General features: G+C 48.6%; 5 protein-coding genes, 2 long non-coding RNA genes, 1 other non-coding gene and 1 pseudogene across 15 annotated transcripts; 5 read left to right on the forward strand and 4 right to left on the reverse strand.

Annotated features, from left to right (window-relative positions):
• Positions 1-7593: 7593 nt before the first annotated feature.
• On the reverse strand, positions 7594-20622 carry FCF1 (FCF1 rRNA-processing protein). Of its 3 annotated transcripts, XM_005900980.3 has the most exons (8): positions 20596-20622; positions 19638-19705; positions 18100-18171; positions 17357-17505; positions 14354-14426; positions 12590-12677; positions 11026-11120; positions 7594-10305 (listed from the first exon to the last, which is right to left on the reverse strand). In XM_005900980.3, exons 1-8 carry the CDS (start codon positions 20596-20598, stop codon positions 10257-10259), a joined length of 597 nt encoding a protein of 198 aa, XP_005901042.1. In that variant the 5' UTR covers positions 20599-20622; the 3' UTR covers positions 7594-10256. The 3 variants fall into 3 exon arrangements, with proteins under 3 accessions (XP_005901042.1, XP_070233614.1, XP_070233615.1); XM_070377513.1 differs by lacking the exons at positions 19638-19705; positions 20596-20622 and adding an exon at positions 19353-19548; XM_070377514.1 differs by lacking the exons at positions 19638-19705; positions 20596-20622 and adding an exon at positions 18945-19060.
• A 78-nt stretch (positions 20623-20700) lies between these two features.
• Positions 20701-65148, forward strand: AREL1 (apoptosis resistant E3 ubiquitin protein ligase 1). Of its 3 annotated transcripts, none has more exons than XM_070377515.1 (20): positions 20701-20868; positions 38239-38553; positions 42469-42529; positions 43386-43612; positions 44544-44781; positions 50829-50998; positions 51166-51346; positions 51550-51797; positions 53298-53375; positions 54451-54592; positions 54725-54846; positions 55824-55899; positions 56452-56561; positions 57143-57322; positions 57498-57623; positions 59585-59714; positions 59803-59861; positions 61803-61892; positions 62290-62465; positions 62576-65148. In XM_070377515.1, exons 3-20 carry the CDS (start codon positions 42514-42516, stop codon positions 62676-62678), a joined length of 2472 nt encoding a protein of 823 aa, XP_070233616.1. In that variant the 5' UTR covers positions 20701-20868; positions 38239-38553; positions 42469-42513; the 3' UTR covers positions 62679-65148. The 3 variants fall into 3 exon arrangements, with proteins under 3 accessions (XP_070233616.1, XP_070233617.1, XP_005901041.1); XM_070377516.1 differs by having other exon boundaries at positions 43386-43582; XM_005900979.3 differs by having other exon boundaries at positions 38443-38553.
• On the reverse strand, positions 48961-50140 carry LOC102276196 (transcriptional adapter 2-beta pseudogene; annotated as a pseudogene).
• On the reverse strand, positions 60785-76593 carry LOC138989380 (uncharacterized). Of its 2 annotated transcripts, none has more exons than XR_011465593.1 (3): positions 76323-76593; positions 75670-75856; positions 60785-61144 (listed from the first exon to the last, which is right to left on the reverse strand). It is a non-coding gene; the product is annotated as an uncharacterized lncRNA (long non-coding RNA). The 2 variants fall into 2 exon arrangements; XR_011465592.1 differs by lacking the exon at positions 60785-61144 and adding an exon at positions 72087-72301 and having other exon boundaries at positions 76323-76592.
• An 11717-nt stretch (positions 76594-88310) lies between these two features.
• On the forward strand, positions 88311-98239 carry LOC138989381 (uncharacterized). Its single transcript, XR_011465594.1, has 3 exons — positions 88311-88421; positions 90647-90713; positions 96819-98239. It is a non-coding gene; the product is annotated as an uncharacterized lncRNA (long non-coding RNA).
• A 12413-nt stretch (positions 98240-110652) lies between these two features.
• Positions 110653-218442, forward strand: LTBP2 (latent transforming growth factor beta binding protein 2). Its single transcript, XM_070377518.1, is given in 37 exon segments — positions 110653-111680; positions 118351-118421; positions 133949-134195; positions 165594-165784; positions 167891-168061; positions 168595-168801; positions 169588-169746; positions 169749-169873; positions 170908-171010; positions 183197-183271; positions 186773-186895; positions 188576-188740; positions 188999-189214; positions 190231-190250; positions 190703-190742; positions 191663-191776; positions 194213-194341; positions 195080-195208; positions 200089-200208; positions 205109-205228; positions 206318-206440; positions 206661-206786; positions 207209-207334; positions 208407-208529; positions 208653-208778; positions 209142-209264; positions 209904-210035; positions 210302-210427; positions 211405-211548; positions 212403-212594; positions 212714-212797; positions 213778-213906; positions 214205-214342; positions 214422-214589; positions 214872-215240; positions 216500-216649; positions 217095-218442. Coding segments are annotated over 37 exon segments (5889 nt in total). The 5' UTR covers positions 110653-110841; the 3' UTR covers positions 217241-218442.
• Positions 218443-222888: 4446 nt separating this feature from the next.
• ISCA2 (iron-sulfur cluster assembly 2) lies at positions 222889-225325 on the reverse strand. 3 transcript variants are annotated; one of them, XM_014479868.2, is made up of 4 exons: positions 225232-225325; positions 224617-224722; positions 224383-224498; positions 222889-223942 (listed from the first exon to the last, which is right to left on the reverse strand). In XM_014479868.2, the coding sequence occupies exons 1-4, from the start codon at positions 225294-225296 to the stop codon at positions 223768-223770; spliced, it is 462 nt and encodes a 153-aa protein (XP_014335354.1). In that variant the 5' UTR covers positions 225297-225325; the 3' UTR covers positions 222889-223767. The 3 variants fall into 3 exon arrangements, with proteins under 3 accessions (XP_014335354.1, XP_005901040.1, XP_070233620.1); XM_005900978.3 differs by having other exon boundaries at positions 224617-224719; positions 225232-225307; XM_070377519.1 differs by having other exon boundaries at positions 223805-223942; positions 224369-224498.
• Positions 225326-225684: 359 nt separating this feature from the next.
• NPC2 (NPC intracellular cholesterol transporter 2) lies at positions 225685-234319 on the forward strand. Its single transcript, XM_005900977.3, has 4 exons — positions 225685-225842; positions 229402-229509; positions 231051-231223; positions 233463-234319. Exons 1-4 carry the CDS (start codon positions 225761-225763, stop codon positions 233547-233549), a joined length of 450 nt encoding a protein of 149 aa, XP_005901039.1. The 5' UTR covers positions 225685-225760; the 3' UTR covers positions 233550-234319.
• On the forward strand, positions 232600-232785 carry LOC138989640 (U2 spliceosomal RNA). The gene has a single exon (XR_011465895.1). It is a non-coding gene; the product is annotated as a U2 spliceosomal RNA (small nuclear RNA).
• Positions 234320-284102: the final 49783 nt, after the last annotated feature.

Genomic DNA, 284102 nt, shown 5'->3' on the forward strand with positions numbered 1-284102 from the left:
TCTTTTGGCAAGTCCCCATTAATTTTTGAGTATTTCCTTGCATTTTTCTATAATTAAAAATTTTCCTTATTATGAAGAGGGACAAAGAGAGTGACAGAAGGCTCCTGAACTTCCTTCCTCCCTTGGACACACAGAATGTACAACCACACACAGAGCAATTCTGAGAAAAATCCAGAAACTAGCCCAGTGACTTCTGCACACTGAGTAGATAATACCTCAAAATGAGTAGGAAAGGCTGGGATACACTCTCACCATAAGTCTCACTCTCAGCCTAGTGCCATACAGTTGGGAGGAACCCCCAACTCCCAGCTTCTGCCTGAGGAGTGAAGGGTTTGGACCCACATCTAGTACGCCAACTTTTAAACAATCCCTGGGATGGGTCCCTAAAACACCTAGCTCTGAAAGCCAGCAGGGCTTGGGTCCATGAGTCCCACAGGACCGTAGCAAACAAAGAAACAACTCTTAATGGGCATGTGACTTCATTTGATCATTAAACTTTCTTTTCTCGCTGAGCATTACTTTGATCTTATGATCTTTTTTTTTATTGTAGTAAAAGTTGTATCACATTACATTTGCCATCTTTATAATTTTTAAGTGGATATTTCAGTTGCTTCCACTTCTTCGTTATTGTGAATAATGCTGCAATGAACATAGGTGTGCACATATCTCTCTGAGATTCTACTTTGAATTCTATTGCACACACACAGAAGTAAGATTGCCAAAGTGAAAGTGAAAGTGAAGTCGCTCAGTCGTGTCCAACTCTTTGTGACCCTGTGGACAGTAGCCTACCAGGCTTCTCTGTCCATGGGATTCTCCAGGCAAGAATATTGGAGTGGGTTACCATTTCCTTCTCCAGGGGATCTTCCCGACCCAGGGGTCAAACCTGTCTCCTGCATTGGAGGCAGGCGCTTTAACCTCTGAGCCACCAGGGAAGCAAGACTGCCAAATCATATGGTAATTCTATAATTTAGTTTTTTTGGAAAAACTACTATTTCCCATAGCAGCTGTACCATTTTACATTTCTAGTGCAAAGTGTTCCAGTTAATAAGATGTTGGCCATGTCCTCACCAAAGTTTGTTCACTTTCTGTTCTTTTGACAGTGACTATCCTAATGGGATATATAATACCTCTTTGTGGTTTTGATTTGCATTTCTCTCATGATCAATGACGTCAAGCATCTTGTTCATGTGCTTGTTGGCTATATGTGTATCTTCAGAGAATGGTCTGTTCAAGTCTTTTATCCATTTTAAAAATCAGGTTGTTTTTTATTGTTGTTGAGTAATGGAAGTTCCTTATAAATTCTGGGTATTAATCCCTAATCAGATATATGATTTCCACATATTTTCTCCATTTCCATAGATTGCTTTTCACTCTTTTTGTTTCGATACGCAAAAACTTTTTTAAGTTTGATGTAGCCCCATTTGTCTAGTTTTGCTTTTGCCGTCTATACTTTTGGTGTCACATCCAATAAATCATTGTTATATCCAATTTTCTGAAGTGTTCTCCCTATGTCTTCTAGTTTTATAGTGTAGATCTTTAATCCACTTTGAGTTAATTTTTGTGTTGAGCATAAGGTAAGAGCCTAACTTCATTCTTTTCCATGTGGTTATTCAGTTTTCTGAATACCATCTGTTGAAGAGACTGTCCTCTTCCCATGTGTAGTCTTGGTACCCTTGTAGAGAATCACCTGGCAATATGGTCAGCCCTCCACATCTGAAGGTATTGTACCTATAGATTCAAATAATCGGGGATAAAAATATTTGGGAGAAAAAAGTCTCAGAAAATTTCAATAAGTAAAATTTGAATTTGCCAAGCACTGACAACCGTGATGAACAGAGAAGCCTCGTGTGCTGCAGTCCATGGAGTCACAGAGAGTCGGATACGACTGAGTGACTGAACTGAACTGACAACTATTTACATAGCATTTATGTTGCATTAGGTATTATAAGTAGTCTAGAGATGATTTGAAGTATACAGGAGGATGTGTGTAGGTTGTACACAGATCACCTGTTTATATAAGGGACTTGAGCATCCACAGATTTTGGCGTCTGAGGGGTCCTGGAACTAATCTCCTGCTAATACGGAGGGATGGCTGCATGTGTGTGGGTTTATTTCTGGGCTCTTTGTTGCTCCATTGGTCTATATATCTGTCTTTATGTCAGTACAACACTGTCTTGATTACTTCTTGGCTTCGTAGTATGTTTTGAAATCAGTAAGCCTGAGGCCTCCAAGTTTGTTCTCCTTTTCCAAGATTGTTTTGGCGGTTTGGGATCCCTTGAGATTCCATATCAGTTTTAGCATTTTTTTCCTTTCTGTTTCTGCCAACAAATGTCACTGGGATTTTTTTAAGATTGCATTGAATTGCTCTGGGTGGTATGGACATTTTATTACTATTGAGTCTTCCCATTCCTTTGTATCTTCTCTGATTTCTTTTAGCAATATTTTATAATTTTCAGTGTACAAGCCTTTCACCCCCTTAGTTAGGTTTACCCCTAGGTTTTTATTCTTTTTGATGTTATAGCAAATTGGATTGTTCCTTAGTTTCATTCTTTCTTTGATTCTTCTCTTTTTTTGGATTGGTCTTTGCTAGTGTACTGAAATGCATCCTGAAACTTTGCTGAAATCATTAATTAGTTGTTAACACATTTTACAAATGGTTTCTTTAGGGTTTTCTACCAATAAGATCATGTCGTGTAAAGTGAGAGAATTTTACTTCTTCTTTTCCAATTTGAATGCCTTTCTCTTTTCCAACTGTTCTAACCCAGACTTTTCAACATGTGCTTTATCAGTTGGTATAGGCTAAGTTATGCTGGAGTAAAAAACAAACAAAAAACCAACCCAAATCTCAGTGGCTAAAAGAACAAATGCTTATTTATCATTTACCCTAGTGTTCCCATCATTTGGTTGAGATGTTCTGTGGGACCCAGGCAAAGCAAGGTTGTACAGCTCAACCCATAGTGATCTTTTTAAAAAAATGTTACTTTCTAGTATGAGCCTCTGATCACACGTGAGGCTTCAGTAATTTATTTATGTTTTTACTGTACTGGATTTCCGTTGCTGTGCAGGCTCTCCTCTCTTTGCAGCAAGAGGGGTCTACTCTCCAGTTGTATGTGCGCTTCTCATTGTGGTGGCTTCTCTTGTTGCTGAGCTTGGGCTCTCGGGTCTGTGGGCTTCCGTGGTTGTGGTTCCTGGGCTCTAGAGCACAGGTTCAATAGTTGTGGCGCAGGGGCTTAGTTGCTGTGAGGCATGTGGGATATTCCTGGATAAGGGATCAAACCTGTGTCTCTGGCGCTGGCAGGGTGGATTCTCCAGCACTGACCCACTGAGGAAGCCCCACATAATGACTTTTAAAACTTCTACCTAAATGACATATGCCATCTTCACTCACTTTGCCACACTTCACTTCAAAGGTGGTGGAGAAACGCCTTCCTACCCTGGGTTCATAAATAGCAGAAAGCCAGAAATATTCGGTGAACAGCACAAACAACTGCTACACTCTGCCCTTCTAGTTACCAAATGTTGATCTCACTTTCTCTTCCACAAGTCAGGTATACACCATACAACCCCCTCCCCCGCACACTCTCACAGTCCTGTCCAATCAAAACATCATGTTCAGTTCAGTTCATCATGTTCAGTTGGTAGTTACTTTAAGAATAGTGGAAAGACATCATGACTGACAAGCAACACGCAGCAGCTTCTGGGTTATTGGCAGTGGTCCATTTCTTAACCTGAGTAATAATTAGCTGGGTGTTCATTTAAAATCATTAAGTGGTAGATTTATGCCTTATTTGTCTTTGTGTTATATCTCATGATAAAAAAATTAAATACTGTATGATATGGGCATAAGAATAAAAAATGGACAATGGAGCAAAAAAAACAAAAACAAAAACATCATGTTCAAAGTCCAGGATATTGAGGTGCATGTGGCACAGCAGTCTCTACAGCGAGGGGTGCATGTAGTAGTAACAGAATTGGGAGCTGTGGCTTGTTTTGATCAAGAGATTTCTGCACCCAGAAGGCAAATTATCTGCCTCCATACTCCAAATATGGGCTTACCTCATGGCTCAGGTGATAAAGAATCTGCCTGTGATGTGGGAGACCTGGGTTCAATCCCAAGATTGGGAAGTTCCCCTGGAGGAGGACATGGCAACCCACTCCAGTATTCTTGCCTAGAGAATCCCCATGGACAGAGGAGCCTGGCGGGTTATAGTCCATGGGGTCACAAAGAGTCGAATATGACTAAGCGACTGAGCACATATACCAAATATACTGTTGGTGAAATACTAACAGCACAACCACAGTGAACACTCCTATTCAGAAAAGGAAACAAAAGAAAACACACAGAAGTGACTAGTCTCTAGCAATTCTGACTACAAGATGAACCATGCAAGGGCATCTTTAGGTTTTTTGGAAAAGCTAAACATAGAAAGACAGGCAAAAGTATATAAGGCATACAAAATAAAAAGTTTAAAACAATAAAATTAAAAAATTTAAAGTATATAAGGCAAATGCATTACAAAAAAGAAAAAGAAAGCAAAAATCCTGTTCTTATTAATATTAGAAAGAATAGAATTCTGGCTAAAGAGCATTAAATGAGAGTAAAAGGTTACACTATAATGCTAAAGGCTACAATTTACAAAAAAGTATATTGGTAACTAGTATACATGCACAAAACAACACAGTAGGAATTTCCAACAAGTGGAAACTCTAAGAAGTGCAAGGAGAAATAGACAAAATATATTATTAGAAAACTTTTTTTCTCAGTGTGAGACAGATCAAAGAGTTAAAAACAAATATAAAGATACAGAAGACTAAAACAGTCAGGTTGATCTTATGGGTAAATATCAAACCTTTTACCCTGATAACACCAGGTAATACAGAATACATCTCATTTTCAGGTGTACATGGAATTTTCATGAAGTTGACGTTAGGCTACAAAGAAAACCTTATTATTTTCCATATTGTATATTTAAGCAGCATATTGTTTTTGCATAACTTTTCCCATCTTTTAATTTACTGAGGTGTAATTTACAAATACAATTCCTGCTGACGGTGACTGTAGCCATGAAATTAAAGGACACTTGCTCCTTGGAAGGAAAGTTATGACAAACCTCAGTTCAGTTCAGTTCAGTCGCTCAGTCGTGTCCGACTCTTTGCAACCCCATGAATCGCAGCACACCAGGCCTCCCTGTCCATCACCAACTCCTGGAATTCACTCAAACTCAGGGCCATCGAGTTGGTGATGCCATCCAGCCATCTCATCCTGTCGTCCCCTTCTCCTCCTGCCCCCAATCCCTCCCAGCATCAGAGTCTTTTCCAATGAGTCAACTCTTTGCATAAGGTGGCCAAAGTACAGGAGTTTCAGCTTTAGCATCATTCCTTCCAAAGAACACCCAGGACTGATCTCCTTTAGAATGGACTGGTTGGATCTCCTTGCAGTCCAAGGGACTCTCAAGAGTCTTCTCCAACACCACAGTTCAAAAGCATCAATTCTTCAGCACTCAGCCTTCTTCACAATCCCACTCTCACATCCATACATGACATACTGGAAAAACCTTTGCCAACCTTTGTTGGCAAAGTAATGTCTCTGCTTTTGAATATGCTATCTAGGTTGGTCATAACTTTCCTTCCAAGGAGTAAGCGTCTTTTAATTTCATGGCTGCAATCACCATCTGCAGTGATTTTGGAGCCCCCCAAAATAAAGTCTGACACTGTTTCCCCATCTATTTCCCATGAAGTGATAGGACCGGATGCCATGATCTTAGTTTTCTGAATGTTGAGCTTTAAGCCAACTTTTCACTCTCCTCTTTCACTTTCAAGAGGCTCTTTAGTTCTTCTTCACTTTCTGCTCTAAGGGTGGTGTCATCTGCATATCTGAGGTTATTGATATTTCTCCTGGCAACCTTGACTGCAGCCTGTGCTTCCTCCAGCCCAGCGTTTCTCATGATGTACTCTGCATATAAGTTAAATTAGTAGGGTGACAATATACAGCCTTGACGTACTCCTTTTCTTATTTGGAACCAGTCTGTTGTTCCATGTCCAATTCTAACTGTTGCTTCCTGACCTGCATACAGATTTCTCAAGAGGCAGGTCAGGTGGTCTGGTATTCCCATCTCTTTAAGAATTTTCCACAGTTTTTGTGATCCACACAGTCAAAGGCTTTGGCATAGTCAATAAAGCAGAAATAGATGTTTTTCTGGAACTCTCTTGCTTTTTCGATGATCCAGCGGATGTTGGCCATTTGATCTCTGGTTCATCTGCCTTTTCTAAAACCAGCTTGAACATCTGGAAGTTCATGGTTCACGTATTGCTGAAGCCTAGCTTGGAGAATTTTGACAAACCTAGACAGTGTATTAAAAAGCAAAGATGTTACTCTGCCAACAAAGGTCCATATAGTCCTAGGAATGGAGTTATTGGGTTGTGTGCAAAGTGTATTTTCTAATTAATTCCAACAATTTTGTGTCATTCTGATTTAGGCACATCTTGTAAATACCATATAGCCACAAGATTTTAAAAACATCCAATCTGAGTATTTGTCTTTAATAAGGGAACTTTAGTCACATTCATCATGGGTACTGTTTGGACTCCTTCCTACCAACTTTTGTTTTCTATTTACCGTTATTTCTTCTTCTCTGATTCTGCATTTCTTTTCCTTTTAAAACTTACATATAGTGAAATATACAGATCTCCAATGATGTATTCTGCTTTTTTAAAAAAATCTATTTTTTTGGCTGAGTCAAATGTTAGTTGTGGCATGTGGGATTTTAGTGCCCTGACCAGGGATGAAACCTTTATCTCCTACATTGCAGGGTGTAGGGGACCACTAGGCAAGTCCCAGAATTTCCTTCCTTTTTAAAGCTGCATACTTTCCATTGTGTGTATATACCACATTTTGGTTATTCATTCATCTGTTGAGGACACTGGCATTGCTTTGTCCTCTTGACTACTGTGAATAGTGATGCTAATGAACATGGGTATACAAATCTCTTTCAGATCCTGCTTTCAATTTTTTTGTATATATAACCCAAAGTGGAATTGCTGGATTATATGGTAGTTCTATATAAAATTTTTTTAGGAACCGTACTATTTTTCATAGTAACTGTACCATTTTATATTTCCATCAACAGTACACAATAGTTCCAGTTTCCCCATATCCTTGTCAACACTTGTTATTTAGTTATTCTTAACTGCAGCCATCCTAATAGGTATGAGGTGGTAACTTACTGTGATTTTGATTTGCAATTCCCTAACGATTAGTGATATTGAACATCTTTTCATGTGCTTTTCGGCCATCTATATGTCTTCTCCAGAGAACTGACTATTCAAGTCCTTTGTCTTACTTTTAAATCTATCTCATTGTTTTTAAGTGCTTATGACATTCCGTGGTATAAATGTAACATAGTTAAAACTTTCAGATGGATATTTACATTCTTTTCAATTTTTCTGTTATAGTGGTGCAGTAAACCTCTTTCTATACACTTCCTTGTACACACATGTGAAATTTACATTTATCATGCATTTATCTCACACTGATGATGTATTTTAAAGGAAATCACCTATATGATACCTATAAACTAAAAGAGAGAATTAGGCTCACATGACATCTGTAATTTTTATTTTAATGGATCCTAGTGAAGTGAAAGTCACTCAGTCATGGCCGACTCTTTGCGACCCCATGGACTATACAGTCCATACAGTTCTCTAGGCCAGAATACTGGAGTGGGTAGCCTTTCCCTTCTCCAGGGGATCTTCCCAACCCAGGGATCGAATCCAGGTCTCCCACACTGCAGGTGGATTCTTCACCAGCTGAGCCACAAGGGAAGCCCAAGAACACTGGAGTGGGTAGCCTATCCCTTCTCCAGGGGATCTTCCCAATTCAGGAATTGAACCAGGATCTCCTGCATTGCAGGTGGATTCTTTACCAACTGAACTATCAGGGAAGCCCAAAGGATCCTAACTGCTGTTCAAAATGGTTTTACTTATTTGCCTTCTTGTCAGCACTACAGGACTACCCATGTCCTTACACCCTTATTATATATATTAGAAAATTTTGTCAGTCATTTGTCTTAAGTTTGGGGGAAGTTCTTTTTTGCAGATAAATCTAATTTTAATGTATCCACACTTTTTTCTTTTATGGCTTTTACATTCTTCTTCAAGAATTTTGCTGCTAAGTCACTTCAGTGACACGACTTCAAACAGTCATGTCCGACTCTGCAACCCCATGGGCTGTAGCCTGCCAGGCTCCTCTGTCCATAGGATTCTCCAGGCAAGAATACTGGAGTGGATTGCCATGCCCTCCTCCAGAGGATCTTCCGAACCCAGGGACCGAACCTGCGTCTCTTACGTCTCCTGCACTGGCAGGCGGGTTCTTTACCACTAGTGCCACCAGGAAGCCCTCTTTAAGAATTCTACTCAGAGCTTATATACATTTTCCTTTTTCTTTTTCTAATACTTCCATGTTGGATGGTATCATTGACTTGATGGACATGAGTCTGAGCAAGCTCTGGGAGTTGGTGATGCACAGGGAAGCCTGGAGTACTGCAGTCCATGGGATTGCAAAGAGTCGAACAAGACTGACTGAACTGAGTTGAATACTTCCACACTTCCCTGGTGGCTCAGACGGTAAAGCGTCTGCCTGCAATTCGGGAGACTCGGGTTCAATTCCTGGGTCGGGAAGATCCCCTGGAGAAGGAAATGGCAACCCACTCCAGCACTCTTGCCTGGAAAATCCCATGGACGGAGGAGTCTGATAGGCTATATAGTCCATGGGGTCACAAAGAGTCAGACACAACTGAGCGGCTTCACTTCACTTCATGGCTTAAAAAATATTTAGACTTTGATCCACTTGAAGGATATGAGGAATCTCATGAAGGATATGAGGTAGAAATATAAACTTTTTTTCAAGTGGATAGTCAACTTGTTATTATAATACAGTCATCACTATCATTTACTGAATAACACTTCTATCGGGTACTATTCAATACTATCTTGTTGGGGTTGTTTTGAGGATTAAATAAAATATTTTTTTTTTTTTTTCTATTTTTTGGCTATTCCTGGCATACAAGATCTTAGTTCCTCAACCAGGGATTGAACCCAGGCCCCCTGCAGTGAAAGTGCAATGTCTTGACTACTGGACTGCCAGGCAAGTCCCTAAATAAAACATTTAAAGGGAAGCAAGGAAAGCATCAAATGCTTATGTAATTTTCCCAATTCATACAGATATTAACTGCTGAAGTCAGGATCCTAACCCTAGTGGGATAACCCCACAATATTTGGCCTTCTAATGCAATTTCCTTTTCCCATAGATTTAAAAATTTTTTAATACCAGCTTTATAACATACTAAATTACCATAAATACATAGGTCTGTTTATGGACTTTCTAATCTGTTTCAATGATCTATTTGTTTGTTCTTATACTGTCTTGTGATCATGTAAAACATCTAATCTGATCATGTTATCCATCCTAATTAAAAATTTAATGACTCCGGTTGACCTCAGGATTAAGTCCAAACCCTTCAGCCTGTCATATAAAGCCCCCTCCCTCCCACCTCCTACCTCTGGGGTCTCAGATGTGAGCACAGACCCCTCCCCTCTATGTTCTAGCTCTCTTCAAGATTAACTCAAACATAACTGCCTTCAGTCCTTCTTCTCTCCCTATCCCAACCAAGTAGAAAGAAATCATTCTTTCTACCTGTTTGTCTACTCCCTCATACTTTTATCCTAGCATCATTATTTTACTGTATTTTTTCATCTACATGTCTTTCTTTTACCATAATATGAATATCGTGAGGATAAGAGCACATGTTATTAAATGCTTAGCATAACCTTAAGAGTTGGATACGACTGAGTGACTTCACTTTCACTTTTCACTTTCATGCATTGGAGAAGGAAACGGCAACCCACTCCAGTGTTCTTGCCTGGAGAATCCCAGGGATGGGGGAGCCTGGTGGCTGCCGTCTATGGGGTCACACAGAGTCGGACACAACTGAAGTGACTTAGCAGCAGCAGCAAATCAATATAAAATGACCATCATATCATGTGAGAAGTTTTCTGATTTATAAAAAGATGCAGCAAATTTTAAAATGACACAAAATATAATTTTAAAAACAACATTAAAAAGTGAGTATATTTAACTGTAACTCAGCTCATTATAGAGCAAGTGGGTGAGTGCAATAGTAATTCACACTATAGCATGTTTAATGAACTTGCAAAAGAGAAAACAGGTCAAAGGAAGGTGGGCAAAGTTTCCCTTTTCATTAGAACCGAGGGGCTCCGTAATCATCTGGCATCCGCTCAATGTTGTACCTGATGAGGACAAAAAATTAACACTGGTTAGAAACGTGTGTTTAGAACCCACCTTAAAAGCCCATCCTTTACTGATTGTATCACTCTCACCTCCTGCTGTGAATCCTTTTTGTCAGTGGGAACGTTTTAAAGGCATATCATAATGAATGATTTACAGCAAAATGCTGACTATATTATCTTTATTCTTCAAAGTGGAGAAACAAGTTGGAGAGCCAGGTACGGAGTCCAGGTGTGCCCAAGCCCCTCACCCATATTCTTCCCATTTTGCTGTGTTTGTCCCAGGATGAAAAGTTGGCCAATAACAGTCTGAGGACTGATACAGGAATATCAAAGAAGGATAAAAAGCAGCTTTTGTTTTCTTTTTTTTCTAAATAAACTTTCAGTTTCCCAAATAAGATGCTAATCACCTGCACTAGGTTTTCAAAAAAAAAAGTATTTCTAGCCAAAAAAATAAGCTTAAGTTACTGCTTTGTATCAATATTTAAGGCCACACATTTCCCTATTCCTGCTAGTGATCTTACTGTAACAATGTGACTGTCTGCCTCATTCCTAAATCCTAGCTTTATCTTTTGTCTGTGTTCTTGTCATTAACACTTTGTCTCATTTATTCAAATAGAACTATGTAAACATTTGATACATCAAATTTTTTTTCTCCAAATCCTTCTATATCTTGACATCAACTATATACAGTTAATCACTTCTCTAAGAGAAACTTCTCACCTATGGTTAGAAATGTACATGATGGGAACTCCAGGGATCTTCCGGATTCTTCGTTTAAGGTCCCGGTCAACTGTGGCCACAATGTAACACTTGTGCTGGAAAAGACAGGATTGGGTGTTCCACAGAGCTCACCAAGTGACGCTGGATACAATCACTGGTCAGTCTGAAGAATCACTCATTTTTACAGTAAACAGGAAAGGAAAGGCTAAAACAAATTGGTGAGTAGTTTCTAGATCGAGGAGCTCATATTTATCACATAAAACATAACAAGTTGCCTGGGCTGATTGTAACTCTAAGAATCTTGAGGGGGAGAAGATAGAAAAACTAATCAAAAGCTGCAAATTGTTTTTTGTCTCATAAGTGGAAGGGATTTTCATATCTAGGGCAGACAATTCCTTGGTTTTCGGAAAATACCCTTAGAAAGACAATGTAAAGGCAGAGTTACAGCCTTAGATCCGAAGGCACAGCTTTTGCTTTTAGAAGGATCTCTGGGGAAAATCCCGTGGATGGAGGAGCCTGGTGGTGGGCTGCAGTCCCTGGGGTCACGACTGAGCGACTTCACTTTCACTTTTCACTTTCATGCATTGGAGAAGTAAATGGCAACCCACTCCAGTGTTCTTCCCTGGAGAATCCCAGGGACGGGGGAGCCTGGTGGGCTGCCGTCTATGGGGTTGCACAGAGTCGGATACGACTGAAGTGAGTTAGCAGCCGGGGCTGGTCCTACTCTGGAGGCCTTCCATCCTACCCAAATCTCTTGCTGAGTTTTATAAAGAGTTGTAGATTAGGGCCAGCCATGCTATGGGGAATTAAGGGAAATGCTGGCCCCACTCAAGGGATGAAGTGGCTCAAGGGATGGCAGTGTGGTCACTACATAGAGCTGATTCTTTTCAGCAGAGACAGGCTTTTTAAGGTCAATCAGCAATAGAAGTTCTTGCAGTGTTTGACAAGGAAGAACAGACGAATCAAAAACCTACTTATTCTAGGCTATGTGTGAAATAGCACCCTGGGAGACTCAGATGTAACAAAATTCCTACATAGGGAGTAAATGGAACTTTACTCAATTATTTATTTTTTGGCCGCACTACATGGCATGTGGGATCTTAGTTCCTCCATCAGGGATCAAACCTGTGCCCCCTGCATTGGAAGTGCATAGTCAACCACTAGACCATCAGGCAAGTCCCTGGAACCTTATTTTAGATTCACAGGGAGACAGAACCTGATATATTAGTATGTCTGCACTCACCTACTTAAACCATATTATAGAGGAGATTTGTGGAATAAAGAATCAATAAATGCTCCAAATTACACCTCCAATAAATGCAGATGCCAAGATCTGAAACCATGTCTCCTCCCCAAACCCATGATCTTTCCATTATGGTTACAGTATACACTTCCATTCCACTCTCTCAAGTAAATGAGGACACCAACACTTCCCATGAAGGGATTCTATATAATTTTTTTTTAATCATTTATTTTCCTAGATACTTTACATGAACATTCAGGAAATAATAGCTTATCTTTTTTTTTTTAATAGCACAGAGTAAATATTAAAAAATGATGATACCTGAGTTACTCTTTGTACTAAGCAGTCATCTGCATAGGTTCCTTTGTGTGTACACGGTAATCGTTCAAATCTTGGATCCTTGGCAATCCTATACAGATTATAGGATTATAAAAGTAGATTAATAAAAGCATTCAAGCAACTGAGTAACTTTACAACCTTCAATCAGTGAAATAAGAGTAATGTGATGTATGTGGAGATTTCAAGACACCATTCTCCCCTTGAAGCTTATCTTCTATAATAATTGGAAAGACAATTTATAGAAAAGGGAATTAAAGCTTTCTGACTGAGAGCTGCCAAGCCTTACATCATGTACTTGTTATAGAAATCTGAATTATTCTATTTCCGTTTTACAGATAAAGTAGAAGATTCAGAGAGTTTGATTAATTTGTTCAAAGCTACACAGCTGGGAAAAATCAGGATTCAAAACTACATCAAATTAAACCTAACCATTTTGCTTTTAGGAAGTTGTCTTACACAAATACACAAGAATACAGGTGCAAGGATGGTCACTACAAAATGGTTTACAGCAGTGGAAAACTGGAGATAATCTGAATATCCATCAGCAAGGTAAAAGTTCAATACATTTTGGTCCTTCTAGCCTACTGTAAAAAACGAGGTAGAGCTGTATGTACCAACGTGGGAGGACATATAATAAACAAAGCAGACACAGACACACACACACACGTATATAACATTAAAAAACCACATTCATCAATGTTTTCACTGGTCTCAATAGAAAGGTCCTTAGCATTGGGAATGTGATTGATTAGCTTATGATTTTCCCTAACTCAAAATCAGTGTCTGTCAGTTGTTCTTCACATGAAAATGGTATTTCATGAAAAAGCAGCTCATTCAGCTCACAAATGCTTCCCTTTGAGACAACGTTCATCCTTTGCTCTGTTTTCCGTCTCCTTCCAGTTTTACTGAGATGGAAGTGACGGACAGCGCTGTGGAGTTGAAGGCCCACAGCACGGTGACTTGGTTTATACATGTTATGAAACGACCGCCGTGGAAAGGTGAAAGGCGCGCCCACCAGCAGAAATGCTCTGTGTGCACTTCTCACTGCACCACAAGGAGCACTGGTGTGTATTCCAGGGTTGAGATTTAACACTTTAATGAATTTTACTGTTCTATTAAGGATATTCTTAAGTGACTCTGGTATTAAAAAAAAAAAACAACAACTGCCAGTGAAGAATAAAAAAACTACTAGAATCATCTGGGCCCAATGTCTTGCTTTGTACTGAGGTAATGCCATTTTTTTGCATTCAGTGCAAATGTCAGCACAGTGACAAAGGCAACACCTTGGTATTATTAAGAAAATAGTTTTGCAAACTCCCTGCAAAGGTCTCTGGGACTCTGGGGGTGGAGGAGGGTTGCCGCACTTTAGGAACCACTAAACTGAAAGGCACTTTCTAAACTCAAAACTTCTTGTAAGTTTTGAGTGTGAGATTCTGTTTAAGTGTGAGATTCTGAAGATACCCAGATAACAAACTAATAGACAGACGCTTTCTAAGTGAAAATCCAGAGGAACATACAAGGAGGCCCAGGAGACCTGTGTGACTAAGGAAGTTTAGTTCAAAAAGCTTCAGCTGGAAAACTCTAACCTTCAAATGTCTGCTTTCTAAGTCATGCATAGTTAACTAGTTTTGTATGATTTTTATTTAAACTAACCAGACAAGAAACCTTTGGAGAGCAACAGAAGAAGGAGGGTCAAAGAATCCTCAGTGTACCATCTAAAACAAATCTAGATCAGCTCCATCCTACCTTAAAGCCACTCTATATTTCTGCCCCAATTTCTCAATTTCAGCCATTACGCAGTCAGTTATACAAGGGATACCTGCCAGGAAAAATAAAATTAGTAACAAACTTGTGAAGGAACTGATTTAACTCTCTGAATTATATCCTGTTGAGAGTCTTACCACTGGACCACCAGGAAATTCCCTGAATTATATACTTTAAATGAGTGACTTATATGGTATACGGATTGAATCTTAAAGATGTTAAATAGCATGAAGATGAAAAAGTAAATAATGCATGATCTATTCTTATTCATGAACAAAAATAACCTCACAGAATGAAGTTATTTATTATGAACAAAATTACCCCATAGAAACTGTATATGAACTTTTTAAAACTGCCCCTTTCTGAGGAAAGGCATAACAGGGAACTTTCATTTTCTTCATGCTAGATTATTAATTTTTTTCACAAGTATACTAACACTCTTGAGAACAAAGTTAAGACATCTTAAACTAAAATACAATGCTCAGAAGAAAAAGCAGTTGTAAAATGGAGGGAAGAAGATAGGAGGAGCAGATAGTCATGGAATTCGAGGGCAATACATGCCTTCAAAGGGTTGATTTCAGGGCCATGCAGCACTGAAACAAGAGCTTGCATCTAGAGCAGTGAAATGGGTTCAGGAAGATCACTACGAAGAGGACTCTCAGTAGAAAGAAAGCGCATAGGTAGCTAACTGTCCTCATCTGTTGGAGCGTCAAACAGGGACCAAGAGCTACGAAAAGGTCAAAGGGGCAGCTCCAAGCCAAAAGGAAGGTAAAGGCCTTCTTTTATGAATAAACCAAGTTAAAAAAAATAAGCAGAGCTTAAAACAGTTGAGGAATCTCCTCGGTAACTGAACTTGTAATGCACTTGAATGTTTCTTCAGCCTTTGCTCTGAGATCACACAGAAAAGTATCACACAGAAAAGTGGCATTTTCCTTAGTAAGTTTTTTCTTTCAGAAAAGGCACTGTGAGAGCAATTCGCTGTATGCATTATAGCTGTACTCTATGGTATCCACAACTGGAGAAAGACCTAACTATAAGGCCAATGCTATCCCAAACAATCATCTTTTTTTTTGGCCATGCCATGCAGCTTATAGGATTTTAGTTCTTCAATCAGGGATTGAATCTGCATCCTTGGCAGTGAAAGTGCCGAGTCCTAACCACTAGACCACCATGGACTTCCCCTGAACCATTTAGGTAATAGTAGTGGAGCTAGAGAGCCAGGGAAGCAATGCAACTCCAAGGGACCATGCTTAAACCCTCCATCCACTTCATTCATAAATAGGTCACAGCATTCCTGGAGAAGCAGCTAAGACAACTATAAGAAACACCATGGGAATAGAAGAAGTCCACCAAGATCAGCTTCTTCCCTCATACAGGCCACCTTAGTCCACTTTTAGGCATGGTCGTGATCCAACTTCAGACTACTCTTTATTATTCCTAAAAGACTTAAGAAAATTTTTTTTTAAGTATTACAAGTACATAGCTTTAAAAAAATACAAAAAGGCCTATATGAAAAAATAATGATCCCTTGATCTTTTTCCATTCCAATTTTGAGAATTGGACTATAAAGAAGGCTGAGCACTGAAGAATTGATGCTTTCAAATTGTGGTGGTGGAGAAGATTCTTGAGAGTCGCCTGGACAGCAAGGAGATTAAACCAGTCAATCCTAAAGGAATCAACCCTGAGTATCATTGGAAGAACTGATGCTGAAACCAAAGCTCCAAAACTCTGGTCACATGCTGGAAGAGCCAACTCATTGGAAAAGACCCTGATGGGAAAGGCTGAGGGTAGGAGAAGCGGGAGACAGAGGATGAGATGGTTGGATGGCATCACTGACTCAATGGACATGAGTTTGAGCAAACTCTGGGAAATAGTGAAGGACACGAAAGCCTGGTGTGCGGCAGTATGTGGGGTAGCAAAGAGTCAAGCATGACTGAGTGACTGAACAAATTCTGATCCTTAGAGATGACTATTTTAATTTCATTGGCTGTTTTTCTCACTTGGTGGTTACATGCATAACTTGATACAATAAACTTATGCAGTTAATTTTTATATTAATTTTAGGCATTTAAAGAATTGACCTCTCTTACCCATCACACATCCCTTATCCCATCTTGCTAATTTTAATAAATCAATAAACAGCATTCACATTACTATCACTCTGTAAATGTTCACTATGTAGTATCTTTTATATATATTAAAGGAGGTATGAAGTATTTCCTTTGATTCCAATAATTAATTCTTTATGGCAAATTGTAAGTTTAATTTTCATTTGTACCTTTTACTAGATGACTGGAAAATGTGTGAATATAAACCCACTACAAAATATAACAGATCTCACTATTAGGAAGTTATTCCCCTGTACTTGTCCTAAACTATCTTTTTCCTCCTCATGGTAGGAAAAGAAGACCATTTGAAGGAGGAGACACCCAAACACACAAGGGAAATCTATTAATGGTAAACTACATATCTAGGTGTAAATAAACTACCTCAGATCCTTTGCGGTACAAACACACAACAGACTGAATAAACTTAGGAATGGTTGCCCATGATCATTTCTAGTTCTGTGACTGTAAATGGCAAAATGTCTTATTTAGCTTTTCCACACTGAAGTGGACAGGTGAATGTTTCCTTCCTACTTAATGTAAATAACACATATAGTGAGAAATGAAATAAATTTTCATTTATCCAGAATTTTAAAATCCAAAACCTAAAACAGAAAATTCCCCACCTATTTTCTAAGTTGATGTCTGTAACGATGGTCAAAATATACTAAGTGTTTTCTCAACTGTGAAAGTTTAATTATTCCCAGTCAAGTTTGCATTATATTTCAATTCATTGAAAAGGGTCCTCGCTATGGTGAGCAAATTAAATGGCCAGCAATTCAGTAAAATTGATTATTTTACTGAAATAATCATTTTAAATTCAGTAAAAGTATGATTATTCTTTACAAATGTCAGAGAAATGGAAAAGTCTGATACTCACACTTGGCATACAGACAGTCCATCATTGACTGCACTAAGTCCAGTTTGGCCTTAATGGAAAAGTTGATAAAGTTGGTATCGACCAGGATGTGGTAAGGTGGGCCCAGCTGTGTGTTATATTGGAAGAATAAGCAGGAAGGGTGTTGGGGGCTGGAAGAAAAAGAAAAAAGACATGAAGTAATGTCTACACTGATATTCTGGTATAAACAAACAAAAAAGAAGTCTCTGCTTGGAATAGTTTGTTCCTTTCCCCCCATTCATTGAAAGTAAATCCTGTGATGATATATCCATCACCAATCTAGGGCAAAATGAGAAAAATAAGAAAAATGTGATGAGGTTTCATAAAGTTAAATGTACTTACTTAAAAGGAATAACCTTTATCCTGAAACTATGCCCTTACTACTTTTTGGTGATATGCTGTCTCTTTTATGAAATGCGGGTATGTTAAAACAATTAACAATCTTTCAATTTTCTTTTGAAAGTTCCTTGGCAAAGAAAAAAAAAATGATATTAGATTTAATCCCCAGGATTTAAGGAAACTTTTACTGCTCCATGAAGTCCAAAAACCTTTGAATCATTAGAATTGGTTTATGCTCATCAATATCACTTCATTTGCACAGCTGTGCCAGACTTACAAATGACTGAGCAAATCAGTTCAGGGGATGCCTGAATTTCTCAGAGGTCTATGGTTTTAGAATCTTTCTTTTAGTTTTAAAGGAAAACTTGAAATTTTTGATTACTCACACTTCTCTTTCCTTGAGTGCACTGGGATCTTTCTTTTCTTTCTTTTTCGGTTTTAATCTATCCTTTTCTTTACTAGAAAAAAAAAAAAATTCAATGTAGGAGAGAAAAAATCCACAGCAGTGATTATTATTAAAAGTTTCTTCTTTTTTGTCTACAAAGGAAATCCTATTTTGTGAGATTATCATATTAATATCAGCATAGGCTTCTTGTGCACAAATAACTGTGAGAAAGTACCCTGGAATTAACACAGTTAATCAGTAAAACCTAATTAAATTTTAAAATCATTAGCTAATAATCCATATAAATTATTAGTGGATAAGTAAATGTTGGTTATATTATTTCTTTCTTTGTCAGAAGCTCTCATATCAAGGATAAAAATCCACTTCCAAGCAGTGGGTGAACAGGCTGACATTTATCCTCTGAAGACTCAGATGCTTCAACAGCAGGAAGGGTTCTCCCACATGTCTCTTATAAAAGGCTAAAATGTGACAATATATATACAGAATTTAACCTTAACTAGAAACAAAATATTATTAGTGGGTCAAATTTCCTTAAAATTACATAATAAATTCATACTAAAAGTCAAGAATACAATTTAACCACAATGAAGGCTCTAAGGACTACTCCTTTGTACTGAGACTCTTAAACACAATGAAGCCCAGTCTTTATTTAATAACTCCATCCATTCTTAACCAAGCTGGCAAGCTGTTTAGTTTCTCCTTATACTAGGGAGTATCATTCTACTCTCTTCCTCCACAGTCATAAATCTTGTAAGATTTATCAAATGGAGACACCTAGGTGTTTTCCCCGGAGAAGGCAATGGCACCCCACTCCAGTACTCTTGCCTGGAAAATCCCATGGATGGAGGAGCCTGGTAGGCGGCAGTCCATGGGGTCCCTAAGAGTCGGACATGACTGAGCGGCTTCACTTTCACTTTTCACTTTCATGCATTGGAGAAGGAAATGGCAACCCACTCCAGTGTTCTTGCCTGGAGAATCCCAGGACTGGGGAGCCTGGTGGGCTGCTGTCTATGGGGTCGCACAGAGTCGGACACGACTGAAGCAACTTAGCAGCAGCAGCAGCAGCAGCAGCAGGTGTTTTCCCATTTTTTCTTTCAAAAATACTTGAGTTATCAGGTGCTGGTACACAAGACAATGATAATCTCTGTCTTTCAAAAATTATAACAAATCTTTTCCCCCCCACTGGGGAATGTAGCAGTGTAATGACAAAAACTTAAAGTAAATCCTACCTACCTCACAGAACAGTCAGGAGGCTTCAAAGTGATATGGCACATACAGTATATAGAAACAGTGATACAAATTGAACACTTAAGAGATGCTGAATTCCCAACCCATTCATCAGTGTACCTGCTCAGCAGCTAAGCCACTGTTGTACCGTATTACCCTATAATAATCCAAGACATAACACCAAAAGTAAACAAAACAACAAAAATAACAACAGAAACTTTTACTACTTATCCCCTCGTGATTTCTATAGCTCTGGGCAGTCTAGGAACCCAGGTGATTCCAGACACTCACAGCCTCTGATCTCTGAGACTAAGCATTCGCTTCATGGTCGCATACTTCCGTGTTTTCTTTTGCTTCCCCTTTAAACAAAAATTTTAGAGTTAAAAGGAGTTGGAAACACACCGCATATTCCTAAGTTCCTTTTCTTTTGTCCACATCCTTCTTCCCTCAAATACCCAATTCCTCCTATCTGCCTCAACCAGACTTTATTTTCTCGGGCTCCAAAATCACTGCAGATGGTGACTGCAGCCATGAAATTAAAAGACGCTTGCTCCTTGGAAGAAAAGTTATGACCAACCTAGACAGCATATTAAAAAGCAGAAACATTACTTTGCCAACAAAGGTTCCTCTAGTCAAAGCTATGGTTTTTCCAGTAGGGTCACGTATGGCTGTGAGAGTTGGACTAGCGCGGAAGAATTGATGCTTTTGAACTGTGGTGTTGGAGAAGACTCTTGAGAGTCCACTGGACTGCAAGGAGACCCAAACAGTCCATCCTAAAGGAAATCAGTCCTGAATATTCATTGGAAGGACTGACGCTGAAGCTGAAACTCCAATACTTTGGCTACCTGATGCGAAGAACTAACTCATTTGAAAAGACCCTGATGCTGGGAAAGATTGAAGGCAGGAGGAGAAGGGGACGACGGAGGATGAGATGGTTGGATGGCATCACTGACTAGATGAACGTGAGTTTGAGTAAACTCCGGGAGTTGGTGATGGACAGGGAGGCCTGGCGTGCTGCAGTCCATGGGGTCGCAGACCCGTACACGACTAAGCGACTGAAGTAAACTGCCTCAACCCATCCTCCCAACTCGCTAAAACATAAGAAGCACTACTCCCGCAGTTTAAAAGGTGAGATCGGAATGAAAATAAGCAAGGAGACTTTCGTGGAAGTTTGGCCAAAGGCCACTCCCTCAATCTCCTCCTAGACGTGGTCTGACAATGCCCGTTCTCGGACTCCCCGGGGCCTCACCATGTTCACGCCGCGCTCTTGTTTCTTCCGGAATCACCGGCGGCGCGGCTCGTTTGCATCATCCGTACGCCACTTCCGGCAAAGGCTAGCCCGGAAGCGGAAGCCGTTTTGGGAAACGGAAAAGCCCAGCAGCGGGTTCCCAGCCGCCGGGCTGGGCAATCTGTACTGGGTTCTCTTGAGTGGGAGGGTCTAGGGCCGTATTTTCTGCTGGTGCTGCCACCGCCTCCCAGAGTAGCAGAGCTGCGACTTCGCCGTGCTGCACCCCCAGTTTGGGTAATGTTTCCCTCTTGCATTACTCCAGCACGAGGCAGAGCTCAGAGGACCTGCCTGCATTATATAGAGTTCTAGAGAGAGGGAGGACCAGGGTAGAGGGGACGACATTCTGGATTGCCCAGTAGGTTTGGGGAAAACACGTTCTCCTCATCCTTCAGCGGCGGGCATCAGGTCTTTATCGTGCTCCGCGGAGGCTCTGGTTCCTCCTTGGTTCTCCCAACCGGCATTGTGCTTGGGGTAGCCGAATGGACGATTCTCGTGATTTCCCCCGAGTGCATACCGTGTATTCGTCTTGGTGAAGCCTAGAGGGATGAGGGAAGGGTGGGATGAGGGATGGAGCAGCATTTGAGGGCTTTGAGGGCTTTGTTTGGACTGTCTCTAAAAATCGAGGCAGACGCTTGCCTGTGTTACTAGTTACCAAGCCAGTAAAATGTTGGGAAATAATTAGCATTGTATTCTGAAGCCTTGGTGTGTTATCTTTCATGGGAAAGATTAGAGTTTTTGAGAACAAGAAGGGTAAGATAACTTACTTTTTTTTTTTGAGTACCTTTTTAGGTACTCTGGTGGTTCTTAACCTTTCGAAGATCCAGGGACAGTTCTTTAATAAGTGGGTACACGTTGCAATATTTGTCACACGATTATGAGACTGGTGACCTCAAAGCCTGTCTGTGAACGCTCTAGGTCTGCGCTTGACATGAAGAACCCCGATTCTATATATTGTATTAGGCATTTTAACTGTATTACCTTCTTTGACCTTCACAGTGATTTCAGTATCCCCATTTTACATAATGGGAAGCTGAAGCCTAGACTTTGTTCAGGGGTTTGTTTGGGTCTAATTCCACAGTCTGTACTTATTTCACAAAGCTGTCCTGATGTTTGAAATCCAAAAAGGTTATGAGGTTAAAGAAAAAAAAGCTGACCATAGCAGCTTAAGACTTATTATGAAACATAGTGTATTAAAATGGACTTTGGAGTCTGACTGATGGGGTTTTAAAAATCCCTGTACTGCCCTCTAATTACTTGTATGTTATTGGGTGATTTTATCTGTGCTTCAGTATATTTGTAAAATGAATAGTATCTATCTTACAGGAATGTCTGTCAGTAATCAGGACTAAGTGAGTTAAAGCATGAAGTCCCTAGAAGAGTGTTCACCACGAGTAAACCCTATTAAAGTATTTTCTGTTATTATTGTGTGTCTTCTGTCAAAGTATGCCAATGATATTTTAATATAGTTGCTCAGTTTTGGAACTTGAGTGTGTTATAACTTCAAGAACTTGATTACATTTTCAGTTCTTGAAAAGCTCCTTTGCAGGATGATTTCTTGAGTTGATTTGAGTACAGTTTTCTTCCTGCTTTCCCTTTGAGGCATGCATGCATGTAGCTAGCTTTGTAGGGCACATATTTGACTTTGTAGGCTCTGAATTTTTGACATTGAAATAATTTTGTTATGGAAGCATCTACAGATCCTGTGTATGCCTCCTGCTTTACCCCATTTGTGGTTTACTAGAAGTTCCTAATCTTTAGGGAACAGCCTTTCTGCCAAGCTGTCATGGTGACATGATAGCCACAACTTTTTTGATGCATTAGAACCTCATGGTGATTAGGCAATAAGCTTTTTAAGTAAACATGATCGGTGTGTTTATTTTGAACATTTGGAGACTGATTAGTATTATATATAGGTTTAGAGAGAAAATTGCATATAATTAAATAGTAATTTGCATTTAAATTCAGGCACCGACAGAAAAACAACCAAGAGAGTTAGGGTTAGAATGTGTACCCTGAATTTTGAATTCTGTGAACAATAACAAATTAAAAAATACAAGCAGTGTGTAATATCTATTCTGGGACTTTTCTGATTTCCTTGATTGTTAAAGCTTAGTAGGGAGCTAAATTAGTGTGGGAACACTATGGAGGATGAGAACATACTTAGGAAAATATGGTTTTTTTTTTTTTTTTTTGCTTTGTAATTTTGTTCCAATCCAAGATTCTTAGGTTCTAAGATTCATAAAGTACCAGGATATCCTATAGCATGTTTTGGTAGTTATGGGAGGGACAGATGGTGTTGCTTTGTGTTGGGTGGGAGCAGAAAGTAATCGATTTTGATTACATACTTGTGAGAAAAATAAGTGATTTTAGTCCTTCTCAGCAGTCAGGAGGGTTGTTTGGTTCTTTTCTGCAGTCTTGAAGAGAAAGAATTGCTCAAGGCATTTGACCCACAGTTTGAACACATAATTGGGCTTGGATTTCATTCCATTCACTAATTGGCCTAACTTACTAATGTAAGTTGTTAACAAATTGCTTTTTAAAATTTTGGAGGATGAATCTTGTAGGTCAGTGTTAGAAAGTTCGATGTGTATTCACTTTGTGGCCATTAAGGGAAAAAATCACATATATTTTCTTCCGTTTCAAGTTAGTTTTTACACTTTTTAAAGAAGATGTATCTATTTCTTTACTTACTTATTTGACTGCATCAGGTCTTAGTTGTGGCATTCAGGGTCTTCGTCATGTCGTGTGAGATCTTTTGTTGCAGAGAACAGACTTTCTAGTTGAGCCGTGACGGCTTAGTTGCTCCGAAGCATGTGGGATCTTAGTTTCCTGACCAAGGATTGAACCTGTGTCCCATGCGTTGCAAGGTGGATTCTTAGCCACTGGACCACTAGGAAGGTCCCTTTACACTAACTTTTATGTCTCATGTGATAGGAGTTTTTTCCCCAACAAACATTAGTTGCTGTTAGTTATTTTTCAGTTAGCTCGACTACATCTAAATGTGGTAGCATGGTATATGTACAGCAGTCCCTGTTTGTAAGATATCGATATTGAACTGGTTTATCAGGATACCTGAGAAGTACGTTCCTGCTGCATGTTCATTCATTCAGAGGCATTTATTGGAGGGCCCGTTCTGCTGCAGGGAATGTGCTGGTTGTTCATTCATTCAGAGGCATTTATTGGAGGGCCCGTTCTGCTGCAGGGAATGTGCTGGTTATTCTTCAAGAACTCAGGCCTGTATTAGAGAAAGAGTTGTGAACAGATAAATTATGGTAGGTGGTTGAACCAAGGTATGCAAATTGAAATATTTTATTTTTTTAAACTATAAAACATTTTATTAAGAAAAAAATTTTTTTATTTTGTATTGGGGGTAGCGAATTGAAATATTTTAGAGAATTTATTCTACCTGTTCTTCTTTCTGGAAATGGACCAGGTCAGAGTACTGTTGTGTAATATTTATTTAGTGCTATAACATATAACAGATCGGATTTTATGACTATAATGGATTCTAGTATGTCATTTTATCTTTTAAATGACTTTAGTCATTAAATAGTTTAGGTGTAAATTTCAGTTATCTTTCTTTTGTTTCTTCTTTTACGCTTCACTAAAGCATCTGCTTACAATGCAGGAGACCCGGGTTCAGTCCCTGGGTTGGGAAGATCCCCTGGAGAAGGCAATGTCAACCCACTCTAGTACTCTTGCCTGGAAAATCCCATGGACTGAGAAGCCTGGTAGACTATAGTCCATGGGGTCGCAAAGAGTCGGACACAACTGAGCGACTTCACTTCACTTCACTTTTCCAAAGTTCTGAGGTTGTTTAACCTTATTGTAGCGTGTGTATATGTAAGCATGCCTGGAGCTTGATACAGTGTTATGTCTCTATGACATTTTCCTGATGGGACTCTTGAAGCCTATTACTACAAAATGTGCTTTAACAGAGGGAGATATGTATTTATCTAGTTATTAGAAACCAAACAGTTATGGTAAGTATATGGCTTGCCATTTAGCCTGAATTGGAACAGTATCATATGATTTTAATATGTATTTTTGTTACCTTGAGAAGTTGAGGAATTTGTACCATGTTTTTCAGAGCTTTTAGCTGAAGCATCCATTTCACTGCAGTTTGCATTTTGGTGTTGAGATGCTAATTGTCAACATCTGTTCATTGTATTTTTTAAAATACTGACACAATACATTTTACTAAAAGATTAAATGGTCTAGTGTATTCACTCAACTAATGGTTTTGAGATTCCTTCTCACTTAGGTACTTCTAAGATCTTATACAGTGTTCCTGTGTGATTCCTACCTTCTCTTCCCAATGCATATCCATCTATTTTTATCCTTTAACAAATAGTTCTTCTTTTTGGACTAGCCTTAAAAACAAAGAATGAAATAAAACACTTTAAAAAGCATTTAAAATACATTTCTACCATGAAAAATTGGGATTGACTTAACTAGATGACTTGTCTTTATGCTTCTGTATGTCTTCAAGGCCATCTGATTCCACCTGAACCGTTCAGGAACCTGAATTTGGTGCCCCACACATCCTACCCACCAGACACGAGGCCCGCTACTCTTAGATGTCTACTAGCCATACTTCTGGTTGTTGCTGTTGTTTTTGCACAAAGTCCACCCCAAGAACTTTGACAAAGCAAGAGAAAATACACGTGCTAGCAAAAGTAATCTCATTGTAAAAGTTGCTTTTACATTTAAAATTCCTCAATTGCTAGCTTACTGTGGTTATAAAGTGCAGAGAATTCTTTTTGTTGATTTCTCCACCTCCCTACCCCTAGCATCCATTTCCTCCCAACAGATTTTCTTCCATGTATTCTCTCTCTTCCCTTGGAGCCATGTGCTTCAGGGGGAGCCAACCACATCTTCATGCCAAAGAATGGGCCTGGTTGGCTAAGAATAGTTCCATCCATTCTTTACCAGTCTCTAATTTAGGAGAAGAAATGCGATTCAATTTTGGTCAGTGAGAGATTTAAATTTGCTCTTGGATTCTTTAAAAGTCCTTCCTCATGCTTTCATTGTGTTTTCTATTCATTATTCTTTTTGGTCAGAGATTAGATAAAGGTAACTTATTAATACACAACATTTACTATTGTGTCCCTCCCTTTGTTTTTATCCAGAGATCTAGCCCAGGTTATTTAAAACCCCTGGCTTGTCCACTTAGGGAAGTTTAACTCCAAGGATTGTTGTTGAGTTGCTAAGTCATGTCTGACTCTTTGTGACCCCATGGACTGCAGCACACTAGGCTTCTCTGTCCTTCAGTATCTCTTGGTGTTTGCTCAAACACATGGTCATTGAGTCACTGCTGCTATCTAACCATCTCATCCTCTGCCGCCCTCTTCTCCTTTTGCCTTCAGTGTTTCGCAGCATCAGTCTTTCCCAGTGAGTTGGCTCTTCGCATCAGGTGGCCAAGGTATTGGAGCTTCAGCTTCAGCATCAGTCCTTCCAATGAATATTCAGGATTGATTTCTTTTAGGATTGACTTTGTTTGCTCTCCTTGCTGTCCAAGGCACTCTTAAGAGTCTTTTCCAACACCATAATTTGAGAGCATCAATTCTTCAGCACTTAGCCTTCTTCATGGTCCAACTCACATCTGTACATGACTACTGGAAAAACCATAGCTTTGACTCTAAGGACCTTTATCGTCACAGTGATGCCTCTTTGCTTTTTAATACGCTGTCTGGGTTTGTCATAACTTTGCTTCCAAGGAGTAAGCGTCTTTTAATTTCATGGTTGCAGTCACCATCCTCAGTGATTTTGGAGCCCGAGAAAAGAAAATTTGTCACTGCTTCTACATTTTCCTCTTCTAGCCATGAAGTGATGGGACCAGATGCCACGATCTTAGTTTTTTTAATGTTGAGCTTCAAGCCAGCTTTTTTACCCTCTTCTTTCACCCTCATCAAAGGCTCTTTAGTTCTTCTTCACTTTATGCCATTAGACTGATATCATCTGCATATCTGAGGTTGTTGATATTTCTCCCGACAATCTTGATTCCAGCCTGTGATTCATCCAGCACAGCATTTTGCATGATGTACTCTGCATATAAGTTAAATAAACAGGGTAACAACATGCAGCCTTGTCTTGTTTCTGTCCCAATTTTGAACCAGTCAGTCGTTCCACATAAGTTCTATCTGTTGCTTCTTGACCTGCATACAGATTTCTCAGGAGGCAGGTAAGGTGGTCTGGTATTCCCATCTCTTTAAGAATTTTCCACAGCTTGTGATCCACACAGTCAAAGGCTTTAGTGTAGCCAGTGAAGAAGAAGTAGATGTTTTTCTGGAATTCTGTTGCTTTCTCTGTGATCCAGAGAATTTGTCGTTAGTTTGATCTCTGGTTCCTCTGCTTTCTCTAAACCCAGCTTGTACATCTGGAAGTTCTTGGTTCATGTACTGCTGAAGCCGAGCTTGCAGGATTAGCTCCAAGGATACCCCTTGGTGTATGTGGTAGAACTGTTAGGAAAACAGTTAAAACCTTCCAAGTATGATTTGGGTTTTCATATCCTGGTGAAGAAGGAAACCTGGTTGGGCTATATAAATGGTTTATAGAAAACCATTTAAACAGATAAGGTTTTGAAAAATGTTTTAAGCGAGCATTACCTGAATTGGAGCAATGACTTGGGAGGCATGTTCAGAATCCTAAGGGGGAGTGTGAATGGAAAGTGGGGAACCATATGTACTTTTTTTAAACCCAGATTTTGTTTTGGAATCATTTTAGGTTTATAGAAAAGAAGCAGAATAGTACAAGGAGTTTCTGTTGTACCTTTTACCCAGATCTCTCCCTAATGTTAATGTCTTACATAATCGTGGTAACATTTTGTCACATCTAAGAAGTTAACATTGGTATGAATTGAACTGCAGACTTTATTTGGATTTCACAAAACTTTTCCACCAATATCCTTTTTCGGTTCCAGGATACCACACTGCATTTAGATCATGTATGATTTTGATAAATAGATTGGGGTTTTCAGTGAGCTTTTTCTGTGCCATGTATGTGGTCCAGTAATCCTCTCTGACCAGTGCTGAGGAAAGTCATTGACCTTGAGAATAAACAGTACCACATAGGTGGTTTTTGTAGCCTTTGATGCTCAAAGCACTGTTAAGCCAGTAGAAGAGTTGGCTTTGCTCCCAGGAGGGTGGTGTGACGTTTCCTGAGAAGCTTAAGAGCTGATCCTGATTGTGGGTCCCTTCTTAGCTTCTACTAAAACCGTGTGTATACCTCATAGATTTTACTACATGGAACTATCCCCAATTATTTCTTGTCTTGCTCTTTACTAAATTGTGTGTCTCCAAGGGGTCAGGAACTATCTTACTTATTTCGGAGTCTAGGAGGCCTGGCCTGCTGCAGTCCATAGGATCGCAGAGTCAGACACGACTTGGCAACTGAACAACAAGAAGCATTCAGCATATTGCTTGGCATGTAATAAGGTCTTAATACACATTTGAAATTAATAAGTCCATGTTTGGTAACATTGATTAGTTATTAGGTCAACAGAAGTTATGTTTTGAATGCCACATGTGTTGAGTTTCTCCAAATTGAGCCCTCTTAAGTGGCCATTTCTGTGCCTAGTTGAGTTTTTCTTCCCAGAATCTTAATCAGAGAAGTATAAAATACTCATTTAAGGTTGCTCTTTCTTCTGATTATATAAACAATTTATTTCTCTTAAAAAATGAGAGTAGGATTGAAAGTAATAGCAGTGTATGTGTGTGTATGTATGTATGTGTGTGTGTGCGTGTATGCATGTGCTAAGTCGCTCAGTGTGTCTGACTCTTTGTGACCCCACAGACTGTAGCCCACCAGGCTCTGTCTATGGGATTTCCCAGGCAGGAACACTGGAGTGGGTTGCCACTTCCTTCTCCAGGGGATCTTCCCGACCCAGGGATCAAACCCACGTCTCTTGGTCTCCTGCATTGACAGGTGGATTCTTCACCACTGCGCCACCTGGGAAGCCCAGTAGATGGTAGTAGAGGTAGAAACTGGGTTAGCTTTTGAGTGTATGTGTGATAGTTGCAGTTTCACCCCACTAGGCTGTAGATCTGGCTGTTTGCCTGTCATTTCATGCACAGTTAATGAAATAAAAACTTCCTAGACTTATTGAGGGAGACGGCTTGTCAGATTCAGAGAATTAGTTTAAAATTTTTCCTGTTACAACCAAGATTCGGTGGCCCAGGGTCACCTAAGCATAAAAGCTGCCATGGTATGGGAACACAGGGGTCTGTTCTAAATCTGTGGATCGGGTGCAGTAGATCAGCTTGGTAAATAGGAAAAAAACATCAGGGTAAGAAGGAGTTGTAAATCAGAGCTGCTGTTTTCTTGATTTAAAGTCTGTGACAGGGGCCTTGATGAGCCAGTTTTCTACTTTGTTTCTCTTCAGACGTCCTGTGAAGTTAGGAAATGAGCAATGATAACTTCTCATTTCATTTCTCCATTTTAGTCACATTAGCTTTGTATACCTTTTTCCTCCTTTCTATGAACTATATTTTATTCCAAGGGGCATAGAATAGAAACTCGTATACCCTGTTCATTTAATTTTGAGTCTGAAGAACTCTGGCTTATTTTAAAGAGACTGATGTAATGGAATCCAAGTTGAATTAAGAAATGTAAAGTTCCTTTTAAGAACCAACGTCAGGGGTCCAGAAGTTTTATGTCAATTTGAAGAGACCCGAGGGACTAAAATCTTGCCTACATTTAGAAATGCCATTTATTAGATTGAAGAAGGGGAACATCTGTTAAAAGATAAAAATCTTAACAATTCTGAAATAGACTATAACTTCAATAGTGCTTGGTAATGAGGGAAGTTGATTTTAAAAGAAACAAAGGGATAATAAAATTGTGTGACTAATTATGAGATAAATGGAATACAGGCGTTTTAAAGAAAAGTCTTTTTAAAAACTTTGACGAGATTTTCTTAGATGAAGCTTTTAGATAAAATTTCTAGAAGAAAATCTTTGTGACCTTGAGTTAGGCAAAGATTTTTAAAGAATTTTTTAAGATACGAGAAAGGACAAACTGTAGAAGGAAGAAAAAATTTATAAGTTAGATTTCATCAAGTTAGGAAAGTTAGGAACTTTTACTCATTAAACAACACCGTTAAGAAAATGAAAACGCAAGTCACAGAAAATATTTGCTGAATGTGCATCTAATAAAGGACTTGTATTCATAACTTAACTTTTACAACACTACAGTAAGAAGGCAGCTCAGTTTTTAAAAATGACAGAAGATTTGGATACCAGAGAAGCTTTATAAATAGCCAACAGGCCCAGGGAAAGACGCTAAGTATTGTTAGTCCTCGGGGACTTTAAAACCACAGTGAGATACCACTTCACACCTATTAGAATGGGTAAAATTTAAAAGATTGATAATACCAAGCATAGGTAAATACAGTAACTGGAGCTCTCATACATTGCTGGTGGAGATGCAAGGTAGTACAGCCACTTTGGAAAATAGTTTGCCAGTTTCTTATAAATTAAATGTATACTTATTACATGGCCTGGCAGTCCCACTTTTAGCTGTTTATCCAAGAAAAATGAAAACGTATGTCCACATTACACTTGTATTTGAATGTTTACCCATAATAGCCCCACCCTGGATAGAATCCAAATGTCCTTTGCTGGGGAATGGATAAACAAACTGTATGCCCACATCATGGGTGACTACTACAAAGGGGAATGAACTACCGATACAAATAACAGCATGTATGGAGCTCACAAGTATTGTATCACACACGAAAGACTGTATTTTCTATGTGATGTCATTTATAGGCATTTTGCAAAAGGCAAAAACTATAGCTAAGTAAAGTACATCAGTGGTTGTGTAGGAGGGTGAAGGACTGCAAAGGGTCTTGAGGAACTTTGGGGGGTTATGAAATGCTCTGGATCATGATTGTATTTTATATCATTACCTTATACAGTTGTCAGAACTCTTAATTGTATGCTTTAAATTGGTGACTTACTACATACAAATGACACTTTAGGGAAACTGATTTTGACAAGAGATTGGACAAAGGTTTTTTTTTTTACTAGTGATTTATATATTTGGAGAAGGCAATGGCACCCCACTCCAGTACTCTTGCCTGGAAAATCCCATGGACAGAGGAGCCTGGTAGGCTGCAGTCCATGGGGTCGCTCAGAGTCGGACAGAACTGAGCAACTTCACTTTCACTTTTCACGTTCATGCATTGGAGAAGGAAATGGCAACCCACTCCAGTGTTCTTGCCTGGAGAATCCTGGATACGGCGGAGCCTGGTGGGCTGCCGTCTATGGGGTCGCACAGAGTCAGACACAACTGAAGCGACTTAGCAGCAGTAGCAGTAATTTATACAGGATTAGAGAATGGGTTTAAAGTTTGGATCTGAATTTGTTATAGACATTAAAATAATTTTGAAATAATAGCACTGAACTGAGTTGCAAAGAGCTTACTAGTTATGTGTTAGGTCAAGTTTAAATTAATATTATTTGTAAAAATAGATGGAGATAAAATATAAATTTTACATGAAGAAGTTGCTGTATCAGAGAATTAGAGTTCCATATAAGGAAAAAAAACATGAGGGCTGATTTTGAATTCCCCGCTCTGGCCTAAATCTTTACTTGGTCTAATACAATTCACCATCACTTTGGAGGAATAGTCACTTCCTTTTGCCTCCAATAAATTACTTAAAAATTTTTTCTCCTCTGAGTTTCTTCTCAGTTTGATTTGCTAGCTCCTCTGAGGAAGCAAGGGCAGGATATGTCTAAAGTTGGTCCCCTCTAGCAGTCTCTCCCCATTCCCCATGTCTTTTGACTGCCCTCCAGATCCTGGTATCTCTAGCTTCAGATGCTGATTTCCACTTGTCTTGTGGATTTTCTCATCTGGATATGTTCCGTCTATGTGCCTGCTCAGTTGCTCAATCGTGTCCGACCCTGGGACCCCATGGACTAAAGGCCGCCAGACTCCTCTGTCCATGGGATTCTCCAGGTAAGAATACTGGAGTGGGTTGCCATTTCCTCCTCCAGGGGATCTTCCCAACCCAAGGATCAAGCCCACGTCTCCTACATTGACAGGGGATATCCTGTAGACGCTTTAAACTTAAGTTCACTTCTGCACTCATTACCTTCCCTCCATATCTGCTCTGCCTCCTTAATTCTCTGTCATTATTCATCCAGGCTCCCAAGCATAGAAAATCCTAACTTGTCTTTGGCTTCTTGCTCCCTTTGGGCTTTTTGTCTCGAAGATCACTGATCCTGTTGCTTCTAACAGAAACAAAGCACACTCTAGTCTCTTCCTGTCTACGTCACGACCAGTGCCTAGAAGCTTCCTTGGACAGTATCCTCTTGTCTCTCAGCCATTGATCTTTCTCTTCAGAGTCTCTTTCACATTGCCCCCAGAGTTACTTCTCTTTAAATGTGTGATCCTGTTACTCCCTTAGTTAAAGAACTTCTCTTGTGGCTTTGTTGCTGTTGTTTAGAGTCTAATCAAATGAAGTCATATTCCTTTAAAGTTCCAAATTAAATACTTCTGAGCTCTCTTTCTTCCTATCCCAAGAATGTCTCTCCCTCCCCAACCCTTTTGGAGGTTCTTGATGCATCAGTATTCCTGGATAAGAAGGTAGGCTCTGGGATCACATTGCCTGGTTCCTTCAGTTGTCAATTTAGTGACCACAGACATGTTATTTTAGCTGTCTGTACCTCCGTTTCCTAATCTGTAAAATAGGCATCATAATACAGTTACCTTATACGGTTGCTGAGAGAATTAAATGAGATGATCCGTGAAATACTTCACACAGTGCTGGCACGTAGTAAGTTCTCAGTAGAGGTGGATTCTTGTTTTTATCATCATACTGGAAAAAGAATTCAGAAACTTAGTGTTTTGGATTGTTGCTGTCATTGGTTCAAAATGAGATTTCTCTGGATCTCTCCATCTTTCCTGATGCGGAGAGAACAGAAATGAAAGCTGTGTAACTTGGCTGAACCAAATTCCCTCAGGTACACTCAGTGCTGTCTTCCTCATTTATTTGGGTTGGGTGGCTTGGGCACAGACCGCCATCATAACCTGGCAGGCCCAAAGCCTGGGTAGCACATCGAGCCATATCCCCTGGGGCTCTCCTGTGATGCCAAGTCACCTGGGCCTAGTTTCCAGTCTCAACCGGTCTTCCCTTCCCTTATAGTCCAAGTCTTGCTCCCCAAGGGCAGCTGAATTCCTTCCTTTTCTCAGTGCATCTCCATGTTATACCCGAGGCAACAGAAGAGAAGCTAAATAGCTTGTTCAGGATCACTTAATTGTAAAATTCATGCTCTTAACCACTGCACTGTGCTGTACTTAGTATCAGGCACCCTGGTTTAGCCCCATGGTTTTCCAAACACTTTGCTTTCATAATGCTTTTCATCACTCTCTCTTGACTCAGTCCTTTTACTTAGGATGTTCCTTCTACCTAGGATGTTGGTGGTGGTTGTTGTTGTTTCCCTGCCTTGCAAAAGGCCTACTCATTGTTAGGTAACAGCCCCACTCAGGCAAGATAACCTCTCTCCTTCCTTTGCCTTCCACACATTGTTTTTCTCCTCTTTTGTACACCTGCTACGTTGTATTATCTACCTCCCACATTGGACAGGGTTAATGGAGGTTGAGAAAAGACTTTGTCTTACTTATCCTTGTGACCTTAGCTTTTAGCACACAGTCTTAAAAAATGAAATGAATGAAGAAGGAATGATACAGAAGAACCTAAAGATGTTAGTTTGCCAACAAAGGTCCGGCTAGTCAAGGCTATGGTTTTTCCAGTAGTCATGTATGGATGTGAGAGTTGGACTGTAAAGAAAGCTGAGTGCCAAAAAATTGATGCTTTTGAACTGTGGTGTTGGAGAAGACTCTTGAGAATCCCTTGAACTGCAAGGAGATCCAACCAGTCCATCCTAAAGGAGATCAGTCCTGGGTGTTCATTGGAAGGACTGATGTTGAAGCTGAAACTCCAATACTTTGGCCACCTGATGCAAAGAGCTGACTCATTTGAAAAGACCATGATGCTGGGGAAGATTGAGGGCAGGAGGAGAAGGGGACGACAGAGGATGAGATGGTTGGATGACATCACCGACTCAGTGGATATGAGTTTGAGTAAACTCCGGGAGTTGGTGATGGACAGGGAGGCCTGGTGTGCTGCAGTCCATGGGGTCTCAAAGAGTTGGATACAACTGAATGACTGAACTGAACTGAACTGAACTGAGAGATATTAGTAGTGAATTTGCTAAAACTGCGTTTAAGGTAAGAGAAAATACAGATGTCTAGGGATGGAGGAACATAGAAAAAATGTGAGTATATGAAATGAGTGATAATGGGTAGTATACCAGTAAGTTGAATGGGGGTTGTAGTGATTTTCAGAATTTTCAGCTCAGGTACCTCTAATGGGAGAGGACAGTGGGTGTGTAACCCTTTGGGGGCTGGGAACAGAGCCTGAAGTCGCCTTTCTGCCTCAGTGACAAAAAGCATATGAATGTTTTGAACATGTCCATGTTCGTGTCCATGTTTTATCTTTAGAAATTCATGCATGTTTTGCATTCTATTTTACTATCTAAATGAGTTTGTTATAACATGAAAATACTTTTTTCTCCCCATCCACCTCATCCTCTGATAGCTGGATGCAAGTGGGAATGTGTCCATTTATCCTCTGTCTCCTACCACATTCTGGCATGCCCCAGTGCCCAGATCAAGGAAGCACGGAATGGGTTATAGTCTAATACAGCAACATTCTAGCTTTCTGTTTGGGGGATCGTCTGCTTGGGAGTATTATGTCATGGAACCGAGGAGGGTGAGCTCACCCTGTTCTGACTAACGAGGCTGTTCCTGGAGGGCTGCAGTCATTTGGAGGCACCTCATTACCAGATCGCTGGGGAGCAGCTGGAGAGAGTTCACAGAAGACCCACAGGAATGATTAAGAGACTGGAGGGGCTGATGGATGAGGAAAGAATACAAATGAAAACTATAACTTGGCTGAACCAAGGTCACAGGAATACACAACTGTATAAATATCTCAAGAGTATAAGCTTGACAGGGGAGGGTGGTCTTTTATGGTGGGATTTAGTGGTGGGGAGAATAAACCAAGGGTGAAATTTAAGCAAAGGAAAAGGTAAACTAATATTCTCAAGTGTCTGATAGTGCACGTTATTTCTTGGAACATCCTCAGTTGGGCCACTCTAACTTGTGGGCCTTTGGCTAATTGAATGATCTGTGTTTTTTATTCGACTTCCGTGGACTTGAGGTCGGCACTTCTCTGTGTAGAGAATGCCTGAGACTAACATCTTATAAAGCACACATCTTTCTCTTGTCCTGACTCGTTCTGTGGGACTCAGTGGTTATTATTTGGTACTCCTATGTGCTGCCTATCTCTTTATCCCTTTATGTACCAGAATTCTGAAGTGGACTTTCACATACTTTTTTTTAAGTTAATTTTTTATTGGATTATCGTAGATTTACAACATTGTGTTCGTTTCAGGTGTACAGCAGAGTGGACCAGTTATACATGTGCATCCATCCACTGTTTTAGATTTTTCCCCATGCAGGTCATTACTGAGTCCTGAGTATAGAGTTCCCTGTGCTATACAGGGATCACAGCTTTTTAGAATAGCACTTTAAAAGTAGTGACAGAGTCAGTATGTATGGCAATAATTTTAGAAACCCAGGTACAGTATTTGGTCCCTGAGGTACTCGTTGATTTTAGGAAATTGTAGCCTTGATGAAATCTAAGCATGATTGTATGAAGCACATACTTTGGGAAATGGTTGTATAAAATGCCTATTTGGGGTATGGAAGGCATAAAACTTTTAAATGACAATTGAAATTAGCCAGGAGACACATTTGCATAAAATCGCCAGTTTTATAGCTGTTTTCTTAAGCAGGGACAGTAGAACTGGAAGGTGATTTTTATGCTTTTTTTTGATACATAAAAATGAGTTTATTAATGCTACACATTTATGTAACTTTAAAACTAAGTCGTCTATACCAGAAGTGGATAAACTTTTTCTGTAGACACTCAGATAGGAAAGCTTTGTAAACCATACATCTCTGCTGCAACTACTCAACTCTGTGTTGTAGTTCAAAGGCAGTCAAAGATAGAATGTAAACGAAGGAACTTGGCTGCATTCATTCTTTCTGACAAATTTTTTTTTTTTTTTAAACAAAACCCAGTGACTGTCTGGATTCGGCCTGCAAGCTGTAGTTTGCCAGCTCCTCCTGCTGTAGACCCTTGCTGCTCCTGAAAGCATGGTCTGCAGACCAGCAGCGTCAGCATCACCCGTGAACCTCATAGAGAGGTGCAGAATAGTAGGTGCCTTCTCAGGCTGGCTGCTCTAGAGTTGAGGCCATGCTTCCTGAATTTTAACACACATAGGAATCACCTGGGGAACTTGTGAAAGTATGGACTCTGAGATGACTTTGAATACCATGTTAGTCACTGGGAGGCAAAGATGAGTAAGACCCAGTAAGTGTCCTCAGGGAGCCTACAGTTCATTAGGAGAGACTACTGTATAAACAAATACTTATAATACAGACTAATAAATGCTTCAGTAGAGGTATCTTCAGCATAGGAGTATCACAAAGGAGAAAGTGATTGGTTCTGCCTGGTGTGGGGAGTCCTCAGAGGGTCTTAGGAATTGGACCAGGAAAGGGGCTGGGGGCTTGAATTGAGTCTTGAAGCTCACTAGAAGCACTGAAGCGTGGGGAACAGAGGTAAGTGTGGCAGTTCATTGTGGGGCACCATAAAGATGATGTAAGATCTAGGAGTTACTTGATTTAATAATCGAATAGCTGATCACAGGGTTGGAGACCCACTGAGATCATTATGAGTAGAAATAAAAGTTCAGTACGTTCTATTATATTTAATTAGTTTTAAAATACTGTTTCCTTGGTTGAAAAATAAAGATCTTTTGCCTGTTCTCTCCCTTTTTTAGAAAAAAACAAAACAAAACACAGTATTTGTTCAGAAATAGAAACTTCTTATATGTTTTCCTATCATTAAGAATTTGGGGGACTTCCCTGGCAGTCCAGTGGTTAGGACTCTGCTTCTACTGCAGGGGACACAGATTCAATCCATCCCACATGCCACATGGTGAGACCAAAAAAAAAAAAAAAAAGAGAATTTGGAAAACACTAAAAGGTACAGTTAGAAAAAAATGTCTGTAATTCCAGACACCAAAAAATGACCACTATGAACATTTTTATGTTGCTCTTCCCAGTCTTCTTTATATAATGTAATATTTTAACAATTGGACTCATGTAAATAATTTTGTGCTTGCTTTTTCATTTAACATTTTATTTGTGAGTGATTCACTGGGTTGTTATTCCTTAAAAGTATCATTTTTTAAATGCTTATATTACATTCTGATGGATCTCTTATAGTTTATGTGATTCTTGTTTGTGGCTCGTTTGAACTGGTTCCAGTTGCTAGTTGACCCAGGTTTTGGCTGATGTACTTGGCAAGTCTGTCACCATATTTTAAAATAATAACACATGCTTATTTATTTTTAATTATAAAAGTTTTCCAACTTGTTTGATCTGGTGGCTTTCACCCATTCTGTTCTTTGGCTCTTGTTAGCATTTTTTGTTTCTTAGTTTCCCTTTATAAAAAGGCAGCAGAGTGGTCATCCAAAGCATGGCATCTGAGTCCAGGTTGTCTGGGTTTGACTCAAGTCTACTATGTACTGTGGTGATCTTGAGAAAGTTCCTTGAGAAAATGCCTCAATTTCCTAATTTGTAAAATAGAGACAGTTGTATCTGTCTGAGGGTTGTGAATTAATACACGTGAAGGACTCAGAACAGCTTCTGCCACGTGGAAAGGGACTGTCTCTTCACTTAGTGATCAGTAGTTTCCTGTTGTACGGTGGCTGTTCTTACTAGAACCCCCTTTCTGCTACATTTAGTTCATGAATATCTTTGGTCAGTAAAGATGGACTTTACTCAACTTTATTACTCAGTGTCTTTATCTTGAATGTTCACAGAAAACTTCCCCTCACCCGTAGTAGCAAATTTTACTAAAATTTTAAAGTCAGTACTAAAAGTAAACATAAAGTCAGTATTGTTTAACCCTGTCTTGGAAATGCATACATAGGCATAAAGGGAGCAAACTGTATATAGGCTGACTGATCAGGTTATTTTTTAATTTACTTTTTAGTTGGATGATTAGGTTTTCAAGCTCTTGGGTGGTTTCCCCTTTCCAGCTGAGTGTTCCCTTGGTTCCTTATTCATGGCTTCTAAGGCCCCCTGCAACCTGGCCCCACTATCGTCTCCTTTCATTTCTCTTCACCTTGTTCCCTGTCCCATTAAAGTGAAACTGGTTGTGTGGTTGGGAGGAGACTCACTCTTAAGTCTGTGCTCTGGTTTGCTTCTACTGAAGGGTTGGAATCAACTGAAGTGCCAGAGCTCCTTTCTGGGAAGTGACCAGCTAAGGCGGTGAGATCGCCTCTTGGCTTTTCTCATGATTTTAATTGGGAAAAGCTTGGTCAGAGGTTCACCTGCCTTTGGTTATTTTTGGTGCCACAGGGTTTCCACTGCCTATTCTGTGCCTCTTCTTTGTTGTTTGCTGGGAGTTCTCTTTGAGAAATGAAAACCTATCCCACTGACTCCTTTTTTTCTTTGTAGGATAGGATCCTAAGACAGCAGACCCGAAGCACCCTTCTGCAGCTGACTGCACCCTGCATTAGAAAGAGGTCCAGAGATGATGTATTTGGGGATTATGTTTCTCTACCCAGGAATTCAGGCAGTTCGTTCCAGAAACACTGACCCTCTGCTTGTGTGACACACCCTTCCTGAAGATCTGATGGACACTTTCTGTTGACCTTGCAGCTGTTTTCTCACGTGGAAGTTGGAAGACAAGGTGAAAGTGGCCGAAAGGTACCTGCTTTGGTGAATAGACGTGCTCCCCTCGGTTCTTAGAACATGGGACCTCGTTTAAAGGTAAGGTGATAGGCTAGTTAAGGTTCACTTCTTATTAGGATGGAGAATATGGACTCAGTGACCAGTTTCTGAGTTCTCTCAGCGAGGCCTAGCTAGCATTGACGTGCACAGTTGCAGTCAGAATTGACTTTATTCCCAGCAGGGCATATTTAAGTATGAAGAAATCAATTCTCCATTTCTGGGAATTGACTTTTTCACACTGGATCTTCAATGTTAGGGCTAAAATTTATTTGATACTGTAATTATAAATCTTTGTACTAAAAAAAGGCAAAGAGTTTTAGAATATGTGTCAGTCAACTTTCTAACATTCCCCTGAGACAAACATCTTCAAGTATTTCCCCTTTCCCTCTTTTGTAGATAATGTGAGCCAAAGTGCTGTAGTATTAAGCAGCTTGCCCGGGATCTTTTAGTAAGCAAGCGATATTTCTGCATTAGATAATCGGTACTGCATTCCATTTTCCTTTGTAATGCTTTATTTTTATTTCAAAAGATTAAAAAGGAGGCCATAAACATTTATCTTTCTAATTTTAGCCTCGGTAAGATTGGGTAATGTTTTTCATACTTTATTTTACCTGTTTTCTTAAATCTTTTCTCTCCCCAAATACTTCACTAGCCGTATGACTCCACTCTTTTTTCATGATTCATGATTCACAGTTATATGAGGTTAAGAACATTGGGCTTCAGAGTTAGACATGGGCTTGAGTCACTTATCCTGCTGGGAGATGTTCAGCAAGTCAACTTTTCCAACCCTAGCTTTTTTTTTTCAAGTCTTTAAAATGAGAATAATAATGCTCATTTTACCAAGTTGTATTGGTGACAATTATTTAGGCTAACTTGTGAAACACTTAGTACACTGTTGGCCTGTGGTAATGACTCAGTAAGGGGAGTTGCAACTTATGGGTTTACTGCTGTGAGGTGGGACGGGAGGAGAGATGGGGCAGAGAGCACACCACAGGTACAGTAAGAGGACAGAAACTGCCGCAGAAGAAGTGAATCTGGAATAAAAGTGGTTTGGGGGGTCACCCTAAAAGGAAACCCTGTATCCAAAGGCATGGAGGCTTTGTGACAGCATCCAGAGGGAGAAGATGCAGAAGGCAAGTTTAGAATGTGACCATGGGCAAAATTGAGAGCTGGGTAAAGTATTGTTGGGGGGGTTTTTGGAATGGTATTGTCAAGAAGTGGGATAGTTCATAAAGATCACATTAATGAGTGATGAATTGACAGAGCTAATTCCCTGGTCACAAGGTGGCTTCATGGAGAAGAGAGTTTAAAAAAAAAAAAAAATTGGTATGCTGAGTTTTAAATAATAGAGGAAATTGAAATAGAAAAGTAGAATTAATGTATTGGAAAAGGTGTAGGTGATCTAGATCAGTGGTGGTGATGATTTGGGTGAGCAATAAGTGAATGGGGAGATGGACAAGGTTTTAACAAAGTCAAGTTTATTATTATCAGCCATGAGGACTGAGACTATGGCTGTTGTATACCATTCCCCCAGTATCTGGCGTATGAAGTAGGTACTCACCATTTGTTGGATGAATTATTTTAGTATGAATTTTTTTAAACTCTTGATTATAAAAATTTTCAAACATGAAATTAGAACAGTATAAAGAATGCCAGTGTAGGCAGAGGATTTAAGTATGATTAGGAAGGCTTAAGGAAGCCTTTCATTTTGTAGTTGTGATCGTTTCTCGTTGAATGAAGTGTGACCCTATAGAGGAGTTCCCTCAGTTTCTCATTGGCTCTGAAGCAAAGAAGCAGTGATGCTGCTGCTACTATTGATAATAGTTAGAGTAATAGTTTTAAAACTGAGAACTCACTGGCCCCATTCTAGGTTGTTTACAAGTATTAACCCTTTACATGTATTAACCCTTTTCATCCTCACAGTACCCCAATGAAGTACACACAAATATTAGCCCCATTTGATAGATAAGGAAACTGGCAAATTATAGAGAGATTAAATAAGTTGTGAGTGGCAGAGAATGGATTTGAATGCACGTAGTCTAGCTTTAGTCTCGGTATACCCTCATTCTCTGTATTATTTTTTTTTTGCTATACTTTTTAAGAGTCTTGATAGTTGTGGAGAGTTATACTGAAGTCCTGTCACACTAAAGGAGATGGTACCATAGGAATTATTAAACCTCAACCCTTTTTACAGCAGTGAGAACTCCGAAGCTTAGACAGGTCATACAATTGCAGCCTGGAACTGGTCTCTTGGCTCTGACTTACTGCTTGTCAGCTGCCTCTCACAGAAATGTTGTTGTAGTTGTCAGAGAGGTAGTACATAGGAATTTCCCCAGCCCTCATGATGTGTGCCATGAATTTAGTGTTGCTTCCTCCAGGGAGTAAGAGACTTAAGACACAAGTCTGTAGCATCACCTACATACACTTCATTTTCTACTGAGTGCTGTAACTTTGCTGAGGACTAAATGTTCACATCCAGGATCAGATTGAATGACATCCAACTGAGAGAGTGTCTGAGACAATTAAACTGCTGGTTTTGGTTCCACCAAGTTGCCTGGTACATCCTGTAAGGCACAGACAGATGCTTTTAGAGAGATGATAACAGCTTTTCAGCCTCGGAGATGAGATATTTGTTTGGAAAGGAGACTTGCTAGCTGTGATCTCAAATTTTGAGTTAGTGTATTGTCTCTGTAGACCCTTTGGAGAGCAGTGTAACCCATGTGTATTGATACCGCTAATGTTCCATATGTGGATTTCTTTTCTGGTGGGACTTGAGACACTAGTCTCAATAGTGATTTCTAAGAAAATTGACATGGCCACTCCTGAGATTACCTACTCCCTATGGTTTCCATTGGATATATTGTTATCAAAGGATCTAATGGCCATTTTCAGCCACTCTTTCTCCTAAATTTTCCCAGCACAATTAGACATCAAAGCACAAGCTGTTCAAAAAAAAAAAAAGTGATTTGGTTCCTCTCAAATCCAAGCATAGAAATTTTCATATGTCTTGTCTCTAAGTTATATATTAGTGGTGATGAAAGGTGCTGGCTTGAGATCACATTGATAACCTTAATATCTATTGACTTTAAAGAGTGACTTTAGTGCACTGTGAACTGGAGAGCACGTATAGCCTGCTAAGGTCAGAACTCAGGGGTGAGATAGGAATGTCAGTGTGCATTGCATTTTTCCTTGGCAGTACCTTGGGTGGTTCAAATGAGTAAGAAGATTGAAGTCTTACTCTGGAATAACTCTACTAATAGTGAAAGTTTCCCCTCAGACTCTGGCCCCTGTCTGAATTGTTCTGACCTTGGCAGACATCACTTGGGATGAGAAGTCCAGTCTCCTCCTCTGGTTCCTCTCCTTGGCCTCTGCTGGGCTCATCTTTCACAAGGCCCATTAGTTTGTCTGATTGGTAACAGCAAAAAAAAAAAAAAAAGCCAGCTTCTCTTACATGCCCACCGCTTATTATTGAGATGACCCAGAGTTCATTTTAATTACATAATGCCAACATGATGATAATAATCCTTGCTTTTAAAAAAAAAATCCACATTTTATATAACTATTTCTACTTAGATGAATTACTTCCAGAAGGCAAATGTAAGGGGAAAGTGACTCCATTATCCTCTTTGCTTGTGTTAATTAGCACTACTTTGCATGGGGGAGGGAAAACTGTCTTGGGGCCCTGGATCCAGGAAGATGAAAGCCATGTTACTGCATTTCGTAATTAGAAGCGGCTGTTTGTGGTATTCCTAGGGTGGTCGGTAGATTGGAAATTTTTCGGGGCAGTGATGCAGTCTGTTTCTCTGCAGTGTTGTAGGGCACCTGTCAAGCTAGAGAGAGAGCAGGGACAGGAAGGCCAGAGATGGTTGGCTCAAGCCACATGCTCTGCTTTGTCTCTCCCTGAGGCGGCTGCAGGGAAGAGTCAGGAAAAACTAAACACGTTTTCTTTTGCAGCTGCAGCTGTGATCCTCGGCTGTCTGTTGGCACTGAAGGGACCTGATGTTTTACGTTATTGGTACGTCACGGAGAGAGCCCTCTCTCATTTTTTTGGTTAGGGTTGCTTATATCCTTTTCTGCCTCCCTCTTTGTCCTTGAAAAGAGACTTAGAAATATTTCTAATCATGCCAGAATGTACCTTCACAGAGTTAGCAGCGGAATTCATTCACTTGAGAAATATTTATTGAGTAATTATAGCCAGTGCCAGACACTGTTTCCTGTCGAGTCAAAGTCAAATAAGGCAAAAATCTGCCTCCATGAAGTTCGTAACACAAAGGGGAGAAACGTTGAGTAGATGAATCAATGTACAGGAGTTTGAGGGAGCCCAGAAGGAACCCCTGACTGTGGTAGGGACTGTGGGGGGCTTTTGCCAAGTGGACAAGGAAGGGGAGGGCTTCCAACTGGAGAGAGCAGAACACCCATTCTTTTTACTACTCTTGTCAGGGCCCAGCACAGGCAGGGAGCTTGTGGGTAGGCATTGTATATGGTCCATGGTATAGAACAAGGGTTGGCAGACTTCTTTTGTGAAGGGCCAAAGAGTAAATATTTTCAGCTTCCCAGGCCATACACTCTGTGTCACCACTGCTGAACTCTGTGGTTTTAGGGCAAAACCAGCCCTAGACAATAGTAAATGAGTGGGTGGGGCTGTGTTTTAGTAGAATTTTATTTGCAAAAACAGGCAGTGGGTGGAATTTGGCCCAAGGACCTTCGTTTTTGACCCTGGTACGGAAGGAAGTTCCTGTCTTCACCCACAGAGGTGGTGACCCAGTAGAGTGGGTCTTTGGACTTCTCCCCTGACTGATGGCTGGCCTGTTCCATAAGGAGAAGCTGTAATGTGTAACTGGAAGGTGGTGTGTGTTTTCTCTTTCACATAGGTGGAATCACAGTGTCTGTGGTTGCATTCTTCTTCACAATTAAGTTCCTCTTTGAGCTTGCCGCACGTGTAGTCAGCTTCCTTCAGAATGAGGACCGCGAACGCCGAGGGGACCGGACTATATATGACTACGTGCGGGGAAATTACCTGGATCCCCGGTCTTGCAAAGTCTCCTGGGATTGGAAGGACCCCTATGAGGTGGGCCACAGCATGGCCTTCCGAGTGCATGTAAGGGAATGTTTCTGTCTCTGTACGCACTGGGGTTTCTGAGTCAGTTGCCTTCCAGAGCCTAGTCCGGTCTGGCCTGGACTGTTAATATTTTCCCTTGTTTTTCAATTCCCCCATCTCGCCCCCCTACCCCCACCAGGAACTTGGGAATTGTTAACATCTAAAGAGTCAATTTTTCTATCATTTGGCTTTAATAGGTATTCAGCTTAGAAGAAGTATAAAGCTTAATGTTACATTTTCACAATGAGAAAAATGTTACTGAAGAGGGTAGGTGTTGTAGATTAGGGGTTGGCAAACCATGGCCCAAGCGTTAAATCAAGCTCACTTCCTGCTTCTATAAATACAGGCTTACTGGAACACATTCGCACCCATTCATCTTCCTGTACTGCCTATAGATGCGGTCACATTTGAGATGTTAATCACAGCTGAGTAACTATGTATGCCCTGCTAACTAACGGTATTACTCTCTGGCCTTTTGCAGAAAGTTTGCTGCCTCTGCAGTGACTTCTGCACTGCAGCCTTCTTCTTAGTTTCATAGTCCGAAACCCCCAGCCTTGCCTAGAGCTTCTGTTCACTCAGTGCCAGTGATACCCACTGACTTCCCCTGATGCTTGAGCTAGCAGTGATAAATGTAAGAAAAAAGGGCGAGTAAGACAGGGGAGGCGGCCTCTGTGGTTCATTAAGTGTCAAGTTGAAGTGGATTCAATAGTATATTTCACCCCTTTCCTCTGAAATGGTTAAGAATCTGTCTGTGATTTAATGGTTTTCTTCGAAGCATGGAGAGAATTTGTTTCTCCTTGTGTGAGCAGGACTGTAAGATTAGGTGGGTGTGGGGATTTACCAGCCACCCGCTCCCACCCCACACACTCTCAAGTTGCACAGCTGTTATCCCCCTGCTCACCAATGGGTGTCCCTCTTCTCCCCACCACAGTTATTCTATAAGAACGGGCAGCCCTTCCCTGCACACCGGCCTGTGGGACTAAGAGTCCACATCTCTCATGTTGAGCTGGCAGTGGACATTCCAGTGACCCAGGAGGTCCTCCAGGAGCCCAGTTCCAATGTGGTCAAGGTGGCTTTCACTGTACGCAGAGCTGGGCGGTATGAAATCTCAGTGAAGCTCGGTGGGTTAAACGTGGCCTATAGTCCCTACTACAAGATTTTTCAGCCTGGTAGGTTTTTTGTTTCTCCCTCCCTCCATTCCTTCCTTCTTCTTTTCCTTTTTTCTCCTTTGCTTTTTAAATAGTGCCTTTATTGAAATTTAATTCACATGCTTTATAATTCATTCATTTAAAATACACAATTTAATGGTTTAAAAATGTATTGCTGGGTGGTATTATTGCCTGGTGTGAGTATACCATACTTGATTTAATCTTTCACCAGTTAAAGAACATCTGGGTTGTTTTCCAGTTTGTGGCCATTATGAATAGTGGTTTTAGTCTGCATGTCCCTAGTGGTTAACAGTGTCGAACATCTTTTCATGTGCTTATTTGCCATCTGTGTGTCCTTTTCGATGAAATGTCTTTTGTCCGTTTTCTAATGGGATTTTTTGTTTTTTACTATTGAGTTTTGAGAGTTCTTTAAGTCCTTTGTTACAGATGTGGTTTGCAAATATTTTCTCTCAATCTTTAGCTTTTCTTTTCATCTCCTTAATGGGGTCTCTCACAAAACAAGTTTTAATTTTGATGAAGTCAATTTATTAATTTTTCATTTTATGGATCATGTTTTGGTGTCTGAGAACTCTCTGACTAGTCCTAGGTTCTGAAGATATTCTCCTGTGTTTTTTTTTTTTTTGTAAAATTTTCCAGTTTTAGTATTCAAGATTGTAATCCATTTTTAGTTAGCTTTTGTAATTTAGGTCAGTATTTTTCTTATAAATGTCTAGTTGCTCCAGCATCATTTATTGGAAAGGCTATCTTTCCCCTATTGCATTGGTTTTGCACGTTTGTCAGGGATCTGTTGGGCATATTCGTGGTGACCTATTTCTGGGTTCTCCTTCCGTTCCTTTGGTGTAAGTGTCTATCCGTCCACCAATACCAGAGTCTTAATGATGTAGCTACGTAATAAGTCTTGAAATTGGGTAAACTGACTCTCCACTTTTCTCTTTTAGAATTGTTTTAGCTTTTCCAGAACTTTTGCCTTTCTATATAAATTTTATTTTATTTTTTAGTTCTCAACCTGTTTAATGTGTAAAAGGGGAAAAAAGAGGAGGTAGGCAAAGTTTCGGTCTGAATACATTCTCGGAATGCTGGCCGTCCAGAGCATCATTCTGAACAGCTGATTATCTTCTGTGACTCAAGAGTTTCAGTTTTGAAAAGACCTAATTCCATGGGATTATGGTGACTCATTTATCATAAGAATTAAATACAGAAATTTAAAGGCTCCGAGCAAACAGCAGGGGTGGGACTAATATGACAGTAATAGATGGAGTTGATGGGGCAAGAGGCAACCAATCATAAAATTACTTTTCCTTTGTAACAAAGGGTTCACACTTTTAACATAAATTATACATTCATTATGGCTTTTAAAAACAGTCAAGCCTAAATAAATTCTTCATACCATCAAGAAAAGATACATACACTGAAAACCTGCTTAAGTACAGAATTTTTCATTTGACAGCTCTTGGCCGGGGCCATGCACATTTTACAGGGAGCTTTTGCTTCTCAAGCTTAGTGAAAGTCTGCCAATCATTTTGTATAAAAATAAGACTTAAATTTAAAACCTCACCAAACTAGGAATCTGATGTAGAAAATCAGTGACACCGAACGGCTAAAGCCGGTAGTTCTCAGACTTCAGCCCTTGTCCCAGTGACCTGCGAGGCCCCGCCCCGCGTGTCCGAGGCCTGGGCAGGCCCAAGTCCCTGAAGGGTTCCCCTGGGGGGAGCTGCGCTGCTGCTCCAGGAACCCTGGCTCAGAACCTCTGCTCACCGCAGACCGTGTCCACACTCTAGTCAGCTGTGGTTACTCTGTGGGCGACAGCAGGAGGCAGCGCTCAGGAGTGACACCACCGCCCACTGCTTTATGGTCAGAAGAGAGAGGTCCCGGGCTTGCGGTCAGGTTGCACGGAGTGCTGCTCTGCCAGCATGCGATGCGGTTTACAACTAAAGCCACAGATGATGTGTTTGAGCGTCAGGCACTCAGTCACGTCTGACTCTTTGCGACTCTGTGGACAGTGGCCCGCCAAGGCTCTTCTGTCCATGGGGGTTCTCCAAGGCAAGAATACTGGAATGGGTTGCCATTCCCTTCTCCAGGAGATCTTCCCGACCCAGGGATTGGACACAGGTCTCCTGCATTGCAGCTGGGTTCTTTACCATCTGAGTCACCAGGGAAGCCCCCAGTATACTTGAAGTGTATATTTAATGCTGGAAATTCACCCCACGGGACAGACAGAAGGCTGTGAAAGGAAAGGCACCATAACTAAGCTGTCCTTGGAAATACTGTTTTTTTTTTTTTCTTTTCTCTCTCAAATACCTTCCCTTTAATGTAACTTCAAGCCCAACACTCTGGGAGGTAAACAGTCTGGTAATCACGAGGGATGAGAGGCAGCATGAGCCCCCGGATGACAGGAGGAGCACTGGGGTCTGGCCACTCGACTAACTCTACAGCAGGGCCTTGACACGAGAGCCCTGGGCAGCTGGAAGACACAACTCCTCAGGTTCCCACCCGTCATGAAAGGGTGCCCCTGAGAGATGCTCTGAACCGGGCTGGGCAGAGCCACGCCAGAGTCTGGCTCAAAACGGCGGCCCAGAGAAGCAGTGCCCATGCCTCGAGGCCACAGGGGTCCCTCTCGCCTAACCCAGCGCCTGACACCACACAAGACAAGGCACGTGGCCAGTCTCAGAGAAAGAGGGGCTTGCCACTGGGGTGAGAACCCTGGAAGGAGCTGACCCGAAACCCAGAACTCTCAACTCGGGAAGTTCATTTAAAATGAGTTATTCCAAGTAAAACGCACGGCCAAATTCTAAGTGCAGCAAGAAGCAGCCTAAGGGGAGGAGGCTCCAGGTTCTGCCAGTCTGCGCTGGGCCCCGCGTCCCCCCTCCCTACCCCATGCGCCGCAGTGAGCTCCCGGCGGCCGGACTGGGGGGGGCTACGGGCTCCAAGTGCCACTGCCAGTCATCGTGGGGAAGCTCAGTTTGGCCAAACTATTCAACACCAGATTCCTCCCGGCAAGTCTCTATGGATGTCCATCCCACTCTTCCCCAGCCTCTTCTCCTGCCTAGCCCAGCGCCCTCCGCCTAAAGTGCCACCTGCCCAACACTGAGGGCAGCTGTGGCAGAGCTCAGGTCACGGGGGTGGGCCGGCAGCCGGCAGGGAAGGGCTCCTTTCCACCCATCTCACAGTCCTGTACCACTGGGAAGAAATAAAAAGAAACGCAGATTTCTTGATATCATCATCATATGCTCCAAACTGAACACTTAAAGGCAAATCATCATCTTAAAGTACTACGTTTAGGATTCAGTTACAATATACACCTGTTTTGTCTTCCCTTTGATCCAACTGTTGCTATTGCTTCTTCAGTTCAGTTCAGTTGCTCAGTCATGTCCGACTCTTTGTGACCCCATGAATTTGCAGCACTCGAGGCCTCCCTGTCCATCACCAACTCCTGGAATTCACTCAAACTCATGTCCATCAAGTCGGTGATGCCATCCAGCCATCTCATCTTCTGTTGTCCCCTTCTCCTCCTGCCGCCAAATCCCTCCCAGCATCAGAGTCTTTTCCAATGAGTCAACTCTTCGCATGAGGTGGCCAAAGTACTGGAGTTTCAGCTTTAGCATCAGTCCTTCCAAAGAACACCCAGGACTGATCTCCTTTAGAATGGACTGGTTGGATCTTCTTGCAGTCCAAGGGACTCTTAAGAGTCTTCTCCAACACCACAGTTCAAAAGCATCGATTCTTCAGCGCTCAGCTTTCTTCACAGTCCAACTCTCACATCCATACATGACCACTGGAAAAACCATAGCCTTGACTAGATGGACCTTTGTTGGCAAAGTAATGTCTCTGCTTTTGAATATGCTATCTAGGTTGGTCATAACTTTCCTTCCAAGGAATAAGTGTCTTTTAATTTCATAGCTGCAATCACCATCTGCAGTGATTTTGGAGCCCCAAAAAATAAAGTCTGACACTGTTTCCACTGTTTCCTCATTTATTAATAGGACTTTAAAAAGAATTGATACCCTAAAAAAAGAACTCGATTTGTTTAAAAAGAAGTGCAACAATGTGGGGTCGGGGTGGGGGTGGGGGGCCCGGAAAAGCGTTTCCTCTCCCCTCCCGCCCACCCCCTTTTCGTTTTGGCTCACAAAGCTTTTTTTTTTCCCCCCTCTTCGCTGTGGCAGAACTTCAGGGTGGCAGGCTTCAGGAAGCGTCCCTGGATATCCACCCGCTCTCAGTGAGGAAGTTCAGGATCCTCTTCTTGAGGACTTTGTCCAGATAGCTGGGCAGGCGGCTCTTGGAGGGGATGCCCTGGTGCTTCTGCAGGTGGTCCTTGTTGATGATGGTCTTCACCGTCACGTAGCGTGCGGGGCTCAGGTTCAGCGTGCTGCATAGCACCTTCTTGTGGTCCAACAGGAGCTGGAAGCCTGGCAGGTGCTCGATGGCCGTGAACCCGCCATTCCAGCCGTCCTCCTCGCCGCGCTTGGCGCTCCCCGCTGCTGCCGCCGCCTTGTGTTTCTCGCGCTTGAGGCCGACTCCTCCATCCTGGTGATGCCGTTGAGCCGGTAGCACTACCGCTCGCGGATATTGGCATGCAGCATCTTGTGCATGTTCTCGAACAGGTCCTCGAACTCCTTGCACGACATGAACTGGTAGAGCGGCCACAGCTCCTCCTCCTTGGTGACCTTGTGCCGCGCCACCTGCTCCTTCTCCTAGTCCTTGCCCAGGAAGGCGGGCACCAGGTTGTAGTCGCGCGCGATGTTCTTGTGCCGCTTCCGCTTGCGGAGCTTCCGCAGTACATGTCCGTGCACGCAGGTTTCAGCTCGATCTCCACGGCGTTGTCATCATAGTTGACCGAGAGCCTGCTGATGAGCCTCTCAGCGTCCTGGTTGTACTCAATCTCTTAGTAGTCCCGCAGTGGCATGTAGCTCAGCTGCTGCTGCTCGGCCACCGAGATGTCTAGGGGAGGCAAGGCGGTAATGAGGCTGGGATAGAGGGGGCCCCCACTGGGGCAGGTGGGGATGGTGTTGGGGATGCAGGCCTTCCCCAGGTTTCTGTGAATGTACATGCTTACTTAATGCTCCATCACTTCCTGGGGGTTCCGGGAAGCGCCGACCTGAGCTGCCGTGTCCTCAGCCAGGCAGTACACGCAGTACTTCTTGCAGAGCTCCACCATCTTCCGCCGCCGAGGCCCCGCCACCCCGTGCTCCAGTGAAACTGCCGCGGCCGCTGCCACAGCCACCCCTCTATATAAATTTTAGAATAATACTGCCTAAACTTACCAAAAAATCTTTCTGAGATTTTGATAAGAACTGTGTTAAACCTCATGCAAAGAATTGACTCACTGGAAAAGACCCTGATGCTGGGATGGATTGGGAGCAGGAGAAGGGGACAACAGAGGATGAGATGGCTGGATGGCATCACCGACTCGATGGACGTGAGTTTGGGTGAACTCCGGGAGTTGGTGATGGACAGGGAGGCCTGGCGTGCTGCAATTCATGGGGACACGACTGAGCGACTGAACTGAACTGACCTGTGTTAAACCTAGAAACAAAGAACGGTGTTAAACCTTATATCATTTGGGGAGAATTGGCATCTTTACTATGTTGAGTCTCTGAATTCATAAACATGGTATGCCTCTGACCTTATTTCTATAATCAGCATTTTGTAGTTTTCAGTATACAAGTCTTCCATGGGTTTTGTTAGATTTGCCCTTAAATATTTAAGATTTGTTTGTGTTACAGTTATTCACTTATTTTTAAGGCCAGTTTCACTTGTAGGTTCCCAGTGGGATTCTAGGCACTATATCTGTAACTCTCACTTCTGTTTCCTCCAATTTATTCTGTCATTGTGGTTAGTGCTTGGAGTGGATAGGAATTTGTAAAAATGAGTTCCCAGAAGTTCATTTGAGTTAATCTCTCTGTTTTCTTTCTTTCTCTCTGGCTCATAATGGTATTGTTTATCCCTAGGAATTGGGCGGGCACCCAGCTTTCTAGGACTCACTGACTGAGTAGATCTCTGTGTCCTGAAAATCACCTCTCTGACGTTACCTTCCCTTGTCTTTATTCCAGGAATGGTGGTTCCTTCCAAGACCAAAATTGTGTGCCATTTTTCTACCCTGGTGTTGACCTGTGGGCAGCCACACACTCTTCAAATAGTGCCCCGAGATGAATATGACAACCCTACCAACAATTCCACATCCTTGAGAGATGAGCACAACTACAGCCTGTCCATTCATGAGGTGAGCAGGCTCCCATCTAGGTCACTTCGATCCGTCTCCTTCTCCCTGACCATGGTGCCAGCCTTCTGAGACTTAGATTAGCTCAAAGTAGGAAAGTTCTTTGTAAATTTCTGCACAAGCAGGGAAAATTATGTGTGGTTGGTGATGGCTTCGTTTTCCTCCTGTAGCTTGGTCCTCCGGAAGAGGAGAGTACCGGTGTCTCATTTGAGAAGTCAGTGACGTCCAACCGGCAGACCTGCCAGGTATTCCTGCGGCTCACCCTGCATTCTCGAGGCTGCTTCCATGCCTGCATCTCATACCAAAACCAGCCAATCAACAATGGTGAATTTGACATCATTGTCCTAAGTGGTGAGTTGAGAGGAGAGCTGTGAATTAGTCCTCTTCCCAAGCCACTTGTCCTTTGCACATCTGCAGTCATCTAACCCCCCCCACCCCAAATATTTGGTATTTGGACCAAAACTTGGTTTAGAGACCTGTGGACTGAAGGTCTGGTGATGGGCAGTTTCCTCTCCTGTCTTGCACTTTAAACCTTATTCCTTGTTGCACTTCAGAGAATGAGAGGAATATCGTTGAACGCAACGTGTCCACCTCAGGAGTGAGCATCTACTTTGAAGCTTATCTGTATAATGCTGCCAACTGCACCAGCACGCCGTGGCACCTCCCACCCATGCACACGAGCTCTGCCCAGCGCCGGCCCTCCACAGCTCTGGAGGAGGAAGATGAAGACTCACCCTCTGAGTGTCACACCCCTGAGAAGGTGAAGAAACCGAAGAAGGTGTACTGCTACGTGTCACCCAAGGTTGGCACTCCCACTCTTGTCCCTGCCCGAGCCTGCTCATATTTGGTAACCAAACCCACCCAGCAATGGTCTGAGAATCAGGGTGCAATCATCACCTTGTGGGGGTTCAGGGATACTAAGAGATGGCTTCCCATTGAGCAAAAGGCTATACCGCCTCTTCTGCCTCTTTCAGGCTTGGACTGGATTACACCTCTGTCCAGAGAGTCTGTGCCTTGGTACTTTCGAGCACCTGGGGCGTTCTGCTGTTTGATCGCTCCTGGGAAGATTTTTCAAGGCACGGCTCTAGAGTTTTAAAGAAAGCTACTTTTAACCATTAATAATTTCTCACTAGGGTAAAATCACTGTTGGCCCTTTGTGCCGTTTGGGAACAATTTGATCTTTCATGCTGTGATTTGTGAAACCACAAGAGATGTCATCATCGGGGTACAGGGTTAGAATAGAGAAAGTTTGGCAGAGACAAGGGAGGTGAACTTCCCAAGGCCCCTGAGCTGAGAGACGCTTTGTGTTAGGGAGTTTCTTTTTTAGTGTTTGTATTTTGCTTATTTATACAGACCTCAGAAAAACGAGACTCGAACCATCCCATTACATTCCTTTAATCTCATAGCAAAAACTGAGTTCTAATTCTGTTCTACTTCAGAACACTTCACTGTGTACCATTCATCATTTAAACATCTAGCCTTCATTTGTCCTGGGGAATGGCTATGAGGGAAATGGTAAGGTAGAGATGAAGTGAGATTGGCTATGAATTGATTATTGTTGAAGCTGGTGATAATTCATTGTACTGTTTTCTTTAGTATGTGTTTGAAATGTTCTTTAATGAAGAATTTTTTTAAAAATCAAGAAAAAAACCTGACCTACTATTTGTTCAGATAACAGAGGGGTCTTTTTAGATTAAAAAGTTATTGCATTGTCTTTTCTTTTTTTTGAATGGCAAGAGACTTCTTTTTATTCTTACATATAGGGTTTTGTGAACTCTTCCGTATGCGACTCCCCCCACCCGCCCCGACACCATCATCCCCAGCACATCCTTGCTGGCATTCTGATAGGGATAAAGCAGTGGGCAGGGGCCACTGGTGTTCCCTGTCCACTGATTTGGAAGAAGTCTCTCTGAGAAGTATCTGGCTAAGCAGGAGGAGAGTCTGATTGTTTGTAGTGAAATGAAATGATGATTTTGAAATGTTCTCTACTTGTAAAGTGAAAACCTGATCTCAGATATTTGGAAATGGTAGTAAGACCTGAGTATTAAGGTTATGAGACATCTTTGTGAAATTGTGACAACAATGTCACACTTTGTGAAAGTGTGACAACAATATTTTAAATTTGCCTGTTTTTAGGTGGAATTGATGTTTTCTATTTGATTTCGGTCCTGACTAAATTATCCTTGTTTAGAGAGGAAAAGGGCTATCCTGGAAAATACGGATGGGGACAGGTATTTGAAATACAATACCCAAACAGAACCTCTTAGTCATTCATTTCATTTTCTGTGTGTTGGTCCTCCAGCAATTCTCAGTGAAGGAGTTCTACCTGAAAATCATTCCCTGGCGCCTTTACACCTTCCGGGTATGCCCTGGAACCAAAGTAAGTTAAACCTTACATCCGGTTCATGTAGAACAGGCTTCAGCCTCCCAACATCTCAACCTTTTATTTTTTCCCAGAAGGGCTTTTGGTATTTCTGGAAATTCTCATTGTGCACACAGGATTCATTGCCAAATAAAGAAGCAGATGCTACCTCCTTATGAAGGCAATAGTTGTAGGAGGACACATGCCTACAGAAACAGTAGTTAGTAGAAGTCAAAATACTTCAACAATTCTCTCCTGCCCCTAAGACTAAGCTAATGGAGAGAGTATTGGAGCTCTGACCTGAACTTGGCTTCCTAATGTGCCAAAACTAACTGTTTCAGCACCAGTGGTCTCATCTATTAAAAAAAAATTTTTTTTTTTTTTTAAATTTCTGAGCTTTTGAAATCTACTGGCAAATCATTTTCTTCCAGCCAGTTTGCCCAACCTATTCAGGTATTCATTTGCTGTTTTACATATCCTTACAGCTTTCACACTTCTTATATTTTATGTTTGAAAGTCTGTAGTATTACCTGTGATCCTTACTTACCTTGCCTGTGATCCTTACAGGTGGTCTCTATGACTCAGTTTAAAATAAAATCTGAATCATAGAGCATGCTCCGTCACTCAGTTGTGTCTGACTCTTTGTGACCCCACGGACTCTAGCCCATCAGGCTCCTCTGTCCATGAACTTTTCCAGGCAAGAATACTGGAGTGGGCTGCCATTTCCTTCTCCAGGGGATCATCCCAGGCCAGGGATCGAGCCCCCGTCTTTTGTATCTCCTGCATTGGCAGGCGGGTTCTTTACCACTGGCACAGTGGTAGAGGACAAAGTCTCAAAATGGAATCAATGCCTGGAGGTTCCGGGGATGAAACCCAGGCCTCATACATGCAATGCATGTGCTCTACTGCTGAGCTGCACCCCCCACCTGAAGTGAAAAATAAGGAAATGTACTCCTGGTAGGTACTTACTTGGATAAAATAGGCTTAACTTGTTTTTGTTGGTTGGTGCAGAAGGGTAGGGATGTGAAGGATTTTTGGTGGATTTGAGGGCTTCACAGAGTAATTCTTCTTTTTTTTTTTTTCCTTTTGTTAGTTTTCATACCTTGGCCCTGACCCTGTCCATAAGCTGCTCACCCTTGTGGTGGATGACGGCATTCAGCCTCCTGTGGAGCTCAGCTGTAAGGAGAGGAACATCTTAGCGGCCACGTTTATTCGCTCGCTCCACAAGAACATAGGTGAGGTTGGACAGGGAGTCTGATGGGGAAGGCAGTGACCCCAGATACGCTGAGTACATGAGGATGTAGGGGTGGCCTACACAGGGGACTTGTAAGGATTCTGTAATCATGATGGATCTTGCTGCTCCTCAGGAGGCTCCGAGACCTTTCAGGACAAGGTGAATTTTTTCCATCGAGAGCTTCGGCAGGTACATATGAAAAGACCACATTCTAAAGTCACCCTGAAGGTCAGCAGACATGCCTTGTTGGAATCGGTGAGTAAAGTTTCTTTCATGTCAGCAGTTGAACAGTTATCAAAAATTTCCAGCTAGAAACCTCTGTGCTGTTTGGTTATATCCTGCAGGTTATTGTTTTTATGAAACACACATCTTTGTCTTCTTTAAACATGTTAAGCGCTGTCCTTTGTGTTTGGCTATACTGAATTTGGGGCAGATTTGTTGGAGGTATGTTAATTGAGGGGAGAGACTAGTTGACACATTGGCTGTAAAATCTGTTCTTGACTAGTTCCCGAACAATCTCATGGACTTCCTATGGAAGGCAGGTATCAAGTTGTTGTTACAGAAGAAAGTTCCTGTTATGGAATCCCAGGATTAAGAAGAGCTCTTACGGGATTAAAAGGAAATGATTTTTGTTGTCACTCTGGTCTGATGGAAAAGGAACACCTGATGTGTTTCTGTCTCCACTACACAGACACTGGCATAGTTCTCACATTCCTTGACAATGAGAAGGCTTTGGTCCCTGTCCAGAAAGTGTTTGTGATGTTTGGCTCTGGCAGGTGTGACTGGAAACGCCTTTTCTCAGCCACTTTCTCCTTGTGGCATGGCTCCCTGTCTGAACCTAGCCTTGTGGATTAAGATGTCTAGTGGGTAGACTGTACTTTACTGAAAACCAAGACTCCTTGGTTCTCTTGCTGACAGCTTACTGATTTGAGCCATTTTATTTCAAGTTTCTCATTAATAAAATGAGGACTGTTAGGAAATAAAGTTTCAACTTTCCAGTCAGGCAATGGTATAAATATGAATTTGATTTTTTTAATCTTAAATTTCTTCTGGAGATATGTGCATTTTAAATTTAAGATGGTATTGTTAAAGCTTATTTTTGAGTAACATATTGCTTCCAAATACTTCTGACTATTAAATGGACAGTGGTAATGTTCTTGTGTTTTTGTCTTTAACACCCAAGAGGCACTGGCCAGTGTTCTGACAATTTCTTTTCTTTTACTGCTTTTCAGTCTCTGAAAGCCACTCGGAATTTTTCCATCTCAGATTGGAGCAAGAACTTTGAAGTGGTTTTTCAGGATGAAGAAGGTCAGTTTTGAAATTTCCCACTCATCTTTTTTAACTCTCCTTCCCACTCCTCCCTGTCTCCTTACACGACATCCACAGAAACTGAAAACAACCCTCCTACACATGCTTGCCACCCCTGCTCCAGCTTCTTTTTCCCAGGGAAAAAGAAGTCATGAGTCAAGACCAAAAGGGTGGTGTTTACTGGCTAGATGGCTTGGTTGAGCTTGTAGAACACAGACGGACAAGGATTTGGAAGGTGAGCTCTTATGAGTTTGAAGCAGAAGGGCAGAGTAACCTTTGTAGTACCAAGAGAAGCAGCAGTTCCTGGGATCTATGATCTGTGTTTCCACGCTAGAGCGCATCAGCTTAGTGATCAGAATACATTTAATCCTACAGAATGAGGTGGGATTTCAAAAAAAAAATGTCCACAGTTAAGGTGGGTTGGAATATTGGACACCAAGGTGGTGGAATGGAGGGAGGAAGGATCAGGGAGTATAAAATGATGAATAAATGAACAAAAATGATAAAAGGTGATAAGCCAGCATCACTTTTGATTTTTATTGTACTTTCCAGCTCTGGACTGGGGAGGGCCTCGTCGGGAATGGTTTGAGTTAATCTGCAAAGCACTATTTGACACCACCAATCAGCTCTTCACCCGATTCAGTGACACCAACCAAGCATTAGTGAGTCTGTGACTTCCCCGGGGGTGGGAGCAAAGTGTGGATTGTGTTATGATGGAGAGACTAGTAAGAATTTGAACTAATCAGATTACCTCCCTCCTCTTTGTCTTCCTTATTTCATCTCTAAGAGAAAATGCAGACAGATGAATAAAAAGCATTATAGTGCAGAGGCTGTTCTACTCCTTAGTATTTTAATAATTAAGCCACTTTTTTCAGAACATCCCTAAAGCAATTGAACTCTGTACAAGGTCTTTGACTAGGGGAGTAGGGAAGTAGACTCTGGCTGAAAGAGGTTCTGGTTTAGGGAAGAGGCATTATATCGTCCACTGATTGACTTCTGTTTGTAGCCAGTGACCACAAAATCAGTAGAAGATTCTTCAGTTTATTGTAAGTCCATATTTGTCCTTTATCCTCCAGTCACTTTGAATTACTCGGTGGTGGCTACCAAACAATGCCATTTGGATGGGCTCCTTGATCCTAACACTGAAATTCTTGCTCCCTTGGGATAGAGTTGTGGAGGGAGAATCTTCCCAGAACTAGGCTTGAAGAAAAACGATCCAGGACCTTTTATGTCTCTTTGACAGGTGCACCCTAACCCTAATCGCCCCACTCATCTGCGCCTAAAGATGTATGAGTTTGCAGGGCGCCTGGTGGGCAAGTGTCTCTATGAGTCCGCTCTAGGAGGAGCCTACAAGCAGTTGGTCCGAGCTCGCTTCACCCGTTCTTTCTTGGCCCAAATCATAGGACTACGTATGCATTACAAGGTAAGGTCTTAGGTATGTGTTTCCTGCTAAGTCCCCTGGCCATTAACTCTGGAATCTCTCCAACCTCTGTTTATTATTTTTGAGGTTTGAAGGGGTAAGTGGTTCCAGGCAGTTACAAATTTTATTTCTGGGTGAGAGTGGTCATGTTGTGTTCTGTGTCTTTTTGTCTCCTCAGTACTTTGAAACAGATGACCCAGAATTCTACAAATCTAAAGTTTGTTTCATCCTCAACAATGACATGAGTGAGATGGAGCTGGTCTTTGCAGAAGAGAAATATAATAAATCAGGTCAATTGGATAAGGTGAGACAGAGAACTGAAGCCTGTGGGTCCCATTTCTCAGCCTCCTCTGTATCAGGGCTGTCTAGTAGAGCTTTCGCAATGATGGAAGTGTTCTCTATTTGTACTTTTGAACACCCAAAATGTGTCTGGTATGACCAAATACCTGAATTTCTAAATTAACTGCCTGTGACTAGTGACAGCCGTATCGGACAGTGCAGCTTTGCGGCACTATATCCCACATTGCATGGCCTTGGCCTGTTTAAATGGAACAGGAGACACATACACCATCCATCCCCCTCATCCCTCCTTTCCAGTAGAAAAAGAATGAAGTGATAGTGAAGTGTCACTGCACAGGCAGTTTTGGAAGGGATGACAGTGTCTGTCTCAACATTAGGGGCAGGGAGGTAATTGACTTGCATTTTAACACTGTGCCTGTTTATTTTTAAGGTTTTTATTAGAAAACGGCCAAAAGTATTTCTGATGCACATGTGATTTTGTTTGCATTCTGGGGTTAAATAATATCAAATGATCATGACAAACCTGAAGTTGCAGTTATAAATAATTGAAACCAAAATAGCAATGACTGAAAGTTTGTGATCACTGATAGCACTGAACTGATAATCAGATACCCTTGTGAGCCCTGGGAGGGTCTTAGCTGCTGGCCTTCACGCCTGTGTGGGTGGAGCCCGTTTTCTTGACCCAGCACTGCAAGGCATCTCGAGTCAATAGAAGACTGAATTAGGATCTGCAGGCCTAGGGGAGTACTGATTTTATTTGGATTTGATATGAATACTAAGTCATTTACTACTTAGGCTAATAGTTAGAAGTGTTTGCTACTGCTGCTGCTGCTAAGTCGCTTCAGTTGTGTCCGACTCTGTGCGACCCCATAGACGGCAGCCCACCAGGCTCCCCCATCCCTGGGATTCTCCAGGCAAGAACACTGGAGTGGGCTGCCATTTCCTTCTCCAATGTATGAAAGTGAAAAGTGAAAGTGAAGTCGCTTAGTCGTGTCCGACTCCTAGCGACCCCATGGACTGCAGCCTACCAGGCTCCTCCATCCATGGGATTTTCCAGGCAAGAGTACTGGAGTGGGGTGCCATAGAAGTGCTTACACACGTAAAATAAAAATAACCAGAACTGTGCACAATAATAGAAAAAGTCTTACATGTTTAGATCCATTGAGAATCTTTGCTCTGGACCAAAGTTCTGTCCCTCCCATGCCACGGTCAGGACCTTAAAATCTGATTTTGTAACTAAATGGAGGCCTTCACTCACCTGTGAAGACAATCTTGCTCGTTGGGCACAGGTTTTCCAGGGTGGCTTTAAACTGTGTTTCAGGGCTTCCTCAAAGCTCCCTTAGGAGTTGCTTATCAGAGGAGGGTGCCAGTTCTATTTGAAAATCATACAGTTCAGCCTTTTCTTCGCAGATAGAAAAACCGGGAGTCCAAATAGCTAAGTGACTGAAACCCCATAGCAAGTTAGTCTCCAAGTATCAAGCCATGGCTTTTTCTATTGCCTCACGTTAGAAACAGAAGAATGTAGGGAAACATCTGTACACGTCTTGGAATTTCTGAGATTATGCTTCTTTACTACTTTTCTGGCTTTATAGAGCCTCAGTTGTCTCGAGGGTTTAAGAGAAGAGGTCAGTAATGGTTTAATTTTGGACCAGAGGAATGTTAAAGTGTTGCTAACAAGGGAACATACGTATCTTCCTGTTGCATCGCCGCTATTTGACCAGCTCGGAGAAGACTCCCTGAGAGACCTGCTTCAGAAACAGTAGTGAGTAGAATACAGCAATAGTGGTAGGAACCCTGAAGTTTAGTTACTGAGTAAAACCAAGTGTGTTGAAAACCTGAATGCAGAGCAGGAACGTGTGACAGCGGTGCAGTTCAGTAATGTGCTGTTTGTGGGACATGCCGGGTAGCTGTCGTCTTTTAAACTCCCATCCACACACTCTCCCTGTCTTTTGCTTCTTCTTTCAGGTTGTAGAACTTATGACAGGTGGAGCTCAAACTCCCGTCACCAATGCGAATAAAATCTTCTATTTAAATTTGCTGGCCCAGTATCGACTGGCCAGCCAAGTGAAAGAGGAGGTGGAACATTTCCTAAAAGGTGGGATTCTGTTGACTCTTGGCTTTGAGGTGTAAATACCTGTATCGCATGGTGTGGATATAGCTTTCACTTGGGTATTTTGTTTCAGGCCTGAATGAGTTAGTCCCTGAAAACCTCTTGGCTATTTTTGATGAGAATGAGCTTGAGGTAAGTGCTTACAATTGGAACCCCCTGTCCCTGGCTTGCTGTTTTATTACGCCCACAGGAACCAGCGTCCTGTGCCTTCTGCTAGGAGATGCGGTAGGAAAGCCCTTTGGGAGTTGGTTTCACTTTTGTTACTCTTCATGCATTGACCCTTTCTCCAGCTTTAAAAAAATTCGAATGTGGAATAACTATTGATGAATAGTAATAATGACTATTTACTCATCAAATATTATTGGTACTGGTTGAGTAGTAAAGAATGTTGGTATCTTGTACAGTCTTTGTAACTCCTGTGACCTTTTAAGTTGATTTAAGGCGTTAGAAGCATTTATTTGTTCAGAGACTATTTATATCGAGTGCCTCCTATATGGCATGTGCTTTTGAGGAACTGGGGGGCTCATGGAGCCACATTCTAGTGAAGGAGACAATCCAAAGGATGTGAGGCCTGTCATAGCTTAGGGTGACAACGCTACAGAGTTAATATATTCTTCCTTTAGATCCTGTGACAACCGGAATGCACTGTAAGATGGTAAATACCTTGCTATAATGAGCAGACTTGAAGTTCCATGAACTTCGGGTGTAGGCCAAAAGTAAAACCGGTTTGTTTTTACTTGCTGCTCACATGATACATGTAACGAAAGTTATTAGCTTTAACGTCCTATAGCCTTTATTAAAGTTTCTCTAAACTGTTTGCTACAGTGAGGAAGTTCTTTAAAATTGGGGAGACAGGGGACTTCCTTGGTGGTCTGGTGGTTACGACTCTACGCTCCCAAGGCAGGCGGCATGGATATGATCCCTGGTTGGGGATCTAAGATCCCACATGGAGGCGGTGAAGTATGCCCCCTCCCCCTCTACCCCCAAAAAAAGGAAACAGGAGTTTCAGGTGGTCTTGCACCATTTTTATTCTTATTAACTGAACTGGCTTTGAGAACAAGAATCAACATCTTTTTCAGCACATTTTGTACCTTTAGGTATAAAATCCAAATAATGCAGTCCTGAAGTTTCCAGCAGACCCGTTACCTAGTGCCAGCATTTTCCGGGCTGAGAAACACCTACTGGTGGATTTTATCCTGAAGCAAAATGTTTGTTAACAATTGGTAAAGTGTGTAGGAGGAAGGCGCAGCCTCTCAGGATTGCTCCCCTTCCTGCTCTTAGTTACTTGTTAGCAAGTTCTTTTTGAAGAAACCAAGCTTCTCAGGCTTCATTTGGGCTTCTCTTGTCTCTTGATTAGGACTGCCTTTACAGCTATTGGATGAGTACTCACAGTCTGCTAAGTAACTTGCTGGATCCTGAACCAAATTAAGACATCAACAAGAAGTTTAGTGCTCTGATGTCATTAATGTTCTCATTTTTTGGCATTCTTTTTCATTTATCTGATCAAGTAGAGGTGGAGCTAAAGGGACAGTAGTAAAAGTTCAGTCCATAAAAGAAAGGGTGGATTTGGGGGAAAGGAAGGGCCACCTAACAAATTTGTAAATGGGGCTGGGGTCTTCATTGAAGGGGAAGGGCCCACTTTCCCCCTGGTATTCCCAGGCCACATCCAGAGCAGTCAGTAAACACTTGCTTCCCTTTTTGACCTTGGTTTCATCAAAACAATATATATAGCAGCAACTCTTAATGAGGGGTGCCCATCAGAAACACCTGGGAGACTTTTTCAACGTTTGTAACCTGTCCCTAGAGATTCTGATTCACTAGGTCTGGGGTAAGGCCACAGGCATCTATCTATCTCTATATTTTAAAGCTCTGTGAGTTTTACTGCACTGGTTAGGAACCATTGACCTATTAATAATTGATTTTCCTAAAATAGTATTCTTGGATTATGACCTCACCATGCATCTTTTTATTGATGTTTCTGTATTCCGCATTTTTCATGTTAACATATTTTGACCTTATGATGGGACTTCACCCCTCTGACTGTCCCAGTAAACACCTGACTGTCTTCTCCAGCTGCTGATGTGTGGGACTGGGGACATCAGTGTGTCTGACTTCAAAGCCCACGCAGTGGTCATTGGTGGCTCGTGGCATTTCAGAGAAAAGGTAAGTGAGCCAAAATTCTTTCAGTTGAATTTGTACCATATTATACAGAAGAAGTTTCAGAGGGAAAAAGCTGAGAAGCAGACATGTCAACTGGGAAAAAGCAATACATGGCAGGGAATGGCAGATGGTCATCCAGACAGATGGGAACCCTCGTCCTTAAGGGCTATTCATGCTGCATCCACAGAGGCAATAATGTTGAAAAGGCGGAGAGAGAGAACCGAGCAGTCAGGGACCATCCTGCTGGCTGGGTGTCCGCATCACTCCCTTTTAAGTTGATTCTAGCTGCGTGCAAATAACCAGGGCCTCCCCTCCCACTTCAGAGCATCCGTTCCTTTCCCCAGGGATCAGATCCGCAGCAACACCTGGGTGTGACCCCAGCCTCGTGCTCTTCCCACAGGTCATGAGGTGGTTTTGGACCGTGGTTTCCAGTCTGACGCAGGAAGAGTTGGCTCGGCTACTGCAGTTCACCACAGGCTCCTCTCAGCTGCCACCCGGAGGCTTTGCTGCCCTCTGTCCCTCCTTCCAGATTATCGCGGCCCCGACCCACAGCACGCTCCCAACTGCACACACGTGGTGGGTATCTGACAGCCCGGTGCAGGCTGTCACAGAGGGTTATCTTTGCAGCCCTCGCTGGTATGGTCTGCTCGTGTGAGTTAATCACTCCCCTCCCCTCGGCCTTGCAGTTTCAACCAGCTGTGCCTCCCTACGTATGACTCCTACGAAGAGGTGCACAGGATGCTGCAGCTGGCCATCAGTGAGGGCTGCGAGGGCTTCGGCATGTTCTGACCACTCTCCCTGCCATCTGCTTGACTCCCGTGGCTTCCCGGAGCCTCCAGGCGGCGCGCGCCACAGACGCGACCGCTGACCCTGACACAGAACCATCAGCCAGAAGCTGCGGCGTGCACCCCCGCAGTGTGTGGAGGAGTCGGTCACCCCCCAGCTTCGTCCTTCCCTCGGCCCCTCCCTTACCCCCAAGAGCCCCCTTTGGCAAGCCCCTACCCTGAGCAGCTCGCTCAGTCGCAGAGGAGGGTGGGGCCCGCTGCGCTCGCCCTCGGTTCTCAGAGGAGCTCAGTGGTGGGAGCTGCCCCAGCCGCTGGGGGGAGGCGACACGGAGGCTCGGCCTTTCTGGGAGCGCTGCGATCCTCGCCTCGCCCAGCCTCCTCTGCCAACGCTCCGCAGGGGTTCCCTCCGTGTCCCCTTGACCCGGGGTCTGTGAGTCCCTCTTGGGGACAGGTGACTGCGTCTGCTCGCCAGGAGAAGAACAGACGGGAGGTGGCCCACAGCGACAGACAGCCTTGAGTTTTGTCTGTCTGCACAACGGCCGGTGCAGGCACGGGACTAGCTCGCGTGGTTACTGATAGCACCGAAGGGTCCTTTTTCTTTGGCGTCAGAACTGGAAAATGAGCTTTTCCATGCAAGCGTTTCTGGAAATGATCATATCGTTCATAAAGAAGAACTCCCTAGTAAGCTTTTTTCTTTTTGAGTATAATAAACCTGTGAGACAGACCTAAGAATGTGAAAGCTTAGCTGGGCTGCGGCTTCCAGTGCTGAAGGCGATGCTCCTTTAGGGTTGTGGGGCATTTCTTGGCATGTGACTGGCTTGAAGACTACTGATGCTTGTCCCTGAGTTTGTTCTTTACACTGAGATGTGGCTGGCCCTGGCTCCTTACCTCCAACTTGTGCTGTCTGCTAAGAGCTGGGCGTTCTTTAGGTTTCCACTGAAGAAAATTTTGGAGCAAGAAATTAGGACAGTTCAATAGCATGCCACTGGTCCCTGGTTCTCTCTGCTTGGTGTTCCCTGGCAGCACTAAGACAAGGGAGAAGGGATCAGTAATTTAATTGCTTCTCAGAGGTCCTTAGGGTCAGGACACAAGGGACACACATCGAGGAGCTGTGTCAGATGATAAACGCCTTGCTGTCCCAGTGACTTCCTGTCACTCCCTCAGTTACCAGCAAGGGCACCTCAGGAGGGAGGAAGACAACCAGGTTCACTGTGGCGTGACTGAAGAGAGCCTGCAGCTGTTTCTTGGAAGATGGCGACAACATTTTCCATTAACGATTTGAATGAAGACATTTTCAAGACTCAGAATCTCATCGATTTCCGAAGTTTCTGTTTCTAAGAAGGCTTTGCTGCAAGCGACCATTCCCAATGGGGCATTCGACTCTGAGAATATTAACAAGCCATCTTTATAGCCAAAACCAGCAAGTACAAAGAGTCCAGAGATGAGGCAGGACTTGAGGCCATGCCTTGGCCTGCCGGAAGCACGTCTGAGCCCTCCTGTTCCCAGGGATCGTGAGGAACACGCCTTCCTGAGCTGCTATAATTCCTGCCTGACCTCACTCCTTCGCAGTTGTCATCTGTCCTTGGCATGGGTGCTGACCTCACTCACCCTTGGGGTCCAGGGTCCAGCATTGGGGCCCTCTGTGCCCCAGGGTCCTCCACGCCACACGGTCACTGCTCTCCTCAGGGACCAGGACAAGGTGCTGCCCTGTGGGATACGTACAGGCAAGTGTCATCATCCCCCTGGGAAGCACAATGCCGCCCTTTGGGCCCAGAGAGGGATTCCAGCTAGGGGCACGTGGGCTGGCTCTGCTGTCTTTGGCCGTTGTTCCTCTTCCAAATCCTGTGTCCCCCGTCCCCTCCCCGCCTTGCCCCTCCAGAGACTGATGCTGGAGCGTGAGTTGATTTTCTTGGCTCGATCTGTCCTTTCTGAGCTCTAGTCATAGCACTTTTCAGAGCATCCTGGGTACCCTGGTGGCGCAGCTGCAGCCTGCGGTGGTCCTTAGCCCCAGGGTCTTTGTTTCACAAAACCCTTTGGTACTGTTGTGGTTTTGTATTCTTCCAGTGCTCGCTCTCTCTGTCTCTCCTAACTATTCAAAAGTATCTTTGCTCTTTTGCCCTTTCCTTTGACCTTCTGTTCTAATCCTGCTTTGGAATTAGCCGGTGTGGGGAGAGGTACACCATGTCGGAGAGAAGAAAGAGTGCCTGTTACTGGAAGTGTTTCCTATTCACGTTTATTTTGCTCAGTTCTTTTTATTTATGCCCTTGTGGCCCAGGTACTTGGGCAGCCAGCTAACCTCCTGGCTAGTGAAGGAGACCAGGCACAAAGTGAACACCAAGGAAAGTGTTGTGTGTTTCTAGAACTCCAGCAGAGACCAAGCCCTGCTGCAAATTTGTCAGGCCAGACCAAAGGGCCACACAGTTGCTCAGTAGTGTAAATATTTTGTACAGTGAATAAATGAATGTTTAAAAGGACTAAGAAGCAAGTGACTGCTTTATGTGGTGATTCAGGGCTTAAATTGGAGGTGGGGAAGGAAAAGAAAAAATGTAGAAATGTTTTTGCATTTCCCCAGTAACCCTTCAGAAGCAGTCAACTTGAGGTAGAATGGACTCCCGGAGCCCTAGCCCGGTCCAGACCTGCTTGCCTTCTCACCCTTCCCTGACTGCTGTCCGTGGTGCCCGGCAGGGCCTCGGTGCCTCCTTGCACAGAGAGCTAACAGCTGGGACAAGTGCTTGTACTCAGCTCCAGAAGGAGAGACCAGTTTGGCAAAAACAGGATGTCTGTTCTCATCAGTCTTTTAAGTGTTAATTCCTTATTGTTTTACTACACAAGAAACTCAGTGTAGAAAATTTGGAAATTAAAAAAAAAAAGTACAAGAAAATAAGATAGTTGCTATCCAGAGGGAAGAACACTTTGCTGGGTGGTCTTATTTGCATATGGCACATGTATTTCTCAATGTCCTCTCAACTCTTGACTCTCCCACAAGTGCTTTGAGTATGGGGAAAAAACCCATAAAACCTGCTCCTCAAAAATTTTGGGGTAGCAGGTGGGATGAATTCTTTTTCCAACCATAGATAAGCTTGGCAGAGAAAACCAGACCTCTGATATAGGCCTTACAGGAGAAGTGTTAGGGACCCTGGCTTTCTTGCAGAAATGAGTTTGTTGTCTTTGACATTGGTTCCCATTCTGGAAAATCAAAACAAATTCCCCTTTGTAATTGTGTTTTGTTGTGCTTTTGTCGTGTTTTGCTTGTTTTGTCTTTTTGGCCACTCCGCATACCTTGCAACTACTCAAGCAGGGATTGAACCCAAGACCCAGCAGTGAAAGCACCAAGGCTTAACCACTGGACTGCTAGGGAATTCCCCTGTAATTGTTTTTAAAAATACAGATTTTTTTTTTCTCTTCTGCTCCCACCTCCCAGACTCAGCGAATTGGAATCTTAACTTGAAAATTACTCCTTTAGAGTGCATTCAATCCACTCCCACCTCATCAAGCTCTCCTGAGTGGTATGAGATGTGTTAAACACACAAAACAAAATTCTCTCCCTCTAGCTTTACACTTTCAGGTTATTTAACAGTCTTAAATCTTTTACACTTGCTGCTCTTATGGTTTTGACTGGGTCACTATGAACATTCATCACTGAGTGATTTCATCCCTTCGTGAAGTTATTCATAAGACTCAAGAGGCTGGTAGAATTGTTCTTGAATTAACACAATAAAATGCTGCCTTCAGCTTCTCATGGTGTTACCTCTGAGCCACAGCAGCTCAAGCTCTGAGACCTCTGCCCAGCCACACTTCTCTTAAACAGTGGAGGTTCTCCAGCAGGTGGCTTGACCAGAGGGCTCCTTACCTCTGCTTTGATTTCACTTAGACCCTCAAGCATAACAGACCAGCTCCAGGTATCCTGTAATATACTTTCATTTAAATAATTCCTCTTTTATTTGGAGGTGAACATATATACCAAAAAGGCATGCAGCATATACACTTTAACAAATAATTATAAGGGAAGTGCATATGCAACCATCATCCAGGAAAGAAAGAAAGAAAGTGTATTACAGCACTGCAGAGCAATTACCTAACCCTTCTGGAGGTAACTGTTTTCCTGACTTTTAGGATACTTTTTTCACCAATTCCCTTTTCAATGAGCCTGTCCCAAAAATCACAGTGGAGAGGAGGGTGGGAAATGAGTCCATGTGGTCTCTTGATAAGATGCTAACTAAGGTCAGTTTCTCCACAGTTCGTTTCAAAAGTCATCTGAAACCGTCATTGCCCCATGAGAATCTAGTTCAGATTCCTAATGCTGAATCTGATGAATCAGTCGTATTCAAAGACTATCAGTTCAGTTCAGTCGCTCAGTTGTGTCCGACTCTTTGAGGACCCCATGGACTGCAGCATGCCAGGCTTCCCTGTCCATCACCAACTCTTAGAGTTTACTCAACTTATGTCCATTGAGTCGATGATGCCATCCAACCATCTCATCCTCTGTCCCCTTCTCCTGCCTTCAATCTTTCCCAGCATCAGGGTCTTTTCAAATGAGTCAGTTCTTCACATCAGGTGGCCAAAGTATTGGAAAAGACATCTGGAAAAGACCCATTTTCATTCCATCTGGCCATCCAAATTTCCAGATATGATGCATCAATTCTTCAGCACTCAGCTTTCTTTATAGTCCAACTCTCACATCCATACATGACAACTGGAAAAACCATAGCTTTGACTAGACGGATCTTTGTTGGCAAAGTAATGTCTCTGCTTTTGAATATGCTGTCTAGGTTGGTCATAACTTTACTTCCAAGGAACAAATGTCTTTTAATTTCATGGCTGCAGTCACCATCTGCAGTGATTTTGGAGCCCCCCAAAATCAAGTCTGTCACTGTTTCCATTGTTTCCCCATCTACTTGCTGTGAAGTGATGGGACCAGATGCCATGATCTTCGTTTTCTGAATGCTGAGTTTTAAGCCAACTTTTTTACTCTCCTCTTTCACTTTCATCAAGAGGTTCTTTGGTTCTTCGCTTTCTGCCATAAGAGTGGTATCATCTGTATATCTAAGGTTATTGATATGTCTCCCAGCAATTTTAATCCAGCTTGTGCTTCCTCCAGCCCAGCATTTCTCATGATGTATTCTGCATATAAGTTATCCTTCACATATTTCTTTCCCGATTTGGAACCAGTCTGTTGTTCCATGCCCAGTTCTAACTGTTGGTTCTTAACCTCCATACAGATTTCTCAGGAATCAGGTCAGATGGTCTGGTATTCCTACCTCATGAAGAATTTTCCACAGCTTGTTGTGATCCACACAGTCAAAGGTTTTGGCATAGTCAGTAAAGCAGAAATAGATGTTTTTCTGGAACTCTCTTGCTTTTTCGATGATCCAGCGGATGTTGGCAATTTGATCTCTGGTTTCTCTGCCTTTTCTAAATCCAGCTTGAACATCTGGAAATTCATGGTTCATGTACTGTTGAAGCCTGGCTTGGAGAGTTTTGAGCATTACTTTGCTAGCATGTGAGATGAGTGCAATTGTCCGGTAGTTTGAGCATTCTTTGGCATTGCCTTTCTTTGGGATTGGAATGAAAACTGACCGTTTCTAGATATTTGACCATCCAAATTTCCAGAAATTTGACCATTTCAGAGACCATCAAGCCTCTGCAAAGGTTCCCCCAGATATTCTAAATTGGATAATTTATTCAGGATGAAGTCAGTGTATGTAGTTGCTACTTCTTGGAGTCCCCAATTAGCAGGCTGGTATGGCCTTTGTGGTCTTTGATGGCCGTGAATGCCTTAAACTATGTTCGGCTGGCCAACTAGGCAACTCTCTGAGTGAGCAAGATCTTGGGAATTCATTTCTTAGGGGTGATCCTAGGAAGAAGTCAGTCTTGGACTACTCAAGGAGCTAGGCAAAGATACAAATCTCTTTTCTAAATGTTTTTGTATCCTGGACCAAGTGGCTCTTCCTGACGCTGGGAACCTACTTGTATCCTATGTTTCTGACTCCAGCACTCCTGGGCCTCCAGCCTCCCCTGTGGGCGAGGCCTCTCCTGTCATTTGGCCTTTTCTCAAAGATGCCCATGAATCCTTTTGCATCAAGTGTGCAGAATGGAGCCCTCAAAAGAATAGAGAGCCATGAATTGATTTTAACTCTCATGGTTCAACTTTGGGCAAGACAATCTTTTAACATTAGTTTTCTGACCTGCAAAATGATGCTGTTAACTAAAGGAAATTGGCTAATAACTTGGAGCCCTTGCAAAAAAGTTTTCCTACATAGGTGTGTGTGATAACCATATTGATTATAGCTCAGTTCAGTTGCTCAGTCACGTCTGACTCTTTGCGACCCCATGGACTGCAGCATGCCAGGCTTCCCTGTCCATCACCAACTCCTGGAGCTTGCTCAAACTCATGTCCATTGAGTTGGTGATGCCATCCAACCATCTCATTCTCCATCGTCCCCTTTTCCTTCTGCCTTCAAACTTTCCCAGCATCAGAGTCTTTTCCATTGAGTCAGTTCTTCGCATCAGGTGACCAAAGTATTGGAGTTTAGCTTCAGCATCAGTCCTTCCAATCAATATTCAGGATTGATTTCCTTTAGGATTGACTGGTTGAATCTCCTTGCCATCCAAGGGACTGTCAAGAGTCTTCTCCAAGACCACAGTTCAAAAGCATCAATTCTTCAGATTTGATTATAGCTCAGGGCCCTTGTAATTGCCAGAGTAGGAGATGATATGGATCTGGGGGCAGCAGGGGATGCTAAAGTGGATGACTGGTATGGGGTGGGGTTCTTTTCCCAACCTTGCCATGTCCAGGCAGGCCAAAGAAAATGAGCATTCAGGGACGAAGACCCCGGGTCACAACAGACCTCCTCTCTCTCCTTCAAATTAACCTCCAAAGGCCAGAGGAAGTATCTGAGGGGCCTGCATCTCAAACCACATTCTGTGGTAGGCAACCTAATCCCTTTGGCTTTCTTTAACTCTCTGATGACTGAATCATGAAGGCAGCATCCATATTTTTAGCTCTTCCCTGACACCCGGAGCTTTAACATATCTTGTCTCATGTTGACGATGACCCTGCAAGGTAAGTTGTTTTCTCCACTCTACGTGAAGCAGTTCAGGCTCAGAGAAGACAAGCAGCTGCCAGCGTTCCTTAGTAAGTGGCAGAGTGGTATTTGAACATGGGTCTTTCACATCAAAGCCCAAACTCTTTCCACGTGGCTGGTTTGTGTCGAGCTTACACTAAGGTTAGCTCAGACTGAGAAACAACCCAGGCACCTGGGCCACCTGTGTTCCTGATCCCTTCTCACATACACTTGGTGACACTGTGTGACAGATGAGCACTTTGTTTACTTGTCAGTCTGAGGATTTGGGATTTCTGAGGAGAAGGCCCTATTGATTCAGCAGAACTTCTAAGAGATTCAGCTATTGGCAGTAGCTTTAAAATCTTTTGTGTTTGAAAATTCCATAGAATACCAACTAATGACTTGAGTGAATTGACTTCCAAGTTTAAATGAATCTTGCATAAAGTGTACATGACACTCACGAGGCTATAACTGAAGAAGAAAAGCCTCAAATCTTAATATCCCCACTTTGGATGAAAATCCATCGATTGCACGCAAATGAAATGTTAGAATGAGGTCAGACATGGTGTACAATACCCTGATGTTTATCTCTTGGTAACAAAGTCTGCAAAAAAAGACTCATTTAAATCTTTTGTCTCTAAACTCCCCTTACATGAAACACAGCACTGTTCAGCAAAGGCCAAATCTCTGGTGGTTATCTTGCTGAGGAAGCAAACATTTTCAAGAATGCCAGAGTTAAAGGGAGACACACACCTCAAATAAGACTGATTCTATTGGGACTATAAGCATAGTATCTTCTGCAGGGTGAGGGGTCCTGTACCTCTAGGGTGAGGTCACTGTTTCAACCACTGCCACTTCATCTGCATTATGGATTTGCACACAGAGAAGTTTCTGAATCTTCTCATCTTTTGATGGAACCACAATCAATGCTCGCTCTCTACTCAGAACTCCCACTCCAAAGAGTTGCCAAGACATTCTTCTATTTGCCCATAGAAGAATGTCTTGGGACAGAGTCAGGGATAGCAGTATCTGCAAGCCAGCTGGAGATCCTTTGATGGTTTTTATGCTATGTTGAAGACAAAATGCTGTGTTGTTGTGTGAGAGGAAGATGATGTGTGTCATCATTTTGTGCTAGTTCTCATAAATCCTGGGTCTAATTCTACTCTTAAGTTGTCACTTCATTTCCTTTAAATGTGCCTCCCTTGCCGCCACGATCAAAAACAAAGCTGATGTTTCTGTTCCTTCCCTGGTTTTACAGCTTTGCTTTTCCCTGCATTTTACAGCTTTGCATCTCTGCATCTCAGTAAACGTCTGTGGATCAGGCACTGGGCAGGGAGCTAGGGGCACACACAACAGAATGCGAGCATTGCTTCTGAACAGCTCACAGTCTCGGAGGGGAGACAGACATATAAACAATTCGTTTTCCTGAGAGTTTCTATCCCTCAAGGCTTACGTGCCCCAAACCATCACCACCCACTCCCATAGTTTCTGTCATTCCTGTTTAATTTAAGTGGGGAGGGGGGATATTTCTGCTTATGCATTTGGAGGTCTTACTTTAAGTGTCGAGTAACAGCTGTAAGTGAAATTTGTTGGGTATGGGTAGGGAGGGGAGTTCATCTCCCTGTTGATTTTCAAAAAAGCAAGAATCCTGGCAACATGGATTCCAAACTGTGAGCCAAGGAGCAAGCCCCTCATTGTGCCATAAACAAGCCATCGCACCTGAGCAGATCCAGGGAAAGGCGGGGAAAGGGAAGTCCGTCATCTTGGGACCAGCTTCCCCTTTAACTTACTCTCCCAGACAAAGCAGACCTGAGGTGTTGATTTTGGCAGCCCAGGGCTGGCCTGCAGATCGGTGAATGAAATTAAAATCTTGAGTGAATGGGAAGAAGGATGTATCTCCAACACTAACAGCAATCAAAGGGTTCCTGCTGTGGTCAGAATAACTAGGGGGTGGCAGAGGAAAGACAGTTGTTATTTTCCAGGAACCCAGAGGCTTCACGAGTAGCCATGGAGTTGGCTATGGCCACAACAGATGGAAACATGGCTTCACTCCAATTTCCCTTGATGCTTATCAAACCCAGGACATTGGAGTCCTTGGTCATCTCTTTGTAGGGAGCTGCAGCTGATGCTTAGTTCTTTCTGGGGTTTGGGCAGCTCTTAAAGTGGATCCCCCAGGCTTCTGGGCTGGATCACAGCTAGATGGGCCATTGCCTTGAGGAAAAATTTCAGCTCCTTTCCCCAGAGGGATTTCCCTGACACAACATCCTTGTCGTGATGATGCCAACCCACATCTCCTCAACAAGTCAAAGCTGCGGAAAGACCCTCAGATGTTCCCCTCCAGGTCTGACACTCGCTATCCCAGTCAAGGTAGACAAATGTTGCTGGATCTTGGCGGGATAACGCGCCTCTCTTGGAGATGCCAGACTGGGTGTGGATGCTGCAGCCCTGCAGTTGCCTGCTCCGTGAAGGCCTGGTTTCAACAATTCCGACTGAGATCCCCCTCCACCTTGAAAGTTCTATTGTTTTAGCATCCAAACTGTGTCTTCCAGACAGCCTCTCACACCTGGAAGCAGCATGAAACTTGTCAGATCGTATCTTGAGTTTGGGCTCCAAAAAATGTCATCCAACATTTTCTCTCATCATGAGAAGATGAAAAAATAAAAATAAAGCCAAACTCCAGTCCTGACTTTTGGGGGGTCAGACTGGGCTCAGGGGCTTGGTGTGGTGGGAAAAGGGGGCCAAGAGAGTGGTTGGCACAAGGTTATGGAGAACTCTGGAAGCAAAGCCAGAGACTGAGGATTGAGGCCCAGGAAAGTCTGGCACCAATAGACGCTGGGTATTTAACCAGGAACAGTCGTTCTATTTTTCTCAGCCTTGGCAGTAGGTCAGGGCAACAAGCAGTTCTAGCGGGGTCCACATCCTTCCTATTGTCTCCACCCCAGCCTCGCTCCTAGTCCCAGACATCTGCTTCAGATTTGGGCCCTTGCCTTCTCGCCATTCCTGTACCAAACTGTGGGTGGCGGGGCCGAGGGGGCAGGTCTGCAGGTGTGGGGCGGGGCAGAAAAGGAGAACTCTGGGGAAAGCTGCTGAACGGTTTTGCTTCAGGTGCCGCAGAAGGGTCTGACTTTTTTTTTGTTTGTTTAATGTGCCTATGTATCACCAAAATCTAACCAGTTAGTTGTCTTCCTCTCGGGATAGATGGAGCAACCCAGGGCAGGAATGAGGATCAGCTGGGGAAGTCTCCAGGCATCACATGGACAGTTTTCAAAGGTAGCTCAGAGTCACTCCAGAAGGAACAAGTGATTAGTGCCCACAATGAGCCGTGGGAAGGTGCTAACGAGGTATTAAATACTTCAGCTAGCAGCATGGATGACAGGCGGGGAACCAGAGCAGTGGAACCAGCAGCTTAGGACTGGAGGTGGCAGAAGAGGAGAAATGAGCCAGTGCTAGCAGCCAGCCCCAGCAGCCTCGGAATCACACTAGAAGGGATTTCAGTTTCTCCGGTATTTGCCCTGAAATCCCAATCCATTTTAAGGGACAGAAACACCCCAAGAGAAAACGCTGGGGCGTCTAGGGGAGTGATCTCAAAACTTATTAAAAAAATAATAATAGCCAGCATCTAACACTATGCCTAGCCCTGCCTGCTATGCCTAAGCACTGCCGGTATTAACTCATTTAATCTTCACCTCAGTCTATAAGGTAAAGCCAATTACCATTCCCATTTTAGAGATGAGGAAACTGAGGCACAGAAAAACGACTCACCAAGGGTACATGTCCAGTGATGAGTCTAAGTTGTCAAGCAGACCCTGACACCTTAAATCACACAAGGTCAATGAAAGTGGAGTTTGGGAGCAGGACAGTCAAATCCAGAGTGTTCTGTTCATCCTGCAAACCAGAGACAGAGTGTGCGGGCCTCTGACTTCTGGGGCCACAGAGAGCCTGTCTGGCAGGTCTTCTCCAGCCAGTGCTCCGCTTCCCCCCAGTTCTGGGCCCTCTCAGGCTTCTGCTGCCCTTGGAACCTTCACTCTCCACCTCTGCCTGCAGGACAGGTGGTATTCTTCCACCTCCAGACCCAAACCAGCTGCAGGAGTTTCCTCCGGGAGTTGCCCGGGCTCCCGGCCCCTAGCGGGGAGTAGAAGAGGAGCTACATCAGGGCAGGAGCTGGCCACCGCCCGAGGACCAGGAGTCCCATTAAACTCCAAAGCCCCGGGGTGGGCGCCAGGCCCATTGCTTGACTGGAGAGTTCAGGGCCTCACTGAAATCCAGCTCGCCCTGGTAGGCCTCCGTTTTGCTTATGACAGGCCTCAGGCCTCTGCCAGCTGCTGAGCTGTCTGAGGAGGCCCACCTGACCAGGCTGGAGGCCCGAGGACAGTGGCTCTGCAGCCGTGGTAACTGGGGTCTGACCAGGCTCGGCTCACCCTGCTAGGCCAGTGGCAGGGGTGAGGTCATCCTAAGGGGCAGGTGTGGTGCAGGCAAGGGGTTCAACCAGCGCCAAAGCCCCCTGAGAGCGAGAGGCTGGAAGGCGGAATGGCAGTGCCAGCATTTGTAGCAGGTTCTGTGATTCACAAAATAGTGTTCACAGCCTTTATCTCATTTGAGGTTCACATTCCCTCTGTGGGGTGCACCGTGTGCTTGTTAGAACCTATCTTTTCAAGTTAAGAGAGATTGAGCAGTTTATCCAGAGTAGAAGTGGCAAGGTCAGAATTTGAACCCAGATCTTCCAAATTCAAATCTATAATAAAGCCAAAGATAGCTGTGGAGCTCTGTTTACCATTGTTAATAATAATGATGATGTTGATGCCTCGCTGAATATGTGTCAGGCTGTGCTAGTGCTTTTCACAAATTTTCACGAAGCCTCACATTCCCTGACACGGGCGGGTTTGAAGGACAGGGACGCTGAGTGGGACGAGAAGGGTGGTAGTCCTCTTGGGGCCTAGCCTGGGGATGCCTAAGTCCCTTGGTCTTTCTAGCCAGCAAAACCAAGCGTGGAATTTTTTTCAGAAGAAGCTTTGGTTTAAAAAAAGAAGGCGGTATATAGCTGATTCATTTTGCTGTTCAACAGAAACTAACACCACATTGTAAAACAACTGTACTCCAGTAAAGATTAATTTAAAAAAACGGAGGTAAATGAAACGAAGAAAATGCAAAAGAGGAGGAGTAAGTGGACTTACTAATATTGATGTCTCCTGCTAAGAAGTCCAAACTCAGGGGTCAAATTCACTGTGAGCCCTGACCACAGGCCTCAACCTTGCCTGGCAGATTTGGCGTTGAGAGGCAGCAAAGAAAGGAGAGCCCAGAACAACAGCAAGCGAAGCTCCTTACACACACACACACACTCGGGGTGGGGCTGAAACCCACAGACCTTACAGTGTTACAAGAGTCTGGCCACCAAGGCCAGATGTCCTGAGAAGCTAACGAGGCTTATACTTAGGGCCTCTCACTTATGAGTCCCTTCCAAGATTATGTAATTTTTCAAGGTCATAAATTTTATAACACTTGGAAAATAAGGTTTTTATACTGTAGTAGGTTTAGACCATTGTCTCGACCCCAGTTTTCTCATCTGTCACACCTCCCTTCACGTCAGGTGAGGGGATGTGGCTGTGGCATTTGGAGGTGTGACTAAGGGAATTTGAGTTGGGAATACATCCAGTTGGGTTCACTTGCATATACTCATTGGTTATGCTGGGAAAATATCCATTTGGGTCATGTGTAATGCATTTATGTCGCATAATGTATTTATTGCCAGCCAGTTTGGTTGGAAATGGCTTTCTTGGGGAGCTTGTCCTGCAGACCAGTGGTTAAGACTCTGCAGGGGGCACAAATTTGATCCTTGGTCAAGGAACTAAGATACTGCCTGCCGCTCGGTGTGACCAAATAGAAGAAAGAAATGGCTTTTCTAGAATATTCCAATCATGCACTGTGAGGACTCACCTGACGCAGTGACAGGTGCAGGGGCAGAACCTTATCACATCTGGCCCCAGAAGTGTGCAGGTGGAGGAACAAGGGTTGATGTGGACGGGGCCAGGAGCCTGTCTGGGAGACATTCTTCCACGCGACAGATGGTCAGAGTGCATTGAGATTTTCTCTTGTCTGCAGCTTGTAAAATTTGAGGAGCCCACTTTAAGAAAAACAATAACAAGTTAGGTACGAAGGAGAATATTTACTGAGACTAAGAAAAAAAAATCACAAGTCACAAAGTGTTAAGAAGCTAGCAAATATCACAAACATCACAACGTCCAGAAAAATAATCCAGACCAGCATCTGGATCCGCCCCTGCCAGCACTGCATGTAGGTCTGCTGTTTCTCCTCTGATGGGATGTGAGCAGAGGGACAATAAGGATATTTAACTTCAGCAGGACTTCCCTGGTGGTCCAGTGGCTAAGGTTCAGTGCTCCCCATGCAAGGGGGCCTGGGTTCCATCCCTGGGTTCCATCTGTTGAACTAGATCCCACATACCACAACTAAAGACCCTGCGTGCCACAGTGAAGACAGATGATCCTGTGGGCCTCAGCTAAGACCTGGTTCACCCAAATAAATTAAATAAACATTAAAAAAAAAAAAAACAAGATCTAACTTCAGCTTACCCATTTGGAGTTCCCAGGAGAGAAATGTGGCAATAATCAAATATGAATTTTAGCCATCTTTTGGCACCCTGTGCAGGCCCTGGGGGTGGACACAGATACTCCTGAAGTCAGCAGCTCAGACGGTTTCCCAAACTGAGGGTTAAGAGCTACAGGCACGCTTCCCACGGCCCTGGCCTTTGCCGAGCTCAAATAGAGGGAGCAGAGATCTCCGCAGAGTCAGAAAGCTACTGGGACTAATCCTTAGGAACTCCGGAGGACCCCCTTGGGCCAGAGGGAGGCTCTTCAGAAAGACTGGCTCCCACAGTGCAGGGGACACCTCCTAATGTTTACCTGGCACTTGGGTGTTTACTGCACCCTGCTTCCCCAGATGCAGGCCCCGCAACAAGGATCTGTGTGAAAGTGGAATTCTTCGCGATCTTCCCAGGAGTGGGGGAGGGAAATTGAGAAGAGAGACAGGCCGAGCTAGCTAGCGGGGATGGGAGGTCAAGCAAGAGGCCACAGGAGGTGGGAGGGGAGTGGCCCAGAGTGCAGGGAGCTTGGGAGACGGAGGTGTTTGTAGCCCTCACCACAGCTGGGGGTTAGGGGCTGCCCACAGGGACTGAGGGGCTTCCCAGGTGGTAAAGAACCTGCCTTCCAGTGTAGGAGACACAAGAGACACGGGTTCCATCCTTGAGTCTGGAAGATCCCCTAGAGGAGGGCATGGCAACCCACTCCAGTATTCTTGCCTGGAGAATGCCACAGAGGAACCTGGCGGGCTACAGGCCATGGGATCGCAAAGAGTCAGGCACAACTGGAAAAGTTAGCACATGGTACACGGAGACTGAGGGAAGCCACTTCCCAGGCACTTCCCTGACCTCAGCTGGGGACAGGTTGCAGCAGCCGGGGACAGGTGCTGACGGGGATCCTGGAGTGACACGGGACCCCCAGGACACGCGGACAGGGCACTGACAGCACACGCTGTGCCCCCGCCCCGTCTGCTGCCGCTAACCCCTCTAGCTGCCTGGTCCTTACTCGAGGTTTGTTATCACGACTAGTCACCATGTACTGATTATCTCAGTGACTCCTCAAAACAGCTCCATATTCCCCCCATGTCATGCGTGAAGCAACTGAAGTCAGAGACCACTGCGGTGACCCGCCCCAGGCCCTTCCTGCCTTGGGCCTCTCCGCCCCGTCTAGTTCCTCCCGAGCCGAGGCACTCTGGGTTGCTCACTTCTCCTACCCACTGCCTAGCGCAGTGTGGGGACAAAATAGACACCCAGTTCATAAAGGGTTCCAGAACTAAGGACTCGGCCATCTCACTAAATGCTAGACCTCTGGGGACTGTGCCTCCTGATACGGCACTGTGGTGATGCCCCTCAGCACCAGCCCAGGGATGACAGGGCACCCCTGCAAAAGAAAAAGTGAAGTTTCTCAGTCCCCTGAGCAGAGGCTTGGAGAGTGCTGGCAGGGGGTGGGTGGGGTGGGGAGGGGGACGGGCCCCAGCTGTATTCTGATAGCACCCTCATTCACATCCCATAGGAGAGTTTGTGAAATTGCCCTCTAACCATCTTGGTCTCCTGGGATCGACAGCGGCCTATTTGGGGATGGTTTTCAACACGTCCCTCCAGCTCCCACCAAACCACATGTAGCATTCTCAGCCAGTATGTGAGTTTTTAACATCAGGGTGGGAGCTCACGAGCGGTCTCTGGAATGTGCCCCCAGTGGTCCCAAGGTCCTGCCTGAGAGCTCAGAGGGCTGTGGACGGCCCCATAAAGGAAAATGAGGCAGCTGGAGGTGGAGCCATAGCTGGGGATAAAGTATTTAGACGGCACACAAGCCAAAGGAAAAGCACATTGGCCTTTGGAGACTGTCTGAGGCCCTGCCGGGGTTGAGAGGGACGTTTGCTCCCAGATCTTGGGAGGGCACTGACGGATACCAAGCCCACCCCATCTGGTCCTGCCTGCCCCTCACCTGGGTCTGTGTCCTGGGTCGGGGGAAACAGCGACCCTGGCACCTGGCTGTGCCACCTCTCAACTGCTGCTGGAGCTGGGGGCTGGGGGGGGTCTGGGCCAGGAGGCAGAGGGAGATGTCACCCTGAAGGGGACCCCAAGCTGGGGAGGGGCTGCAGCCAAGCTGCGCTTGCAGCCTAGCTCCAGGCCGGTTGCCACCTGCCCTCCCCAACTCAGACTAAATATCCAGCCCTGCGGGTAAGTGAGAAATTCTTGGCCTCAGCCTGCCCAGGCCTCCCTGGCTTCAAATCGCTTTCCTTCATGGAACAGGGGCCGCAGTCTGCCCCTGGCCTGCTCTTCTTGTCCCTCACTCCAGGGGCCCACGCTGACGGGCAGACTGGTCCAAGCAGGGAGGGTAGGGACACTGGGGCCTTGGGAGGCAGCCAGGGAGGGGGTGGGAGGGCGAAGCAGAGACTGAGGGCAGACATGGAGTCAGAGACTGTCTGAGAGCAGGACACGGGGAAAGGCAGGCCGTGAAATGAAGACGAAGGGATGGGATGAGAGAAACAGAGAAACTGGGGCGCGTGGGGGGGGAGTGTGCAGAGAGAAAGAGAGGCAGAGGCAGGGAGAGGGACAGAGGAGAGGTGGGGAAACAGAGACATCCCATGGGATGCCAGGGAAGGAGAAATGTGCGGGAAGGAGAGACAGAGGACGGGGCCCTGAGCTGAGGCTCCCACGTCTGAGCGCAGCCGCGCCCATCAGACCTCTGCAGGGAAAGGACCGAGCTCTCCAAGGTGGGCCTGAGGGGTGGGCACGGCGACGGCGCCATCTGCTTCCCGGCTGCACCCCGCTCATGGCGGACGTGCACCCCCCAGGCCCTGTCTCCAGAGCCACAGTCCACTCCAGACAAACCTCAGCTCTGCATTGGGAGCTGCAAATCCACGCTGGATGGCCTGTGGCTCTCGAGTTGTGTGGGCTCGCGTCCCGTAGGTTCTGGCAGTGCCACTGTGGAATCAGGCAAGAGCAGGGAGACGGTGGAGAAGGGGAGGAGAGACAGCACCTCCCTCCCTGGCTCTGAGCTGGAGAGGACTGGGAGTCCGTGCTGAAAGGCTTCGGCAGGTGCCCCCAGACCCCCGGACCTCCCAGGGCCTGACCGTGCTGTGGCCAGCTGTCCTCCCCACATCTTGGGGAGCGATGCGTGAGAGCGGAGCCCCCAGCAGTCCAGACTGGCCAGGGCAAAGCAAGAGGCAAAATGTTCTTGACAAACAACACTTATATGAGAAACAAAAGAAAAAGTTTGAAAAGCTAATAAATGGGCTCTGTAACAAGTCCAGGCCCAAGCCGGGCGTGTCTCCCTCTCACTATTCTGCCGTGGTAGCTATCCATCCTCTTGCGAGTCTCCTTACTCTGCTTCTCCCCTCCCTGGGCCCAAGCCCCACCCTCTCTGTAGGAGTTTTTTGATCCAGTCCTACCACTGCCTCTCCTTATTAGTCTATTCATTTAGTCATTCACTCACTCATTTCACCATCCATCCAAAAATTCATGTATTCAGGACTTGCCTGGTGGTTCAGTAGTTAAGACTCTGCACTCCCAGTTCAATGGGCCTGGGTTTGATCCCCACTTGGGATCCCTGGATCCCACACAGCTCTCAGCACAGTCAATAAATAAATAAATACAAATAATAATTTATGTATTCAACCACTGATTTCTTCATTCAGTGTTCCTTGAACAGTCCCCTAAGTTTACAGTCCAGTTGCTGCAGACCAGATGTTTGTGTCCCCCCAGAATTCATATTTTGGAGCCCTAATCCCCAGTTCGATGGTACTTGGAGGTGGGTTTGAGAGGTAGTTATGTTTAGATGAGGTCTTGGAAATGGGGTAAGGGGGAGGTCACATGATGGAATCAGTGTCCTTCTAAGAAGAAGAAGAGGCCAGAGCTCGCTTACCCTCTCTCTCTGCCATATGAGGACATAGTAAGAAATCAGGAAGGGGGCTCTCACCAGACCCTGGATCTGCTGGCCCTTGAGCCCTGACTTCACCACCTCCAGGCTGTGAGAAATAGATTTCCATTGCTTGAGCCACCCAGTCCGTGGAATTTCATTACGGCAGCCCAAGCCGATCAAGACCCCAGTCAGTCAAAGAGGATGACAGAGTGAAAGTTCACACGAGAGGGGTTAGAGGCCAGCACAGGAAAGGTCGTAGTCAAGGTATGATGAAGCAGTTTAGACAGCAAATTCCTGAGACTCTCGGAGAAGGGAGATGGAGATTTTCCCAAAAGAAGTGGAGGTTTGGGTTCCCCTGGTCTGCCCTTAGGATGTAGCTTCTACCAGGACTTGAAGGCAGGAGAGCTCTGACATCCCCGAGTCGCAGGAAGACCCCAGGACAGATCAGGTGATGGAAGGGGAGGCTTCTAGGCTCTGAGCCTCAGTGTGACTCCGGAGGTGGCTGTGGCTCCCTCAGCCCTGCCCTCCGGGCAAACTGAAGGCTGGGAATCCAGCCAGACACTCCAAGGAGAGGCTTGGGTGGAAGAGTTTGGGGGATGGGAAGGTCTAGGTGAGCATGAGAGAGGGGCTCCAGCTCTGGAGGGAGGTGGAGGGGAGGCTGATTACTATCCTGGGGTGGGGGTCTCCTGGAGAGGAAGCAAATGTGAGCCAGCCAGAGGTGGGAAGTAGGGTGGAGTGTGTGTGTGTGTATGTGTGTGTGTCAGGGTGGTGGTGGTGGCTTACACCTGGGAACGAGGCAGGAGATGAAGACGTGCTCAGACCAAGAGCAGAGGCTCAGAACAGCATCCAGCTTTCTGCTTAGGCATCAGCTTTCTTGGTACTGAAGTAAACTCAGGACTTCCTCAGTAATGAGCAGTAAAAGAGAATGTGCTGGCTGCATGCCTGAAAAGTGCAGAACAGGACAGACTTAAGGTCCGTTCTCAATACCATCTGGACTTGGTTTCCCTCCACTCTTGGCTCCACCCTCAATTCAGTTCAGTTCAGTTTAGTCATTCAGTCGTGTCTGACTCTTTGCGACCCCATGAATCGCAGCACACCAGGCCTCCCTGTCCATTACCAACTCCCGGAGTTCACCCAGACTCACGTCCATTGAGTCAGTGATGCCATCCAGCCATCTCATCTTCTGTCGTCCCCTTCTCCTCCTGCCCCCAATCTCTCCCAGCATCACAGTCTTTTCCAATGAGTCAACTTTTCACATGAGGTGGCCAAATTACTGGAGTTTCAGCTTTAGCATCATTCCTTCCAAAGAAATCCCAGGGCTGATCTCCTTTAGAATGGACTGGTTGGATCTCCTTGCAGTTCAAGGGACTCTCAAGAGTCTTCTCCAACACCACAGTTCAAAAGCATCAATTCTTCAGTGCTCAGCCTTCTTCACAGTCCAACTCTCACATCCATACGTGACCACAGGAAAAACCATAGCCTTGACTAGATGAACCTTTGTTGGTAAAGTAATGTCTCTGCTTTTGAATATGCTATCTAGGTTGGTCATAACTTTCCTTCCAAGGAGTAAGCGTCTTTTAATTTCATGGCTGCAGTCACCATCTGCAGTGATTTTGGAGCCCAAAAAAATAAAGTCTGCCACTGTTTCCACTGTTTCCCCATCTATTTCCCATGAAGTGATGGGACCGGATGATCCCGGTCTTCGTGATCTTCGTTTTCTGAATGTTGAGCTTAAGCCAACTTTTTCACTCTCCACTTTCTGCCCTCAATGGCAGTGGCTTATTCTCAGGCCAAGTCCTCTGCCCCACAGCTCTTTGCTCACAGGTTCTAACCATTAGGAGCCCCAGCACAAAAGCCTCTCTGGTGCTGAGGGGATGTATCCTGGCCTGAACTAATCCCTGCGGCTAAGACAATATAATGCTTTGATTGGCGTAGGTCTCCATCCCATGACACCACGAGGAAAATTACTTTCACCAGAAAAGTGTGAATGGTTTTGAAACACAGCTGTTTCCATCCGCCCACTACTGTCTTTAAAAAATATTGCGATCTTTATGTTGGGCTAGACTATTTTTACTCCAGGAGAATGTAAGCTCCACGAGAACAGAGACGGGCACATTTGCTCAATGATGGAAACCCAGCACAACAGTGCATGCTGCAACGCTCAGTGAATAACTGCTGAATGAATTCAGCAGGCAGAGTTAATTGCTGGAAACCCCAGACTACTGGCTAGTGATCATTCACTGCTTAGTGTACCTTCGGAGAAGGCAATGGCACCCCACTCCAGTACTCCTGCCTGGAAAATCCCATGGATGGAGGAGCCTGGAAGGCTGCAGTCCATGGGGTCGCTGAGGGTCGGACACGACTGAGTGACTTCACTTTCACTTTTCACTTTCATGCATTGGAGAAGGAAATGGCAACCCACTCCAGTGTTCTTGCCTGGAGAATCCCAGGGATGGGGGAGCCTGGTGGCCTGCGGTCTATGGGGTCACACAGAGTCGACACGACTGAAGCGACTGAGCAGCAGCAGTGTACCTTAGACTGTTCTAAGCAGTTTAAACATTTTAAGTTATTTAGCCATTACGCAATTTCATGGCAAGTTGCTGCTATCGCCTGATGGGGAAATTGAGGCACAGGGAAGCTACACAGCAAGACGCAGCCCTAGGGTTCTGATCCAGGCATCTGGCTCCAGCACAGTGTTCGTAAGCACTGCCTCATACAGCTCAGCAGATATGGGAAGTCCACATATTGGACTTTCAGGGCATATGAATTTCCCAGACTCTAATTTCTATGGATACTGCTTCTTTTATCTTTAGGTTAAAAGTTCCTCCAGCTTTCCTCAACCCTCATAAGGGAGTAGAAGTAAGTGATTCTGTGGAACCTGGGAACAGCTCCTGTTGTTTCTCCCGACTGCTCTGTGGTCACCTAAATGGAAAGGAAATCCAACAAAGAGAGGATATCAGTGTATCAGTGAATACAGCTGATTCACTTCGCGGTACAGCAGAAACTAACACAACATTGTAAAGCAGCTATACTCCAATAAAAGAAAATGAACTGGATATAGCTTCCTAGTTGGGAAATCGCAGAGGGGCTGAGTTTCTATAAATGCACCTTTTTCATTCTATCATTCAGTCGTTCAAAAATATTTACTGAATCAGATGAGACGGGAACGTCTCGTGGTACTAGAAAAGAAGGAAGTCTTTGGGAAATGATGGGGCATGGCAGAACAAGAAGCCAACTTGTGGGAGCTTCCAGTGGGTGGGGCAATTTGAACAACAAAAGAAAATAATAACATTGGATTATAACCGATAGGATAAAATAAGTAGCCATGAGTTCCAACTGAAGTCTAAAAAATACTGAAAAAAAATGAGGAAGAAGGAGCAGCTCCTTTTTTTATGGAAGAATTCCAATAAATATAGAAGTAATGAAGGAAATACAAAATCACCATTAGGCAAAAACAACAGTAATAATTGTTGGCAAGATCCACCAGTGATGGATGCTGTAATCAGTGGGAAAAAGTTTGAGGAGAATCAGGATATTTGCATAGTTTCAAAAATTCTCCCCCTACCAAGAAACTTACTAACTACAAAGGGAAGGAGAACAGTAATTTTACAGTAGTGAAACCCAGTGGAGAAACCCAGCAAACATAAGCTTAACCAAGTGATCAAGTTTAATGTCATCAGTAATGGACATGTTCTCATATGGTGAGGAGAATCCAGCATTGCTCCCATGGTATTTTTACCCCAAATCCACAACCTCCATCACAGGAAAACATCAGACATAATCAAGTTGAGAGACAGACTAAAAAAATAACTAAGAAGCACTCATTGAAAGGGTCAAGGTCATGAAAAACAAGAACAGACTAAAGAACCATCACAGATTACAGGAGACGGAAGAGACTCAACAGCTAAATGCCACAAAGGGCCCTAGAAGAGAAAGACGTCAGGGGACAAACTGATGAATTTAGCAAGGGTCTGCGGTTCTGTTAATGGTCTCATAACTCTGTTCGTTTAGCCATATTACTTTGGTCATTGTGCCATAGCTACTTAAACTGTGACCATTAGGGGAAGCTGGAAAGGGCATGTGTGAATATCCTAATATTTTTGCAACTTCTGCATCTTTTCTCTAAGTATGCTGCTGCTAAGTCGCTTCAGTCGTGTCCAACTCTGTGCGACCCCGTAGATGGCAGCCCACCAGGCTTCCCCGTCCCTGAGATTCTCCAGGCAAAACCCATTGGAGTGGGTTGCCATTTCCTTTTCCAATGCATGAAAGTGAAAAGTGAAAGTGAAGTCACTCAGTCGTGTCTGACTCCTAGCGACCCCATGGACTGTACCCTACCAGGCTCCTCCATCCATGGGATTTTCCAGGCAAAAGCACTAGAGTGGGGTGCCATTGCCTTCTCCTCTCTAAGTATAAATCATTTCAAAACAAAAAGTTAAAACATAAATTTATTGAGCACCTACTTACTGCTGAGCACCAGGGATAAAAAAACTTGTTCAAAGACAACTCTGCTGGGGATAAACTCTGTTTCCAAGGAGCAGTGTTTCTCAAACTTCGATGTGCAGTCAGATCCCTGGGGACTTTGTTAGTAAGCACATTCTGCTCCAGTGTGTCCGTGATGAGAGTCTGCGTGCCTAACGAGCTCCCAGGGGATGCTGTTGCTCCTGGTTTATGGACCACACTTAGGGTGACCACGACTGGAAGTATAACAGGAGAGCAAAACATACACACGCTGGGCCACAACGAAAGCAAGAGCGTGCACTGCGTGGTGAGACCTGGAGGGCGCACAAGACGGGAGTCGTCGGCTTCTCATGTGGGTTCCTGCTCAGAGAAGGAGCCTCCAGACCATTCGCTCCAGGCTCTTCACTCCATCTGGCCTCAGCATGTTGCTCAGAAGTGTTGGCTGCTTCTTTCCAGGCTGCCTTAGGCTGCAGCCTTTCTGGGCCTGCCCAGGCTGGAGTTCAGTGAGAAGGGACAGGTGTGGCGCTACTGACGCACTCAGAAATTCCATCAGGTCTGCGAGAGCCAGGCCTGGGATTGCACACATGTTCCCGTTCAGACCTCTGTTGGCCAGCACCGGCCTCATTTTCCCTGGAGCCATCCCTTTAACCAGCTCTTCGGCAAGGAAGTGCTGTGGGGCCCCCTGGATTAAATTCCACCCCCGTGCCTGCCCCAGCCCCACCATCTCTAGGGCTTAAGTGTGAAGTCTGAGCTTCTCCCTAAGGCTTCTGTGAAATCTTACAGGCCTGTAGGCCCACAGGCCCTTCTGCATTCATACCTGCTGGGGCAACTCTACCACAGTCATGGCAAAACAGAACCACTTTCTCAAAGCACACCAGTGGTCAGTATGGAGATGATCATGGCGGGGGTGATGATCAATCAGTGTGACTTAGGCCAACCTTCTGCCAAACCTCCCAGGGGATCTGTTGCCAGCCTTTCTCTCCATCCTGAAGCTAGACGCTCCAGGAGGACCTCACAGGTTCCTGCTCGTGCTACGAGTCCTTTCTTGAACAGTCAAGTTTTCCAAATGACACTACTTCAGAGGGGAAGCAGTCCCTTGTGTTCTAAGGATGGGGGACTTCCTGATGTCCCATTTTGGGGTCCCATGAGACTTCAGGGATCACCATCCAGCCTAAAACATGTCTCTCTCTCTCTCTTTTGAATTGAAGTAAAGTTAATTTGCAATGTTGTATTAGTTTCTGGTGTACAGCAAAGTGATCCAGTTACATATATACACACACATAGAAATATATAATGTATATTCTTTTTCATATTCTTTTCCATTATAGTTTATTACAACATACTGCATATAGTTCCCTATGCTATATAGTAGGACCTTGTTCTTTATCTTTATCATACATGGTAGTTTGTATCTGCTAATCCCAAACTCTTAATTTATCCCCCACCCCTTTCCCGTTTAGTACCCATAATTTTGTTTTCTAAAACATGTCTCTCTTTTGCTTTATCCATCTTGTCCTTTCTTCAGGGTCCCATAGAGCTCACAGCCTCCAGAAATCTTTCTCTGACCACCTCAGCACACAACGACATCTCCCTTCTCTCCCCTGTAATATAGTCTTATTGTCGGATGCATCATCAGAGGTATAGGGTTTAGAGGTTTTCCAGGCAGGTTCTGAACTTGGCTGTCTGGATTCAGATCTCAGCCCTGCCATCTGGGAGTTGTGTGACTGTGTTACTTAATAGTTCCGGGCATCGGTTTCATCATCTGTAAAAGGGAAATGAAAATAATTCTTATCTCGTTGAGTTGTTAAGAAGATTAAAAAGATATAATGTATGTAAGCGACCCAGACTGAAACCTGGCTGCAGTAACTACTCGGTGAACATTACTCACTGATAGCTATTGGTATCAGTTATTCAATCAGTGCATGTGTGCATGCCAGGTCAGACTCGTGTCTGACTCTTTGCAGCCCTATGGACTGTAGCTCGCCAGGCTCCCCATCCATGGGATTCTCCAGGCAAAAATACTGGAGTGGGTTGTCATGCCCTCCTCTAGGGGATCAGACTCAAGGATCGAACCCATGTCTCTTACGTCTCCTGCATTGGCAGGCAGATTATTTACCACCTGGGAAGCCCATTCAATGAGTACCTAATTTTATATTGTTTTATATCGAGTGACTTCGAGATGTAATCACAGGATGTAATCACGAGGCCTGGAGAAGGAAATGGCAACCCACTCCAGTATCCTTGTCAGAAAATCTCATGGACAGTGGAGCCTGGTGGGCTGCAGTCCATGGGGTCGCAAAGAGTTGGCCATGACTGAGCAATTAACACACTATATCAAGTGACTTCAGGATGTAATCACAGGAAGCATTCTCTCAATAACGATAATCACAACAACAATATAACTAATGCTGATTATGTGCCCAGCACTGGGTTAAAAGCTTCACTCACAGTATCTCCAGACTTCAGGAAACATTGGTCCAACCATTAACCAATGGAATATTGCAGAAACCATAACATGTCATGAGGATAATTTGAAATGAAGGACAAGTACAAAGGTTTCAACATATTGGCTTGTTTTTGATTCTGCTTTGTTTTGTTTTGGTCGACATAAGTTGGCACTAGAAAACAGAGAAATGAAAGGCACAGACTTGCCAAGGTTCTTCCATCCTTGTCTAGGAGGAAAAGTGTTATAATTCTTTCCTGAGCAAGAATTGCAAATCGATCAGAGGAAACAGTGGGGCCAACCTGCAACCCTTCAGTGTAGAGTTTGGGTAGCTTTGCCAAACACCTCCATGAGACCTAAACGAGGCCTGTTAGCTGCGAGAGTCATGCCCACCATGTTCATTTTCTTTGTTTAGGCGGTTAAGTGCAAAGTCTTGTCTGGCTTCCAGCTCCGATGCTTATAAACTGTGTAACACGGACAAGTTGCTTAACCTCTCTGAGCATCTGTTTCCATATTTGTGGAACGTGGATAATAATAACTGTCTCATCGGTTGCCCTTGAGGATAAAAGAAAATAACATATATCAAGAGCATAGTATAGTGTCGGACACTTGGCACAACTAGTAGCCGTCATTACTTTCCTTATCTTGGAACGTGAAAACTGCTTTATAAACGCCTCTCTTCCCAGATTCTTGGCTTTGTACATTGTAATTTTGTTCTCTTTTCAAGTTTTCTAGATAAGCTCCTTTTGAAAAATGCTAGCCATGTCTTGGCTGAACTTTGGGAAAATGAACATGTCTAGCCCTAGAACAGTGGGTGAGGGCTGCCCTTTGAACCTGGTCAGCATGGTGGCAGCTGGAAAGCTGGGGAAACTGAGGCAGGTGGTGATGGGAAGATGAGAAGCCAGCTACTCGGGTTGGCGGGGGACCATTTCAGATTCTGCTCTCTTCTCTCATGGGGACATGAACCCATAGTCTTGCCTCCCCAACAAATGATAAGCCCCTTTGGTTAAAATTCTTAAGTACCCTCTGCCTCCGTTTCTCCATCTGTACAATGGGTGTCAGCTACTTAGGGCTGTTACGGGGATTCAATGAGAGAATACACACAAGTGCTTTACCACAAAGCCTGGCAATAGTGTGCACTCAAAACTATTTGCTTTTCCTCTTTTACAGCATGGTGATGCTGAGCATCGCTGGGCATGGAGTGAGGCCCCTGCGTCGTGGCTTCCATTCCCGGTAGTGTCTGCTCTGATTCCCTGCAGTCTGCTCTAAGTTCAGCCACTCACACCCCCAGCCTTGTTGACCCAGCTGGGAGGCGATGTTGAAAGCAGGTGATGCTGTCTGTTCAGAGACTCTGAACTGCTTCTGGACCTTGTGTCAGCAGTGTTAAGGGAGCCAGATTACAGCCACACTTAATGAGGAAAACAGGCGCTCAGTGCCTGCCAGAGGGCAACGGAGCGGAGAACACCAGCCCTTCCTCTGGGGGAGATGCTGTCTGCCCGGGCTCTTGGCTGGGGTGTGCTGTGAGGTCTGGCTTCCCTCTTTCTCTTTTCTTTTCCCAACCTCAGGCCCTCACCAGCCACCATCCAGTCCAGCCTCTCTAGCTTGGAGATGGGGTCTAAAACCATGGCTAACTAAATGATTGCTGAGGTCTTTCCTTTGTTTTCTCATTAAGTCATTCCTACAGTCCTATGAGGTAGGTCTCGATATTATTATCTTTTAATTAACTCTGCCTACTGGACACCGCCTCTTGGAAGGTTCCACTGGCATGTCATACTCTACAAGTATTCATCCCATTTTTATGGAAGGGAAAGTGGAGTCTCAGAGAGGTGGTTGTGATTGGTTGTGATCTTTGCTGCAGATCTTACAGCTAAAACGGGAAGCAGCAAATTCTTTCACCTTCAGAACCTTCTCACCGGCCTGACCTGCTTGTCCTTTGGCCCCTTGCAGGGCTGCAGAGGGCTCGGCCATGCCTGTGTGCTCGGACCCTTCTGGGGGCTTGGGGTACTGCTGCTGTCTCCAGGCTGGTGGCTGCCTTTGGCACCTGTCCCAGGAATTGCAAAGGTCAGCAAGGGTCTCAGAGAGGCCAGACTCCAGGGTTAATTAGATGAGGACCAACCGGATTGGGGCAGGAAAACCCCCACTTTGGCTCAGATCCCAGACATGCACCCCATTTCCCATCACCAGGTTCTACTTCTACTTCCTCTCAGGCCCCTCCTCCCCAACCCTTTTTCTCTTGCAGCTCTTCTCCAAGGGCCAGCTGATTGCTTTCTTCTCTAGCCCATCTTTGCTGGTAGCTGCCCTTCCAGCCCGGGGCAGTGACTGTACATGTCAGGAGGCGCCTCTGTTCCCCATGGCTTGGGAAAATACCCCACAGCTGACCCTGACCCCCGGGTGGAGAGGAATGTTGAGGCCGGAGCTTGATCGGGGATGAGTGATGGGGAGGGGTCTGGAAGGGGCAGGTCAGGGATTCTGGCAGCAAGCACAGGGGGAATCTTCTGAGAGCCCCAGGGGCAGGCAAGGGACAAGATGCCATTCTTGGAGCCCATTCCTCATGACAGATGCTGGACTGGCTCCTGAGGCTCCTTCTTGAAGCATTGAGACGTGCAGTGTTCTGGGAGCCTGTCCCTAGATCACACCCGGCCAGCCTTCTCTCCAGGGAGGCTGGGATAGGTGCCCAGAGTTAAGAGAGAGGATACTGGGGGAGTGGATGACTGTCAAGACTCAACTCTTCTCATCTGAAAATGCCAAGTAGAGCTGGATCAGTGGTTTCCAAGCTGCTTCTGATAAGCTGTGTGGTTCCTCTGAGATGCCTTGGAGGCTACAAGGCAAGGGGATGAGTGTGTGCTGGGGTGCAGGGAATCAGGACTGGGCTGCTTTTCAGCTGGAGTGGCTCCCCAGTTTCAGTGTCATCACTGAGCTGGCCCATGAGGCCCTGGTGGTCTGGTGCCTACATCCCTTCATCTTCATCTGAGCTACCCTGCTTGCCTGGCTCCACCACAATGATCTTCTACGACTTCCTCCAACACAAGCATTTTCTTGCCTCTGGGATTTTTCTTGTAATGTGCCTTATCTGGACCATCTTCCCTCTAGCTCTTTGCTTATTTCCTACTTCTTTGGGGATGCCTTCCCCAATGTCTCTCAACTCTGTGATAGGCCACCTAGCTGCATATACCTTTTTCATAGCTCTACTTCAGTTGTGACTCATTATTGATCTACTTACCCAATTATTTGTTCAGTGTCTGCCTCCCCCACTAGACTGTAAACTCAGGAGGTTTGTGAGGGTTGGGTCTGTGCTGCTACTGCCATGGTCCCTAGCACAGTGCCTGGCACACAGTAGCCACTCAGTAAGTGTTTGTTGAATGCTGAAATACTGCACAAAGGTTCTTGCTACTTTTTGAAAAAGTTGGAGAAGCACAGACCTACAATCTCTAGGCCCTGTCCAGGGTTGCATTTATATCTTTAAAACTTAGGTGCTGTTACTTTCACCACCAAAACACAATATTTAATGGGCCCTTCCCATTAGAACCTTACCTGGCTTGTTCTTAACTTCCAGGGTACTCAGAAGGGAATGATGCGGACAGTAATGGCAAGAAAAATAAAGGAATCCCAAGAAAGGCAAGGTAAGAGCCCCCCTCCCCTAAAACCAACACTGGAGAAGCAGGTGGGGGTGGGGAGGACTGCCAGGTACAGAACCCAGTATTGAGTCCCAGGGCACACCTGTCAAGCTGCCTGGTGGGGTAAGGATGGGTAGCCGCTCAAGCCATAATGACCACAGCTCTCAGGCCAGCTGTTTGCTTGCCTTTGAATTGGTGGCTGACCCTATGCTGTCCCCAGCCTGTTCCAGGCAGTTGGGGAGACTTCCAAGCATGTCTTTTGCAGGCCAGATGTGTGTCCACTGGCTGTGAATTCTTGCATGGGGAACAGGTGGGTGGTAATGATTCTAGCAGGAGAGCTGAGCGTGACTGGAAGCTAAGGAGACAATTCTATCAAGCTGTCAAGAACAGAAAAACAGCGTTCTTTCTCTGTACTTGCTTATACGGGGGGGAGAAGGAGATGGAATCCAGGGCTGGAGAAAGAGCCTTGGCCCCCATGGCAGATTCTGGAGTCTCCTGCAATTTCCCATACCCCACCCCACTCATCTCCCTCCTCTGTAAATCGACATGCCATGTGTAGTGAACATCTGTTGTATGAATATGCCCAGCACTCCTTCTCCTTCCTTGGATAAAGGAAACTCAATTTTCTTTTAGGGAACTCTGCCTTGCCAATTCCAGGCATTCCTGGTGGGGCTGTCAGCCAGGGGGACCCTCCCAACCATCCACCTCAAAGGGTGGGCACAGGATCCCAGACACATCCAACAAACTCTCTCCTAGGGAATTTGAATCTGGGATGGAGTCACTACTGACCACAGAAGGAAACTGGCTTAGAGCCACCCTGGCTTCTATATCTTCCCTGGTCCCTGGCTTCCCAGGCCTGGTTGTTGAACACCTCCTTCAGAACCCTTCTCTTTTGAATAAATTCTTTCCCCCACTTAAGTTTACTGGAGTCAGCCCCTAGAACTTACAGTCAAAGCTGATGTGTAGCCCATATGCTTGTATCCCTTGTTTTCTAGCCTCTCCCCTTCGTCTTGACCCACCTGCAGACCCATTTTCACTTTCCACACCCTGAAAACCTTAGTATTTCCAAACCATTTCTCCTATCCAGGTCTGCTCTCAGGAAAGAGTCTACACCCATCATTACACTTCAGAGTGAATGAAAACATTGTTTTGCCCTTCTAGGGGAAGATGGATTTCCAGCTCTGTGTCTAAATGTTCACTGAGTGCCTTTGTCTCTTGTTTCAGGAATGAGAGGTACTCATGAAGAGGTGGGAGAGGCACTTTGGGGACAGAGTGGGCCTTCCCCCAACACCCTGAAATGGGTCCTGACCACTCCCCACCCCACACACATCACTTGCATGCGGTGGGAATGGCTTTCTCCAGCAGTTGCTTACATCTTGATAATTGCGAAGCTGCTCTGATACTTGTTAAATTTCTTTCCCACTGCAGTTACCTGCTTCAAGCTGTAAGATCTTAATTCAGTGCAACTGAGCACTTAACAGTGTTCAAGACCCTCAACCGTTCCTATCCAGGATACAAATATGCTTAGTTGATGTTCGTGGTCTTGTTGAGCAGACTCTACCCCACCATGTCTCCTACAGGAGCTGAGTGCTGCTAGAGAGCTGAGTCAATTGCCCTGGGACCACAAAGAGAGAGGGCAGCAGAGAGGAGGGTCCTGTCATCTAATCCACCCAACTTTTCTCACTTGGTGTGTGTATAAATAGGATTCTTTGGTTGCAAGCAACAACAAGGACTCTGACTAATTTATACATTAAAAAAAAAAAAAGAATAGAGTTACCGGAAAGATTTTAGGAGTAAACAGAATAGAAGAACTGAACAGGTAAGTATCGAAAAGGTCAGGAATTCAGGCAGCAACACGGTTCTCATGCCCAGAAACTCCTTCAGAGTATGTCTGTTTGGGGAGCTGAGATTGTGTTCCAGTTATAAAGTGTGGGTCTCTGGGTCAAATCATGAGAGAGAATCTGATTGGCCAATTTGGGTCATGTGACACATTGCAGGTATTGTGATTGGCTGCCCCATTGGAATGATCTATAGAAGGTGGAAGGACAGTTACCTAAAGGAAAATGGATGCTGATACCAGAATAAGAGAGAAGGGATGCTGGGTAGATGAAATGACTAAGCTAGAGGGTAATTGATACCTTCTCTGCTGGATCCACTGTTTGACTTGGATTGTTCCCATGACAACCACCAGCTGAGCAAAAGGCTATATAATCAATGAAAATCACTTTGCACAGAGCAGATGCAGTCTCTTCATGCTGCAGGTGGATAAACTGAGGTCTGGAGACAGGAGATGCCTCGACTGTAATTTGCAGCCAGTGCTGAACCAGGAGCACACAGAAAGTCAGCCTGGACCCCTAAGCTTCTGCCTCTGGTAGAAGTTTTCACACCAGCAATGGAGTAGGGGTGAAGGTCCCTGTGGATGCCATTGGGAAGGGTCCTAGGATCCTGTATGGGAAAGGCTAAGGTGGATGCTCCATGAGTATTTGTCCCTGCCCTGGCCCCACCCTGGTGTTAGGAGGCAAAGTGGGCTCCCCCACTTCTAAATTGCATGCATGCTTAGTCGCTCAGTCGCATCTGACTCTTTGCGACCCCATGGACTGTAGCCCACCAGGCTACTCTATCCATGGGATTTTCCAGGCAAGAATACTGAAGTGGGTTGTCATTTCCTCCTCCAGGGGATCTTCCTGACCTAGGGATCGAACCCACGTCTCTTGCATCCCCTGCATTGGCAGGCGTATCCTTTACCACTGAGCCACTTGAGAAGCCCATGTCCAGGGTTCAAACAGACATGCCAGTGTCGAGTCTCCCTATCCTGGATCCCTGCAAGATGGACCTGTCTGGGGCTGTGTCCAGCTTCTGGCTTTGGTGGGGCTTTCTGAGCTGGCCTTGGGGTTCCCAAAGCGACCCTTCATCCAGGGCCTCTGGACGGTCCACTGCAGAGAATGCCAGGCTCAGGCTCAGGCCTCTGTCCTGGCCTTGCCCCTCTCTACTCAGCCTCGCCAGGTCCTTGCAGACCCAGACAAGGCTGGTCCCCCTTGGTGTTTACAGTCTGTGAATACTTGTGGCCATTTCTGCCGCCCAGGAGGACTGGGAGGACTCATCCATCCTGACTGCCCTTATTAAGTCAGTCGACCGTCAGATTTGCCTCCGTTCAGCTACAGCTGACGACCGCCCTGGGGCCTCTTCCCTCCCCATGGTTGGCAGGATGCCTCTGCAGCCCCTTGGCTCTCTCTCCCCCTCATGCCCCCGCAGCTTGGCATCTTTCTAATCCCCTTTCCCCCAGGAGGTCTCATTTCAGCCTCTCCGATCTGCCTGCACCTCCTAAGTCCCTTCTCCTGGAAGTTCCAGGTTCCAGCTTGAGAATTCAGGGTGTGGAGAGGGGTTGGGCCCTGTGCCCACCCTGCTCGGCCCTCTCCCATCCAGCTGGCATGGGGAGGCCCTTCCCTTTGCTGGCCTTCACATGCTGGGCCATTTCCTCCTGCTTCCAGCTCATTAGCGCAGGTACGCCAGGAGCCAGACCTGTCTCCTGCCCAACCCTCGGCTTAGGGGTCTGCTCCTGCCTGGGCGGTTCCTTCCTGCTCCCCTGGCCCTGGGTTCTCACCCAGTCTGGAGCACTTGGCACTCAGTGTACAGGCCTCTCCCCTCCCCCACCCCATAGTTTCTCTCTCTGGTTTTCCATGGCCTGGCTCTCTTTCCAGGGTCTGGAAATGGGGAAGCCTTTCTGTGGGGATCCTATGGATCCAGCCCAGTCTTCCTCAGCCAACATGGAAGCAGCGTGAAAGTCCAGGGGCAGGTTTTGTTGGGGTGAACGTAAGAGGTCATGACTCCTAGGGCTGGATAGGACTGCCTCCAGCCATCTAGCCCTTCCATTGTCTTCTGGAAAAAACATTAAACCATCCCAATCCCTTAGCACTTTGGGGCAGTTCTCCTTGTATTTCAGAATGAATAGACTATGGGCTCTGGGAGGGGACCTGGCATGTAGAAGATGCCCCACAAATATTTTCTGGGCAAATAAATCACCTCTTGAGTGTCTGTTTTGGTGAGCAGGCAGTAACACAGTTTGTCATCTGCTCCAGGGGCTGTTAAGTAGGACTCCTTCCCCTTTGCAATGGAATCAGAGTTCACGCTGGAGTAATGCCAGCAGCTATGGTCATGGTCACTGGCAACGGGGGCCATACAGAAGCTCCATACAGATTTCCAAGTCCTTTGAAAATAAGGCTCTTCCAACTTCTGGGTGCTGGCTTTTTATTTCTATGTCACGGTGGCCATTCCTGGTGGGTGACTAGGAGTATCAAACAAAGCCCTGATTAAGAAAGCTTCATTCAATTCTTCTTGAGCCCACTCATATGATGGGTTCACTTTCTCCTTCCCGTATTTTACCTCTGGGGGTGTTGGATAACAGTGAGGCAGAGACACAAAGGCAACTATGGGATTGGCCTTTTGGCACTTTTTAAAATGAGCACTGGTCCTTTCTGGCAGTTCAGCTTATCTCCCCTGGTCTCCCAGGATTACTCAGTTCTCTGAACTAGCTTTGGTGAAACCTGCTGTTGTATGACCACTGACCTCTGAGCTCAAGAGAACTCTCAGTGGCTGAAGAACTCTTGGACAACAGCAGTTGGGTGCCTGGGGTTTCAAGAGTCAGAGCCACTTTCCAAAGTGGCTCTTCCCAAAGGTCAACTCTCAGTGTCTGAGATGAGGAGCCCAAGGCCAAGAGTGGAGAGGAGGCCTTGGGCAAAGAGAGGTGATAAAGTCTTTGGAATACCCTGGGTCTTTCAAACATGCTCCTTAGAAGTCTTCCTCCCGTGTAGAAATCCTTCCTAAATGCCCATCCAGCCTCTCTCTGAATATTTCCACTGTCAGAGAGCACATCACTCAGCAACGGGATCTGCGCTGTTGTTAAACATCTCTAAAGGTTGCATTTACTGTTGAGTGGAAATCTGTTTCCCGTTTTCCATGTTCCTGTCTCTGGATCTGGAACAATACTGTGAACCCTACTATGACAGATAAGAGTCTCAACCTTCCATTGTATGTGATTTCTCAGTAGTTTTGACTAGAGTTGAACTAACCATGCTTTCCTTCTTTGAATCTTCTCTTCCCTTGGGTTCTGTATCACTTCCTCCTTCCACTTTGAATAATCCTTTATTATTTCCCTTGTAGGATTATTCTCTTTCCCCTAACCTAAAAAATACTAAATCTTTAACTCAAAAAATAACATTATTGAAGCATATTTTGTCATCATGTAATTCACCGTGTTTAAGTTTACAATTCAATTGTTTTTTAGTAAATTTACCAAGTTGTACAACCATTACCATTAATCAAGTTTAGAACATTTTTATCTCCCCAGTAAAACCTCTTGTGCTCATTTACAGTTGATATCCTTCCGCCTACTCCCACCCCATCCCTTGAATCTACTGTCTCTATAGCCTTGGCCTTTTCAGATATTTCATATAAATGCAATCATAAAATATATGGCTTTGTGACTGGCTTCTTTCACTGAGCATAATGTGGTTGAAGTTTATCAATGCAGTAGTTGAAGTTCATCCATATATTGGTAATTCATTTCTGTTTATAGTATTTCTTTGTATGGATATACCAAATTTTGTGTGTCCATTCACCAGTCTGTGGGCATTTAGACAATAGGTAACCTTTGGTTTTTATGAATAATGCTGTTAGGTCTGTTTTATTCATGTGGTTGGGGTAGGGAATGGCAACCCACTCCAGTATTCTTGCCTGAAAAATTCCATGGACAGAGGAGTCTGGCGGGCTATAGTTCATGGGGTCGCAAAGAGTCGGACACGACTGAGCCACTGAGTACATTCATGTGTAAGTCTTGGTGTAAATATATTATAATCCTTAACTCTTCTCGCTCCTAAGGTAGTCTCTTCCAAATCTACAATTCTAAAGCCCGCACCCACAGCCTTTTTCTCCTGGGCACACAGTTAGAATACATTTTCCAGCCTTCCTTGTTGTGGTAAGGTACCACCTTGTGATTGAGTTCTAGTCAATGAAATGTGAGCAGAATGATGTTTACTTCTTCCAGACACTACCTTTAGAAAACCTATGCTATCCTCTGCACTTTTCTCTCCTTTCATTTATTGGCTGAATGACAAGGAGGAAGAATCTCCATATTGGTGCTCCATGATGGAAGGATAGCCCTACATGACCATGTGGATTAGAGCCCCACTTCACATGGAACAACAGACTGGTTCCAAATAGGAAAAGGAGTACGTCAAGGCTGTATATTGTCACCCCATTTATTTAACTTATATGCAGAGTACATCATGAGAAACGCTGGACTGGAAGAAACACAAGCTGGAATCAAGATTGCTGGGAGAAATATCAATAACCTCAGATATGCAGATGACATCACCCTTATGGCAGAAAGTGAAGAGGAACTCAAAAACCTCTTGATGAAAGTGAAAGTGGAGAGTGAAAAAGTTGGCTTAAAGCTCAACATTCAGAAAACAAAGATCATGGCATCCGGTCCCACCACTTCATGGGAAATAGATGGGAAAACAGTGGAAACAGTGTCAGACTTTATTTTTCTGGGCTCCAAAATCACTACAGATGGTGACTGCAGCCATGAAATTAAAAGACGCTTACTCCTTGGAAGGAAATTTATGACCAACCTAGATAGCATATTGAAAAGCAGAGACATTACTTTGCCAACAAAGGTTCGTCTAGTCAAGGCTATGGTTTTTCCTGTGGTCATGTATGGATGTGAGAGTTGGACTGTGAAGAAGGCTGAGCGCTGAAGAACTGATGCAGTCCTTGGACTGCAAGGAGATCCAATCAGTCCATTCTGAAGGAGATCAGCCCTGGGATTTCTTTGAAAGGAATGATGCTAAAGCTGAAACTCCAGTACTTTGGCCACCTCATGCGAAGAGTTGACTCATTGGAAAAGACTGTGATGCTGGGAGGGATTAGGAGCAGGAGGAGAAGGGGACGACAGAGGATGAGATGGCTGGATGGCATCGCTGACTGGATGGACGTGAGTCTGAGTGAACTCCGGGAGTTGGTGATGGACAGGGAGGCCTGGCGTGCTTCGATTCATGGGGTCACAAAGAATCGGACATGACTGAGCGACTGATCTGATCTGATCACATGAATAAAAATAAACTTACTCTCATGGGATTGTTTGTTATTGCAGTTAACCTGTTATGACTAATGCAAAAAGAGAACAACTGAATCCCTCTCTTACCTGACAATCCTGCAACAGTTGAAAGTTGCCAGACTCTTCAACAAGATTTCTCTTCTCCAGTTTCTCAACTTTTCCTTCTAGGTTATTTTTATCTTCATTCAGGTCATCCTCTCCTAGATACATTTCAGGGCTGTAATAAGCCATTTAAGACATGGCAGAAGAGTTAAGCACAGAATTGCCATTGTGTTATAATAGTTTGGAGTACACTGATACCCTTCCTGTACTGAGCCTGGATTCTACCCAAGACGGTACTTGACCTTTTAGAAGTTTACATTGTTGGTTTATTTCAAACCAGTGGTAAACTAGGATATTCCTTTTCAATCGTCCCTGCCCATCCCCACCCAACCCCACCCCCCAAATAAAGTCGTTTCACATGAACTGCTACTGAAACATCTCTGTTGTTCTCTAATTACTGCTTTTTTTGGACTAAGATGCAAGACTTTTTCACTTATCTCTATTAAATCTCAACTTATCTGTATCAGTATAAATCTTGCTTCTATCGTTTATTCTTCCAGTTCTATGTCATGTGATAATTTGATAAAAATGCTTTTTCTGACTTCATCCAAATTGTGAGAGGTCTCGTACAGGTCCCAGGCCTGTCTCATGTGCTACTGTAGAGCTCAAGGACCTCCTGTTCATTCTTCGATGTGGGGAATTATCGTTTCCCATATAACTGCCTTACTGGAGGCTCCATATTTTCCCCAACCTATCCACATTGAATAGCTCTTGAATTTCATTTGACTATCATTCAGAAACCTGGCGAAATTTCTCTGATCAGGAACTTCATTGAAAATGGAAATGGATTAGAATCTGATGTGGTTTAATTTTTGCAAACTTGACTCTGGTAACCATCACTGTGCTTCTTTCTCACTGTCCTTTCCACCTGAGACTTGTCCTGTCTTACAGACCCTGCTCAGATAGAATCCTCTCTGGGAACTTCCCTGACCAACTGTCCCATATTTCCAGCTTGGGGTGCTTTGTCCTGGGTTCAATTGCTCTCTGAGATGATCGCAATCACAGCACTTACCATGATAGGTGTTTCTGCCTTTCCTTCTACACTGGAAGCTCCTTGAGGATGGGGACTAAGCTTTATCCTTCTTGGTGATGCTGATGCCTGACAAACAGGTGCTCAATAAAGGATGGCTGAAATGCATGGGGCACTCCCCAGCTATCTGCTTGATATCAAACACATATGGCTTACCTCACTTTGGGGCAAAGCTATGAGGGAGGCTGCAGGGTGGATGGGCTTGGATATATAGATTATGACACAGGCACGATACAAGTTCAGCAACATGAGCTCGTGGGATTATAGGAGGGATCTGAGGCCAAGGAAGAGTAAGACTGAGAGACAGAAGCCCAACTGGGGGGCTGAGTCTCCAGGGGCCCAGAAAGCAGGGAATCAGACAGTAGAGGTACCTGATGAAAGGGCTGGCAAAATGGGACCCAGTCAGGTTGGTGGGTCATGGCATCAGAAGGCTGGGGACCAGGCTTCACCAGTTTTATAAGGGAGGAGCCATGTGGAGGGACAGACTAGTTGGAAGCAGGACCGGGGACTGATTTTAAGCACGGTAAATTCACTGGCTTTATATTGACTGGTGATAATTTGGGATGACGTTGGATAGGTTGAAGGAGATTAAGAGCATGCCACTTCCTCCCCACACAAATGACTCCTTGCAATTGACCAGAAGGCATCCGTTTCAGAATTCCAGATAAATAGTCTGTCCCCTTCAGGGCCACCCGGTGGTTTAGATGTGAGGAACAGGTCTAGGCACGCCATTCATCGACCCCAGCCTACCCCTCCAGCTTCATCTCCTACCTTTACTCCATTCCTATCCAAACTCCAGCCACCTAAGCTACTTGTAACTCCCTTCAATAGCTCAGGTTTTGTCTTCTATCCATGACTTTCCCTATGAAGTGCTTCTTTTGGGCATGTCCCCCACTCCTACATGGTGAAATCATCCTTAGCCTTCAAGATTCAGGTCATGGGGTGGGAGGTGGGAGGAAGGTTCAGGAGGGAAGGGACATATGTATACCTACAGCTGATTCATGTTGATGTATGGCAGACATCAACACAATATTGTAAAGCAATTATCCTTCAATTAAAAATAAATAAATGTTAAAAAAAAAGGATTCAAGTCAAAGTCAGGGCTCTTTGAGAAATACTCCTGAGCCAACCCCAACTGCCTTGTCAGTGGTTTTTCTACAGTGTCCCCACCAGACTGGTAATTCCCATCTCACAGGCAATGAGGATGCCTACCCACCTCCAGTGCCTAACACAGTGCCTGGCATATACTAGGTGCTCAAAAAATGTCTGTGGAATGGGTAGGGCGCTTATGATGCCAGCCAAATAGGCTAAGCATTAGAAAGTAGGCAGGAGCTCAGAGGCAGCTCAGGCAGCAAAAAGAATTCCAGGTCCCACCAAATAGTATGCCTGAGAATGTCAGTATACATCGTTTTTTTGTTTTTTTGAAGTATTTATTTGGCTTCACCAGATTTTAGTTGCAGCACCCAGGATCTTTTAGTTGCAGTGTACAAACTCTTAGCTGTGGCATGTGGGATCTAGTTCCCTGACCAGGGATCGAACCTGGGCCCCCTGCATTGAGAGCGCAGAGTGTTAGCCACTGGACCACCGGAGAAGTCCCCTCAGTACACATCCCGAGACTGAAGTTGCAGGTGGCAGAATGCAGCAGCTAAATAGGTGTGTGTGTGTGTGTGTGTGTGTGTGTGTGTATGAGAGAGCGAGCAAAGAGAGGGGCAGAGAGGGAGGCAAGTCCCCTGTGGAGCAACAGCTCAATCAGAAGAGGGGACTGTTTTCCCTCACTCATCACGGACGTGTCAATGTTTCTTCCTGCCATCTGGAAGAAGGGAGATGCTGACAGATTATCTCCCATACGCCTTTCTGGCCCCGAGTCCCGTCCCTCCCCACCAGCGGCCTTGGCACGTGCACCTACCCTGTCAGAGATGTTCCCAGGCCCAGAGGCCCCGCTGCTGACATGTACAGCCATTCTTGGCTTCCCTGGCCCAGACGGCCAAAAGGCTCCCAGCTTCTTGGGGGAGTTGAAAGAGAAAGGGTTGAGAGGCCTGGGAGTCAGGAGACCCTGGTTCAAGTGCTGGCACTGCCAGTAGCCAGTCATGTGACCTTGGACAAAGCTCTCTCCTGCTTCGGGTCTCAGTTTCTTCAACCGTAATTGAAGGAATCAGCTGGCTGATTTCTCGGGGAGGGCCCCTCCAGGGTTCACATTCTGTGGATCCTACTGCTTTTGGATCCACGCCCATCGCTTGTCTGTCTGCTCCTCAAAGTCAAATTCTTAGTGTTGACAGGGAATTTGAGTTCATCCAATAAAACCCTCTCTATCATACATGAGGAAACTGAATCTGGGAAGGGCCAAGGGCAGAACAGGGAGACACTGGGGGCAGAGGCAGGATGAGAATCAGGGTCTGTGCTCCCTGCTGTGACCTGACTTTATCCTTTCAGGACTGCCTTGTTCCCAGGCTGCCCAGAACAGGTTGATGCCAGGCACGGAAGAGTCTTGGTCTTTTTCAGGCAGTCAGCTCAGGGCGCTGCTTTCTGAGCCTGTCCCAGAGGCCCACCACCCTGGACCAAAGCCAGGTCTAGAGACCTGAGCATCGGCCCTCTCTGGGTTACTGACCCCAGGCAAGTCACTACACCTCTTTGGCTTTATTGTTCCATGGTTATATGGACCCCTTTGGACTGTGAGCTCTCAGAAACGAGGACTTACCTGCTGTTTTAAGCCCAGGGCTTAACTTTCAAAGTCAAGTTGCTTAGTTTAGATTTTCAAGACAGAATCTTGTATGTCCAGTAACAACCAGTGTATGCATTCAAATCAGACCACAAAAGTCTTAGGTCACTGATCATTGGTCACTTAGCCAATGAAAAGGCTGCCCCTGGGTCTCGTGTTCATCCCTGATCCAATCAGCTGTGGCCTGGAGGGCTGTGTTGGTGAACACAGTTGCTCTATCTAGAAGTGAAGCTGCTTGGTCATGTGCGACCCTTTGTGATTCCGTGGACTATAGCTTATCAGGCTCCTCCATCGTCCATGGAATTTTCCAGGCAAGAGTACTGGAATGGGTTGCCATTTCTTTCTCTAGCTGATCTTCCCAACCTGGGGATGGAACTTGGGTCTCCCACATTGCAGGTAGACGCTTTACCCTCTGAGCCATCAGGGAAGCCCAATGCTCCATTTAGGGGTGGCACTTTAAAGGACTTCTACTCCAGTCTCCTGTTGGTGAGGAAACTGGCTCAGAGAGGCTGTCACTTTAGAGAAGGACACACAACTGGTGAACGATGGTGCTGCGGAGTGGTACTTCAAAGCCCCACGTGTTTCCCACTGCTCCGGACGGATAGCAAAGAGGGCAGAGTGAGATCCAGGGGTTCAGCTGAGGGAGTGAGCTTTTCTGGACTTGGCAATGGTGTTCTGGGAAGGCTTCTTGAAAGAAGTGGGAGTTCTGAGATGGGCATTAAAGGACAGGCAGGCAAGGGGTGGGAAGAACATTCCAGGTGAAGAAAATGGCCTGAGCCGAGGAACTGGGGTAAAGGGACGTGGGTGGGAAAGTGAGGGAGTTCTGAGTGGGACTGTGTTGAGTGCTGGCAGACAAGAGGGGAAGGGGTATGAAACCCACTTGTGTGGAGGGCCTGGTAAAAAGTTTGAGCTGGATTTATGAAGTACTGGGGAGCCACTCACTGAAGATTGTTGAGCAGGTTTTTGGCCTCATCGGACCTGTGCAGCCAGAAAGAAAATACGTATGATTAGTTGTTTACACGTCTGCTTCTCCCTCACTGTTTTTTTTGGACAGAGATGGGGAGGAGTGGAGTGGAGCCCAGGAGGTGCTGGTGGCACCCGCTATCTTCAGGCCAGGACCTGAGGAGGGGTGAGAAGACAGTGGGTGGTGGCCTGGGCTTCACGACTGGAGGTGGAGGGTGAGGAGGAGTGGGAGGAGCCGGAGATGCCTCCCCTTCCTCCCTTGGCCATCTGCCTCCTCCTGCCTGAGGTCTGGTCTGGTGAGGCAGAGCACAGAGCATGCCTCTGCTGTCTGTGTGAGTTCCTGAGGAGTGAGATCTTTAATTTTTGTCTGCTGAGTCCCAGTGGGCGAGGGGCCAGCCTGTGTTACAACCTCCCAGAGGCCTCTGGGCCAAGGCACTCAGACCAAAGTGGACGGAAACGAGGAATGAGTCATGCAGACCGGCTGGGGCCCACTGGGATCTGGCTGCCCCTCCTCCGACCCCCCCAGCCTGGTGTCTGTACCCTGTCCTGGGGAGCTTAGGAGTCCAGGCCTGTCCCTAAGGGCTTGGGGTCTTAGAGAGAGGGTGGCGGGGGGGGGCACCAGGGAAAACCTCATTGAGTATCTCGATCCTCAACATATAATCCAGAGGCAAAAGGGTATCTGAAGATGGTGGCAGAAGCTGTCATCCTTCTTTCTTTGTCTTGATGATGAACAAGTGAGCTGCTATGGACTTATATTGGGAAAGACCCCACAGCAGCCCCTGTCCTCTGTCCCCCCAAGCTCCTATCCCTTGGGATGTGACAGATGTCACTGTGCCCATCAGGAAACCAAGGTGGGGACAGGCTGGGAGACGCCAACAACCGCTAAGGGCAGTTGCTTCCTGCTCAGCTTGCCCTCAAGTTCCTGCCCACCAGTCTGGAATCCAGGGCAGGGATGCGTTGTCCTTCAGCCCACAGGGATTCTCCCTGGGGATTTGAAGAAGATATACAGTGTGTGATCTATCCCCACCTGAACAACCCCCTGGCCCCCAGGAGAGTACTGAGGCCCCTGAGGTCTTACTGGTGTTCAGTTACTAAGTCGTGTCTGACTCTTTTCAACCTCATGGTCTGCAGCACACCAGGCTTCCCGGTCCCTCACTGTCTCTCAGAGTTTGCTCAAATTCAGGTCCATAATTCAGTGATGCCATCCAACTGTCTCATCCTCTCGTCATCCCCTTTTCCTCCCGCCCTCAATCTTTCCCAGCATCGGGGTCTTTTCCAATGAGTTGGCTCTTCCCACCAGGTGGCCAAAGTATCGGAGCTTTAGTTTCAGCATCAGTTCTTCCAGGGAATATTCAGGGTTGATTTCCTTTACAGTTGACTGGTGGTCTTACTAGGGGGTATTTAAAAGAAGGAGGATTTCCAGGCTGTTCACATCATTTCTTTCTCAGGTCTTCAGAGACTCTGCTTGGAGAGAAGTTATGCTTCAGCCTTCCAGGAGTTCTAGAGCAGAGGCACCCAACCCCTGGACCTCAGACTGGTACAGCCCACAGCCTGTTAGGAACCAGACCACACGGCAGGTGATCTGGAGGTGAGCAACAGGTGAGTGAGTGAAGCTTCATCTGCTGCTCCCCATGGCTCCCCACTGGTCACATTACTGCCTGAATCAGGCACCCCTTCCCAGCCCCTAGTCCATAGGTTGGGGACCGCTGTTCTAGAGGATTCCACTCCAGATAAATAAGAAATGTGGTCTGAACTTCAGCTAAATGCACAAAGCTTTCAGATCAGCCCACCCTTGTATCAGGGATTGGAAATGAAGGGAAACGGAGTGAACTCAGTTATTTTGAAGAGCTGCCCATTTCACATCATCGCAGGACATCCTGGAGCGAGTGCAGTGTGCTGTAGTGGAAACAGCATGGACTTTGGAGCTGGTCAGACTTTTTAGTTAAATCCTGGCTCGACTCCTGGCGGTATGACCTTGAACGAGAGACTTCATCCCTCTGGGCTTGTGAAATGGGAGTTGCAATGCCTACCTCATTGGGCCACGTTGAGGCTCTGTCTGTGTCACTTCTCTTTTCTGGAGAGAAAAGCTGAGATGAGCCTTACTTAGCAATGGAAAACGACTTGATGTAGGGCAAGCTTATTTCCTTCCTTCTCCTTGGTGAGGAGGAATTGGATGTACCGAACCTCACCATGGTGACTTTTGTCTGCCCTTGACCTAAAATAGACCCCTAGTTGTAAATAGGCCTGAGAAGGGTGGAATGGGCTTGATGGGGACCAGCTCGTGACAGCGACTTCATGTGACCATCAGCCCACACCCCTGCCCCCCACCACACCACAAACAGCTGTGAATGTTTCCGGTTCCCAGAGAACTGCAGCCGGAGATGCGATTCCAGAGAACTGCTCCTCTGGAAGCTGGCATCTGTATAATATTCACCAGGAAAACCAGGAGGGACTCCTTGTGTAGCCACATACTAGCTTTGTGATTCGTTTTACCTCTCTGAGCCTGCATTTCCTCATCTGTTACATTAGGAAGTAACAGTACTTATTACCAGGATTAAAGGAGAAGGACTGGAAAACACTTAGCACAGTGCCTGGTACTTTTTAAGCACTCCAGAAATATCAGCTGGCAAAGGAAGGAGCAGTAATTGACTGCCTCCCATCCCAGGGTAGATAGGGCTGGTTATCTACTTTGCCCTGAAGGTGGGGATGGCAAGAAATGCAGCATTATCTCTATTTTCAGATGGGAAAATAGAAGCCAAGCATAGCTGAGCCCTGAGCTCACCGAAGGCAGAAACGTTCACGTGTGCCCGGAGCGGGGACAGCTCTGGCAGACCAGAGCAGGGTGGTTGTGAGTACTGGGGGGGGAGCCAGGTCATGGTGTCTGAAGTGGTATGGCCTTGGCAGCCCCTGTGGGCTTTGGAGGCCTCACGCAGGAGAGAGCTGGGGCCTTTGCATGCAGCCTCCACCTTCCAGACTGGAGGCCGAGGCTGCACAGTGCTGGGTTCCAGCTGTCCAGTCTCTGGACAAAGGCATCCGAGCCCATGAGCTGCTCCCATCTGGAAGGCCGGGGGCCCAATCAACCTTACTTCAGCTGTTCCACCCACTGATTAATCAGGAAATGTGTTATTTGTTCTGAGCAGGGGAACAAGCTCTCCTAGAGAGAGGAATTCAGGACTGGAGGTCCAGTCACTTCCAAGGAAGAAAAATCCCTGGAATTCTGTTGGGAGTCTGGGTCTCAGCCAAGGGAACAGAAATTTGGTCCTCGTTTTTGGTCTTTATTTACCAAATTAGTTCAGGTTCTGGTAGCTCTCTGGCTGCCAGCATTATTCCAACAAGAAGACACGGGGAAGCAATTCAGTTGCGCTGGTGACTAGCAGACTGCCATCACCTTTGTGGCGCACGTGTCCCAGCAAACCTCTCCCCACTGGACTCTTTTTATTGACCTCTTAGGACTCTCTCTGCAGGGCTTTCCAGAGACGATTCCTTTCCCCAGACCCAAGAGATGGGTTAGTAGCCTTAGCATTGTTTTGTGCCTCTTTAGGGAGGAAGTGGGAATCAGGGATAAGGAAGCAGCACCCGGTGAGTCAGAGACCTTGCTGGAAACAGCTCCCCTTCTTTCACTGAACAGGGATGGTAGAAGACAGAAAATTCTGCTACCTCCACATCCCCTGGGAACTTCGTGGTAGGCTAGCCGGCAGGGAAGAGGCTGGGGGGTGTGCAGTGGAGGGTCTTAGGTGGGCACTGCTACAGAAATGACTGGGAAAAGTATCAGTCATTTCAGTAGTCAGGAAGACTCCTGAGGCTCAAACCCAGGGAGAAGGCAAGACGGTGCTGTCTTTAAAGCTTGGACTCGGGTGGTTGATAACCAGGATTGGAACCCTTCCTCTGCTACTTATCAGCTCTGTGATTGTGGGCAAGTCAGTACATATTCCCAGCCTCAGTTTCCTCCTTTGGGTACCTGGAAATGACAACACCTCCATTCTTTTCTTCAATGAGTCAATTTATATGCATGCTTAGCACATAAATTTTGGCAGCTTCAAAAAGGAAAAACAAAGAAAAAACTCAACCGTTTATGGGACTGGAGATTCTGAAGAGCTGTATCCACAGATTCCAGCAGTTACAAGGAAAGAGAGTGATGGGCAGTCAGTGGGAGGCAGGACAGGGGGATGGCGATGGGATGGGGGAGTAGGAGATGCCAGTCTTTACAGCAGACTAGCCTGGCTGTGGGCCCCCAGGAGAACAAGGTGGGAATTTCCAAGGACCACTTGTCCTCACCAGGGAGTGGGAGGGGCGCCTAGTGGTGAGTGAAGTGTCTGCGCGAGGGTTTTGGCTGAGGCGGAGCAGCGAGAGGCTGAATGGGCGGCAGACTTCCAGAAGTGCAGACGGAGGAGACGGAGCAGTAATAATGGCTTGGACACATGGGAGGAAAAAATAGCTCAGGGACGAAGCGGGATGCCAAGGTTTCTGGCCTTGGGAGGCTCACGGGGACTTGAGGTGAGCGCTGAGGGATGAAGAGGAGAGATCCTAAAGGAACTGGGCAGGTCATGAGGTGAGGAAAGGAAGCCAGAGCTAAAGAACTGGGTGGATGATGGGGTAAGGAAAGGGAAGTGTGGAGCTGAGGCTTTCCCATAGCTGCAAAGGAGCAGAGTCTCAGTGAGACTGCGGTGCTTTCTGGGAAGTGAGATGGCATTCATCCCAACACGCAAGTGCAGAATTCAAGGAGATCCTAAGGGCCAACCCTGCAGGCAGCAAGCACATGGACTTGGACCAGGAACCACCACCAGGAACTCAGCTCTTCTCTCTGAAAATGGGTATAATGATACCAGCCCGCCCTTCTTGACGGGATTCTTCTGTGGTTCATTCAGTTAACCATCCACTGAACATGTAATTCCTGTCTGTCTATGAGAGGCAAGCCCTGTTCTAGGTTCCGAGGAAACAGTGGTGAGCCAGGCAGGCGAGGTATCTATTCCTTTAGAGCTATCACTGTGGCTTGGGAAGTCAGACAAGACTTCCATAGGCTGTTGAACAGGACTTTTTTCTGTGGTCTTCAAACTTCTGCTGAAGCTGCAAAGGCTGGAACAATAAGATTAAATACTCTCACATGCCAAAGAGAAGTACTAGGCATCTTAGTAAAGGCAGAACCAGTTCAATAACTATCAGGACATAGCCCTGGATGTGCTGTGTGCTTAGTCACTCAGTCATGTCCAACTCTTTGCGACCCCATGGACTTTAGCCCACAAGGCTCCTCTGTCCATGGCATTTCCCAGGCAAGAATACTGGAGTGGGTTGCCATTTACTTCTCTACATCCTTGGATTCCAGTCTATAAATAAAAAGGGATTGAAGAAAGTCACTAAGTCAGAGAACACTTGCCTTGGTAAGCAGGGCTGAGATTTCCCCTGAGGGTACTCCCCAAGCTGACCAAGTGAGGAAAACCAGTCACAAAGATTTGGGGGCCTCCAAAGAAGCAGAAACTATCTTGACTCCCATAACTCTGCCTCTACTGATGCTAGCTGAGGTGCTAGAAGTTGCAAGCACCCCAATGCACCAAAGCACAGCAAGAAAGTTCTTGGGCGAACTCAGCCTATGTCTTCAGGAATTGGGGATGCACATAAAGGAAGTAAATTGTGTGCATCCCTTATCTGGAAAATTCTGCCTGTGGAGCCTGGCTGGAGTGGCTCTTGTAGCAGGATGAGATGCAGCCAACTCAGCACTGGTTTGTTGGCAGGGACAGGAAAGTCCCGTGGCAGATAGGAGACACAGGGAAGTTGTCCAGAGAGTGCTTTTTCTATGGTAGTGCAGGGCAGAGATCCTGCAGAGAGCTTCCAAAGAACCCACAAATGTGCCCATGAACAAGCCAGAGAGCTGGGCACCTGCTAGCTAAGGGCACCTGTCACGTAGAACTTTACCACTTTTCCTCTAACACCTCTCCCCCAACCCTGACACTTGGAGGAGCCACTGCAGAAAAGGAAGGTCAAAAAATCAGACCACACCCCACACTCCCCAGTACAGGATCTTGAGCCAGGGGACAGGCCCGTGGCAGGAGAGGAGGGGTATTAAATTGGATACAAGATTGATTAAATTGGATGAGGTTTTGATTTGGACAGGACCAGACATTTTAGTGCCTGAAAAATTGGTCTTAATTATAGAAATGAAACTGTTTTTGTGACTGGTGGGGATGGGCAGCCAAGGACTCTGCTTGAGATGTCATTAAGGGTGGAGAAGAGAAATTCACCACAGTATGAATTGTGGCAATGAGGGGAGAAAAACAGAGCTGCTTCCTGCTTGTCCCTCTTCAAGTTCAGCCCATTCAATAAATCAATTATTTAGGCAAACAAATAAATAATTTCAACTAGTCTAGAGCAATGAAGGTGAAACAGGGTGATGTATGAGAAAGCGATGACTTGAGAGGTGGTTGGGAAGATACCCTGGAGAAGGAAATGGCTACCCACTCCCGTATTCTTGTCTGGAGAATTCCATGGACAGAGGAGCCTGGAGGGCTACAGTCCATGTGGCTGCAGAGTTGGATAGGACTGAGCAACTAACACTTCCACTTTTCACTTCACTGGGAGTGGGAAGGCTGCTGCTCTTAGGTTAGGGCGTCAGGGATGGCTGCTCCAGGAGGTGATGTTTGAGCTGAGAGGTGAAATGGTAAGGAGCTCATCCTGTAAAACATCTTGGAGATGAGTGTTTCAGGGAGAGGAAAAGTGGACATTAACTTAGTCTGTTCAAGAAGCAGAGAGGAGACCAACATAGCTGCAGTGTGGTGAGCTCTCCAGGCCAAGGTGAGATACATCAGGGAGGGGGCCAGTCACGCAGGGCTTTGGAGGCCAGGGTCAAGAGTTGAGGCTTATTTTCAACATTAGATATTTACTGGGTCTGTCCTTTGTGTGGGGTGGGATGTTATAAACCAGTGTCTTCCTGCCTATTGGGTCTCTGCCTCTCAAGAAGCAGTGTGCTGTGTGTGTGCTCAGCCGCTCAGTCGTTTCTGACTTCTGGCGATCCTATGGACTGTAGCCGGCCAGGCTCCTCTGTCCATGGGATTCTCCAGGCAAGAATACTGGAGTGGGTTGCCGTGCCGCCTCCAGGGCATCTTGCCAACCTAGGGATCAAACCCAGGTCTTCCTCACTTCAGGCAGATTCTTTACCATCTGAGCCACCAGGGAAAGCCCTAAGAAGCAGTAGGCTGCAGAAATGCAGGGGGTGGGAGCAGGGATGGTTGCCAGGCCTTTAGACTTTAGGGCAGGGGACCACGGGGGTGAGTGAGCTGATGGCCGAGGGGTTCTAAGATGGGTGGCCGTTGGCATTCTAGCATCCCTGCCCTCTCCCTGCGGACGCAGAAGATGGGAGCACACACTGCATCAGTCAGAAGCAATCCTGAGGGAGGGAGAGGTGGAATGGGAGGCTAAGAGATGGGATCTGAACTCCAGGCTGCAGGACTGGATTTCATTCACCTCTTGCTCACACTCTGTCTCCTTAAGTGACCTTGTTCCAGATCCTCCATGTTTATTCCTCGGTGAAAAAAAGAGGACACCTCTTGCGGGATCCGCCGCCATCACCGCCTCGGGCTTGTAGGCTCGACCCTGACGCAGCAGGAAGGGGATTAAGATCAAGGAGCGAGGGCGGCCAGCAGCGGCAGGTCTGGACAAGCCGCAGGACAGCCAAGGACGCGGCCAGGTCCACCAGAGGGCGCCCGCCTCCAGACGACCCTCCCGCGCGCTCTCCCCGCGTCCCGCCGCGGCGGAGACAGGCGAGCTGCCCCGCGCTGCCCCGGCTCCAGCCACAGCCCCGGGCCGAAGCCCCCAGTGGCTCGGGCGGGAAGCGAAGGGTCCGGAGCCCGTACTTAGGGTCCGATCTGGCATGCCGTTCTTGGTACCTCTCCCGACCTCCTTCAGACCTTCGAGGCTGCAGCCTTAGTCTTCCAACCATGGAGTTTGTCCTTGAGGTCAGGGGCGGGAGATCAGTTCTGGACAGGTCAGCAGTTCAGCTTGCCCAGGACAGCAGAAAGGTGGCTCGGATGCCCCTGTCCCGACAGTTGTCATCTCGCCTGCCAGCCCTCGCTCGGGTCGGCCCTGCGCCGCCCCCAGCTCCTCACGGGTTAACCCCCCTCGCCGCCCGCTCGCTTCCCGGTGCCAAAGTGGGTGTTGCTGAAATTCCTCTCTCTCCCTCTCCCGTAATAAGGGGGCTGAACTGTCCCTCCGAGGAGGGGGCATGGTGTGGATAAAAGAGACGAAAAATCAGGGGGAGGTTTCCAAAAATAAAACCCTCCAGTTCTCCTTCCGAAGGCTACAGCGACCGGGAGAAGGCGCGAAGGTGCAACAGCGGTGCGCGCCCAGCGGGAGACGCAGCGCGGCCTCCAGGCTCGGTGCGCGCAGCCCCCGGCCGCTCCCGCCGCCTGGCTCCGGCTCCAGGGAGAGCCTAGCCCGCAGTCTGACTCGGGGCCCCCTAGACGGGAAGAGGCGGGCCACCGGCAGGGGACCGGAGCGCAGCCAGCGGGCGACGGGCGCACCGACTGTGAGCCCCAGGGGCCGTTCCCCGCGCGCGCGCGCGCAGCTCTCCAGGCGCCCCGGCTCCATGAGGCCCCCAACCACCGCCCGCTGCCCTGGGCGCGTCCTGCAGAACCCCTGGAGGAGCTTCTGGCCGCTCACCCTGGCTCTCTTCGTAGGCATGGGTCAGGCTCAGAGGGACCCGGTGGGAAGATACGAGCCGGCTGGAAGAGACGCGAGTCGGCTGCGGCGCCCCGGGGGCAGCCCCGTAGTTGCTACAGCCAAGGTGTACAGTCTGTTCCGGGAGCAAGACGCGCCCGTCCGGGGTTCGCCGCCCGCGGAGCTGGTCCAGCCTAGCTGGGGGAGCCCCAGGAGGTCCACCGAGGCGGAAGCCAGGAGGCCGCCCCGCGCACAGCAGCCTCGGCGAGTCCAGCCACCTGCGCAGACTTGGAGAAGCCGACCCTCGGGCCAGCAGCAGTCCGCACCCGGGGCCCGGGCCGCGCCGGCTCTCCCGCGTCTCGAGACGGTGCAGCGGCCGCGGGCTGCGCGAGGGCGCCTTACGGGGTGAGCGCTGGAGAGGGAAGGGTGGGGGCTTGAGGGAGCGAGGGTCGGTCTCCCGAACACTCGTTCGTGGAGGGATGGGGATGTGTAGACGAGAGGACAGGGCGGGGGCTCTGCCTGTCTCCCTTCTGTCTTCAATACTGCGGGAAACAGACCGAGGTCCCCAAGCTGGGGCTCTATCTGACCCGCTTTCAAAAAGTAGAGAGGAAAGAGAAACACCGTCCACACCCTTTCGTACCAGCTCTCGCCCAGATCCGACGTTAAATCCTTTCCCAAGGCGGCAGTGCATTCGCCCGCGCTCCTCCCGTCTGCCTTAACCGGTGTCTGCTGACGCCCGCTGCCCGCAGAGGTGCGGGGATCCGAAGGGGATCGCGGAGTGGGTGTTCCAGGCGCTTGAGAACCGGGAGAAGCTGAGCGGCCTTAGTGCGCGGTGGGTGGACGATGTCGGGGGTGGGGGTGGGGGCTCCAGAGCGCGAGGGCTGATGCACCTCCAGGAACGAGGCTTCGACGCCTGCCGTGGGGACAAAGCTGTGCGTTGGGGCACAGGCCGGCCTGGGTCCGCGGATGGCTGGACGAGGAAGTGGGCGTGGACTCGGGGGCACTTTGGGCAGGAAACCTGTCCGCGGGTGTGGCTGTGACACTGTGGGTCCATGGCGGAGTGGGTCTGTGTGTGCGCCTGTGCAGCAAGGTGTCAGCACGACTTTGCAGGACTAGGTCTCCCCTCAACCCTGCCATTTAGTCTCTCCCCCCGCACCCCGCTCCCGATGCAACATCCGCTGCCTGCCGAGGGCGCCCTCGCGGCGTAGGGGACGCTCCCCAGCCATCCCCTCCCCCCCCAGATGAGGATTCTCACGGCTGCGGGGCGCTGGGCCTGGCCGGAGTGGGACAGGTATCTACAGAATGGAGGGCGGGCGAGCCCGGGCAGTACGGGTGCCCGGTATGGGGCATCATCGGGGAGGCTGAGAAGGAACCTGGCGGCCCTTCTGGGCCTGGGCCCGATTTGCCAGTTGGGTTCAGTCCCCCGGAGCATAGCATGAAGGGCGCTGCATCCCCAGGGCTACTCCTGAGGCTCTTCTTACTGCCTCTCCACTCCCTGTTTTCTTTGGCTGCAGCACTGCTCTCCTATATTTCAGCAGGATTCTCTCTCTTCATTCAAATCTCTGTTTAGAGAGGCCCCACCCTCTCTCTTCACCCTGCTGTATGTTTCTTCATAGCAGTAATTCCCATCTGACATATTATGTTTCTGCTTTTATGGTCTGATCTCCCAGGGCACACTAATGTCAGCTCTAGGAAAAGAGAGGCTTTGTATTCTGCATTGCTGGGTCACCAGTGCCTAGAACAGTGCTCGAGTTTAGTTGCAGCTTTCTAAGTACCTGTTTAATGGGTGAAGGAATGTCTCACTGTCCGTGCAAGGCCTGGCTTAAGGCAGACGCAGAGGAGACCTGGGCACTGCCAAGTGGCTTAAACAGAGGATCAGTCAGCGAGCAGTAATGGCTGTGCAAGTGAACACGTGCTTCCTAAGAGCAAGTGTGCCAAGCTAGGGACAGGGGATGCAGCCCGAGACAAAGACATTGTTCCTGCCAGGAGAGCAGCTCAATTACTTCAAGTCAAATTGGAGAAATGAACACATATGCACCGGCCAACATGCTTTCTAGTACCAGAAGCTTCCTGTTAAAGCATAAAGGAAAGGATGATTTGGGCTGAGGCACTCAGAGGAAAAAGAAGCCCTGTGAGCTCCAGCCCCTGGGGTTCATGTGGGGAAGAAGGTGGGGGTAGCAGGAGTAGGACCCCAAGATGTCACACTGCCCGAGGACAGGGGCTTTTTTTTTTTTTTTACTGTGGGCAGTGGCCTAAGGGCAGGTCTGTACCTTGGTGTCGGGGAGCCACAGGGCTGAGGCTGGAGGCATAGATTTGGGCCAGATCACGGAGAGAGCTTACCCTGTCAGCATTCTGGTGGGAGTTGGGGGGAGGAGGAATAGTGGAGTGGAGGTGGGAGGATGAACTATTAGCAGCTGTGAAAGGAGATGGTGATGAGCATAGCAGACTGTTACCAGGATATGGCTGGTAGATGTGCACAGGTGTGTAAGTACCTGGGTTGGATGCCACCCACAAGCACCTGCCAAACACAGGTGCACACATCACCCAGCACATGCTGGGTTTGACTCCTCCCCCAGGTTATTTTCTGCAGCTTTGATAAAGGGTGGGTTCCTCAGGCACTCCAGCTAGCCGGGGAGGGACTGAGTGGCAATCGTCCATCGACTTCTTCTCCCTAAGTCCATTCTGACTAATGGCTTATGGCCAGGCTGACCTCTCTGGCAATTGCCTTGAGAATTGCTCAGGGCCAACCAGGTGGTGCTAGAATTAAAGAACCTGCCTGCCAGTGCAGGAGGCACCAGAGACATGGTTTTGATCCTTGTCGGGAAGATCCCCTGGAGGAGGGCACCTTGGAGGAGGGCACCTTGGAGGAGGGCACCTTGGAGAATCCCAGTATTCTTGCCTGGAGAATTCCATGGACAGAGGAGCCTTGTGGGCTACAGTCAGTCCATGGGGTAGAATGGACTGAAGGGACTAAGCTTGCATGCATGCAAGGACTAAGTGCCACCTGCTGGTAAACCTTGGAATTGCATCACTACTACTGGGGATTCTTCATTCATTCAACAAATATTTGGAAGGTCTCCTGTATGCCAGGCACTCTGCTGGACCATGGGGATACAGCAGTGGCCAAGACAGCCTCTGTCTTCGTGGAACTTGCCATGTAGTGGGGATTTATTGCACACAATGAAGATTTTAAGTGTGTGCCAGGCATAGCGCTAGGTGTCTGGGACACAGAGTAACCAAAGCAGAAACAATTCCTGCATTATTGAAATTTACAGTCCACACGGGAGTTTTTAAGCTATTGTTTCCCAGTATTCAGTGTTTATTAAGCTTAGCCTCACAGCATACCACTTTCATAATATTTTCCTCTTTTTTTCTTGTTCTATTATTTTCTTTAAATTTATAAACTGTTAAAAATAACAGGATTTTGTGTTTTATTTATTTTCAAGTGTTTTATATTATGAAGTATTATACAAGCTTATAAACCTACAAAAGGTATTGGAAATAATACAACTAACAATCCAATTTTTTCAAACTTTAATATTTTGGCATAGTTTGCTTCTGATTTTTTTTAGTTGAAATATCTTCTGCAAGTTTGTCTCCCCTCTCCCCCAATGTTAACCACTACCTTGAATTTACTAATGATGCCAACCTATGTTTTTATACCATTGCTGCAGATGTGTGCATCCATAGCTTATATAACATTGTTTTGCATATTTTAGGTAAGTGATACCATGCTGCATTATTCTTCTACAATTTGCTTTCTCCTCATTAGATTTTTGAGATTTAACTAAGTTAATATAATCAGCCCAAGTTTATTCATTTTAATTGTTGGATATTATGCCATTGTCTGAATATACCACAGTTTATTTATCCATCCTTCTGTTTTTGGACAGTTAGATGAGTTACATATTTTGGTATTACAAACAGTGCGTGACTCATTTTTATAAATAAATAAATCCATTTGCAAGGACACTTTGTATCACTATCCTGAGTTGAAGATGGTACCACTTGTCATAAAGAGAAGGTAACTGTAGGAAAATTGAAATGAAAACAAAATGTACTCCAAGTCTAGTCAGATACCATTATCATAGGAAGTTCAGCCCTGTGGTGTGTTCACCCTATTGGAAAGGGAGATTGGCAAGTGTTGAGGGGAGAGGACTTGGCATAAAAACCCAACCTCGGACAGAGATTTTTCCTCACTGATCTAATCAGACTAGAAACATCGCTAAAAAGGGAATCACTTTCTCCCTGTGTGATTCAGCATTGCTGCAAGTTCTGAGTATGGTAACCTCAAGTCCCCTTTTCTACCCTCAGTGTTGTTCATTCACCTTTTTGGGAAACACTGGCTCCAGTAAAACAAAGAGGTATTAAAGGTGCACCACATGCCAGGCCCTGTGTTAGACTTTAGGGGCACAAAGAGGAATAAGACCCCTTAAGGTACTCGACACATACACCAGCAGCCTGAGACGATCGGTAGCACACCGTGTGGAGGCTGGAGAACAGGGAAGGCTGGGTAGACGTCAGGGGAGGGTCTACCCGAAGAAGGTGATGTTTGATCTGGAGCGTGCCAAGGATTTCAGTCGGCAAAGAAGAGAGGTAAGGCCATCTAGGCAGAGACAGCAGCTTAAGCAAAGGCGTCAAACGGTGCCCACATGTAGTACAGCGAGGGGACGGCAAACTTTGTGTCATGGCTTTGGTTGTGGGTGGCCATGGAGATAAGGGAGGGGTGATGGGGGCAGTTAGACTCTATAGGCAGGTGGGGTCGGGTTGGCTTTGTAGAGGCCAGTGGAGAGCCTGGCGGCGGCTGTAACAAAAGACCAGTATGACCAGATTTGTTCCAGGTGGAACAGCAGCTGTCCTAGGCTGTTAGCCAGATGCGTTCCCAGGGGTTGGGCAGTGATGCTGGATAATGTTTGCGGAGCAGTGCCGCCCCGAAGGCTGGGCTTATAAAAATCTCTGAGCGGTATCTTCCAGAGAGCCAGAACCCCTGAGTCATCTGCCCCAGCTAGTCAGTCTCATCTGCTCTCTCCAGCTAACCGGAGCCCACTGAACACTCATCTCCCATCAGGCACCTCCTGGAGCTTGCACCCAAGACTCTGGCTGGTCTCCTGGATCTCTCTGGAAGGCCCTGTTAGCTGAGCGTGGCTCCTTTGCTTGGCAGCTTTGATCCTGACCAGTTCTCCTGGTGGCCCTGGCGGCCTTGAAGGCTCTACCCTGGGCAGGCAGGGCAGGCCGAGCCGCTGCCCTCCTACAGTCAGCTCTGTGGCCATCTTGAGGGCATCTAGGGTGACAGGCTCAGGGGGCCTCCTGGAGCTGGGCTCCACGCCACGACCTCTCGGCCGGGCAGCTTCATCGGTCTGTGCTCTCTGGGCTTCCCTGGACGCTAGATTTTAGAAAACTCCCAGGGCTTGCTGCCTGTTTTTCCTCTCAAAGACCTCCCAGGCCTCTCAGAGGCCTTGTCACCACCACCAGGGATAATGACTTACAAATGGGTGGGTCGTGCCCCCTCCCACTGGGGCACACAACTCAGAAGCCATGGGTAGGAGGGCCAGCCCTTTCTGCAGAACCCAGTGACTGACTGAGATCCTGGTGGGGAGGAGGCCTTCAGGGAACCAGTAAACTGAGGGAAGCAGTCCAGAGAGGCTTCGAGGTAACCAAGATGGCACAGCCCTCGGCTGAGGGGACATTCTGTGAGCTCCCTGGGAGGCAGCTCCCCACAGCTTTGGGCCGAAGGGCCAGAAATGGGCCTCAGCATTTTCAAATGGCAGGGATTTATTTTGAATGTTTTGTAAGGTTTCAAAAACCACACCAGCTTTGGGGTCGACACAAACGTCAACCAAACTCTTAAGTGGGACCAGATGCCCCCATGCTGGCCAAAGAGGTAATGGGAATGGCCTCCTGGTCAGCCCTTCATCCCGACTCTCAGACTCCATACCTCTGCCGCCCTGCTTACCCTGCGTTTCAGTGAGTGCTCGGTAGACAATTTCTAATGGAAACCATGGGATATGTGAGGCCAGAGCCCAGCTCAGTCTGAGCTGGGGAGGCAAGACCCCAGAGGTCTTCTCCAAGAAGATCCCTCTGGGGAATTCACCGGGGTCTGGGCAAGTGGGTCTATAGATCGACAGTCAGGGTGGGTGAAAGCTCCTGGTGCTGTAGGGCTCCACTGGAGACCGGAGGGCAGAGTTTGGGTGGGCTGGGTGAATGGCCCTGATGGCAGCTGCTGGTCAGTGTCTCCTGTGGGGTCAGTGTCCTCGGTGCTGGGGGAAGGACTATCCCCCCTTCAAGTAAGTTCCAGCAGCCTGCCCGAATAAAAAGTGTACTCGCCACGCAGAGCGGCTTACGCTGAGTCCCCAGCCCCATTGTCCCACCAGCCTGCCACCTCCTCAGCCCCTCTTAAAGGACATTCTGGAGCCTGGCTTTTTCCATCACCCTCCCAGTTGCTCGGTCTCACCCTGTACCAGCCTGCCCGAGGGCTAAGGCTCCTCCCAGTGTGCATTTGTTGGCAGGGGATACAGATGTAGGTCCTTAAGGCTGTTGTGTGTGTGTGTGTCTTCCAGCTTCCCTTGGATTATCAACATTTGTTGGCAAGGGCCATGGTGATTATTTTTTGGTGAGAGGCCACGTGGACTTGGAGCGTGACTTCGAGTTGGGTCAACCTAGGTTGGAGTCTGGCCCTGACACTTCTTGTTTAGTCTTGGCAAGGGACTGAGCCACTCTGAACTTGCTTTTTGGTTGTCTTCGTGATCCCGTGCCAGTGGAGTGCCTTCTTGTGTCAGGGGCTCTATATCCCTATCTTGTTGAATCCTCCCAATAACCCCATGAGGCAGGTATTATTATCTGCCTTGTACAGATGATGAGAGTGACGCTTCCCTAGGTCGTGCCACCAGTGGCAGAATCAGGATTCTGTCTTAGTGCCCGCCCCTGGGCCTTGCGGCCTCCCTCGAGAAGGGGGACAGTGCCCAGCCTGGCAGAGTTTCCCCAGGCCCTGCCTGTAAAGGGCAGGACCATCAGACAAGTTCTGTGAATAATCCTGCTCTGAGCATCCCACGCTGACCCTGTCTTGGTGGCCCCACAGGAGGAATGTCTGCGGGGGACAGTGCTGCCCGGGATGGACAACAGCAAACAGCACCAACCACTGTATCAAACGTGAGTGCCTCCACTCCATCCACCCTCTCCCCGCCTCTCTCTCTCCACTGAGCTGGGCCGGGCGTGGCATCTCTAGAACCTGGAACACACGTGTCTTCCCCAATCCACCTCCTGAGCAGGCAGCCCCTCTCCAGTGGGAAGCAGTGGAAGGGAGGAGATGAAAAAGTGCCTCCAGGGAATTCCTCGGTAGTCCAGTAGTTAGGACTCTGTGCTTTCACTGCCGAAGGCCTGGTTTCAATCCTTGGTCGGGGAACTAAGCTCCCACAAGCTGCATGCCAAAAAAAAAAAAATGACTCCTGATGACTGAACTGAAAATGACTTCTAAGATAAATCCCTGCTTGTGTTTATAAAGCTTCCTGTATGCCTCTTCTGATGCCCCTCTGTGTTGGGGCTCACCCCTAGCTTGCCCTGGGGTCTGCAGAACACACCTGGCCCCAGAGCCTCTGCACCACACCTTCCGTGGGAAGAGGGCACTCACAGTGCGTGCTGTGGGGATCCACCTCTGCTCTGGCCCCTGGCCCCTGGGGCCATTCTACCAGCATGGTCAGATGAGTCTCTGCTTCTGTGTCTGGAGCACTCTTCCTTTGGATCTCTCCCAAGCCTGGCAGGCTGGCCCAGATTAGAAAAAATACTGCCTACCAACCGCACCTTTACTACCACCAGCACGACTACCGTAACTACCATTGGCACTGTTATTCCTCCGACTGCCCCCAGCACTGTCATTACTACTACAGCTGCTGCTGCTGCTCCGACTGCTGTTACTGTACCGCCCACACCACCACCACTGATACCGCGACAATGACGATGACTATACTGCTACGAGCTAACAGCTGGGGACTTACTGTATACCCGACGCTGCGCTAAGCTCTTAACATACATCATCTTACTTGAGTCTCTCAGTCCTGTACCGTGAGTATTTACTGCTCATCGCAGTTACAGCCTAGGACACTGAGGCTCAGGTTGGCTAAGAAACATGCCCGAGGAGACAGTACTCTGAGTCTGGCTCAGGAGGCAGACTCTAGGCAGTCTGACCCAGAACCCCGTACTCTTAGCTGTGGGGCTTTGCTTTCTCCCAATACTAACTGAGTTTAGGGCCTTCTGGACTCTGGGAGCGCCACAGGTGATGACTGGACAGTTTCGGAGAGCTTGGATCTTCCTCCCTCACACCCCGGGGCCCCTCTCGAGTCTTTATCAGCACTACACGCGCCCCCTCCAGTCTTTGTGGCAGTACAGGAGCTCTGCCCAGCTGTTCCTCCTGGATCCGATTCCACTCTCTGCCCTAAGCCTGGCTGCAAAGCCCTAGTCTCACCAGCACCCCTTCCTGCCCAAGGACAAGCCCTAGACGCTTTCCAGTGTGAGAGTTTCACAGCCAGTGGTCCAGCCGGGTGATGAAAGCTATGGTGTTCCTGTCCCTGCTGGATGCCCTCATTTCTGCTCTCCTGATGCCTTCTGAGACGGGGATAGATAGGGATGCAATGGGGTTGCTTCCATTCCTACGGGGCTGGCTCACCAAGCTTCCAGTTCTGCCTCTGACCTCGTGGCCTTGACCCTCTCCCAGTCTGATGATGAAGCCTGGGCAGAATCTTAGGTCTCTCTGAGGATCTCCAGATAAAGACAAAACTCCAAACTCAGAAACAAACAGCAATGCAGATTTCTACCTGAAAATTCTTTCCTTTGGGGGAACCTGAATTAGTGGGGCTTGCAGAGGCTAGGTACGTGGTGACTAGGGGCACAGTTGGGGGAGGGACCCTTCTCCATAATTTGAAAGATAAGGACCGTGTGCCTCAGATGACTTGCTCAAGGTCACACAGCTCCTTAGTAGAAGATCTGGGACCTGAAATCGGTGACTCCCCTGGGCAGAGAAGCCAAGGATGTGGGTAGCCCAGTAAGTTTTACAATCAGGAGAAGCTCTGGGGCTGGGGACTGGACACTGGTATGTTATTAAAGTTCCGTAGGTGATTCTAGCCAGGGCTGAAGACTGCTAAGCAGAGTTTGGGGTCAATCATGGGAAGATCTGCTTTGGGGAGCCCTACTCAAATTTGAACGTTTCCACGAATCCTCTGTTGTTGTTCAGTCGCTCACTTGTGTCTGACTCTTGGTGACCCCATGGACTGCAGCACATCAGGCTTCCCTGTCCTTCACCAACTCCTGGACCTTGCTCAAATTCATGTCCATTGAGTCGCTGATATCATCCTACCATCTCATCCTCTGTCGCCCCCTTCTCCTCCTGCCCTCAGTCTTTCCCAGCATCAGGGTCTTTTCCAATGAGTCAGCTCTTTGCACCAGGTAGCCAAAGTATTGCAGCTTCAGCTTCAGCTTCAGTCCTTCCAATGAATATTCAGGACTGGACTGATTTCCTTTAGGATTTTCTGGTTTGATTTCCTTGCAGTCCAAGGGACTCTCAGGAGTCTTCTCCAGCACCGCAGTTCAAAAGTATCAGTTCTTTGGCACTCAGCCTTCTTTATGGTCCAACTCTTACATCCATACGTGACTGCTGGAAAAACCATGGCTTTGACTGTATGGACCTTTATCAACAAAGTGATGTCTCTGCTTTTTAACATGCTGTCTAAGTTCGCCATGGCTTTCCTTCCAAGGAGCAAACGTCTCTTAATTTAAAGGCTGCAGTCACCATCTGCAGCAATTTTGAAGCCCAGGAAAATAAAATTTGTCACTTCTACTTTTTCCCCTTCTATTTGCCATTAAGTGATGGGGCTGGATACCATGGTCTTAGTTTTTTTGAACGTTGAGTTTTGAGCCAACTTTTTCACTGTCCTCTGGGATCTTATTAAAGTGCAGACTGTGACTCAGCAGGTCTGGGGTGAGGCTAGAGAGTCTGTTTCTAACAAGCTCCTAGGGGATGCTGATGCTGCTGGTCCACGGACCACACTTTGAGTAGCAAGCCCTGGGGGGCGCCTCTGGAAGCCCAGGGAGGGATTTGGGGCTAGAAATGAGGAGGAGGGCTCGTAAGTTCTAAAGAGCTTAGCAGAGAGTGTTGCTGAGGTTTGAAGTTGGGAAGGCTGGCTTCAGAGTGGGTGGCCTTCTCCCTAGCTGCCCAAGGGTCTGGGCACAAGCCTCGCTCGGGCCTGAAGGCTCTCGATTTCCTGACTTGCTCATGACTTTCCAGCATCATTCTCTGCCAATCTGGAGTTTCAACACTGGAAACTCGAGGTTGGGTGAGTCTGCTGATTGTCAGAACTGACGTGTGTGCGCACCCTTGAGCCCAGAGCAGGGGGCAGCTGCTCCGGTGCGCCGTCAGTACCCACTCCACCCTGGGGGTCCTCAGCCCTGTTATTTCTCTCCCTGGTCTTCTGCTGCCCCTCTAGGTGTCTCTGGGACTCTGGCATGCAGGCTGGCAGCGCTCCAGGAGGACTTTGCCAGTGGGTGTTAGCCTCTCCCACTAAAAGTCGACTTGCCCACTGAAGGTCTGTGTACTAATTAGCTGGGCCCAATGCTGTTTGCTTGTTGCTATTTTGCTGCTAATGAGCCTAATGAGAACCACGTGGATGGTGGGGTGTTGGCCCTGGATGGCTGGTCCAAAGCTCTGTCAAGTATGGGCTCTTGCTTCCACGCCCTGTCAGCTGGCAGTCCTGCTTCCCCTGAGTGGTTTGCGTCTCCCTATCCCCTTCCCACGCTCTACTCCCCTGGCTGGAGCCAAGGCTGCCAGTACTGGGGAGTGCTCATGATTCTGGCCTAGCGGTTTCACAGATGTAGGGTGCCTCTCCTGGTCTGGCAAGATTGGGGGTGACAGGGAGGGGTGTGGGACATTCCCCCAACTGCCAAGTCTAGTCTCAGAAGGGTGCAGGGAGTCAATCCATCCGCTGGTCTATTCCAGATACCTGTGGGTCCAGCCCACTGGCCATGCACAGGGAGTGATTGTCTTTGTGCCCTGGGTCTCCCCCGACCCCCGGCTTGCCTCCTCTCATGGAATCCTTGGTTGCCGTAACATACCGGCCATCTCCCTGGCAGCCTCTCTCTCTATTTCTGTCCAGCCCCTGGGCTTTGGGGAGCCACAGTGTCTGCAGGTGTCTGTTGCTGGAAGCCTAGCTGCTCTCTGCAGCCTGGCGGGGTCTGGAGCTGGGCCCTCGCCTCCTCCTCTGGTCTCGGTCTCCTCCTTCCCTTCTGTGGCTTTGCCAGCTCTGCCACACAATTTATGTGTTTATGTATTTGTGCAGGCAGCTCGCTGGGGCCTGCCGGCCCGCTCGGCTGAGGCGAAAGACTGCAGGGTGTGGGGAGGCTGGATCCTGTTTAGAGTTAGGGCTTTTGGAAGACTGTCCAGTCTTCCCAGACTGACTCACCCCAATACACACACAGCCTTTGCGGGGACTTCTAAAGGCTCATCCTGGGGAAGAGGATTTGAAGAATTCTCTGGCTTCTCCTTTTATCTCAGCCTAGATGCACAGGGGCTGGGGCTATTCTGGGGAAGGCAGAGGCTCTCAGGGAAGGGGCTAGGAGGACTACCACCCCCACGCCCCCACCAGGACTAAGGCACAGAGTGAGAACATGTACTTTAGATTCTGGTGCCAGATTCAAGGAGTCATGGCTTTGAATCCCGGCTCTGTGTCCTCAAGCAAGTGCCTGGCCCTGTCCCAGCCCCAGAGCCTCACCCAGTGAGTATAACACCCAGTAAGTGAGGATAACACCTCACCCAGTAAGTGGGTATAACAGTCTCTATAGAGCTGCTTCTAATAATAGTAACACACTCAAGATCTTACTGAGGGTTGGAACTTGATTATTAATTTTTAACCCTGACAACAACCCTCTTGTAAATCATATTTGACCTTTATCCCCATTTACAGATGAGGTTAACTCTTTGTCCAAGTCATGCAGCTGGGAATCGGCAGAACCTGGGTGTGAATTTAAGTAGCCTGGTCCAGAGGACAGGGCTTGACACCACGCTCCTGGGAAACGAGTGAGTGCATATAGAGAGCCTGGCATGGGGTAACTTTGGCTGTGATCTTACTCAATCCAGGAGGCTATGCTGCCTGCCTGGGTTTAAATGCTGGCTCCATAGCTTAGCTGCAGGACCCTGGGCAAGATGTTTAAGCTCTCTGTGCCTCAATTTCTTTTTCCGTAAAATATGACTAATACTAGTCCCTGCCTCACAGAATTCTAAGGAACAAAGAGATAGCTTAGGGCAAATGTTTAGTTCAAAGCCTGGCATGTTCTGGGTGTTCTATACATGTCTGGCCTTGATGGTGAGAGCAGGGACTGTATCTTGTGGCCCCTGCGCCTGCAGCGCAGTGCAAGTGTTCATTGGATACAAGGAGCAAGGCTCACCAACAATGTGCTGAGCAACACAGGGCCTCTCCCAGGCCTGCGCAGAGAGGTCTCCTCCTGTTGCCCTGGGCTCATCAGCCTTTTCATAAAACTCCCCATGGTGCTCGGGAGACCCTGGAATGGCCTGGGCACTTGTTCTTGTGTTTTGGCCCCAAGCCTCTCTACGTGTGGGGCCATTACAACAGCATGACTTCTGGACCACATCTCAGTGCTGTGAGGATCCCCATTCCTTCTAATCTGAGCTTCTCCTGGGTTTCCCTGAAGGAGCTCTTCTGGCCCACCCAGCCCAGCCCTGCAAATGACCCCACCCCAAAGGCCAAGACTCTGGCCAGATGGGGAAGAGCCCCAACTTTGGAGCCAGACTCTCTGAGTTCAAACTCTTGTTCCATCACTTACTTGCACGGGGATCTCAGACAAGTTTCTGGACTGCTCTAAGCCTCAGTTTGTCCTTATGTCAAATGAGGGTCAGACTGGTACCATGGTTGTTGTGAGAATCTTCAGAGGAGATACTTGTAAAGAAATTGGCCCCAGGGTCTCCTAATGGTAAGTGCTGAGCAAATGTTAGGGAAAAGGGTCAGGGCGCGTGTGGGATTTGCAGGTTCATTGCTGATTGTTTAGGAACCAGCAGGAACTAGAGGCTCGAGCCTACCTATGGCTCATCTCTAGGTGAATCGTCTGATGAGATTCAGTAGTTGGTGGGAGTGGTAGAAAGGAAAGCGGAAGGTGTTAAGGGGAGTTATCACACAACTGCAGTGGAGACCCAGCTAACACAAAGGGTACAGTCCTAGCAAGAAACATTGCCCATCTCTACCCCCTCCATGTGGGGGTACCCTAGATCTTCCTGTTGAGCAGGTGTGTGCCCTCAAGTCTTTTTGCTCAAAGGAGTATATAGGAGATGCTCTTACCCAGGGCCTTCTCTGGAGGCTCAGATGGTAAAGAATATGCTTGCAATGCGGGAGACACAGAAGTCGCAGGTTTGATCCCTGGGTTGGGAAGATCCCCTGGGGAAGGAAATGGCAACCCACTCCAATATTCTTGCCTGGAGAATTCCTTGGACAGAGGAGCCTGGTGGGTTACAGTCCATGGGGTCACAGAGTCAGACATGACTGAGCGACTAACTCACACGCGCACGGATGTACACACATGCATGCACACATATACACACACACAAAGAATTCTATGGACAGAGGAGCCTGGTGGGTTACAGTCCTTGGATCACAAAGAGCTGGGCATGGCTGAGCAACTAACACTTTCACTTTCATTTCCCCAGGGGGTCCTGAAGCCAGGGGCTGTGTCCTGTCGATGCCAGTGGGGTGCCTACTTGGTACATGTGTATTAAAGGACTGAATGGGTGAATGATTACTTGGGTGACCTGACAGTTTCCTTCTGCCATCCCCAGCTGCCTCTTCTCATCTCCTCGGCTTTGCCTTTCCTACTCAACATCTTAATGTTGGGCTACCTTTAACGTTCTCCAGATCTTCCAAATCCTCCTCCCAGAGAGGGGGGACCGTGTGAAGCAAATCCAGCATTAGTTGCCCCCCTATCATTGAGTGCCAGTAGGCACTGTGCCAGACAATTAAAACACAACAATAATAAGAGTGGCAGTACTCGCTCTGTGCCAGGGATCACACTAAACCCTTCAGCACCCCCCGCCCTGTGAGCGGCCACCACATCGATCTCTGTGCCGGCTCCTCCCATGTCCCTTGGCTGCTGCTTCTCCTCTGCCCAGCAACTAAACATTGGACTGAGTTCTGGGCCCTCTTCTTTTCTTTTTCACTGCCCCGTCCTGGAGTGATCTAATGCATTCCCGTGGATGTGAGCATCGTCTCTGGGCTGATGACGCCCAGATTTATGTGCATCTTCAGCCAGACCTCTCCTCCAACCTCCAGACTCCTTTCATCCTGCTGCCTCCTCGACATCTTGATGCTCTTGATGCCTCCAGACAACCTCCCACCCCAGCTTTACCAAAGCGAGCTCATGGTTTCCCTCCCTCTGAGCCAATGTCCCTGACCAGGTCTTACCCACACTGTTAAAAGGCAGCCTGTCTATCCGAATGCTCATGCTGCACTCTTGGGACCATTTAGGACACCTTCCTCTTGCTCAGGTTTTTGTCCAGTCCTTCCCCGAGCCCTGTGTGCTTCACTTCCTAAATCTCTTGGGAGCCTCTCTGCTTCTCACTCTCCCACCCCTCACCCCACAACCAATGCTTCTCCAGTCTGTGATCCCAGGCAACAGCGCATCCTCCTAGGAGACCGATGCTGCTGGCTGACTGCTCCCACTGTCCCCCTTACCCTCCAGTTCCATCTCGTAAATTGGATAATCACACGTGCGTGTGTGTTAAGTCGCTTCAGTCTTGTCTGACTCTTCGAGACCCTGTGGACACTAGTCCGCCAGGCTCCTCTGTCCATGGGATTCTCCAGGCAAGAATACTGGGGTGGGTTGCCATTTCCTTCTCCAGGGGATCTTCTCAACCCAGGGATGGAACCCGCATCTCTTATGTCTCCTGCACTGGCAGGCGTGTTCTTTACCACTAGCGCCACCTGGGAAGTCCAGATATTCACACATCGCTGGACAAACCTTCCTGCGGCAGTGTGTCCAGCCTCGTGTGTCAGCCCCTCGCACACCGAATCCAGTCTGGGTTCCTGGGATGTGCCGCCTCCAGGCTGTTCCACGAGATTTCTCTCATCTCTGTAGGTGGCTACCTCCTCATCCTCCTTCCGGTCTCTGTTTCCAGCTCCCCCCACTGCTCTGTGGAGAGTTGCCCCCAGCAGCCTTGTTTTTTTGGATCTCAGCCCCTCGACTGTTTCCTCCATCCTTCATATCCCGACTTCTCTTCCTCTGCTTGTTTGTTTACTCATTTTATGAGTCTTGCTGAGCTGGAGGCTCTGTGAAGAAAAGAATCTCTTTCTCTTCGAAAAAAAAAGTACGGTACCGTCCTAGGCAAAGAGTAAATGTTGGATGCATGACAATTTTCTAGAGAAAACGAGACTGGCAGAGGTGATGAAACTTGGCTGAGGTCACCAGGCTGGAATTCAAATGCAGCTCTCTTTGACTGTAAGGCTGCCCTCTCCTCCACATGTCTGCCCTGGCCTTGGCTGAGTTATAAGTGGGAATGGTGTACCCCTTCCCTCTCGACCTTCGTGGGTCTTGGGCATGGAGCTTGTGTGTCTGCAGAAGGGCTTGGATGGCTCCATGTCAGCCACAGATCTGTCCTCCATGTCCTGGAGCGGCTCCCCTGGAAAAGACAGGGTGCCTGGGCATGTCCCCGAGGAGGGCTGCTTCAGGATTCCATCCCATCTCCAGGGGCCCTCTTTAAATCCCTGCCTCCTCTAGACAGAGCCCTCGAGGCTGTGAAGGGGGTGGACCAGTGAGCTTCTGCTTTAGGGCAGGAGCTTGCGGTGAACCTGGGCCTCAGCCCCGGGCCTCCGAGTCCTACCCAGTGGTCCCTTCCTCATGCCTGCTGGAGCTGATGGGAATTGAGGCTGCTCTCTGCCCCAGCCCCTGGCCCCCCAACTGGCCCAGCATCTCGGCATTTGTTAATGCAATTAGCAGGGCGGTCCATGCTGAGGGGCTGGGGGCCAAGGTCTGACTCACACCTCCCCTTCCTCCCCTCCGGCCGCCAAACGGTAGAGGCCCATTCGGCCTGCCAGACGACGACGTCTGCAGAGCGCGCGCGAGGGGCCAAGAACGGCATCTTTCTCTCATTAGAGGCTTTTATGTGAACACAACTGCTATTTTGGAGCCGGGCGCTTGGCTGGCCCCTGAGCCCCAGGGCTGCTTCCAGCCCTCCTGAGCTGCCGCCCCAGCCCAGCTGTGGTGGGAACAGCCGAGTCCTTAAGGACCTGACTTCTCCCACAGCCTGGCAGTTCGGGACCGAGTCGGGGTCTGGGGGTGGACACAGCCCCTGGTCAGAGTTTGGGTGTGGAGAGGACGAGTCCCCCGTGGATTCTGAGAGTGTATGAAGGCCAGTGAGGGGTTTCCTGGCCCCGGGGCAGGGGCGGGGCTCTGACATCAGGGTCCCCTTTTTTTGGGAATCAGAGGTCAGGCTGTGGAGAAACAGCTCAGGGCCACAGTTACCGCCGCCCTCCACCCCTTCCACCCCCTCCAGTCCCCCCACCATCCAGTGAGATGAATTGCGAAGGCAAACTGAGGCTCCAGGTAGGAGTCTAAGGTGGGGTGCGAGGGAAGCGAAGTCCTGAGGGTGGTAGGAAACTGTCCTGCCTGCAAAGGCCTCCAGGTATGGAAGAAACAGGGCCCTGTCCTGAGGAAGGGACTGGGTACTCAGTGGGGGAGATCCTAGTGTTCCACTGAGGCAGAGTTTAGGAAAGATGGCGGTTTAATCTGAGGGGCTGCTGAGGAGCCTCGGGTGTGGGGGTGCTGGGCCCAGAGTCTAATCTGGAAGCTAGATTTATCTCCCAGACAAGACAGCGTGTGGGGGGCCTGGAGGCCTCGGAGGAGGGTGCGGGCTTAAGCCGCCCACCCTGAAGTCAGTGCCTCACCTAATGGATAACTGATGGAGGGAGAAGGCATCTCTAAGTCCCAGGAGAGAGAGCTGATGACAAGAGGCCTGCATGATGAGGGTGGGTGGTGGGGAGGAGGCCGGCGTGTTCGGCACCTGAGAAGCAGCCCTACCGCTGCCCCCCAGTGCGTGTTACATCTGTAACCAGGGCCCACGTTGTCATTGCCTTTTCCTGGGAAAAAGGTTGTGGCAGAGAAATCCAGAAGCCCTCTTGCTTCCATCCCTGGGGGTGTGGGTTTTTTTTTTTTTTAAGCTTTCTTTTTATTTTTAAAAGCTTTGCAAAATGCTGTCCAATACAACTTCCTGTGGAAACTTTCTGTGGAAATGCTCGGTATCCTGCCATCTAACATGGTAGCCATGAGCCTCCTTTAGCTGTTGAACCCTTGACATGTGGCTAGTGCAACTGAATTTTAAATTTTATTTAATCAGTTTCACTGTCAATAGCCCTGTGTTGCTCATGGCTACAGGCTTCCCTGGTGGCTCAGAAGGTAAAGAACCTGCCTGCAATGCAGGAGACCCGGGTTCGATCCCGGGGTTGGGAAGATCCCCTGGAGGACGGTATGGAGACCCACTCCAGTATTCCTGCCTGGAGAATCCCCAGGGGGAGAGGCGCCTGACGGGCTACAGCCCATGGGGTCGTAAGAGCCGGACATGACTAAGCACAGTGCAGCACGGCTCATGGCTACAGCATTAGACAGCACTGGACAGCACAGCCCCAGAAAGTGCAAGCACTTCCACGTCCCTGATTTCTGCTGAGGCTCACACAACTCTTTGAGGCAGCAATTGTCAGACCCATTTGATGGACAAGACAACTGAGGCGGAGGTTGAGGCATCTCAGTGAGACAAGACATGCCCAGGGGCACACAGGTGGGGTGTGGCTGAGCGAGGGGTCAAACCAGATCTTCCTGACTCAACCCTTTTGCTACCAAGCCACTGTTCACAGAGTCTCTGAGCAGATGGCAGGAGCAGCCTGCCTAGTGGAAGCTCTTTCCAGACTCTCCCCCGCCCCAAGCCTGCCCATTCTGAATTGGGTCTCCTCCCAAACGGAGGGGTTTTGTGTGGAAAATCTGAGCAAACCTCTTCTCCACTGTACTGGATGTGAGTGAAGGTGGAAGGGGGCACAGCCAGGAGTCGGGGGAGGGGGCGTGGTGGAGAGAACGATACTTTCTATTTCTTACTTTCAAAGCAGTTTCGGGAGTTTTCTTTTTATTCCCTCTCTTTTGGCATCCTGCTAACTTCACAGAGCTGAACTCCCCAAGCTGAAACTTTCCACATGTCCAATCCTCAGTGAGAAAGAGAGTGCCAGGAATGTGGAGAAGCCAGGGTTCAGGAGCCCAAATTATGAATGGCTAATGGCTGGCATTGGCGAGCGGGCATGGGAATCCAGGCGCAGGATCACCTCCAGGTTCTGAGGATGCTGGTCCCCGACAGGGAGGGGCTGGGTATGTCTTCAGTGGCTAGACATGGGCATTGTGGCATCATGCTTGATAACCCGTCACCAACAATCAACAAAGACTCGTTAGAGCCATATACCCCCTCTGGGTCGATTTCTCAAGTATAAGGCATGACCTCTGCTCTTATGGGAAAATGGGAGGAATGAGGATCCAGGCATGAAACGTGAAGACAGCCCAGCCTGCCACGCTGGGAATTTTCTCTCTTAAACTTCCCACAATGCCGCATGAAACTGCCTCTCTGGGGGTGCCGCAGCATTTCCTTTTTCGCTTTATGCAATCGCCCCTGCCATGGGCAATTCTGCAATGGCTGAGCACTAGATACTTCAGTTTTGAAATCTGTGCTCATTTGGCTTAGGAATGCTTTTCACGGTCTCCTTGAAACAAAAGGCACATGACCACTATGGCCCCCTCCTTCCCCAAGGGTTCCAAACTTCTGCATTTCACGCACCAGTAAATATCCAAAAACATCGTATGTACCAAAATACAGTAGCCAGCTTTTCATTTTGCCAAGTGAGGATATTAGAAACACCATTTGCCATCACCTTTAACCACTTCAAAGAACATTTTAACACCAGAAAAGGAGGCAAGATATAATCTTAAAATAAAAGACACTTAATTTTCTTTTTTATTGGAGTATAGTTACTTTACAGTGTTATGTTAGTTTCTGCTGTACAGCAAAGTGAATCAGCTATCCAGATACATCTCCCCCCGCTTTTTTGGATTTCTTTACCAATTTAGGTCACCACAGAGCACTGAGTAGAGTTCCCTGTGCTGTATAGCAGGTTTTTACTACTTATTTATTTTATACATAGTATCAATAATGTATATATGTCAACCTCAATCTCCCAGTTCATCCCACCGCCCACCTTCTCTTTGAGTATCTATATGTTTGTCCTCTGCATCTGAAAGACACTTTTTCAATGGGGAAGGAAATAGCGTTATAAGAAACACAAGAAACTGTTTTGTTTTTCTTGTATTATGGCAGGCCGGTAAAAACTGACCTGACTGTCCCTCTTCATGGACAGGCACTTGGAACCATCATTTGGGTCCAATTGGGAGTGGTTTTGTGGGGAGTGGGGAGGGAGGAGAGGAGTTTATGCTCCAATCCCATAATGCAGATGCTCAGCTCAGAGCAAAACACTGTAGTGAGGGAATCACTACCTGCTGAGACTTGAGAAGACAACGAAGAGAAGGATGCAAATGAAGTTGGTGAGAGCTGGCTCACAACCTCTGAAATCGCAGCACTTGTTTCAGGAGGACCTTTCTTAGCCGACCTGGCCTCTGTGCTGGTTCAGAAATGACTGGTCCAGAAAGGTCATCTTTCCAAACGGGTTTTTTCTGCCAACACGTCTGGCTGGTTTGGAAGCCTTTTAGAACTTTTATCGACCACAGTATTACATACATACATACATGCCAGTTTTATAGTTTCCCCCAGCCACCCACTTACCATGAGCTGTTTGTTCATCACACCAACCAAAGTTTGCCAAGCCTGGTCCTCGTTGAAGATCTAACTGCCTGGTGGCAAGGGGCTTGCATGGTTTTGAGAACCCACCACGGGGCCGGGCTTCCTCCATACAGGGAGCAGTCTTGTTGTCTTTGTATCCCTGGCACCCGATCTGACCCAGAGAGGGTGCTCACTAAATGTCTGCGGATGTATTGGTGAATGAGGCAGAACCAGGGACAGGCGAGTCACAGGGAAGTACAGGCTCAAACTGCAGGATGTGGGGCGTTGGATTTTTAGAGAGTGAAAGATCTTGTTGTTAAAGTCAAGGACGGGCCATCCTTGCAGCCCAGGAGGGGAAGGACAGAAGCTAGACTGGTTTTGAAAGGCTCTCTTAAGGGCAAAGACCACCCACGCGGAGGTGGAATGGAAACGGAGACTGGGAGGGGCTGTGTGACCTTTCCCTCCCCCATGCCAGGCTTGGCCAGCAGAAAGGTATGGGTGGATCTGAGGGGCTAGGAGTAATGTAGCATCTGTGGTCCACATGGGAAACCACTCAAGCCCTCCCTTTCTACTCCATCCCCAAGATAAACCAGGGCTGACACCTGTCCTGCGCAAACCTGCTTCTGCAGTGTTCGCTGGTCCTGGTTTGGCCCCAGGCAGCCTGTGTCTCTGGTGGTGGTGGTGACAAGGGCTTGGCAGGTGGTTAGGTGGGGGCTTGCTCCACTTGGGCAGGTGGAGGGGCAGCCAGGTGATAGGCCAAAATCCTGCTAAGTGGCAGTTTGTGTTTGCTGAAGTGCTCAGGGTTACAATTCTCTCACAGAGACTGCTTACCTGGAGGTCTGGGGCCTACCAGGAACAGATGCCCAGGCATTGAGGAAAATGCTCTTGCCTTAGGATCTAGCTCGTGGTTGGGATCCTACAGTGAGACCTAATATTTCCTTACTTGCTCCTGAGTAGGCAAGCTGCCCTTGGTTTACACTATGCCCAATCTATTCACCCTTTCTGTCTCTGGTCAGTGTCACCACCTCCAGGAAGCCTTCCCTGACTTTCACATCTTGCCTCAGGCTGGGTTAGAGGCTCTGGTCAACACTTTTCACATGCCCTATGTCCTGGCTTCCATATGAGACAAGACACTCCCTGAGAGAGGGAACCTCTTTACCACTGGCCTCAGACCTAGTGAGTGCTCGGTGAATGTTCACTGAGTGAATGCATGAGCTGCTAAACATCCTCCCTCTATCTCAGATTGACTGTGTGGGCTTTGGAGAGGAATGGCTCTGATGGTCTGAGGTCTCTACCACCAGAGCTGACCTGGGATGCACAGCGTCCCGGGGCAGGGCTCCCAAGGATGCATTCAGTAGCTGACTTAAGGCCAACAGATCCCTTTTGTTGTTTCATCATCAGCGCTGGGCCAAGGTTCAGAGGTGGGTCAGCCCTGCTGGAGGCAGTGGGGGTGGATGGAGCCTGGGCTTTTCAGTCAAACACTCCTGGATTGGGTCCTCCATCCAATACCGCCTGGCTGGGTGACCTCTGCACGTCTTTTAATCTCTCTGAGCTTCAGAGGCATTATTTGTAAAATGAGAATCACAATCCCACTTGCTGTATAGGATTGTTTTAGGCTTAAATGAGACAGTGTATCGGAGAAGGCAATGGCACCCCACTCCAGTACTCTTGCCTGGAAAATCCCATGGATGGAGGAGCCTGGTGGGCTACGGTCCATGGGGTCGCTAGGAGTCGGACATGACTGAGTGACTTCACTTTCACTTTTCAGTTGCATACATTGGAAAAGGAAATGGCAACCCACTCCATTGTTCTTGCCTGGAGAATCCCAGGGACAGGGGAGCCTGGTGGGCTGTTGTCTGTGGGGTCGCACAGAGTCGGGCACGACTGAAGCAACTTAGCAGCAGCAGCAGCAGCAGCTGCCATAATTAAAGAGCTTCCCAGTTGGCTCAGGGGTAAAGAATCTGCCTGCAATGCAGGAGATGCAATAATTATGGGTTCAATCCCTGGCTTGGGGAGATCCCCTGGAGGAGGGTATGGCAGCCCACTCTTGCCTGGAGAATCTCATGGACAAAGGAACGTGGCGGACTACAGTCCATGGGGTCACAGAGAGTCAGATGTGACTGAAGCGACTGAGCATGCAGGCACACTGTAATAAAAATAATATCGATTGTGTTGTAATGAAATATATGCTAGGAGTTAAGGAGGAAAAGAGGTGTAAGGGACAGTCACTGCACCTGGGGTGCTGGTCATATTATTTAGGGAGTTGAGACACATCCATAAAGAATCTATCACACTGATGGTGGGTGGGGCTTCCCTGATGGTTCAGTGGGTAAAGAATTTGCCTGCAATGCAGGAGACACAGGAGACACGGGCTTGATCCCTGGGTCGGGAAGATCCCCTGGAGGAGGAAATGGCAACTTTGACAGGCTACTGCCCAAAGGGTCGCAAAGAGCTGGACACAACTGAGCACGAGCCCAGACGGACAGACTGACAGTGGCCCGTCAGGCATGAGTGCTGTGTGCTGTGGTTCAGAGGAGGGAGCAGTACCTGGAGTCAGGTCATCTGGGATGGGGGGCAGGGAGGCCTTGAGGGAACAGCAGGACTTAGTGGAGAGGAACGGGAGAGAGCCCCACGGAGGGGACACAGCACACACAGAGGCCGACAGGAGAGAAGAGGAAACCATGCCTGCAGGCCAGTCCCAGCTGGACAGACCACGCACAGGGAGCGCTAAGCGTGTGTAGAACACAGTGTCGGGGGTTCGGCTGGTCACGCAGTCTTTGATGGGTGGTCTGAACATGGCCGGGCGGCCCTCACCCTCTCCCTGTCTCCGCAGCCGTGTGCCAGCCACCCTGCCAGAACCGGGGCTCCTGCAGCCGGCCCCAGCTCTGTGTGTGCCGCTCAGGCTTCCGCGGAGCCCGCTGCGAAGAGGTCATTCCTGAGGAGGAATTCGACCCCCAGAACTCCAGGCCAGCACCCCGACGCTCGGCCGAGGGACCCCCCAGCCTGCGCAGGAGCAGTGTGGCCAGAGAAAGCACCACGGCCAGAGTGCGCCCCCCAGCGCCACAGCTGCAGCGGGCCAGGTAAGTCCCCTTCCTCAGCAGGCCCTCCCTTCTTTGGGGGGAGGGTGTGCAGCCTCTTTGCAGGGGCTTCTGCCTTCGGCCTGTTTGGTGAAGACCTTGATGGAGAAGGCTGGAGGGACTCTCCTCCCCTCCCCCAACCCCACCGGAGGGGTGGTGAGCGGGTCTGCAGGTTTCAGGGTTGGCACAGGCTCTGGCAGACTGGACTACACGGTGGCGGTGGGAGGGGAGCTGCTACCCTCCAGGTCCTGGGAGAAAGACGAGGAGGGCATGTGCCTGGACCCAGGCTCTCTGCTTTCAAATCCTGGTTGCCACTTCCTAGGTGGGTGACCTTGGGCAAGTTACTTACCTCTCTGATTCCTCATCAGTAAGGTGGGGACAACGACGATGATGATAACCATGGAATTGTAAGGATTAAATTCGTTAATAAGAAGAAAGTGTTTAGAAGGGTGCCTGGCACAGAGTAAACTCTATAAATGTTTCTCCTCCACTTCCTTCTTTTCTACCTGTGGTCCGTGCAATGCGGGAAGGACTCCTCTGTCAGAAAAAAAACCCTTCCAGGACTTCCCTGGTGGTCCAGTGGTTAAGACTCTGCTTGACTGCAGGGGGCCACAAGTTCGATCCCTGGTCGGGGAACTAAGATGCCATATGCTGTGCCGCAAAAAAAAATAATAAAAAATAAAAAGTTTTTAAAAAGCCACTTCAGCTCTCTTGCCATCAGTGCTAGCAGCCTCTCTCCTTGGAGCAGCCTGCAGGAACATGTAGTGGAAGGCAGAAGGCTAAGAGGTGGGAAGGGGGTGTTCTCGGGCAGAAGTCCCTGGCCTACTTGTCAGCCAACCTGGCCAGACATTTCCTAGCTCAGGACAGGAAGTCTGAACTTTGGTAAACTGGTCCGTTTCTGGGGGCTGTGTTTTCTTTTTGGTTTTTCAGGTTAGTTTTTCCATTTGCTTCCTACTAAGGAGGTTCTTTCTGAAATGTTTGAACCTTGTCTTGCTGAACTCAGGGAAAAAAAGGATTTGCCCTCCCGGAGGAGGCTGACAGAACCAGCAGGAGGAGGCTGACCTCGAGGCCAGGTCCCCAGTGGGAAAGCTCAGGAGAGAAAGGAAAGGAGCTTGAGGTTGTCCAGCCACTCTGAAGGGGGAGAGCGGGGACAGACCAGGGTCTTGGTAGGGGTGTTTCACCACCCAAGCGAGCAGGTGGTTTTTGAGGGCAGCCAGGAGCAGAAAAAAGCAGAAGGGTGAACTTGGGTCAAGGCCTAGGGAGCACCAAAGTCCAAACCAGAGGAGCCAAACTCTTTGGCCAAGGCCTTGGGATGCCAGAGCAGAGAGAGAGGCAGAGCTAAGGGCCAGGTGGGCAAGGCAGGGGGCACGGCGAACCGCCTGGGACTGGCTGTGACCAGCTGGGCAGGGCCTGAACCTTGTTCTAATGGGTCCCAGCTCTGGGTCCAAGGTGGGCCGGCCTGGTGCAAAGGCACTTGGAGGAGCCCCAGGGGTGGCAGCTCCAGGGCCGGTCCTGGAAGCAGGGTGGAAGCAGAATCCAATCTTCTAGCCGGGCTTCCCCCTGCCCCTCTCCCCAAAGCTTCTTTTGGCTTGTGGGATTTGTTCATTTTATAGTGCATTTATCCCTCTGTGTTGGTGCTTGCTTGGCAGGTCATTCTGTCCCCTTGGATCCTTGAGTCGGAACTGTTTGACATGCCCTGCCCCATCTTCCCAGCCTCTCCAGCTCCTCTTTTTCAAAGCCCAGTCCCACTTCCTCCAGAAAGCACCCCCTCCGTCGTGTCTGCCCAGCTCTGACCTCCTGCAGCACATGCTTGGCCCACGTCCCTGGAGTCTGTGCCCTGTGTCTGCAATCAGCCTGTGCGGCCTGCGCCCTGGAAGTCAGTGCCTGTCTCAGGCTGGATGTCCCCACAATGCCACCTTGCAGAAATCACTCCATCTGCGTGGCTTTCTGTCGCTTGGTCCCAACTTAAGAGTGACCTCACAAAGGGCCCGCTTGGCCCTGAGCCCTCACTTTGCCCGGAAACCAAGGGCACGCCCACCCCCGCTGCCGTGGGGAGGGGGCCATGCCTCCTGGGTGCCGCACTTCTTACTTGGCCTCAGGATGGTCTCTTCATTTGCTCCCTGGACCAGGAGCTCCCTGAGGGCAGGGACCACCGCGTCCTCCTCTTTCATAGACGTGTCTGGTGCCTCACATTACCCCCGGCACTCTGTAGTCAACACAAGCTGAAGGAGAACACGGATGAGGCGCGATGCTGGGGAGAGGAGGAGGCCGGGAGGGGAGGAAGACGAACCCTGTGAGGCTTTGGTCCCCGGGGAGGGTCCCCCGTAAGCGGGAGGCAGTGGAGGACAAAGGCCCGGGGTGAGGTCTCTGGCCCCACAGCAGGGCTGTCCTCTCTGAGCTTCACAGGCTCCCTGGCCAGGGACTACTGTGATGTTTTTAATGAGCTACAGCCTCCAGGCCAGCACGGTCTCTCTCTCTCTGCCCTGGCGCCTCAATGCCATGAAATCTGGGAAAGTCCGAGCGGCCCGCTGTCGGCCCAGCTGTGTTTTGCTTTGGGAGGCCAAGTCCCACTTGCCTGGTGGTGTCAGACATTTCCTGTGAGCCTGGCCAGCTTTCCCAAGCAGCCCTGGCCTCTCTCCTGATGGCAACTTGGACAGGCCTTTGGTGTCCAGATAAAGGGGGTGACATAAATGCAGTGGGCACTCTAGGAGGGCGGGGTGCAAAATGAGCAGGGCGGGGAGACACTGCAGGGGCTGCTGACGGCCAGAGGCTGCCTTCAGGACAGCACTAGACAGAGGCCAAGGGACTTGTGTCTCAGAAGGAAGATGCGAGGGGGCAGTGGTGGGGGGCGCATGGGAGAGCCTCGGGCAGCAGGCAGCACGCCCTACGAGAGCCAGACGTGGACTGATGTTGTCCAGCTGTGGCCTGGGCTGGCTGCAGAGGCCCGGAGACTCCCTCTGAGACTCAGGTTCAGACTTCTTCCCCAGGCTGGGCAGAGAGCCTGCCGCACCTGGGGAGCAGGAGCCAGGCAGCTGGGAAAGAGCCTCAGGAGACTGGGGGAAGGAGGTGGTTATGACAGCCTAGGACGAGCAGGCCTGGAAAACAGTGCTTCACACCCGTGCTTCTCAGCCTGCGGTGGCATGTGACTCGTGTTAACTTGTTAACATAGGAACTTGTTAACATGCAGCCTCTGATTTGGCAGGTCTGGGGTCAGCCTCTCTATTATGATCTCAGGTGATGCTGATGCTGCTGGTCCAGGGACCCCCTCCCACCTTGATGTGTGAGAGTCTAAGACTGTAGTTTGGATTCAGAGACTCCTGGAGTCCAGTTCTGGATTTACCAGCTAGCTGTGTGACATCTGCTGTGCTCAGTCACTCCGTTGTGTCCAACTCTTTGCGACCTATGGGCTGTAGCCTGCCAGGCTTCTCTGTCCATGGGATTCTCCAGGCAAGAATACTAGAATGAGTTGCAGTGCCCTTCTCCAGTGGGATCTTCCCCACCCAGGGATCAAACCTATATCTCCAGCATCTCCTGCGCTGCAGGCAGGTTTATTACCCACTGAACCACCCTGGAAGCCCTGGTAGCTCAGATGGTAAAGCATCTGCCTGCAATGCAGGAGACCCGGCTTTGATCCCTGGGTTGAGAAGATCCCCTGGAGACAGACACAGCAACTCACTCCAGTATTCTTGCCTGGAGAATCCCCATGGACAGACCATGGGGTCACAAAGAGTCAGACACGACTGAGTGACTAACACTGTGTGACATCAGACAAATATCCCAACCTCTCTGAGTCAGTATCTCCTCCTAATGGGATTGCAGAGGGGAGGAAATGAGACCATGTGAGTAGAGCATGTAGTACGGTGCCTAATGTGAGCACTAATAAGATACGGGTTAGTGTTCAGTATGTGTTAACCATCAGTGGACGAGTTCTCTTTGCTATGGGGACCTGAGTGGCAAAAAGCAGGCCAACAACTGGGACGCCGTGTGTGTGCGCGTGCCGACCTGCTCTGGGGAGAAACCAGAGCCCAGCCCCAGCCTCAGGGGTGGTGTGACCCAGCAGTGGCATCAGCAGTGGTTTCTGGCTGGCTTGGCTTCTCCACCAGGACCGTTCTCACCAGCCCTATGGGGGAGTGGGGAGGGGAGGCATCACAACACTTCTCAGAATGGGAGGGACTCCACGGGGGTTGCTTCTTAGTCTGGTCTGAGGACGTAGAGGCAGGGCCCTGGGGACATCCTCGGCGGGCTTGGTCAGCACTGCAGCAACAAGGGGGAGTGTTGAGGAGGACAGGCGGGATCGGAGGAGAAATGTCTGGGAAGCTCTGAGGCCCATGGTGATGGCTCTCAGTAGACTGTTCCCTGAGAAGGCAGGCTTCTTTCCACTGTTTCTGTCCATCTCTCCCTCTCCTCCTCTATCTCCTCCTCTTCGCACACCCTGCAAAGTTAGATGTTTAAAACAATGCTGCATATATGATCCTTCAGTTCTATAGGTCAGCCATCTGACATGGGGCTCACCAGACTAATGGCAAGGGGTCGGCAGGGCTGAGTTCCCAGAGGCTCCGGGGCGGGGGGCCGGGTGCGGAGGGAATCTGTTTTCTTGCTCATTCAGGTTGTTTGTTGGCACAATTCACTTCCTTGCAGTTGTAGGACTAAGGTCCTCACTTCCTTGATGGTTGTCACTTGAGGGCCATCACATCTAGAAGCCGCCCACATTCCTTGGCCTCTTGCCACCTTCCTATCTTCAAAGGCAGCAACAGCGGGTGAACGCTTCATGTTTTAACTCTTCCCCTCTGCCTCCCTCTCCAGCTGAATCTCTCACTGACTCCTCTGCCTTCTTCTACCACTTTTAAGGGCATATATGATTACATGGGCCCCCTTGGATAAGCCAGGACACCCCCCATTTTAAGGTCAGCTAATTAGCAACTGTAATTCCACCTGCAAACTCGATTTCCTTTTGCCATTTCATGTAACGTGTTCAAAGGCATAACATGAGGGGAAAGAGACCATGGGGGCCAGCCACACCCACACACTGCAGCCGTTCCAGCTGGGACCCTCCACCTGCAGTGTCACAGCTCCTCTGATCAAGGACATTTCACAAAGGCGGCCCTACATGAGTGATCTGGCCCCCAAACATCTCCAACACAGCTCTTACCACTCACTTACTCTGCTTCTGCCACATGGACCAGTGGGTTTTCCCTGGAATATGCCAGAGATGCTCCCACCTCAGGGCCTTTGCACTTGCTGTACCCCCTCCCTGGAACACTGTGTTCCTTTCCTAGGGCTGCCATAAGGACAAACAGAGTGGCTTAAAATAACAGAAATGTATTCTCTTACAGTTCAGAAGGGAAGAGCCCAAAATTAAAGTCTTGGTAAGGCTGTTCCTTCTAGAAACTCTGAGGACAATCTGTTCCATGCTTTCCCCCAGCATCTGAAGGCTGCCTGCAATCCTGCAAGTCCCTTGGCTTGTAGTTGCATCAGCCTAGTCTCTGCCTCTCAAAATACATGCTGTATTATTTATGTGTGTGTTGGTGGGGGGGATTCTTGTAAGAATAGCAGTCACTGGATTTAGGGTCCACCTTAATCCAGTAGAATCTCATCTAACTTTAATGACATTTGAACCACTCCCCCCCATAGCCAAATAAAGTTATATTCACAGGTTGGCAGTTAGGACCTCAACATACCTTTTGTGGGGGCAGAGGAGCACCCAATTCAACCTGCATCAAACCCTCTTCCCAGTCACATATGCACAGGGCTCACTTCCTTCCCACTCCAAGTCTTCCCTTCTCAGTGGGACTCTTGGACGCGTTCACCTGATTTTATTTTACTTAAATTTTTTTTATTGGAGTGCAGTTGCTTTGCAATGTTGTGTTGGTGTCTACTGTACATCAGAATGAATCACCTATTGTTGTCGTTCAGTCACCAAGTCGTGTCTGACTCTTTGTGACCCCATGGACTGCAACTCTCCAGGCCTCCCTTGTCCCTCACCATCTCCCAGAGTTTGCCCAAGTTCATGTCCATTGAATCGATGATGCCATCCAACCACTGCATCCTCTATCAAAAGGTTTTAGGGGTCAGAATCGTTATATGTATACATATATTCCCTCTTTTTTGGATTTCCTTCCCATTTAGGTCACCACAGAGCACTGAGTAGAGTTCCCTGAGCAATACAGTAGGTTCTCATTAGTTATGGATTTTATGCTGCTGCTGCTGCTAAGTCACTTCAGTCGTGTCCGACTCTGTGTGACCCCATAGACCGCAGCCCACCAGGCTCCTCTGTCCCTGGGATTCTCCAGGCAAGAATACTGGAGTGGGTTGCCATTTTCTTCTATGGATTTTATACATAGTAGTATATATATGGGGCTTCCCTGATGGCTCAGCAGTAAAGAATTTGCCTGCAGTGCAGGAGACCCGGTTTGATCCCTGAGTCAGAAAGATCCCCTGGAGGAGAGCATGGCAAACCACTCTAGTACCCTTGCCTAGAGAAGCCCATGGACAGAGTAGCCTGGCAGGCTGCAGTCCATGGGGTCGCACAGAGTCAGACACAACTGAACGACTAAGCAGCAGAAGCAGTAGTGTATATATGGGCTTCTCTGGTGGCTCGGTGGTAAAGGATCCACCTGCCGATGCAGGAGACGTGGGTTTGATCCCCGGGTCGGGAAGATCCCCTGAAGAAGGGACTGGCAACCAACTCTAGTATTTGCACCTGGGAAATCCGGTGGACAGAGGAGCCTGTTGGGCTCCAGTCCATGGGGGCACGAAAGAGTTGGACACGACTTAGTGACTAAACGACAACAACTGTGTGTATCTGTCAGTCCCAGTTTCCCAGTTCACCCCAGTCTCCCCTCCCCTCTTAGTGTCCATACGTTTATTCTCTTTGTCTGTGTCTCTGTTTCTCCTCTGATTTGAAACTGCACACCCCCAAACACTCCCTACCCCCTACCCAACTATTCTTTTTCTTACCTCAGTAAAATGTCAGGCCCAGGAGGATGGGGGTTTTCTCTCTCTTCTCTGCAATGTGTCTCCAGCACCTTGAACATGACTGGCTTAGAACGGAGTGGAGCCAGCAGGGCTGAGGGCAGCTCGACTCTCTCCCCGTCATCTTCACTTCTCACAAACCCTGCGGTGGGTTCCCAAAGTCCCCGTTCTGCTAACAAGGCTCGGGGGGTGTGCCGGGCCTCTCGGGGCTCTCGTCTGTGGGGAGAGGGAGGAAGGGCAGGGGCACTGGGGCAGCTCCTGACTCAGGCCTGGCTGTGCCACTGGGCACGTGTGGCTGTGTGTGCCTGCAGGGTGGGCAGGTGTAGAACTCGCCTCCTCGGGAGGACCCCTGGCATCCTTCAGCCCCATGTCTCCACTCTGGCCCCCCGGGGACTTCCTGATGTGTGACCTTTAACCTGCTCTGGCTGAGAGCGAGCCTGCAGACTTCCTGCAGGAGGTGCTGCCTCCCTTCGCGCCCAGGCCTCCTGCAGGGGCTGTAGGGACTCTGCCCCAAGGGGTGGTCCCTGCCAGTCTGCACCGTGAACCACCGCAGCGGGGACCCAGGCATCCTTCCTAACAGAATAACAAGGCATTTGGCCAGGAGATCAATGACCTGGAAACAAACCAGGTCCCTGGGGACAGGGCAGCAGGTGCAAGGAGGCAACCCCACTGTGTGTGTGCTGGGAAAGCACTGGGCTTTGGGGTCTTGCCGCTGCTGCTGCTAAGGCGCTCCAGTCGTGTCCGACTCTGTGCGACCCCATAGACGGCAGCCCACTAGGCTCCGCCCTCCCTGGGATTCTCTAGGCAAGAACACTGGAGTGGGTTGCCATTTCCTTCTCCAATGCATGAAAAGTGAAAAGTGAAAGTTAAGTCGCTCAGTCGTGTTCGACTCTATGCGACCCCATAGACAGCAGCCTACCAGGCTCCTCTGTCCATGGGATTTTCCAGGCCAAGAGTACTGGAGTGGGGTGCCGTTGCTTTGGGGTCCAGCAGCATTTAAACCCTAGTGTCCTTGAAAACTATCAAGCAAGTCGCTTCCCCTCACTGCAACTCAAGTTCTTTGAAGCGGGAACAGTGATGCCCATCTCTTGGGGTGGCTGTGAGAGTTCCTTGAAATAATGCACAGAGAGTGATTAGTGGGGTGTCCAGAAAAAAATCCCTTACCGTACTTGCCCACTTCTCATGTTTATGACAAATCAGTGAGATACCCCATTTGCCAGAAGCAGTTTTTTTCTCCAACCCACAATCTGGGCTTACAGAAGGGGAAACTGAGGCAGGGCAAAGATTGGCAGCTAGGTAGCAGGCCTGTCCTGGGACCCAGGAGATCCTGCCTCTGGGCCAGGCGGAAGGCTTGTCTGGTCCTCCGAGCCTGGCTCCAGCTGAAGCCTCCTCCCTCCTACTGCCTTCTGCCGCTCTGGGCTCCAGCATCCTGCCACATCCTGCTCGCTCCTGCGGGCAACATGATCCCCTCTTGGTCCTCTCTCTTTTTCATTCCAGTCCCTTGGACCCAAGATTAGTCTCCAGTACACCCAGGACCTGATGAGAGACGGACTCACGCTAGGAAACCTTGGAAAAGCCCTTCGTCCTCCCCAGGCCTCAGTTTCCATATTTGTAAATGAGAATCAACAAGTGGATTCTCTCTGAGGTCAAGAGCTAGCGGTGTCAGACTCTGGCCGACAACTTGGCCATTTTCTATCCACGATAGTGAAATGTGCTTATTCCCCCTTTACCCACTCTCACCGTGGTGACAAGGATACGTCTTGCCTTTCATCTGCTAAGGGCAGATCTTAGCTCTCCCTGACAGGAAGCCTCCAGTCCTCCTTGGCAAGGCTGCAGTGGGTTTAATCAGCCTGCATCTTTTATCCTGCATCACCTGCTCCCTCAGGCCCATCAAGTGGCGCCTCTCTGCTCTGTTGACTCAGCCCTGCAATCCTGAGTGAGTCAAGTTTTCAGGACCTCCGGGGGTTGAACTCCTTCCTTCCTTTTCTTTTCTTTTCTTTTTTTAGTGGTTTTTTTTTTCCTGATTTGTTTTTATAACTTTGAGCCCCAAGCTTTCCCCCCTAGGGATTTTCTGGAATTCCCCAACCCTTAGGATCATGACTATACTATTTTGAAAAGATTTAGAAGCAGAGTATGCAATTTGACTTCCAAGCTAAGCCTCTAACTAGTCTCGGACCTTGGGCAACCCACTTAACTTCACTGAGCCTCAATGTTTCTATTTGTAAAGTGGGAGGGATCTTTCCTTTCTGGAAGGTTGCGAAGATTAACTAAAATAATGTGGGTGAAAGATGGATTTGTGAACTGTAATGTGCCTTGCAAATGCTGATTACTGCTGTTATTTAGCAGTCCTGGCAGTGGGCTGAGTTATTTATGCTCCCTATACATGCCTGAGTCGCATTCAGAAGCAGGCCTCCCTGACTACCTCTGTAAAGTTTTAACCTTTTAAAATTAGCCTAAGCCACTGGACTCAACACCTGGGGATGTGCTTCATTATGGCCTCTGTGCCAGCTACCCCACAGTTGTGCAGTGCCCAACCTGCGCCACTGTGCATGGTGACCCTGAACCTGGCTCCTTCCCAAAGGGGAGATATCTCCTATTTTCTTACTATTTAATATCGTAAACCTCCAACTTGAGCATCCTCTCATCTGGTTTTTAATTTCCACATTACTTTCCATTTTCCACTTTCTAACAGAACATATAATTTACTTGTTATGTTTATTGTGTATTGTCTTGTTTTTCCCCAAGTATAGTGTGAGCTGTTTTGTTCAGTGGCATATCCCCAGCTCCTAGAACAGTACCTGGCATACAGTAAGCACTCAACAAATACATAATATATACTGAATGAACGTCTCTATCACCATGTATCTTCTGCTGCTGCCTGGAGCCAGGAAAGTTGGTCTCAGATCCCTTCCCTTCTGAGCTGACCCTCAGCTCATCCCCTGGCACGTTGTTGATCAGGAAGGGGCTCTCCCAGTCCTCCCAGCAGGTGGGTACCTGCTCACCCTGTGCCCCTTGGCCTCGGAAGTCTGGAGCCAGGCAAGCGGAGAGCAATGCTTCTTCCCTAAGGGTGGCTGGAGCGCAGACAGAATAGGGGTTAGCAGACCCTTAGGAGTGCCAGGAGTCTGGTGGGCGCTGAGGCAGCTGTAAAGGGGCCTCCTCCCGGTTCCTTCTATCTCTTAGGCCTTAGAAGAGTCCCATGAATGCTCTTCCCTGGGGCTGCAGGTTCCGAAGAGGGAGGGCTCAGAGGGGAGTCAGGGAGACGCTCACTCGTGGGCCTCCAGCCAGAACAAATGGAAAGGGTTTTATTTTCCCAAGTCTGAAGTCACAGAAGCCCTGCTGCTGCTTTTTGAAGAGAGTAGAAGAGACCTGTGTCTCAGCTGAAAGCTTCCTTCACCTCCCTGTCCCCTCCTCCCTGCTGTTTGCAGAGGGTTCTGGAAACATGGGCCACATTAAGGTTTCTGCACGGTCCCTTGGCACTCAACCCCTGCCAGCCCCACCTATCCCTGCCAGGCAGAAACTGCTTGGAGTAACGGGGTGGGTCTGAAGCACTCTGTTTCCACTGCAGAGAGGAGGGGGCCAGGCTGTGAGTGCTGGATCTTCCAGCCCCTAGTCACACCCCTGATGTCTGTCACATCGTAGTCTCTATGACAGGTATTCCAAGAATTATGCAGTGCACAGCCTGTGCAACTGTATGTGGTGACCCAGGACCTGGCTTCTTTCCAGGAGGAAAGTGACTCCCATTTCCCCCATAAAGAGTGTTGCTTCAAGGCAGTCCCCTCCAGCTGGGTTTGGCTGCCGAGGCCCCTCCCATATCTCTCCAAAAGGGAGGTGGACCTTTAGACTTCATGGGGTACAGACATGCACCTCCTCAACCCACACAAATACCCGAGGGCCACGGAGTTCAGGGCCATGGCTGGCCTTAGGGTACCTATGCACGAAAACAAAAGGACACAGGCTCCAGGTGCACAGTCTTGCAAGGCTTTCGCTCTAGGCCAACGGGGTCCGACAGAGGTCGTGAGGAGGGCGGGGCTGGTGTGCCTTCTCTCCAAGCAGCAGAGCGCACGCCTGTTCCTTCCACCACGCTGGGCCCAGGGCAGACACTTCTGTGTCGCTCCAGCCTCTGAGTGCTCAAAGAAGGAGGGGGCCCCAGGCCTTCTAATACCTCTTCATTCCCACCCAGAGCAAGTGGGCGGATTCAAGGAAAATGGTTTCTGCTTCCTGCACACTTCTCTTCCTCCCTCTCATACTGAAGCTTGAAGGCGGACATCTGACCTAAGGGGGCCCTGAAATCTCTGATGAAGGCTGCCTGAGCCCCTTTTCTAGGATTATCCCAGAGTCGAGGATTATCAGGACCCTCCCTAGGTTGGGTTTCAGAAAGGGTCTCCCTCCTGGCCCAGCCCTGGCCCCAACTCTCTGCAGATCTCTGAGATAGGAGCTGTTTACCTCTGATTTGCCCCAGAGCCTGCAGCCGAGTGATGGAGAAAGCATCTTCCTCCTCTAATTCTCCTTTCATCATCACCACCAGCAGGATCTACTGGCCCCTGCTCTGCTCCTGGCATTGTGTAGCTGAGCTACCTGCCTCTCCTGGTTCTCGCCTCATCAAAGTCACCAGCTCAGTGACACGCGGGAAGTGGATGCCGCACAAATGTCTTTGTTGAGCCCAGTGAGCGGAGTACAGGTGGATGGGGTGCGAGGTGTACCCGTCTCAGGCAAGCTCCCAGGCACAGAGGGGCAGGGAGGCTCCCCAGTGCTCCCCACAGCCCTCATCCTAGCCTCACCCTGAGTGGGTGTCTAGCTTTGTGGGTACAGTGAGGAATGTTTGGTTTCCGATTGAGTAGGGTGGAGAGTGGTCCCCAGGGGCAAGATCTCCAGCACCTTAACCAGTCCTCACAATGACCCACTGAGGAGGATACGCCCCAAGGAGGAAATTGACAGGAAGGCTGTGGTCGAGGTGAGGTTCTAGCTCACGATGGGGTGGTGGTTAGGATGGATCAGAGTACGACTTTCGTGTGGTATTAGAATGCGGTTTTAACCTTTGTTCTGTGGTTAGGGTTGGGCTAGTGTTATGTTGGAGTAGAATTTAGGACTGTGGGTTTTCTGAGTGTGGCATGGTTGCTATTTTAACCTACCACTGACGGAGCCTTATTGAGTCAGCCAGCCCTACCGTGCAAAGCACTCTACAGGCACCACTTCAGTTAATACCCATACAGCACAGAGGTTAAGAGCACGGGTCATGAGTCAGACCTCATGTCATCTGATTCTGTTGCTCACCAGCCATTTGATGTTGTGCGAATCTCTTCACCTCCGTGAGTCGAAGTGGATAAAGTGCTGAGTCACATAACTAAGTGCTCAATACATGAGAGCTGAGACTCTTGTCTGTAACAGTCAGGGTTCCAGCAGGAAACAGATAGCACACTCCAAGGGGGCAGTTTGATAAAGGGTCTATTTGCAAAGGCAGGAACAGGTCAGAGGAAACAACAAGGGAAGCAGAGTATCGGGAAACCCTGAGCCCTGCAGGTCTGAGGGGCAAGGGGTCAGTGGTTACTGGAACCCAGAGTAGCCACAGGCAAGGACCATAACAGGCCTCTGGCAGAGGAATAGAGCCCCCCACCCCACAGCCCCCGCCCACAGTGGTCCATCAGGAGGGAACTAGAGGGTCAGTACCTCCACTCCCTCTGCCCTCTTGCTGGGGTCCCACGTGGGCTGAGCAGGACTGGAAGACAGAGAGCAAAGGAGCCTCCTACAGCCTAGAGTAGGGTGGAAAGAAGTCCACAGGGGCAAGTGGGAGATACCCAGCCCCTTAGCCAATGCTCACAATGATCCTATGAGAAGGATACTCCACAAGGAAGAAACTGACAGGAAGGGGCATTCCAGCCCAACTCTGATCAAGACTGGATCTCGTGCTCATGGCCATTTTGCTAAATAACTCAAGAGCAGGTGAACTCAGGCAAGCACAGAGCAGCCAGCTTGGTGTGGGAGCTGCTGAGGACTTGGCAAGGCATTTTGTGTTTTTTTCAGAAAATTCCAGAAAGCTGGCGAGAAAGCCTGAAGGAGATTGTTGGGGCCATTAAAACGTTTTAATATATGCAGTTTCCAGCATCTGACTTAAAAAAGTAGTAACAACAAACATTTCAAGCTTGTGGCTGTACTCATAGCATTTAACTGACCAAAGTCCTCTAGGATTTTTGTCTGAAAGGAAAGGTTAGGGAGGGATGAAGCCAGAAGGGAACTGGAAGACAGTCTGTGCTGTTTTTCACATGCCCCAGGGGAATGTCCTTCCCATCCGGTTGCTTTGTACGGAACTGTGGCTGCTCAGGGAATGTTGCCCTCTGATGTGGGTGTGTGTGTGTGCGCGAGGGAGAGAGAGAGAGAAAGGGAGAGACAGGGAGTGGGCGGAAAGCTGTACAGAGAGAACATGCCTCAAAAATCATAATGGAGATTTTTCAGGCCCTGTGAATTCTCCTTTTGAGCTCAAGGTTTTCAAATATATATCAGGTTTCGCCTCTTGTCCGGGACGCAGAGGAAGTTTCTGATTTATGGGTCCAGTAGTTTTTCCAGTTATGCAATCTGTAAATCTGCCATCAGTTAATTAATTTGCCACTGTCAGAAAAGGCACTGCAAGCTTCCCAGGTGGAAATCACTTTACCAAAGTACAACGCTATTATGATAACAGCAATAAAAAAGGGAGTCTGAAAATGTATACTTGTTTCCACTTGTGAAATTAACTGAATCGGTGTCTTAGCCTCCCCCTCCAGTCACTGGCATGCACACACGTGTGTGTGTGTGTGTGTGTGTGTGTACGCGTACACACACACACACACACACACACCACACCCACCTCTGGAGAGCAGCTAAGGAGGAAGATTTAAGCCTTGTAGGGTAATTTTCCAGAAAAGGATTAGAAAGGGAAAATGGGTGAAATGCAAAGTCATCCAATGACCGTGGTTGTACGACTGGCGACTTAGGACTCAGAGGGGTGTGTCTGTGCATCCGTCTGTCTGTCTGCAGATGACATAGCGAAGATTGCTAAATGATTTCCAATAACGAGATGTGAAAACACATAGTTTCTTTGTTAGCCACATAGCTGTGGTTTTGTGTCCATGATTCATTGTGGAAGTGAGTAGCTGTGACAGGCATTTTGTGGGTTTTTTTTTTCTTCTTTTTTGTCCTAAAAAAATATTTGTGAAAGGTCTAAAATTCAAGGAAGTCCAGTGCTTTTTGAAAAAAAAAAAAAATCCCCATTCCTTGCAAAATGAAAATTGCAAATCAAAACCTCTGGAGCTACCATATTTCTGCTTCCAGTTGGTCGCCCTCACCGCGGTTTCCTCCTGGAGCCTCAACTCCTCACTGCTACCTGACCTGTTCACCCAAGGGTGCACGCAGCCAGCAATGGGTGGGGGTCTTCTGAGGCCTCTGGAGGGCATCTGGTCCTCTGAGGGGTGGGGGCATCCTCTTGAGACCCCGGGCAAGCCACACCATTGGCACCAAGCTGATTCCACATTGCGTTCTTTTTCTGAGGTCCTTGGGTCAAGGTCAGAGCCCATACAGCAGGCAATAACAGTGTGTGAGGGAGCAATCGTGACATAATTTATGCCTTATAGCTAGATAAGTCTGGGTTAGACTCTCAGTTCAGCCACTTAACAGTTATGCTGTCCAGAACAAGTGATTTGAGCTCACAAGCCTTAGTTTTCTCATCTGTAAGATGGGGATATTCACCACTATAGAATTGTCAGGAAGAGTTACTAATATGCATAAATGAATCTGGCACCTTTTAAGTGTCCTATGAATGGCACTCATCTTATCTTATTTGTCCCCAAACTTTGGGGTTACTGAGACTTTTGTTTATAGCAACGGGAGTAACTGGAAACTCTTGAGAATTTGCCCAGACTACTTGAAGGTGTCTCTGGTCCTGTTGAGATTTCCCGTCATAGTCAAGGGTAAGCAGCAGGTTGGGGAATGCCATCCAGCAAAGGTCAGGCACTCAGGCTTTGAGATGCCACCCCAGCACCTCCCTGCTGTTGGTGAGAGTGGGCAAATAAACCGCTTCTCTCTCTGTGCCTCAGTTTTCTCTTCTGTAAAACAGAAAGTGATCATTTTTATAACCTAGGATTGCACTAATTAAGTAGCTCTCAAGCATGAACAGCCTAGTAAAATTTTTAAAATGAAGTGCCTCAAGCAGACGTCTCGCACATAATCAGTTGGTAGGTTTGGGATGAGCGAAGGCTTCTTCCCAGGTCTTTTAGAAATCTGGTCCCAGGGTGGAGTTCCAGACCCTGGTAGGGCAGGCTGGTTGCAGGCTGCCAAGACTTTGACCAGCCCCTGAGAAGTATATCCTTGACCCAGACACCAGCTGCCTCTGTCTACAGCAAGCCTGTTCGGGCAGGTCCAGAAGTGGGTAAACTCATCTGAGGTTGCAGGCCTGTGTTTGCTGTCCAATTAGGCAGGCCAACTAAGCAGTCTGTGTGTGTGTGTGTGTGTGTGTGTGTGTGTGTGTATGCTGGGGGTGGGTATACATGGAAGGGAGAGATGGGTCCCAGAGACCACAGGCTGGGAGCTCCGGATTCAGGAGGTGGGTATCTCATGGCCAATTTGGTGGTGGTGAGAAGTCCGTATACCAAGTTTCTCAAGGCTTTGGGAAGAGGTCCAAGCTCAACCTCCCCAGCCTAAAGGCCTCTTCTTCTCCTCTGATCTGTGCCCAAAGGCCCTGACTCATGTTTTCTTTCCTTCACCTCTTTACCTCCCCAGCCTCTTCCTTTTTTCTTGCACTTCTTTGGAATTCATACAACGCCAGCTTGTGGCGAGGGTGGAGGTGCAGTGGAGGGAGGAGCGTGATGAGCTTTGGAGTCCAGTAGGCCTGGTTTGGAGTTGTGCCACCCGTGAGACCCATGAGCTGGGGGCCAGTGACTTACCGCCTCCACAGTGCATGTGCCCCACAGGTGCTGGGGAGTGAGCCCCGCTTCCCAGGGCACTGGGGTCCTTTCTCAGGTGATGTTTGTTCCGCGCCTGGGACGCCGTTAGCACAGCAGTAACTGACCCAGGTGGGGTGTGTGGAGTCCTGCGGCTCCAAGACTTCACCACCTCACCCCCGTCACCTGTGGGGAGAGCCACAAATGCCCTGGGAGGTGGGGGTGGGGGAGGAGAGTGCTCTTGTCCAGGCAGGGTGGGCTCCAGGGAGGAGTCGTGCAGGATTGCCTTCCTAAGAGACCATTTTTAATCTTGTTCCTCCCTGATAAAAACACTTGCCTTCCAGGCTTCCCTTTTGTACATGAGATTCAAAACATAAGGCCTGGACTTAGGCAGAGGTTTAGTGTACAGGCCCCGGGACCTGATGCAGAGGCAGGTCACCTGTGTCCGATGCCCAGCTCTATTAGTTATGGGCTGTATGACCTTAGGCAAGATACCTAGCAACTCCGCCTCACCTGTAAAACAGGCATAATAATAATACCCACTTCCTCATATAATGACGATTTATTTCATTTATAAAGTGCTTAGTAAAGTACCTGGCAAATACAAGCGCTGTGTAGCTACTTGCTATTATGTATTGTCATCCTTGGGGCTTCCCTGGTGGCTCAGCGGTAAAGCATCTGCCTGCAATGCAGGAGATACAGGAGATGTTGGTTCAGTCCCTGGGTTGGGAAGATTCCCTGCAGGAGGGCATGGCAACCCACTGTAGTATTCTTGCCTGGAGAATCCCATGGACAGAGGAGCCTGGTGGGCTATAGTCCACAGGGTCGCACAGAGTCGGACACGACTGAACGACTTAGCACACAAGCCCAGCTGTGGGCCCAGCATTGTGAGGACTCCACGAAAGACATAAACAGGGTATGATCCAGGCCCCTCCTCTCCCCTCTGGGGGTCTGTGTCCCTGGCCACACCACAGCCCTTTGGATGGTCCTGCTGGACCAGAAGGAGGGGAAAAGGTGATTGCCTGGCAGGTCCCCACTAGGGCAAAATGACGTTTGTGTAGAAACTGAGGAGCATGTCCTGGTACCCTGGGCAGCCCCTCAGGGCGCCTTCTCCTCCCTGCTCTGCCCCCTTGAAGTGCCTGAGGTGTGATCTCTGGGCCTGGGCAGCCTCTCTGGCTTCCTGCCCAACTGCCTGGCCCCTCCAGGAGAGGAAAAGGGTGATGCAGCCTCAAGAGTCGTGGGCTGGGCAGCTGGTGAGGCGGGCCGCCTGCTCAGCGGTAAAACGTCCACAGCTGAGCGAGGCATCAGGGGTCCATGGAGTGGAGTGCAGTGAGGCTCAGAGAGGTTTCTCGACCACTGGGAGACTGAGGCAGCACCCACGTAAGGCTGCTCCAGCAGCGAGAGCCAGGCCTCAGTCTCCGGGTGTGCACAGCTCCGTGCACAGCTCCGCCAGCCTCTGACTCTTGTCTGCCCACAAGGAAGCAGGGCACTGCGTTCTCTCTCAAGCCGCAGGGAGCAGAGTTGGGTACAGTTCTGGGCAGGGAGGCTCCCCAAGTTCTGCCCCCTCCCTATCCATCAGCCTGGCAGGGGCATCCCCTGGGTGCTTGTGCGCAAGCTCCAGACCTCTCGGACCTGGGTGTGACCTCAGAGAAAACTCCAGGCGCAAACCTCAGAGCAGGGGGAGGTGACTCACAGGCGGCCACCCGGGTGGGGCTGGGTGGGGCTGGGTGGGGACCTTAGGCTGACCAGTGGGCCCAAAGGAGTCAAGTGAGTGGGCACAGCAGGACCAGCAGCAGGGAAGGTCTGGAGATACGTGGGGGGACCTTTTGGGAGGGCAGCGAGGCATGGGGGTGCCAGTGTTGGCGAGGCAGCATCCTAGGGCCAGACAGCGGGGGCGGGGAAGGCCTGAGTCCCCCGGGATCAGCCCACTGACCACGTCACCTCCCTGTATCTCAAATGTCACGGGCCCAGAGCCCCATCCCGGGCGGGAATGCCTGCTGTTTCCTTTCTGGTATGGGAGGGGGGAGCTATTCGATTCCTGGGACAAGATGGTCCTGTCTCTCCAGGGACCACCATGTCACTGGGACAACTGTGGCTTTTTAGAGCCATGTCCTTCCTCAAGCCATGCTGAAACCTGCTCCCTGTGACATGATCCTGGGACCGTGTCTTCTGGAAATCCCGTCTCTTTCCTGCCACATCCTCCTGCCATCTGATGACGGATAATACAGTGTGGAGGCAGGAGAGTAAGGTTTAGGAGGGTGCCAGTTCCCCCAGGCCAGGCCTGCCAGGGAACCCAAGGGCCTGGGGACAAAGAATGCAGTGAGGGTAGCCAGGGGAAACTTCTAACCACACAGCTCCAGGCCAGAGTAGATTTTGGGGGTTCCACTCCCAACTCCTCCACTTTCTACACTGTGCTGTTCAGTACAGTAGCCATCAGCCATGAAGGGACTATTTAAATTTGTGCGTGTGTGCTAAGTCACTTCAGTCGTGTCCAACTGTGTGTGACCCTATGGACTGTAGCACACCAGGCTCCTCTCTCCGTAGGATTCTCCAGACAAGAATACTGGAGTGGGTTGCCTTTCCCTTCTCCAGGACATCTTCCCGACCCAGGGATTGAACCCGGGTCTCTTACGTCTCCTGCATTGGCAGGCGGGTTCTTTACCACTAGAGCCACCAGGGAAGCCCTCTTTAAATTTAATTTAATATCAAACTCAGTTACTCAGTCACACTAATTGCATTTCCAAGTGCTTCAAAGCCACAAGAGGCTAGTAGTTAGCATATCGGAGGGCGCCAACTATAGAGCATTTCCACTGTCACAGGAAGTCCTATTGGACAGTGTAATTCCAGTTAAATGATCCTGGACAAGTCCTTAACCTCTCTGTGCCTCAGTTTCATTTTCTGAAAAATGGGTTAATAATAGTAGCTAGCCCCTAAAGTGGTTGTGAAAATTAGATGACATAGTGCAAATATAACAATTAGTACACAGCACAACATTATTATTATTGTCTAGGACAAGTGGAACAGAGTTCAAGTTCTCACCTCCTTACCGTGACACCTGGGAACCCACCAACCCTGGCAACTCTGATACCCAGAGGCTGGGGAGTGGCCGCTGTCTTAGCCAAGCCTAGGCCTCACCTGCTTGGCCCCCCAGACAAAACACAGTCATGAATCAGCAGGCTCCTGGCTCTGTGACAAGGCCGTAGTGTCCCCTCTTCTTCGCCCCCCAGAGCTGGGTGTCCCCTTGTTCTCTGTGGAGGCAGGGTAGATTTGCAGTAGGGGGCTAGAGTGTGATGTCTGGAAGCACTCCCTTGGGTCTCTGGGGATTTGGCACAAGGGTCATCTGATCGTGAACTGGGTGTGAGATCTGCTTGGCCAGTGAGGAGGAGAGAGGGAGCAAAGTATTGTGAGGGCTTCCCCGCTGCCTCCCCAGGACCCAGATTCTTAGGGGAGACTGAGCCCCTTGGGAGGTGCCAAGGCGTGTTCACCTGTAAGAGCGGGCTTGCAGTCCCGGGAAGGCCAGAAGCATGCCTCCAAGCAGAAGGCCATGAGTTGGAGCCATGCCCTCCTGCCTTGGTGTTCCCTCCTCTCCCCTTCTACCTCTTCAATGCCAGCATTGTTGATTCCCAGGCCCCTCCTCTGCCTGCCTTTATTTTCTCTTTTACTCCCGTGTTTCTCGAAGGGTTTCCATGTCAGAGGACCTGGCAGTCATAAGCAATACCATGAACGATCAATGCAATCAATTCCATGATTAGGGCTGGGGACAGTTTTATTAGCAGAAACTATGACTGTCGTCTGTGTGCGCTAGATAAAAAACCGGCTCTAGGCTCATGCACAGAGCCCTGAAAAGAGCAAGCCGTCGAGTGAAGTACAATGGTCTGTTGCCACATTTTCCCGTCAATATTCCTTTACTGCTTGTTCATTGGCTTTATCGTGTGCTAGCAGACAAGCAGTAGCAGACGCCAAAGTTTGGAGGCAAATTTATGGAAGCAAAATCCAAAACTGAGACTCGTCTGTTCATTAACATATTTCCCTCTTTGAAACTGAGATGTGGAAGCAGACGCAATGCCTCAGTCCAGCAGCGGAACTCTGGACTGGTTTGTTATGCATACTCTCTTGGAATGATATCATCCCTGAACCCCCAGCTCTCCACCGGGACTCCCTTGACTGTGTCTGCAGCCCCAGCCTCTCTCCTGAGTGCTGCAGCCCAGGTGTTTCCATCGGAACATCCATCCTAAGACACCAGCACTCATCAGGTCCCAAACTGAGCCACTTCTTGGCTCTCTCCTTGAGATCTTGGCTCTTGGATCACCCTCCACCCATTCGTCTGAGCCACAGCTGGGAACTCTTTATGTATTAAATATCCTCTGAGTCCATGCCCTCTTGTTGGTCCTGTCCTTGGTCCCTACTAGCCTAGACCATAGCCAAAGCCTTCCAGCTGGCCTCCAGCCCTCCCCTTTCTGGTCTATCCACCAGCAGGCAATCTTTCATCAGAATAATAAACATTCAAAAAGCCCATCCCATCATGTTCCAGCCCTGCTTGAAGACCACTAGCATCTCAAGGCTGGTATATGGCTCCCCTGTACCCTCACACCTTTGCTGGAGTGCTGATTCCCTTGCTCAGTCTCCATTAGGGCAGAGGGCAAGACAGTCTTTGCCATCCTTGGGCCTGGATGCCTGGCACGTGGCAGGCATTCAGTAAGTTCTTGAATGAGTGAAAGGGGGTGGGCTGCTCCAAAATCTCTAGGGACTCCCCCTGACCCATGCAATGCAGCCCAGACACCTCCCTGATATTTCAAGCCCTTGACCATATGAACCCAAACCTATTCTCACAGCCTCAGTGAAATGGCAATGGAGAAATGGTACGTGGTAGGGCAGCTTGAGCATAAACTTACCTGGTTTGTTAACCTGGCTTCAGTACTCACGAGTTCGGCGATCTTCAGAACTTCCCTGCCCTCTGTTTTCTTGACTGTAAAATGGGGATAATGAGTAACTCTTAGGATTATGGAGAGGGTTTCGTGAGATAATGCATGAGACGTGCACTGTCGGCACACAGCCTGGCACAGAGCAAGCATTCATTAAATTGTAGCACTCATTTATTCCCCTACCACCCACTTCCCACTCCCCCCCACACACACACACACACACACACACAGAGGAAACCACTTATTAATTCCCAGGGTATCCTTCCAAGGTTGCTTTAGGAATATGCAAATAAATTCAACATGTATCCTTATTTTCTCTATTTTTACACAAAAGTTTACATGCCCCACAGCAGGAGTCAGCAAACTTCTTCCATAAAAAGCCAGATAGTAAATATTTTAGGCTTTGTGCAACATATGGTGTCTGCAACTACTCAGCTCTGCCATCGTAGAGCAAAAGCAGTTGTAGACAGTGAGTGTGGCTGGGTTCCAATTAAAATGTGTTTATGGAAACTTAAATTTGAATTTCGTATCTCTTTCTCATGTCATGAAATATTATTCTTCTGATTTTTTCCAACCATTAGAAATATAAAAAACGATTGTTAAGTCACAGTTTGTACAAAAACAGTCGGTGGGCCAGATTTAGGCTTTTTTTTTTTTTTCATTTTTCTATGTATCTTGGACAGCTTTTCCTATGGATGTAGAAGAGCTGTGTCCTTCTGTTTTGAGGGCATAGGACTCCATCCCATGGGTGTCTCTTAGTTTGTTTAACCAGCCTCCTACTGAGGGACACTTACATTGTATCTACTCTTTACAAAACATTTTGCTCTTAGGAAACAGGGCTTCTGTGAATGATCTTGTTCATCCATCACTGTGGACATTTACAAGTGTCTTAGGGCAGATTCCCCTAGAGGTGGAGCTGGAACATCAATTGAGGTGTGTGATTTTGTGGAGAGAGGGAAACAAAATGGGAAGGTGGACAGAGCCAAGCAAGGACTGGTTCTGGGAAAACCAAGCCGAGGCCTAACTGAGGGTGGAGCTTGGAGAGTTGTCCCGCCTTGAGGCGAGGGGGTGGGGCTTTTAAACTTCCGGTTCCGGCAGTCATTAGTTTCGTGGTCATGGTGGTGGGAGGAGCCTGTGAGTTGGTGGCCTTCCGTCCAAGAGAAGCCAGTGTGGGGTGCACCGGCCACGGAGTGGGAGGAACAAGGTGGCTGCAGGCGGACCTGCAGGGGCAAAGCGTCGATGCACTGGGGTGTGGATCAGTTCAGTTCAGTTCAGTTCAGTCCAGTTGCTCAGTCGTGTCCGCTCTTTGCGACCCCATGGACTGCAGCACGCCAGGCCTCCCTGTCCATCACCAACTCCCGGAGTTTACCCAAACTCATGTCCATTGAGTTGATGATGCCATCCAAACGTCTCATCCTCTGCTGTCCCCTTCTCCTCCTGGCTTCAGTCTTTCCTAGAATCAGGGTCTTTTCCAATGAGTCAGTTCTTTCGCCTCAGGTGGCTATCAGGTGGGGTGTGGATGGGCGTTGCCAAATTGCTCTCGATATCGGCTGTATCGGTGAACATTTCTACCAGCAGCATCTGAGATTACCTGTTTCTGCAGGATCTCACCAAATTAATCTGTTATTAAACTTTTGGACTTTTTGCTCATCTTATGGATTGAAAAAGGCTACCTGAGTTGTTTCCATTTGCACGTCTCAGAATGAGAAAAGTTGAGCATATTTTCACATATTGAAGAAATATATGGGTCTTCCCCCCCCACCCCCCCATGAACTGTTCATATTCCTTTGCTGATTTTTCTTCTACGGCTATTGGTCTGTCTTTTCTGTTTCTAGGAGCTCTTTAAATCTTATGAAGATTGGTTCTTTGTATATAAAAACATGATATAAATTGCACATGTTTTTCCCATTTTGTCATTTGTCTTTTTACTTTGTTTAAAGCGATTTTGGCCAAGTAGAGATTTTTTGATCATAGGGTTGTCTGGACAAGTAAATTATATGTTACATAAAACAGCTAGAATGATGTCTGCTACCTGGTAGGCATTGAAAGGATGTTTTTTCCTTCCCTCCCCTCCATTCTGTGCTTTATCCAACTGTGCTCATTATCCTTCCTTAAATATGACCCGTGCTTCCTGCCTTCATGTATTTTCTTATGTGGAATGTCTTCCTCTTCATTTTGGTCTGTGAAAATCCTACTCAACTCTTAAGCCCTAGCTCAAATGTCATGGTCTTTCTTACATCTGAACTCCTATACATCTGTAAGTCATCAGAGTTCACCTTGGATCCTAGTAATATGCACACATTTATCATGCTTTTCCTGAGCCTCAATTTCCTTTTCTATAAATTGGAGTTGCTGGGGAAAAGACTGATTTGTTTTTATTACAAAATAATACATGTTTACTGTAAAATTGTAAAAACAAATTTTTTTTTTACTGAAAGACAGCTAAAAATATGGAAACATAAAGTTTACACATATACAGGCACTCTCATCTCCAAGGGGCAGCCACTGTTTACAGATCCTTCCAGACCTTTCCTATCCCCTTATAAATATCTGTAGGGGAGAAAGAGAATTTTTTTTTTTTTCCAAACAAAAACCTGGAAGTATACTGTCCATATTATTCTGAAACTTACTTTCTTCATTCAGTAAAATAACATGGGATACCCTGGTGGCTCAGATGGTAAAGTGTCTGCCTGCAATGTGGGAGACCAGGGTTCGATCCCTGGGTTGGGAAGATCCCCTAGAGAAGGAAATGGCAACCCACTCCAGTACTCTTGCCTAGAAAATTCCATGGATGGAGGAGCCTGGTGGGCTACATTCTGCAACTTACTTTCTTCATTCAATAAAATAACATAAGGTGACACATTTAAAGCACCTGGCTCAGTGCTTTATCCATGGGAGCTATAACTATTCAATGCACCGTGTAGTGGTGTTTTAAGCTTTCTTTTGGCAGCAGAACATTTAGTAAACAAAATAGTATATGTGTGTTAGTCACTCAGTCATGTCCAACTCTTTGTGATCCTGTGCGTTGTAGCTCACAGGCTCTTCTGTCCATGGGATTTCCCAGGCAAGATAATGGAGTGAGTAGCCATTCCATGCTCCAGGGGATCTTCCTGACCCAGGGTTTGAACCCAGGTCTCCTGCGTTACAGACAGATTCTGGTCTGAGCCACCAGAGTGGAAGCCCCTTTGTAGAGTGGAGCCAAGCGTCCGGTGACAGTGGGTCAAGTGGAAGGCACAGAGTCCCTCACCCACTCGCCTCTCCATCACTGTTAGGAAGCCAGTGTGCTGGGTAGAATGTGAGTGCACCATGTTTACTGAGTGGCATTAATTTGGGTGTACACTGCCCAGGGAGTTCTCACTCAGCTCGGAAGATCCCAGCCAGCTGGGATTAGAAGGTTTTCTTCCCAAATAGGTTGAAAGAGCTCGAGCGTTCTCAGGCTGGAGCAAATCTTGGTGAATCTTGTAGCCCAGTGGATCCTGCTTGGTTCCATGCTGGTCTGTGATGGAGACCAGCATCTGTTTTTGTTGGTTCATGAAGAAATGAAAAAAAGCCAATGAGGTGAGATGTCCATGAAGTTAAGCTTATTCCCTGGAGAAGGGAAAGGCTACCCACTCCAGTATTCTGGCCTGGAGAATTCCATGGCTTATACAGTCCATGGTCGCAAAGAGTTGGACACAACCGAGTGACTTTCACTTTCAAGCTTATTCAAATATTTCTTATTGCCATTGAAATATATTTTCTTTCATAAAATTCAGTTCAGTTCAGTTCAGTCTCTCAGTCGTGTCTGACTCTTTGCGACCCCATGAATCACAGCACGCCAGGCCTCCCTGTCCATCACCAACTCCTGGAGTTCACTGAGACTCACGTCCATCGAGTCAGTGATGCCATCCAGCCATCTCACCCTCTGTCGTCCCCTTCTCCTCCTGCCCCCAATCCCTCCCAGCATCAGTCTTTCCAATAAGTCAACTCTTTGCATGAGGTGGCCAAAGTACTGGAGTTTCAGCTTTAGCATCAGTCCTTCCAAAGAAATCCCAGGGCTGATCTCCTTCAGAATGGACTGGTTGGATCTCCTTGCAGTCCAAGGGACTCTCAAGAGTCTTCTCCAACACCACAGTTCAAAAGCATCAATTCTTTGGCACTCAGCCTTCTTCACAGTCCAACTCTCACATCCATACATGACCACTGGAAAAACCATAGCCTTGACTAGACGGACCTTTGTTGGCAAAGTAATGTCTCTGCTTTTCAATATGCTATCTAGTTTGGTCATAACTTTCCTTCAAGGAGTAAGTGTCTTTTAATTTCATGGCTGCAGTCACCATCCACAGTGATTTTGGAGCCCAGAAAAATAAAGTCTGACACTGTTTCCACTGTTTCCCCATCTATTTCCCATGAAGTGATGGGACCAGATGCCATGATCTTCGTTTTCTGAATGTTGAGCTTTAAGCCAACTTTTTCACTCTCCACTTTCACTTTCATCAAGAGGCTTTTTAGTTCCTCTTCACTTTCTGCCATAAGGGTGGTGTCATCTGCATATCTGAGGTTATTGATATTTCTCCCGGCAATCTTGATTCCAGCTTGTGTTTCTTCCAGTCCAGCGTTTCTCATGATGTACTCTGCATAGAAGTTAAATAAGCAGGGTGACAATATACAGCCTTGACGTACTCCTTGTCCTGTTTGGAACCAGTCTGTTGTTCCATGTCCAGTTCTAACTGTTGCTTCCTGACCTGCAAATAGGTTTCTCAAGAGGCAGGTCAGGTGGTCTGGTATTCCCATCTCTTTCAGAATTTCCCACAGTTTACTGTGATCCACACATTCAAAGGCTTTGGCATAGTCAATAAAGCAGAAAGAGATGTTTTTCTGAAACTCTCTTGCTTTTTCCATGATCCAGCGGATGTTGGCAATTTGATCTCTGGTTCCTCTGCCTTTTCTAAAACCAGCTTGAACATCAGGAAGCTCATGGTTCACATATTGCTGAAGCCTGGCTTGGAGAATTTTGAGCTTCACTTTACTAGCATGTGAGATGAGTGCAATTGTGGGGTAGTTTGAGCATTCTTTGGCATTGCCTTTCTTTGGGATTGGAATGAAAACTAACCTTTTCCAGTCCTGTGGCCACTGCTGAGTCTTCCAAATTTGCTGGCATATTGAGTGCAGCACTTTCACAGCATCATCTTTCAGGATTTGAAATAGCTCAACTGGAATTCCATCACCTCCACTAGCTTTGTTCGTAGTGATGCTTTCTAAGGCCCACTTGACTTCACATTCCAGGATGTCTGGCTCTAGGTCAGTGATCACATTATCGTGATTATCTGGGTCGTGAAGATCTTTTTTGTACAGTTCTTCTGTATATTCTTGCCACCTCTTCTTGATATCTTCTGCTTCTGTTAGGTCCATACCATTTCTGTCCTTTATCGAGCCCATCTTTGCTGGTGGTAATAATTAGTAGTTGTGTGTGTGTTTTAATGTCTTACCTAAATAAAAAGTTGGCCAATTTATGTTGGTCCCCTAAATTTGTTTCAAAATTTTATTGATCCATGGAGTTCTGAAGTCCAGAGAGAGCTGTTTCAGTCCATCATGGCAACTTTGCCAGGACCTCCCTAGAGCAATCCCAGACAGACAGTCTTGTGCCAGGCAAGTCTGAGAACCACTATCCTATGATGAAACTGCAGCAGCTCTTCCAGGGCTGAGAGTGCACAGAACCACACCCTGCACAGCTGAGAGTGCCCAGTCCCCCCCATCCTGGGGACTGTAGTCTAAGGAAGTCCCTTTCTCAGTAACATTCTCACTTGCCTCATTGCCACCAGTCTCTGGGAGCCAGAGTTGAACTGAGAACTCAAACTTGTTGTTGTTTAGTTGCTAAGTCACATGCGACTCTTTGTGACCCCACAGACTGCAGCACGCCAGGCTTCTCTGTCCTCCACTGTCTCCTGGAGTTTGCTCAAATTCGTGTCTATTGAGTCAGTGATGATATCTAACCATCTCATCTTCTGCTGCTTCCTTCTCCTTTTGCCTTCAATCTTTCCCAGCACCAGGATTTCTTTTTCCAATGAGTCAGTTCTTTGCATCAGGTGGCCAAAGTTGGAGCTTCAACTTCAGCATCAGTCCTTCCAATGAATATTTAGGGTTGATTTCCTTTAGGATTGGCAGGTTTGATCTCCTTGAAGTTCAAGGGACTTTCAAGAGCCTTCTCCAGCACGATGGTTTGAAGGAATCAATTCTTCAGCACTCAGCCTTCTTTATGGTCCAATTCTCACATCCATACATGACTACTGGAAAAACCATAGCTTTGACTATACGGACCTTTGTCGGCAAAGTGATTTTTCTGCTTTTTAATATGCTGTCAAGGTTCGTCATAGCTTTCCTTCCAAGGAATAGGTGCCTCTGAATTTCATGGCTGCAGTCACCATCCGCAATGATTTTCAAGCCCAAGAAAAGAAAACATGTCAGTTTCCACTTTTTCTCTTTCTATTTGCCATGTAGTGATGGGACTGGATGCGATGATCTTAGTTTTTTGAATGTTGAATTTCAAGCCAGCTTTTTCATCCTCCTCTTTCACCCTCATCAAGAGGCTCTTTAGTTCCTCTTCACTTTCTGCCATTAGAGAGGTATCATCTGCATATCTGAGGTTGTTGATCTTTCTCCCAGGTCGCCTCCCTCCCTGCCCACCTCCACAGGCTGGGCTGGGGCTTATGAAGGGAGATCATGGTCTCCTTCTAGGGGTGCTTTCAGCATAAGACATAGGACCTATGAAAGATCCAAGGCTTCCTCATTGGCTGTGAGCCTCTCAGAAGACTTTGATTTCTGTCATTTAACTCAAAGTTCCCATCACAGCAGTAGATGACAATAGATTGAGCTCAGAAGGCTGTGGTTGTTAAAAATGTGTTGTCACCAGATTAGTCACTTGGCCCTTTGTGTGTAAGAATGCTTGGAGAGTGTAACAAGATATTTGGGGTGTCTTTTATTCCCCTTAGATGGAGAAGAATTTTTGGTGGTTTGGGGAGAGGTATTTTGTCTGAACTGTAGCTAGCACTTTTTTTTCTTTGTTCATGTGATAATTCTGACATAGTTTTCGACTTGTGACCACTTATTTATATTTACAAAGCAATCACATGGTCTCAGTGTTTCTCTTGGTCTTCACCACAGCCCAGTGAGGTGGGTGTCACCCTTCTTGTTTTAGTGACCGCTCACGTGGGCGGTGGAACTGGCATCTGCCTAGCCCAAATCCTATCCTCTCTCCTCTGTATAGACAGGTCTTTCTATGACTAGGGATTTTTTTTTTTTTCCCCTTCTCTGCAAAGTTGAACCATTGGCCCTAAAGGGATTTGAACTCAGGATTCTTGCGGTCCTTAGCATTGAGTTCCAATTAGAGAAACAAGTGATGGCCACAATAACAACGGTGACCGCAAACTTCCAAGAAAGGACCCTTTGAGTTTTCCACCTCGACCAGATTGGAGAGCTCTCTGTCAGCAGCGTCAAGTTCAGAAATGTCCCAGGTGGTGTGGGCAGAACCTGAACTACTGCGTCCGCTTCCCGGGGTGCTCTGTGGTGCTGACACTTTGTTGAGCCATGGTACCAGCCTAATGCCACAAGGAGGAGACTCCTGCTGACCCACCAACCCACTTACCTCTCACTCTTTAGTGAACTCTTTTAAGCCACTGGAAGTCTTGTGTTTTCTGCTGCAGTTAATTGTGCTGACTTTCTCCTGCGAGTGAAGAGCAGGTGCTCCCAGTTCTGGTCTATGACAGCTTCCAGAGCTTCCGGGGTGGCGAACGGGCCCTCTCTCCCATCCCAGCTCTCAAACCTGGGGAGCAGGCTGAGGCCTGATCAGGCCTCTCAGTGTGAGGACGGCGGTTGGTCGCCCTGAGGAAGAGCAGCACTGAAGCTCACGGAAGCCAAGTCCTAGACCGACAGGGCAGGGGGAGGGCTGGAAGGTGTCAGACTCTGAGCCCTGTCTGGGTAGGGCTTCAGCCAGGAAAGGAGGAGAGGGGGATTGCTCATGGCCTGGACCCCTGGGGCCAACACACCTGGAGTTGGGACGGTGGAGGGAGAGGGGCCCAGGACCTTATGCTGCTTGGGCAGGGAATCCAGTGGAAAGCCTAGGGGTGGGACCTGCTGGAGGAAAGCGCACCCCCAAGGTGAGTGCAGAGGCTTCTTGGCTGAGCTTCTGTTGTGGTCTGGGCTGCCTTATTGGGTAGCACAGGGATCTAGCTGCCCTGGGTTGGAGTCCTGGGGTCTGATTTACTGTTGTATAATCTTGGGCAGGTAATTACTCTCTCAGCTTCAGAGTCTACAATGCGCTTATACCCACCACAGTCCAGACACTGTGGTGTATACAGTGGTTCGTACACATCGTGACAGTGACAGAGTAGTGACCGCGGAGGCTGCCTTGTAGAATGGCCTGCCTAATAACAGATACGTAAAGAACGCTCAGATTTATGAGACCGACAGCTCAAATTCCTCAGACACCAAAGACGCGAGCTGAAAATTTTCACAAGTGTTAAATAGATGTGTGAAAAAATTCAACCTCAGAAATTACAAAAAGGGAGCTAAGGTAACATTACAGTGTCATTTACAATGATTATTACTGATTTATGAAAAATTAATAATATGTTATGCTGGTGAGGCTGCAGTCTAAATGGTACATGTATACATTTTGATGCAGCTTTTCGGGAGCACTATCTCCAGTGTATACCTAGAGCCATAAATGTTTCTAATTTTTGGAATTAATTGCATTCTAGTCTGTGGAATTAAGCCTAAAATAATCAGATCAGATCAGATCAGTCGCTCAGTCGTGTTCGACTCTTTGCGACTCCATGAATCGCAGCACGCCAGGTCTCCCTGTCCATCACCAACTCCTGGAGTTCACTCAGACTCACGTCCATCGAGTCAGTGATGCCATCCAGCCATCTCATCCTCTGTCATCCCCTTCTCCTCTTGCCCCCAATCCCTCCCAGCATCACAGTCTTTTCCAATGAGTCAACTCTTCGCATCAGGTGGCCAAAGTAACGGAGTTTCAGCTTCAGCATCATTCCCTCCAAAGAAATCCCAGGGCTGATCTCCTTTAGAATGGACTGGTTGGATCTCCTTGCAGTCCAAGGGACTCTCAAGAGTCTTCTCCAACACCACAGTTCAAAAGCATCAATTCTTCGGTGCTCAGCCTTCTTCACAGTCCAACTCTCACATCCATACATGACCACAGGAAAAACCATAGCCTAAAATAATAATCATTTTCAAAATATTTCTTATGAGAAATTTTCAAACATACAGAATAAAAATTAGTTTAATGAACCCCCATACTAAAAGAATATTTTAAATATTTGTTTATTTGGCTGTGCCAAGTCTTAGTTGCAGCATGTGGAATCTTCATTGCCACATGCAGTATCTAATTCCCTGACCAAGGATTGAACCCAGGCCCCCTGCATTGGGAGCACGGAGTCTTAACCACTGGACCAACAGGAAGTCCCCTAAAAGAATATGTTAACTGAAGGAAAAAAGCCATATGAGTCAGGATGTCCACAGTTGAAAATGTAAAACAAAATAGGTAATAGAATGAATGCATTGTGATTCATCTTCATATAGACCATCATGTAGCAATTAAGATGATAAATGTGAAAACTGTAGAATTGTATCAAGTACCACCTAATATTAATCAGAGTTTAAATGATCTCTACAGATAATGACAATAGCATTTAAAGGCTATCTACAGACAGTGACAATAGGTGGGGAGCCTCCTTCTCCCCACCGTTGCTTCCCCGCTTCACTCTCACAATGACAATGATATCTACAGATAATGACAATATACTTAAGCAGAGGTTGATAAGAAATATGCCAAAGTATTTTCTGTGTTGAGGTGGAGGGTGATGAATTCAATTCTTTCTCCTTGAATATTGTTGTTATATTAGTTTAACAATAATCAAGGGGATAGTCAGGTTTTCTTCCCTGAATCAATCTGTGAACATGTATTTGCTGGGCACCTATTCCACAAGCAATTTGTAAGCATGATAGGTTGTATTAATAAGAGATAAGGGGGTGCTTCCCTGGCAGTCCAATGTTTAAGGTCCTGCACTTCCACTGCAGGGAACGCAGGTTTGCTACTTGGTTGGGGAGCTAAGATCCCACATGTCACATGGTGCGGCTAAAATAAATAAATAAAATATAACAGTTTATGTGTCAAGGTTCATCACTCATCATTCTTAAAAAAAAAAAAGATGCGGCGAGGACAGGCACTGGGCCCGGTTTTAGGGCGGAGGCCGGTCCATAGGAGTCTCAAACTCTACAAATGTCAGAGCTACATGAGACCAGTCTAACACCTTCATTTTGCAGTCAAGGGCCTTGAGGCCCAGGGAGGCTAAGTGACTTGTCCAGAATACCCAGCCAAAGCCTGGCAGTCCCACACAAAGGTGGGCATTCCCACCGAACCAGCCAGCTGGCCTGGACCCTTTCTCCCTGTCTCGGGGCACCTCCATTTTCCTGGAGTTGGTGAGAAGGCAGCCAAGTAGAGAACACTCTCCCAGTGAGGAGGCAGGGGCTGGATGTCCTGAACTGGAAGGGCACAGGGATGCTGCCCCCGGGATGCCAACCTCATGCCTTGCTTGTCTCCCCAGGACCCTGAGTGGGCTCAGCCAGACCCGCTCCTCCCAGCAGCATGTGGGGCTGTCCCAGACCGCCCGACTTTATCCAGCCCCTGCGGCCAGTGGCCAGCTGACCTCCAATGCCCTGCCCATGGGGCCAGGTCCTGAGCGGAGGGATGGTGCCCCACAGGCAGCATATCTGGACCGCCCGTCATCCTCCTGGGGTAAGGATGCCCTGTCTCCGGGTCCTCATAGAGCCTCCTTCTCCCCACCACTGCTTCCCCGCTTCACTCTCTCAGAAAGGCTGAGTTGTCACCCTGTCCCTCATCCTTTCAGCCAAAAAACAGTTGTCAAGCACCTGCTTTGTGCCAGGCTCCAGGGGTCCCAAGCCAGCTGTTAGAGAGACTGTGCCCCCTTGAGACACTTAGACCTTAACTTGTCCTTTTCCGCTCCATCTGTCACCTGTCCTGCCTTTGCGTTCTTCGTATCCAGCTGTGAACCTCACTTCCCCGTCCCCAGTCCTTCCCCTTCATCCTTTCTGCAAAGCCCGAGCCTCCTGGACCAATCTGACCAGTTGCTTCCTTAGCACCTACAGCGGGACCTCTGCTTCCCAGAGGAGAGAACCGAGCACCCCTCAGGATTCCACCTTCGCACATTCTTGGTCGCTGCTCAGCAATCCTTCCTGGGGTGCCTGGACACTTTGTCTCTCTCATTCCTCCTCCAAGAGGCCCCCACCTTCCCCCGCCCCATCCCACGGCCATGCTTCTGACTCCCCAGAGTCCTCATCTTCCTGCCCCCATATGCGCCCCCATGCCATGCACGTCATTCCCTTGCCTAAACCCGTGCCTGAGCTGACTGCCTTTCTTTGTTTCCCATTTTTAAAGTTGAGGGGAAATTCACATAATGTAACATTAACCATTTTAAAGGGTACACCTCCATGGTTTTCAGGATATCCACAATTTTATGCAGCCACCACCACCTCTGTCTAATTACAGAACATTGCCATAACTCCAGAAAGAAGACCCATGCCCGTTAAGCAGTCACTGTCTTCCCCCCCACCCCCACCCTCTCGCTGTCCTTAAAGATTTGCCAACCGTGGGCATTTCGTGTAAACGGGATCTTTTTGTGTGGCCTTTTGTGTCTGGCTCCATCAGTTGGTATAGTGTTTTCAAGGTGGATCGGTGTTGCGGACAACATGCATGAGTGATCTTTCTTGCCATCTTGAAAAGGAAGCGCCCCTCCTCTTGTCTAAGGCATATGCCACTGTTTCTTGACTTCGCTGGACTTCTAGGCTGTCACTTGGCCTCCCCCCACCCTGGTTCTCCTCCCCCTTCGAACTGGACCACCCTCAGCCCTTCCCCTGCAGCATATACAGTTGCTTATAAATCTCCCATTCTTTCTCTCTCTCATAACACACACACACACACACACACACACAAGGTTATTTTCCTCTGTCACAGTCAAGTCTATACAGACCTTTTATAGTTCCCTTCTCAGCCCCTATGCCTCCTGGCTTCCCTCCCCGGCCCCCAGGATGGAATGAATACCCTTGCTTTGTACATCTGCTGTCACCGCTCACGTTGAATGAAGCACCCTCCTCTTACTCTGCCACAGTGACCTCCCAACCGCTCATCCTGCCTCCCCAATCACCTGTGCACCCCAGCTGGGAGGACATAACACCCCCACTCCCCTTTGACCTCTCTGTCAAATGATTTCTGTCAATGATTTCTGTCAATGAAAACTGTCAATGATTTCCCACCACCAGCTGGATAAAGTGCCCTATGCTCGTTCTGGCCCTTAGGGCCTCCAAAACCTGACTCTCATCGTTCTTTCAGGCATTCTCTTGGAAAACTGTCTACGCTGGCAAGTCTGAGCTACATTCTGTTCTCTGCACTGGGGTTCAGAGCCCAGCTGCCTCCCTTGCCAGCTGTGTGACATGGGATACAATCCATCCCTCACTGAGCCTCAGTTTCCTTACCTGTCAGATGGGAATGCTAACTGGGATCTAGGAACATGGCCAATATTCAACCACCTTAACCTACAAAGATGGCAATTTCTAATGGTTCTACCTAAAATAAGACTCCAGAGGGTTGAGAGTGGTTGTGCATGAAGCCTGAACTCAGTTGCTGGCCTGTCGGCATCACTCAGGAGATGTTGGACCGTGAGCTGTTACCCTGCCCACACTATGTGACCTTGCATCCAGGAGGGACTTAGCAAATGCCCTTGGGATGGGTTCAAGCCAGTCCCATGTGGGCCTTTCTAGCCAGCCTCTGGAGGTCACAGCTGTGCCTCTCAGCCCTGCCCCCTGGACCCAAGCCCTCTCTCTGCAGGGCTGAATCTCACGGAGAAAATCAAGAAGATCAAGATCGTCTTCACTCCCACCATCTGCAAGCAGACCTGTGCCCGTGGGCGCTGTGCCAACAGCTGCGAGCGTGGCGACACCACTACCCTGTACAGCCAGAGCGGCCACGGGCATGACCCCAAGTCTGGATTCCGCATCTGTGAGTCCATTCGCAGCTCAGAAGGTTCCTGGCTGGCCCTGGGGGCGGGTGTGGGGGTGGGGGCCGGGGTGGGGGTTTGTGGAGAGGCAGTTGGTCAGAGGGACCGGCCTGCCTTGGCCTGGAGCCCAGATCTTCTGCAGGAAGGAAGTCCGGAGCTCTCCTACTGTGGCTCTCGTGAGCTGTCTGGGATCACACAATGCTGAGTCCTCACCCAGCTCTGTCACGTGTGACTCGGCAGGTCACACAACCTCTCTGAGTCCCAGTTTCCTCATAGAAGGCGAAGGAGTAAATAGGGCCACTCCCCTCACCAGCCTCCTGGTCACCATGGGGCTCAGGAAAGGCAAGGCCTAGTTATTATCCATCCTCCTTCACTCCCAGGCCTCTTGGAAAGTCCCTGCATTTCCGAGGGCACCGGGTTCCGGAAGCCATCAGACTTGGGGGCCCGGTCACCCCCCTCCCCCCACCCCGCTGGCCCACATAGTAGGTGCTGCTGTACGCTTCCGCCGCCAGTCACCCTGAGGTCGGTGTTGTAGATTTTTGCCAGATCCCCTGCCTGAACGGGGGCCGCTGCATCGGCAGGGACGAGTGCTGGTGCCCCGCCAACTCTACCGGAAAGTTCTGCCACCTGCCCGCCCCTAGGCTGGACCAGGAACCTCCAGAGAGGGGCCCCCGCCACAGGGCCCCGCTGGAGGGCCCCTTGAAGCAGTCCACCTTCACACTGCCTCTCTCCAACCAGCTGGGTGAGTGTGGGGCTGGGGAACCACGTGGGGTGGGTGCTGGCATCCTGATAGAGGAGATGGGAAACTGAGTCTCCAGCACTTCCTTCTCCTCCATCCTCAGGGCCCAGTTTCATTCCTTAAATTTTTCTCTGCCTTTCCTTCTGAGTTCATCAATTTATTTATTTATATGTTTTTTGCCCTTACCCTCTACTGGGTGCTATGAGTAAGACAAAAGAATCTAAGGGTAGGGTCCTGACTTTAAGGAACCCATGGGTCCTGGACAGGAGAGGGAAGATGCCTCTATTATTAGGTGCCAAATAAAGGGTGCCAAAAAATACAGAATTTTGTAGATCAGGAGAGAGACCCAAGAGTGTTCTGGGAAGGCTGCCTGGAGGAGGTGGACTTCATTTAGGCCTTAAACAATGGGTTGGTTTTGGTTAAGCAGAGGGGAGTGGGAGGGCTTCCAGGGCAAAGGGACTAGTCTGAACAAAGGCATGGGGTGGGAACCACGCAGGGTTGGTTGGGCTGGAGCCCAAAGGCTGTGCAGGATCCTGGGAGGAGGTGGAATCAGGAAGGTACTTTGGAAGTTGGTAACGAAGGTTCTTCATAGGAAGGTGTGGAATGAAGGAGTCTGTGCTTTGTCCTATCCTCCCTGAGAAATTCTTCTGGGGTTTGGGTAGAGAGTGAAGAAAAGGAGGAGATCTGGGGAGACACACAGGGGCCCACCTGGCCTGACGGTGGGCTGATGCCACTCCTTGGAGGGTGGGGCCCTGTGTCCCCGCCTCTGACCCCAGCCCCTGTGCCCAGCCTCGGTGAACCCCTCCTTGGTGAACGTGCACATCCGCCACCCGCCTGAGGCCTCGGTGCAGATCCACCAGGTGGCTCGGGTGCGAGGCGAGGCCGAGGAGGCCCCGGAGGAGAACAGCGTGGAGATCAGGCCATCGCCCCGGCTCCCCGCCGGCCCGGCCACGGCCGCTGGGACAGCAACCGCATCCCCGCCCGGTCCGGAGAAGCTCCCCGGCTACCTCCCCCAGTGGTGCCCAGGACTCCGGCCCTTCTGGGCCGATGCTACCTAAGCACTTTAAACGGACAGGTGAGATCGCAGCTCCAGCCCCAGCCCCAGGGGCTTTGAGACAGTAACTGCTCCCCGCAGTGCCCCTTCTCCTTCTCTCTCCTGCTTGTTCTTAGAGAATATGGGAGTCTGCAGGGTCTCCCATTTCCCGATGGGAAAAACTCAGAGCATAAAATTGCCATGAGTGTTGAGAGGTTGGGCAAGCCAAGCCGGGCTCCAATGGGTACCTGTCAGTGCCAGGCACATAGAAGAGGACCCAAGAGAGGCCCCCTCAGCAGGGGAATAGGGGTCCTCGGGTCCCAGCAAATCCTGAGCTCTGCTGGAGCTGAGTATAGGACCCGCGGGGCGTGGATAGAGGGGCTGTTAGATCTGGCAAGGAGTTTGGAGAGTTGAGTCACAGAGATGTAAAATCAGCAAATGCAGGGTAAACCCCAAAGCCTTGGGCATGTGAAGATAAAAGACAATTCCCTCTTTCGCTGACGGGATCCGCAGTCAGTGATGGGAAATCAAGCGAACTTTTCTGAGACCAGGCACCTAAAGACAGGGGCTAAGCCAGACTCAGGATGGTTTTCCTAGGGTTGCAGTTTGGCATTTCCAGAAACCCCTCCCAAGGTTAGGGAGCTGGAGCAGGTGGGGAGTAGCTCAGGATAGGATCCTGGGTCCCTGGAGCTTCTCAACTGCAGTGTTGCTGAGCATGGGCCCTGCTCGTGGGAGGTGGTCCTGGCATTCTCTGGAGTTTGATGGAGGAAAGCCCATCCTTCAGGACCCCTGTGTCTTTGGACTGGGGGCATGGATGGGGGGCAGTTTGCAGACCTCACAGAGAAGATCTTGTCTGGGTGTGCCACTGCCACCCCGTCCCCTAAGTTTAGTGTCTGGCAGGGTGGACCTCGGGTTTCTCTACTTCCTTCTGGGACAACGCCTCCCCTCCCCTCCCTGGGGTGGGGGCATTCTCTGGCAGTATGTGAGGGGTGAACTCATGACTCAGGCTCTCCTGGGACATCTCTGTGCGGGAGAGGGAAGCAGGTGACAAGTGCCCATGGTCCTTTTTTTTCCAGTGTGCCAATCCCCTGCCGGAGCTGACGGCCCACGAGGACTGCTGCGGCAGTGTGGGGGCCTTCTGGGGGGTGACCTCCTGTGCCCCGTGTCCACCCAGACCAGGTGAGTGCTGGGTGCCAGGCTCCAGGGTTGTGAACAAAGCTCTCCCAGGGCCTGGCCTCTGCAGCAGACACCCCTCCCCAACACACACACCCCGCCCTGCATCTCCCACCAGGGTCTCAGAGGCCAGGCCCGTAGAAAAGGCTGGTAAACTGGGCAGGCTCTCCAGGTCTGCTTCCGACTGGCGGCAGAAGCTCCTGACAGCTCAGACCTGCAGCCGGGTGAGCGTGGCCTGCCTGCTCCATCTGATGGCCTGAAAGAGGTTACTGCCTTTCACCAGTTGTTCTCACTCAGATTTTAGGAATCCCATCCCAGGCTGGGCCCCCTGGTATACCCCTCAACCCCCTCCCCAGAGGCCCTGAGGTTTTTGATTTAGACACTCAATGTTTCCTTCATTCTCTCCTCCTCACCTCCTGCTTCCGATCTCCCAGTCTTTAAATCTGGGTTGGGTACCTGCCCCAGAATATCCTGGGCCTTGGGGTATGGGAAACTCCGCTTCCCACCCTCTTTCCAGTGATGAGAAAGCCTAACGTATTCATTCATTCATTCAGTCAGTCAGTCAGCAAATACTCACCAGGTGCCTCGTGTACTCTGAGCCCTGAGAATTCAGGAATGCTGTTCTCATAGGCATTGCTCTTAAAGTTGGGAGGCGGGTGACAAGGTTCCTGTGCCTGACTATGGCTCCTGCCCACTCAGCCTGTCTTCCCCTCCCCGCCCCATGCAGGTCTCCCTCCTAGGTCTGGGCCCAGGCCTGGCAGGTATTTCTTTTGCCTGTCAGCAGTCGACTTGGTGAGTCAGATTTGTGGGGGGCCTGGCCCAGAGCCCAAAGGTGGGAGCGGCAGGACTGTTCCTTACTTCAGACTCGCCTGTGGAGCAGTGATCATATTTTCCAGACTAAAAAAAAATGTGGACAGTTTGACAGTGTGATAAACTCTTTGGTGAAGCAGCACAGGATAGTATTTAGCTTTCAGGCCTGAGTGTCCAACACACGATGGGTACCAGTCCCAGCTCTTACCTGCTGAGCTCCGTCTGCCTCGTCTCCGATCTGTGAAGTGGAGACAGGAACAGTGCCAGCCTCATGGGGCCGCTGTCAAGAGTCAGTGAGATGGTGCCTGTACCTACCATTAGGGCATTTCATGGTGCAGTTGCTCAGTCGTGTCCGACTCTTTGTGACTCCATAGACTGGGGCCTACCAGGCTCCTCTGTCCATGGGATTTTCCAGGCAATAGTACTGGAGTGGATTGCCATTTCCTTCTCCAGCAGATCTTCCTAACCCAGGGCTCGAACCCGGGTCTCCTGCATTGTAGACAGACGCTTTACCGTCTGAGCCACCAGGGAAGTCAAACTGTTAGAAAGTATCCCTCCAAAAAGGGTAAAGGGACTGGCCCCGTCGCTTGGTGGGGAAGTGTATGGAACTGCTCAGCATCTCCCCCTGCAGGCCAGAGATGTTTTCACCACTTTGCTTCCTCCTGGTCAGACCCACCCTTGAGACTTCCTCATACCACACTCTATTCAGCCAACACTGATGAAGTACCCACAGTGTGCAGCCCTGACCAAACAGTGAAGAACAGGTAGAAACAGTGCCGCCCCTCTCAAGCATACAGTCTGGTGGTGGAGCGGGGTTGCAGACAGCAGAGCTGGGGCCGTGGATAGCTCCTGCAGCACTTTTGTGCAAGTGAGTGAAAGGTGCCCCTTCCACGTGTTCAGAATAGTCTTTATAATTAGACAAGTGCAGGATGCCAATGATTCTGTCAGATGGCATCCTTCTGTGCAGTGTGCAGCCTGCACATCCGTACACTGTGGGCTAGGAGGTCCTTCCTCAAACTGGTGGATCAGGGAAGGCCTTTGTAGGAGGTGACATCCAGGATGAGGTCTAAAGAATTATTAGAGTAAGCCAAAGAGGTGGGGAAGTTCCTAATAACCCAAGAAAATGGCATAGGCCTGCGAGATCAAGCGCGTGAGAACATTTCCTGGAGCAGAACACGCCCAGGGCTGAGGCCTCACCCCCTCCCTGCACCAGGTGGTGCCTCTGAACACCACCTCCCTGACTGTGTTCAGCACATCTCAGCAAGCTGGGCACCAGGGTGCAGACCCTGGAATGTTAAGCATTCCCCATACTGAGCAAGAAATTACAAAGACAGGGCAATGTCAACATTTAAAATGTGGTAAAGTGCAGTTGGGCATTGTGGAGAGAAGGGGCAGGACGCTGGGGAACCTTGTTTGTATTGACAGGGTGCCAGACAGCTCCACGCCCAAGCCTGGGGAGCCGGGGTGAGGAGTGTTTCTTTAAGTAGGCAAGACAGGCAAACTACTGTGCAAGACTCAGGAAAAAGAAGGTGAGCGGCTGGGGTGGGTTTGGGAATGGTTGGCAAGACAGGCATGACTCCTGTGTTCTAGAATGTTCTCAGCCCTGGTGGCTTTGCCCCTCTGAACCTCTACTTCTCTTCTGATAAAAACACTACTGTACCCTTCAGGGAAGGGCTTTGTTGCTCCCAACAAGGTAGTCTAATAGAATCAGGGGGTGAGGGAAGTAATAAAGCCAGAAGCTGGGGTGGGGGAGGAGTCACGTGTGACTTCATACTTTCCCTAAATCACCTTTGACTCCTGAGGCTGTACAGGACGGTTGAAGAAGGTCCCTGCAGAATACTGCTATTTGTGACATGGGAAAGGACTGCCTTGATGCTCAGTTACATGGCTCAGACAAATCTCTTTTCTTCCAAAAAAAAAAAAAAATTCCTCAATGTCTTCTTTCTCAAGGAAGCAGCTCAGGGAGTCAATCGAGGCCAGCCTCTGGTCCCCCGACCCTTTCTCCCTTCACTCTGAGTGGCAGATGCAGCTGACCTGCCACGACCTGGCCTGAGCCACATCTTCCTGACCCTTGGGCAGTTATCAGAGGTCCTGGCTCAAGAGCTGTGGCCGTTTGCCCCACCAGGGTCTGGAGAGCACACAGCCCTCAAAAGCCACTTTGATTGAGGCCACATTTTTGAGTTTTCACCCGAGAAAGACAGACATCTGTGTTGACTGGAAAGTTGGCCACTGCCCCATCTGGCTTGGCACTGGCCCCTTTGCTGCGGCAGGCGGGGCTGGCACACGGCACGCGGCCCGCAGTGGTGGGCCCCAGCTGTTTGCCACGAGACCATGTCTCCATCTGCCTGGTGTGGGATGAGTTCACCTCGGAACCCAGGCCCCTCTCTGTATCTTCAGGGAGAGCCGATTCTCTTGCTCTGCCCCTTCAAGGAATTATACGACTTTCCCTCTGAAAAAGCAATCATAGCTGCCAGTTACTGAATTTTTACACTATGCTGTGCTTTCACGTGCGTTATCTCACTTCACTGTCGTGACCACCTGCAAGCTAAGGATCTTTATCCCCATTTGTTGGGGGAGAAAAATGTAGCTCAGAGAGGGCTAAAGAGCTTGTCCAAGGTCACATAGCTAGGACCAAGGAGCTATATTTCAAATCACACTGTGTCTAATGCTTAACGGATCAGGATCTCCATAATCAGTGAGGGGGGTGAGGGGACTAGTGAAATTCACTCAGTCATGTCTGACTCTTTGCGACCCCATGGACCATACAGTCCATGAAATTCTCCAGGCCAGAATACTGGAGTGGGTAGCCTTTCCCTTCTCTGGGGGATCTTCCTAACCCAGGGATTGAACCCAGGTCTCCCTTATTGCAGGCGGATTCTTTACCAGCCAAGCCACCAGGGAAGCCCAAGAATATTGGAATGGGTAGCCTATCCCTTCTCCAGCAGATCTTCCCAACCCAGGGATAGAACTGGGGTCTCCTGCATTGCAGGCAGATTCTTTACCAACTGAGCTATCAGGGAAGCCCTGGGACTGCCTGATCCGTAATCAGTAAGGGGTCGGGTGGGGGTGTTGGGACTGCCTAAAGACAACACCAGTCAGGATACTAGACCAGGATTTTAGTCAAGAGGGTGCATCCCAGGACTGTATTCCAGGTGTACATGAAAGCCAGCATCCAGCCAGAAGACTGGATTGAACAGACAGGCAAGGCACCAGCCAGGAGCACTGGTCTGAGTTAAGGGCGATGTGTTGAAAAAACATGGGGTGGGGGGAGGAGCAGGTAAGCTTGTTCTGTGTGGTTTGGTGAGAGGGGGAAAAACAGATGTATGGAAGTTTCTAGTAGGCAGAGCTCAATTGGAAGCTGAGCAGTAGGGAGAACTTATTAAAAACTGCAGCTGTCTAGCTCTATAGTGGGATGTTTCCAGAAGTCCTCAGCCCCCCACCACGAAGAGTGTGCCTACCAAGAACTAGTGAGTGGAAGGAGTGGGAGAAGGAACTTGATTTTCAAGGGGATGGAGGTTTATGTAGATGTCTGGAAATTGATTTGAAACTCTCAGTAGAAGGAAAGCCTTGGTTTGGGTTGGTTTTGCCATGATCCTTGCCCACAAGGGGTGTTCCGGCTGTCAGTCTGTGATGTCAGCCCCTGGGGAGAATGGGCGTGTGAAGGTGATGTCTGAGGGGGCTGGGGCACAGAATCCTAGTGTGAGTCATGGCAGCATCACCCCGTCACGTCCTCCTGTGTGTGTGTGTGTGTGTGTGTGTGTGTGTGTTAGTCTCCCAGTTGTGTCCAACTCTGTCCCACCAGGCTCCTCCATCCATAGAATTCTTCGGGCAAGAATACTGAAGTGTGTATCCATTCCCTTCTCCATGGAATCTTCCTGACTTAGGGATCGAACCTGGGTCTCCTGCATTGCAGGTGGATTCTTTACCATATGTGCCACCAGGGAAGCCCCACATCCTCTTTAGATGCTCTTAATTCAGAAGGTGTGATATGAGCCGGGCACCATGCTTGTTCTCCTTTCATTGCATGCTAACCACACCTCTAGGTGGTGTTACTATCTTCATTTTATAGATGAAACTGGCCCTGAAGCTCCAGGTCTATGTGACCCCAGCCCTCTAGTTCTAATTGCTCTGTAATCTGCTTCCTCTGCCTCTTGGCTTGGGCATTCGCTGAACTAGAGGACCTGGGCCGGGGGAACAGCTGTGCCGGGGTGGGGCTCCTGTTCCCTGCGACTCTGGGTCAGACGCCCAGTCTCCTGCCCTAAAGAAATGAGATTTTCCAAATTGCAGTTTGTTGGGCTGAAAAAAGTCGTGATTCTTTGGCTCAGGGTTGTTCTGAGAGCTTCCAAGGGACTCAGAGCCTCCTGGGAAATGTGTCTCAGCTCACGTTCACACCCTTCCTACCCCCGCAGGGGTGTCACTGACACGTGGCATCTCTGGCCTGGAGAGCCCCAGGGAGCGGTGGGGTCGGGGTGGCTGGTGTGGTACCCATTTGAGCCAGGTGTCTGACCAGACCCCTCCCTACCTCATGGTTCATAGTGACCGAGACACCCATTTTGACTTCAGATCCACCCTGAAGAAGCAGTCAGAGCCCATCTTTGGGTGGGATTTCTGCATCACTGGTAGCAGGGAGGGTGATCCATTAGGACTTCACCACCAGAATAATGGACATTATGATAATAATCAATATGTGACAAGCCTCACGCTCAGACATTTTCTTGCTTGTTTAGTGTTCACAATAATGCCCTGAGAAAAGAATGGTCATCTTCATTTTACTGATAAGAAAACCAAGGCTCAGAGAGTTACTTGCCCAAGTCTCTCCAGCCAGTAAGGAGCAGCCGGCCAGCTTGTTGTCCTTAAAACTGTGTTGCTGGAAGGGAGGGAGGGAGGGAGGGAAGGAGGGAGCGGGGAGGTCTAGGGGAGCATCTCCAGGGACTGTGCCAGGCCCTGAGCTAGCTTTAGTCTGATGTTGATCGTTTCAATAAAGTTAATCCTCACAACAACCCATAAACTGAGTTTCTATCTCACTTCTACATGGGAAAAAAAATTAAGGTTTTTTTTTTAATTGAGGGAGGTTAAGAAGTGTGCCCCAAGTCACACAGCTAGTCAGAGTGGAGCCAGGAATTAGATGTGAGCCTGCCTGCCCCAGCACCCACACCCTTTCCGCTGCCCCAGGGGAGTCGAAGTTTTCTTTCCAGCTTACCCGCCAGAGTTTGCAAATCAGGACTGAAGCTTCAGCCTGTACATGTGCCCGTGTGTATTGAGTGTGTGTGTGTGTTCTCTGGACCCTCCACATCTCCCTGCTACAACCATCTGTCATCACAGACTGAGATCAGCATGGCTTGTAAACAGCCCCGTAGCCAGACATATGTCTCCCCCCATCTCCTCCCCGAGCTCTGTCAACAGAGTCAGGGCCAAAACTGTCTCCAGCAATTAGTTTGCCCTTGTTGAGGCCTCCTTGGGGATTCCAGCAGCTGAGGGTAAGAATCAGCAGGACAGGGGCAGGCTGCAGCCAGTGGCCCTTCTGCTTCCTTCTGAGAGCAACGGAGGGTTGGCAGTGAGTGGACAGGGCCCGAGGCCAGGGCCAGAAGACCTGAGCTCCCGGCCCACGTGGCCCAGCTTTCCTGACCAGGAAAGTCACACACATCTGCCCGACCTGCTTCCCAAGCATCTGGGGGTGTTCAGACTCCTTGGACTTCAGGTTGAGTCCAGCTGACCCCTCATCAGCTGCTTTGGCCTCTCAGGTCAAGGTCCCAACTGCAAGGCCACTCTGCAAGAGCCTCTTTGAAACACCCACAGGAATCCCAGCTCAGCACTCTGTCTTTCCAGATCCACAAGTCCTCTGCTCTCCGACCCTGGTTTTATCTTGATCTGGCTGAGGGGCCACAGGAGGAGTACAGGGTCTTCACTGTTTCCTTTATCAATTCTATATGATTCTCCCATTGTACACATTGTGGAGCATTTGCCAAGGATCTGATTAATTCCCCAGCATCTGATGAACTCCTCTGACCTCCTTCAGCATGACTCCACCTTTTTTTCTCATTCACTCTCTTGATCCCTTGTTCTTAAAGAGGAGGAGGTCCCAGGAAGAGTGATAGGTCTCCTTCTGGGCAGGTATCACCCTATGGCCTCTGGACCCTAGGAATTCTTGTCCTAGACAACTCCTAAGGCTTGTCATGAATTCATGAATTCATTCATTTGTAGTTAGTAGAGGGATGGTTCAGAATTTGTCTTCTGGAGCAGATTCATAATCCCAGTTCCATTCACCAGCTGGGTGACCTTGGACATGTGTCTTAACCTCTTTATGCCTCAGTTTGCTCATCTGGGCGTTGGGGATAAGATTAGTATCTCCAAGGGCTGTTATGAGGATTAAATAAGTTATTACCTGTAAAGCCTTTATAAAAGGGCCTAGCCCATAGTACAAGATATTTTGCTGTGCTGTGTCAGTCATGTCCAACTCTTTGCAACCCCATGGGCTGTAGTCCACCAGGCTCCTCTGTCCATGGGGATTCTCCAGTCAAGAATCCTGGAGTGGGTTGCCATGCCCTCCTCCAGGGGATCGTCCCAACTCAGGGGTCAAACCCAGGTCTCCCACATTGTAGGCGGTTTCTTTACCGACTGAGCCACCAGGGAAGCCCAAGACTACTGGAGTGGGTAGCCTATCCCTTCTCCAGGGGATCTTCCCGACCCAGGAATTAAACCAGGTGTCCTGCATTGCACGCAGATTCTTTACCAGCTGAGCTTCCAGGGAAGCCCACAAGCCTTTTTAATGCTTGCTACTGTATTATTCATTCCATTTTGACTGAGTGCCTGTATTGTTCCGTGTGCTGGGCGTGTTTCCAGAGACATAGCAATGACCGTGAAGGTAAGGTTCCTGTCCTCACAGAGTTTACACTTTGTCAGGGGAGCTTTATAAAGAGCTTACAGTTTATCAGGGGAGATGGACAAGCAAACAGGCAGCCACAGCACATTTAATCACTATGATGAGGGAAGGCCTGTGTGCGTTGGGAGCACTTGAGAGATGTGCCTGGTGATACCCGCTCTATCCCATCAATGCCAAAATCTCACCCAGAGCTGTGGATGGGTGCTGAGTTCTCATCCTAAGCCAGGGTCTCTCCCTTCCACATGGTCATCTGAACTTTGGTTTTCTTTCCCTCAAAGAGATATAAGCAGATTTTTCTGGATCGGATGCTGTACTTGTCCTTACAGAAGCTAGGAAGGAGCCCTTATAGATGACTTGGCCTCTGTGAGGTGTGAGGAGAGGCGCTGAGGGTCCTGCTAAAGTGGGCATTTCACCAGGAACACTGGCTTCGGCATTTCTTTCTAGAAGCCTGCCCCTGCCAAGTGTTGTCCAATCAACGGTTTCTCTTCAGGCCAGTGAGAGGGCAGAGTCCTCTCGGGAGGAAGGCGCTTTACAGGAAAAGCATGTGTTTCCAGACTCACGAGAGAGCCCAGCTGCTCTCAGTTCACATGTTCCCTGGTTCACAGGGTACAGGGTTTCCTGCGGGTGCCATGGCTGGGTCCACCCTTCCTCTGAGCCCAGCTCTCCACCACCTCTCTCCTGTTTGTTAAAGAAGCAAAAAGTTTGTGGCGTATATGTATACATATGTATATACGTATTCGGAGAAGGCAATGGCACCCTACTCCAGTACTCTTGCTTGGAAAATCCCATGGACGGAGGAGCCTGTTAGGCTGCAATCCATGGGGTCGCTAGAGTCTGACACGACTGAGCGACTTCACTTTCACTTTTCACTTCCATGCATTGGAGAAGGAAATGGCAACCCACTCCAGCGTTCTTGCCTGGAGAATCCCAGGGACGGGGGAGCCTGGTGGGCTGCCGTCTATGGGATCGCACAGTCGGACACAACTGAAGTGACTTAGCATAGCATAGCATAGCATACGTATTTCAACTTCAATTTACAATCCTTTGTTAAAGTTCCGCCTAATTTCTCCCTCGGGGCACCAGCTTACTGCCCTGGCCTCCTGGCTCCCCGCTTCCTCCTCTCAGGGTGGGGGAAGCACCCTTCACAGCCAGAAGCTTGGTTGCAACCCTGACTCAGCCCCTTCTGAGAGTCACCGTCCTTCCTAATTTGTTAACTGGGGATAATGACCCCTGCCTCGCGGGGTTATTGTGAGAGACGGGACCATATGCGCCCAAGGGCTCCAGCCTCCGACGCGCCGTCCAGATGTTCCCGGCCCCCTGGCATCCGCCTCGCGCCATTCCTTCCCACCTTCTGCTCCTCATAAATCAGCTTGCTTTTTGAGTTTCCCAAACAACTTCCCCTCGTGCTTTTCCTCCTCCCTGTCCTCAGTTCTTGCCACCAGGCGCCAGGCCAGACACTCACATTTCCCAGCCTCACCCCCATCCATCTTCTCAATGTCAGCAGCGTTTCCAGATCCCTTGCTTATCTCTGCACTGCGGCCTTTTAGGCTGTTTTCCCCCATGTGGATGACGACATGCAAACCCTGGGGAAGACCGTTTGCGGAAAATATGTATAAATATGTATACATATGTAGTTGGTGATGGACAGGGAGGCCTGGCGCTGCGATTCATGGGGTCACAAAGAGTCGGACACGACTGAGCGACTGAACTGAACTGATATATATTACAACTTCAATTTACAATCCTTTGACCCCCCCCCCAAAAAAAAAGTGAAGTTTTACTAATTTATGGCTTCACTTGATCTCTGTATCAGGCAGTTCCAAGCATCCTCAGGTGAGAGTGAGCCTTCCAGGGAAACACAGCGCCTCCTCATGTTTGTCTTCCGTATCACAACACGGACCGCACGACAGTGTTCTGCTTGTGGGTTTTTTCAGTTAGGTGGTCTGCTGTTAACTAAAGCAACACTCACCAAATGGAGAAGTGACTCTAAAACATTCTTGCAAAGAAACAGGATTTAAAATAATACGAATAACTGCAATCATTTAAAAATGCAAGGCTAACGATTCTCCTCTGACAGGTCATTAGCTATATTCCAAGGTAAAAGTAACAACGGCCTCTCACATGGGACCCAAAATGGACCCCAGGAGTCAGATGATCAAGAAGGCTATACGAAAATACAGCTTATATCTAGCATCATTAATACCAAACCCCACCTTCAGTGTGTAATGTGCCCAGAGATAACAGCTAATGATGAACTAAAATCTATCTTGATTAGAAAGAACATTTTAAAACACCAGAGGACTTCTCTCGTAGTCCAGTGGTTGCAACTTTGAGCTCTCAGTGCAGGGCCATGGGTTTGATCCCTGGTCAGGAAACTAAGATCCCACATACCAAAAACAAAAACAAAAATAACAAGTGAGTGCATACTTTGCTGTACAATTGGATGAAGGTATCTTGGACTGCAAGGAGATCCAACCAGTCCATCCTAAAGGAGATCAGTCCTGGGTGTTCATTGGAAGGACTGATGCTGAAGCTGAAACTCCAGTACTTTGGCCACCTGATGCGAAGAGTTGACTCATTGGAAAAGACCCTGATGCTGGGAGGGATTGGGGGCAGGAGGAGAAGGGGACGACAGAGGATGAGATGGCTGGATGGCATCACCGACTCGATGGACATGAGTTTGAATGAACTCCGGGAGTTGGTGATGGACAGGGAGGCCTGGCGTGCTGTGATTCATGGTGTGCAAAGAGTTGGACATGACTGAGTGACTGAACTGAACTGAATAGGTATTCCTAATGCCTCTCTTGGTACTTGCAAGAATCTATTTCAACAATAAATATATGAAGAACTATCTATTGTGTAAGCCACTAAAGGCTGAATCTATATGGAAGATAGAAGAACTATATTCTCAACAATATATGACTTCTTGAATAAAGATAAGATTTACCCAATAACTCTATAATCTCAGTTGATGTTAGGACCAGCAAGGTAATGGAGCTGAAGAAGACTGTTTGTAATGTCCCCTCACCAGAACCTTCATAGGCAAGCTATTGCCACAAAGGAGTCAGAGCTAGGAGAAGATACGTTGCCACAGGAAATCATCACACTGTTAACTTTATAAAACAAGACATTAAAAGTATTATGGTATCTTTACAGAACTTCATGTTGCAACAGTATCTGTAGAATCCCTGTACCCTTCAGAATTAGTGGCTACAACTTGACAAGGAAATTATCAAACTGAAACATGAGTTCTTCTTTGTTTTTTTTTTAAACAAAAAGATAGATGCTCCACATTTGTTGCCTTTACCTTTGATGACAGGTAGCTGTCAGCAGTATTCCATCTGCTAGTGCTTTTGAAGAAAAAAAATATTTAAATAAACACATCTTCAAAGGACTTCTTTGGAGGTTGACATATAAATCTGTCCCTCCAAGGTAGTGGAGATGTTTTCTCTGTTCCTATTAGATGTCAGTTGTGTTTTTTTAATGCACACTTCTTTTCTCTCTCTCTTTAAAGTAAAGGGGAATGTTGTGAAATCAAGATAGGAGTTATCAGCACCAAAGTACTGAGAGTTATTGCCGGGTTGGTCCATCTGGACTCAGACTGCTGCCCAGTTTTGTTCACTATAATCTTCAAGCAGGGATGCTTTCCAAGCAAGTCGTGGTGGGAGAGAGCCTTTTGAAAATGGATGTTGGAAACAATCCCATCATCGTGTGATTTGTTGCTGTAAATCCACTCATTTGCATACCTGAAAAACTTGAGAACAGGTTTTCTAACTTTTTTGAATTTGTCAGCGTAACTAACTGACCTTAGGGAACATGAAACTCTACTAACCAAATGTCAACATGGTTGAAATTGCATCACACAGTTGGTGAGTGTGAATGAATGAATATCATTGTTTTATAAGCACAACCAGCAGTGAGCATCTTCCATCTCTGTCTGAGATCCTTTGTCTCAGATAATGCTGTTTATGGCAGCATTAAAATTAAACATCAAAAGAAACCGAACTTAGAACCCGACTGTGAATTGTCATATCCAGATGTTTAAACACTAACAAAATAACTAGTTGTGTAAGATGCAGCCATTAGGAAAAGGTGGGTGATGGGCACACGGGACCTCTGTACTATCTTTTGCAACTTCCTGCAACTCTATAATTACTTCACAAACAGAAAGTAAAAATTGAATAAAACTTGTTCAGTCACATGTTTTACAACATTGATATCATATAATATAAACTGTATCTAATATTATAACTATATACAACATATATAGTCACTTAGTATCATTTTTAGTTGTAGCAAGGTGCACTGAGAGTAGCCTGGTGAGAGCCAGGGAAAGGATTTTGGCCAAGGAGGCACAGCTGCCCAGGGCGATGGCTTGGGGGGCTGAGGCCTCATAGCTGCAGGGTGGGCTGGACATCCAGACTGCGCCCCACTTCCCAGCATGGGTGACAGAGGAGCCCAAGGGCCCTCCACTGAGACCTGTCTGTATCTTCACTCCTTAGCCTCCCCGGTGATTGAAAATGGCCAGCTGGAGTGTCCCCAGGGGTACAAGAGACTGAATCTCACTCACTGCGAAGGTAAGGATGACCAGGCCCAGGGCTGGGCTTGGGGAGCCGAGATGACAGAGGTACGATAATGCAGAGAGACGCTCCCCCGTGACAGACGTAGCGGCTGCCGCTGTCGGAGTGATCTTCGCTGGGCCAGTAAGCCCCAGCTTGGGCCAGGGGGGTTGGGGGGGGGCGGTGGCTGCCAGCTCCAGGGCCTAAGGAAGTCAGAGGGTAATGATGGTGCAAGCTGAGCGGGGCCTGGGAGCCAAACTGTCCCCTCCGCCACTTCTCCCCCGACCCCCACCCAGATCTAGAGCTGTGTGGTGCAGCAACTCAGGGTGCTCTCCCCGCATATCCACTCCCCTCCTGGGCTGCTCTCCCTGGAACAGGAGGACTTTGGACTCCAGGGTGGGAGATCAAGTCAGTCTGCAAAGACGGGATCTCTGTGGACTTTTCCCAGCAAAGCCCCTCAGCTTCTCAGGCCTCCTTCCTGGAGTGGGGCAGGCACAGGCAGAGTTGGGGCCAGGGGAAGGAGACCCTGAAGCACAGTCCCCGGACCGGGCTGGCCTGACTGGCAGGCTCTGTGAAGCCAGTGAGGCCTGGATGCTCTGCATTAGAGACCCTCCCAGAGGGACAAGGCCCAGGGACACCTCAGGACCAAAGAATGGGAAGGGGGGCGCTCAGCCATGGCTCTGAGCAGGGAACCCTTGTTGGCGGTGGACCTGGCAAGAGGTATGATGTGAGCTGGGCCTGCCAGCCCCTGGGAGGCTCCTGGGGTTGAGACAGATGCCCTTTGGGGAACTGGATAAATCGCTGTCTGTATGGTTTGCTTTGGGTGAACCCAGATTAGAGGCAGGAGACAGATGGCCTCCTAGATCCCCTCCCTTGGAGGGTTCTTCAGGAGAGAGGAATCTGGGCTATCTCTGCCTATGGGGATTTCCAGCCCATGGATAAGAACTGGTGCCTGGACCAGGCAAAAGGAGAGGCCTCTGATCCAGCCCAGCCCGGAAGATCTGCCTTCTTCAGAGGCAATGAAGCAAGGACCTCATGGCCAGTGGGTGTGCAGAGAAGTTAGTATTTTTGCCCTTAGAGAATGCAGTGGGGCTGCTCGTATCTAAACCATCCCCAGTGGCCTCTCTGCCTGGCAGGTCTCCCGGTCTGCAGGATTAAAGGGATTCCCAGGATCTCAGATGGGCTCTCCACCTTCCTTCCGCTGAGCTGCCGAGGGGCCCTCCCCAGGAGACCCTGCCCCTAAAACCTCCTCCTACCCATGTCTGTGGCTGCAATCTCCCTGTCTGGGATGCGACCCCGCATCTCTGCACCTGTAGGAACCGTCCCTATTGTCTCCATCCTTGTCGCCTACTTCCGCAGGCTAATCTGGGGGTATTGCTATAAACTACAGGCTAATCTGGGGGTATTGCTATAAGCTGCATGCATTGCTCTAGGTCTTAGTTCACAGTGATGGACGAGACACAGCCACTGTCCCAGGTGAAGGCAGATGCCGTAACAACTTCACACAATGAGAGAAGTGCTCTCGAGAGGACGAGGCACTGGGTGCTTTGGCATCCTTTCCAGACTGGAAGATCAGGGAAGGCTCCAGGTGATACTGGGCTTCCCTGATGGCTCACTTGGTAAAGAATCTGCCTGCAATGCAGGAGATTTGATTTGATTCCTAGGTCGGGAAGATCCTCTGGAGAAAGGATAGGCTACCCATTCCAGTATTCTTGGGCTTCCCTCGTAGCTCAGCTGGTAAAGAAACTGCCTGCAATGCGGTGATATCTGACCTAGAGTTTAAAAACGAGTGTGCTCTGCTGTGTGCTAAGTCACTTCAGTCGTGTCTGACTCTTTGCAACCCTGTGAACAGTAGCTCGCCAGGTTTCTCTGTCCATGGGATTCTCCAGGCAAGAATACTGGAGTGGATTGCCATTTCCTCCTTCAGTGGATCTGCCTGACCCAGGGATCGAACCTGCATCTCTTGAGTCTCCTGCATTGGCAGGCAGATTCTTTACTACTAGGGCCACCTGGGAAGTAGAGTAGGCTTGGCCAACTAAAAAGGGACATGGGGATTCTAGGCTGAGGGACCAGCATGAGCCAAGAAGCAGTTTGGGCTAGCTGGAGTACCGCCAGTGTATCCACAGGAGATTACACAGGCATCCCAGGGTCTTATCAGAGCCACCGATTCAGCCACAGGCTTTTGGAAAATGGTGGAGAGCCTTGGATACCAGGTGAGAGTTTAGAGGCTCCCTCTAGGAGGTGATGGGGAGCCCAGAAGCTTCTCAAGCAGACAGGAGGCAACTCAGATTTGTGTTTAGATGTCACTCTGTCCGCAGTCTGGAGGCAAACGGATCGGTTCCCTTCTTATCTCTCCCTCCCCCAATAGAACATCCAGCAAGGAGTAGCTCCCCTTGGTGCCCAAGCTGGGTCATCTTTCAACATCTTTATTCCTGTGCCCAGTGCCTACTCCCCCAAAAGCCTGTGGGCAAGCAGGTGGCTCTGGGCTGCCAAGTGTTACCTGCAGGTCCCAGAGCTGGGTGCCCATCACAGATCATCCATGTTCACCATCGTCAACAAAGGTGCCATCGCCAGGAAGGCTTCTGACATCTTGGAGTGTGAGGGTTGGGATTCCCCCTGCCCTCCTCCCAGTGCCTACCTCCAGCCTCTCACCTCATCTTCCTTGCTGAGGCCTCCCATCCTGCAGCTTCTCACTGTGGACACGACCCTTGGATCTTGGGTCCAGCAGAGATGCTTCGGGGTCTGTCCAGGAAGACTGAATAGGAGGCACTGGGCACCATTCTCCACCCTCCAAGCCACCTCTCCCCTTATCTGCTCCTTTTTACTTCCCAGGATGCCACTTACTAGCTGAGTGACTTTCGGCAAGTCACTCCTGGAGCCTCAATTTCCTCACTTGTAAAATGAGGCCATGTGGACCTACTTGATAAAATTGTGAGAAGTAAATAATATATCATATGCAAGGGCTTCCCAGATGGCACAGTAGTAAAGAATCTGCCTGCCAGTGCAGGAGACGCGGGTTTGATCCTTGGGTCCGCAAGATCCCCTGGAGTAGGAAATGGCAAACCACTCCAGTATTCTTGCCTGGAGAATCCCAGGGACAGAGGAGCCTGGTGGGTTCCAATCCATGGGGTCACAAAAAGCCAGACACAACTGATCGACTGAGCACGTACCCACACACAGACACACACACACATCATATGCAAACCAGCTGGTGTGGTCCCTGGCATGCTAGGCACTCAGTGAACACTAACATTAACATTATGACCATAATCACCAGTTCCTGGACCCAGTGATTTGCAATGTTTATCTAATTTTATCCCCCTAATGGGACTGCATGGTGGTTACTACTATTATCCCCACTTTACAAATGAGAAATTGAGGCCCAGCGAGAGGGATCACACTGAGTAAACAGCTCTTATTGCTGTTCTTCTACTTGGAGAATCGTAGCAGAGCTCTGCCTGGGTTTCTCTGAATGGGTGGTGGCGGGGGGGTCCCTGGTCATCTCCCTGCTCCCCACAGATGTCAATGAGTGCCTGACGCTGGGCCTGTGCGAGGACTCGGAGTGTGTGAACACGAGGGGCAGCTACCTGTGTACCTGCAGACCCGGCCTCCTGCTGGATCCGTCCAGGAGCCGCTGTGTGTGTGAGTGCAGGGAGGGGCCAGGGTGGGGTACTGGGGGGCAAGATGGGACTCTGGGGGTCCACAGGCCAGCTGAGAGCAAAGATGCCCCTAGACCCAGGCTGCCTCTCCACCTAGGACTGGGCCCCAACAAACCCCCTCTGCTTCATCCTACTGGGATGGAGACAGTCACTGCTTCTCTTTTGGCTTCAGGCATTTCTTTGAAGGCTTTGCAGTTTGGGATTTTCTACCTCCTCTGTTTCTCTCTCATCATTGCTGTCCCATCTGTTGCCTCATCTGCTCTGGGGGGATGTGCGTTGCTGTGATATCTCGCTGAGCTGCGGCTGCCTCTTGCAGCGCCTGAGCCCAGCTGCCTGGGCGCTTCGCTGCAGACCTTTCTTAAAGAGCCTGCCATCCCCAGGGCCTTTCCATAAATCCCGTGGTCCCCGTGTCTGGACGTGCTCTGTGTCCGTGAGCACAGACATGTCACTAGTCATCTCAGCATCGTGTCTGTGTGTGTGCTTGTGTGTACACTCAGGCAGTTGTTTCCAGGGACCTCTGTGGTTTCCAGCTGGGAGAGGCCCAGGCTAGCAGTCGCCTGCCCACGGCCCCTGCCCCCCTCCACCTCCCACCCCCGTTTGCCACTCCCCATGGCAGAACTGACATCACAGCCCAGACCAGGGAGGCCTGACCAGGACTGAATAAAACCAGTCTCAACTGGACTCTGCAAAGTAGCAACTCAGCTCAGGTCGGCCACCCCAAGGCTCAACAAAGCTCCCTGCGGCCGGCCAAGCCCTCAGTCTGTGAACTGCCAAGTCCTGGGTCTGCGAGACCACAAGACAACTGACTCGAGCACCACTCTCACAAGAGGGAGCACCCTTGCAAGGGAGAGACTGGATCCAGCGTCCCCAGTGTCCCCAGAGGCGATAGTAAGAGGAGACAGCAAAGGATGAGGGGATACAGAGTGGGGAGAACATGTCAGGAAGAGTTCACGGTCACTAATTTATTAATGCTGGAAAGAGACCCTCCAGGCAGGGAGGCAGAGATGGCCCCGGCTGTTATTCTCTAAGCCCAGTGTGGCTCACCTTCACTGCAGTCCACGGGATTTTGATTCATGGATCTAGCCCTCCATCCGTCCATCAGAGAGCATTGACTGAGCACCTGCATGAACCAGACACTACCCCAGTTGCCTGGGCTGTGAAGATGGCCAAGCCAGGGCCCCTGTCCTCAAAGCTCCCCATCAGTCCGGTGGTTCTCACCTTGACTCATCTGCCTAGGGAGACCCTGTGGCCCTCAGGGCACACTGCTCCCACGTGGGCCCCCCAGGATGGCTTTTGACAACACCATGGACTGAGAATCTGAGACAAGCAAGCACATCCCCTTCCCTGCTCTCAGTTCTCCCATGTGAGGCTGGGCGTCCAGGCCCCTCAAACAGATAACCTGAGGAGGGGCTGAAGCATCCCTGCAGCCACTCTTCCTTGTGTTCTGTGGGTACTTTCAGGGCCCCAACTTCTAGACCGAGACACAGGCCTGGCCGACCTGAGCCCGTGTGGCCGGCCACTGCACCGTCCTCTGCCTTTCCCCTCCCGCTAGCTAACTGCCCACCCTCACCTGGCCCCCATCACTTGCCCACCCCCACCTGCTGACATACCCAGTGACCCACCCCCTCCCGCCCACCCTCACCTGCCGCTGTGCCCGTTGCAGCGGACAAGGCCGTCTCCATGCAGCAGGGGCTGTGCTACCGGCTGCTGGGGCCCGGCACCTGCGCCCTGCCTTTGGCCCAGCGGATCACCAAGCAGATATGCTGCTGCAGCCGCGTGGGCAAAGCCTGGGGCAGCCTGTGTGAGAAATGCCCCCTGCCTGGCACAGGTAACCCTCTGTTCCCTTCTTGGCCCCAGCCACTGAGCTGCTTCCTCCATGCCAGTGGCCGCTGTCCCCCTACCCTGGACCTAACCTAAGGCCAGAGACCCTGAGTCCTCCTCCCTGACCATTTCCTTAACCCGACCTGGGGCCTCTCCCTTTTCGCTGCCACATTGCCTTGCCCCCCAGGAGGGAGGGAAAGGAGGACCCTGGATTCCTGCAGGAACAGCACCCCCTCATCTGGTCCTCTGACGCTTGAACTTGCAGAGGCCTTCAGGGAGATCTGCCCTGCGGGCCACGGCTACACCTACTCGAGCTCAGACATCCGCCTGTCCATGAGGAAAGCTGAGGAGGAGGAACTGGCCCGGCCCTCAAGGGACCGCGGCCCGAAGCGCAACGGGACCCTGCCCAGGCCAGCAGAGAGGCAGCCACTGCGGGCGGCCACCGGCACCTGGGTGGAGGCCGAGACCGTCCCCGACAAGGGTATCTGGTTTGGGGAGGAGGTCTGAGGGCTTCCCCACCCGCTCAGGTTACAGCACCTCAGAGAGAAGTGGGGTGTTTACCCTGGGCCCGTGGCGTCCCACCTCAGGGGCGTTAGGAAAGGGAGTTGGAAACGCAGCTTGGCCTTGGGAACCTGCTCTCATGGCCTGGCCTGATGGAAAGGCCACGCCTCCTCCTTTGGGGTCAAAAGGTGCCCATGTCCCAGAGAGCTGCTGGTGGGGGCTCCATAGCACCACCCCCCAACCACTGCTGACCCTGCCTTTCCATCCCCTGCCCCTGCCGCACCGCTTCTGGGGCTGGTGCTGGCATCCTAGGGAATCTAGGGGCTTCAGATCCCCTCCCATGGCCTTAGAGTCAGAGCACTGGCTCCAGCTCAACTGCCTTGGGCCCAGGAGGCATGGGGCTGGAAAGATATGGGGCTTGAGGCAGCCCTGGCAGGTGCCCTGGGAAACCATGCAGAAGGCACACCTGGGCTACTGGTAGCATGGAGTCCAAGGGCGCGTTAGAACAGGGAGGACTGTGCGATGAACAAAGTGCTCTGCGAACCAGGAGCAGGCCGACAGGGCAGTCAGGCAGAGCCCGTCACCGTGGTAACTGGGCGCTGGCCAGGAGCAATCCCCGCTTCCCAGAACTGTTGCCTTGCCCTGGAGCCTGGAGCAACCCTGCGTGGCCAGGAGGCTTGCAGTGAGGACCAAAAGTGCGGACTGGCCCAGAGCGGCTGGGACTCCTGTCGCCAGGGGCATTCAAGGAAAGCCAGAGGTGTCCTCTCGCCAACTGACCACCTTGTAGGCCCCCAGCCCGGGGATCCTGGGATCTGGGCTGGCCAGTCCTGGAAGGGTGGCAGGGGCAGGTAAGACTAGTCAGAGCTGTCTCTGCCACCGGGCCTGCTGTGGACAAAGTAGGGAGGTCACAGAGTGAACCAGCCCTGGCCGTGGGGGGCGGGAGCAGGCAGCCGTACGTGTCCTCCCTGAGCTCACGCTCTCCCCTTTCCTCCCCAGGCGACTCTCAGGCCAGCCAGGTAAGTGAGTCATCCCACCAAGGAGCTGGGCAAATGTGGCAGAGACCGGGACCTGGTAGCCCTGAGGCTGCAGGGCAATGTCACATGAGGGAGGGAAGGGAGAACGATCCAGTGTACGCAGGATTTTACTAACAGAGAAGCCAAGGTGGGAGAGTTGATCCCAAGACCCACTTGTACCCTGAAAGAAGTAATAATCGCAGCTCTGGTTTTTCTGGCAGCTACAGTGCAAGTTCTGTCATTTGAGAAGGTCAGCGAGGGGGGGCCCTTCAGAAAGAGAGCAGGAACGTGTCCTTTAGTCCTGGCTGTTGCTCAGACTTTCATCACAGCACATGAGGTCTAGAACTATGTGCTAAGTCACTTCAGTCATGTGATCCTATGGACTGTAGCCCACCAGGCTCCTCCGTCCGTGGGATTCTCCAGGCAGTGAGACGCCTTCTCCCGTTTCTGTGCAGGTGACAACCAGTGTTACCCAGCTATCCACCTGGGTCCCAGGTGAGTGCCTCCTCCTAGTGGCGCCCAGGAAACAAAAGGAAGGGAGGAAAGACTTTAACTAGGAGTAGCAATAGTACACCTGAGCTGATGCCAGAGGCTCGGATCAGGTGAGGTTGCGGGTGATGTCAGAGGTGAACACTTTTCCTGGGAGCTCTGTACACCTAAGGTGTGAGAAGGTCACTGAAAGACGCTGCTATGCCTTGTGAATACCTCCCCAGCTGCAGCACTCGGTCTGCCCTTTGTGGTGCTGAGACCAAAAGGAACCACAGAGGAATAAAAGAAACCAAAGAGGAAGAGCTGGCTGAAGTGGGGGCAGGTCAGGTCCAGAGGGCCCTGCTCCCAGGCCTGCCTTCCCTCAGGAGATTGTTAGAGCTTTGCAGAGCCTATCAGGAGATGATTAGAGCTCCAAAGAGCCCAGCTGTCTGGCTGGGAACAGGGCACTGTTCAGAAGTCAGCTTCAGCTTCCTCTGCTGTGAGGTGGACACGAATGCCTGCCCTGCTGCCTCTTAAGGCAGGTGAGATGTTGGTGTTTGAGGCAGAGCTCTGTAACTCTAAAGTGTTTTGCAAGCAGAAGGAGAAAGCTGAAGTAGGCCTGGGCTTCGGCTTGTCTCCAAGAAGCTAGCAGCTGTGGAAGAGTGGCTGTTCCCGCAAGCCTCCGCCTCCTCCCCTGCAAAGTGGAGGGTGAGACTAGATGCGCTCTTAGAGTCTCTGACTTTTTGGAGCCAAGTGGAGTTTCAGGAGACTAGGAGGCAGAGGGGATGACCTGCCCAGGCTCCAGCCCTTGTTCTAGGAAACTGACGGCAGAGGGGAGGGAAGGGCGCTGCCTGGCATCTCTGGAGGGAATGCTGTCCAGGAGGTAGGAAAGTGGGCAGCCCAGGGGCCAAGGCCCACTTGCACCCCAACCCCTCTTCCCTCCACAGGAGGTGCCCTGGGAACACCAACACCATCAGTGCCTGAACAGGGGATCCCGGAGGCCAGGGAAGAAGCACAAGTGACTGCTCCCACCAATGTGCTGGTGACCCCAGCGCCCTCAGGTACGTGCAGCAGCCCCTCAAGGTGCTCCCAGCTCTCCCCCAAGATGCACAGTGCTCAGTGGAGTCCTGCCGGGGTCAGCACCCCTGGCTGCATCCCACAGAGGGCACGGGGTGCCCTAGTGACCGGAGGAGTCCCGTCTGGAGCACCAGTCAAGCCAGGAAGGAGAAAGAGAAGGGAGAGTTCGCCTTCCAGGAGAACCCCGGGGGACCCTCTCCAGGAAGGGGCGCCCGTGGGGCCTCCAGGATCCCGACTCTTCCAGGCTGTTGACTCCGAGTTGGCTGAGTGCCCTGGTGGCGGGCAGTCTCCCGCCCATGGGGAGGGCCGACTTTCAGGAGGGAAAGTGGTTCTATGTCTAAAGTTGTTTGGCTGCCTGGGAGCTTGTGTCCCCGGCTCTGGCCGCTGCCGCGGTGAGGGGGTGTGGTGTGGGGGAGAGCCCTGGCATACCCACCTTGCTCTGGAATGCACCCTCCTCAAAGCCTCTTTGTCTGGGGACTTGGTTCCAGAGAAGCAGGGCCGGTGCTGGCACAGCTGCTCCCTGCTCACGTGTGTGCTCACGTGTGTGTGTGTGTGCTCACGTATGCGTGTGTGTTCACATATGCGTATGTGCTCGTGTGTGTGCTCGTGTGTGTGTATGTGCTCACGTGTGTGCTCATGCATTTGTGCCCACGTGTGTGCGCTTGTGCTCATGTGTGCACTCACGTGTGTATGTGCTCACGTGTGTTCACGTATGTGTATGTGCTCGTGTGTGCTCACATGTATGTATGTGCTCGTGTGTGTGCCCACATATGTGTGCTTGTGCTCATGTGTGTGCACTCACATGTGTATGTACTCGTGTGTGTTCTCACATGTGTGTGCTCACATGTACATGTGTGCTCGTGTGTGTCCGCTCACGTGTGTGCTCACATGTGTACCCCCACGAGTGCCCTCATCAGGGCCTTGCTGCTTTTAACCTCATAGACTGAGGTCACCTTGGGGTGAGGGGTATGTCCTTCAGCAAAGGGAGAGACCCTGCCGGTTGAGGCAAGAGTCCAGAGAGTGATTGGGCTGGGAGTTTGGCCTTCCTAGGCCTGAACCGGGATGTCCCCGCTGTCCCCCACCAGGACCCCTCTTCTCTGGGCTCAGTGCACTGCTCCAGGGAGTGTCCTAGGCCCCCCACCACTCAGCAGGCAAGATGAGCTGGGTTCAGGGCAGAGCTGGGGCGTCAGCTTTGTGAGGACACAACGCCGCACACACACACAGTCCAGAACCTCTCTCCTGGTCCCTTCGCCCCTCGCCATCCCCAGCCTTAACCCTTGGGGAGGACATGTAGCTCCTGGCTAGGGGTCCTCCTGAGTCCCCAGGCTGACACAAATTCCGAGCCAGGCCAGGGGCAGGGTAGCCTCACACACAGGCCAGTGTGGGCATTCAGTTCTGTTCAACCTTGCAAACACTGTGAAGCCCTGTTATGCACCAACACAGGCCCATCCCGGCCCATTCCCTGGGGTCTCCAGGGGTTTCCTCAGTGCTGTGGGGCCGGGCGGGGACCCTGGGTGTGTAGGCTTCGGCCTAAGACTTACCGTGAAAGCCTCTCTCGTTCATTCAGTCATCTGTTCATTCGGCATGTTTTAAGTGCCGGGTACACTTCTAGTGTTAGGGACACAGGTTCAAACGAGCTATAATCTCTGCCCTCCATGCAGCCTCAGCCCTGAGTCCTGGTGAGTCTCCAAACTGTTTCTGAATTCAGTATCTGCTTCCCACTTTCTACCCCATTACCACCACCTAGGGCAGGCCTTGTTTAATTCATTTTGCCGGTTTCTAGGGGCCCCTGTGCTTCCCCTCCCACCCCAGTCCATCTGCCACCTTCCTGCCTTTCTGATCGAGGCGTTATATGAGAGATGTAGTCTTCCTGAGATGGCTCTGATTGTACCCCAACTCCCATGATCCCCTTTCTTACCAGCTTGTCTCAATGTGGCATTCAAGGTCCTGCTTAGCTGGCCCCAGCCCACCTCTACCCTCATCACCTGGCAGTTTTCCCAAGACCCTACTCACCAGATCTGTCTGCCTGTCTGGGAGAAACTGGGCAAGGTGTACCAGGGGAGGGAAGCCCTCACTCTTGGTGAGAACTGACCCTGTATTCAGGGTGAGGTCAGCCTGGGGGCCTCAGGAGCGGAAGCCCTTTGCTGGGATGTAGGACACAGGTTACTGGAACCCCTGGGTCTCAGTCAGAAGGATGCGCTACTGCACGCTCCATCCTGGTAGGACTCGGGTCCCTGGGAAGAGGGGCCGTGCATGGGGTCTTCTACAATGCCTCGCTATACGTGGATGTGGTAGGGCCCAGCCAAGGCTGGGGTGAGGCTCCTGTGCTCGTGTGCCCTGCCCCCACCCTCCCCCATCCTAGTCCACTGCTCTCACCCGTCCCCACCCCGCCACAGCCTCAGCTGCGCTGTCTCCCACAGGCGTAGACAGATGTGCTGCTGGGGCCACCAACATCTGTGGCCCGGGCACCTGCGTGAACCTCCCGGATGGATACAGATGCATCTGCAGCCCCGGCTACCGGCTGCACCCCAGCCACGCTTACTGCACAGGTGTCCACGCGGGCGGCCGGGGCTCGCTCGGTGGCTGGGGTGGGTGGGGGCAGGGCTGGGGGCCAGTCCAGAGGCCAAGGCAACCAAAAGTCCAAGCAGTGCTGTGTGGTTGATGGGCAGAGGAGCCACAGTCCCTGTGGACAAAGCTAACCTTAACCTTGGGGAGGCTGGTCTCTGGAAGGACCATCTGAGGAGTCTTCAGGAGAGTGGGAAGCCACCCCTGGGCCTTGGAGCCCAGAAAAAGAACACCTTTTACTTGGTGCCCTTGGCTCTGAGATCAACCCATCCCTCAGACTGGTCATCTCGCTGTCTGCATAGCAGACTGAAGCCTGACCTGCTGTCTCCACCACGGCTATCCCTGGCAAAGAAGTTTGGAGGCACAACACATAAATCATCCAGTGTGGGCCTGACCCACTCCCCCAGTATTTTATACAAGGGAGACACATCTCCTGTGCCTTGAAGGAGAAAGGAAATGATCACGGGCCCCCGGGAAGGGGGACACGGGGCAGAGAGGGGGTGCAGGGCCACTGCCCCAGGCCCTTGGTTCCTGAATGAGCCAATGGATGGACTTCAAGGTCCCCAGGGTCAGAGATTTTTCGTCTCCCCAGTCTCCTCTGCTCCCTCAATCCCTCCTTGCCCCATAGCACCATCCCCTATCCAGCCCTTAGCATGGCAAGTGGCTCACAGCTACCCAGAGAAGGGCCCCCCTGACTGCCCTCCCCATCTCCCTCTGCTCAGATGACAATGAGTGTCTGAGGGACCCCTGCAAAGGAAGGGGACGCTGTGTCAACCGTGTGGGCTCCTACTCCTGCTTCTGCTACCCTGGCTACAAGCTGGCCACCTCGGGGGCCACACAGGAATGCCAAGGTAAGCTGAGCTGCCCTTGCCCCTTGGAGGGTACAGGACCCCACAGGTGGTGTTTGGGTGGAGGAGGATCCAGGCATCCGCAGCACCTAGTTACAGCGCTGCAGTGTGGGGAATGGGGGGACCGCAGGAACCGAGACCAGGGCTCAGACTTGGACCTGGGAGGAAGCAGCCTACACTGAGGCTGAGGTTGCTGAGACCAGATGGAGGGGTGTGAATCTGAAAGGCAGCAAAATATTCACCACCACTCCAAGGAACTGTGACGGGAGCCGAGAGTATGAGGGGAAACCTGGGGACATGGCTAGAGATGAAGACGAGCAGCCAGGTCCCCAAATTCTGAGTGACAAGGAGTTTCTTTCCTATTGGGTACAGAGGGTGACCTGTGAGGACACCAACTGGAACTCCGGGCAGTCTGGGGAGCAGGGCGCCTTTGCTGGGAGATGCCTACAAGCTTTAAGCTTCCCTGGGAAGCTCTGCGTGGGGTCGCTGGACAAAGACACCTCCAAAAAAGGCCCTTTAATATGCAGCATTTATACCACATGTGAAACACTCCGCTTACATTTTAACTAATGAGTTTACAGAGAATAGGATGCAGTGGTTTCCAAGCAGTGCCGCAAGACTCATAACCCAGTCGGAATCCTTCACCTGGAGAATGGCCCTGCTGTTCTCAGGACTCACGTTTCTGGTTCTGGCCCAGGAGCCGTGTGAGTACTGCAGTGAGTAAGGCGTGGACTCTGGCACTGTGGAATGAAGACACACTGGTTCCATGGAAGAAAGTGCGAAGGTTTCCCACAGGAATGTTTGAGTGGGGCCAGAATAATAACAGCTACCATTTAATGAGCTGTTCTCATGTGCCAGAGCCATCGAGAGCCCTTTATTTTGTGACGCACATCATCCCACCCAACCCCATGCAGTAGAAACCCTTATCCCCATTTCACAGTTTAACAAACTGAGGCTCAGAGAGGTGAATTGAAACACCCAGAGACCTCACACCTAGAGCCGTGGCTGAGCTGGAAGCAGAATCAAAATCGACCTGGCCCCAAAGCACGGTTTGCTTCCAACACCCTCCCTCACACACAGACACACACAGACACACACACACACACACACAGACACACGGTGAAGGAAAAGAGGAAGCTGAGGGTATTTCAGGGGAAGGGAAGCGTTTTTGCAGAGGGCAGAGCCATGAACAAGCCTGGCGCGCTCTGGGAATAACAATAAATCCAGAGTGATGGGAGCGCCCGGTATGTGGAGGAAGTGGCGGGAACCCACGCCAGTTTGCTGAGTGTCTTGAGCGCCAGGCTGAAGTGCTTGGTCGCCGTCCCACAGACAGTGGCAGCCAGCAGAGGTCTGTGAGCAGAGGGCAGCGGTGCGGTCAGCCGGCTCTCAGGGAGGTGCCTCAGGCAGCAGTGCTCAGAACAGCCTGGAGTTATCGAGGGCAGAGGCCTGGGGACTAAGGGGCTTCTCTGGTGGGCTTTGCAGCCTTGGCAAGTGCTGTGGGCCGGAGGCACTGCTCCCTGCAGGCCCAGCCCAAGGTGCTGGCCCGGGACAGGCAGTGGCTGCTGCATGGAAGGGTGTCACCAGGTCTGACCCAGACAATGGGTCCTGCCGCGTGCCAGCCCGGGTGTCTGGATGTCTCTGCCAGCCTGCCAGCTGGGGGAGGAGGCCGGAGGCTCAAGGTCAGCTCTCAGAGCTTCTCCAACAGGGCGTGGCTGCCACCTGATGAGGCCTCATCCAATAACATTCATTTTCTAAATGTTGCTGCTCTCGTAAAAGAGTATCCTCCTTATTTTAAATATTTTTAGTTATAAATTATTTCATTAATTTATCTAATTAATAGAAACCACTACAATTTCGAGAACAAATTATATGACTATTAAATATTTGAGCTTCCCCAATGGTTCAGCGGTAAAGAATCCGCCTGCAGTGCCAGAGACCCAGGTTCGATTCCTGGGACAGGAAGATTCCCCCCACAGGAGGAAATGGCAACCTACTCCAGCGTTTTTGCCTTGAGAATCCCATGAACAGAGGAGCCTGGTGGGCTACAGTGCATAGGGTAACAAAGAGTCAGACATGACTGAGCAATAATTATTATTAAATAATAATTTAAATTAAATATTTAACATTTGCTTTACTAGTAAATATGAGCATCTCTTCATATGTTAGCCATTGGGTTTCCTTACCTAGAAATTGCTTGTCGTCATCTTTTGCTCAGTTCAGTGGTCATTCCTGTTTTTCCTTGTGGCTGTTTAGGAGTTCCTTATATATTCCAGATACTCGCCTGGGTTTAGATATGATAATTCTTACCTCTTGTCCTCTGCCCATTGACCTTATCCACGTATCCTTCTTTGAACAGAAATTCTTAGTTCTGGTGTATAGAAATTTACCTTTTTTGCTCTATTTTTATGCTTTGAGGGATTTATGTAAAAATTCCTTCCCCACTATAAGTCACAAATACATTCTACACCTTCCTTTATTACAGTTACAGTTTTGCCTTTCATGACATGTTCTTTTTATTTAGTTAGTTATGTATTTTGTTTATTTGGCTGTGCTGGGTCTTAGATGTGGTGTGTGGGATCTAGTTCCCTGATCAGGGACCCAACCCCGGCCTCTCACTTTGGGAGTTCGAAGTCTTAGCTGCTGGATCTCCAGGGAAGTCCCTTACAACATGTTTTAATCCATCTGGAGTCCATCCATGTATGGGTGTTAAGACTGAGTCTTTTCCACCTCCATTTTTCTCCATAAAACAAGTCCGTTTTCCCAGCCTTATTCATCCAGCAGTCATCCTGGCCCCAGCAGTTAGTGAGTCCTTTAGCAAGTTTCCTTTCCTCTTCCACTGGGAATAGAGCTTCCCAAAGTGAGGACCGGTTATTTCAGAATTGCTTGGAGAGCTATTAAAATGCAGGTTCCTAGGCCCGCCCCAGTACTACTGGGTCAGAATCTCTGGACATGGGCCTCGGAGTGCCTGTTTTACGCCCTCTGCTAGTGACTCCAGTCTGCACTGAAGTGTTATGAGGTATTGCTCAGATGAAAACATTGTCTGAAAACAAATGCTTATAATCCCACTCATGCAATAGGTACTTTGGGGGTTCTGGGCTAGGCACTAAGGGCCTGGGAATAATAAGGCACATTCTCAGAAGTCATGGGGGTGCGGGGAAGCAGTTACTCATCCCTCCTCATCCCTAAGGGAACCCTGGGAAGGGCCATGTGGGTTGGAAGGGCGAGGGCAGCCTCACTGAAAGATGGAAAGGAGACAGCCAAGCTGGTGGGTGTGAAGCCACTCCAGGCAAGGAGGCAGAGCAGGCAGAAGCCCAGAAGCAGGTTCCATGTGGCTGCTGAGGCTAGGAGGTGTGTGGGAGGCAGGAACCACAGTGAGAGAACCAGGCAGGGGCCAGGTCATGAGAGATCTCACATGCCGGCAGAGGGGCTTGGGTTTTACAAAGTAGGTTTAGTGCTGGAATAATAATAATAATTGGAGAAGGAAATGGCAACCCACTCCAGTATTCTTGCCTGGAGAATCCCACGGACAGAGGAGCCCATGGACAGGCCACAGTCCACAGGGTCGCAGAGAGTTGGACACGACTTGGAGACTGAGCACAGTAATAATAATTCAGTGCTTACCTCGTGCCAGGCAGGTGCTGTGCTAAGCCCTTCACCTGGATGACCTCATCTCATCTGCACAGAGCCTCTGTGAAGTGTTGAACCATTGCTGGGAGTGGGGCTGGGAGGAAAAGACAAGTCCTCTATTAATTTGGCTGTGGTGGGCAGGGAATTGGGGGTGGCCAGAGCCATCTAGAGTTGATAAATTGAACCCATCCTTGAAATGGGAGCAAGTTTCTGCTGGCCGTCAAACCAAGCAGAGGCATTTGTGTGAACGAAGGCTCAGAGGCTAGACCAGTGGGGATCGGCAAACACAGCAAGGCTGGGGTGAGGCCTTGTGAAGCAGCCTAAGCAGCAGGGAACCCTGGTAGGGCCTTAACAGAGGAGGGCACGACCAGGCTTGGGCTTTCAAGCCATTATAGGGCCCCATTATGCTTTGGGACAATAGAATAAACCACAGGAACAGATCCACAGCTGCCTAAGATACTGTCTCTCACTGGCTGCTTAATTCCTAACCTTTTTTTTTTTTTTTTTTTGGCTGCTCCACACAGCTTGCAGGATCTTAGCTCCCCAACCAGGGATTGAACCTAGGCCGCTGGCAGTGAGAGGACCAAATCCTAACCACTGGATCACCAGGGATCACCAGGGAATCCCAATCCCTAACCTTTAATCCCTAACTTTGGGCTTCCCTGGTGGCTCAGATGGTAAAGCATCTGCCTGCAATGCAGGAGACCTGGTTTCAATCCCTGGGTTGGGAAGATCCCCTGGAGAAGGAAAAGGCAACCCACTCCAGTACTCTTGCCTGGAAAATCCCATGGATGGAGGAGCCTGGTCGGCTACAGTCCATGGGGTCACAAAGAGTTGGACACAACTGAACAACTTCACTGACCTTTAAGAAGGCCCCTAAGAACTCTAGGAGCAGAGCTCTGGGGGATGTATTGGGGTCAGGAGGGGACTTTGGTGGCCTCCTCGGAGAGTGGCATATCCATTGCCACCTGACTTCAAGACCAGCCCTTACACTGGAGTGAACAGACAGCTGGAAGGCTCTCCAGGGGCCCCCAAAGTAGCCACCTTCCCTGCGAGAAGGAAACTCACGAGTTTGCAGAGGCCTGAGCTAGGTCAGTCTGACTTGGCCTCAGAGCCCCTGCCGTTCATGGCTCTGGCAAGGACGTCTTCCCTGTCTGGGCCTCATCATGCACATCCTTGACCTTGGCCTCTGAGGGGATGCCCCAGGACCCCCTGCAGGGCTGGCCCCAACTCGGGACTTTTCTGTGTGTTCACAGACATAGATGAGTGTGAGCAGCCAGGGGTGTGCAGCCGGGGTCGGTGCACCAACACGGAGGGTTCCTACCACTGTGAGTGTGACCAGGGCTACATCATGGTCAGGAAAGGACATTGCCAAGGTAAGGAATGGGGTGCCGGCCCCATCATCTCCTGGTCCCCTTCCACCATCTGTTGTCCCTCCCTATCATCTCCTTATCTCTCCCCACCATCTCCTGGTCCCTCCCCATCATCTCCTATCCCTCCCCATTATCTCCTTATCCCTCCCCACCATCTCCTGGTCCCTCCCCATCATCTCCTATCCCTCCCCATCATCTCCTTATCCCTCCCCATGCACTGCCCACCACCAGCTCCCCTTCCAGCTTATGCCTGACTGTTCTCCTTGATGCTGAGCCCACTCCTGTGCACAGAGAGACCTGTCTAGGGATTCAGGAGCCTCTCTGTTCCCTTAGTGGGATTTTGGCATCCTGTTTGCCCTGACAGCATGGGAGCACAGTAACTTTGCATACATGAGATCCCAGGGGCTCCCCTCTGTGCACCTCTGCCCACCACTTGAGTTGCATGGTAGAGGGAAGGTTGATATCTGGAAGGTGCCTCAGGCATCAAGCTTGATCTACTGGCTAAAGCTTGTTAGGCTGTCAGCTGGACCATATCTTTAGATGACCGTGTGTGGACACGTGACAAATGTTCATGCGTTGGACCAATACATGCTAGTTGAAAAAAATGAATGACTGAGCTCTCATCCCAGCCCCCTTTCCCAGTGTCACAAGTTGGCTGTGACATTGCCCACTGATGTCCTCACAGACTGGCTTGAACCTGCCACCATCATGCCAGCTCCCGGCAGCCCTGCCACTTCCACCTCCCTGCCAGGCTGGGGTGTCAAGGGCTCACAAAAGGCCTGGGTCATGTGCTCCCAACTGGCTGAGACAAGAATGGGTGAGGGTAAATCAAGGTTCTCTCTGGAAGGAAGTCCTGCCCTTGATCCAAAGATAGGTGCAGACTCCTCTCTGCCTCCAGGCTTCCCACGGCCAGGGCTTGCCTGGATTCAGAAGATCCTGGAGGTGAGAGATGAGCCTGTATGTCTGGTGAAGGAAGACCACCCCAGCTTCCCAATGCCGCTACTACAGAAGCAGAGTCACTAGGTGGTGAAGGACAGACAAATCCCTGTCTGAATCCCCAGCATCTCACCTTCCCCTCTCAATGCCTCCCCCTTTAAAGTCAGGCCCACTATGATCAAAACCAGACCCAACTCCCCTTGTCCTCATGAGCTTGCTGAACCACAGACAGTCTGGCATTTTCCAGGACAAGGGAGAGTGAAGGGAGTTGGCATTTGATGGGTGCCTGCTATATGTGCCAGGTGCTGGACTAGAGACTCAATAGATTGCCTCATTTAAGCATCCAACATTATTCATTTGGCATGAAACCTGATTAAACAGTAAAACCAAAGGAAATGAACTAGGAAAATCCAAGGACATCTAAAGTCTCAGATTTATACTAACCAGTCCACATTGAGGGCACAGGCTCTGGTGGAGACAGATATGGGTTTGGCTTATTGTCTCAGTGTCTGAAGATGGAAACCATAATGCCCATCGCAGGGGCTCTGGTTAACCTGCCGAACAACCATGCAAAGGGCACAGGCAGCCCTGCCGCAAGTAGGGAGCCCATTCTCTCTCATGTCTTGTCTCCCCCCAGTGCCCGAGCCCGTGCCTCTGGATCACCTTCTTCCCTTCCGGAGGAAAGGGCCCAGACACACACAGCTTGGCTGGGAGGTCAGGCTGAGTTCCTGGCCCAGGAAAGACACTCTTGAGTCTGTTGAAAGAAAGACTAATGTAGCCTGCACGCTCCTCCAGGTTTCCACCCGTAACCACAGCCCCGGCCCATCACCCTGGGAGCCCGGTCAATTTCCCCCTCCCTCTTTCTTCTTCCTCCAGCTAAGAAACCACTCTCTCTCCACTTAAACTCAGAGTCTCTGGTGAAGGGCCCGAGTGGTCTGGACAGCAGCCCGTCCAAAGTCTCCATGGTATTTCCGTCGTCCGGCGACTCTGGGTTCCCACGGAGAGGGGCTAGGTTCCCCTGCAGACTGCCAGGGCCCCGCTGTCCTCCACCTACCCCCAAAGTCACCCGTGGGTCCAGCCCCTGCAGGAGCACCGTCTCCACCGTGTGCTCTCACAGCACCCTTCCCTTCTCCTCAAGCAGAGACTGCAGTGCTGGTTAGAGAACTCCACCATCTGCCGGGTATACAGACAGCAGGCTGGCAAGCTGGTCCCTGGAGTGCCTGTTTCCTGGGGTCTTCTGGGGTCTTTCCCGCAGCCTCATGCCAAGAAGATATGAAGCTTTAGTGAATCACATGGTTTCATTCTTTGGTCAGCAAATGTTTCTTGAGCGCCAGCTGTGTCCCAGCCATGGGCCAGGAATACAGCCATAAAAAAGACAGACAGCGCCTGCCCCCCGACGACCAGGGTAAAACCTTTACCAAAACATACCATAATCTTAGGTTAAAATTTAAACCCTAGACTAGGCAAAAAACATCTGGCTCTCGTCCAGGCACTGAAAGGTTGGTGGGACAGCCTCAGGATATCTGGTGACTTCAGAGCCTGTGCTTTTAACAGGGATTCATCCATGGCTTGGCTAGTGGCTCTGATATATCAGCCCCCATTTAGAAGAGGCCCACCTGGTTCAGGTAGAGACTGGGGGCTGCTCTGACCCTCTGCCCCCTCCATCCCCACCTCCCAAGCATGAACATCACTGGCTGGGGCTCTGGCCTGAGGAAGGAAGCCCGTGGCAGTGTGCCCGGATAGGCCGGGTTATGCTGCAGTAACAACCAGCCTCAGTCTTAGTGTCGTGTAGGACATAGCAGACTTGATATCTGACCAAAGCCGCATATCCATCATGAGTCTGCCGGGGGTCCTGGTCCACATCTTCTCATCCTTGAACCAGACTAGAGGAAGAGCATCTTGAATGTGGCCACTGTCCGTGGAAGAAAGAAAGAGCACTCTGCAGGGTTGCACATAAATAAGTGTTTGGGCCCATAAATTACACACGTGATATCCACTCAAAGCTACTGGCCAGCACTAGTCCTCCTGCCCCACCCAACCACAAGGGACCAGGAGGCACAAGCCCACCACGACCCAAAAAGTGAGAGCTGGACTTCTCAGTGAAGCGGCATGTGTCCCGCAGGTCTCCTAATGCCCAACATAACGCACTTCCGGCACCACCTCCGCAGGTGTGCCCAGAACCCTTGGGGCAGGGCAGAGCTCAGAGCCCTTTGCTCCCGCTAAGTCTAACCTCCTTCCGATGTTGCCTGACCCTGCAGGAGAGGTCCAAAGACTCTGTTTTTCCTCGGTGTGGTCTTAGAGGAGGATCCTTGCCTCCATCTCTTTCTCTTCATCCCCGAGTCTCGCATCCCTGAAGCAGACTTGCGGCTCATTCCCAATGGCTTTGCCCATCTTGCTTCCGGTATCTCAGCCAGGACCGGCAGGCCAGGGTGCTGGCCAAAGCTGGTGGCCCTAGAACCTTCATTTCTTCCACCTCCGCCTTGTTCTCTCCAGTTCTGTTTTTACAGAAGCTTCTAGAATAGTTTAGCCTGGTATCACCACAGCCCAACTAGGGGTTCTTGGCTGCCCTCTTTCCTGAGATGAGCCTTATCTCAGTGTCCCTGAGATTGCCCAGGAGTTCTGGGTATCTCCTAGCACACACACCCCTGAAACACCCTCTGCTCTGTGTATGTCGTCCTCATGTGGACCCGTAGCATGAAGTTTGGCCGTGAGAGGTGACCGGTTCCCTGGGCTCTGATGGACCCGGTCTTCTGCAGACCAAACAACCTCAGAGGAGATTCATTTTCACCCTCCACTTCCGGCCCATGTCCTGTTTTATCATGACAGCTGCTCCTTGAGTCCTTTTGCAGGAAGCCTGTGTTCTGACCCTTGGCCCTGCCTCCTGCCTTTCTCTTCTCCCTGGGTGCTGACCAGGTCTTCCTCCTAGTCAGTAGGGCCTCTGAATCTCCATGAATGAGCAGGTGGACTTCCTGCGGGAGGGCGACAATTACCCATGCAGGGAAGGTGAACTGTCCTGTTTCCTCCAGAGCTCAGTCAGTCTGTCTGTAGTGAAGAGTGACTGGGAGCCTGCACACTGGGCCAGAGGAGCTGAACATCTTCCTGCCGTCCTGACCCAGAGTTCAGTCCCTGGGTTCCGACCTCTCCAACTCGGCCCAGGTATCTGGGGTGCCTTGGAGGCTGGACTCCCCAGCATGCCGGCTTCGCATTGGGCAGAGCCCTGTGTGCCGTCCGGGGAGCAAGCTCGCCTTCCGCGCCTTTGTTCTCATCCCCCAGGACTGGCTCCTCTCCCTCCATGGCTCACCCCTCCCCCTGCTTGTCTGATCGGTGCTCAGACTCATCCTTTCAGGCTGGCTTTCCTGAATCTCACCAGAGTGGGTGTGGGAGCCCTACGTGGTTCTCAGCTGGAAGAAAATTCCCCTCTCCAGCAGCCTTCCTAGCCTCTGCATCAGCCTCACTCTGCACCAGCCTCAGGGCTGGTCTTGGCCACATCAAAGATTGTGGGAGTCATCCTTTGTCCTCGTTTCCGGGTGCTGAGAAGCCTGTTTTGCCTTCATTGCCCAGCCAGGATCTATCCTGGGGTCTCTGGGGCCTTCTGTGCCAAGCACGTCCAATCCCATCATCGTCACCCCTTGTAAATGAATAAGGGAGAGACGGAGGCCCTTCCCAAGAGTCCAGCTCACGACTTCGAGCCCTCTCACCCTCCCCAAGCTACTGAGAGCACAGCCTCCTGCAGCAGGGCTTCTCCCTTCCTCAAGGTCTTCCGTCTTTCTTTTGTCCAGGACAGTGGGTGGGAGGTGGGGCTGGGAACACAAGCGAGCACTCACATTTTCCTGGTTTCCATCTGTACAGAAACTGACATCCTTCCTTCTCCCCAGCCGACGGCCGGGTCAAGGATGTGTTCCTTCACAGCCCGCCCATGGGCCGTGGTTCCCAGAGATGACCAAGACAGGGGTTGTTATTTTTGCAGATATCAACGAATGCCGTCACCCTGGCACCTGCCCTGATGGGAAATGCGTCAACTCCCCTGGCTCCTACACTTGCCTGCCCTGCGAGGAGGGCTACAGGGGCCAGGGCGGGAGCTGTGTAGGTGAGGGCTGCCTGCCAAGGCACGGAGGGGGCTGTTTGGTCTGGGGACCCTGGGTTGAGCCCACACTTGGTGGTGGGGGGCGGGGGGAGGCATGGGCAGAGGGAAATGGCTTGGAGGCTATGGTCTTTCGTGACCCAGCTGGGTTTCCAGATGACGCTGGGGATGAGGTGGGTGTGCTTCAGTTACTGGTGCTCTGCCCTCTGAATCAGCCAGGGTGGGGGGACCCTTAGGCTCCTTGGCCATATCCGTCCAGGAGCTACATACAACCCAAGGTTCCAGAGGCTTCTGTGGCTGGATTCTGCTAGGTAGGCTGAAGGTGCCATGTGTCTTTTGGAAGAGGCTGATGCCAGTGGTGTGGAGGAGGGGTCTTCTGCCCTCCTGGACCTCAAGAGCAACATCTAACACCAATGCCTAAGAGAACGGCGGGAGCTCTTCTCTGGAGGTCGGGGTGGGGGGCGGGTTGCATGTCAGCCATAGGAGGAATGCACTTTCCCTCAGCCCCCGCAGGAAGAAGGGCCCAGGGCTGGGGATGCCAGAAGGGACTGAGTCGTGAATAGAGACTTTGAGGCTCTGCAGAGGGCAGGCATTTCCCAGGCCTTTGGGACTGCCGCTCAACCGCCCATGCAGAACTTGGCCTCTCTCTGTGTTACCCACTCGCCCGCTGAAGCTGGTGGGTGGGCTGAGAACTTGGGGTCATACCCATTTGGTTGGCGGGGAGGAGACCAGAGAAGTTCAGACTCAATCTAAGGTGAGGCAGAAGTCTTAGACACTTGCCTCCAGGTGTCCTAAGATGGGCCAAACCAATCCCAGGACTGGGTGGGGAACCTGGCCCCCCCTTTTCTAGGAACTTGCAGGGTGCTCTGTGTCACTGGATGGAGCTGAAATCAGCTCAGGGATGGAAGTTAGTTCGGCGGGGGAAGGGCACCCAGCCTAGGTAGATGGGTCCAGGAGCAGGAATGACCTCTGGTCCTTCCCAGGGTGCTAGGGCCCCTCGGAATGCTGGTTCCCCGGCCTCACAATGGAGACACTCGGCCTGATGCTGGAGGCTGCGTGAGGGATAGGAGGCCAGCTTGGACTTCTCTCCCACAGATGTGAATGAGTGTCTGACCCCTGGGGTCTGCACCCACGGAACATGCATCAACCTGGAGGGCTCCTTTAGATGCTCCTGTGAGCAGGGCTACGAAGTCACCCCAGACGAGAAGGGCTGCCAAGGTACAAGGATCCAAAGCGCCCTTTGTCCTCCATGACACGTCCGCCTGCAGCTCCTTCCCTCTGGCCCACATCCCTGAGCTGACCCAACACAGCGCTGCTGCATAGACTATCTTTCCCCGACACCCCCCAACCCCACCCCACTCCTCCCTGTCAACCTCCGGCTAGCCTGGCATGTCTGTCCTGCAGAGAGCCCCACACAGAGCTCAATGGCCTGTTTCAGATGTCGACGAGTGTGCCATCCGGGCCTCGTGCCCCACGGGCCTCTGTCTCAACACGGAGGGCTCCTTCACCTGCTCGGCCTGTGAGAGTGGGTACTGGGTGAATGAGGATGGCACCGCCTGCGAAGGTAACCCTGGGAAGGGGGGTGGCCAAGGGTGACTGAGAACACAGGCCGTCAGACCTCCCAAAGAACCCTCCGTTTGTCCTCTGGTTTGGGGTTGATGCTGGGGGTCTCCAGACTAGGCGAGAGGACTTTGTGAATGGACTTGAGCTTCTGTTTTCTCCATGAGGACAGAAAGAGAAGGGAGTCACAGAGACAAGAGGGAAGGAAGCTCATGGCCGAGCCGCCCCAGAAGCATCCCCGGGGAGAGGGTACGGGGGTGGCCTTGTAAGAGGCCCAGAGCCAGGGGCTCCCCTTCCCCGGGGGGCCCACAGAGTCCGGCAAGCTCAGAGAGGAAACCAGAGGCGCAGGGTGGTTCTGGCCTGGCCAGGTGGAGGGAGGCATCCCCAGGCCCGCCGGGTGACTGACTGGCTGACTGTCTGCCCTAGACCTAGATGAGTGCGCCTTTCCTGGAGTCTGCCCATCTGGAGTCTGCACCAACACCGCCGGCTCCTTCTCCTGCAGGGACTGCGAGGCGGGCTACCAGCCCAGCGCCCTGGGCCACACCTGTGAAGGTGAGGGCCCCCGACAGGGAGCAGGAGACTAACCCTTCACCCGCAGAGAAGGGAGTTCGCCTCAGATGGTGGGGGAAGCCTATTCTCGCCCTCCCTCCCTAAACAGGCGTCAGAAAGGCGACTGCAGATCTGGGTCTAGGGAGCCAATGAGCCACTGGACCAAAGCTTCAGTGCTTGTCACAATCACGGGGAGTTTGTTCGATTGACATGCGGCTTCCAGGCCTTGTCAGACCGGCTAAGTCTGTCTGTTGGGGATGGGGGTCTTGAGATCTGTTATCTAACAGGCTCTTCAAGAGTTCCTTTTAAAGGTGGGTGCTGCGACATTATCCTAAAGACCCTGGCCGGTACCGGGCCATCTGTGAAAGAAAGCAAAAGTGTTAGCTGATCAGTCATGTCTGACTCTTTGTAACCCTACGGACTGTATGGACTGTAGCCTGCCAGGCTCCTGTCCATGGGATACTCCAGGCAAGACTACTGGAGTGGGTTGCCATTTCCTTCTCCAGGGGATCTTCCCACCCAGGGATCAAACCCAGGTCTCCTGCATTGGCAGCCAGATTCTTTACCAGGGAAAAGGATCTGAGCCACCAGGGAAGTCCCAGGGCAATCTGTAGGCCAATTTAAATAATCCACTTTCTGTTACCTCCTCAGGTTCTCTGTATCTGCTTCCTTGGCTTATTTCTCAGTTGTTTTCCTGTTGTTTCTGCAAAATCTCAGCCATGATGAGGGCAGTAGGGTTTGGCCACCTTAGGCCAGGGTTGCTGCTGGAAGAGACCAGGTGTTCCCTGGGTGGGCACAGTGTGGGAAGCGGGAGGCCAGGGGAGCCTGCCGGGCTGGGCTGGGGCAGGATGGAGGGAGCTGCATCCATCCTGCTCCCCAAAGGCTCCCTCGCCAGCTTCTCCCAGCTGTGCCAGTTTACAAGGGGATGGTGCTCCTATGGGTCCAGTCTCCTCTGGCAGACCTCTAGGTCCTCTGGAGACCTCCCTGATGATCCTTGCCCTTGGGAGGTCCTCCCATCGGTTCCACCTCCCCACCCCACCCCTCCGTACTACCATCTCCTCGTGTGGCCCTGCAGATGTGGACGAGTGTGAAGACCCCCAGAGCAGCTGCCTGGGAGGCGAATGCAAGAACACGGCTGGCTCCTACCAGTGCCTCTGTCCCCCGGGCTTCCAGCTGGCCAATGGCACGGTGTGTGAGGGTGAGTGGCTCAGGTCTCCCTGGCCGGGGATGGGGTGGGGCGGAGGGTTTCCCTATGCCGTGCGCTCCCCGGGGAACGTCGCCCCCCTCCCGGGGGAGACACCACCTGCTCATCTGCCCGCAGATGTGGACGAGTGTGTGGGCGAGGAGTACTGCGCACCACGCGGCGAGTGCCTCAACAGCCACGGGTCCTTCTTCTGTCTCTGTGCTGACGGCTTTGTCAGTGCAGACGGGGGCACCAGCTGCCAAGGTGAGAAGCCGGCAGCAGGGGCCATTAGGGGTCATCCCGCGTACTGACAAAATGCTCGCGGTCCACCTGGGGTGGGAAGATGGGAGGCTGAGGGATGAGGTTGGCAGCCAGGTGTCAGGGAGGGTCTCTGGAACCCTCCTCCAGGGCCTGTCCATGATGTGTACAGCAGGTGCCTTCACCCTCTGCCCTGCCTGGTTCCAGGGCTCCACACCCAACGGCGCCTCTGGCTTCCAGCTCTGGTCTCTCGCTCAGATCTTCCAGCCCTTTTCTACTTCGAGACACTCCCTGGCCCTCCTCTAGGCGAAACTGCCCAGGGCCCTGGGGACCCATGGCTGGCCCTGCTGACAAACGTCTCTATTCTAGATGTGGATGAGTGTGCAGTCACTGACCGGTGTCTCGGGGGCCAGTGTGTCAACACCGACGGCTCCTTCAACTGTGTGTGTGAGACTGGCTTCCAGCCCTCCCCAGAGAGCGGGGAGTGTGTGGGTAAGGGCTCCAGGGGCTAAGCAGACAGGGCTCTGCCCCATGTCAACAAACAGACACCTCCACCCTGCCAGCTCCTCAGCTCCCTGGGGCCAGGAACCCCAGCTTCGAGCACTTTCCATAGATTAATCATCCAATGGATAATGTCTTTATTCAGCCTCTTCTGACTCAGGGATTGCCCCCAGGATGTCCTTGTGCTGTAGCAGAGCACACAATCTAGTTTTTTAAAAGCCAAATGGATGCAATAGACATTTACACCACCTGGGTTCAATGCCTTTTGCTGGGACAAATAGACAGTTATGGATAATCTTGAAACTAAGCAAGGGAGACATATGAAGACAGCTCTCCATAATACACTTTGGGAAAGGTTTTATATAGAGAGAAGTCGACACTGCTCTGCTGTGGAGGGCAGGGTGCAGGGGGAAAGGAGTGTCACAGAGGCTGAGAGCTCTCCTGGACAATCAGGCCTGCGGCTCAGGGGAAAGGGTCCTGAACTTGATGTTTTGGGGTTGAAATGAGCATAGTGGTTTGGAACCAATCAAGAACCTCAGAAGTTGAGGGGCATGACCTTGTCATGCCAGAGAGATGGGGTCAGGGTAGTGACCTGGCCACTTCTGTCCCCTCTCCTGGCCCTGGGGACAGACATTGACGAGTGCGAGGACCTCGGAGAACCGATATGCGGGGCCTGGAGGTGTGAGAACAGCCCTGGCTCCTACCGCTGTGTCCTGGGCTGCCAGCCTGGCTTCCACATGGCCCCGACGGGAGACTGCATTGGTGAGTGGGGAGGGGGCGTGCGGGCTGGGAGGCCGAGGACAACATCTACTTTTCACGTACCTAGCTAGAGACGATTTTTGCAGCTGTTTGTGTGTTTTCCACGGAGCAGTGCTTACACAAAAATTGAGGAGGACTGTTTAGTTTAGTTTTCTCACCCTGTGTTCAGAAGTTAGTGTTCAGAGACCTTGGTGTTAATGAGCCAGATAAATAAGTATTCCCAGCGAGTAGAGAGCACAGCCTACACCGTAGCCCGCCCTGTCCCGCAGACATAGACGAGTGTGCCAACGACACTGTGTGTGGGAGCCATGGCTTCTGCGACAACACCGACGGCTCCTTCCGCTGCCTCTGTGACCAGGGCTTCGAGACCTCGCCCTCCGGCTGGGACTGCGTTGGTGAGAAGCCTGTGGCCTAGCCAGCTCTGAGCCAGGGAAGGGAAGGCTCTCGGGCCCTTGACCCCGTCTCCACAGATCTTGGCTGCCCTGCATAGAGAGGCCCTAGGGCCCTCCTCCTGAAAGGTTCAGGGTCACGTGGGCTCCACTTGGAGCCCTCAACACAGAGTGACAAGGAAGGGGGATTTCAGCTCCCCCGACAGAGGATGAGTTGGTAGGATGGCACCCACCGACTCGACGGACATGAGTTTGAATAAAACTCCGGGAGTTGGTGATGGACAGGGAGGCCTGGCGTGCTGCAGTCCATGGGGTCGCAGAGTCAAACACGACTGAGTGACTGAACTGAACTGAACTACAGGGGACCTCGGGCTTCCCAGGTGGCTCAGTGGTAAAGACCCCACCTGCCAATGCAGGAGATGTAGGAAACGTGGGTCCGATCCCTGGGCTGGGAAGACCCCTTGGAGTAGGAAATGGCAACTAACTCCAGTATTCTTGCCTGGAGGATTCCCATGGATAGCGGAGCCTGGCAGGCCTCAGTCCATGGGGTCACAAAGAGTGGCACCCGATTGCCCAGTGGAGCACACACACACCCACTGGGGCATCGTGGCCAGGTTGATCAGGGAAGCAAGGCCGCCCTTCTACCAGGGGGAGCAAGCACACTAGTGAAGGTGCCACCTTTTCCCAGAGACTCAAGGGTTCAAGAGGCACGTTTGGGGAATGTGCAGGAGGAAGCCTTCCTCGTCCATTTATGGGCCCTTTTCTGCCACCCTTCTCCCTCCCTTCCCATCCCCTCTGCTCACCTGGTCCTCCTTCCTTCGAAGTCATACCCACTTCCCGCTCTTCCCCAGGCCCTAGCCTGTTTCTTTGGGGGTTGGGCGGGGGGTGGCGAGGATGAGATGGGGATCTGCCCGCGGGGCTGGAGGCAGGGGCAGGGGCCTGGGCCTCTCCCTCGCCCGCGAGCCGGTCCTCCTGTCTGGCAGACGTGAACGAGTGTGAGCTCATGCTGGCGGTGTGCGGGGCGGCGCTCTGCGAGAACGTGGAGGGCTCTTTCCTGTGCCTCTGCGCCAGCGACCTGGAGGAGTACGACGCTCAGGAGGGCCGCTGCCGCCCGCGAGGGGCTGGAGGTGAGCCCTGCGTCCCACCCTCACAGTGCACTCTCCCCCCCACCCCCCCTCCTCGCTGTCTGGCGTACACAGTGCTTCCGCTGCTCCAGCTGCAGGGCTGCGACGACCCTACAGGAGGCTCTAGAAGCTCTAATGCCAACTGGGGGGAGGGGGCAGGGAGCTCAGATTGAGCCTTGGTTGTTATTGTTCAGTCGCCAAGTCTGAGGTCACTCTTCGTGACCCCATGGACTGCAGCACACCAGGCTTCCCTGTCCCTCACCATCTGAGCCTTGGAGGGACCCTCAGTCAAACCCCAGGAAGCTCTTGGGTGAGGGAGGTCCAGGAACTGAGCTAAGCTCCACTCTGCCGTCCCACTCCACTCCAGAGCTGCCGGTTTCAAACTCTCAGCCCAGGACTAGGATTCAGCTGGCCTTCTCTGAGTTGGGGGAAAGCTAGCAGGACCTGGAACAAGGAAGGGTGGGAGGGGCAGGGGTACAGTGTGACACAGAGGAATGGAACGGTGTACCATACCATGCTCGTATGGTGTGATGTGCCGGGGACTGGGGCCACCTCACTGCAGGGGAGGAAGGCAGGATGGTATCTTGGAAAGAGCAGGGGTGTGGCACCAGAGGAACTGGGGTCACTTCCCTGCTCTGCCACTAGGTGGCCCCTGCAAGTCACCTAGCTTCTCTAAACCTCAACTGCCTCTTCTATAAAAGAAAGCTGATGATAATAAGCTCTTCATAAGGCTTATCAAGTGAGATAGTAAAAGTACACTGTACTTTATAAATGTTTAAAGTTTAAATAAATTCAAAGGCCAGGGTGCCCCAGGGGGCCATGAACAGATGTTAACAAGGGGCGTCTGTCACACACAGGTCCGAGTGTCCCTGAGGCCCGGCCAGGGGCACACCCACCAGGCCCTGTCCGCATGGAATGCTACTCTGGACAGAAGGACCAGACGCCCTGCTCCAGCCTTCTGGGCCGGAACACCACGCAGGCCGAGTGCTGCTGCACCCAGGGCACCGGCTGGGGAGATGCCTGTGACCTGTGCCCAGATGAGGACTCAGGTAAGGCCCCCAAGGGTCCCAGGTCCTCTCAGAGTCGGCTCTGCAGGGCGACACAAAACGAAGTAGGGGGTGGTGTGCAGAGTCTTTCTCTCTCTGAGCTTGGATGCCTCCCTGCACAGTCGAGTTCAGCGAGATCTGCCCTAGTGGGAAAGGCTACATCCCTGTGGAAGGAGCCTGGATGTTTGGACAGACCACGTACACAGGTAACCTCCCCAAGACCCTCTTCCCCAAACGCCACTCACCTCAGTGGGCCTGGCCTGGTCCCCCAGGAGGCCTCTGCATGCAGGCTTCGCCTCTCCGGTTGCTTCTAACCTTCCTGTCCCAAGGCTACAGATCTACAGATCTTTAGCTGGAAGTTCTGATCTGAGCTCCTCCTGGATTGTCCCGGCAACCCCACTTTGGTTTCTCTGCTCCCCACGAGGCTGAGTTCTCCAGGAACAAGCTATGATGCCTTGACTAACCCACTCCCAGGGCACAGGGACAGAGGCCAGAGGCAGCTGCTGATCTCCTGGCCCCACTTACAGAGCCAGAAACTTTGGGGAACTCATCCTCAGAAAGGGTGGTTTGGGTATGGACTTATACCTGAAACTGGAAAAGGAAACCGCAGAAACGGAAATGGTTCTCCTTGAGTGCTTATTATGTGCCAAGCACTACCTCACATGTATTAGCATCTCAACCCTCATAACAACTCTACAAGGTTAAGGAGTAGGAGCCACATTTTCTAGGTAGGGAACTGAAGCAAGGGACAACCTAAGCAATTGGCCCAATGTCACCTGCCCCATCAAGTGGCAAGGCTGGGATTTGGCCCCAGTCAGTCTGGCTTTTGGAGAAGGCAATGGCACCCCACTCCAGTACTCTTGCCTGGAAAATCCCATGGACGGAGGAGCCTGGTAGGCTGCAGTCCATGGGGTTGCTAAGAGTCAGACACGACTGAGCGACTTCACTTTCACTTTTCACTTTCATGCATTGGAGAAGGAAATGGCAACCCACTCCAGTATTCTTGCCTGGAGAATCCCAGGGACAGGGGAGCCTGGTGGGCTGCCATCTATGGGGTCGCACAGAGTCGGACACGACTGAAGCGACTTAGCAGCAGCAGCAACAGTCTAGCTTTGGAGCCCCTAGATCTAAGAACTGCCTCATCCCGCGTCTCGCCTTGCCCTCACTCAGCTCTGCCCTCCCACAGATGCCGACGAGTGTGTGATGTTCGGGCCCGGGCTCTGCCGGAACGGCCGGTGTCTCAACACAGTGCCTGGCTACATCTGCCTGTGCAACCCTGGCTACCACTACAATGCCGCCCGCAGGAAGTGTGAGGGTGAGGATGCCCGCCACCCCTCCCCACCCCGGGGCCCACAGCTGAATGTTCCCCCACCCCCCTGCCAGGCAGCCCATTTCTGGCTGGAAGTGTCCCCCTTCCCCAGGGAGGACGCCCGCTGCAGCAGGGGGCGGGGGTGCCTAATGGCAAGCCATCCTTGGGCTGGGGCCTCCCAGGCTGGGCGGGAGGTGGGGGGGCCGTTATCAGTTACGAGAAACCCCCATTCCCTGAAGGCGGTGGGTGGGCACAGCGCGTGGGCACTGCCCCCGACGTTCCTCCCCGTCTCCCTGCCTCCCAGATCACGACGAGTGCCAGGACATGGCCTGTGAGAATGGGGAGTGTGTGAACACGGAAGGCTCCTTCCACTGCTTCTGCAGCCCACCCCTCACCCTGGACCTCAGCCAGCAGCGCTGTGTGAACAGCACCAGTGGTGTGGGTCAGTGGGGGTGGGGGTGGGGGGGGCAGCAGGGGGAGCAGACCGGGGCTGGGGAGGCTCACGTGCCCTGTGCCCCCAGAGGACCTGCCTGACCACGACATCCACATGGACATCTGCTGGAAGAGAGTCACCAATTACGTGTGCAGCCATCCCCTGCACGGCCGCCGCACCACCTACACCGAGTGCTGCTGTCAGGATGGCGAGGCCTGGAGCCAGCAGTGTGCTCTGTGCCCCCCCAGGAGCTCTGGTGAGAAGGCGGGGACGCCGCAGAGCTGGGCCCCCAGGGTAGGGGATATCCTCACCTTGGAAAGGGGCGGGGGACTTCAGAAAGGAGTAGGGCAAGTCACGGGCCTGCCTTCCCTCCCTCTTGTTTGGGGATGGATGCTGTGGGGCAGAGCAGGGTGGGGGAGAGGAACTCGGGGCAGTGGTCCCAGCACCTCCCTCTGTTCTTGAGTCGGAAAACAGCACCCCGGGCCTCAGCTCCCAAGAGCCCGGGCCCAGCTTCCTCTCTCCCTCCTGCTCCTGACAGAGGTCTACGCTCAGCTCTGCAATGTGGCCCGGATCGAAGCCGAGCGGGAGGCCGGGATCCACTTCCGGCCCGGCTATGAGTACGGCCCGGGGCCGGATGACCTGCACTATAGCCTCTACGGCCCAGACGGGGTCCCCTTCTACAACTACCTGGGCCCCGAGGACGCCATCCCCGAGCCACTCTTCCCCAGCACGGCTGGCCGCCCAGGGGACCGCATACCGCTCCCTGAGCCTCCCCTGCAGCCCTCAGAACTCCAGCCCCACTATGTGGCCAGCCACCCAGGTCTGTGTTGCTGCAAAAACGGGGAAGAGGTGGGCTCTGAAGCAGTTTCACTTCCATCTTCTCCATCTGCTCATCACTGTCAGCAGGGTGAGGACAGGAAAGGGAAAAACCCACCCAGCCCTTTCACGGGTCACCCAAGGGACAGGTGCAAACAACCCCCTCTGACGGACTAACTAACACAGGGGACGCTAAGACGTACAGGACACCATCCCAACCTGAAAGCTGCTCGTGGGAGCTGAGAGAGGGGCCAGCAGCACACTCCTCCCACACCACGTACAGTGTGCAGAACACGCTGCTCTACAGGTTCAAACCTGTGACCCCAAGTGGGAATTGTTGTTGTTCAGTCACTAAGTCATCTCTGGCTCTTTGTGACCCCATGGACTGCAGCACACCAGGCTTCCCTGTCCTTCATTATCTCCCTGAGTTTGCTCAAACTCATGTCCATTGAGTCGGTGATGCCATCCAACCATCTCATCCTCTGCCATCCCCTTCTCCTCCTGCCTTCAATCTTTTCCCAACATCAGGGTCTTTTTCCAGTGAGTCAAGCTCTTCGCATCAGGTGGCCAAAGTATTGGAGCTTCAGCTTCAGCATCAGTTCTTCCAATGAATATTCAGGGTTGATTTCCTGTAGGATTGACTGGTTTGACCTCCTTGCTACCCAAGGGACTCTCAAGAGTCTTCTCCAGCACCACAGTTTGAAATGGGAATTAAGGATTTCTAACCCCTTTAAAGGCCCACTGTGGTGACCTGGTTCGTAAGTGGCAATGACCCCAGCACTCAGGACTTGGATTCTAATAAGGAAGTCGGGCTTGGCATCTGTGCAGTGGTGCTTACCACGGGCACAGCCACAGTATCAGACTGATCAAAACTACACTGAGGTTAGGAGGAGGGTCTTTTCCAGGGGAGGCGAGTTACTTAGAGGAAGAAGAGGGTTAGGCAGAACTAGGAGCAGTTTTGCTTTATGGTGAGTGAGGGTTGTCCCTTTTGCTACCAGTCCTGTCCACCCCCAAAAAGCTATGTGAAGATTTTACCGTAACATCCTGCCACTAACCACAACAAAGTCAAAACTATACAGAGATACCGAAGTGCTCAGGATCCCTGGTGTTGTGAAAACAGTGAGTCCCTACCTCCCTGGAGCCTCATTTAAAGCAAGCATGTTTCCCCATCTAAAAATGACACATAATTATTTTTTACGGGTATTGCCTTTTGTCTCACCATCTTTCTGTGACAGTGTTATAACCCTCCCCACCCCAGGAGTTCATTAGGCTCCTCTGAGCAGAGGGCAAGGGCCCCAGGGTGGGGTATGAGACCTCAGCCCCCCTGGCTCTCTGACTCCCTCCTCCCAGAGCACCAGGCTGGCTTCGAAGGGCTCCAGGCAGAGGAGTGCGGCATCCTGAATGGCTGTGAGAATGGCCGCTGCGTGCGCGTGCGCGAGGGCTACACCTGTGACTGCTTCGAGGGCTTCCAGCTGGACACGGCCCACATGGCCTGTGTGGGTAGGTCTGGAATCAAGAGTGCTAATGCCCGGGGGCAGGACGGCCCTGCTGGATCCATGTGGAATAGTCAGACTGGCCCACTGCTCACTTAGGGATGCCTGACTTGGCCTAGGTGGCAGACCCACTGCTGCCTGCTAGCGGCCCTGCTGGGCACCAAGCCAGGTGGTGAGAGCTCCAAAGGTCTACCACTGTGATTAGAAAGCCCTTTCCATGGAGGTTCCTAGATAGAAGAGAGGCAGGGGCGAGACAGCATGGTCACAGTATGGGTTCACGACCCCTGGCTTTGTGTCCGTGAGTTGCTTCCTTTCGGGCGTCCTTTGGCTGCCACATGGACGATTCCGCTGTGGGGCAGTGCTCAGGGCTTACTGACCAGAGGGGCACCGGGGGCAGCAGGCCATAGGCACGTGGGCTCCCTACAGCTCTCTCCTCCCTCTCCTCCTCTTAGATGTGAATGAGTGTGATGACCTGAATGGGCCTGCTGCGCTCTGTGTCCATGGTCACTGCGAGAACACGGAGGGCTCCTACCGCTGCCACTGCCTCCCGGGTTATGTGGCTGAGGCAGGCCCCCCACACTGCACCGCTAAGGAGTAGCAGAGACGGGTCGAGTGTGGGCAGTTACCTGGAAATGGGCCCTGGCCACAGGCGGGGCCTTGAGGAAGCTTTCCTAGCTGGGGAGATGTCATGAAGACACCGGCCGGAGGCCCTGCGGCCCAGCTCCCAGCCAGCCTCGCCTGCTTTTCATCTCCCCCAGCTTCGGCTCTTGCTGTGTGAGCATCTGTCACGGCCTCCACACCACCATGCCCTTGCTTGGCTCAAACACCACCAAGTGCTTTAATGCTTCAACCACTGGCCACGAGGCCCAGTCTGCCATCTGTCCGGGCCTTGCCATGGGATGCTGATCAAAGGATGGCCCTCAACCAGCCCCTCAAGCTGTGCAAACGTGCAAGGTCCTTCGGCCTCACGCTGTACATACCCCTTCTCTAGACATGACCCACGTATCATCCTGATGCTTCTACACCTGGATCGGAGGCCACACCTGCCCTGGAATGGCCCTTCAGAATCTATCAAGTGAAAAAGGATGGGGCGGGGCGTGGGAGAGGAGTTTGGGGAGTGATTGTCACCACTCAGCCAGTCTGAGTGGCTGAGGGCCAGATTTAGCCACGTCTCCACCCTGTTGCCAGTTTTGTGGCCCTGGAGAGGGGCAGAAGATGCCCTCATCTCGGAGAAGCAAGACTGATACTAGCTTGCTAGTAAGAGACGCATATGAAGGGGAGCAAGGAGCCTGAGAGAGCAGCAACAGGACAATATTTAAAAAAAAAACAAAAACGGGGAGTTGATGAGAAAGGGGGCACCACGGCTTTATACAGATCTAAAGAAAATAATCAGTAGCTTCAGGTAAATAACCATTCAGTCTACCCAGCGATAGCTCCTGTGCACCACAGCAAGGGCTGCCCCGAGACAGGGTGCCTATCTCCGAAGACCTCCATTAAATACATACTGCTTCTTATAGGACACAAGTCTCTCCAGGGTTCTCCTTTTGTGGACACCTGTTGGATGTGCTAAAAATAAAGAGGTCCGTTTTCGAGCTTCTGAAATACAGTGTAATCCTGTTTAGGAGAAGCCAGGTTCCCTGTGTTGTTCCCTCTCTCTACTCAGAGTCATCTGCCCTCTTTCCCCTTCATACAATGGCTGGCTGGCATCCCACTGAGTTTACAAGTAGAGACTCACTCCAGCCTGGGCTAGCAGGGAGTTTAGAACCACGGCGGAATAAAGAAATGTACATTTCTGGGCTATTCTGGTTTTGTTTTTATTTCATATTAAACCAAATTTCTTTACCACGTTGACTGAGTCTGAACGTTAGAGATGAGACTGTGCTTACCCCCTCATCAGCTCTCCCAACATGACTGGGTTCCAACAGGAGAAGCTTCTTTCCCCTTCTGAGGCAAGGCAAGATCTGACTTTGCATTTCTCTGATGAATGGCGATGTAAATGAACAAGGCTCCGTGTGCCTGAAGATGTGGAGATGAATCCTCTTTTCTTAATTGAATCTGTCCTGTCCTACTTGCTGCTCTGATTGTCAGCCATCACGTGATAACTTATTGAACGCTTGCTATGTGCCAGGCCTGTGTTGAACGCTGTACACAAATTTCATTTAATCATCCAACAATCCTTACGATTTTGATTCCCAATTTACAGATGGGGAACTTGGACTTACAAAGCTTAAATAATCTGCTCTAGGTCACTACACTAGTTGAGATGTTTTCAGCAGACAAAAATATATAGTTCTTAAACATATGAAAATATTCTGACCTTCATTCATAATAAAAAGAAATGCACATGAAAACTATACCTAGACACTTTTTAAAACTATTAGGTTGGTAAAAATTTAAACGTTTGTTAAAACGTTGAGTTGGCAAGCATCTGTGGGAAAGCAGTACACTCACACACATGGCTGACAGGAATATATTCTGATACAACTTCTGAAGAGGATGGCAATGTCTTTCAAAATTATAAAAGCACTTATTCTTTAAATCAGTCATTCCACTTCTCGGAATTTAAATTTAACCTTCAGATATAGTCTCACCAAATGTAAAATGACGTATGTAAGGGGTTATTTATTTTAGCATTATTTGTAATAGCAAAAGGTTAGAAACAATGCATTGCCATGGAGCACCCCCCCCCAAAAAAAAATAAAAACGGGGGTGGGTGCTCTAAATGCCTGGATAAGATATCCAAAGCAGATTAAGGGAAGAGGAAGGTAGCACAGCAAAGTGAAACATATGCTGCTATTGCCGTCTGTCTAAAGAGGAGGAGAAGAGAAGCGGGTATGTGCTAGCCTCATCTCCGCTACTCCACCTCACACCTCACGTTTCAGAGAGCTCACCCTTCCTCGGTGTACCCTTCAGGCACTGCATCTTAACTGCTGCTCCCATGGCCCTACCTCCCAAGCCCCGCACTCCTGTCCCCCTTCCAGGGATGTTTCCATGCTGGTACACATATTTCCTTGTGTTAGAAACACAAATATTAATAGCACACCATGCGTGCTGTTCTGCACTTTTCTGCTTCTTTTCACATCATATACTTGCACATAAAGGACTGCCTCAGTCTATTTTATAACTGTATACTTCTCCACTGAATAGACAAATCATAATTTATTTAATCAGCCTATTAATGGGTGTTTCCATTGTTTTCTATCTTTTGCTATTATAAATAATGCTACGATGAATATTCCTGTGCATATGTTACTTCATATTGTATCTATGGGGTTATATCTGTGGGGTAAATTCTTAGAAACAATGGTAGTTGACGGGAAGGGCAACAGGTGGATGCGCACAGGACTGGGAGACTCTTCACTGTATCCCCATTTGTGTCTTTTCGAATTTTGTACTATGTCTTACCTATTCAAAAATAAAATATTTTTAAATACAGCTGCTGGACATAGACTGCTTAAATGTTCCCTCTCTTTATATATTCATCTGTTTTACAATTAAAGCCAGATGATAACTGTTTCAACACTTCTTAAATCAAATTTCCTTTAAACATCCTGGTGGCATTTCTCTGGAGAAATGGCAAACAGGGATTTTAAAAGGCAATCATAAACATCGAGGCTGCTGCTGCTGCTGCTGCTAAGTCGCTTCAGTCATTTCCGACTCTGTGCGACCCCAGAGACGGCAGCCCACCAGGCTCCCCCGTCCCTGGGATTCTCCAGGCAAGAACACTGGAGTGGGTTGCCATTTCCTTCTCCAATGCATGAAAGTGAAAAGTCAAAGTGAAGTCGCTCAGTCGTGTCCACTCTTAGTGACCCCATGGACTGCAGCCTACCAGGCTCCTCTGTCCATGGATTTTCCAGGCAAGAGTGCTGGAGTGGGGTGCCATCGCCTTCTCCGATGCTAGATACCTACAAAAGTGGAGGAGTTTCCTGCTTTTGAGACAGACATGCAAAGCCATGTTGCAAGGGACACTTAGACCCCGCCCACCGAAGGGTGTCAGTTCAGGGCCCTGAGTTCAGGGGAGGGCTACCCCTCCCAGCACTGACCATCAGTGCTGCCCACTTCCCTGTACAGGATGTCACAGCCAAACTCTGACCCTTCTCTTATGCTTTACAACGAAAGACCAAAAGAATGGGGTGCAATTCTCAGAAGAAAAAGAAGAGTATCTTCTTGGACACCTACTTCAGTAGTCCTTCCTAGTCTCTTATCCCGGAATCCCCTGTAACTGGTCAACATTTCCACACACAGAGACTAAGGGCAGGTGGGACACCTTACAGTTAACAGCCAACAACATGAAGACTCACAACATAAAACAAGGAAGGGTCTCATGCCTTCAGTTCCTGCACAATTGTTTGGCTACAACGGTGGGGCATGCTACCCCAGGCATCACTAGCTCATGAAGGTAAATAAAACCAATTCTGCAATAAATGGGGTCTTGATAACCTCCCCTCAAAGTAATGGGGAGGCAAAAAATCTTCCAACTGATCCCGGAAAAGTGTAACATTTACCTAAATGAACTGCACAGTGAACAAAACTTGTGAAAATGTCTGCTGGCTTTTACAGCCTGCCAGGAAGAGGGCATCTGGTCAGAAAGGCCTGCAGAAGATCCTAAACCTATTTCACCATCACTGTTTATTTCAAGCCAATTGCCCACTGTCCCCTTGATGCCATTATCTCCTCATGCCCTGTGTTCTTAAAATTTCTACATCGCCCTCCTCCAGTGGAGACCTCTTGTCACCACCTCAGGCTTCCCTATGAAGCTTTCCCAATGTGATGAAGTAAGCTGATTTCTCCCAAACCCACTTTTTCTAAACACAAAATTCAATTCTTCTATTCATAGGAGGTATTTATACAGTCTTTGGAAGAGATCCTGTTCTTGCCTAACTGACCACTGGAACTTAATGGTTTATGGAGTAACTAAAGCTTAGCTATGTTTGTGCTAACCCACAAAAATATCAGAGAAGAGGTTTAACACTTAAAATGTAACAAAATCTCTTCTCAAGGAGGATGAAAGGACTTAGTCTATGCTGAAAACCTTATTAGGCCCAGGTATTGGCAGCCACTTTCAATGGCTTAGTAAACACAGATGCTTCCACACACTGCTTTCTGACTTTTTCCATGGCAATTTGCTAAGAAAAAAACCTGCTCAGGTTTCTGAGTGACCTTTTGTGTCTGTATACACTGCAGACACACGATAGGTTTGTTCTAAGTCCTAGGTTTTCCCACATTGAAAATGTAAGTAAGTTTCTGTCTCAGATTCTGTATTTCTATTTTTCTTATGGATAATTCTTTTATTGAATGACCTTAATTAAGTCTAGAAAAGTTTCAATCCATTCCAGAATGCAAAATTTGCTGATACGAACTTTTAGGCTCTCAAAGAAAAGATGACTTTAACCAGTAGCCCTTACAGAGTCAGCTTGGTTGTGGTTTCCCCAACGTTAGCAGTTGTTAATCATTTGTCATGGTGGTGCTTTTTACCTTTTCCTTTAGTTGTCTGTTGCCACAATGGCACCCCACTCCAGTACTTTTGCCTGGAAAATCCCATGGACGGAGGAGCCTGGTAGGCTGCAGTCCATGGGGTCGCTAGGATTGGACACGACTGAGCAACTTCACTTTGACTTTTCACTTTCATGCATTGGAGAAGGAAATGGCAGCCCACTCCAGTGTTCTTCCCTGGAGAATCCCAGGGACAGGGAAGCCTGGTGGGCTGCCATCTATGGGGTCGCACAGAGTCGGACACGACTGAAGTGACTTAGCAGCAGCAGCATGCAGTTCTGGCTGCCCCAACACAGTCACATACATACTATGGTTGTTTCTAGCTCCTTAGCCTATTTAAGTACTATACCCAAACAAGTACTTTAAAATTCATTGGAATTTGTGGCTAAAAAGCTCTTCTTTCAGAGACTCTGAAGGAAGGTTACCAAATTTAACAAATAAAAATACAGGATACCCAATTAAATCTGAATTTCAGATAAACAACAAATAATTTTTACTATTTGCAGAGACACACTTATACTAAAAATTATTTTCTGTTTGTCTAAAATTCAAATTTAAATGGGCCCCCTGCATTTTATAGTCCAAATGGAAAAAAAAAAAATCCAAGTGTCTATTATCTATATCAACAAAGGGACAACTTCCAGCTATACAATGAGACCAGAAACATTTCACACCATAAGATAAATAAAGCAACATATTCTAAAAAGATTCAGTCACTAAATCAGCAAAGAATCACGAAATGTCTTGTGTGAATATAGAGTATGGAGCTTATTTTCAAACTTATGATTCAAGTATCAGTGAGGTTTAGGTCCAAGTTTTTCTGGGTGATGGGTTATTGGTTTTGTGAATCTAACACATTCCTAAGTACGAGAAGAAAATGTATCTGCTGTAACAAATGGGAAGTGAAGAATGGGGTGCACAGAAAATAATGGTAAGTAAACTAGCACATTAAGGAAGGGTGAGATGAAAAAGATAACATTTCAGACAACAAGGTCCACTGCATAGCACAGGGGAACTGTGTTCAATATCCTGTGATAAGCCATAATGGAAGAGAAAATAAAAAGCAAAGTATACACGTATATGACTGAGTCTCTTTGCTGTACAGCAGAGATTGGCACAATACTGCAAATCAACTATACCTCAATAAAAGTAATAAATAAATAAATAGCAAAACAAAAAGATAACATTTCATTTGGCTTTCTCATCCTCTCTGGTCTAGTAACACAGTGTTCAAGCTATGCAATCTGTGATTCTGATCCGTAACACAAATAAATAAGGACTTTCTTTAAAACGAAGCTTTTATACATAGCTATACACATTTGTACAAGTAGCTCTGAAGGCCGGAGAAGTAACTCCTAGAACCTTGGAGGCGCTACAGATGATACTGGTTTCAACCAGTTACTAAATCTTAGGTAACAGCATCCACAGGCTTGGCCTTACAACTGTGTAGGAGAAATTAAATCAAGAGTAAAAGTTTCACATTCTGAAAATAGTGGTGAAACAACATCCTCGATTAAAGGAAAATAAAATTGAGAGAGGGTCATGATGGGAAGGAAACTTCTAGAATTGTTCTAATCCCAGGTGCCTCAAATCAGTCAGATGATAGCAATCTCCGGGTCACTTGTCATCACATCAAAGTTTGACAGAGAAGGATGATCCACAGGAGCAACCTTGCTGCGCTTGAGGATTGTTCAACACTTGAAATGAGCTTCGGATCAGTTCTTGGCTGAAGTCCACATGGGCCCCTTTGACGAAGGCTAAGCTATCAGAGTCAACCACCACTCTTGCCCCACCCTTTTCAAACACCCTGAAAAGAAGGGAGGAAGGCATTAATGAACATCATAAACACCAGAAACGTAACACCCTCTGAGCCCAGAGATGCCCATCCTGTTTTCTAAAATACGGAGGAAGCTTCCCTTATGACCTCTAACAGGTGCTGATTTTCTCTGAGGCAAAAAGATTTAATGGAAAGAATACTGGGAATGTATAGAAATTTAGGCCTGGAAACTTTCTAGTCCATCCTGACTCTCTACCAATGACCCTATGGACTTAGGCCAATTTCCCTCCTATGACATAAGTTATTTTGAATCAAGGCAACAAATCTTCATTGTATCCCCACTGTGTGAGAAGGGTGATGCGATGTTATCCTTAGCAGAAGTTTAAAATGTGGAATAAAAGTGCATCTTAAATTGGAGACACTTTTATCCCTTCTGCACATTCTCGGAGGACCCACCCCTTTCTCCTTGCCTGTCGTCGGGGTTGATAACTGTATCCAGTGAAAATTTGTACTGGAATCCGGAGCATCCACCTCCCTCCACCTCCAGCCTGAGGAATTCAGACCCTTCGGTGATTTCCAGAAGCCTCTGAAATGCAGGAAGGAGGGTCAAGAATGCCAGGCAAGGAGAGAAAGAAGAGTGGGCCAAAAGGAAGTCATCCCCCTCCCCTCCCCCCACCACCCCTGCCCCGCGACCGGTTTCTCACCTGGACGCAGCTGTCGGTGAGGTGGATCTGCCCTTCGCCAGCTTCTGGGCTAGAGGACGACACTTCCCGAAGCGCCCGGGGTCCGCGGGAGGCCGCGAGGAGCCTGCTGCGCAAGGGAGGAGGGTGAGACTGGGAGCAGAAGAGAACCTAGAACCCTCTACCTGGACAGCCCCACGCCAAACCTGAAGTCCCCCAACCCGGACAGCCCCACGCCAAACCTGAAGTCCCCCCGCCTGGACAGCCTCACGCCAAACCTGAAGTCCCCCACCCGGACAGCCTCACACCAAACCTGAAGTGCCCCCGCCTGGACAGCCTCACGCCAAACCTGAAGTCCCCCAACCCGGACAGCCCCACGCCAAACCTGAAGTCCCCCCGCCTGGACAGCCCCACTCCAAACCTGAAGTCCCCCCGCCTGGACAGCCTCACGCCAAACCTGAAGTCCCCCACCCGGACAGCCTCACACCAAACCTGAAGTGCCCCCGCCTGGACAGCCTCAAGCCAAACCTGAAGTCCCTCCACCTGACAGCCTCACGCCAAACCTTCACCTCCCCCGCGAGCCTTAGTTTCTCCTGAGTCCTGAAGGGGCAAACCAGGTGCTTTTCTAGGCTTGGTTACCTGCTCCTTTGCCAGGGAGTCACCACTCTCAGGGCCACAGCTGTTAGCCCTCGGACGGCCGCCATTTTCTTCTGTAAGCTCCGCCCCCTCACATTTCCCCAATCGCCTTCCACTCCTGGGCCTCGGGAGGCGGGATCCACGGAAACCCCGCCCCTGAGCACATCTATTGGGAGATGAGGAAGGAGAAGGGATTTGATTGGGTAGAAATGCTCCCATTGCGGAAGTGGGGACGCACTCACAAAGCCCAGGCCGAGCACTGGCGAGAGGAGGCGTGCCGGATGAAGATGGATCCCGCTTGCCCTGCGGCTGAGCGGAGCGGATGGGCGGAGTTTGCGAGAGTCCCGGACCCCTTGTCTGGCTCCGTGGACCCGGGGTGGAGGGGGGGGGCGCGGGGACAGGCCTCGGCCCCGCTGGCCAGTGACCAGTCGCCTGACTGGGCTCCTCCCCCGGCCCGGCCCATCCCTGAAGACTTTATCTTGTGACCGAGACTGCTGGCTCTCCCTTCCTTGAGCTTGGAGCCTCAGCAGCGATGCGTTTCTTGACTGTCGCGTTCCTGTTCCTGGCACTCAGTGCCTCCGCCCTGGCCGAGCCGGTGAAATTCAAGGACTGCGGTGAGCCCCGGGGCCAGTCCGAAGTTCCCGCGCACTCTGCGGGAGCCCCTGACAGAATCTGATGCTAAGACTGCTGGGCTGGGTTTGGCGGGTCCTGCGAGCAGCCAGGCTCAGCCTCGGACCCTTCGTGGAGTGGGCTGGAGTCGGTTGGGGTAGGGGACAAGGTGCTGGCCTGGATAAAACGCGACCTCTCACAACTTTATCTCATCAACCCATGTTTTGGTCCCAGCACATTCCTGGAGGTGGGCATTTTGCTGAAGTTTCCCAAAGTGTGTGGGGCAAACAGCCGAAGGTTCACTTGCCGCTTGGGGCGTCAGGGGTGCCGTGCAAAACTTCTCTTTATTTATGCCTTGTGTCTTGGGTGACCGCTCAGTCCCCACTCCTTTTGCTTTTCTTTTACATTTCCCTTCTGATGACACATCAAAAGTCAATTCTCCTTTCACGAGCTGTTCCTTTAGGGCTTCCTTTTGGGCGATGGCACTTTTAATTCTTTCCAGTTTTCTCCTCCTATTTATAAAACTCTTGTTTCTGGTCGCAACTTGTGATGCATAACCCTCTCTTGCAGCTGTGGTTGGAATCTTTGGTGAGAAATACAATGGGGTAGAAATTGTGAGTTCCTTCAGTCAAATCTATCCAAATTAAATGTTTGAGCAGAGCTTTTCTGAAGTGGAGAGGTGTAATGATAAATGAAAGAGAAATGAAACTGACTTTATAAAATTTGTGAGCTGGAAGGAAACTTGGAGATCCTGTAATCAATCATGGGCTTTCCAGATGGCACTAGTGGTAAAGAACTTGCCTGCCAATGCAGGAGATGCAAGAGAGGAGGTTTGATCCCTGAGTCGGGAAGATCCCCTGGAGGAGGAAATGGCAACCCATTCTAATATTCTTGCGTGGGAAATCCCATGGACAGAGGAGCCTCACGGGCTACAGTCCATGAGGCCGCAAAGAGTCAGACATGACTGAGCACACATGCACACACATAGTCAATCATTGAGTTTCAGAGATGTTAAGTAACTCACCCAATCACACAGCATAATGACAACCAGAGTAAATGTGCTTCTTCACACCCAGTGCCCAGGTAATATAGTAACTGCCCAATAAATATTTGTTGGAAAAGTAAATGAGGGAATAAATACTCTTTCCACTATATTTCCAAAATTCATGTTGAGGCAAGAGCAGAATTGGGGGCTAGGGCTAGGAGTGATCAAGAAATAAAAATTGTGGGCCTATTAATGCTTAACAAATGCTGCTCCCCTGAACTAGGAGACTGGCATTTGAAAGATGGTATTATCACCTCACATTACTGCCTTTACCTCCATTAAACTTAGTGGCCAACTTTGGATGAAAACACTATGTTATCTTTATCAACTCATTCAACTCTCGCAGTCTGAAACCATCACATAAAGTAACTTGCCCAAGCTCTTACAGCTCATAAGCAGTAGGAAACTAGTGAGTGTTTGTGAGTCAGTCTGGATTTCAACAGTAGCATTAACAAAAAAAAAAAAAAAAAAACTAAGGAAACTGAATCCTGAGATTGGTCTGCTCATGTGAAAAAACCAGGTGTACACCTATGGCAAGAACTTCTTAAGGGAAGGAGAGTTTCAGTGACAGACTTTCAATTTACTTTTGAATTGGGAAATACAATGGAAAAACTTCAGTGCCCACATCAAAAGGTTTTTTGAGTCCCACTTTGCCTCCTTTATCCTAAAGTGGTATTTCCTCAAGTCAGAAATGAGCAAACTAGTTTTGCAATTTTTGAGAGTTAGGACTGAGAAATTTGCTCTGTTGACACTGGAAAGCCGAGAACCTCTTGTCAAGAAAAAAAAAACAAACAAACTGAATGAAGTAGCTAAGTACTACCCTCCAGATCAGTAGAGGGTACTGAGAGTATTCAGTACCTCCTAGATCATGTGAGCCAGCCTTGATAGAAACTAGAAGTTGAAAGCTTCAGCATAAGCACTGGTTTTTTAATAAGTTGTTGACTAAGGTTCTGGATATTTTTTTTCCTGGTCCTAGAAGATAGGACAGAGTGGAAGAGAGTGCTTAGAGAAAAGAATCTTGTATTTATGTTTTGAGGACTTTGCCATGATGGAGAAGCAAGTTGGGATAGAGGACAGCAAAGTATGGTTTACAGAACTAGCTGGAGCAATGTTAGTCAAAACAAGGAAACTGTTCCACCCAAGATAATGCTCTCAACCTGCCATTTTCTTTGTCTTTCATACACTGTACTTTTGAGACAGTCTGTTCTATTGTCTAGATCCAGAATTTCTACCCACAAAGTAAATTTGAGGTGAGAGGCTCACCTTTTGTGTCAAAGGGGAACTTGCTAACCCACCCAGGAGCAGCTGCTCTAGATTGAATTCATGGACTAAATGCCAGTATGATGATGATGATGATATGTGTGTGTGTGTTCACGCTCAGTTGTGTCTGACTCTGTGACCCCATACACTGTAGCCCACCAGGCTCCTCTGTCCATGGAATTTTCCATGCAAGAAGACTGGAGTGGGTTGCTATTTCCTCCTTCAGGGGATCTTCCTGACCCAGGGATGAAACCCATGTCTCTTGTGTCTCCTGCTTTGGCAGGTGGATTCTTTAGAACTCGAGCCACCCGGGAATTGCCCCAGTATAATGATAGTAATGGTGAATACCTGTATAGCCTTACTATGTTCTAAGCACTTATTAAGAGTTATAATGTATTAGCTCACCTACCCTCTGAGGTAGGTACTGTTATTAGCCCCAGGGAGGCTAAGTATCTTGCCTTAAGTTTCCACAGTACTTAATGGAGCCAGTGAGCTCATGGCCAGGTGTCAGATCCGAGTCTAGCTCTCAGCAATGGCATGAGTGGCGGAGCTTAAACTCACCCAGCTGTTTACTTCTGTTCTCTCCCATTCAGCTGTCTGGTTTCAGGGGCCTGGATGGAGTAAGAAGATTCTTAAAGATTTGTGCTTAACTTTTCTTGGTCAGAGTATTTTTATCCTTATTTAGACTGGCGGGGGAAAAAAGTCACACTCCCTGCCTCCAACCACTTATTTGGAAGAACATGGGTCCCAGAGTAGAGTGTACACCTCTGCTCTGTGTATCTCAAATGTGTGCTTGAAACTATTCTCATCCGTAGCAGTATTCAAACCTCAGAGACCATGAGTTGGATAGCCACCAGGGCAGGATTGAAAGACCAGGGGTGGGTGGGGGTGGGAAGGACAGTTAAGAGAGCAGCCAGTCTCAAGATTACAACTGGAAACAGTAGCCTTAGATCCCAAGTGGAAACAGTAGCTATGTGCCTTGAGTCATCACTTAAGCCCTGTGTGCCACTCTCAGATCCTGTGTCAGGAAGGAGGGGTGGGGATGGTTTTCCCTGGTGGAGCCCTCCCAGCTTGTAGAGCAAGGGAGCTGGCTGTGTATACGCGATCATTTCCTAATTCCCCTCCACCTGTCAAATATGAGCAGTTTCTGCTGGTCCCAGTGGTCTCATTGGGAAGGCAGAGCACCTTCCCATTAGGTAGGAGACAGCCGAGGTGATTTGTTTTCCCTCCCATCCAAACAAATTGTTCTTCTTTTGCAGGTTCTTGGGTCGGAGTTATAAAGGAAGTGAATGTGAGCCCATGTCCCACCCAGCCTTGCAAACTGCACAGAGGACAGTCTTACAGTGTTAATGTCACGTTCACCAGTAGTAAGTAAAAGTGGTTTTTACCTTCAAATTCATCTTAAAGCGTGACATCAATCTAGGAATTGGAGTGAGCGTGGGAAGGTGAGGAGGAGGGAATTGCAGTCAGGAATTCCTTGACCTCCCTCTCAGTGGACACCATGCTTTTACACACCCTTCTCATACTGAGTCCCCCATGCCTGTTTCTTGGAGCCCGTAGTTGCCAGACTCCCTTTAAGCAAAGGGGATTTCCATGTGTTCACAGGTCAGAGAAGATAGCACAATAAGCTCCATATTACACAGCAGATTTCATGGGAAGGTCAACTCTTCAGCTACAGACTGCAGAGTGTTAGTACCAACCCCAACTCTGTAAACTTTAGAACTCTTCCAAAATGTTATTTCAAGCACTATATCTTCCAGTTATTAAGTCTATATTCTGCCTGAAAATATAGGAGCAATTAATACTTAGCCTCTGTAAGGTTTGGGGAACTTACTCTTGACCCAAGAAATTCAAGGTTTCTTCTTCAACTTGAAGAAATGTTATTGGAACTTGTTTATTTCTTCTTTATTTATCTTCTTCAGATTCCCAGGAATCTAGACGAATGTAAAATCTCTGTTTCTAAAAAGGGCAGCTGCTCTGAATCTTCCCCTCATTTTCTATCCTTTGGAACTAGACAAATAAAAAAATCTCAGAGTTCCTATCATCTCTTGTTCATAAGCCTAAAGACAGCTCTAAATCCTAGAGTTATTATCTCTCCTGGAGAAATACCCCATCCCCTCTATTGTTCCAAATCAAAAAATGTATCTTCTCAATAAAAGCAATTCCCAGCTGGGAGACAGAAAGAAACAGAGCCAATACTCTGGATCTCCAGAAGAATCTAATAGCTCATAACTCCAATTGCCCTAATTTTATTACGTTTATTCCTCCTGCGTTTTGTTTTGGAGGGTAAAGGTGAGCAAGAAATGTACCTTTCTCTTACGCAGTTTCTAAAGAGTTACTGCTTTTGCCTCTGTTACAGGCCATGGCATTTCTGTGGAGACTTCTAGTCTCTCTTTCTGTATTGTCTCTCCACTTTATTCTTAATTTTTATTGGAATCCTTAGGACAGAGTATTTGAGAATTCAGAGACCACACTCTTTAAGATGCACAATACACTTTGACAGAATCTGATGCATATAGTAAACAGAAAATTGGCTGCCAAAAATCAGTTAGCTTGTTCCATAAAGTTATTTATCCAGATAGCTCTGATTCTTCTAAGAAACTGAAAGGCAATGAAGAGCAAGGTGGGGTTAAGAGCAAAGAAAACAGCCCCCACTGATTATTTTTATTTATGTATAATTCAGTAATTTTTCAAGTTTCCGAGTGATTACTCTCTGCATAGCATTCACGGAAGTACTAAGTGTAACTGCAAAGAGAAATAGACCCTAGGAATTAAGAGGTACATTCTTCGGTTTGCCATCACAGCAATGCCATTGCTTGAGACTATGCCTGAATTCTTTATTTAGAGTTTGGAACTAGGCTATTTCCTTCGCTATCTGATTCTCTTTTTTTTTTTTTCTCCCTCTTAGATACTCAGTCTCAAAGTAGCAAGGCTGTGGTACATGGCATTGTGATGGGCATCCCAGTTCCCTTTCCCATTCCTGAGTCTGATGGTTGTAAGTCTGGAATCAGATGCCCCATCGAAAAAGATAAGACCTATAACTACGTGAACAAACTACCCGTGAAGAATGAATACCCCTCCGTAAGTAAAATTGTGGTTGAGAACACTGAAAGTCCTGTGACTGGTTTGGAAATTGGAGGAGAGGGGGCAGGAAGAAAAGATTAGAACAGGAATCCTTCATCTCTATGAGGAAGAAGGGAATGCCTAAGGGAAAGGAGTATGGGAATCGTGAGGTGCAGAGTTCTCACTGTGTCCCTTCGTTCTTTGTCTCTTGCCTAATGCTTGAAAAGTGAGAGTGTTAGTCGCTCAGTCATATCCAGCTCTTTCCGACCCCATGGACTGTAGCCTGCCAAGCTCTATCCATGGAATTCTCCAGGCAAGAATACTGGAGCGGGTTGCCAGTTCCTTCTCCAGGGGACCCTTCCCTCTCCAGAACTTGAACCCATGCGTCCTGTATAGGCAGGCAGATTCTTTACCACTAAGCCAACCAGGGAAGCCCTACAAAATTTTAGCTAGGTATCAGATAGTTCAAGATTTCAAGTAGTCGTCCCATTGTCACCAGAAAAACCTGGTCTCTCCATTAATCTCTTAACAAGAGAGCAGTCATCTGTGAGGTCCATAGCAGAGTGGTAGCTTTTTCCTCTCTGCTTTCTCTCCTCCACCCCACCCCCACCCTCACCTCTGACTGCTACACCTGCCTCTTCATCTGAGGAGTAGGTGAGCTAGAGCCTGCTAGAATGGGCCTGTGTTAACGATTATGAATCTTGGTAAGAATGGAGGAAGTAAAGGGACTACTCTTTTCAATGAAGAAAAAGAGCTGCATTTCTTAAAAGGAGATTGAGTCAACCAGGAGCAGTCTGGCCATTTTTTCCATAGAAATAGCCAGTAATTAAAGAACATTCTAAAAAGACTCAAACATAGGGAGTCTGTGCTTACCACGCACGTGTGCTTAGTCACTAAGTTGCGTCCAACTCTTTGCAACCCCATGGACTGTAGCCCGCCAGGCTCCTTTGTCCATTGGATTCTCCAGGCAAGATACTAGAGTAGGTTGCCATGCCCTCCTCCAGGGGATCTTCCCAACCCAGGGATTAAACATAGGTCTCCTGCACTGCAGGCAGATTCTTTACCATCTGAGCCACTAGGGAAGCCCCTAGGGAGTCTGTGTTTGAGAGATATCAGAGGCGCTAAAGGCCAGGGACAGATTTGCAGATTAATTTGCAGACCAGCTGTGTAATCATGGGTATATCTGAGCCTCAGTAACTTAAATCTAGTTAGGACCCGATACAGAGTAGGCACTTAATATATGGTACTTATTGTTCAGTGACATTTCATTTGTTTTTTGTTTGTTTTTGTTTTGTTGCTCTGCAGAGCTTAAGTGGCATTTCATTTGAAAACCAGCTCAAATTATGTTAATGTGTGCAGTCAGTGAAACAGTAGTTAATGTGTACTAGTCTTGAAAAACTTACCAAACAAGTTTCACAAGTATAGTATCTGTTCTTAGCAGTTTAATATCTGATACATTCTCTATCCAAGGACAATATATTAAATGAATTTTTGGAGCAGGAAGTTGGAATAGGAGCTTGCTCCGTCCACTCCACGAATCGACCTGGTATTGCAATACTTCCAGAAACAGTGCATCCCCCTCCCCCAGCCTTGGAGGAAATTAAAAAAAAAAAAAAGGAGACAGCTCCTAGTGTAACCAGTCAAGGCAGAGATCTCTATAGGGGTATAATGTCAAAAAATGGCTTAAGGACATTAATCAAAGCTATATTGCCACAAAGGTCATTGTCCCTGAAAGTGTTCATACAACCCTAAACTTCTTTGGACGTCCTTTGTGCTTTGACATTTCTTTTTTCAGCTAATAAGTGAGTTTCCTGAGACCTAGAAATCAAACTATTTACTCTCTGCTCTTCATAGTTAAAGTTGGGAGAAGCTGGATCATGTTGTCAAAATGCATGTGAAATTGTTTAACTTTAAAATTCTTTGTCATGGGTGCCTTCATTTATGTATCATTGATCTAAGAGGAAAAAGAATGCTTTAGAAATTTTACTTAAGAAGCTAACTAGACTAGGATGTGATACTACTAACACTAAATCCTACGTGGAACTTGGTTTACCCTTCTAAGCTTAAGGACACAGGCTGTGCCTGCATCCCACCCAAACAGCCTTCATGATAGCATGATTTAAGAAGAAAAGTGTGAGGAATAGACAGTTTGTTACAATTTCCGTCTAGGATTCATAGTTAAAATTCATAGGTAAACCCATTCTGGATTGAGGCGAGGTCCTAGCTTCATTTTTCTTGATTCTTTTTCTTTCTCCAGATAAAAGTGGTGGTGGAGTGGGAACTCACGGATGACAAAAACCAACGTTTCTTCTGCTGGCAGATCCCAATAGAGGTTGAAGCCTAGAGCTGTTCAGTGCCAATGTGTCCATCTGGGGGTGAGAGAGCATGGGCGGAGGGAGGGGAGGAGAAATCAAGTCTAAACTCAATCAGTGCCATGAGATGAAAGGAATTTTCAGACTGCCGTTTTGTGCCTCTCAACCTCCAAAAGCGTCTAAGACCCTGTTCCTGAGAGCTTGGAACTGTAACCCTTGTATTATCCTTTGTAAAAGGGTTGGATTATCCAACTTTTCTTTCCAAGAGAAAGTGAGACTGCAGGGATTGATTCAGTTGTCTTCAGATTTCGGAGGTTTTTTGTTGGTTTTGGCAGGTTTTGTTTTTGGTTTGGACTTTTTTTGTCTTGTTGTTTTGCTTTTGGAATAAGGAGGGTGTCACCGGACAGAACCTGAATGAAGCTGCTTGGGGGATACTGGATAACTTGCCCTAGGGCTGCCAGCCCTTGCAGCAGAGGATGGGTTCCAAACCACATCCGTCTACCTGGGATCACACCTGCAAGTCCCTCGTCTCCATGTGCCTCGCTGAGCTCAGTGCATCTGGCCAGTGAGCTTCCTTACCACTAGCTCCAACTGTTTCTCTGGCCGTGACTTGCTCTGCAGCGGTGTCACCGAAATTTCTCTGCGATTAGCTCATGTCTCCTTTTCTATCTTAGGTCGTTTTCATTAATTGCAGCATTTGATTAGCAGGTGTTTTGATTTTTTTTTTTTTAACAATACTAACTTGGGACCTCTTTATGCATGTCTCTTTGAATAAACAAACGCTTGGCAATCTTCTTCTGCATTTGGGTTGTGGACAACTTCTTTTACCCAGTGTGTTACCCCAGATCCATGGGAGGTGAACATCCAGTCCCATGATCCCCAAGTACAGTAAAGACATGACTTTCAGAAACTGCTGTTTCTCCCTTTCCACAGGACTCATCTCTCTGTCTGAAATAAAATGACCTTGTTTGCTTCATTTTGCACAGTCTTATACCACCAAGGGTGCTGGAAAGAAACAGTGAAGGCAAGCATCCCCTAGTGGAATAGCAGCATCGCAAGGTCAAGGGAACTGAATTTGGGGTGGGAGCGGGAAGTAAGAAGTTATAAGTTGGCATAAGCATAGTAATCTTCAGGAACCTTCTGCCCTGGAGAAAGTCCAGAAGCTTAAAGATGAAATGAGAAGTTGTAGCAAGTACTGGCTTAATTATTTACATCTTGGAGTGTCCTGCTCTTGAAGTACAAGTACAATCATGGGCATATTTTGCTGTTTTGAGTCAATGCACTATCTATCAGCTTTTAGCTGTCACAGGGACTACAACCCCATTCACAAAGGAGTCGGTAATGTGGCCCTTGGAAGGTCATCTCTTTTAGGCTGGAGTGCTTAGGCAGCAAATAAATCATTCAGTCTGGTTCTTTTCATCCTATTTTCACTAGATTTCTTCAGCTTGTGAGTTTCCCAGGAAAACCACCAGGGGACAGCCATACATTGGGAATAAAGTTATCAGCAGCCAAGATTTCCCAGTTAATTCCCAGAGCCATTCAATCATTGTACTCCAGCTAGGATGTTTTGTGTATTCTGTCACATTGTGCCTAAAGGGACAGCCCACTCTGTCTTCCTGTGCTGGACCCTGGGTTTATCAGACTTAAATGGATTCCGAAGGTGCTGTGCCTTCAGACTGCTGGTAGTTGGATCCTGACTTCATCAATCAGTAGGATTACCAGTGTGTGCTTAGTCACTCAGTTGTATCCAACTCTGACCCTATGGACTGTAGCCCGCCAGGCTCCTCTGTCCATGGAGATTCTCCAGGCAAGAATATTGGAGTGGGTTGCCATGCCCTCTTCTAAGGGATCTTCCCAATCCAGGGATTGAATCCAGGTCTCCTGTGTTGCAGGTGGATTCTTTGCCATCTGAGCCACCCAGGAGCCAAGGATTACCAGTAGGATCTTAAAATCCCTTAATCTTTGTGTACTTCAGTTTCCTTATGTGTTAACTAGAAATAATAACAGTAAAGCTGTGAGGATTAAATGAGATGTTACATATAAAACATTAGAATGACCCTGACACATAGTATACAATCGGGAAATATCAGCTGCTATTCTAAGAGACATAGACACTGTCCCTCATCTAGACAGAGCCGGAAAATCAAAAGGTTCAATCTGCTGTGTGATGACACGTCCCCTCAAAGACGAGGCAATCCTCTGTACAGGAGAAGAGCTCAGTTCTCCTGTGTGTCTGCTCTCTCTCCTTCCCCGAAGACTCTCATATCATTGGGCTCCTTTGAGGCTAACTGCTCCCTGCCCTGCATTTTATACTTCTGCCCTCACGCTGAAAGAAGACAGAAAAAAGCAGTTCTACTAGTGTATATCCTTCGGTCAGAGCAGAAGGGTCACGCAACAGCTTAGAACTGTTTACCGGCCATTGTGAGGATACATGGAGCCTGCAGCAGAGAGCTGGGTAGGGCTCCTGTGGGGGGATTAGTTTGAAAGGTCATCTTCCATACAGAGGGCTCATAGGCGCCCCCCTCAAAAAGGTCATGCTGTTTCCAATGATGCTCACTTTTCTAGTCCACTGAGCAAGCCATGGAGGCTTACACAGCTCCTCTTCTGCATGAATTCCAGGGTAGAGAAACCCCAGACCTCAGTGAATAAAAAAAATATGATGGTGGGGCTTCCCTGGTGGTGCAGTGATAAAGAATCCCAGCTAATGCAGGAGACAGGAGTTTAGTCTCTGACAGAGGAAGATCCCACATGCTTTGGAGCAAATAAGCACATGAGCCAGAACTATTGAGACTCTGTTCTAGAGCCTGCGAGCCACAACTACTGAAGCCTCTGTGCCCACGAGCCTGTGCTCCACAAGAGAACCCACCACAGTGAGAAGCCCACACTCGCTGCAAGTAGAGAAAAGCCTGCGCAGCAATGAAGACCCAGCAGAGTCAAAAATAAATAAAATCCAGTTCAGTTCAGTTGCTCAGTCGTGTCTGACTCTTTGCGACCCCATGAATCACAGCATGCCAGGCCTCCCTGTCCAGCACCAACTCCCGAGTTTACTCAAACTCAGGTCCATTGAGTCGGTGATGCCAGCCAACCATCTCATCCTCTGTTGTGCCCTTCTCCTCCCACCTTCAATCTTTCCCAGCATTGGGGGTTTTTCCCAATGAGTTGGTTCTTTTCCAGTGAGTCAGTTCTTCACATCAGGTGGCCAAAGTATTGGAGCCTCAGCTTCAGCATCAGTCCTTCCAATGAATATTCAGGACTGATCTCCTTTAGGATGGACTGGTTTGATCTCCTTGCAGTCCAACGGACTCTCAAGAGTCTTCTCTAACCCCACAGTTCAAAAACATCAGTTCTTCAGTGCTCAGCTTTCTTTATGGTCCAATTCTCACATCCATACAAGACTACTAGAAAAACCATAGCTTTGACTAGATGGACCTTTGTCAGCAAAGTAATGTCTCTGCTTTTTAATATGCTGTCTAGGTTGGTCATAGTTTTTCTTCTGAGGAGTAAGCGTCTTTTAATTTTATGGCTGCAGTCACCATCCGCAAAGGGCATTCAATGCCTAGTATCCTGAGTTTGGGAGAATATTAGGTGGGAGGCCTGGCATTTAGTCAAATTTTTAGAGTAATGAAAAGTAACGAGCATGGAATAATTTCTAATCTCTTATGTTTGGTTTTGAAATTTTAGTTGACTTTTAAAAAGAAACAGATTGATCTTAACCATGTTTTGCAAAGGTTGGTAAAACAGTCTGTGCTCTAGGAACACCCACAGACATAAGAAAGTGACTTGCCATAGGTGAGGTCTGGGCTAGGGGATGATGCTCTGGATTAGCCATTCACATCAGTCAATCTGAAAAGCAAATACTGCTTAAATGACTGGGTTAGCGTGAGAACGGGGTCATGGTACATAGGAAGAGCGCTGACACAGAGGAAAGTGTTGTGTGTGAAAAATGTCTTGGAGGATGTCCCCAAGGGTCCTTGGGAAGGAGACATAATAGGATATAGAACTTGGGGGATTTAAAGGCCTGAGATATTCAGTTGAGGAGAGAGAGAGAGAGAGAGAGTGTGTGTGTGTATGTGTGTGTGTGTGTGTTGGGAGCTGTAGAAGCAGTCTTGTGTGACCTCCGGTAGAAAGTTGTGCTGGATCTCCATGGATGTTACCTAAAAAGTCTTTAGAAGAGTTGAATCATTTTGGGGTGGTTGTGTTTTCTTCTACGAAGAGACTCCTCTGGCCTATCCCTCTGATTCGAAACTGAATCCTATTCACTTACAGCTGTCAGTTGACTAGCAACTAAATGGTCTGGGTGTTGGTTGCCATGGAAACAGCTAAAAGGCCCATTGCTATGGGAACCTACCATCCTTCCCAAAGAGAGGTTTGGTTCCTACAAAGGAGTGGAGGGGGGTAGAGATGGGGCCCAGGAGCTGAGCTGCAGAGGTGTTTTGAGGGTCCTTGGAGAAGGTGGGCAAAGTGATGAGCAGGCCTGGCTGGCTCCTTATGACTGGGGCCAAAGAGGAGCAGTGGCGTCTCCCACTTGCTGTGGGCATTCCCCGCCTGCTGTCTGTTCCTTGCCCCATGGTGCCAAAAGAGTGCAGCTGTTGGCCATCCTAAATGGAGAGCAAAGGCATGAGACCCCTGGGGCAGACCCAGCCCTTCAGCACTGCTCCTCTCACCTGCTGGGGCCCTGAGAGGAAAAGTCCTGGCCCCTCTCTGCCTGGCAGCCTGTTCTCCACACATCATGTGTCCCAGATAAGCAGCCAGCAGGTGAAAGGATGAGCTTAGCTCTGCCTGCCAGTGGGTCAAGCCGATAAGAAGCCTGGCAGACAAAATGGATGGCTGCTGGCCGTGAATATGGCAGAAATGGTGGGGGTTCCAGGTGAGGAAGCAGGACTTCTGTTCTCAGCCTTAGAGAAATGCGTTACTTTGCTCTCCACCCCCTTCCCTACCCACAGGCCTCTACCACAAAAAGCAATACTGCAGGTGGAGCAAAATCTTAAAAAGTGGGGTTTCACAGAGGTTTTCAGGAAATGCACACAACAGTTATGAGATTCTTTCCTGGGTTTTGCAAGCAAGGGAAACAGCTTTTAGTGTTTAGTGGTAAGCTGACCTTTTATTGAAACAAAGACAAAACATCCCAGTGGCTCTGCCATTAATTACTGTCAATGTGTAATGTAAAAATGGAAGGGATTGGGCTAGATAACCTCTAATGTCTGTCAGAACTAACAGCTTATGATTCATTGAGACACTGAGAGCAAGCTCAAGCACCAGGGGCCGGCGGATGCAGACTGGTCACATCTGTGAGAGCGAGGCCAATTCCTGGAGTCCCGGGGGGCTTAGGACATCGATTATGGCCAAAATCTTTGATTTAGAGACCATTTCAGACAGGGCTTCCCTGGTGGCTCAGAGGGTAAAGAATCTGCCTGCAATGCAGGAGACCTGGGTTTGACTCCCTAGGTCAGGAAGATCTAGAGAAGGAAATGGCTACCCACTCCAGTATTCTTGCCTGGAGCATTCCATGGACACAGGAGCCTGGTAGACTACAGTCCATGGGGTCGCAAACAGTCAGACATGACTGGACGACTAACACTTTCAGGTAGATTTGGCCCAAGGAACTTGTACCTGATTCTCCAGAATTCTGAGATGTGGTTTTGATCTTCTCATCGCGCCTTCTCCCACATGGTCTTGGTTCCTCCTAGGGAGCTTTAGAGTCCAGGAGCCCAACACCTGAGGTGACAGCACTGCAAGCTGAACCACTCCACAGGACCACTGAGCATTTCCCTAGGACTGTGTAGGGAGGTTTTCACTTTTGGAACACAGTAGTTTATAGGTTTTCTTTTTAAATATTTACTTATTTGGCTGCACCAGGTCTTAGTTTTGGCATATGGGATCTGGTTCCCTGACCAGGGATTGAACCTGGGCCCCCTGCATTGGGAGCACGGAGTCTTAGTCACTGGACCACCAGGGAAGTCCTGGTTGTAGATTTCTATACAGTTTAAAACGTAAAATATATCCTGGGTTTCTATCCCAGTTCTAACTCTTTCCCCAGCCAATTGCCTTGGAATGAGTTATTTTTCTTAATTCCCCAGTGGCTGAGATGGTAAGGAATCCACCTGCAATGCGGAAGACCTGGATTCAATCCCTGGGTTGGGAAGATCCCTTGGGGGAGGGTATGGCAACCCACTCCAGTATTCTTGCCTGGAGAATCCCCATGGATAGAGGAGCCTGGTGGGCTATAATCCATGGGGTTGCAAAGAGTTGGACACAACTGAGTGACTAAGAACAGCACAGTGCAAGGCCTCAGTTTCCTCAGCTGTAAAACAGGAGGATAAGCAGACCCCCCTGAGGTGGTTCCCATGAAGACCCAAGGTGGTGCGTCAGAGTGCTCATCAAAGCGCCTGGCTCTGGCTCTGACAAGGACTGGAAGATTATTATCCTCCTAGATAAGAAAGGAAGGTTGCATCCATGGAAACTGCTCAGTGGCCTAGAATCACAGGCATTTGCCATGGATTTGTCTTCCAGATTTCGTTTCGGGCGCCATTCAAGACCAGTGGCCTCCTCACGGCCTCCTGTGGTTTGGCTCCATTAAGGCAGGTTCTAATCCTCTTTCTATGACACTTAGCCACTTTGTTTTTTACCTGTAGTTTTTGTGTGTCAGCTCACTTTTCTGCTAAACTGTAAACATCTTGAGAATTGAGACTGCTGTTTCCTCTTTAAGTAAATGCCGAAAACTCAGCACTCAGCGATTATTTATTTATGTTGCCCCTCTACATGGCTTGCAGAATCTTAGTTCCCCAGTCACGGATTAATTTGACTTGGGTCACTACAGTGAAAGCGCTGAGCCCTAACCACTGGACCACCAGGGAATTCCCATTTAGCAAATTGTTTTAATGTGGAAAACAAACGTCCTGATTCTTTAGGTTTTGAATCTGACCATTTAACCCTCCAGTCGCCTTGGTCTCCAGAAGGCTGGAAAGAGAAACAGTTGATTTGGTTTCATTCTCTGGAAGAAGGGCAAGATAGTGCCCTATCCTGGGTGGGTGGCTCTAGAGCAGGACTCGGGCTCCCATTTTGTGGAAGCCAGCTGTCATCTGTGTCCAGGGCTCATTGACAACACTGGTTTGTCTCTAGCCAGCAGGTTCCCTGGCCTTGGGCTCAGGAGGAAACGACTCCCCGCCTCCCCTCCTGGCGGTTATCTGTCTTCAGTTCTGTTCCCCCAACCTCCCAGCTGTTCTTGGCTGCTCACCCCACTTCTGGGTCACGATGCCTGCTCTGTAGCTGCGTGTTGTATCAGGTTGCCTCTGAGAGTTCTAGAGAAAGCGGATCTGGCTTATCCAACTCTCCCCTCTCTGGTTCGCTGAATCTCTGCAGCCCCTCTGCTTCCCTCCAGAGCTTGCCAGGTCTTGGCTGGATGGGAACGAGGCCCACAGAGCTATCCGGAGCATCTCCCAGCCTGTGGCTGCTAAAAAGCATCTCCTTTCAAGGTGGGTAAAGAAAGCACTGGGGAAGGGAGGGCAGTGGCAGATGGATGTAGGAGAAAAGAGTCTAGGAATATTGTGGGCTAGTGGAGATGACTGGCAATTCATCCTGTGGATTTTTCTGCTTAGTTTCTATTGACTTGATGAGCTGGACACACTCACAGAAAACAAGGTCTTGGATTTGATCGTTCTAAGAACAAATTTAAAATTTTGCCACCAAACCAGATGTCTAAGGCAGATGGTACTCCGGAAATATTTGCTCTTAGTCCTGAGGGTATGCATGGCTTAGGCAACTGCTCACTTTCATTACCCTGATCCCCTTGTGGAATTTATATGAGAGGACACTGCACTCCTTCAAGCAAGGAGCACCTGTTGTATGCCAGGCATTCTGCTGGGCCCTGGGGGTGAAAAAGTGAGAAGGGCCAGGTCCCTGCCTCCAAGGAGCTGCGAGTCTAGTGGTAAAGGTAAGTGGCAACCCATCAAGGCCATACAGCGGGATCATGCCGTGACTGTCACCGTGCAGCAAGCCAATGCATCCAGAGGGAAGAGCACTGAAGGCTGAGCATTTTGGCCTGAAAGAGGCAGAGCCAGGTCAGGCTTCTGCTGGGAGCATGTCTGCAAATGGAGATGGCTAATGCAGTAGCAGGTCTTTATTCATCCATCGTTTATCCTTCCTTCATTCAACAAACATGTCCCTGCCCTTTGTCTTCTGAGGGTGTTTTGTGTGTTTTTTTTTTTTTTATATTTATTTTAGTGAATTTACCTTTCCTGAACTTCTGGTCTTAGTGAATTTGTTTTTACTTAAGGTTCCCCCTCCTTTGTTTATTCTGGAACTAAATAAGCATATTTGGTTATGTCCTGACTGTGTATCCAGTGTTTATGTATGTATCTCTAGCTAAAATTAGCGATTTGGATTTTACAATTCTGGCTCCCATCTGACTCACTTCTCTTTTCTCTGACTATGCTCTGGCCACACTGGTCCCCTTTCAGTTCCTCAAGTTGGCTGTGCTCCCCTCCCCTAGCCACGGGACTCTTACACATGCTGATCCCTCTGACTGGAATGCCCCCCCCTCATTTAGTTAGCTGTCATTTAGCTAACTCTTACTCATCCTCCCCATTTATGCTGGAATGTCTCTTTCTCAAGGATGCCTTCCAGCACCACCTCACCTGGATCAGATCAAGTCCCTACTTTGCTCTATTGTTCTTATAGCCCCTCATGTCCATCCTTCCTGGCACAGCTCACAATTACATACTGATAGGATTAGTTGGGAGAAGGCAGTGGCACCCCACTCCAGTACTCTTGCCTGGAAAATCCCATGGACGGAGGAGCCTGGTGGCCTGCAGTCCATGGGGCCACTAAGAGTCAGGCACCACTGAGCGACTTTACTTTCACTTTTCACTTTCATGCTTTGGAGAAAGAAATGGCAACCCACTCCAGTATTCTTGCCTGGAGAATCCTAGGGACAGAGGAGCCTAGTGGGCTGCCATCTATGGGGTCGCACAGAGTCGGACACAACTGAAGTGACTTAGCAACAGCAGCAGCAGCAGGATTAGTTGATTAATGTCATCTTTCTCAATAACTTGTAACCACGACCAGGGTAGAAAATACTTCTATTTTTCTCATCACCATATTCAGCACTTCATCTGAGCAGCAGGTAGCCAATACTTATTTTTTGAAAGAATTAGTTAATTAAATGATTGATGACTTTTTTGCCACTATTTGCCTTGACCCTGAATGACTGTGTGTCCAAAACCAAAAACAATACAAAATGTAAAAAGAAGAACCGGTACTGAACAGGGAGCCTCCTTTGAGAGAGGCACAGGAAGAAGGTAAGCCAGGGGCAAGATGTCCCAGAGCTAGGAGACTCTGGGCTTGTCACAGTGGAGAACCAAGGTAGAAAAAATGGAGGGTCTGGAGCTCCCGGCAGGGTCAGACCTAGGAGGTAGGCTGGGAAGGAGGGAGAATCAATAGATAGGGGTTGAGCTGTTACCCTGATCCTCGGAGGGTACCTGTGTCCCTTGGGTGTAAGATAATGTGCTGGGGTACAAAAGACAGAAGAAGTGTCCCATTTTCCTATGGCTTCAGTTATAACTAGACCTTGAGGAACGAGGGGGAGGAAGATCATTTTATATTAAAACCAATACTGATACAGAGCAGAATGTAAATTCCATGTAATTATAAAAAGTCACGAGATTTTAAAGACGTCAGTGCTATGACTGAAATGGTAGTTCAGTGAAAGAGTCTGAAAAGCATTAATACCTCAGAGTACTATATTCCAAAGAATTTCATATGATTGAAGTTTTATAAATCAGATAATACTAGAAATGCATGAAGAACCTGCTCTTTCGAGGCAAAATTTTTCTTTTTAATTTTTGTACCACTCACCCCTCCCTTGAAGACCTAGCACAACAGTAGTTGTGCATAAAGTGTTGAACTGAACCCACAGCAAACCACTCACTCTTAGTCGGGTCTGGAAATTGTTCACTGGATTTTATTATCAAGATTGCTCTGCCTACCCACCCCTCTAGAAAGAAAGGGGCCACTTCTATGACATTCTGGAGAGGAGCTAAATAAAGAGGCTTCATGGAGTGTTATGTCCAAACCAGCGGTCCCCAACATTTTTGTCACCAGGGACCAATTTTGTGGAAGACAATTTTTCCACAGACCAGGGAATGGTTTGGGGATGATTCAAGCTCATTACAATAGCTGTGTACTTTATTTCTGTTGTTATTACATAAGCTCCACCTCATGGCAAATAGATGGGGAAACAGTGGAAACAGTGTCAGACTTTATTTTTCGGGGCTCCAAAATCACTGCAGATGGTGATTGCAGCCATGAAATCAAAAGACGCTTGCTCCTTGGAAGAAAAGTTATGACCAACCTAGACAGTATATTAAAAAGCAGAGACATTACTTTGCCAACAAAGGTCTGTCTAGTCAAGGCTATGGTTTTTCCAGTAGTCATGTGTGGATGTGAGAGTTGGACTATAAAGAAAGCTGAGTGCCAAAGAATTGATGCTTTTGAACTGTGTGTGAGGAAGACTCTTGAGAGTCCCTTGAATTGCAAGGAGATCCAACCAATCAGTCCTGAATAATCATTGGAAAGACTGATGCTGAAGCTGATTTCAAGAACTGACTCATTAGCAAAGTCTCTGATGCTGGGAAAGATTGAAGGCAGGAGGAGAAGGGGAAGACAGAGGATGAGATGGTTGGATGGCATCACCAACTCAATGGACATGAGTTTGAGTAAACTCCGGGAGTTGGTGATGGACAGGGAGGCCTGGCGTGCTGCAGTCCATGGGGTCAAAAAGAGTTGGACATGACTGAGCGACTGAACTAACTGAAGCTCCACCTCAGATCATTAGCCATTAGCTTCTGGAGAGCCCTGGCCCAAACTATTCCAGGAAGAACTGTAGGGAAGACAATGGAGGGGTAGCAAGAGCGAGATGCAAGCAGAAAAGTGGGAAGAGGATTTAATAACTTCCTGCTATGCCTGGAAGGAAGTTATTTTCTAGTTCTCTGTGTGTTTTCATTGTTTTCTGTGTTTAACTTGACTCCGAAGAGAAACTGTGAGCTGTTTGAAGTTAGGGCTGTGTCTGCTTTTCACACAAAGTACTTGGAAACCATGTATAATAAATACTCGACCACAATCCAACCTAAGGAATCACCAGGACTGGAGTGGGTGAAATCTTGGCAAAGATTACCATCCAAACTGAAAACCACAGAGAGCAAAGTCCTCAAATGTAGGTGGTAGGAAGCAGGAAGTTGGTAGAGTAGGTGTGTCAGGAAGGCTGGTGGGTCCTTGCCAGTGAGCTGAGCCTCAGAGAGCAGTGATGGGCATGGGAGGGGTGATTACTGGGATGGATTCTCAGCAGGGGCTGAGATGAAGGAGACAATGTTCCCAGACTTAATCATTGCTTTTAACTCCCCCAGCATAATCTCTAATGGTCCCTGGCTGGTGCCACTCTGAGCCTCCACCCCCAGACCCTCCACTCTGCCTACCTGAGCAAACTCTTTCCAGCTCCTCAGCAACTCTGTATCTCAAATCTATGCTTGCTGGCTCCTTTTCCAATGCATCTCATCCATGCACCTATTTATTCAGCCTTCAGGGAAGGGGAAGGAGTGAGGCCAAATCTCCAGTCTGGATACTGTTTCTGCTGCTGCTGCTGCTGCTGCTAAGTCGCTTCAGTCATGTCCGACCCTGTGCGACCCCATAGATGGCAGCCCACCAGGCTCCCCTGTCCCTGGGATTCTCCAGGCAAGAATACTGGAGTGGGTTGCCATTTCCTTCTCCAATGCATGAAAGTGAAAAGTGAAAGTAAAGTCTCTCAGTCACTTCCGACCTTCGAGACCCCATGGACTGCAGCCTACCAGGCTCCTCTGTCCATGGGATTTGCCCGGCAAGAGTACTGGAGTGGGGTGCCATTCTAGAGTGTATCAAACCAACTACTCCCAAAGCAGCACTCTGATGAAGGGACCCTTGGGTAAGGGCAAGGCAAGGGAGGAATCAGCAGCCAGTGATGCCGTCTGGAAGCAGGGGAGCCAGGCTGCACCCTTGTCAGCAAAGGGTTGAAAATGAGCCAAGTAGAACAGAATGGAAAAACAAGAATCATCTGTGGTTGAAAAAAAAAAAGGTTGGGGTCGGGGGAGGAAACCTCAAGTCAAGGACACGAGACTTGTTGCCAAAGAAGTTGGGGATGAGGACAAGAGCTACGCGACACGTTTCTCCTCTCTCCTGACTGCATTTTCTCCTTTTCTCATAACCTTCATGATAAATCACCTGTAAATTATAACCTCGCAAGCGGCACCCACTTGAAATTGCAATCTGGCAGCCCTAAGATTGGCATTCAGGGACTGTCTTTGTCACGAAAAGCAGAATTCTTGTTTATTTTGGTAAATTAATTGCTGGCAAAGAGGGCTTTTCATTTTCCAACCCGAATGATACGAAAAGAGACTGCAGGGTTGGAAAGCACCAAAAGGGTATTCCGGGTTAAATCGCCTGCCTGAGCAACAAACACGTCCTGTCCTTGGCATCTCTGGATTTAAATCCACAAAATAGGCTGGGACTGTGTGCTGAAACTGATGTGTGCACATAAGTAGCCCCTGAGTCTTCACCCCTTAGCAAAGTGCAGGCAACCTACCATCCTGGGGAAGGGGACGATGTCTGCGCCATGTCGACAACCCCTGCCACAGGGGATGGGGGCTTCCCTCGTGGCTCAGCGGTAAAGAATCCACCTGCCAATGCAGGAGACGTGGGTTCAATCCCTGGGTTGGGAAGATGCCCTGAAGAAGGAAATGACAACCCACTCCAGCATTCTTGCCTGGACAATTCCATGGACAGAGGAGCCTGGCAGGCTACAGTCCATGGGGTCATGAAAGAGTTGGATGTGACTGAGTGACTAAACAATAATACAGGAGATGAGTGCTTCAGAGTGGCATTGGAGGAGGACGCGTCTTAGTGAAAAGGCCCTGGGAAGTCTCAGTGTCATAAAGGTCCCTGTGGCCTCTGCCTGTGATGCTGTCCTGCTGTCTTCGCCAACACTAGATTTGACCTGGGCATCCTCCTATGTAATGAGTCTGCCAGTTGGTCAGCTGTCTGTACCAGTCCCCCCATGGGGAACAACTGGGTGTGGTGCCTTTGGGAAGGATGTCTGTCACAGAACTTACCAGGACCCACAGACCCACATACCTGACATGTACATGCACAAGAGAGCTGCCAATCCTGTTCCATTCTGGAAAGTATCCAAGTGAAGGGAAAGGACTTCCCCGGTGGTCCAATGGTTAAGACTCCATGAAGGGGGCACGGTTCAATCCCTCTGTGAGGAAACAAGAACCTACGTGCCACACTGTGTGGCCAAAAAGATAAAAACTTTTACAAATAAAAAGATTAAAAAAAAATAAAGTGATGGGAAGGCAAGATTTCAGTGAGGTTATTTGGGAAAGGTTTCCTAGAGGGGAGGAGAAGTTCAACCAATTATTCAAGGGGTATTTTCTTCTTGATTTAGCATGAGGAGAGGGGAGGGCCTTTCAGGGGGTGGGTGAGAGGGTGGTCTGGAGACAGAAGGAAGTAGGAAGCTGACTGTCTGCAGGGAGCTATGTCAGGTGGTACCTGGGGTTGGGGGTCGGGTCAGGAAGAAGTGAGTGGCCCAGGTGACTCGCTTGATGAGTAACTCGGGCTCAATGAGGGTTGCTCATCTGAACACACAGCAGGTTTCCAAGCAAGGGGGAGGGGACAATGATGCCAGCCCGAGTGTGTGGGATGAGCTGGAACCAGGAGGCTGGAGCAGGGTCCGAACAGGAACTTAGCCTTATTGAGAGCATAGCACCAGAGGCTAGGCCAGGTTAAAGGCAGAGGAAAGAAAGGGGGTGGCAGGAGAATGCCTTTGAGAAAAATGGTGAAAGGAGGTTCAAGGCCCTGGGCTTCACTGGAGCAAGTTTATAAGAGCAGAAGGAAGAAGAACCTGGGAGAAGCAGAGTCCTGCCAGCTAGACCTCCAGCCCCCTGGCCATTGAGTAAAACCTATAAAGCAGTTCTAGTATTTAGAAGGAAAACCTTTCATATCCATAATCTGTTTTAGTCAGAATATCTCTGAGATGTAGGCAGGGTCAGAGGTCATCTCCCTATAACAGGGGAAGGCATGGAGGCACATGTAATTAAAATAACTTGCCTGAGATCCTGGACAAACCTGATCATTTTCATAAGGCAGGCCATGAGGAAGAGCAAAGAGTTCCCTGGGGAAGTCTTCTTTCCCCAGGTCCTTCCTACCTTGCAAGTAACCTTTTTCCCTGGACTCCACGGGTTCAGCACACCAAGCTGGCACCCAGGTCTCAGGACACCAGGTCACCAGATCCCCCTTTGAACCTCAAATGTCTGCAAGCCTTTCCACCTCAGGACAGTCAGGGGAGGCTGGATCCTGACTCTACAGCACTCCTGTGGTTCTTTCCTCAAAACTCTTGCTGCCCCAGGTCTTCTCACCAGCCCCATGTCAGCTTGCTTCTCCTCAAGGTCCAGCTGTGGGTTTAGATCAGCCCCTGCTCAGCCCCTTCCTACCCACCCTCCTACTGCTCTGCAAGGACCTATCCCTCTCCCCTTCTCATCCTTTCTGGGGAACTTCACTTTTTCTTATTGAAAGAGATAATTGGCTGGATGTGAGCTTGAGGGTGTCTTATTGCTCAGATAAGAGGTTTTCATATCAGTCCTGATGAGAGACAGCGGAGGGACTCTTCTTGCCACCCGCTATAAGAGGCAATTTTATTCTGGCTCCTCAAGTCTGGAAATGCTTTAGGGAACTGAGCTGCCCTTTGTCTAAAAAAAATCCTTTCCAAGAAACTCAATGTCCAGAATCAATAAAAATGACTCAGCCCTCGATGGAAGCAGGAGAGCCCTGTCAATCCATCGTTTCCCTTCCTTCCAACTCAAGCGCCCAGCAGCAGCACCCTGTTTATGGGGATGGGATGTGGGGAATGAGCAATGGAGGTAGATGTGGTGGTGGTGGTCCATAGAGATGGTCTGAAAACTGCTTATCTAGCCCCCATTTACAAATGAAGAAACGGAGGCCAGGAGGGAAAGTCACAAGCCCAAGACCACATGGAGTGCCTTCCGGGACTTGGCCTATGGTCTGGTTGGCCCTGCTCTCATTCTGTCTCCTGGGGATCTCTGCTCCATCTGTGCTTGGATGCATCCACTCATCCATTCATCCAGTGTCGCTGGATCTCTGTGCCCACCACCACATGGGCTACAGATGCAGCAATGAGCACCACACGGTTCATGCTCCTTGCAATCATGCCACCTCAGCTAACCAGGTAGCTGCAAAATTTTCCCACCCCAGCACAAGCCCCCACCCTGCCTGTCACTCAGGCTCCCAGCAGCCAGAGCTAAAGATAGAATTGAGGGCAGCGTTTTAAGTCAGCGCAGCAGACCTGGCTGGCCGAGTGGGGAGGAGGGGGCCCGCTAGGCCGAGCTAGGAGACCTCCCCTGAGCAGGCGGCCAGGTTTCCGGTGGCGGCCCATTCCCACAAGACTGGACTCAACTGTGGACATGGCCCTGGGCGGGGCTGACGGAACTTCTGTCTGACACCTCACACCAGATACCCACCTTCCCTGGACTTCAGATATATTTGTCTTGGCTTTCTCTTTGCTGTCCATTGTCTTGCTGACCCTGGGCTTTGATTATTTGCAAAGCCAGTGAAGACCCCAAATCTACAGGTCTGCTCTGCCCTCATGCTGATGTTTCACAGGTTAGCACATGGCCAGGGGAAACCAGGTGATGAAACCCAGGGCTGGGGAGGTGGGGTGTTCTGCCCGGAGCCTACAGGCCTTACTTCCTGGGCAGGGGGCGTTCTGCTGACTGATAGAACCTGGATGTCATCTCCAGAACTTTCGGGAGAATAAAGTCACCATCAGACCCCAACTAGTTGGATTTCCTCTTCCTATCTTCAGGCCACCTGCTTCTCTTTGCTGCTCCCTAGTAATGGGCCAGCTGATGCTGGTAAACATCACACTGGCCTGGCAGGGAAGTAAGTAGCACGGGGGAGAAGAAAACCCCGGACTTATTCCCACTCTGGGCCATACCTCTCCACCCTGTGGGCAAGGCAGGCCGCTGAGTAGCCCTGGGAAGAAAAGCAGGAAGAAAAGACCAGCCACTTGGAGCGGCTCACACTTTCCCAGAAGTGCAGGAGGGGAGGGAAAACTGCTTCTTCTCTTACCTGGGCCTGACTGGGGGTCATCTCAGCATTTCAGCATCAAAGGAAATGACAGAGACAAGGTACCTCCTGCCGTCCTCCAGCTTGGTGTGCGGGTGTCAGCCATGCTTTCTAAATCAAGGGGTTTGGTGCGAGCCCCCAGGGAGTGGCAGTCTGCAGAACCAAGGCGGGGGGGTGGGCAACTCTGCTCAGTATTCGCCCCCTTGCCCCACAGTGGCAGAATGGGGGTTACCATTCCAAGAACCTGCTTTCCAGGGACAGAAATAGTAGGGAAGGGTGGGGTGCGGAGGCTGGGGCTGCCACATACTGCTTTTCCACGGGCATTCTGGGTAAGAATATTAATGAGACTATTAATAAATTCTTACCTCTGTATAAGCCTTCAAGACCTTTCTCTAGATATTTTCACCGCCTGCACACCCATTATCTCATTTGGTTTTCAAGGCAACTCTGTGAAGCTGTGAGGTCATCACCCCCATTTCATAGACGAAGAAACTGAGGCCTGGAGAAGGGGATTGTCACATGCTAACCAGCTCATTCTGCTAATAATTGGCTGAGCAGGGACCAGAACCCGAATTTCCTTGGGTCATCTCTTCCATGGTCCCATTGGAACATGATTCCAAAAAGCCAGGGCTTTCTGCTGGGCTGTACTGAGGTTACCTCTGAGGATGATGGGATACCAAGTCCTCCGAGGCCTTTGTCCCACGGGTCAGTTACTTAAGACTGCCACAACTAGTGCTTCACATGGTCTACACTCTGCTCCAGACCCCAGAGATAGCTGTCAACCACATATCGTTTTTGCCATTAAAGAGTTCACAGCTTGATGAGTGGAGAAACAAACTCTTAGACATCTCAGTGCCACAGGATCCATTTGAGGGCCAAGGTAGAACAGGGCATTGTGAGAACACAGAGTTTTAGCTTTCAGCCAGTCTGGTGGTACCAGAGAGGGCTTCCTGGAGGAGGTGTTGCACCAACCAGCTCCTTAGCCAAGGTTATTCTCTCTGATTGTGCTTCTTCTCAATACCAACCCATGCTCATCTTCACACTACTCCCTCCTGCCTATAACCCCAGGCTCTGGGCAATTTCAGGACTGATGGAGCCAAGCAGCAGTGGCTAGACTGTCCTAAACTTGCAGACCAGAATGGACCCATTCTTTGTCCCAGGGGTTGCTATGGTCACATCCCATTGCTGGAAATGGACAAGAGATTGTGTTCTGAGCTCGGTGCCAACCTGGACTTCCCCTCATGCAGCCATGGAAGGAAGGTGTGGTGAGTTACCCAACCCACCTGCTCACCCTTAGCTCATTCTACTCAGGAATCATCTCATATGTGCAAAAATCTAACCTACTTTAAAAGTCTGCTCATCAGACTCTACATTTGCTCTGCTAATTCCTGGCATTTAATGCTTTTCTCTATTTTAACCCAGATCTGTCATTACTAAAACTTTACCTTTCCCTATTCTGTTTTTGGAAGAGACAGGGAATTTGGTCATATTTTCCAAGCCAAGAGTCCTCTGGAGACTTGAAGATAATAATCAAACCACACTGTAGGCTTCTCCATTTGAGGTAGATGATTTTCAGTTACTTCCTGCATTCATGTATGCCTTTATCCATATTTCCTTCAGGCCTCTTCCCTCCTCCTTTAGTTGAGAAATTCACGACTGGGCAAAGAGTAGCCCTGAGGTGCTGATCTGAACTGATGACACTGGGAGGAGGGCAGGAGCCAGGGGACATTCTGCAGGGGTGCAGTGGGCACCAGGAGATCAGATATTCAGAGGCCAGATGATGCTCACAGAAGGGAACCCTGAGGTCGGAACCCTGAGGTGCAGCAACCCTAAGAGATAGACAGATGGGAGAAAAGGAGTTGTCACTGCCAGCAAGGAAGGGCTGAAAGGCAAAGAAAATCAGGGAGCTTGTGTTATCACGGGAGCTAAGGAAAGACGTGCTTGTGAGGAGGAACTCACCAGGATGGAATGCTACAGAAAAGCCACCTCAGATAGGGACTAAAAAATAGCCTCTGGATTTTGAAATAAGGAATTCTGAGAATTGAGAGCAATCTCAGTGAAGAGCAGAATCTGGAGACGGGGCTTCCCTCATGGCCCAAGTGGATAAGAATCCACCTGCCGATTTAGGGGACACTGGTTTGATCCCTGGCCTGGGAAGAGCTCACATGCTGTGGAGCCACTAAGCCCGTGTGCCACAACTATTGAGCCTGTGCTCCAGAGCTCTAGAGCCCGTACGACGTGTGTGTGTGTGTGTGTGTGTGTATTCTTATATATATATACACACATGCTTCCCAGGTGGTGCTAACGGTAAAGAACCCACCTGCCAAGGCAAGAGATGTAAGAGAGGACACGGCAACCCACTCCAGTATTCTTGCCTAGAGAATCCCATGGACAGAGAAGCCTGGTAGGCTACAGTCTACAAGGTCACAGTCAGACATGACTGTAGCAACTTAGCATGCATGAATATATATCACTTCAGTTCAGTTGCTCAGTCGTGTCTGACTCTTTGCGACCCCATGGACTGCAGCACACCAGGCTTCTCTGTCCATTACCAACTCCTGGAGCTTGCTCAAACTCATGTCCATTGAGTTGGTGATGCCATCCAACCATCTCACCCTCTGTCATCCCCTTCTCCTCCTGCCTTCAATCTTTCCCAGCATCAGGGTCTTTTCCAGTGAATCAGTTCTTCACATCAGGTGGCCATTGAGCTTCAGTTCTGCATCAGTTCCTCCAATGAATATTCAGGACTGATTTTCTTTAGGATTGACTGGTTTGATTTCCTTACAGTCCAAGGGACTCTCAAGAGTCTTCTCCAACACCACAGTTCAAAAGCATCAATTCTTCAGCACTCAGCTTTCTTTGTGGTCCAACTCTCACACCCATACTGGAAAAGCCATAGCTTTGACCAGACAGACCTTTGTCGGCAAAGTAATTCTCTGCTTTTTACTATGCTGTCTAGGTTGGTCATAGCTTTTCTTCCAAGAAGCAGGCATCTTTTAATTTAATGGTTGCAGTCACCATCTGCAGCAATTTTGGAGCCCAATAAAATACAGTCTGTCACTGTTTCCATTGATTCCCCATCTATTTGCCATGAAGTGATGGGACCAGATACCCTGATGATTTTTTGAATGTTGAGTTTTAAGCCAACTTTTCACTCTCCTCTTTCACTTTCATCAAGAGACTCTTTAGTTCCTCTTTATTTTCTGCCATAAGGGTGGGATCATCTGCATATCTGAGGTTATTGATATTTCTCCCTGCAATCTTGATTCCAGCTTGTGCTTCATCCAGCCTGGCATTTTGCTTGATGTACTCTGCACATAAGTTAAATAAGCAGGGTGCAATATACAGTCTTGAGGTACTCCTCTCCTGTTTTGGAATCAGTCCACTGTTCCATGTCCAGTTCTGACTGTTGCTTCTTGACCTGCATACAGATTTCTCAGGAGGCAGATAAGGTGGTGTGGTATTCCCATCTCTTGAAGAATTTTCCACAGTTTGTTGTGATCGACACAGTCAAAGCCTTTGGCGTAGTCAATAAAGCAGCAGATGTTTTTCTGGAACTCTCTTGCTTTTTCATGATCCAACAGATGGGAGCAATTTGATCTCTGGTTCCTCCATCTTTCTAAATCCAGCTTGAACACCTGGAAGTTCTCGGCTCCTGTACTGTTGAAACCTGGCTTGGAGAATTTTGAGCATTACTTTGCTAGCATGTGAGATGAGTGCAATTGTGCAGTAGTTTGAACATTCTTTGGCATAATCTTTCTTTGGGATTGTAATGAAAACTGACCTTTTCCAGTCCTGTGTCCACTATTGGGTTTTCCAAATTTGCTGGCATATTGAGCGCAGCACTTTCACACCATCATCTTTTAGGATTTGAAATAGCTCAACACACACACATTATATATATTATATGTGTATATTATATATACACACATATGTATATATAAATATAGGTATTTATATACACACACAGGGGTGTTGAGATAAGAAGGTGGGTTTAAGGGAGAAGATTTACTTTGTTCTTAAAGAGTGAATCTCATGCATGTTCAAATGCTAATGAGAATAAGCTGGTAGAGAGGGAGAAACACAGGAAACACAGGAGACATGTGGTTGGAAAACCAACCAAAGGAGATTTCAAAAGGAGTTGGAAAGGGGCAGTCAGCAAAGCACTGGATCAGATTAGCCTAAATTCTTAGCAGAAGTCTCTGGATGCCTGCCTTACCCACTGTGACCAGAGGGCAAAGAAGGAAAGAATCTGTTTGATGGCAGGATGCTGATGGAACTTTGGCCAAACAACCCTTATTTTCTTGCAAGGTTATCTGCTGGGAATCTGAAGGGAGATGTTGGGAAAGGTGGTGTCTTAAAGAGAGTGGAGAAGGTCTGAAAGAGCTGATGATGAGCTCTAGAGAATTAACTAAGGAAAAGAAAGGAAATTCTGGGCCACTCTGAAGTCCTGGTTGTGATTGGGCTGTGGCCCTGCAGCGCCCTCACTCCGTGCAGCTGTGTGATTTTTCTCCCACAGCGCCAGTATCCTAGGTAGCAGTGCACATGTGTGTTTGTGCTCACTCACTTCAGTCGTGTCCAACTCTTCATGACCCCATGGACTGTATCCACCAGGCTCCTCTGTCCATGGGATTTCCCAGGCAAGAATACTGCAGTGGGTTGCCATGCCTTCCTCCAGGGGATCATCCTGACCCAGTGATTGAATCCGTGTCTCTTATGTCTTCTGCATTGGCAGGTGGGTTCTACTAGCACCACCTGTGCAGAGAAGGCAAATCATTGAGTTAACTTTGGGCTGGGGCTTTTCCCAAAGGGTCTTATGACAAGGGGACAACAGAGGTAAGAGTGATTAGGAAAAAAAAAGAAAGAAATACAGACCCCAGGCTGACTCAGAACAGAAGGGAAAACAGGGGGCGCTAATATAGGGAGAAAATGAAAAGCCCAGGGACTGGAAGACCAATGACATCACAGGCCAGCTGTGAGAAAGGCTGTGGAGAGCACAAAAGAGTGCAGGGGACTGTCCGCAGGGCGTCTGTGTTTAACACCCCAGAGCTGGGGTCGTCCCAAGATGACTAGGTCCAGAGGGTGGCTGTGGAGTAGGGAGTGCATCTGAGACATCAAGTTGATGAGAGAGTAGCCCGTGTGGATGTGACGTCATCCGGTGTGATGGTGACGTTGAAGTTTGCAGAGGATAAAGTTGTTCCCAGAAGAGAGAGAGAGAGGGCTCCCTTTTATGAAGTGGCTCCAGGACAGTGCCAGGGCTTCCCTGAGAGCTCAGTTGGTAAAGAATCCACCTGCAAAGCAGGAGACCCCAGTTTGATTCCTGGGTTGGGAAGACCCACTGGAGAAGAGATAGACTACCCACTCCTGTATTCTTGGACTTCTATGCTGGCTCAGCTGGTAAAGAATCCGCCTGCAATGTGGGAGACCTGGGATTGATCCCTGGGTTGGGAAGACCCCCTGGAGAAGGGAAAGGCTACCCACTCCAGTATTCTGGCCTGGAGAATTCCATGAACTGTTGAGTTCATGGGATCGCAAAATGTTGGACATGACTGAGCGACTTTCACTTCACTTCACTTCATGACAGTGCCAAGGAAGAGTGGAGTGCAAAGCAAGCAGCCCGAACCTGCTGGGGCTGGTTTTCCCTGTAGAGGGCGGGGCATCATGGTTCACTGAGCCAGAGTCACCATCCTGCCTCCTGAGGCCCAGTGCTGAGAGAGAAGGGCAGCTTCCACCTGAGATGCCCAAAGGGAAACCGTGCCCACGCCCAGCAGTCCATGGAGCAGGGGTTGGGGAGAGCCCAGAGGCCCAGGGAAAATTTTGGTAGGGGACAGGGCCATGGGAGGTGAGAAAGGGAAGCTCAGAGGGACATGGGATGAGTGTGAAGAAGAGCCTAGCTGGCAGAAGGGCTATCTCCTTGGGTCTGGTGGCTTGAACTGGCTGCAATTTTTAAAGGAATCTGCCCAGGCAGTGCAGTTATCGGGGCCAGGAGAACTGGAGCTTCTCGGAAGGGGTCAGCAGCAGCTTCCAATCACTCTTCATGTTTCTAAGGAAGCCCTGGTACATGGGCGCAGGCTGGTGCCAGGACTCAGACTGCATGCTAATGAGCCGTGTGGCTTTGATGGCTGGAGGTGAGGAGGGGTCCGAGGCCTGGGTCCTTACACAGGCTGCCTGGAAGGAGCTGCAGGTGTACTGCAAAGCTCCTGGACCAGAGTCTGGTCCCTTGGCCTGAGGACGTGGGCTACCAGGTAGAGTTTGGGGGATGATCTGATTGGCCCAAGACTAGCAGAGAATAAGAACAAGTTCTTGCTAGACTCTTGGGCTCAGAGGCCCCTGTTTAGAGTCTTAGTCGCATGACATGCCATGTGACACTCCATGCCTTCTCTTAGGCAGCCCCATTTCCTGCTGGCTTCTGGCCCCTCCCCCCATGCCCCTTCCCTCTGAGGACAATGCTGCTTGTGTCACCCTGGTAGCTGGGCACTCTGCTGCTCTCAGAGCTCCACCCTGACTGTTCCAAATAACTCCTCTGCCTGGCCCAGCACTCCACCTTCCTAGATGGTGCCCCTGCCGCAGACACTCACATTTGGCGCCCCCCAACCTGTTTACCATCAGATAAGATGGAACGGGTATACTTCCCAACACACTGCAGCGGGGTGGGAGCAGTGAGGTCAGGAGGACACAGATGGAAAATAGGCAGAATTCCCCAGAATCTGTTTTCTGCATCTTGGCCTTCTTAACCATAGGGTGGAACCCACCATATTTGCTCACTTATTTTAAAGCAACCATATGAAGGTGAATGAGATGATATATGGATGAAATTCTGTGTAAACTGATCCAAAATGCCTGTTGAATTATTTTCTGGGTGGAAAGGAGAGCCATGTAGATGCCAATAGTGGCTTTCTCTATACTAACAGGCACTTGCATGGCACTTTCTTATATACAAAGCATTTTCACAAACATGCTTAAACACAACCTTATTCAAAAGTGCCTAGCAGGGAGTCTCAGAGAAGGCGATGGCACCCCACTCCAGTACTCTTGCCTGGAAAATCCCATGGACGGAGGAGCCTGGTGGGCTGCAGTCCATGGGGTCATGAAGAGTCAGACACGACTGAGCGACTTCACTTTCACTTTTCACTTTCATGCATTGGAGAAGGAAATGGCAACCCATTCCAGTGTTTTTGCCTGGAGAATTCCAGGGACAGGGGAGCCTGGTGGGGTGCCGTCTATGGGGTCGCACAGAGTCGGACACGACCGAAGCGACTTAGCAGCAGCAGCAGCAGGGAGTCTAACATACAAAATTTATTCAATAAATGACAGCTGTGATTTTCTCACTCAGTCATCACAGCTCTATTCTATTTTATTTGGCTGTGCTGGGTCTTAGTTGCAGCATGTGGGGTCGAATTCCCTGATCAGGGATTGAACCCAGGCCCCCTGCACTGGGAGTGTGGAGTCTTAACTGGTGGACCATCAGGGAAGTCCCATCACAGCTCTGTTGTATAAACGAGAGAACTGAGGCTTAGAGAAGTTAATGAACCTACCCAAAGTTCTCTCAGAATTAGTTCCTAAAGTCCCCTGATTCCAAATTTGGGGCCTTGGAAATGTCAGCATGTGCCTCTGCAGGAGACTGCAGCCCTCTTTCCTTGAAGATCCCAAGCTTTGGAGAGGAGAGAGAGGCACCCAGAAGGGGACATGGGTGCCTCGCTTTGGGCCTCTTTTCTGCCCTCCTCTGCAGGACAGCCCTGAGAAGCAACCCACAGCAAACCCAGATATGGGAATGAGTGGAGGAGGAGGGAGGAAGTGGAGGGAAAATGGAGAAAATAAACAACCAAACTGAAAACAGTCAGTGAAAGTAACTGTGACCAGCGAGGCAGAGAGCTGATGGATAGCAACCTCTCTGGAGGAGGAGCGGTAGGGCCCAGAGGATGGAGGGAGCGTGCCAGAGGCCCAGGGAGGGGCTGGGAGAGCAATTCTGGGTGAATCAAGCGTGCAAAGGCTGTGTGTTCCTTCTCAGCGCAGGATATTGATGGCTTATTGACCCGAGGCATGGGAGAAGGGTGGCTGCAGGGCTGGCTCGGGGGGTGGGGGGGAGTGGGGTAAGGAGGCTGGGGGCAAGGATGGGAGGAGAGGCCCAGGGAGAGAGGAGACGGAGGACGGATGTAGAAGAGGGAGGGATGGAGGAGGTGGGTGGGGATGACCCCTTGTGGCCTAAGAGAGGGCGTTGACCCAGCACCCAGCTTGGTGGCCTGAGGCCAGCGGGGACTTTTCGGGCAGCTAGAAACAACCAGCAACTCTGCCCTGCCCTTCCCATGCCATGTCTCTCCCTTGGACACCCTGGCCCCACTCAGGCCCACACTGATCCTAGATGCTTAGCATGCATCAGACAGCGTGCAGACGATTGCGACAAAATTAGCCAATTTCCAAAACCCATTAAATACACCTCCTGATAGCATCTCTCTCAGGGCCATTTTCAAAAGCGTGAGACGCCTGGGGAGGCTTCCCAGTGACTGGTTCTGGGCTGTCCTTTCCTCCCCCTCTGCCTGATTCCCTGGGCTCAGTGGTCTCTCTTGGTGGCTCTGGCAGAGCTGCGACCCCGGGTCCTGGCATCCTTGCCGGCACTCTCAGTGCCTCCCCAAGGAGTGTAATTGCACGCATCCAGCCCTGACTGATGGCCACTGCAGTGTGCCAGGCTGCTGGACTATGGGTGCCAGCCAGATTGACAGCGTGACCCTCCCCGCCCCCGAGCTCTAGTGACCCTTCTTTTAAGATGGAAGCAAAATGAATATATAACCAACTGGGGAAAGAAACGCAATCAAGAAAATCATAGAGTTGAAAAGGATCTTTAAAACTACCTACTCTCCTTCACTTTATATGTTAAAAAAAAAAAAAAAAAAAACAAGGCCCAGAGAGGGGATGTGATTGCCTGTGTCATATAGCTAGTTAGCAAGAAAGCCAGGGGACTTCCCTGGTGGCTCAGATGGTAAAGAATCTGCCTGCAAAATGTGGGAGACCCAGTTGGATCCCAGGATTGGGAAAATCCCCTGGAGAAGGAAATGGCTACCCACTCCAGTATCCTTGCCTGGAGAACTCCAAGGACAGAGGAGCCTAGCAGACTACAGCCCGCGGGGTCACAAAGTCAGGCCCAACTGAGCAACTAACACTTTCGCTTCCCAGGATAAGAAGCCAGACCCCCGGCTCCTGGGTTTCTCCTCTCCCCATGGCTCAGTCTGGTGAAGAGCACTGGGTCAGATACGAAATAACCATCAGACTCCAAGAAAGTCCTGGAACTAGAGTCCAAAGACCTGGGCCCAAACCCTGACCTTGTCCCTTAGTAGCTATTTAAACTTGGGCAAGGCTTTTAAACTTGTTTGCATCAGTATCCTCTTCTATATAAAAGGGAAAATAGGGCCTTTTATTTGGAGTTTGCCCATAAAACTCTATATGAAATGGAGAAGAAGGCATTTCCCTGGCACTTAGCTAATAGAGACAAGTATTCATTTTTCCCCCATCCCACACCTACCATCCTTTCTTCCCTGTTCCATAAGAAATTCTATCTTTTATTTAATTATAAATTCCTTGAGGGAAAGGACTGCTTTACTCATCTTTGTAATCCTGGTGCCTGGCATATAGCAGGGTATCAAGAGAAGATTCTGCAATACTGGGAAAGTACCACAGAGCAGTCCAAAGTCTGTCTTGGCAGCTCGTGCTGCAGTTCTCTCATTGGAAATTTTCTCGGGCAGCACAGAGAGGGAAGAGAAAAGGGCTTGAGGGAGACACTCTCTGCTTGTGGTCTGAAGTCAACCAGACGGCTGCAATAGGTATCTGAGAGGCATTGTTTGCAGACGTGGGGTTGGGGCAGCCAGGGCTTCTGGAGGAAGGCACATCCCTCTCCTGGAGAAAGACACCACTGGGGGCTCAGTCAGCCACTCATGTGGAAGGGAGAACAGCAGGTTTGGGGAGGAAGGCAGCCAAGAAGTGGGCTCAGAACTTCTGGTAAAGAACTGGAGGGCTTTCCTGGTGGCTCAGTGGTAAAGAATCTGCCTGCCAGTGCAGGAGACACAGGTTCGATCCCTCATCCGGGAAGATCCCCCATGCCTCAGAGCCACAAAACGGTGTGCATTGAACTATTGAGTCTGTGTTCTAGAGCCCGGGAACTGCAACAAATGAGCCCACGGGCCACACTCAGGGAAGCCCACATTCTCTGTGCTCCAGGACAAGAGAAGCTGCCACATTGAGAAGCCAGCACACCACAATAAAGAGGAGCCCCAGCTCACTGCAACTAGGGAAAAAGCCCATGCAGCAGCTGAGAAGATTCAGTTCAGTTCAGTCTCTCAGTCATGTCCGACTCTTTGCAACCCTATGCACTGCAGCATTCCACGCCTCCCTGTCCATCACCAACTCCCTGGAGTTTACTCAAACTCATGTCCTTTGAGTCGGTGAGGCCATCCAACCATCTCATCCTCTGTTGTCCCCTTCTCCTCCCTCCTTCGATCTTTCCTAGCATCAGGGTCTTTTCCAATGAGTCAGTTCTTCCAATCAGGTGGCCAAAGTATTGGAGTTTCAGTTTCAATGAAGACTCAGCACAGCCATAAATAAACTTTAAAAAAAAAAAATAAAAAAAAGGACTGAAGAAGGAAAGGAGGTGGAGGAGAGGCTGGAGAGAGAGAAGGAAGTGTCAGAGGTCACAGCACAGAGGGGAAGAAGGAGGTGTACTAGCATTTCTGCTTCGGTGGGGCGGCAACTCCGGATAGGATGCCATGGAGCTGGATATTGTGTGCCAGACTCCAGGGCAGCGCAGGGACAGAGAAGGTGTTCCCAGCCGGGCCAGCCTCCTCCCTGGTTCTCCCCTTCTAGGCAGAGCATAGACAATAATGAGAATAGACAGCCCGCCAGCAGGGATGGGGGAGGCTAAAATGTGAGGTGAAAAATGGGAAGTGAAATGCAGCAGTTGGGTGCTCCCTGTGCTCTGTCAAGACCAGCTGCTCTCAGCCCAGCTGCATGTTAGAACCGTCTGCAGGTGCTTTCCAGAAAGTGTGGGTGCTCTAGCTTGTCCCCCAGAGAACCTGATGAAAGTGGTTTGTGGTAGACCTCGGATAGCAGAATTTCTAAAAAAACAAAACAAAACAAAACAAAACACCCCAGGGAATTCTAATGTGCAGCCAGAGCTGAGAGAAGATGTGGAGGACAGATGGGTCCTTTGTGCCTCTTGGTTTCTGGTGTGGCCTTCCACAGGGACCACCAGGTGGGTGGAGTGTCACCGTGGACAGCTCCAGGATCCCTGATGGAGCACAGAGGAGATGGACAGCCCAACTGGGAGTCAAGCGGCTCTGCCCCTCACCTGCTGGGTCCTCAGACAAGAGACTTTGTCACCCAGGCTTCAGCTACTTAAAAAAGAGGGTGGACTGGAGGGGTGGTTCCCAATGGTCTTGGACTACTCTTGGGCTGTGATGCTAAGAATGCTCTACCTCGAGGGGATGGCATTACTTCCCTTTCATGTCCCCAGCCCTCCAGGCTGATAGATGAATCCCAGAGAGGTGGAGAGGCTTGCCCACACTGCTTCCTGCATTTCCATTCCCCACATCACAAAGGGAGGGTTCTTGGTTCAACCCCCCTTGGCCCACCACTTCTCACTCCCCCTCCTCCCCATCCACTTATTCCCTTCCCACCTTGCTTTCAGAAGAAAAGGGGGAAGAAGTGAGTGAAACGTGGGTGTAGCCGTCAGGGTCCTCCAGAGGAACAGAACAAGAGGATACGTAGATGTGGAGATCTAGTTCAAGGAGTCGGCTTATGCAGCGGCAGAAACTGACAAGTCTGAAATCTGTAGAGAAGGTCTGCAGGCTGGGAAGTCTCGGGTAGGAGGTGATGCTGTAGTCTTCAGACAGAATTGCTTCCTCCTCGGGGAAACCTCACTTTTGCTTTCAAGACCTTCCTACTGATTAGATGAGTCTTACCCTCATTTTCAAAAATAATCTCCTTTACTTAAAGCCAGCAGCCTGTAGATGTTGACCACAAATATTAAGATCTTTTACAGTAGCATTTAACCCACATATATTTTTAATTGCAATAAATAATACTTGGATTAATTCTACATTGCATTTTGTGTATTTCATTCGTTTCATCCTTTGATAGTTTCCCCCCTGCTTGATTTGCTTTGTGTGTGTGTTAATTGAATTTTTTTTCACTCTACTTGTTTCTGGTATTAGTTTGGAAGATATTATTATTTTGGTGATTGTCTTAGAAAAAGTCTACATCCTTAAATTATTGAAATCTAAATTAAATCAGTACTTTTACCCTGTTTTCAAACATTACAAGAATCTTGGACACTTAGTTTCTGTCTTTCTGAGCCCTGGATGTATAAAATCTCAAACCTAAGTTTTCTAAGGTTGAGAAGACCTCCTCAGGGTGATAGGCAGGTTCAATAACCTTCTCAATTATTTGAGTTCTTCCTTTCACTCTGAATATTGCTTACTTCCTTTCCTTTTTTATTTTTTGAATAATTTTATTTATTTATTTTTGACTGCGCTGGGTCTTCATTGCTGCAAGGGCTTTTCTCTAGTTGCCGCGAGCAGGGGCTGCTCTCTGGTTGCGGTGCCCAGTCTACTCTTGAAGGCGGCTTCTCTTGTTGTGGAGCCTGGGTTATAGAGCATAGGCTCAGGAGTTGTGGTGTATGGACCAAGTTGCTCCGTGGCATGTGGGGTCTTCCCAGACCAGGGATTGAAACCGTGTCTCCTGCACTGGCAGGCTAATTCTTTACTACTGAGCTACAAGGGAAGCCCTCTTACTATACCCTTTCTTAATGCTAAAGCATTGCTGAATTAAAGATATGTCTTCCAGGGAATTCCCTGGAGGTCTAGGGGTTAGGATGGGGCCTGGGTTCAAGCCCTGGTCAGGGAACTAAGATCCCATACACAGCCCACCCCCCCCAAAATAATTTTTTTTAATCCGGAATATTTCGTTGTTTTTAGTGGAAGGGTTGTTTAGTGTATCTAGACTTCCATGTCTCTAGAAATGGAAGTCTGCCTAATCTCTCTGAGCTTCATATTAAATGGGGATAATAATAATAATAATTACTTTACAGGGTTGTTTTGAGGAATAAATAAAAAATATAATAAACTAGTCAAAATATTCAAAAATAGTTTGTCAAATGTATATGTATATAATGTGTATATTTGTATGTACATACATACATACGTATATTTTTAAACATTGGAAGCCTCTTATTCTCTGGGCTAGTTCACTTTTGTGTAAACCTTAGAATGAATGTCCTGCCACCTTTTTTTTTTGCTGTGCTGCACATCTTGCTGGATCTTAATTCCCCCACTAGGAACTGAACCTGTTCCCTCAGCAGTGAAAGCACAGAGTCTTAACCACTGGACCACCAGGGAATGTCCCTAGTCCTGCCATCTTCAATTAATTAGAGAATATCTTGACATTGTTAGGTAAAACTGTTATTATTTGCAGCTACTGATCTGAATGAATCAGAATTTTAAGGTTCTTTTACAGTCAAAACAAAATAAAGGAACAAGTTGGTTTCCTTCAGCCAATAGAACTCCTAATTTTCTTTTTTATTTAAACATTATTAGAACAACCTCATTTTTATCATTTATTGATCTTAAATAAATATTGAACTTATAAAGTAAGTTTGTTCTAATAAGTATCATTTTATCTGTTTGATTTATTAGAGTTCCATATAAACAATTGATATATCATTCAGGGTCCTCAGTGCTACAGGAGTTGAGAACATCTGTGAGTCGAAGTAGCTGATGAAAGCTTCATGGTGGTGGTACCAGTATAGACCCCGCCTGCCAATGGAAACACAAAAGATGCGGGCTCGATCCCTGGGTAAGGAAGATCCCCCAGAGAAGGAAATGGCAACCCACTCCAGTATTCTTGCCTGGAGAATCCCACGGACAGAGGAGCTTGGCGGGCTGCAGTCCATGGGGTCACAAAGAGTCGGACATGACTGAGCAGCTGAGCACACAGAAAGAGGGATGCTCTGGAGGTTTGGACCTTCAGAGGGAAATCATTCCTCCCTATGTATCACCCCTAACCACAGTTATTGATTCTGCTTGCCCTGCCTGACCGTGGACCATGTCATTTCTAAAGAAAGCAGCTTTAATCTCTTCCTAGCCCAGCCGTCCCCAGGTTTCCCTTTCAAGAGAGCTGAGTCCCTTTTGTAGTTCTAGAATGTAAGTTTCACTAATGACATGTGGAAGCACTAAAGTCAGGGTCAACTCATATCCTTTTCTCTAAGGCAAATACCCTCAGTGCCCACTTTACTCTGGGTGGAATACTGTCCTAAGTATTTTATTTTTTACCTTTTTTTTTTTTTTTTTGCCACACCACTTAGCATGTGCAACTTCCCCACACGGGACTCAAACCTGTGCCCCCTGCAGGGAAGCTCAGACTATTAATCACTGGACCACCAGGGAATCTCAGACTACTGTCCAATCGCTCTCCTTCCCTTCCCAGTTGTGAAAACTGAGCTCATTCCCTCACCTCCCACTCTCTCCTCAACCCTGGCATCCATCCTGTCACTCCACATTTACGGCTCTGGCTAAGGTCACTGACGATTTCTGTGTTGTTAAATACAATGAGCATCCTTCAGTCCTATTTTACTTGACCTTTCATCATCTTTCCACATGGCTGAGCACTCCTTCTTTCGTAAATCCTTCTTGCCTTCACTTCTGTGACCCACGATTTTTAGGCTTGGTTTCACCTCCCCTTCCCTCCTGTCACCTTGTTAGGCTCATTCTTTTTACCCAAAATTAGATGTTGAGTTTCCTTAAGGTTGAGACCCAGGTCCTCTCTTTTCTTTACATAATACTTGATTCCTGAGACATCTCATTCAAATGCATGGTTTCAGTTGCTGTCTGTGCTAATTTTCCCCAAATTGTATTTCCAGTTCAGACTCACAGATCCAGCTGCCTGCTGGACAACTAGACTTGACTGTCTCAAGGGACCACAAGCCAACAGGTCCCAAATCACTCAGGCTCTTTCCCCAACACCTGCTGCTCCCCTGGGAGTACCTCTCCTAGAGAATGGCACCATTAGCCATCCAAAGCAGAAATCTGGGCATCATCTGTGACAAGTTCCTCTCCCTTACTGCACCCCTCCAATCCCAGCTCATCTAATCCATGACGGAGTCCTGCTTATTTCGTCTCCTAAATAGCTTTCTGATCCATTTACTTTGCTCTAACTCCTTCTATTCGCATTCCTTTCTAAACTACCATCTTATTTCACCTGGACCACAGTAGTGGCCTCCGTGCTGATGTGCCTAACTAATGAACTAATTTTACCACCTGTCTCCAAATCTATTCTTAGTTACAGATCTCATCTAAAGGAAGATCTGATAATAACAGCTTCCTGCATAACCCCTCAGTGGCCTCCCACTGATTTTACAATAAAAGCAAAACATCATGAGACCCTGCTTATCTCTTCCCCCTCACCTAGTTCTCTTTTATTCTCTTCCCTCCAACCTCATTGGCCTTCTTCCTTATATGCCACCACAAATCTTTTGTACATCTTTCCCTTCTTATTCAATTAGCTATCCTCATTCTTAAGTGCTCAAAGCAAGTATCACCTTCCCAGGAAAATCTTAGGTAAATTTTCTTATTACATCAATCCCTCTGTTATAGAGTCTTATAACTGTTGCCATTCTTAGCTGCACTTTTCACAGTTAAAATTTAAATATTCATTAGTATGACTACCCAGCCATTGTCTATGTTCCATCTGGTATTTCTCATAACTGTATCCCAATGCCTAACAGAGTGCATGCCTCACAGGGAGACTTCAACAAACATTTGTAGGGTGAAAGATCAAAAAAGGCAGGTCATATTTTTAGGATAGGTGCTATTATTAACCCCATGTTACATAATGAAGAAATTGAGGCTCAGATAAGTACATTAGGGAGCTAAGAAGTGGCTGAGTCAGAGTTTAAGCCTGTCTTTCTGATCCCCAGAGCCTGCAATGCTTAAGCAGCACTCTGCTTTCCTAAGTGGACCAAACACCAAAACCAGACTAACCAGCGGCTTTCCAAGGACACTAGTTCCCTGCAGCCTCCTTTGCATACTCCTGGACATCAAAAGCAGAATCCTGCAAACCAAAACAGAATCCTGGAATCCTGGAGCTGTGTGGGATTTAGAAAGCCTCTGGTGAGAAGACACAATCTGCTCCAAGTCACACAGCAAGGTGGTGGGGTGGCAGGTTTAGGGTTAGAACTTCTAACTTTAAACTCAGTGCTGTACACCCTGGGTTCTACATATCCACCCTGCCTCTTTTCTCAGGGCAGGAGCTTAGTGTCCAAGCTCCAAAGTTCAATCTGCCAAGAGCGATGGCCTCCAAAGTTTTTTTCTTTAATTTGTAAACATTTTTAATGTGGACCATTTTTAAAGTCTTTACTGAATTTGTAACAGCATTGCTACTGTTTTATGCTTTGGTTTTTTGGCCATGAGGCATGTGAGATCTTAGTTCCCCACCTCCTGCACTGGAAGAAGTCTTAACCACAGGACTGACAGGGAAGTCCTCCATTTTTTTTTTTTTTTGTTTGTTTAATATTTGTTTATTTGGCTGCACCGGGTTGTTTTGGCTCTAGAGCACATGAGCTTGCCCCATAGCATCTAGGATCTTAGTCCCCGATCAGGGATCAAACCTGTAACCCCTGAATTGTAAGGCAGATTCTTAACCACTAGGCCACAAGGCAAGTCCCCAGACTTTTTAGACTATGGTCAATTTGTGACTGGGGAGAGTGGAGCAGAAAGCAAGAAATCCCTGGATCCATTTAGTCTCACTTTCCAAGATAAAAGAACTTAGTGCTATCAGTTAGATGCTATCCTACAAGCAAATTTAGGGAGATCTCTATATATCTGCTCTAGCACTAGGAGTGTGGCTGCTTCAGCTTTGAATCACATTACTTTTCCGCCCTGACACTGTTGTTGTTGCTGTTTAATCGCTAAGTTGTGTCTGACTCTTTGCGACCCCATGGACTGCAGCATGCCAGGCACCCCGGTCCTCCACTATCTCCTGGAGTTTGCTAAAACTCATCTCCATTGAGTTGGTGATGCCATCCAACCATCTCATCCTCTGTCGTCCCTTTCTCCTCTTGCCTTCAATCTTTCCCAGCATCAGGGACCTTTCCAATGAGTCAGCTCTTCACATCAGGTGGCCAAAGTATTGGAGCTTCAGCTTCAGCATCAGTCCTGCCAATGAATATTCAGGGTTGCTTTCCTTTAGGACTGACTGGTTTGATCTCCTTGCAGTCCAAGGGACTCTCAAGAGTCTTCTCCAGCACCACATTTCAAAAGCATCAATTTTTCCATGCTTCGTCTTCTTTATGGTCCAGCTCTCACATCCATACATGACTACTGGAAAAACCATAGCTTTGACTATATGGACCTTTGTCAGCAAAGTGATATCTTTGCTTTTTAATATGCTGTCTAGGTTGGTCATAGCTTTTCTTCCAAGGAGCAAGTGTCTTTTAATTTCATGACTGCAATCACCATCTGCAGTGATTTTGGAGAATACTGGCCCGTGTTGCCATTTCCTCCTCCAGGGCATCTTCCCTACATAGGAATCGAACCTGAATACTGGAGTGGGTTGCCATGCCCTTCTCCATGGGGTCTTCCCAACCCAGGGAACTCTTGTGTTCCCTGCTTGACAGGTGGATTCTTTGCCACTTGTGCTGCCTGGGAAGCCCTCTCTCGCATTGGCAGATGAATTCTTTACCACCACACCACCTGGGAAACCCTTCATTATTAGCTATTTGTCCTCAGGAGAAAAATTATACTTTTAACTCTTTGTGGGTGGGGAGGTTTGAAGACTGTACTTAAAGCTGCCTTTCTTTGGTTCCTTTATCCATCCCCTGCCTCCAGCGCCCAGTCGGGATATTAACAAGCTTAGAAATTCTGATCAGCCAGAGGAATGTTTGCAGGTCAATTTGATTCAAGATGGAATCCAAGGCTGGGACCACAGTCCCTTAGCCAAAATTCTGAAATTCAAAATACTCTGAGATCAAAAGCTTTTTCATAAGTCTAAGGCAAAAAAAAACTCATTTGAAGGAAGACCTTGAACTGCCATGAAGCTCTTTAATATCTTTATTGATCACACTTGGGATGATTAGTCATACGTTTTTCTAAGGAAATATCGACATGCTTGGTTCCGTGGTGCAGCTCTGGACCTCACTAAGGATTTTACATAATAAGCAGTAGGTGCACCATATTACCTTGTTAAAATCGAAAAATTCTAAATTCTGAAAAACATCTGGCTCCAAGGGTTTCAGATAATTTATTGTGGACCTGTCTTTCCAGACAGACTTTCAAGTCTCCCTTGTCCACAGTCCAACTGCTTCCTATCATTCATCAGCTGGGTCATCTGTGAGGGCAGACAAACCTGGCTAAGACTCAGAAGCTTCAGGGCCCTACTGGAAACTCAACACCATGGACAGTAACACACGCCACAGTTGATGCCAAATTTGCTAACATCTTGGACTTGGTTTTCCTACACGCAGAGAGAGATTGGCGCAATGCACCATGCCAGAGAGGTGCAACCATTGTTTTCCAACAGTAAAGCACAAGGTAGAGGGGTGGGGGTGGGAGACAGTTGATGTCATGGTTCTGGGCAGAGGACATAAATGTGTTTCTTATCTTTTTCCTCCAGCTGGTTCCAGACTCTTCTCCTCTGACATTATTAAAAGCCTGGCAGGTACTTTGAATGTTTGTTTCCATCAAGTTTCCTTGCTTTTCTAATCTGCAAATACTTCTAAATGGTTTCCTTTCCTGAGTTTACTGTGTTGCTTAGCCACTAGATTTTCCCAGCCTCATCTTCCCAGCAACCAGGTAACTAGGTGGAGACCTTGTTAGACATGGACAGGAAGTTCCTAGTGGACTCCTGCCAGCTCTGGCCACTCTAATAAAAGGGAGGTGAAGTAAATCACAGGTTCCCTATGTTATCCATGCCCAGATTATCATTAGGTCTCTGAGGAGGAAAAGAGGGGCAACAGTGAGGTGGTTTCCATCACTACTAAGTGCAGTCACGTCCAGCCTCAAAGAAAACAATGCCTCACCTGGCGAGTATAAAGTCACAGTATGTTAGAGCTGCAAGCGACCTTAAAGATTTCATGCTGGAGGCAGCAGAAGCAGAATGGTTGCTTTTGTCTAGTCAGCAATTATCTATTAATTGTCTAGTTATGTTTGGCACAATTAATATGGGACTTCCCTGGTGGCTTAGACGGTGAAGAATCTGCCCGCAATGCAGGAGACCCAGGTTCGATCCGTGGGTTGGGAAGATCCCCTGGAGAAGGGAATGGCAACCCACTCCAATATTCTTGCCTGGAGAATTCTGTGAACAGAGGCTACAGTCCATGGGGTTGCAAAGAGCCAGATGTGACTGAGAGATTAACACTATGTCAGGCACAGCCTAGTTACCAGGGATAAAAAATACAGTCCCATCTTCCTCTCCCAAATCAGAGTCAGGTAGGAGAGAGAGACAAGTACGATTTAGAAGTACAATGTGCTGAGTGCTCTAGGATGGAAACATGGAGGAACTTACAGAAAACCAGAGGAGGGGAATCCAACCCAGGCTGAGGAGTCTGGGTAAGGATGCCTGAGGAGGAAGCACCTGAGCTGAGATTTTAGGAATGTGGGTGGGTGCATAGGTGGGTGCAGCAGAGGATTCTGAGGAAGTAGAACAGCACCAACAAAGGCGGGGCGCTATTCGAGAACTGACTCATCACCTCTTTGTATATGTTTGTATTTGGCCTTATTCCACAGCTAACATCAGCTTATCTCTGATGACTAAGGCCATGTCTTGTGTCTCCATGTATCCCCAGAACCTATTCCATTCCCTGTATACAATAAGCATTCCATCCATGGTTTTCAGTGATAATGGCTTTAAGGCCACACACATCAGAACTGTAGTCAAGCAGATGCTGTCACAGTAGAAATCAGAACGTGACAGTAGAAACTTGGAAACCTGCACTCTCTGCCTCCAACCCTTGACACATAGTCCCAAGCAGCAAATCGCAGAAATTGAAATTGCTCCCAACTTCCTGGGGCTGCAAGTTCCTCAGGAATGTGTGTGGCCACACTCTTGTTCTCGAAAAATTTAGCTTTGGGCTCCAGCACCTTATTAATCAGTCCGTCGACACAGAGAGAATTCCATAGTCTCTCTGAGCTGCTACTTCTTTTCTCGCCACAGATATCAAGCTTATTCCTGGATTACCTATCTCAGAGGCATTTATCAGGCTAAAAGAAGGGTAGCTGGATTCACAGTGAGCCCTTTGAAGACACAAAACATCACTCATTCATGTTATAAATGATTGTTCTACTCATAAGAAATTAGAAAGCCCAGACCCCACTGCTGTCAGCAGCTGTTGATTGTAGCTAGTTGTTCTCTCTCTGGACCTCATTTTTTTTTCCCTGCGGTAGATTCTACAGATGACCTTTGCAGATCTCACATTGTTCCATGGTTTTCTTTTTCTTTTATCCATTTTCAGTGCCTATAAACTAAAAGCCTTATCCAGCCTTTGCAAACTGTGTTCTGGGACAGCTGGGTGTTAATCCCGAGTGAATCATGTCATAACTCACGTCCATTGGCACCAGAGCTCTATAGCATGGGCTGGATGAATGGCAGCAGGGACAATCTAGTTGTCCCTGGCAAACTGCAGTGGCTATAGTCCAGAAAGGTCCTTTTTGGTTGGAGATTTGAGGACTAGGGAGTGGCCAGTCAGCTGGGAGAGAGATTCAAGCTACAAGCCCAGGAGACGTGCTCCTCTAGATGGAAGTCTCATTTAACTGCAGAAAATGGTTTCTGTAACATTGGGGCAATCCCCTGCAGCTTAACAGAAACCTTGGCATTGAAAACAATGAACTGTCTTACAGGTTGCTGCAGTCTCTCCCCCTCTCTCTCTCAATCTCTTGTCTTCTGCCCACTCTTTGTCTTGCCTCATCACTCATTTGCTTTCTTCCCTTGCAGTTCCCTGACCATCTTGGGGCTCAGCTCTCCTTCTTCACTTCCCCTTTCCTCCTCAAGCTGTCTCCTTTGCCCCCTCCTTTGCTCCTGACCTTCTGTTTTCCACTCTACTGGTTTCTTCTTTGCCTTCCTTTTTTTTTTTTGGTGAAAATCACTAGGGCTTTAGTCCACCCAGCTGTAAGGAGAACACAACACTTTAGAAATGTGACCTCATTTATTGTAAATCTCCGACTGTGCAGGCCAGGGGAGAGGTCACCCCCCCCAACCCCCCATTATCCCTGCTGGAAGTGATGAAATTGGGAGAGGAGATGAGTCTTCAAAGGGCACCCAACCTACCAATCATACAATTCAGTAAATATCAGTTTTTATGTAAGTTTTAAAATAATTTTACAGTAAAGTATGTATACTGCAGAGAATTTGGAAACTACAGACGAGGAAAAAGAGGAATATCTAAATGAACCATGGCTGCCTTCACCCAGGGACAACTCTTAATGGCTCTTTGCTTTAATTCCTCCTAGGATGTTTCTAGGCTTTTTTTGCACACTTATGATTATATTGTATGTATGACTATGTAACCTACTTTTCCCCACTTCATATTATAAGCATTTCCCTTGTGGTATTGTAAACTTTTTAAAAACATTATTTAAATTTGTGCCCTGTTTTCTTAGACATTTATATGTGCTCCAAATTTTCTATAACAATAATCAATACTGTAGTAGCCAGGTTTTTTTTTTTTTTTAATAGCCAGGTTTTTAAATTTGTTTCAGTTTTTTGTTTGTTTTGGCCCTGCCACATGGCATTTGGGATCGTAATTCCTCGACCAGGGATCAAACCTGTGTTCCTTACATTGGAAGTGCAAAGTCTTAACTGCCGGACTTCTGAGAAGTCCTCTTTTTTTTCTTTTTTTCTGGTGATAGCTAGTTTTATGTGTAAATTTTATACTGTGTGTTGTAGAGTTGAAGAGCGAGGCCTTAGAGACTGCCTATCTAGCTTGAAATCTAGATTCTGTCCGTATAAGCCATATAATCTTGGGTAAATTACCGTCTTGGTTTTCACATCCTGTACAATAAGGATGGTAAAGTAAGTTTCTCGTAGAGTTATTGCTAGAATTAAGTATGCTTTAGACGACTCATCTAAAGCAGTTAGGACAGTGCCTGCATGAATAGTTATAAATGTTACTTTTTACTATTGTCTTAGGGTAGATTCCCAGTAGTGTATTTACTTTGGTCCTTGATACAGAAATGTCAAATTGCTTTCCATAAAAGAACTCACCTGTACTGACAAAAACTCTACTGATTTGAACTCAGGACCGGCCTGATGCCAAGGCTCCTATTCTTTTTTTTTTTTTCTCCTTCCTGTTTATTTATTTATTTTTTTTTTTTCTAATTTTATGGGTTCCTATTCTTTCTACTTGCCACACCCCTCCAGTACCTCCTCAGGCAAAGACTAGGGATCACTGTATTAACTGTTCTCTTAATACAAAAGAAGTGGATTATTGTTCAGGCTTAGTGAAACATTCAGCACACTGCCTGGCACTTATTAGAATGAATACAATTTATATGGTATACTGAATTCTCACTTCATGGATTTAATAGCTGATTCATTGAGATAATACTCATTAAGCTCTTAGCCTAGTTCCTGGCACATGGCAGGCACTCAAAAAAGCTTCTCATCTATCCATCCATCCATCCAACCGCCCGTCCCTCTGTCGTCTGTTGTGCTTCTCGATCCTTAGTTCTCCGGTGCCCAGCCTGGCAAGCTGTGCCTTCACAGCCCTGTCGTGGAGCATCACTGACACCGCAGAGCCCCGTTGTGGCGGTATAGTCAGGGCCCAAGGTCTGTAAAGGAATAATCGGTTTGGGAGCCAGAGGGAGAGGATGGAATACCAGGATTGGATGAGTGATGGGATATAGGCTGCAGGGGAATCAAGTACGTGCTCACTAAGAGGCAGGGCTTACGTGGGTGCCCCAAATGCTGCTGAGACTGTGAGGGGCCAGGAATCAAGAAGCTGACAACTGCAAGTAGCTTGGTCTCTTGAGGACTTTTCCCTTGTCCTTTCACATACACACACACACACACACACACACACACACAACATCTCTTTCACGACAGGCGAAAAGAAGAGCTCTGGGAGTGAGTGTCCTGGAAGAGGGAAGCAGCAGCTTGAGTGTTTCATTCTGGAATTTGTCGCCTCCCTGCTTCCCCCACTCCCCAGGGTTGGGCTACCTCTGCTCCTTCCTCTCCCGCCCCTGTTCCCTCTTGAGTCCCCTTAGTCCAGATGAACCAGGCCAAGAACTTCAAAAAGAGCATCAGAAAAATCAAGGGAAAACAAAAGGGAAATAACAGCCCCCCGACAAAGCACTTGAAAACTGTTAGTCTTTGAATTTGGCAAACAGATTCCTAACCCAATGGAGCACGTGGGGCCTCGTGGATCCCAGTTCCACCTGAGAGCGAATGTATACCCTGAGAGGCTCTTTTTGCATTTTGATGCTGTTTCCTCTTCTGCTCCCTCGTTAAATGTGTCAACTCCTCAGACCATGATGGAGATGAGTAGGGTTGCTGGAGAAGGGGGATGGGGGTGGGTGGGGAATTCAGCTTTGGCATCAGACAGACCTGGCTTCAAATCTTGCCCATCATTTGCTGAAATGTGTGAATCTGGAACATTAACCTCCATGAGCCTTGACTTAAATTATTTTGAAAATGAAAAGATAAAAGCATTTGACACAGAGCAGGGACCCAGGATGAGTCTCTCTTGCTCACCCTGAGCTGAAAGATATAACAAGTACTCAGCTTCTCTAAGAACATTTTCTTAGCATCTTTAAGCTCTTAGCTCTTTAAGCTCCCTGCCTCCCCAGACTATGATCTGGCAAGGAGTGAAGGGTCATTTCTCTCATCAGCATATCAGACACACAGACACGTGCAGCAGGGAGGCATAAAAAAATGTTTTCCTACACACAGAGGAAGAAAAGTCTCTCCTTTCCCAGCTTAGAAATTCACCCCTGGGGCAAGCACACAGTAACACACACACACAGACGGGAGTGGTCCTAGGTCCTGGATATAGCTCTTCAGAGGATTCCTTGAGGGCAAGACCTGGCAGAAGTTGGGGGCCCACTGTCTCAGTTCAGGGTGAAGGCATAAAAGGCCTCCCCCTGCAGACCCCACCTGGCTGACTGTAGCTCCCAGGGCAGGGGAAAGGTCATGTATCAGTTTTGTCGAAAGCCAGTAGACTTCCTTCACTCTGCAGGACAGACTCTAGGTTCATCCACATTACTACAAATGACCCAGTTAATGCATATATATGGAATCCAGAAAACTGGTACTGATGAGCCTAAGGAATAGAGACACAGATATAGAGAATGGGTTTGTGGACATAGCAGGGGAAGGAGAGAGTGGGATGAATTGAGAGAGTAGCATTGATAGACACACATTACCGTGGTAAAATAGCCAGCTAGCTAGGGGAAGACGCTGTATAGCACAGGGAGTGCAGTTCCATGTTCTGTGATGAAGAGAGGTGGGACGGGGGCTGGGCGGGAGGGAGGCTCAGGAAAGGGGAGACATACGTATACTTATAGCCAATTCACGCTGTTGTACAGCAGAAACTAACACAACATTGTAAAGCAATTATACTCCAATAAAAAAAAAAAAAAGACCCTGCAGCTGGTCAGACTTCTTAGCAGAGAGTGCTATAAAATTCTAAAAGACATCTGGTAGGACTATTGCTAATTCACGTTTCAAAAAAAAAAAAAAGCCAGTAAAGCAGACAAGGTGACGAACACCTTAATTTTATGACAGGCTTTGGCCAGTGGACAAAGCCTTCCCTAAAGCCAGACCCACATGCTTTGAAATGGTTTTCACACCAATATCATGAGAAATAATTCAATTTTAACTTATTTCTGTTGCTTCTTGCTTGCCATTCATTTCTTCTCTACCAGCCTGTTGTTTCTAGATCTTTTGTGTAACATAATGATAGACCATAATATTGCTTTACTGCCTCAAAATGAAAAAAAAGTGCCTTCTCAGGCAGAATTAGAATGCCACAAGGCCCCATGTTCTCTGCTAAGTCAGGAACCTGTGTTTGCCAAACTCAAAGGCCAAGGATTTTCATGTGCTTCCTTTTGCAGTTTATTTCCCTTTTGCTTTTCCTTAGTTTGTCTGATGTTTCTGGCTTGACTCAGCTGGGCTTAGGGGACCCAAGAGAGAATGGGGTGAGGGGGAGGGGGTGGGGGGAGCAGTGGCAATGGTTTACTATTGACCTTTGACACCTTTTTTCCAGGTGGGAAGTTGCTTAACTTCTCTGGGCCTCATTTTTCCCATCTTTAACTTGAGAATGACACATGTTTATGAAGAACATATGAGATATTGGCTGAGCAGATTTCTGAGCTCCAGAAACTGTAGTGGGTGGCTCTGTGGTGAGGAATCCAGCTGCCAGTATAGGAGACATGGGTTCAATCCCCGATCCAGGAAGATCCCACGTGCTGCGGAGCAATTAAGCCTGTGCTCTAGAGCCCGGGAGCCGTGACTACTACACACAGCAACTGCTGAAGCCCACGTGTCCTAAAGCTGGTGCTCAGCAACAAGTGAAGCCACCCTGATGAGAAGCCCGTGCACCACAAGCAGAGTAGCCCCTGCTTGCTGGAACTAGAGCAAAGCCCTCAAAGCAACGAAGACCCAGCACAGCCAAAAACAAACAAACAAACATTATTTTAAAAAAAAGAAACTGTAGCGTGCAAGGCAAACATCAAGCATTCTTATTCTTTCACTCAGTTTTGTTTTTCATTATTATATCAGGTGAAAAACCCAATTGGTCTGCTTGCTGCTGCTGCTGCTGCTGCTGCTAATTCCCATCCACCCCACCCCACCCCCCAGACCCCCCCACATACACGGTCTGGAAAAGTGAGGGAGTGCCAACAGTTCAAGTTTCTCTGCCAATGAGCCAATGCTCACATGCCCCCGAGGCAGCCTGTGGATGCCAGAGTTGATGGTGGAGTTCTGAACTGCACCATCTGCAGCTGCTGTGTTCCTCCACCATATGCTCTGGTTCTGCCTTTCGCCCATTCTCCTTCCCAGACTTGAGTGAGCCTGTGGCTGGCAGGAGGGCACAGAGTTCCACAGGAGTGGTGCTGAGAACTCTCCTCATCTCCTTTCTCTGGCATGAATTGGTGTGTTGCTAAAAAAAATATTGCCTTTGCAATTCAGCTTTGTATTCTTCTATGGAGAGAAGTGAACAGCTGTGGTAATGAACTTCCAAAGGCCTCCAAAGAAGTTTAAGAAACAGATTATACACCCTCTTGCTGGAGAGGGAGAGGGAGGAACCCCTCTAATCCAAGGGTCTAATTCAGAAGCAGTGAAGATCTCCAGTGTTCTCTCTTGAGTCCAGTGTGTGCTTAGTCACACAGTTGTGTCAAATTCTTTGCAACCCCCTGGACTGTAGCCCACCAGGCTCCTCTGTCCATGAGGATTCTCCAGGCAAGAATACTGGAGTGGGTTGCCATGCCCTTCTCCAGGGGAATCTTCCCAACCCAGGGATCAAACCCAGGTCTCCCTCATTGCAGGTGGACTCTTTACCATCTAGGCACCAGGGAAACCCAAGAATACTGGAGTGGGTATCCTATCCCTTCTCCAGGGGATCTTCCCAACCCAGGAATCGAACTGGGATCTCCTGCATTGCAGGCAGATTCTTTACCAACTGAGCTACCAGGGAAGCCATCTTGAGTCCAGAGTTATGCTTATACCCAGGAATGAATCCTGCTTTGGAGCCATGTCCATGGGAACAGGATTTGGGTGATGAGCGGCCCAAAGACCTGCTTGTCACTGCACTCTGCCAGCTTGTCTCCCCACTACCACTCCACCCCAACCCAGGGCTTTCTGAGTCTCAGTCATGTAGCCTTGAACATGAGTTTCACTGGGACAGGGATGAGGGTGGGGTTTGCCTTCCTCCTTATGGGGAGCATCTCTTCCAATATGTGGTCTATTGATGTAGTGAGCAGAGCAGATCTCCCCACACTTAGTGCTGAATTATATTCCTTAGGGAATATTGTAAGCAAATCAACCCCTTGTAAAAGAGCTAAGAGTCTGTGCATGAAAGAGCTTATGAAGGAAAAGTCCCCAGGTGGAAAGAGATTAGCAACCGGAGCTAATTCCAACAGAAATGGAGCCCATCATGTTATTCTGTTCGGGGAATGTCAGAGAGGTGGGAGCAGAACAGGACATGAAGACATCTCTTCCAAGGTTTTCACCCAGTGCCTACTCTATCCCTTATCTGTGGGCATTGTTCTGGAGCCAGCTAGGTTACCTGCTGCTTCCTCCAGGAAGGCTTCCAGCACTGCTCTGCCCCACTGAGATCTCCTGTTCCAAGCCTGGACCTTTCCCTTTTCCACTTAGACAATCAAGATAAGATGAGATTTGGGAGTGAGGGGGTTTAGAAAGTTTGCTCAGAACTAAAAAAAGAATAATCCATCAGCAGATGAATGGATAAGAAAGCTGTGGTACATATACACAATGGAGTATTACTCAGCCATTAAAAAGAATACATTTGAATCAGTTCTAATGAGGTGGATGAAACTGGAGCCTATTATACAGAGTGAAGTAAGCCAGAAGGAAAAACACCAATACAGTATACTAACGCATATATATGGAATTTAGAAAGATGGTAACGATAACCCTGTATACGAGACAGCAAAAGAGACACTGATGTATAGAACAGGATTATGGACTCTGTGGGAGAGGGAGAGGGTGGGAAGATTTGGGAGAATGGCATTGAAACATGTGAAATGTCATGTATGAAACGAGATGCCAGTCCAGGTTCAATGCACGATGCTGGATGCTTGGGGCTGGTGCACTGGGACGACCCAGAGGGATGGTATGGGGAGGGAGGAGGGAGGAGGGTTCAGGATAAAAATAAAAGAAAAAAAAAGAATAAAACTGAAACAGTGTAAAATCTTAGAAACTGAGGGATTTATAACACTCAGTAGCATTACCCAGGGTAAGCAGACTTTTCTTACCTCCCCACCATTGCCTTCTTGCAGGTAACATCAGCTTCCTAGAAGTAGGAGACCCCAACATTATCCTTGATGCCCTACCCTCTTCCCCACAATAAATCTCTCCACTCTGTTCTCCCCCAGAAGTGTCTCAAACCCATCCCCTGCTCCCTCTTCTGCTGAATCTGCCTTATTCATGTTCCCACCATTTCTTTCTTGGATTCTGCTATAGCTTCCTCATCTGTCCTCCAGCCTCATCTCTTCACTCCAGCCTTTCTACCCAGAATGTTCTCCTCTCCTGGCCTGCCTGATGGATGTCTTATCCTTCAGTAAAACTCAACTCAAATGTCACCACGTCCAGGAAACCTCCTGGGACTTTCCCAGATAGAGTTAGCTAATCATTTCCTCCTCTGTTCAATTTTTTTTTAACATTATTTATTTTATTTGGCTGCGTCCAGTCTTAGTCGGGCTTAGTTGCTCCATGGCATTTGGGATCTTAGTCCCTGACCAGAAATTGAACCCAGGTTCTTAACCACTGGACCGCCAAAGGGAAATCCATTTCTCTGTGAACTTTTCACTTACCCTATGATAGTATTTCTCTTGATGTATTAGAATTGCTGGTTATCATGTCCAGGCACCCCCACCACTCTTTTAAAAAATATTTATTTACTTACTTATTTGGCTGAACTGGGTCTTAGTTGCAGCATGCAGAATCTTTAGTTGCGGCAGGTAGAATCTAGTTCCCTGAGCAGAGATCGAACCCAGGCCCCCTGCATTGGGAGCGTGGAGTCTTAGCCCCCAGACAGCTAGGAAAGTCCCACCACCGTCCTTATATGGCAGCTCTTTCAAGGACCCAGCCTATGACTTATACTTTGTACTTTCAGGGTCTAGCCGGGGAGCTGACTTTCATTACGTAGCAGGAAAGGCTCAGTGGAGAAAGGAAGGGAGAAAGAAAGGAAGGGAATGGCAAATGGAGTGGAAACTCTGCACAGTTGTAGATTTTTCAGTTCCTGAGCTGCCTCGCATGTCTTGAGAAGGATAAAGGTAATTTCCTTAAAATAAACTTGTACTGTTGCACTGGCCCACCATTCTCTATCACGAGACTCACATGGTGCTGAATGCCTTTATGGTTTCCTCAAAGCTGCTGAAGAGGCTTGCAATCCTAAAGAAGTAAAGGCCCAGGAAGATGAGGCAACTGCCTAAGGTCCCACAGCCAATTCATGACAAAGAGCAGACTAGAACTCAGGTCTCGTGGTGGACCAGAGACCAGGACCCTTGACACAACACCAGCGGCCTCACTTCAAGTTTTCCCTCCAGGCAACAGCATATAATTATCAACATTAGTATTTAGAATTTATATGCTGCTTTTGCTTCACTGGCTTTTTTATTATCCATTTGATTAGCAATTCCGTATGCGGCCCAGACATGGAGCAAAGCCAGAATAGAGAGGGGGGGAGACAGAGGAAGGAAAGGCCAAGTAGGGAGCCATGAGTCCCTGTGAAGGGGAAGCCAGAGGGGAGTTAAGGAGCAAGAGGGCACTTAGACTCAAGGGACAGTGTCTTGTGTGAGGGTAGGGGTGGAGGGTGTCTGTGCAGATACTATATGGCCCTCAGGATGAGTGGTCCAAGAGCCTTCCTAGTCTTGGGACTTCCACACGGATGGGGCAAGGGCAAGAAAAGCAAGAATATATTTAACACCCAACAGGTTAAACACCAATCAATACTAGCTGGAAGACAGAGGAAGACCACGAGCTTAGGGAGTTCCCTGCCCAGTCCTGAAGAGCAGCAGACCCAAACTCCATGATGGGGGCTCTTGGCTCCTGCAGAGGATGCTAGGAGTTCAATAGAACTGGTGTAGATATTCCATGTTATGTGGGAGTGAGGGCGTCCTGGAGACCACCGTTCGGTGCACTGTGAATTCTTGGATGGGGAAGGGAAAACTCCTGCTGCCAGAGGCTGGTTCTCAGTGACTCCTGCCAGCCCCAGCCCCAGCTTCAGCTTGCTCTGAGGTTTGTTTATTTATTTATTTTGTCTGCATCAGGTCTTAGTTGGGGTGCACAGGCTCAGCTGTTATGGTACATGGGCTCCAGTACTTGGGGGTGTGTGGGCTTAGTTGCTCCACAATGTGTCGGATCTTTAGTTCCCTGACCAGGGATCAAACCCTCGTGCCCTGCTTTGCAAGGTGGATACTTAACCAATGGACCACCAGAGAAGTCCCTCTGAGGTTTACTTTGCAGACCCCTATTTACCTTCAGAAAATGAGAATCCTCTCCTCTCCCAACCTCCTGGTACTACAGTGAGACTCAAGACCTTGTAAAAAACAGCCTCATCCACTCATAACACTCAAGATGAGGATACCCTCATGCTTGAAAAAAGGAAATTGGTGGGGGTGGGAGCGATAAAGAACAGCACAGTCAGGGAGACAAAGCAGCCAGAAACCCTGGCTGGTATCTGAGGACATCAGGGACCCTTCTGGGAGAGCCAAAGGGAACACTCACCCACTGAGGGCCTATTTGGGGCCAACGTGTCACATATACCATCTCACTTTGTCCTCATATGACCCCACAAGGTGATTCAGCTTCCCCCATTTCGCTAAGGAGAAACTCAAGGCTTTGAGAGGTTAATTAACTACTCAAAGTTATATAGTTAACAGGAGAGACACTAGGGCCAAATCTTAGGCCCACAGTCTTTACAGCCTGTACACTTCCCGCACAGCACTGCGATCTCTAAATCAGGAGATTTAATCTCTATGAGCCTGGTGTCTTCATGTATAAAATAGGAAAGAAAGGAAAAAAAAATACTGCCTCATAGAGTTAAGAAAATTAAATGAGATGATATTGGTTAAAAAATGTTAAGACTCAGCATGGTGTCTGGTATACAGTAGGTGCCCTATGAGTGGTTTTTGTTTACTTGTTTTTCTTTTGGGGGGTGGGGGGTGCAGAACAATATTAAAACTCAGGGCTCAAAAATGGGAGCACCGCCCATAGCTCCTGGGGAAATGCGGGAGTAGGTTTGAGGCAAAGATCTAGGGAAAGGGGGCTCAGCTCCAGGAACCAGAGAAGCCAGTTCCAGCGGCGCGCCCCTCGCGCGGCCGCCTCCTCTGGGCTCCCCCCGACTTCCCGCCCCTCCCCGCCCCGCCCCGCCCCGGAGCGGGTCCGGAGTGCCTGGTGGGCTGATTCCGGAGCGTAGAAGGGAGCACGGAGGCGAGAGGGAGGCGGCGGCGGCGGCGGCGGCGGCGGGAGGCGGGGAGGCGGGGGACCCTGCTCGCTGCTCTCCCAAGTCGGCGCGGAGCCGCCTTGGGCCGGGCTGAGTGAGGGCTGCGCGGCGGCGGCGGGGCCGGGTCAGGATGCGGGGCTCCCGGGACCGAGCCGGGCTGGGCGTGCGGCGGCGGCGGCGGCGGGCGGCGGGCGGGAGCTGTCCGCGGTGCTGAAGCGGCGGCGGCGGCGGCGGAGGAGGCGGGGACCCGGGGCCGGGAGCAGAGGCGCCCTTCTGGGAGCTTCGCCGAAGCCGTGAGGCGAGGGCGCCAGTCGCGCCCCGGTTCATGCCCGGCGGGCCCCCCAAGCCCCGCGGAGGAGGTGGGACTGCCCTCGGCGGGACAGGTAAGGAGCCGTCTGGGGGCGTAGCGGGAGCTCAGAGCTAGGCGCCTGGCTGGGATTGAGCTGGGGAGGGCAGTGGGACCCCTCTCAGCGACGGGGGCTCTGACTTCCTTCCAGCCCGAGATCGCGCCAAGTCCATCCCTCCCCCTCCCCCTACAGGCTGGAGATGCTGGCAGGGGCCTGGGGGACTAGGGCCCACACAGGCACCCGGGTACCCTGACCCTACACCGGCCAGGCCTTGACCCCGACCTCAGGCAGCTCTGAGACATCCTGCTCACAAGGAACTGAAGAGAGTCTCTAGGACTCCTGATACCCCAGTCCCCGCGACACTAGGGAAACCTGAGCCGCTTCACTAAGCGCCCCTCTCCTCCTCCAAGCCTGCTCATCAGGGTGACTGGGGTCCCCCTGCCTCAAGATTTCTTTCCCCAGGAAATGGCCCTTGGGCCAACAGATAGGCCAGGCCCTTTTCTCCAGAGAAGGAGGCAAGTACCAGAAGATACCTCAATATTTTTCCTGTGGCCCTCTTGACTCTCATGGAACAAGGCTGGTTTTGCAATGCACTGATTGGTGCATGAAGGCAGAGGTGGGGAACCTGAGTCCCATTTTCCCTTAGGTGACTATATACTGGGGACCCTAGACAGAGCCTCTATTTGGAGTCCTCCTTCCTTCTGGCAAGAGTGCTGAATGAGCTCATTCAGGCCTGCAAAGTGCTTCCAGTTCTTCAGAACATAGTTCTCTGAGTGGCAGAACATGGTGATCAAAATGAAACTGCTTAGAGGAAGACTGGCCCATCACTGTGGCTGACCACTGCTTTATCCCGATGCTCTCAACCCAGCATAACTTCTCCCCTGCCAGTCACAGAGAGAGCACTAGACTAGGAGTTCCTAACCGGGCACTGGCATTAAGTGGCTTTAGGCCAGTTACCTGACCTTTCTGAACCTCAGTTTCCTCATGTGTCAAGTGAGGATAAAGTAGCTGCTCTGTTCACCTCAAGGAACTGCTGTAGGAATCAGTGAAACAGCATCCGAGATTAAAGGCTTGTCAACTGTATGCCACCAGACAAGTGTGCGTGCCCATCCCCATCCAGCAGTCAGGCCAGCTGGCAGTGACCTGATCCTTGTCACTTTTATCCCCGTTCTCTCCCAGCCCAACCTCGGCTCTCTTCGTCCTTGGCCTTCTGGGGCCTCAGAGTCAGGGAAGCACAACTTATAAATCTTGAGAAGCCCAGAGGGTTCCCTCCTCTTCTCCTCTTCTGTCATCACCTATAGAAGACAATATAGGGTGAGAGTCTGACTCAGTTTGTTTTCTTTTTTCCCCCCAAGAATCACAGATCTCGGGAAACAGCTCCTTGAAGGCAAGAATTGTGTTGTTTTCATCTCTTCGCTTTCCTCCACACCTCCCCTCCCCCATAGCACCTGGAAGATAGTAAGGACTCAGTAATTGGGTGTAAAATAAAAGAATGAAGTTTTATAAAAGCATTTGACTAGAAGTCAGGAGCCCTGTGTTCTGGTCTCAGATCTACCACTGACTCAGGCATCTCCTCTCCCCTCTGTGGGCTTCAGTTTTCTCAACTGTCAAAGAAGAGGGTTGAGGGAGATGAGTTTTAAGATTCTAAGCCCTAATATTCTGTGCGGCTCTCTGAGGTCTGTCCCAAGCCCTCAAATCCCTCAGTTCTCCTTGAACATGGAAGACCAACTTCATTAACCTGGTTTGGAGAGTAAGTTATGTTCTCTCAGTAAAGAATAAGATTTTATTAATGGAGTAGAGGGAAGCAAAGGAACTAAAAAAGGCCATTTGTATTTTCAGTGTTTTCTTAAGATTTCCCTCTCTTCCTTATTTCCCTGAGAATGCCATGAGAGTGTACAGAGTTGCTGAGCTGGGGAGGAGGTCCCTGCCTCCAAGCCCAGAGGCCAGGAAAGCACTCCCCACTGCTCAACCCAGAACACCCCTGTGTATAGCCAAGGGCCAGGGACCTAGTCCTAGGCCATTTTCTCCTAGGGACCTTTCCTGACTGGGATCCCCCTCCTAAGACTAGAGGAGGGGACAGTCAGGAAAGCTCCGTCCCTGGGGAGAGTTTTTTAATTTGAAAACAAAATGAGCTTCTCTGACAATAATTTTCCTCAACTGCGGCAGGCCCAGTGATGTTCAGAAAAACCTTAGCTAATTGGCAATTGAGTAGAGCTGAGTAAGCCATGCCAGTGACCTCCCAGACTTACCCTGCAAGCGCCCCGCCAGGGTGGGGGAATCAACCCCTCCCCCATGTCAGCACTTTCTGGCTCCCAGCTGTTGGTGCAGCACTGGCAAGAATCAGCTCTCCAGAGTTAATGGGCAGTCACTAACCCTCACAACAAAGTGATGGCAACAGTGGTGGTAGAAAGCACAGAAAGGGGCTTTATTTTCTGTGTGACTGGTCTCTGGGGGTGCTGGCTTGCTGCTGGGGCTAGAACAATGCACTGCCCCGCTTCTACAGCTGTCTGAGTAGACTTTCCAGATTTGGAGGTGTCAGGGTGCAGGGCACCTCTGGTCACCCAGGCAGACACATCTGGCTCCTCTCCCAACCAGGGAAAGCTGCCCACTGACTACTTCTTATCTTCCCCTCCAGCCTCCCTTCCATCTGAGGCTCCCATTCTTACCCCCTTCACAAGGCCTCAAAAGGAAAAAAGAGTCGACCCTGGCACATGACTGGCTAATCTCAGTTATTTGGGGCTGGGAGTAGAGGGATGGGTGGCAGGGAGATCTGAGGAAGAGGAGATCAATGTGACGTGGTCATTAAATAATAATGTGTGTTGTGTGTGTATGAGAATGTGTGTGTGTGAAGCAACAGATTGAAACTGAAATATCCACATGCAGGCCCCTTCCCCTGGTGGCATACACAAGATGACAGA

This window comes from Bos mutus, chromosome 10 (genome assembly GCF_027580195.1).
Source record: "Bos mutus isolate GX-2022 chromosome 10, NWIPB_WYAK_1.1, whole genome shotgun sequence".
In the NCBI taxonomy this organism is placed as follows: Eukaryota; Metazoa; Chordata; class Mammalia; order Artiodactyla; family Bovidae; genus Bos; species Bos mutus.

Bases quoted from the DNA above. Each gene is read 5' to 3' on its own strand.
- ISCA2 (XM_014479868.2), bottom strand. From the start codon at position 225,296: ATGGCGGCCGTCCGAGGGCTAACAGCTGTGGCCCTGAGAGTGGTGACT. The intron at 224,499-224,616 runs GTGAGAAACCGG...CCTGCATTTCAG, and splicing joins TCACCGACAGCTGCGTCCAG to AGGCTTCTGGAAATCACCGA. The intron at 223,943-224,382 runs GCAAGGAGAAAG...CCTTCTTTTCAG, and splicing joins GTTATCAACCCCGACGACAG to GGTGTTTGAAAAGGGTGGGG.
- NPC2 (XM_005900977.3), top strand. From the start codon at position 225,761: ATGCGTTTCTTGACTGTCGCGTTCCTGTTCCTGGCACTCAGTGCCTCC. The intron at 225,843-229,401 runs GTGAGCCCCGGG...CTTCTTTTGCAG, and splicing joins GGTGAAATTCAAGGACTGCG to GTTCTTGGGTCGGAGTTATA. The intron at 229,510-231,050 runs GTAAGTAAAAGT...TCTCCCTCTTAG, and splicing joins TAATGTCACGTTCACCAGTA to ATACTCAGTCTCAAAGTAGC.
- FCF1 (XM_005900980.3), bottom strand. The intron at 18,172-19,637 runs GTGAGTGTCTGG...TTTTTTTTCTAG, and splicing joins AGTCTCAGAGATCAGAGGCT to TAAAGAAAAGGATAGATTAA. The intron at 17,506-18,099 runs GTGAGTAATCAA...TTTTTCTTCCAG, and splicing joins GCACTCAAGGAAAGAGAAGT to CCCCCAACACCCTTCCTGCT.
- AREL1 (XM_070377515.1), top strand. The intron at 53,376-54,450 runs GTAAGTTAAACC...TCCTTTTGTTAG, and splicing joins GGGTATGCCCTGGAACCAAA to TTTTCATACCTTGGCCCTGA. The intron at 59,862-61,802 runs GTAAGTGCTTAC...TGTCTTCTCCAG, and splicing joins TTGATGAGAATGAGCTTGAG to CTGCTGATGTGTGGGACTGG.